A 243793-nucleotide genomic window follows, 5' to 3' on the forward strand; every position below is an offset into this window, starting at 1 on the left:
CCCATTAGCTAAAGTGGTGCTTCAGGTTAAGAACAGTTTCAGGTTAAGAACAGACCTCCGGAACAAATTAAGTACTTAACCTGAGGTACCACTGTACAAGGCAGGTGGGTGCATATATATCAATTCATACAAAACATCAAATAATTTTACAATAACTGGACATAATAACTATACCATAAAAACCCTACAAAAAAAGAGTTAACATCAGAAATCAGGCAACTATGGTAGAAAGATGGACTCTTCATTGTCTACATAAAACTGATGGTATATAAAACTTTTCAGCAGACATTTACAAGTTGAAGCAGAAGATACCTGCTAAGTCCCTGTTGACTTCTGTGGAGAATGTGGCAAAAATTTTGAGTGACGCCATGAAATTACGCCCCTATAGATCTTTAGAGCCATCTTTGTTTCTCACATTGTCTGGATGGTTTTATCCCAAAGTACCTCCTACTATGTTTTGTTACCTGTGTTGTGTTCGGATGCATATATACAATGCACTCTTTTTATGCCAATAAAGGAGATTGGGTTGAACTGCATTGAATCAATACTGTGCAAATCGCTAAAAGCTTGGTTTCTTGTGGTAGTCAAATGAGCCTTGTCAACTCATGGAATGACAAGAGATGCTCCTGCATATGATATTAGTGATTGAGCTGAGATATAAGGGTTCAGGCAGTCCTTGAGGTACCCTGGACATAAGCTTTGTAAATTTGGGTGATGTATATATGCAGTTGGGATGCCAGTAATAGAACAGTGAGTAGAACAAGAAAGCAAGTGTATGTTAGAAAGATATGGGAACAGGAGAGAGAGAGAGAGAGAGAGAGAGAGAGAGAGAGAGAGAGAGAGAGAGAGAGAGAGAACTAGGTGAAACAAATTGAAGGTCAACTAGTGTGCTGATTTAAAGGAAATTATGTCATACGGATTGGCCAGTAACGGTTGATTGTTTGAATACTGTGTTAAGGTGATAAAAACAGTGTTTTCCATTTCAAACAATGCAGATCATGGATTATGCTTCTAAAGCCTTAAGAAAGAAAGTCATTCCCTGTACAGGCAATGACTTTCTAATTGGCATTGGCAAATCTTTCTAATTGACATTTATGGATATTATGTTTAGAGAGGAAATGCTTATCTCTACTGTAGCACTCAGTTCTTCCCATACTAGTACTGATTGCTTTGTAACTTTATTCTACTGATTCAATTAACATTAGAAAATGTGATTTTTGTAAACCTTTGCATGAAATCAAAACACAAACCTCCCTCAGCAAACAGGGTAAGAATGTTTTGGACAAATCTCTCACCAGCAAATGTCTATACACCTAACTTACTTGTGGCATCTTGTACATAGACAGGACAGCTGACATGTAGAGACATAAGTCTGAGTTTGGTCCCCCAACGGCTGCTACTGGAGTGCTCTCACCATCACACTTGTAGTTGGGGGTGAGTCTGCCCCATCCAGAGAGGAGTTCCACTGAAGCATGATAAGTCCAGCCTGCGGTGAAATGGCTGTTATATATGTGGCAGCCCAGTGTGACATTGGGTAAGATATAGGGGTTTTCATTGATCTCCTCTACAGCAAATACAAAGGCCATAATGTGCTGGTAGAGTTGTGTCACTGACCTGGAAATGAGATTCATATATAAAAATGCACAGAACTAAATTAAACCAGAGGTGAATGGAATTGATGGCAGCTTTTGACAACAAAGAACTGGCAAGACTGAGAGATGAAACTATGGCAAAGCTACAAGGAGCAACTGATGAACTGGAAGAACTCACTTGATGAATTGGGAGAATACAGGCATATGGAGAAATGAAGCAACTCAGTGATAGAACTGGGATTCTGGGAAACATAAATGAGGTTATAAATAGAGACATGGAGAGATTTCTGGGCATCTGTGGAATGGAGAGAGAAAGAGCTCTCCGTACGACTCAGTGTGATCCCAGGTTACAAAACTATTAAATCCCTGGCACGCTTAGTGAAAAAAGAATGGAAGAAATGCAAATGGAAACGTAAATGGGATCAGGCTGGAAAAACATAGCAAATACTACAAGAAGTGGAAATTGAAGGTAAAGAACTGAGTGTGGACCAATGTATATTGAATATTGTCTCAATGTATGTTCACAGATGTGATACTCTTATACATACAGAGAGGGAAAGATTTATCGTTATTTAATATGGAGGTATGCTTGCTGAAATTGTTGGAGGCAAAGCTGGTATGTTTAGCTACTGAAAAACTATTGCTGACTTTTAACAATATTATAAATTGGGAACCGTTTCTGGACTTGTTTGAAATTGAAGGCGAACACACAATAACTGGATTTCAAGATTGGAAAAATACTGGTTTATGGGTACTGGAATACTTGGATGTTGTGGAGTGAATGTTCTGAATCATTCTTTTTATGTAACTGACAGACAGAATCTGAAGCCCTTTTGTTTTATTTTTTTCCTGTTTTTCTTTCTTTTCTTCTCTCCTTTCTTTTTCTATAAAGATATCTAGTTGTCTCAAAAAGACCAATGGCTTCAGGCTACAAGAAAGGAGATTCTGACTAAACATCAGGAAGAGATTCCTGATGGTAAAAACTCTTCAACAGGGTAACCGACTCCCTTGGAAGGTTGTGGACTCACCTACATTGGTAGTTTTTAAGCAGAATTTGGATGGCCATCTGTCATGGATGCTTTAGTAGAGATTCCTGCGTTGCGGGGAGTTGGACTAGATGACCCTCAGGGTCCCTTCCAACTCAACAATTTTATGATTCTATTAATATATGCACCCAGTGTAGGAGAATGTTTGGTAACATTGGCAGACAAATATGGATGTGTTGTTCCCATGAGCAGGAGTACATATGCATTCACATCACTCAACTACACATAGCAATACTTTAGTTACTACTGAATTCTGGAAAACTCAAAAAATAGAATGTGCTTTTCTTATATTAATTGCAATTTATTTTGCGTTAAATCCTGAGATATTTTGTAATTAAGGTTGTGCATTTGGAAATTTCACATATTCATCACACATTTACATGTGTCTCAGAGTCATGCTTCCCACAGCAATGTGCATGTATTTTTCTAGGGCAGAAACTTAATATACCATTGTTGTTGCTACTAATATTATTACTTTTGTTACTACAAGTCCTCATCCCATTACTGTTGCTGTTGCTGCTGCTTGTAGAAATGATAAGATCAGGGGGAAGATTTTTAAAATGAGTTGAGGACATCGTAGTTCTCATTATTCTAAGGATAACCTAAAACTCACTATTTGAAAGTGATGAACCATTCCTTTCACCATAGGTGACCGATAAACAATAAATGAATCCAAAACTGAAAATAATGTGGAAAGTACTAAAAGCTGTTGATTTTGAAACAGAAATAGTTTAAAAGAGCTACTCACAATTGTGTGTTTGCTCACTACGAACAGACACTGTTTATAGTTACCAATATTGATTGAGCAAATTTACCCTCAACCATAAACACTGGAACTGTTAAAAGGGGGAAAAAATGGTGCATAATGATGAAATAATATAGCTAAAGCTATGGTTTTCCCTGTAGTGATGTATGGAAGTGAGAGCTGGACCATAAAGAAGCCTGATCGCCGAAGAATGGGTGCTTTTGAATTCTGGTGCTGGAGGAGACTCTTGAGAGTCCCATGGACTGCAAGAAGATCAAACCTCTCCATTCTGAAGGAAACCATCCCTGAGTCCTCACTGGAAGGACAGATCCTGAAGCTGAGGCTCCAAGACTTTGGCCACCTTATGAGAAGAGAAGACTCCCTGGAAAAGACCCTGATGTTGGGAAAGATGGAGGGCACAAGGAGAAGGGGACCCCAGAGGACGAGATGGTTGGACAGTGTTCTTGATGCTACCAGCATGAGTTTGACTAAACTCTGGGAGGCAGTGGAGCACAGGAGTGCCTGGTGTGCTCTGGTCCAGGGGGTCACGAAGAGGTGGACACAACTAAATGACTAAACAACAATATCACAAATGTGGAATATTTTGATTACAGGTGTATAATATGGTTAGCAAAGTACATCTCCTTACACATTGTCATCAAAGAGTTCAGCAGATGGGGGCTCCTCGAAGGTTGTTATACTTGAAGCTATATAAAGCTGTGACATAATGCCAGCAATGGTGAGGTCTCCAGACTGATAATATTGGTGAAGAATAGGAAGAGGGTCCCAGAAGCAACATTGAGAAATAAGAACCTTGCATGCAACTGGTAGCAGCAGCAATAGTAACAAGTTTGCAAATAGTGCTATCTTGAAGGGGAAAATCTTAATTTCTTCCCATACTGTCATTTGACTGTCCCTGAATGACAACATCTGAGCAGAATAGCCACACATGTAGCTGACGCAAAGCCGGAATTACACGATGTAAAAAAACCAGTAATCAGACCGACAGAGCCTTGGCTCTCAGTAGCACAGATTGTGAATGGCATTGGGGATATTAATAACACCCAGCAGTCTTGGTTCATAATTCTGCATTTGTCCACTGGAATTCCCTAGCAGCAATGAGAAGAAGTAGACATAATTATGATTAATTTTGTAATTACAGGACAAACTATAATCTGCTCTGGCTTTTAGGTTTTTTGTCACATTGCAAGAAAAAAACATGTTTTTCATATCTCACCTACTGTGAGTCTTAACTGGCCCTCCTGAATGGGAGATGGAGAAAGTTATAATGAGAAACAGTGGAAACAACTGTGGAAATTGGGACCACACACAGACACACAAGTTCTACAAATGGATAACCATTTTCTAATAAACCTATTTATTGATGTTGTATATAACCTTGAATAAATTCTAACAGGGCCATCTTTTCAAAACTTGAATACATCCATAATCCAAATTAAATATCCAATGTATAAGAGTAATCATATGTATTTCCCAATATGTATTAAGAGCTTCAATCAATTAAAATACAGCTTAAAATCAGATTAAGATCAAAGTAAAATCAGATGGCAGCCCTCCGGCCCAACTATTTATGCTGGTCTTATATGGGCCAGTTGGAAGAGCTACGGAGGCCGCCTACATGCAGGGACTTATAGAAGGTTCTTATAAAGGAGGGGGAGTCAGACTGGGCCCCGACCAAAGGCATGGCGGAGTAGCTCCATCTTGCAGGCCCTGCGGAAAGATGTCAAATCCTGCAGGGCTCTGGTCTCTTGCGACAGAGCGTTCCACAAGGCTGGGGCCAGGTGAGAATAGTAATAAATGCCTTGGAATTTTATGAAAGAAATATCAATAAACCATTTGCAATGTTCTTTTGGGACCCAGGAAAGGCTTTTGATAATATATCTTGGGTCCTCTTAAGAAAAGTAATTGAAATCATGGAATTTGGAGAAAACCGGAAGAGCTATTACTGACATATGTTCAGAACAATATGCAAATTTAATAGTAAATGGGATACTTTCAGAGAAATGTAGTTATGAAAGGTGCAATAGAAGGTTGCCTACTTTCACCACTATTGCTTATTTTGGTTGTAGAGACCTTATGAAGTCAAACCTCGGTTGCCAAATGCCTCCATTTTGGAATGTTTTGGCTCCCGAACGCCGAAAACTCAGAATTAAGTCTTCTGGTTTTTTAACGTTTATCAGAAGCCAAACGTCTGGTGTGACTTCCGCTTGAGTGCAGGAAGCTCCTGCAGCCAATTAGAAGCCGCGCCTCAGTTGTCGAAGATTTCGGAAGCTGAATGGGCTCCTGGAATGGATTACATTCAGCAACCAATGTTTGACTGTAACGATAATAGTCTTTTAACCTTTCAATGATAATATATAATTATAAAATTGTTTATGTATACAGCTGCAGCAAGGAATGGAAAAATAAGTTTGGATTGGATTTGGATTTGATATCCCGCCTTTCACTCCCCTTCAGGAGTCTCAAAGCGGCTAACATTCTCCTTTCCCTTCCTCCCCCACAACAAACACTCTGTGAGGTGAGTGGGGCTGAGAGACTTCACAGAAGTGTGACTGGCCCAAGGTCACCCAGCAGCTGCATGTGGAGGAGCGGAGACACGAACCCGGTTTCCCAGATTACGTGACTACTGCTCTTAACCACTACACCACACTGGCTCTAATAAGTAGCATAACAGATCTGAAAGAAACATTTTGCTGGGTTTATGCTTTATGTAGAATGCTAAATGGGAGGAGTTCTGGAATCCCTGACGTCACAAGGGAGATGGTTCTTAGCCAGTGGGAGGATGTAGCACCCTTAAGAAGAAATTAGAGAAGAGATTGGTATATGACAGCACCAAGGTATCCAAACAGAAAAAGGTCTGGAGGGTGGAAAACATTCATTATGAGCTGTGATATTTGCAGGGTCTTATTCCAGGGCCAAAAGGTCATAAAGAAGGGAAATGGTCAGGAGGTTTATGAAACTACAGATCGTTTTTCTCTTTGAAATACTAAAACTCAGGTTCATCCAATGGAACTGAGTAGTGGTACATTCTAGGGCTGTCTGCAGGTGCTCTCTCGCCAGTGCCCCCAATGGCTATTTGGCCAATGGCAAGCACCAGACAAGCAAGCGGTTCTTTAGATTTCACTGGACAGACTCTTAGGTGGAGGCAAACGTTTATTAATTAGTAAACATTAGCAAAGAAATTGATCAGCAACATAGAATGGAGTCTAATATAAAGCCAAGAGCAACGGGAATAAACTACAAAATTGCAATATAACCAATAAGCCAAAAATCTAAGGCAACAATAATCGCAATACAGATAGAATAGGTACAGTTCTACATGTCTCCCCAGCTGATGGAGATTTGAAAGACTTATCTGGGACACTTCAGACTGGCTGATGGTTGTTCTCTTCACATTCTGGGCCTTGAAGATCCCGGGCTCCAGGGAGATCAGACTGGCCTCGACCAGAGCCAGGGCCTTTTTGGCTGTGGCCCCGGCCTGGTGGAATGTTCTCTCACAAGAGACCAGGGCCCTGCAAGATATGACATCCTTCCGCAGGGCTTGCAAGATGGAGCTGTACCACCAGGCCTTTGGTCAGGGTTTTGTCTGACTCATTTTCTCTTTTTATAAGAATAAGCACGAAGGAGGTTTCCCAGCCCACTCACAAGTCCTTATAATATCAGTGGAAACAGTTGGTCCTGGCGTGTATTAACCGCTTTCAATTTTAACTTGAGGATCAGCATTTGTCCAGTTTTAATTTTAATTGAATTAATTTTTGGATGCATTTTAATTGATTGCTTGTTTTATGCATATTGTATTGTTTATATGATGTTAGCCTCTCTGAGCCCAGCTCCAGTCGGGGAGGGTACAAATAAAAATTTATTATTTATTATTATTCTGAAATGGAACATAGAACAATGTATCAAGGTCTCCCCGTCTCCTTCAGTTGCTGGCCCTTATATAGTCCATAGCTTAGGTCTCATGCCACGATGGCAACAGATGTAATTCATGACGTAATTACATTCCCATCCTTTGATGTAATTATGTTCCCATCCTGTGTGCCCCTCATCCCACCCCCAAAGTCGTGGAAAAGGTCTGACCGCGGGAGGCCCAGCAGGCCTCAGGCCGCACCACCCGCGCGGCCCCAAACCAACCCTGGTGCCAGGAAGGAGGTGCCAGCCACGGTAAGGTCTTAAGCCAACCCCACCATGGCCCCAATCCCCTGCCTGGTCCCAGATCATGATCAGAAAATACAAGTCTTTGGCAATCCCATTTGCTATCTCAGATGGCTTCAAAACGGAATTAGACAGCAGCCCTCTTCGTTTCTTTTTTAAGCCACAGCATCAGCTGTCAGGCTGGGACTTCGCAAACAAAATGCCACACCTGGAGAGCCTGTCTAACAGCTTCCCCTCTGCTTCTTTTCCAGTTCCAACTCATGGTCTCCAAAATCTTGCTAGATTCAATTGGATTTATATGCATCTCACTGAGACTGGATCTTGTACTCCATCTTTTCTGATGATCAGGAGGTAGTTCTATAATTAAATGTATATACCTTCCATCAAGGGTGGGGAACTCTCCAGATGTTATTGGTCTACAATGCCCATCACCCTCAACTATTGACCATGATGCCTGTGCTGGAGGGCATTGGCACCCAGGAACATCTGAAGACCTCATAGATCCCACACAATCTGTCAAATGGTGAACATCTTACTGGAGTTCTGTAAACTAGATGTCCAGGAGTTTAGAGAGGGATAGGATGCAAAATATGAATGTGCTATATTACCTGAAACAATTTTCAAAAATGCCTTGGAATCCATATAGAACATCTCTTTTGGTTTAAAACTGGGACTGATACCTTGAATTGTTAGCCAGACAAAAAAGAATATTGGGAGATATTTAACAAATAGGAAAATTAGTCAAAGTCTTAGTAAGGAAATATGGCTATATGTGATCACATGATATTATGATGAGAGTTGATCTGAAGCGCCAAATGGTTTTGATTTGTTCAGGATGATGACATTGGGTTGCATCTATTAAGATTGCTGTGATCCTTCGATTAGTGAATAGCAATCATGTGTGTAATTTGAAAGTATATAAAAAACATTGCTTTGGATGTGGTTCTTTGCAGCCTCCTCCTTATTTTTGAGGCTGTCCCGCTCAATAAAGGCCTATATCTTCACTTGGTGTCTGCATCCTCTTCTGCTGGGTTTCTGTGACGGTAACCTCAGGCTAGGAACCCCCTTTGAAATTTCGCCAACATTACCCTGTCTCTCAGGGTCCTCCATCAACCATCTACCACCTCCATGAGCTTACAATCTCTGGACCTTAATAAAAGCACCAGACATAGGACTCCAATGAAAGAACAAAAGAAAAAGAAAGAGGCAATAAGAAGAGAGTGAAAAAATAAGTAAATAGGAGAGAGAGAGAGAGAATAATTATGAATTTGTGGGTGGCTGTGTATGTACAAAGTTGAGTTTGGGAGTAGGAAAGAGAATTCTCAGCATTGTGCCCTAATACAGTATTGTGCTCCCTAGCTGGGGCTGGCTCTCCTAGGTATTTGGGGGGGGGGGGAGAGAGAGAGAGAAGACCAAAAGAAATATTAGAGAAAGATACAAAAAGAAAACTTCATTTTTTTCATCTTCTGTCTATCTCCAGGTAGCCTGTTGTTGTTGTTGTTGTTTAGTCGTTTAGTCGTGTCCGATTCTTCGTGACCCCCTGGACCAGAGCACACCAGGCACTCCTGTCTTCCACTGCCTCCCACAGTTTGGTCAAACTAATGCTGGTAGCATCAAGAACACTGTCCCACCATCTCGTCCTCTGTCCTCCCCTTCTCCTTGTGCCCTCCATCTTCCCAACATCAGGGTCTTTTCCAGGGAGTTTTCTCTTCTCATGAGGTGGCCAAAGTCTTGGAGCCTCAGCTTCAGGATATGTCCTTCCAGTGAGCACTCAGGGCTGATTTCCTTCAGAATGGAGAGTGTCCTCCAGCACCATAATTCAAAAGCATAAATTCTCCGGCAATCAGCCTTCTTTATTGTCCAGCTTTCACTTCCATACATCACTACTGGGAAAACCATAGCTTTTACTATACGGACCTTTGTTGTAGCCTACCTGCTCCTAATTATGAATTGGTGGAGGGCTGTGTGTGTACAAAGTTGAGTTTGGGAGCAGGAAAGAGAATGCTCGGCATTGTGCCCTAAGATAGTAGTGTGCTAGGGCTGGCTGTCCTAGGTATTTGGGAGAGAGCTCTTACTCCCTTGCTATTCAAGACACTACTTTATCTGGACCTGACTGTCAGTTTGCATTTCTCGGTACAGAAAGTATTGATCTGATGTGTAGAGATCTTTCCTATTCTAATTAATTCAAGAGGTTTCTGGGAGCTTCTCCGTGTGAAAGAAAGAAGCAGAAGTTTCCTGATGTTTGGGTTATTCCTTCAGAGAAGCTGAGTGCAGCTGGCTTAGACTGGTTCTAGATTCAGGTAGGTAGCCGTGTTGGTCTGATGCAGTCGAAATATACAGATATATATATACATATATTCTAGTAGCACCTTAGAGACCAACTACGTTTGCTCTAGGTATAAGCTTTCGTGTGCATGCACACTTCTTCAGATACTGGTTCTGTAATCTCTTCTGTCAACGTAATGCTGACTATAATAAGAGACCAGAAGGAACCTGGGTTTCACTTTCTCTTTCTACCTCTTCAGGTGCAGTGTTCTGTATATAGGGTTGAGGTTTAGTCTTATTATAATTTATTGTAAATTTAAATTAAGTCTTCTGCAACTGGAATTCTTATGGACTGCCCCAATCCTGAATGTATTGGATCTGTGACCATTATGCTCATTTGCCTTCAGTAGCAGTAAAGCTCTGCTGGGTGAAATATTAATTGCCTCTGGTCTATTTTGGGGGAATCCTGCAATGTGTTTAAGTTTTTACTCTGCTAACTATACATTGGAGTTCTACTCTGGATCAATGTTGAGTAGAATTCCATGACATTCCCTTGCACATTGAAAACATTTTTCTGTACAGTGGATCACTTCTTCTTCTGGAACATCGTTGAACGTCAGTGCTTCCACTCTATGGGCCAGTTAACCCATTGCTATTTCTACACCCATCCAGACCTTCCTGAGCCCAAAGTTTTTGCCTGATCCACAATGGAACAGAGAAGGTTCTTGTCAAGAGGGAGAAAACATGTTTTGTTCACTGCAGGTGGTGTCACAAAGAGTGTAATGCTCCAGGGACAGTGAAACACATAATTATCTCAATTCACTGTGATTCATTCTTCCTTTGGCAATATCCACATGGCATTTTGAAGTCCATAGACCATAAAGAAAATTCAGAATCCTTATTAAATGCAACCCCAGTGCCAACGAGAACTGTTCTACCTAGAGACCAGAGCTGGGGCAGCTATGGGTGCTAAAATCATCTGACAGTGGATGATGGTAATGAGCCTAGATAGAACATGGTGATTTAGAGTTAAGAGAAGAAGGTTTTCATCACAAAATGTTAGTGTTGTTCTTGTTGCCGTTACTCATAGTGTTCCCTCTGTTTTTGGTACCTGCTGCCTTATGTTGTATGACTGACCCCATTCACATCCAACACCAGTATTATCAGCCAGGGCACTTCATCATCGGTTGTATCACTTCACAAATGCTAGCACCATCTTTCACTCCACTAAACTTCAAGGAGAACCCACGGGAAATGTTTGTCGAGGATTATGTGTAAGAACTTTATTTATATATATATCTCTGAAGTGAGGGGGGAGCCCTAAGTTATAATAATCATCACAACCAGGTAACAGGGGCAACAGGGATGTTCAGAAAGCTGTCTACACAGAGGTGGAGGGTGCCGAATAGGACTTGTGGGGCTGAAGGGAGTGGGGGGGTGGGAGTAGATAGAGTCAGAGTAAATGACAAGCAGAACCACTCCCTGGACTGGCTGTAAGAAAAAAGGGGGAGAAAATGGATTCAATCACCTTTTAAAGGCAACCCTATGTAATCCAAACCTTCTGAAACACGGGCATCCTTGAAATTCATATTATTATTTTTCTTGTGAGAATGGAAATGCCATTGTGCTTAGCATCCACTGACAACCTTCCCTGCCATAAATATCTCTAATCCACTTTTGAAGCCATCCAGGTCCATTACCATCACCACCTCCATAGTTTATGTATGTGCTGTGTGAAGAAACATCTTCTTTTGAATTTCCAACATCTTCAAAAATCCAGACTCATAAAATGTCCCCCAATTCTTGTCTGTTGAGATAGAGGATATTCCCCCACCTACTTTCTCCATGCCAGATTCAAGACCTTCCAAGATCTTCAGTGCTTTTTACCTTTCCATGATAATAATGTATTTGATTTATCCTGTGTTCTACTTTTGAATTCTTACCTGATGCTCATCACAGTTTCAAATAGAAGCATATTCTTAAAAGTGGCAATTGAAATGTTTAGGGGCATGGCTTCTTAGGAAAGTGTGTATGTGTGTTAGAAATATTATTGAGTTTAATAAAACTTGACCTCCTTCATTCTTAAATAACTTGTGGAATATATAAAGCTATGTCCTTAGGCATTTTTGCTTCCCATTCTGTTTTTGGTGGAACTTGTGATTTGTTTCCAATAGCAACCTTGACATACTTTTGCTGCAACAATTTCAGTTCTCTTTGCTTTCGACTACCTTTAGGGTACTTTTCTCCCCCTGGACTAAGTATACCTGTCTAGTGTGGATTATGCTGCACCAGATACTTCAGCAACAGCAGGTGAGTCCATCACATTCATCATCTTTCTCTTGTTTCAGCACAGTACCCAAAAACTACCAGCATGTCCTTTCCTTAGTCTTTGCTGTGAAGGAGGTCAATCAGAACCCCAAGATTTTACCCAATATCACTTTGGGGTTCCAGATCTATGACAGCTACCTCAATGCAAGGATGACTTATCAGAATACTTTGAATCTTCTGTTTCGCCAGAAGAGGACTGTCCCCAACTACAAGTGTGGTGTTGAGAAGAACCTGTTTGCTGTCATTGGGGGCCTTGACCCTAAGACTTCTTTCCACATGGCCTCCATCTTGGGCCTTTATAAGGTTTTCCAGGTAAGAAGAGTGTGGACGGAATTAAGATTACACAACTATGGCATGATTCAGACTTAATGTATAATCTCGGGGCATTAAGTAGGGGAAAAGGAAAGGGTGAGAAGGACCAGTAAGAGAAACAAGACAGATGGGTCTTCCTTGTTCTTAAAATATTTTTTAGTGAAAGGATTCAAGCTAATGTAGTACCCCCAACCTCTCTTTTACTCCTTACCCTCCTAGAATACCACAGAGACTTCATTTGAAAGGTAAGGATTTTAAAAATCCATTCCTTGTTCTCTAGGTCACTTATTCTTCATTTAATCCGGTGGTGAGTGACAAAGACCGCATTTATTCCTTATACCAAATGGCTCCCAGTGAACTACATCAATACACTGGGATTGTCCAGCTTCTTCTGTTTTTCCAGTGGAAGTGGGTTGGAATCCTGGCCACAGATGATGAGCTACGTGAAACATTTGTGAAAAAGTTGACCCACCTGCTGTCCCTGAGTGACGTGTGTATAGCTGTCACTGAAAGAATGCCAAACCCCAGTGGCTTTTTTGATCCTTCTCAGATGATTGACAACTTTCAAAATAAGGCCAAGTCCCTAAGCGAAACAAATGTAGTTGTATTTGTTGTAAGTGCAGATACTCACACCAGGACGTGTCTGCAATGGTTGCTAATGGTAACTGTGATGCTCAGTTTGAGGCCTTTAAACAAGGTGTGGGTTTTGACTGCTGACTGGGATATCTCTGCAGAAACATTCCACAGAGATCTGGATATTCAAAGCTTCCATGGTGCCTTATCCTTTGCCATTCATTCCAATGAGGCTGAGGGGTTCCACAATTTTCTCCTGAGCCTCAATCCTCACTCTGATGCTGATGACTTTCTCAGACTCTTCTGGGAACAAGCATTTGGTTGTGAGTTTCTAGATGTGGAATTGGACCAAAGCTGCACAGGTGAAGAGAAACTGGAGAGTCTTCCTGGGATTTTTTTTTAAATGCAAATGACCAGCCAAAGCTACAGCATCTACAATGCTGTCTATGCTGTGGCACATGCTTTGCATGCCATGTGTGTATCCAGAACCAAAGATGGAGAAATGGCGCTTTCAAAATATTGGGGACGTCATGAACCACAACATTTCCAGGTAAGGTCTCATTTGGAAAGGCAGATCTAACTGCCAGAAATCATTACAGAGAGAAGAGGCTAAACTTCAGCATCTTTAGGGAGGTTGCTCTTTGTCTGTGAAGAGCCTGACTACTGTTATGCATTTATTTTTATAGAGGCACAGGAGTCTCCTCTGGTTATTTAAGGTGCATATCAAGCACATGTTTCTTTTATCATACTATGTTCTATTGTTTATTTAAATGGCTTCTATGCAGGTAATAAAATGCATGTTAGGCTATGTGATCTAGGAGGTTAGGTCTATAAAGGGATCCACTGAAAAATGCCACAGGTATAGGTAAATAGTGCTTTAAATAAGATGTTTTGGCCATTTGTTCTATAGTTATATCCAGACATATCTGATTTCCATTGAAAATACTGGTGAATGTTATTCATGCCTGTTGAGGAACACAATTTCATTGCTTGCTAAGGTTCTGAGCAGCTGCTGCTAAGTTTTTTTGAAATGCTATTAAGGTTTTTCTGGCCAATTGGACTCTATTGGGAACCATTCCTGGCAGACAGTGAAGGCCACCAACAGGAACAGAAGACAAAGGAGGAAACTGCCTGGTGGATGCTGGTTGCAATATTTGTTCCTTTCTTGTTATTTAGTTGTTTAGTCATGTCCGACTCTTCGTGACCCCATGGACCAGAGCACGCCAGGCACTCCTGTCTTCCACTGCCTCCTGCAGCTTGGTCAAACTCATGCTGGTTTCTTTGAGAACACTGTCCCACCATCTCGTCCTCTGTCGTCCCCTTCTCCTTGTGCCCTCAGTCTTACCCAACATCAGGGTGTTTTCCAGGGAATCTTCTCTTCTCATGCGGTGGCCAAAGTCTTGGAGCCTCAGCTTCAGGATCTGTCCTTCCAGTGAGCACTCAGGGCTGATTTCCTTCAGAATGGATAGGTGTGATCTTCTTGCAGTCCATGGGACTCTCAAGAGTCTCCTCCAGCACCACAATTGTTCCTTTAGTCAGAAACCATTAAAATGGCACAGTGGTTAAATGAGTGCTTGTCAACCTTCTAGAGCCCTTGGACACATTTGGAAACTTGTCATGGGTGACCTTTCCACACACTTGGATGCACCTCAATTGCCCACAATAGGAATAACAGTGGGCACCAAATCCTCCATCAAAAGTGTTATTGAAATGCTTAGGAGAAGAAACATGTATTTGAATGTTCTGGGAAAGATGACCAATTCAGTTTTAGGCAAGCTTTCCTTGAAGAATATTCCTCAGTTGGAAGCTACAAAAGAACAGGCTGCAAGAGACTAATATTTCTCAGGGGAAGCACCCAGAGAAGCATTTCAAACACTGATATCAGCTTCTGGGTAGCTCTGTAAGAGCAAAGGTGGTTCATGAGCTCTTATGGTTGCTCCAAGCTTAGACCACATGGCTCTGACAAGCCTTTCTTTTATTCCAGTAGCAATAATGGAGGAACTTTCACCCTTAACTAAACTTTCACCCTAAAGTTTTACTGACGGTCTTTTCTGACTGAAAAGCACATGAAACTGACCTTTGAAGAGTTTTTAAGTAAACCATTTTTAATTTACAAACGTGGTCTTTTTTCATGCTGCAGAAAGAGGGAGACTTTGGAACTCACTCACAAAGGGCACATTTTAAAGGTCTAACAGCCTATATTTCCACACTTCACTTTGGTGGGTGTTTTGTGATTTTAAATCTATACCACAGAGCTTTACAAACTTTTCCTGTTGGTGACACACTTTTTAGACAAGCGTCATTTCATGACACAGTAATTCAGTTTTACTAGCAAACTAGAGGTTAAACCAACCTTTTTCCAGCCCTGGGAGGAGTGTGGGGAGCAGTCATGTGACACACCTACACGTTGCAGCCGGCACACTAATGTGTCACGACGCACAATTTGGAAAGCTCTGCTCTACTGGGTTTCTCTCAGCTAAGAGTCCCAAACCTGGATCTTGGCATTCAGGAAATCTCAGATAGATATTAGTGGCATACACACACACACACACACACACACACACACACACACACACACACCACCAACAGTTTTCTACATTTCTGTCAAATCTAAGTGTCAGGGGTTCAGGAGCAGAGACGCAGAGAAGGGAGGAGACAGAGAGCGAGGGGGAGGAATACGAAGGAAAGATGAGTGGGGATGACGAACCGAGATCGCCGAGCTTATCCAGTGAGTCCGAGGATTCCCAGAAGGGAGCGCCAGCGGTCAGAGCAAGGGGGGAAAACAGGGGGACACCCCAGGAAGAAGGGTCCAGAGAGGGATCAGAGAGCAGCAGTTGGAGATCGGGACCCACGTACCCAGCCGGGAGCAGCGGGGAGAAAGGGGACCAGATATCGGGTTCCGGAGGCTTTCAGAAGGAGGGAGGGCATGAGTCAGGAGTAGTCACGCCCACCTCGGGGAGCGACGAAACGATCAAGAGGAAGGTGGAGAGTTGGGCGCGCGCGCCAAGTTCAAATGTAGCGGAAGCTGGCGCAGTAAGCAGCCCAGAGAGTGAACCAGGTCCCAAAGCCCGCCGCAAGGAGGCGGAAGGGTCAGGGGGGTCCGCGTCAGAAGAGAGTAGGAAAGAAGAGACCCCGGGGGGCAGAAGGACCCAGAGACGGAAGGAAAGGCGCAGGAGGTGGAGCAAGGCTAGGATATTAAGCTGGTGTGCTAGAGGCGGAGACTCAGACGGGTCTTCGCCGGTCTGACCTAGAAGAAGTAGGGCTGCACATTGCAGTTTGGAAATGGAACCTGTAATCCAATAAAGACTCTTTTAACCTGAACGCTGGCTAGCGTGGTCCTATGTGAGCTGGGACTGAGTGGCAGCCCTGATACTAAGTTTCACTCTCTTCCTCTGCAGCTTCAACTTTTCCTAAGGAGTATCTCATTTAACAACGGTGCTGGGGACAATATGTTTTTTAATGAGAATGGTGAACTGGAAAGTATTTTTGATATTATCAACTGGGTGATGTTCCCAAATAAGTCCATCTTGAGAGTGAAAGTTGGGGAAATGGATCCCCAAGTTCCACTGGGCAGAGAGTTTTCCATTAATGAGAATATAATTACTTGGCACCAGAGTTTTAACCAGGTAGGACTCAATGGCTACTTTTAAGATCTGTAGTTACATATACATTTTTTTAATCATCCTTTAGACTCTGATCAGTGAAATATAGTCAACTGCATCGAGTCTTTTATTGGTTAGGTCTGGGTTGTGAACACGCCATTGCAGTGACCTGTGGTTCCTCGGTTTAAAACCCTGATGCTCTGCCTTTTTCACATCTGTTGTATCTGTAATTATAGCATTCCCTTCTTGTGATTTCAATATAACCTTCCTTTCTTTTTCTTTTCTCCATTTGTATGCTAACCATTTCCCAGGCTCGTTAGCAATGTGGTTTTTTTGATGTTATTTTTTAAAGCATATTACCATTTTATTTCTATCTCCTGTGTTTTTAACATAGATACTTATCTCTGCAGCATCTTAATTTGTCAGACAATGTTGATGGAGATTGTTCTAGGTCTTTTTTATTTTGTCACACAGTATTTTTCTCTCTTTTTAATGTCAAGAATTACTGTATGTTGTATAAAATGACCACTTATGAATGCTTTACTTGGCTCCTGTCTGGTTTGACAGTTTAGCACAACATTAAAAATGCCTATGTAATCTTGTTTTGCAAATATATTTACACAGTGGTGCCTCTTTGTGTAATACAATTACAAACTTCATGCTTTTGTGGGGCAAAGTCCCTAACCCACAATACTTAGCTCCCTAATCTGTCAAGTTTAACCTCTGCTAGAACAGTTCATTTTTTGGGGGTAATAATTTTTATTAGTTTTCAATTGCAATCCAATAATAGCCACATTATAACAATAAAAAACACAATTATTAATACTGCAAAACAGTCCTGTGGCATAGTACAGTGGACCCTTGGGTAACGTAACTTTCGGGTTGCGAACGCAGCAAACCCAGAAGTGTTTCACTGCACACGCATGCGCAGAAGTGCTCTATTGTGCCATGCATGTGTGCAGAAGCAGCGCCTCATGTTGCAGACTTTTCGGGGTATGTAAGTACCCCCGGAATGAATTAAGTTCATATCTGGAGGGTCCACTATAAAAGGAAAAGGCATCAAACTTTGATAATTACACTGTAAAAGCAGAAGATGAGGACAATATAGAATACCTGCAATGTGTTCTGTCTTATGGGTAGGTGGTTCCCTTGGCCTTGTGCAATGACCCCTGCCATCCAGGTTACAGCAGACAAAGGAAAGAAGGGGAACCATTTTGTTGCTATGATTGTGCTCCGTGTCCAGAAGGGAAGATTTCAAATCAGACAGGTAGGAACGACTGCATTTCCTTAAATAATTGTTATTAGTTTTCAACTGTGTATGAACAAATAAGAGGTGTCCTCTTTTCTTTAATGTGTCTCTGCTTAAATAATAAAAAACTAGGTCTCTTTTCCCTTCCATGGCAAATCTGCTGATTCTCTAGCTGCCTTCATAATTGCTTCTTTTTGTGAGGAATGTGCCACTTTTCCTACACTCTCACGAGGCCAGTGTCCTGGGGGTGGTGATGGTGGCAGGATCCTGGGCATTCCATTCTCTCTATGTCTATTGGACTCATGTTTATGATGGGGAATTGCTGATTTAACCAGTCCACAAAAAACACTTTCCTGTCACCTCCCTTAGTGCATTTGGGGCTCCTTTCACCCTCAGATGCTCTCATCTACTCCAATCCTCCCAGGCCTGGGGGGATGCAGGGGTACGCATACCCCTAAACATTTTGTGAATCTGGCCTCACTGAGGGGCAGTATTTCAATGAGTAGGAAAATGAGAGTATCCCTAAACATTTTTCTTTTTAGAAAAAAAACACTGTCTGCAATACTGAACTACTTTTATTAATCCCCACCCCTTTCAAGATGTGAATGATTGCTTCCACTGTCAGGAACATCTGTATCCTAACAAAGAGAAAACCCAATGCCTTCCCAAAAGAGAAAACTTCCTGTCTTATGGAGAAACTTTTGGCATCAGCTTGGCTCTTTTGGCTCTGGCTCTTTCTGCAACCACAGCCTTGGTGCTTGGAATCATCATTAAAAACCAGAACACTCCCATTGTCAAAGCCAACAATCGGAATCTCACCTACACGCTGCTCGTCTCTCTCCTGCTCTGCTTCCTCTGCTCTTTGCTTTTCATTGGCCAGCCTCAGACATGGACCTGCACTCTGAGACAAACTGCTTTCGGGATCATCTTCTCAGTAGCCATTTCTTCGGTCTTGGCCAAAACCCTCACTGTGGTTCTGGCTTTCGTGGCCACCAAGCCAGGATCCAAGATGAGGAAATGGGTGGGGAAAAGATTTTCCATCTCTATCGTTCTTGGCTGCTCCTTTATCCAAACAAGCATTTGTATAGTCTGGCTATGTAGCGACCCTCCTTTCCCAGATCTGGACATGCACTCTCTGCCGGACGAAATCATCGTGGAATGCAATGAAGGCTCGGCCAACATGTTCTACTATGTTCTTGGTTACATGGGGCTGCTGGCCATTGTCAGCTTCATTGTGGCTTTCTTTGCTCGGAAGCTGCCGGACGTTTTCAACGAAGCCAAATTCATCACCTTCAGCATGTTGGTGTTTTGCAGTGTTTGGGTGTCTTTTGTTCCAACCTATCTAAGCACCAAAGGGAAAAACATGGTGGCTGTGGAGATCTTCTCCATCTTGGCCTCCAGTGCTGGGATACTGAGCTGTATCTTTTCCCCTAAATGTTATATAATTATTTTTAGACCTGAGCTGAATAATAAGGAGCAGCTAAAAAGAAAGTAAAAATTTAACATTTGTTTATATTTCTCTAGCAAAATCTAAAATGGATTAGTAGGCTGGAATTTTCATCCCAAAATGTATACGCTTGTTTATTAAATGTTGACTAATGTTATAATTTTGATACCGACCTGCCTGCTGCCTACCAAGGAAAGAATTACACCCATCATGAGCTGTTCAGCACACACTTTTTCTTCAGGGCATACCAGCTCTTCCATCATAAACTGAGATCCAGTTATTCACCTTGCCTCAGATGCCATTGCTAGGTCCTCAACAAGGACACTAAACAAGGCCAGAGATGAGTGCATGAAAGGCCATCAAATTACAGCTGGTACCATCTGGATCTCTTGTTACTTGATTTCCTGATACCAGGCGTGATTGAGGTTCTTACTCTGAGAATCTTTGAAACCAGAACTAAACAATAAGGAGCAGCTAAAAAGGAAGTAAAAATTTAACATTTGAATGTATTTCCCTAGAAAAATCTAAAGTTGATTACTAGGCTGGATCACATTATGTTTTGGCATTATCAAACAGCTACTTTTTGTTTTGAATGCTTTTCTGCTGAGGCCTTGCTTTTCTATTAGGCAGGCTTAGGGAATTGCCTCGTGTAGAGGGGCAGCGTAGCTATCTCCTTCTGTACAAGCCCATTCTCCCTGTATCTGGACATAGTTTGGAATAGTCTCCCTGGTCCCAAAATCCACGAAGAAGTAGTGCATAGCACAGGTTGTCCATTCAATATTGCAGGGGGCAAAGTTTGTAGGGGATTGGATTAGCAGAAAGAGCATTAATTTTTGTAAGTAAGTGATTAAAAATTAATTCTTTCATGTCTTTTTTTTTAAAAGAGAAAGGCTTCTCACACAGGATATTCATCACTAAGAATTCTTATTTTTATATTGATGTTTAATGTTTTGTCCTAGAGTGTGGGGGGCAGATGAACTGTAGCACTGGCATTTTTATCCCAAGCATGCTCTGCTTCCTCATAGATTCGATATTGGGAGTCACTGTAGCTCAGCCTAAATCCCCCTTCTCTGTCATGCTGGTGTAGTAGAAGGGATCGGGGAGATCTGCTGAATTGAGACGTTCTGAGACCTTAGAGAGCAATTCTTTCTAATAGTGTGAGCTGTTTCATAAGCAGACAGGTGGTCTTGCATATTAGTAGAAGTTTTATTATATATATATATTAAAAGTTTCTATGCAGATGATGGACAGCCAGCTTTGGGGGGTGAAAACACCACAGTATCCACTGTCCCTCATTCCAAGGAAATCGAACACTGGGTAGGAAGCTGGAACCCCTGGAATCTCACACTGCTCAGAGTTTGGGGTGGAATGAAGCAGAGGAGAGGTGTGTGTGTCCTGATGCAATTTAATGGTTGTGTGGTAGTCACAGCCAACAGAGGTTCAGGTGCTCCACCAGGGTAAAAAATAAAGGTTAATCCATCTGTGACTTGTTTCAATAAGGGGAGATGCAAACTTGCATGCCTCAACAGAACTTCGACCAAGTGCATAAAGGGGCTGTTTGATTCATATCACATGATCAAATGGAAGAGTTTTTCTTTTCCCCCTAATTTTCTAATTCTCAACATTAAGATCTGCCTAGTGTACATATATATAAACTAAACTAATTGATGATTTGTATAGATTCAGAAAATGGTCTGTGTAACACTGAGAACGAAACTTAGTTTATGTACATAACACCTGAAAATAAAATGACATCAATATCACACGAAAAGGGAAATAAGTCTCTTAAGAGAGAGAAAAAACAGGGAAAGTAAAAAGCAGTTTAAAGTTCCTAAATTTACATAAAGCCTTCATAACTTGATATGTGGATGATATTGTATGGCAGCAAAACTAAATGAAATCCTCTGAAATGCGAAACTGGTGGTGCAAAATTAGTACATACCTTATATTTTGGTTATGTCCAAATATTAAGATATACAGGCATCTAAACTTGCTAGAATTAAATAATACAGCAGGCTACAATCTTTCTAGGAATTCATTGATACAATATTTCCCTACCCTAATCATAGCTGACTTAATGGAAACTTCACCCATTCACTAACAGCAGCTCAAATAGACTTTTCTGATCTGAAAATGATAATTATAAACATTGGAATGCAATGAGATTGAGTTGTGCTTGGTATGCTGATTATTTGTTTCTTCTAATCAGCTGCCCCCTGGTGTTCAGCTGAGGCCTCAGTAAAATAATATAGCATTTGGGGAAAAAGATGCACCCCAGTAATCCAAAGCTGGAGGCCAAGATGGAGAAGACCTCCACAACCACCATGAATTTTCCTTTTGTGCTCATGTATGTTGGTACAAAGGACAACCAAACACTACAAAAGACCAACATGCTAAAGGTGATAAACTTGGCTTCATTAAAGCTGTCGGGCAACCTCCTAGCTAGAAAAGCCACAACAAAGCTGACAACGGCCAGGAAGCCCATGTAGCCTAGGATACCATAAAACATGAGGTCTGACCCCTCATTGCAGAACAGTACAATTTCTTTGAGCATTGTGTGTGTGTCCAGATCTGGGAATGGGGGAGAGGTTGCCAGCCACACTGTGCATATTGTGGCTTGAATAAGAGCAGGAAAGAACAAGAGAATTGGACAACGGTTTCCCCACCCATCTTCTCATTTTGGAGCCTGGCTTGGTGGCCATGAAAGCCAGAACCACAATGGTGGTTTTGGCCAATATGCAAGAAACTGCCACTGAGAAGATCGTGCCAAAGGCAGTTTGCCGAAGGAGGCATGTGAGCTCTACAGGCTGGCCAATGAAGAGCAAAACACAAAGGAAGCAGAGCAGGAGGGAGATGAGGAGAGTGTAGGTGAGGTTCTGGTTGTTGGCTTTGACGATGGGAGTGTCGTTGTTCTTCACAAAGATTCCAAGCACCAAAGCAGTGAGGAAAGAAAAAGAGAGAGCCAAGGTAGCCAAACATATCCCCAAAGCTTCTCCATAAGACAAGAAGGTTTTTTGTTTTGGAAGGCATCCATCCTGGTCCTTGTTTGGATGCTGGTCTGCAGGGCATTCAAAACATTCATCCATGTCTGAAAAGGAAAAGACAGATATTTGTACATGGAAGCCCCATCTCTTGTGCTTGGCAGATATCATGCACTAGTATGGAAAGGCCTTGAATTATGACTCCTAGGTCAGTTGTATAGGACAAGTTCTTATGTTCAGAAGAAGTCATTTTCAGCTATGATCCCCAAGCAATGTGCATCTTAAGGTCAATGGGAAGAACTTTCCCTCAGGTACAGCACTGAAGATTGGTCTCCAGCGCCTACCACCTGGCTGTCTGATTTCCAGCTGTGGACAGTGGTACCCTAACAACTCTAGTCCTTGCCATTGTAACCTCAAAACTGGCTGATTGCAATTCTTTCTGTGGGGCTGGCCTGGTTTGGAAGCCCCAGCTGGTGTAAAATGTAGTGGTTAAATCTTTAATGGGACACCATTAAAATATTTGTACTGGTTGGCAATGTACTACCAAGCAAGGTTCAAGGACCTTTTAATATTTTACAAAGCCCTCAACCCCTCTGGTCTAGGCTTTATCCACTCATTTAGTAGCCAGTTGAAGAAGAAGAAGAAGAAGAAGAAGAAGAAGAAGAAGAAGAAGAAGAAGAAGAAGAAGAATAGTAGTAGTAGTAGTAGTAGTAGTAGTAGTAGTAGTAGTTTGGATTTGATATCCCGCTTTATCACTACCCCAAGGAGTCTCAAAGCGGCTCACATTCTCCTTTCCCTTCCTCCCCCACAACAAACACTCTGTGAGATGAGTGGGCCTGAGAGACTTCAGAGAAGTGTGACTGGCCCAAGGTCACCCAGCAGCTGCATGTGGAGGAGCGGAGACGCGAACCCGGTTCCCCAGATTACGAGACTACTGCTCTTAACCACTACACCACACTGGTTGGTCACAGTGGGTCTCCAAATCTTCCAGAGCTTCCCCCCCCATGGGAGTCAGTAACCTCCAAAGCCACAAAATAAGCATTTTTCACAGCCCACACAGTCTCATAGTAGGATGATTATGTTTGCTAATAAGCTTTTCATTGGCTTCGGAGCAAGACTTGCACTAAGTGTGTTCCAGTCTTCTTCCAGCTTGTTTCATAGTCTGCAGCTCCTCAGAATACCAAGGGGGTCCTCAGGCGCCACACTTTTAACCCAAGGACAGTTTTCCATGGTAATAAATCTGACCACATCTGATAGTACAGCATACACATCAGAGAAATTGAATTCTGATCATCCCTTGAATGGTTTGCAGTAAATTCCTTACCCTTTTGGTCTGAGATCTTCCCTTCTGGACACGGGAGGCAATCATAGCAGCAAGAAGCCTTCCCTTCTTTCTTGGTTCTCCAATAACCTAAATGGCATTTCTCATTACACAGGGAAACCGGTAGTGTCTGTGCATAAATAAAATGAGATAATAGTGTCAGAGATAGAATATGAAATCTATAGTTAAGCATTAGGACAGTGATAAAGAAAAATGCTATTATTCCTTTTCAGAGAGCACTTTCTAGGCATCTGCAGCCAGAGCTAGTTGTACTACCAGGAACTCAATTTATCCTGTAGAATAACTTTATCTTAATCCTCTTGTTAAATATGCCAATGCTCTCAAAGCTGAGTCTATGGCTTTAGAATGCATTCAAGAATTGTTTAATATAATTTCATTCATTTTTCCCCCAATGGTAAGGCAATTTAGAATACAGTCAGCTGTTGCTTGTCATGATTCCCAGCCTGATTCCCACAACAATCTTCTTCATTTTTACATGTTAACCATTTAACTTTGTTTTGAGTGATGTCTGCTGCAACTGGGGTTCTTGAATTATTTTCATAACATTGGAAGCCCTCGACATATAAGGTTTCTCAATAGTACTATTGTTTAGAATATTAGTAAAATAATACAGAGTCAATCATTATTTGGCTTCAGGGACTTTCATATACAATGGTACCTTGGGTTAAGATCTTAATTCGTTCCGGAGGTCCGTTCTTAACCTGAAACTGTTCTTAACCTGAAGCACCACTTTAGCTAATGGGGCTTCCTGCTGCCGCCGCACCGTGGCTGCACAATTTCTGTTCTCATCCTGAAGCAAAGTTCTTAACCCGAGGTAATATTTCTGGGTTAGGGGAGTCTGTAACCTGAAGAATCTGTAACCTGAAGCGTATGTAACCCGAAGTACCACTGTATACACTTCAACATATGACTTCATGCTCCCGGATGTTTTCAGCTCTATATTAATATCCGTGTGCTCCCCATCACAGTTGCAATCACTTCTTTGGTAGGTAATTTCGGTTTGTGAAATGACCTCTAATAAGTGTAATCACAATGGATCTCCCAGTCAAGTCTACATTGGCCCCATTAGGCAGGAGTTTTACCATTGAGAAAATGACTCATAGCCTTTGAAATTGGCCTTACCTGGTTGAACCTACTGGGCCACACAACAGCATCATCATGGATTGTAAGCCCCTCATCTTCTGGAGCCTGAGGGTCCATCATTCCAACTTTGACTCTAAGAAAGGACTCATTTGGAAATGTGACCCAGTTGAAAATATCAAATCCAGCTACTAATGCTCCATTTTGGTCAAAGGATATCTCTTCACCGGCACTATTGTTGAATGAGATACTTCTCAGAAAGTGGTGGAGCTAAATTGGGAATGAGGAGAAACCATGAAGGTAAACAAAAGGATTCCATCTTACATAAGTGTGATTATCTTCCACCTTTGAGAGCTTTGGTCCATTTTATGTTTGAAAGCTAATTCTCTCACTGAATCAGTTTTCTACTGACCAAGAGTACACAAGTCTCACCAGAGTGCTGCAAGGGGGGTTGGAATTGCATGTGGAAATGCAGGCAAACTGCACAATTCAAATCAATATAGAACTGAGCACAAGTGAGGCCACTTTAAACAAAGGCGTGGAATGCACAACTATTTTCCATACACTGTGTTTTTTCTAAATCTTACTGGATGGTAGTGTTTCCTCTCAATATAAGCCCTAAGGAAGAATATAACCCCTATACCTAAGTCCTAAACCTTTTTAAATAAAATAAAATAAAAATCTGCATTAGTTGGATCACATTACCTGCCATGGTTGTGGTTTCAGATGGTTCCATGCTATTCCATTTGTGATTGTTCTATGTTTGAATTTGAAGCATGGCATGGTATGCAAAGCATGCGCCACAGTATATAGAGCGTTGTGGACGCTGTAGCTTTGGGCAGTCATTCTCATTTCAAAAACAGACCCAGGAAGGCTCTCAATATTCTCCTCCCCAGTGCAGAATTTCTCATCTTTCTTCTCTGAAGCAGAATCATTAAAACCACAATTAAATGCCGCTTCCCAGAAAACCCTGAGAAAGCCATCTTCTTTTTCCAAGGTAGGCTTTCTCATCTCAATAAATTTCTGGAATCCTGGAAGATCCTTAGAGTGAACTGCAAAGGATAGAGCCCCATGGAAGAATGTGATGTCCCAACCTCTTTGAAAGGGAAATGATGTGAAATCCATCTGGGCTGTCATAATCCAGACCTTTTCCTTGCCTTGCATTGATATATCATCTGTTTCTGCGAGGTTGGGCATCATTCTCATTACCATAATGGTATCAATTTCACCATGAACAAGAACAACACTGGCAGTGCTTCTCATGACAATTCTGATTATGTTAGAACCACCATCTACCATTTTATGGAACTCATCAGAATAGGTTGCTTGGGGGAATCTTTCTACAAAATCAAAGCAGATACCCCTCTGGGAAAACATGGGAAGAACATTTTGTACAAATCTCTCTCCAGTGTCATCATGCCTTGAAAGCACCCCAATCCACATCCAGCTGAAATGTAATAGAAGACGGAGTATCCCATTGTACTGCTGAAGCCCATCTGGAAACACCCAGTGGAAGAAAAGTGTTTGCACATAGCTATTGATAATGGGAGAAGAGCCATACATGAGCTGAAAGTAAAGGAAGCAAAGGGTCAGCTGAAGGAAAGGGAAAGGAAAAGTGATAACCAATTGTCTTATCAAGCACCAGTTCAAGTGGAAACCAGTCAGATGGGTGGCAGATAAATAATAAATAGTTATGATAGAATAAGGTTACCAGACAGTCCCCGGATTTACAAATCAGTCCCCATACAAAATCAATTGAAGTTGAAAAATGTCCCTGGATTCATTGAAAAAAAATCTAGTAACCTTATATAGAATGTAGAGATGCAGTACAATTTTGTTTGATCTGCTTTCTGAAGTGCACTGACCTGAACCAATGATTGTGAACCTGTTTTTGGATTGAATTGAAGCTGCACTACTTAGGATTTGCTATGCACATGGAAATATTTCCCTTGTGCAAAAGATGCCGACAAAAATCACACTTTAAGAAGGAGTGCACTGGAAAGCATTGGAAAGTGTGCAATTTAGAATGAAATGTTTTTTTTCTTTTCAAGAAGTATACACAAAAGGCATAGATTCCAAATATAGGCATTATGTGTGGGGGCTTCTTTAAATGAGCACCAAATGAGATATAACGAACCAGAAACATTGAAAGGGGACAGATATTTTAAATGGATGGAATTAGGTTGCTCAGTTGATGCACCCTTTCAGAGATCTATTAAGGATGCTCAATTGGGACCAACCAAACTGAGACAAATGAAGGAGAAGGCATAGAGGCTGGGATATGGCTATTATATTTCAAATATTTTAGAAATCATGGTCAGATTGGATAGCAGGTTGTGGAATTTAGTGGAGGGACTGATTTTTACAAAATGATTTGGGAAAGATTTGGGAATTTGATTGCATGGTTTATATTAATTTTCAATATTCTGTCCAATTGGAAATTCTTCCTCCTATGTTGTCTACATAGGTGAGCATGAAGAATAAATTGTCATTTCAGGAATTATAGAACTAGGTTAAAAAATATCACCTACTGCAGATACACATGCACACAAACACACAAACTTATATATCCTCTATCGCCTACACACACACACATACACACACACACACACACACACACACACACACACACACACACAGGCTGAAATGCTTTGTCCAATACTAAAAAGATAATATTCTATTGTGGTTATGATTGTTTTGTTCTTACTTGGGCCATCTTGTACATGGACAGGATTGTGGCCATGTGAATATATAAATCAGAGTTTGGCCCACCAATGACTGCTATTGGAGTGCTTCCAGCATCACATTTATAGTTAGGGATGAGTGTTCCTTGTCCAGAGAGCAGTTCCATGGAGGCTTGGTAGGTCCACCTTGCACTGAAATGGCTGTTATAGATGTGGAAGCCAAGAGTGACATTGGGCAAGAGTTGGGGGTTTTCATTGATCTCCTTTACTGCAAGTGCCAAGGCCAGGATATGTTGGTAGAGTTGTGTCAATGGCCTGGAATGAGAGCTGTGTATGGCATAACAGTGCATCTTTGCAAAGAATATATTGTATCCCCCACAGCCCAGGGAACCGTCTGGCTATATTGACACACAAACCTGGACATTTGGCTTCCCTGAAAAGTACTTTTGGTGCTGCTAACTAATCCAATCTATGCATAGATGAATGCACAACACTCCCTCCTGCCCCAAACTGGTTTGGGTAAAACTCAGAAAGTGAAGTGTGCTTTAATTTTGTACATATAAAACAACAACAACACATGACTGAATTATCCAATGAATGACTCTGGATACAAATATATAGCATGCATGAGAGAGACTTCATAAAATCAAGTTATATCCTCCCCCACAATTTTATTGTTCTAATTGCAATCACCAATATGACAGCCATTTGAAACAGAGAAAGCAAATCTTCTACTGAGATGCTGCAATGATATTTGGAAGTTTTATAGCTATTTCACACAACAGAATACGACTTAGGATCCAATTTTAAGCAGGAATGTGTTTCTTTGTTCACAGAATGTAAGCAATTGTTTCTGGCAACTGTGCTACTATTATTATTAATTCCAAGTCTGAGCGATTAATGATTCCTCACATATTTGATAAAAACCAAAGCTGAAACCTAGAAACCCAGAGACTTCCATTTAAAATAACCAGAATGCCATAACAGAGTAAATGTGATAAAGTTGAAATGGCTAATTTCTATGTCTGGAACATATAGGCAAAAATTCCAAAGTGAACGTTGACACAGCTTGAAGAAGGTATTTTGAGATATCATATCTTCTCTACCCCTTACAAAGTACTAAAAAGGAGAAGATTAGTGGAAATCACCACCACAGTTCATTATCACCATGCAGTAAATGCATAAATATACTCATAACACATGGAATCTTAGACCTGGAAGGGACCCAAGAGTCATCTAGTCCACCCCCCCACAATGCAATTCCTTACAAAGTATGATCGAAAAGTTCAGGAGAGGGAGGGTTCTTGAAGGTCAATATACTCGAAGCTATATAGATTTGCGACATAATGCCAGCAATGATGACGTCTCCAGACTGATAATATTGGTGAAGAATTGGAAGTGGGTCCCTGATAGGACACTGAGGAATAGGAGGCTTGCACACATAGGAGGCAGCAACACTGATATTAATACTGGATATAGCACCATCTGGAATGTACGGTTTTACGAAACAATTAACCTCTTTGCACATTATCAACAGAGCATTCCTGATTAGGAAATTCTCACTGGAACATCCATGCAAATTTGGTCTGTTCAGTGCAAAGAAATCAGTGATCAGTCTGAGAGTGCCTTGAGTCTAGCAGCCTTGAATGGCACAGGGGCTATTCATTGCATCTTCTAGCCTTGGTTCCCAGTTTGTATGTGGCTGCTGTATGATTCCCCTGGGATGGAGAGAAGAAGCCAAAGTGACTATGATTAACTTGATAATCAGAGGAGAGATAATTACCAGTTTTGAGTTGTAGGTTTTCTATCAGATCGCATCAGAAAATCACATTTCCCTTATCGTAGTCAAAGCATCACCTAGAGGTGCAAAATTGCGAACAAGGCATATCTATCCCTGTGGAGGCAAAAAGGCATGGGCAATAACGCTAATGCAAAAGCATTCTAAAGACATGAAAGCTCTGATGGGTGAACAGGACACATTTGATGCTATGGATCTGTTGTAACTCTTCATGTCTCACTGGAACGGCAAGAAATGCCAGATCTTTGCAGTGTAAGGAGTAATTGATCAGACTGAGAGAACACCAAGGGTCAGCCCAAGCTTGAATATAACAGGAGATATTAACAGCTTCATTGAGTCTTTGTTCATCGTTGGCATGTGGCTACTTGAATTTTCCTGGGATTTGGAGAAGAATCAGTTATTTCTATGAACTGGCTGATAATAGTAGGAGAAATAATTTCCCTCAGTAACATTGCACACAAAAATATGTTTAGCACATCACTGACATTGCCCCCACACCCAAAATAAGACTTGGAGATATAAGTGGAGAAAAATGTTTATTTGTTAAAATATAAAAAGTCAGGGGAACGGTGAATAAAACTCAAAACAATTTGCTCATCAAAGTATGGGCGAAATCTTTACTAAATCTAATAGGGACACATCCCTCCATCCCTCTGGGCTTGTCACACAGCCTCAAGCTATGGCTCACCAACTAAGGATGGGGAGGAAATGATTCCCTCCTTGGGACGTGAGACTCAGTTATGAATTGGCACTATTAGGAGGCGCCATTGAGCAGTACACACGCAAGACCCCCATAGTTGATTTTGGGGGGAGCGATAACACAACTCCTTGCCAAAGGCGCTAGGGACCCCAGATACACACTATGACATGCACACATCTCAGCTAGGGGACCAAACTGATTCAGACAGGAATGACACAGGAGTCCAGCTTTGAACTTTTATCAAGCCTCCTGAGACTGTTTCCACTGAAATTGTTCTTCAAGGTTGCAGGGGTTTAGAGGATTGAGGTTGAATCCTGACAAGACAGAAGTACTGTTTTGCAGTGACAGGGGGTGGGCGGCTGTGGTTCCCTGGTCCTGAATGGGGTAACTGTGCCCCTGAAGGACCAGGTGCGCAGCCTGGGAGTCATTTTGGACTCACAACTGTCCATGGAGGCACAGGTCAATTCTGCATCCAGGGCAGTTGTCTACCAGCTCCATCTGGTACGCAGGGTGAGACCTTACTTGCCTGCCCGCAGACTGTTTCACCTGTGGTGAATGTTCTAGCTACCTCCTGCTTGGACAACTGCAATGCACTCTATGCTACCTTTGAAGGTGACCTGGAAACTGCAACTAATCCAGAATGTGGCAGCCAGACTGGGAGTGGCTGCCGAGACCACATAATACTGGTCCTGAAAGACCTACATTGGCTCCCAGTACGTTTCTGAGCACAATTCAAAGTGTTGGTGCTGACCTTCAGAGCCCTAAATGGCTTTGGCCCAGCAGACCTGAAGGGGCATCTCCACCCCCACCATTCAGCCCACATACAGCGAGAAGTGAGGTTGCAGGGAACCAGGCAGAGGGCCTTCTCGGTAGTAGGGCATGCCCTGTGGAAAGCCCTCCCATCAGATATCAAGGGAATAAACAACTATCTGAGTATCAAAAGACATCTGAAGGCAGCCCTGTTTAGGGTAGTTTTTAATGTTTGAAGTTTTATTCTGTTTTTAAGGTTCTGTTGAAAGCCACCCAGAGTAGCTGGGAAAACCCAGCCAGGTGGGCAGGGTATAAATAATAAACTGTTGTGTTGTTTTGTTGTTGTTGTTGTTGTTGTTGTTGTTATATTTAACTCAATCAGAGGTCAGAATTGAGGTTTCCTGTGATGCCCTTCATTCTTAACCCAAGTTTGGATGAACATCTGTCAGGGATCCTTTTGCTGTGATTACTACATTAGACCCTGTCCAACTCTTCAATTGTATGAGTCTATATTCATTAAAGTTCCCCAATGTTCAACATTATCCCCATTCCATGAATAGAAAGGATCCAGAAGGAAGTGTCTCAATCCTAATGTCACACTACTGAGTAACATGTGATTTAATCTCAAAGATTTATTTAAACGTGCCATATAGAATTGAACAGACAGACTTGTTAATTATTTTAATTCTTTCTTATGTTGAGCTGCTCTTTGCTATTCAGATCAGGTCTCATTAAAATGACATAGCATTTTGGGGAAAAGATGCAGCTCAGTAATCCAAAACTGGAGGACAAAATGGAGAAGATCTCCACGGCCACCATGTACTTCCCCTTGGTACTCAGATATGTGGGAACAAAGGACAGCCATACCGTGCAAAAGATCAACATGCTGAAGGTGATGAACTTGGCTTCATTGAAACTATCTGGCAGCTTTCTAGCTAAGAAGGCCAGCGTGAAGCTGACAATGGCCAGGAGACACAGGAAGCCCAACACACAGTAAAGCATGACAGTCGACCCTTCATTGCATTCAAGCACAATTTCTTTTGGCATTGAGTGTTTGTCAAAGTCTGGGAATGGGGGAGTGGTTGCCAGCCACACACTGCAGATTGTGGCTTGAATCAGGGAGCAGGACAGGACTATGGAGATGGCTAATTGTTTCCCCACCCATTTCCTTATCCTGGACCCTGGCTTCGTGGCCATGAAAGCTAGCACCACAATGGTGGTTTTGGCCAATATGCAAGAAACTGCCACAGAGAAGATTATGCTAAAAAGTATTTGTCGAAGGAGGCAGGTCACAACCTCCGGTTGTCCAATGAACAGCAAAGCAGAAAGGAAGCAGAGCAGGAGGGCGAGGAGGAGAGTGTAGGTGAGGCCCCTGTTGTTGGCTCTGACTATGGGTGTGTCCTTGTTCTTCATAAAGATTCCAAGCGCAAGAGCTGTGATGCAAGAAAAGGAGAGAGCAACAGCGTCCAAGCTGATCCCCAGAGGCTCTTTGTGAGAAAGGAAGCTGATGCTTTTTGGAAGGCATGTATCCTGACCAATGTTTGGATATTGATCTCCTGGACATTGAATACAGTCATCCATATCTGGAATCAGAATACAAAGAACATAGCATGCATAAATGAGAATCTCAGCCCATGCACCATGCATCAATTCATTTATTTCTTCCTTTGCAACAGTGTTGGTAGAAGAAAAATACCAAAGTTAATCTTGCAGTAGGAATGGTACAGTATTGTCAGGGAACTGACATCGGAGCTAGAGGTGGAGGGGAGGCTCCCAAATGATGCTGGAGAAGGGCCCAGCAGGGAGAGAGGCAGCTCAGCTGGGGAAGGAAATCAGCGCAACACCAGGGATAAAGGGGGGCAGATGGGGGAATCGGCGAGAGGGCTCCAGGACTCTTCGCCGGACACCAGCGGGGAGAGCACGGGTCCTCCGCTACCCACACCCGCCCTGCGCAGAAGACTTCCGCGCAGGGAGAGTAGGAGGAGACTTGGTGTCAAACAGCTTTTATGCTGGAAAAGGTTTAAGAAATGCCCACTGACGGATTCTGCTAGCAACTGAGGCAGTCACAAAGTGAAGGGCTGTCCAGACAGAAAGGTTTAACAAGGCAACATAGCCAGGAGTGGCGGCAACTTAAGCACGAGCAATCCCATACACATTACAAGTATATATCTCTGTTCCCAGATACAGGGGTATGTTCAGGCCATGTGTTTTAAAGGGATGATGAAATATTTTTAAAAATGCATTTTTATAAGCTTTGAAAGTGTTTTAGATATTCATACACCTCAGAATTCATACTTTCTATATCACATTTATGTGCATATGCAGTTTTAAAAATATTTATATGTTTATTAAAAGTTTTCAGAGGGAGAATACACTTGTACCTCAGAAGTCAAACAGAATCCATTCTAGAAGTCCGTTTGACTTCTGAAACGTTTGAAAACCAAAGTGTGGCTTCTGATTGGCTGCAGGAAGCCATTGAAACCCCATGGAACTACTGAGAGTTGCGATTGAAATTATCTGGAAGGCACCAGTTTAGTGACATCTGGCATTGTCATTAATAATAACAATAACAATAATAATAATAGTAATACAAACAAAAAATCCCCCCTCCCACAGATCATTTAAAAGGGCATTGATGTCATAGAATCATAGAATCATAGAGTTGGAAGAGACCACAAGGGCCATCGAGTCCAACCCCCTGCCAAGCAGGAAACACCATCAGAGCACTCCTGACATATGGTTGTCAAGCCTCTGCTTAAAGACCTCCAAAGAAGAAGACTCCACCACACTCCTTGGCAGCAAATTCCACTGTCAAACAGCTCTTACTGTCAGGAAGTTCTTCCTAATGTTTAGGTGGAATCTTCTTTCTTGTAGTTTGGATCCATTGCTCCGTGTCCGCTTCTCTGGAGCAGCAGAAAACAACCTTTCTCCCTCCTCTAAGTTGTTCCGCCTGGCCTTTGGCTTGGAATCAACTTGATCCCCTTCCGCTCTTTCCTTTTTCCTTTCTTTTTCTGTGATGGAACTCCTACTTGGGGACTTCCCCGGCTTTTTTCTGGCCCACGTAGGACCAGTCTGGATAGTTGGCCTTGGTGAAGACTTGACGTTTCCATCCCCAAAAAGTTTTTGATTGGAGTTTCTACTGAAATGAGGCTGCATTTTAATGTTGTATTTTAATCTTCTTTTTAAGTTGTAATTTAATCAATTGTTTTTATACCTGGTGTTAGCCGCCCTGAGCCCGGTCTTGGCTGGGGAGGGCGCGGTATAAATAATTTATTATTATTATTATTATTATTATTATTATATTTGTAGGGATGATCGCTGGGTCCAGAGCGCACTCCCCACCCGCAGGCAGCCTCAGCCTGCCTGCACGTGTGACCTTGGGGTGCAGGACACACTCCCCCTCACAGCTAAGGCCACAGCTGTCTGAAGATCATGCCCTCTGTCATGGTTGTCAGCCCAAAGCCTGATTGAAGAATAGAACAACCACCACAGTCAAAGCAGTGTGAATTCAATGTGTAAATTTAAAATTCCTGGAGTGAGTCGGTAGGTTGATGCAATGAAGAAGAGCTTCATGTTGGGGGCTGGCACAGGCTTGTTTAAATCCCCTGGGTGCAGACCTGGTTGTTCCCTCAAGCCCACCCCTGGAGACCCCAGCCCTCTGCACCAGCCAACCACTGGCCAATTTGGCAGGCTGATGTGGAGCAGGATTTCAAGGCAGGAGCGTGAGCCGAAGCTCACGCTCCGGCAAGGATCGGACCCCGACACATAGCACAGTATCATTGGTGAGGGGAGCTCTGGCTGTCCCGCAAATCCACCGCATCCCTAATAGGGGGTAAGCAGGCTTGTCCTCAAAGAAGTTACGCACTTCTTGAAGCAGAAACAAAATATGCTGATTTTGAAACCTGGAGTTGCAAATCTCCTTGAACCATCATCCAAGGGGGCGATGATGTGCTATGTTGTCTTGTACAGGGGAAAAGGTGGATGTTAAATAATGTTGACTTTTATAAACTGATAAACTGATGTGGATAAGCAAGGTCATAGCAGTTCAATCTGATGAGCTACTGATTAGATCAATTATATGAAATTTCTGACCTTTCTGGTTTGAGATCTTCCTTTCTGGACACGGAAAGCAATCATAGCAGCAAAATGGCTTTCCTTCTTTCTTGGTCCTACTATAACCTGGATGGCAGTGGTCATTACACATGGAAAGGGGCTGTGACTGTGCATAAAAGAAATAAAAATGTGCTTACTTGAGATCTTATATATTGGAAATTTTATCTCAGTCTTCTCTATCAATTTAAGAAATGGCTTCACAGTGGGGTTGTGTAATAACATCAGTTCCAGAGGGCATGCCTGGCCCATTGAGAGATGTGACAGAAAAGGTCAGGGAATGGATTTGAATTAAAAGCCACATTCACCCTCTGAAATGCCCTCATATTAGATTGAGATTTATACCAGCATAGGAACTCATCTAAATCTCTACTGTGAAAGAGGGGAACATTTAAAGGATAGAGGATTGCAAAAGTGCTCTTTGGCCACACCAGTGAGAGTCCAGGATGGCTTTAGATGGGTGGTTGAATCGTCATCAGATTTTCTCTACTACCAGCAACCTTTGACTAGAACAATGAAAAGGCCAAAGGACATTGCATAGCAATGAAGTTCCAGCATTATGCAAGGCGAATGTTTTGGTTCAAAAGCATGATTTCACTGGGACCTCAAAATTTCAGGAACATTGAACTACAACCATTTGAGTATCTAGATAACTCACTTCTTGACTATTGAGGAAATTAATCAATACAGCCTGAAATATGCAAGGACTGCACCTGGTTAAATTGTTTGGGCCAGATGATGAGATCCTCATGAATGGTGAAGACGTTGTCCAGGGAGGTCACAGCATCTTTCTTATCTTGGAGAGTCGCAGGGTCTATCTTTCCAACTTTAACCCTGAAGAAGGTCAGGTTTGGGAATGTGACCCAGTTTATAATGTCAAAGCCAGCAGCCAATTCCCCATTTTGATCAAAGGACACCATTTTCCCCACACTGTTGTTAAATGAAATACTCCTGAGAATACGGTGGAGCTAAATTATGAGGAACAGAAATTGTAAGTGTGTAAAGGTGCAAAACATGGAACTATGAAATATGGTGAGAAAATATTTTACTTGGAGTATTCAGATTGTATTCTCTTAAAAGTCTTTATACAGGCCAATGGCATCAACAGTAACAATAAATCAGCTAAAATTCTGGATGAGCTCCATTTTTACCCAACAATGCATCTGGGGTGATACTATATGAAAATAAATTATTCTTCTAAATAAGTTATTTCTGGGGAAATTGTCACTACCAGGCTGCTCATGGAAGTAGAGACAACTCTTGTAGAGATGGTCAAATTACATTTTAAAGCAAAGGGGTGGGAAACTGAAGGAACGCTCCTCTCTTGTTCTGGTAACTACTTCCTAAAAAATACACATAAATTCAATGTGTGTTTTAAAATAGTTCCATTACAAAGTTTTATCATCACTAGTTATAGTCAAACCACTGTTCAGCTTTTTATAACTTGCAATGGGCAGGGGTTGTTGTTGTTTTTTTAGAAGAAAGTCATTTCTTCAACCACCATTTAGATGCCAATATTCTATCCTTAATAAGGATGCAAGTTTCTGAGCCATCTAAGGGTTGCTGTTGCACGAAATATGTGGTGGTGTCTTCCATCTGATCAGGCCATTACCTGCCACTGTTGTGCCTTCAGAATCGTCCACCTTCCACAGCGTGATATTCCTGTGTATTTGATTTGTGATAAATAGCTGGCATGCAAACTATGTGCTATTGCATAGACTGCATTGTAGACGCTGTAACTATGAGCAGTCATGCCCATTTCAAACACAGAAACAGGAAGCATCTCCAGCCTTTCATTCCCAGAACACCTTTTCCTGTCCATCTTGTGTGCCACAGAACTGGGAAATGAACATTCAAATGATTCTTCCCAGAACTCCCTGATGAAGCCATCTTCTTCTACTGAAGCAGGGTTTCTGTTCTGAAGAAATGTGTGGAAAAGCAGCACCTCCTTTGAATGAACTGAAAGGGACAAAGCACCATGGAGAAAATGTATGTCCCAATCTCTTTGGAAGGGGAATGATGTGAAATCCATCTGGGCTGTCATAACCCAAATTTTAGTCATTGTCCTCCATGGCATATTCTCCATTTCTGCAACCTGAGGCATTGCTCTAAAAACCATCATGGTCTGAATTTCTCCATGCACAAGCACAACATGGGCAGTACTTGACATAGCAACACTGACTGTCTTAAAGCCTTCTCCTACCATGTCTCCAAAGCCACTGGAAGAAGTTAGTTTGGGGAATTTTTCTATGAAGTCGAAGCAGATGCCACCCTGGGAAAGCAGAGGAAGTATGTTCTCTATAAAGCTCTCTGTGTTGTCGTCATCCTGGGAAACAACTCCAATCCACGTCCACGAGAAATGCAGAAGTAAGTGGAGAATTCCCTTGTACTGAAAGGCACCATTTGGGAACATCCGGTGGAAGAAGACAGCCTGAGTTTCATTATTCATGACTGGAGAAGAGCCATATATGAGCTAGTTTTGAAAAGGTAAGAGAAGAGAAACATTTGCCACTTTGTGAGTATAGAGACATGACAAATTGTGCTTTCCTCCTCAAATTATTTTATCCTTGAATATCAAAACAAATCTAGTACTAAATGTCTATAAAGAAAGATTGATATGGATGTAATGAATCAGGTATATAATCTTAGAAAATATATTTGACCTGTGGTCCTGCTCACCCCATTCCTCACCTAACATCACTCTGCTAACTACAGGGCCATATAAGGTAGGAAAAACTTTCACATTCAAAATATCTAATGGGTAAAACATCTTTGGTACTGAAATCATGCTATATTTAAATAGCCTGGGAAAATTTAGCTAACGGTCCATCAAAGAAGAACAAGGAGTAGGAAACTACCTTAGGTCACTAAGCCATGAGGCCTTTTCCTTTTTCCCCCCTGTTGGTACAAAAATGAATAAGATGGTAGATGTTTAGATAGATAGATGATAGATAGATAGATAGATAGATAGATAGATAGATAGATAGATAGATGATCGATAGATAGACCACAAGGTGTTTTTTTATTTCAGTAATATTCTGTCTATTTCAGTCACAGCTTTTCCAGTCTGCAAGATGCATCAAGATGGAGGTGAATGAAGTTCAAATGACTTGTTCAACTTAGAGGTGCTTCACACACACGCCTTACTTGTGGCATCTTGTACATGCACAGGATAGTTGCCATATGAAGACAGACATTAGAGTTTGGTCCCCCGATGACTGCTACTGGAGTATTCTCAACATCACACTTGTAGTTAGGGATGAACTTGGCCCGTCTAGAGAGAAGTTCTATGGAGGCTTGATAGGTCCAGCTGGCACTGAAATGACTGTTATAGATGTGGAATCCAAGAGTGACATTGCGCAAGATTTGGGGGTTGGCATTGATCTCCTTCACAGCAAATGCCAAGGCCAGGATGTGCTGGTAGTTCTGAGTCAGGACCCTTTATCAAGTGTCATATGGTGAGAGTCATGTGTTACATTTTACACCATCGGCTTCAGTTCATCACATTCACAACATTTCAGTTCAGTGTATAATTTAGTTGCACATATATTGCACATAAATAGTTTTTAAGGCCAAGGTCAAAAGTAGTGTAAACAGGAGCTGGTTGTAAAACAAGGACCTTGAACTTCAAACATCATCTCATTTACAAACATACATTCATTGTGTTGCAAACAGAAGCAGCAGCAGCAATAGAAATTTGCAGCACAACTATACAGGCCAATGGGAATGAAGAAGACATTATCTGATACTCTGACCTGTCTTTCCATGGCTGCATTAGTGCCTACTCCTTAAGACATATCCAGGCATGCCACTTCATTCAACATGTGCAAGCTACACTCCCTAATGCTATTCCCTTGGCCTCCTGAAACTCAGCTTCAAGCCTCTGAAACAGTTAATCCTGGACAAATATTTTCATTGGAAAAGACGCCTCAAAGCACCACTCTTCCTAAACTCTTGGAAATCAACTATTCTCACATTAGATTTACTGCCTGTAATGTTGATGAACAAACCCTGAAAGTCATTTTGCCGTACCTCTCTCAGAAAGCAGGGAATAAAACACTAAACTAATGCAAAAATATATCATTGAAACTCAAGACATTACATATAGTATCCCTCTGTATATCAGTTCCAAGAAATGTTCCACATATTTAGCATCAAAATGGAGAGATAGTGATCATCTCTATGAAGCACAATTGAAAGCAGTATGCTGTCCAGACTACTATGTAACGAGAAAATGATTAATCTGTAGTTTTCTCATCCTCACATGACAAAGAGAGATTGAGATTTCAGATATCCACAAAAATAATCCCCCAAACTAACTGGCTGACCCTAAAGACAATCAATAAAGCAACAGTCTCCTCCCAAATCCCATACAAAAGGACAGCATGTCTGGGAAAAGTATCATTAAAACAATATGATATGGCTTTAAAGCAACATACATGTGGTCATCAGAAATTTCCAGAGCCGGATGTTGTCCAAAGGATATGGTGCTTGAAGATATGTAGATCTGGGAAATAATGCCAGCAATGATGAGGTCTCCCGACTGATAATATTTGTGAATTATAGGAACAGGTTCTTTGATAGAACATTGAGGAAGAGGAGCAAGCATGCATATCCCCTGGGACAGCAGTAGGAACACCACCACCCCAAATAATAACATCTTGCAGAGAGTTTAATGGTAGACATCAAGTCATCTGCTCTGTGATTCTTATTCAGCGGAATTTGAATGATCACTCACCCAGCTGATTCAAGGGCAAACAATACAGAATAAAGAATAGGTGGCCATTCAGAGCTATGTCTATAGGCCCAGCTCTGAGTGACTCTTAGATATTAATAATATCCCTTAGTCTTTGATTGTTATTTTGCATGGGACCAGTAGACCGCCCCAAGGATAGGGGGAAGAAGTACAAATAATGGTGATTAATTTGATAATTGCAGGCCTGTTAAGAACTTAATCTGATTCATTGTTTCTCTGCTATATTGCAAAAGAAAATATGTTTTTCACATCTCAGCTGAACTCTTCTCTGGACAATCCTCAGTGGAAGGAAGTTTTAACTTGTTATAGTTACAAATGTGTTCACAACTGAGGTCTTAAAATGAAAAACAGCACAGGCATATAACTGGTTTGAACTATATTTAATCACTGAGGTGGAATTAACTTTTGCAGAAGTTCCAAATGGACCCTTATTTTGAAAACTTGAATGTTTTAGAATCCAAATGAAAAACCACATTTGGTCCTTCTTTGTCACTGCACCTGGGGGAAAGCAGTCATGTGCTCCCATGCCCACTGATAAGATGTCTGGCGCATGGGCTCTGTCTGGATGAAGTGGGCAAGGCCTGGAAACAGACCAGAGGGGGGAATCTTCCTCTATGGCCCACCCTGCAGATGTATTTCACTTTTAAAATTAATTACCCGCCCTTCACCATGAGGTTACAGCAAGTTGCAACAAATAGAAAATAAAATTTTAAAATAGATACAAAAGAGTAGAATTTCAACATCTCCAGTTTGTCCTCCTGTCTCCAGCTCATCCAGCCTTTCACGGATAACACATGCTTTGAATATGAACACGGAAATGCTTCCCTTAAAAAAAACCTGGAGATGTCTGGACTGTGTTTCCTAGTAGTCATGTTTGGTGCTCCTTGTTGTGGTCTTCACCGCAAAAGAGAGAGAACGCTGAAGATACTGCGAGTCATCAGGAGAAATTGAGAAATCAAAGCTGATTTCATGGAAAGCTGTTGTGATCCAGACTTTTGCCCCTATTTCCTTCTCATACACACTGAGTATTGAGCAGGATACAATGATTTCCATTACATTGGTTGCATAGCAAAGAAACATCCTGACTTGTCTCCAGAGGAGGAAAGGTTCACTTGGGCTGATCGGGTTTTAAAAATGATTCAAATTACTTTCTTTCAATGCTTTGGATAAAGCAACGCAAATCCCTCTGCTGTGGGTCAGGCCTTAAGCAACTCAGGACTGTGACGCATGTCTCAAACTTCACTGTACACTGTGTCACTTGTACACTGACATCAGCAGAAGTCACGTAAATCTTTTTCCAAAGTACAAAACTTAAACAGACTGGCAAATACTCAGCAAATACTCACAAGCTATTATAGCAACAATTATGGATTATTTTTTCTGGAAGTGCAATAAGTATTCAGTTGCTTCTGTTGATTAAAAAAATAAGGTTTTGATCCAGACAGTTTTAGTGGTTTAGCCTATTTCACTCGAAGATAAGTACTATTATGAGTCTAAATCCAGCCTAGTATCTCACAAATATTTTCTTTTGTCTGGATATTGAGAAGTCAATTAAACATAAATATTGTACATCAGTGAGACTATTCTATGTTTCATTTCTTTCAAACAGTCTATTCTAAATATAACTAAGTCTAGATCCAAACCACAGTTCACATTGCATTTTATCTTAACTAAATAAATAATAAAGAATGCAACAGTAACATAGGTCTCAGTCCAATAAATTACAGCACAATTTAGCTCATGTGTATTATTTTTCTTTATTAGATTGCTAGACTACCCTTCATCCGAAGATCACAGGGCAGTTTACAGTATAAAAACATAAAAATACATACCATAATAACAAAACCAATACACTCCCCCACAGTACAAAAGGCCACAGGAATAATTAGTTATTTCTCTTTTTCCCTGGCTTAATTCCTGTCGCTTACACATTGCTAATTTAAAGTGGACCAGGGCCAAATAATTGAGAATATTTCATTGTTTTGTTCTTCTTAGCTGTTCCTTGTTGTTCAGCTCAGGTCTCAACAGAATGATATAGAGCTTTGGAGAAAAGATACAAACCAGTAACCCAGCACTGGAGGCCAAGATGGAGAAAATCTCCACGGCAACCATATATTTCCCCCTTGTGCTGAGATAGGTTGGGACAAAGGTCAACCAAACACTGCAAAAGACCAACATACTGAAGGTGATAAACTTGGCCTCATTAAAACTATCAGGCAACTTACGGGCTAGGAAAGCAACACAGAAGCTGACAGTGGCAAGCAAACCCATGAAGCCCAAGACGCAGTAAAACAAGGCGACTGAGCCCTCATTACATTCTAGTATAATTTCTTTAACAACGGAGTGCATGTTGAAATCTGGGAATGGGGTAGAGGTTGAGAGCCACACCGTACAAATAGTGGTTTGAATCAGAGAGGAGCCAAGAACAATGGAAACAGCCTGTCTCTTCCCCAACCATTTCCTCATTTGGGATCCAGGCATGGTGGCCATGAAAGCCAGAACTACAATGGTGGTTTTGGCCAGAACACAAGACACAGCTGCCGTGAAGATAACGCCAAAAGCAGTTTGTCGAAGAAGACATGTCAGCGTTTTTGGCTGGCCAATGAACAGCAAAGCACAAAGGAAGGAGAGCAGGAGGAACATGAGGAGAGTGTAGGTGAGATTCCGGTTGTTGGCTTTGACAATGGGAGTGCCCTGGTGCTTAACAAAGATGCCAAGCACTAAAGCTGTAATGAATGAAAAGGAAAGAGACAATATTGCCAGAGTCATCCCCAAAGCTTCTTCATAAGACAGGAAACTAATGACTTTTGGAATGCATGAATCCTGGGCATTATTTGGAAACTGATCCTCTGGACATTGCAAACAGTCATCCATGTCTGGAAAAGAAAACATAAGGTTTGAAATATGGAAGCCCTGTTACCAGCGGAATAATCAAGAATAAAGGAATAATAATAATCACTAGTTGGGGTAGCCAATATTAATTTTACAAAACCTAGAAAGATGTGTTCTTGGTAGATGTATGACAAACATATCTCTGTCTTTCTTATGCAATTATATATTCAGGATACTGTACTCAGAGATAGTAGGCGTGGAACCTAGTTGTGGATTCCACTCAGAAGTGGATACTATCCCTGGAAATTTCATCCAGTTCTGTAAAAAAAAGGGGGAGCATAGATGGGGAGCCACTACAGAGAAAACCTGTTCTCGTGTTACCACCCTCCAGACCTCTCGAGGAGGCGGCACACGAAGGAGGGCCTCGAAAAATGATCTCAGGGTCCAGGTAGGTTCATATGGGAAGAGGCGGTCCTTGAGGTATTGCGGTCCTGAGCCATTTAAAGCTTTGTAGGTCAAAACCAGCACTATGAATTGGGCCCGGAAACTAATTGGTAACCAGTGCAGTTGGACCAGGATTTGTGTAATATGCTCAAACTGTCTTGTTCCCTTGAGCAACCTGGCTGCTGAATTCTGCACTAGCTGAAGTTTCTGAACCATCTTCAGAGGCAGTCCTATGTATAACACATTGCAGTAATCTAACCTAGAGGTTACCAGAGCATAGACAACAGTAGTTAGGCTATTCAAAGTAAAATTAAATAACACAGCATGTGCAAAGAGATAGTTAAACATCTTGAGATTAAGTCATATGTGAAAGTTTTCCATTATACTACTTACCCTTCTGGTTTGAGATCTTCCCTTCTGGACAGGGAAGGCAATCATAGCAGCAGAATGGCTCCCCTTCCTTCTTGGTTCGACTATAACCCAAATGGCAATTGTCATTACAAAGAGAAAGGGGCAGTGCCTGGACATAAAATCATAGAAACATATATGCTATAAACATGGTGTCCCCAGACTGACTCCAACATCTGCATCCCTTAGGACAGGTGTGGGGGACCTTCAGGTCTTGGCAATGCTTGCTTGGAATATGGGTGTTGCAGTTCAGAAAAAGAGCTGGAGTGCTGAAGGTTCCTCACTCTTGACTTAGGGGAAGGGCCATAGCTCAACATATCTGCTTTGCGTGCAGAAGCTCCTGGGTTCAATCCGAGGCATCTCCAGTTAGGGTTCAGAAAGACCTTGGTCTTGAACCCCAGAGACCAGTTTCCAGTCAGTGTCAAATGTACTGAGCTAGATGGGTCAGTTGTCTGACTGGTTATAAAGCAGCTTCCTTTGTTGCTATGTATATTGAATGGAATGTAAGAAAAGCAGTGTCTAGAAACATCTCATCATACCATTAAACTTATTTATTTCATTTATCACTTTGATACAAAACAATCTAAAGGCATCTTACAATATACAGAATAAAGTAAAAATGCAAGAATAGTACAAGAGGGTAAAAACACAACGAACAATAAAGCACTAAATAGCATCATGCACTAGTTCTCATAGAGTTGTATGCCTTATGTGGTCCATGCAGTTAGGACAACTGTATGAGCAGGGTCTTCACTGCACCAAGTCCCTCTAAATAGATAGCCATGTGCATATGTAAACAAACATGTTCACATCTGCCACGCAACATGCAAACATGACGGACACGATTAGCAATGGCACAGTTTGTGGCATGCTCCAAAGGGTGTGAGCCTACCTGCCAGTGTGTAAATGAAGATGCAAAGGAAGATGACTACAGACAGATGTTTTGCCATGACACTTTTTAGATAGAGCCCACAAAAATGGGCCTGAACTGTACCTGGTTAAATCTGCTGGGCCACACAATTGCATCCTCATGAATGGTGAACTGTTTGCCCAAGGCGGGTTGTGGGTCTATCCCGCCAACTCTTACTTGAAGAATGGACTGGTTTGCGAATGTCACCCAGTTCATTATATCAAATGCAGACTCCAGTTCTCCATTTTGGTTGAAATAAACTTTTTCCCCAGCACTATTATTAAAGACGCTACTTCTCACCCAGTGGCTGAGCTAAATTCGGGAGGGGGAAAGAGGATGGGAATAGAAGGGGAATTAATAACTATATAGGTAAAGGTAAAGGACCCCTGGATGGTTAAGTGCAGCGACTATGGGGTGTAGCGCTCGTTTCACTTCAGGCCGAGTCAGCCGGCGTTTGTCCACAGATAGCTTTCCAGGTCATGTGGCCAGCATGACTAAACTGCTTTTGGCACAACAAAACACCTTTATGGAAGCAGGAGCGCATGCAAACGCTGTTTACCTTCCCACCACAGCAGTACCTATTTATTTACTTGCACTGGTATGCTTTTGAACTGCCAGGTTGGCAGAAACTGGGACAGAGCAACAGGAGCTCACCCTGTTGCACGGACTCGAACTGCCAACCTTTTGATCGGCAAGCCCAAGAGGCTCAGTGGTTTAGACCACAGCGCCACCTGCATCCCCAAATATAACAGGTTGATGATGAGCTTTCCCACTTGAGGGATATGAGGAATGGGTCCTTCAACAAAGGATTTATAAAGACTAGTAGTAGATGCAATTGTAGTTATCAAGCACTAAAAGCCCCACATCTCCACCATCTTCTTTGTCATTACCTTCATTCCATCAAGAAGAATGCGTAACAACCACACATCACAAGAAAAGGAAGAAGGAAGGGTTAAAGCCTTTCAAGCAGCCTTTACATCTTATGAACAAGTAAGGCTTCTTACTACATTTTTGTTTAGAATAAAGGAGGGTTAAGCTCCACCAACTGAAGGGATTTTTAAAGAGGTTTGAAGAATTCACAGGGGATGAGGCTGTCAATGGCTGCTGGCCACCACGTCCATGTTCTGCTTCCATGGCTGAAGGCAGGATGCCTCTTTTCTAGGAATCAAAATTGGTGTGAGCCCTGTTGCAATCAGGTCCTATGGGCATCTGGCTGGACATTGTGAGAAGAGGATGTTGGAGTAGATGGGTCATTGGCCTGATCCTGTAGGATCTTCTCATGTCCTCAGGTAAGTGAATGCAGACAACTGACCTTCTGTATAGGCTTTCTTAGTATATTATATTACTACTACTGCTTGGGGAGGGACGCGGGTGGCGCTGTGGGTAAAACCTCAGCGCCTAGGGCTTGCTGATTGCATGGTCGGCGGTTCGAATCCCCGCGGTGGGGAGAGCTCCCGTCTTTCGGTCCCAGCTCCTGCCCACCTAGCAGTTCAAAAGCACCCCTAAGTGCAAGTAGATAAATAGGTACCGCTTTATAGCGGGAAGGTAAATGGTGTTTCCGTGTGCTGCGCTGGTGCTGGCTCGCCAGAGCAGCTTCATCATGCTGGCCACGTGACCCGGAAATGTCTCCGGACAGCGCTGTCCCCTGGCCTCTTAAGTGAGATGGGCGCGCAACCGTAGAGTCGGACACGACTGGCCCATACGGGCAGGGGTACCTTTACCTTTACTGCTTGGGGAATTTGCTTAATTTCAGCAAGATTTTATATGATGCATCTTTTCATGAAAAACAATCATACAAAAGACATTCTGCAGCAGCTGCCATTTGGCATTGAATAAAACTCCTGTTCAGGATGAGTCCTCACTGAGCTCCCTGGCAGCTTCTACTGACAGATGCAAAACAGATTCATAAAACAGTGAATCATGTTTTCAACAATACATGTAATTTGGTCTTTAGATGCTAACCACTAATAATAATAAAAACAAAATTATTACCTATTCAGGTTGAGTAAGTTAAAAAGTTAGGGGAAGATATAACGCGATTAGGGAATAGAGGATATAGCAAAAAAACAAAATTTAAGGTGGTAGACCACTAGTCAAGAAGGAGGGAAGTCATAGGCTCATTGCAGCCAAAAAGTATGTTAATGAAAATATAATGTGATGTAATGATAACATATGTAAAAATTAATAAAAATTGTTATATAGAAAAAGAGATGCTAACCACTGTTGGTGAGAACAGAAGCTTTTCAAACCCTCTGGATTCTTCCCTTTTTATTATTTCCAAGGGTATGGGGAGCATTCCTGCAATATTGCGCTCCTGATCTTACCTTCCACACCTGTTGATTCCAAAACGTCAGCCATCCTCCACCCACGATTGCTCTGTGTTTGAATTGAGATGAATGTGCGGCATGCAAGGCATGTGCCACAGCATAGACTGCATTGTAGATGCTGTAGCTGTGGCCAGTCATACTCGCTTGAAAAATAGACCCCGGAAGAGTCTCCAGCTTCTCCTCCCCTGTGCAAATTTTGCCATCCTGCATATTTTCCCCAGAGTCAGGGAAATCACACGCAAATGCCTTTTCCCAGTATACCTTCATAAAGCCATCTTCTTTTTCCAAGATGGGATTTCTCGTCTGAAAAAATTCCTGGAATCCCAAGACCTCCTTTGAGTGAATTGTGAAGGATAGAGCACCATGGAGGAAGTCAATGTCCTTATCTCTTTGAAAAGGAAGTGATGTGAAATCCATCTGGACTGTCATGATCCAAACTTTCCCTTTAGCCTTCATTGGTATACCTTCATATTCTGACATTTCAGGAAATGCTCTCAAAACTGTCATGGAATCAATTTCACCATGAATGAGCAACACATTGACAGTACTTCTCATGGCAATATTAAATGTCTTGAGCGCATCTGTAACCACGTCTGTAACACTGCTAGAATATGTAATTGTGGGAAATCTTTCCATGAAATCAAAGCAGATTCCTCTCAGGATAAATTTTGGAACCACGCTCCGTATAAACCTGTCTCCATTCTCGTCATTCACAGTCAACAAACCAGTCCATGTCCACCTGAAATGTAGCAATAACTTGAGAATCCCTTCATATTGATGGTCTAGATTTGGGAACATTTGGTGGTAGAAAGCAGCTTCAGTTTTCATTTTCCCCACTGGAGCAGAGCCATAGATGAGCTAAATGAAAGGTAGGAAATGACGAGATGAGATACTTTTTAAAAAGGGTGAGGTGGTTTACTTTTTAACTTGTACTGGCAGCAGTTAAAATCCAACCTAGATTTCGGATTTGTTGCTGTTGTTGTTGAGTGCTGACGACCTGGGAGTTTTTCAGTTTTTCTCAAGCTTAAGAGAAAGTGGTGGGATTCAAAGGTACAAATATGCTGACCAATTCTCTAAACCAGAGCTTTCCAAACTTTTCATGTTGGTGACACACTTTTTAAGAGATGCATCGTTTCATGACCTAGTAATTCAATTTTACTAGCAAACCGGAGGTTAAACTAACCCTTTTCCATCCGTGGGAGGAGTATGGGGAGCATTCATGAGACACAGTGACACACTAACGTGTTGTGACACACAGTTTGGAAAGCTCTGCTCTAAACCAACTATCCTAGCAAAGGAATTCACTTTGTCCTCACTTGTGAAACTATAGTGGCAGAAAGTATAAACTGAAAAAAGAGGGTTGTGCCAGTCTACTCAAACAATTGCACACATTTGCCTTTCGTGGTTGTGCCATGTCTTACATTCACTGGCATAGCAGGGCTTCCACCATATTCTGTTGTTGGATTAGAACTCCCATAATCTATGAGCACTGACCACGCTGTCTGGGGCTAATGAAAGTTGAATTTCAATCACATCTGAAGGACACCACACTGGTATATTTACTGTAGTCCCTCAGCCAGTTTACTTCAAGCATAGATCAGCACAATTAGACACAAATATTTATTCACCATTTCTTTCCATGGCAGTTATTATATATTAAGCAATAAGGGGAAAGAGCAAAGGGAAAACAAATGAAAAAGGACAAACACAGTGACAGTTGTAAAGGTACAGCTGATCACCAGAACTTGCAAAGTGCAATGCCTTCGCCTCAAAAGAAGACCCAATGGTCTGGGTAGTTTGACATCATGAGAGGTGCTCTGGGAGAATTTTACCTGTGGAATCTTGTAGATGCTCAGTATAGTTGCCATGTGGAGACAGACTTCAGAGTTAGAGCCTCCAATGACTGCTACGGGGTTATTCTGGAGGTCACACTTGTAGTTGGGGATGTATCTTCCATATGTAGAGAGGAGTTCCAAGGAGACACGATAGGTCCAGCTTGGGCTGAACTGACTGTTATAGATGTGGAAGCCCAGGGTGAGGTTGGGTAAGATTTGGGGGTTTACATTGATCTCCTTTACAGCAAATACTAATGCCAGGATGTGCTGGTAGAGCTGTGTCATGATCCTGAAATGATAGTTATGTACATGCTGTGCCACAGTGCGTTTCCTTCTGGATGGGACATCTGCTACACTTCAGCTGAGCTAATAATATTTTACAGATCAATCTATCTCAGTCTAGGGAAATCTGGAGGAACATTAGCACACACAGATTCCAGCCCTAAACTGGGGGACTAAGCCCTTTTAAAAAAGAGAGTTTGACTTACACAATCCCTTTTGCTAAGGTTGCTTCCACTGGGATGCTAGGTCATTTGAAGGAAACCCAATGGAGTATGGAATAGATCTCCACCTGCACCAACACTGCCATGCACCTGGAACATCTCCCGTTTTGGCCTTGTATGAGCCAGGTGAGCTCCCAATCAGCTGGAATGGGAGACTTCCATCACTATATCTCTCTCTGATCTGGGATGAGGGGTTTCAGCCGGCTGAGCCCAGGCTGGTCCACCTTGCAGATCCTGGCTTTGAATTGCTGCTTAAGCTGCTGAGGGAAATAGGCTTGGGATGTTAGATTCATGGCTGCCACAACTAAAAAGACAAAAGGAAGGTGATGATTAATGTGGCTTGGCTACAGGTATGATGCAATTATTTGACAAAGGCCGGGAAAGTTGAGCTGCCATTCTTCTCCCATTCACTGGATCTAACACTGATCTATGGGCCTGGCTCTTCCAGGGAAAATATAATAAATATGAGGTGCCAGAGGATTTTAGAAAACAAATCTTACACAATGTCATCAAAGAGGTCACTAGAAGGACATTCTTTGAAGTCTATTGAGTTGAAGAATATGTAGATCTGAGACATAATACCAGCAATGATGAGGTCTCCTGGCTGGTGGTACTTGTGAAGAATAGGAAGGGGATTACTGATGCTGCATTCAATGTTAGGAATCTTGCATGTCACCTGAGGCAAAAGCACTGGTAGCCATAGTACAAATCCAACTATCTGGCATGAAATAATTCTTCTTGTACATAAATTCTCCCACCTCCACATTCTCCTTTGCTGAGTCCTGTACTGAAGCCTGCACAGCCTGACTTAAGGAGACACTAGGGGCTGATTTGTGGCTCAGATGGTGCAGGATAAAGTCTCTCTTATGAGACGGACCAAGCGCTGGCTATCTCATCATACCTTGGAAATGTACAAGGGATATTAGTAGGATCCTCCTATTTTCATTAATAATAATGCAGCCCATAGTCCCTTTATATGGGGAGAAGTGTCTTCTGTTCTTATGTTAATAATTACAAGGGCGATGATCACATTATTATGGTTTACAGGCACTTAGATGTGATGGCTGCAATCATCCAGTTTATGTCATCACCTAGTTGTGTTATGGGAATTAATGGGCCCAGATGATGCAATTTGTAGCAAGAAACTAGATGGATGTAACTATAGTAGTTAGGGGCAGATGATGTTTATATTCTCAGCTTTGCACAAACAGAGACCATTAAGCAAATAACATGCTAGGTGCATTATACTTGAAAGTGAAGTTTGGCTGCTTGCTCTGTGCAGGTCTCAGAGGTCTATATGAAAGGTGAGAATGAGAGTATTTTGTGGGTATTTTCCAGAGTTCAAAAGTAGCAGAAAAGTTTCAAAAGATTCCCTATTAATAATATGATGTTTGAAATCCCCTTGAAAAAATATTGTGTGTGGCGGGAGTTTAATATCCTTGAGAATCAGCCCTAAGTTTGTATCCTCTGCAGTCCTGACTTCTGTTCATTTGTAATGAGACGCCTAGAGAGCAAAGGATCAACTCAGCAACTCAGCAGACTCTCCACCTCTTCCCATGCCAGAGGTTGCCCACCTTGTAAGGTCTGCCGGAGACTATTCATTGCCTGCCCAGTGATGCACTGTAGAAACTTCCAAGCTTACTTAAGTAGAGTTTGACTTCTTCAACCCCAGCCTGGTGGAGTGCTCTGTCACAAGAGATAAGGGCCCTGTGGGATTTGACATCTTTCCTGTCAGGGAACTGCCATCGGAGGAACAGGTGGTGGAGGGGCTCAGGGAGGAAGAAAGAGACTCAACAGCTGAAGCAGGAACCAGCAGGGGGAGGAGTGGATCTCTGAGGGAATGCGAGCAGGAGGGAGGGCTCAGAGACGCTTCCAGCGAGAACAGTGGGGAGGTATCTGAAGCTCCCATAGGGAGACCCACGCCTCGCCGGAAACTGTCACGCCGTGAGTCCAGAAGGCGGGTTTCCGTTAAGGAGCTCTTATGTTGGAGACGATTCCGAAAACAACCACTGTCGGAATCTACGAGTGACTAGGGCAGACATGTTTGTGGAGCTCTGTCACACACAGAGGTTTGTGGAGTGGCACAAACTCTGAGGGAGCACGATTTTACGCACAAGCAGCTAATCATCCCATCACAGCATTCCGACAGTCTTTGTAAGCTGTTTGTGCAGGAGCAGGCATCATGAGCGACCCAGCCGGAACCGAAGGAGCAGGGGTTGGAGCTGGTCCAAGCTTGGAAGAAAGGTACCGAGCGTTGGAAATCCAACTTGCGCTGCAAACGGCGAGGCTTGAGGAGAGAAGGGCTCAGGATGCAGACAAGAAGGGGAGAGCCACCCAGTTCACCAGAAAGGTACCAGGATTGGTGCAGAAGTTTGGGGGGGACCCCAAGGACTACCATGCCTTTAGGACAGAGATGCAATATGCCCTTAATGTGCAGTTTGATGAATTCCCTGATGAGGAATCGCGAGTTGCTTTCGTGATTGGGCATCTTGAGCGGGGGGCGAGGGACTGGGTTAGACCCCTGATGGCAACGCACAATGACGTCCTAAAGGACACCATGAAGTTCTTTCGTGCAATGGATATCATGTTTTCCAGCGAGATTGAGGAGGGAGTGGTGCGCAGACAGCTAATGGCTTGCAAGCAGGGGAGCAGATCTGTCCGTGAGTACTGGACTGAGTTTACCATGCTGGTTCACAGATTGGGGTGGGATTTATCGGCGGCACCCATTCAGATGCTATTTGAAGAAGGTCTTTCTTCGGCTGTGAAAGACGAACTGTCCCGGAGCCCCAGGGCGGTGTCTATGGATCAGCTGACCAAATCTGCGCTGACCATAGGAGCGCGCCAGGAGGCAAGAGCCTTGGAGAGGCGGGAAGGTAAAGGGGAACGTTGGAAGGAGTTCCGCATTCCAGACATTCCTGAGCCAGCTTTCCCGCCGGCAGAGCCGATGGAAATCTGAACAGCGCACGTGCGCGCAGTTTCAAAGCCCAGCGAAGGGGGTAGGAAGGAGGGAAAAGGCGCCCGGAAATGCTATCTCTGCCAACAGCCAGGTCACTTTGCCAGAGTCTGCCCCCAGAGGAAGGAATGGCAAGGAATGGTGGGAGCTGTTGAGGGAGGAGTGGAAGAGATATCGGAGCAAGTAAAAGCCAACGCCTGGCTGCCACCGTCGGGGCACAGCAGCCAGGCCAAAGAGCAGTGAAAGTGCCCACGCCAGAACCCCCCAAACCTGCCCTAGGGATAGAGGTGTCACTAGAGTTGCAAAACGGATACCCTCTGAAGATTAAGGCGCTGTTGGACTCAGGCAGCTCCTGCAATTTCATGAGCAAGGAGTTTGCAGCTGAACACCAGATACAGACGATCCCTTTAAGCAACCCCCTACAGGTGACCACGATCGATGGCAGGGAGCTGTTGGGAGGGGAAGTCAGCTTGCAGACCGTCCCAATGACAATGAAGGTGGCAAGGCACACGGAACTGATAGCGTTTAATGTGGCTACCTTGGGAGGGGCTCCCATTATTTTGGGGATGAGCTGGCTGGCGTTACATGATCCACTGGTGGGCTGGCATCAGAGAGTGGTTTCCTTTGGTTCCGCACATTGTTTAGAACACTGCAGGGAGGGAAAGGGTTCAGCAGGAGCCCAAGCTACCCTAGCAGGGACGGAAGTAACGGAGAAAGTGAAGGTACCACAACAACACGCAGATCTCAGCGACGTGTTCAGCGAAAGGGAAGCTGACCAACTACCCCCGCATAGACCCTTTGATTGTCAAATCAATTTACTCCCTGGGGCACAGCTCCCTGTAGGCAAGTTGTATGCCATGTCAGACAGAGAAATGCAGGAGTTACGAGAATTCATTGACAAGAACCTGAAGCGGGGTTTCATCAGAGAGTCAAGGGCAGTGGGAGGGAGTCCAGTGTTTTTTGTGGATAAAAAAAACACGGACAAGCCGAGACTTGTGTGTGATTTTAGGGCCTTAAACGCAGTGTCAGAACCATTGGCCTTTCCCATGCCTAGAATAGATGACATTTTGAACAGGGTGCGGAAGGGAAAGATTTTTACCAAGCTGGACCTAAGGGGGGCGTACAATCTGATACGTATAAGGAAAGGGGATGAATGGAAAACCACCATGTTCACCCCTTTGGGGGCATTTGAATATCTCGTTATGCCATTTGGATTACAAGCAGGCTCAGCTTGCTTTCAATCGCTGATGAACCACGTACTAGGGCCTTTGCTTTACAAGAATTGTGTGGCCTTCCTGGATGACGTGTTGGTGTATTCTGAGAATGAGGAGCAGCATGTGAGAGACGTCAGAGAAGTGTTGCGCAGGCTGCTAGACAACCGGCTGTGGGTGAAACTGGAGAAGTGTCAGTTTCATACCAAGGAGGTGGAGTTCCTGGGGTACCGCCTGTCAGACAAGGGATTGGCTATGGATCCCGGCAAGGTCCAGGCAGTGCTGGAATGGAAAACTCCCAAAACAAAGAAGGATGTGCAGAGGTTCCTAGGGTTTGGGAACTTTTACCGTAAATTCATCCGAAACTTTGCCCACCTGACGGCGCCCATAACGGACTGTCTCAGCAGTAAGAAGAAATTTGTTTGGACTGAGGAGGCGGAGCGAGCTTTTGAGGAGCTAAAAAGGGCCTTCGCCTCTGAAGAACAACTTCTGCATGTGGATTTACAAAAAAAGATGAGAGTCGAAACAGACGCATCAGACAGAGCCATTGGGGCGGTGCTTCTCCTGCAGCCAGGGGGGGAGGAGTCAGAGTGGAGACCGTGTGCTTTTTTTTCGTGAAAACTGAACAAATCCGAGAGGAACTACACGGTGTACGATCGAGAACTTCTTGCTATCCATGAGGCTTTTCGGAGATGGAGGCACCTGCTAATTGGCGCACAACATAAGGTGCAAGTGTGCACTGACCACAAGAACCTAGAGTATTGGAGAACGGCACGAGTGCTCAACCAACGGCAGTTGAGATGGGCCCAGGAGTTCTCCAGATTTAACTTTGAGATTTGTTATGTGCCAGGCCCAGAGAACGTTAGGGCGGACGCTCTCTCACGTAAACCTGAATATTTGGAGGGGGAGGGAGCACCCGAAGAGAGACATGTCATTCCAGAGGACCGCTGGGTGTGTGGGGCGGCATTGGTGGGGCAAAGAGAACTGGTAGAGGGAACGGAGAACGATGAATACGCACAGGACAAACTCAGGGGACTCAGGAGGGAGGGAGATAAACCCGGAGGTTTTGAGGAGAGAAACGGGGCGTTGTACTACAAGGGAGCGTTATATATACCTGAAGGAGAGTTGAGGGGGAAGGTACTCAAGCAGCTGCACGATAGCCCCACAGCGGGGCATTTTGGGCAACACAGAACCATGTGGCTGGTGACCAGGGAATTTTGGTGGCCTAAGGTCAGGGAAGACGTGCGGGAGTATGTGAGGAGTTGTGACCAATGCCAGCGAGCCAAAGGGGAAAGGCGGGCGCCGGCAGGGTTATTAGAACCGCTACCCACACCAGAAAGACCATGGGAAGCAGTGGCTATAGATTTCATGACTGATCTGCCAAGGTCCAGAGGGAAAACAGCCATCATGGTTGTGGTAGACCTGTTAACCAAAATGGCACACTTTATAGCCTGCTCGCATGCGGTCACGGCAGAAGAAACCGCTAAATTGTTTGTAGAAAATGTGTTTAGGTTGCATGGCGCCCCCTTGAGGGTGGTTTCAGACCGGGGGAAACAATTTACTTCCAGGTTCTGGAGGAAGCTCATGAGCTTACTGCATGTAGAGGTAAATTTCTCGACTGCCCGGCATCCTGAAACCAATGGGCAGGCGGAAAGAGCCAATGGCATCCTCCAACAATATTTGAGGTGTTACGTCAATGACAGAGAGAATGATTGGGTGGAGAAGTTGGCATTGGCGGAATTTGCCTACAACAATGCGGAGAACGTGTCCACGGGGATGAGCCCCTTTTTGGCAAATTACGGGTGCCATCCCAGGGCTTTCCCAGGGGGGGAAGGGGAGAGATGGAGCGTTCCAGCTGCCGAACAGTTCGTAGAAGAAATGGAAGCTATCCATCGCCAGCTCCAACTTAACTTAGACAGGGCCAAGGAGGAATATAAGAGGCAGGCAGACAAACACAGGAGAGAAGGTGAAACCATTAGGGTGGGGGACCAAGTGTGGCTGTCAACCCAAGGGTTACCCTTCAAAGGGGGTTGTAAGAAGTTAAGACCCAAAAGACTGGGCCCATTTGAAATCACACAACAGGTCAATCCAGTGGCTTTCAGACTCCGGTTACCGAACCACATGAAGCTGCACCCAGTTTTCCACAGGTCATTGCTGTCACTGTATAAAGGGGACAGAGAAGGGAGGGTCACTCGGGGACCAGCAATGGAGGAAAGGGAACAAAGCTACAATGTAGCGGAGATCCTCGATTCCAGGTGGAAGGGAGATCAAGTAGAGTATTTGGTAAGGTGGGAAGGGGAACCGGAGTCGGAAAACACCTGGGTTAGGGCAGAGGATGTCAAGGACGAAGTTTTAATAGAAACGTTTCATCAGAGGTTCCCACATAAACCTCAGCCAGTGGCGAGGTTCCGGAGGGAATACTTTGCCACCACCGACGAAGAAGAGGAGTTGGAGGGGTTCACAGATTCCGAGGAGGAGGAGGATTCAGCGAGCCAGGACGGCGATCGATGGAGGGAATTGTTCGAGACGTCTGAAGATGAAGGAGATTCTTTTCGGGGTTTTACTTCTTCACCTCCCAGAGGAGAGGAAATGGGAGGGGTGAGGGGGGCCCTGGAGGGGAGGTGGATGTCAGGGAACTGCCATCGGAGGAACAGGTGGTGGAGGGGCTCAGGGAGGAAGAAAGAGACTCAACAGCTGAAGCAGGAACCAGCAGGGGGAGGAGTGGATCTCTGAGGGAATGCGAGCAGGAGGGAGGGCTCAGAGACGCTTCCAGCGAGAACAGTGGGGAGGTATCTGAAGCTCCCATAGGGAGACCCACGCCTCGCCGGAAACTGTCACGCCGTGAGTCCAGAAGGCGGGTTTCCGTTAAGGAGCTCTTATGTTGGAGACGATTCCGAAAACAACCACTGTCGGAATCTACGAGTGACTAGGGCAGACATGTTTGTGGAGCTCTGTCACACACAGAGGTTTGTGGAGTGGCACAAACTCTGAGGGAGCACGATTTTACGCACAAGCAGCTAATCATCCCATCACATTTCCGCAGGACCTGCAAGATGGAGTTGTTCTGCCAGGCCTTTGGTCAGGGCTCAGCCTGACTCCCCTTTTCTTTTTGTATAAGAACTAATATGAAAGAGGCCTCTCACCATTCTCACAGGTCCATATAAGAACAGCGTAAACAGTTGGGCCAGATGAACATTTACTGTTCCCAACCCTAACCTTGCGGAAAGCCATCTAATTAGACTTTAATGTGATTTTGACCTGTTTTTAGGAGGTAATTTAGTTATTGTTTGATTTTATACTAATGTTATATACCGTATTTTTCGCTCTATAACACGCACCCGACCATAACATGCACGTAGTTTTTAGAGGAGGAAAACAAGAAAAAAAATATTCTAAACGAAACAGTGGATGTATGATTTTTGTGGTTGATGCTGCGGCCACAGACGTGATCTGACAGTGAGTTTGGAGTAGCCCAATGCAAAAATCCTGAGGATCCATGTGGATCCATGCTTTGTAACCACGTTTTTGCACCACTGCGGCCCCAGGCAACAGTGGGTGCGTGATTTTTTTGGTGCAAGATGTAGCCATGGACATGCTATGTGATCTGATGGTGAATTTGGGGTGACCCAGTGCAAAAATCCTGAGGATCCATGTGGATCCGTGCTTTGTAACCACGTTTTAAGTGGGGAGGGAAGGAAAAGCACTCAAGGGACAAGAAGCATGTGTGGGGTGGGTGGAGAAGGATGCTGCTAATAATGAAGAAGAGGAGGGGTATAAGGGGAGAAGGCTCCTCTCCTCTCCCACTTCGCTCCTTTAAAGCAAGCAGGCTCTGCTTTTCTTCCTCCTCCCCGCTCATCCTCGGCTTAGCGAGCTGAAAAACTTTGCTGCTATGTAGCGAGCTGAGTGGGGAGGAGAGAGGGACAGAGAGCCTGCTTCCTTTAAAGGAACCAACCGGACAGGAGCCGCTTACGGCTCCTCTCCTCTCCCGCTTTGCTCCTTTAAAGAAGCAGGCTCTCTGTCCCTCTCTCCTCCCCACTCAGGGGCTCTTCTCCCACTTTGCTGTTTCAAAGCGAGCCACGGAGGAGGGAAGGAAGGGGAACCATGGATCCTCTGCTCATGACTGCAACAGATCCCCCCCGCCACCCGTAGGCATTCCCTCCATAACATGCACAGACATTTCCCCTTACTTTCTAGGAGGAAAAAAGTGAGTGTTATGGTGCAAAAAAATACGGTATCTGATGTCAGCCGCCCTGAGCCTGACTTTGGCTGGGGAGGGCGGGATATAAATAAAAGTTATTATTATTATTATTATTATTATTATTATTATTATTATTATTATTATTATTATTATTATTCAGGCCTTAAGGTCCTGAAAATTATAGACTGGTTACCATAACTTCTGTCCTGGGAAGACGTGTAGAAAGTATGATCATTCAGTCAGTCATAATTTTATTTGTACGCTGCTCTTCTACAAAAACAATCAGGCTCCAAGTGTCTTACAACAAAGAAAACAGGAAGACATCTCAAAATGAACCAAGTCCAAAAGTTTATTCATGGCTTTTCTAAAGTCATAGAATTTTAGTGGCTTCAGTGATTCCTTCTTCTTAACTGCTCCTTGTTATTCAACTCAGGCCTCAGTATAATAATATAACATTTTGGGGAAAATATGCAGCCAAGTATCCCAAAGCTGGAGGCCAAGATGGAGAAGATCTTGACAGCCACCACGTATTTTCCTTTGGTGCTCAAGTACGTTGGGACAAAGGAAAGCCAAACGCTACAAAAGACCAACATGCTGAAGGTGATGAACTTGGCTTCATTGAAACTGTCAGGCAACTTCCGGGCTAGGAATGCCATGATGAAGCTGAACATGGCCAGGAAGCCCATAAAGCCCAGAGCACAATAGAACATGAAGGACGATCCTTCATTACATTGCAATACAATCTCTTTGGTCACTGAATGCATGTCTAAATCTGGGAACGGAGGAGATATTGCCAGCCACACAATGCAAATGGCGACTTGTGTAAGGAAGCAGGAAAGAACAATGGAAATGGACAGTCTTCTTCCTGCCCACATCCTCATCCTGCTCCCTGGTTTGGTGGCCATGAAAGCCAGAACGACAATGATGGTTTTGGCCAACACACAAGAAATTGCCACTGAAAAGATTATGCCAAATGCAGTTTGTTGAAGAAGACAGGTGAGACTTTCAGGCTGGCCAATGAATAGCAAAACACAAAGAAAGGAGAGAAGGAGGGAGAGAAGGAGAAGGTAGGTGAGGCTCCGGTTGTTGGCTTTGACTATGGGAGTGTCCCTGTGCATAATGAAGATTCCCAGCACCAAAGCTGTGATGAAAGACAAGGAAAGAGCAGAATGAATGAATGAATGAATGAATGAATAGTTTATTACGGTCATAGACCAGAAGAAAAGAAAAACATAAAAGGCAGCGATAGTTTACAAGGGAGTGATGGTGTCAATTAAAAGTTGTAAAATTATACATAAAAACAATACACATATACACACACACACATATACATACTCATATATGCACTACAGTATATGTATGGGCTTAAAAAAAGGGGGGGCTTATCCAGGGGTCAGATCTTTTACTTTTTTACAGCTAATGCCCTCCGCTTGATCGCGGCCGCAGAAAACTTGGCCACTTTCAGTGTTACTTCTGGGTTTTTATCTCCTAGTAGGATTTTCAGCCGCTGAGATTCAGATCGACCTGGAAATTTCTGAACGATAGGGGAGATAAACAGTAACCTGATATCCCCGTAAAGGTCGCAGTGTAACAGCACATGTGAAGCCGTTTCCACCTCCTTCAGACCACATGGGCAAACTCGTTCAGCATAGGGTGTGCCCTCGTATCTGCCCTTTAGTAAGGCAGATGGCAATACATCAAATCTGGTAAGGGTAAACGCCCGCCTATATTTTGCGATTTGTAGGTCCAGCAAATATGGGGTTAGATTAAATCCTTTTCCATAATCTTGGATAGCTGGATATTTATCTATCTTGCTCATATGGTCCTGAAGCTCTACATCTCCTATTCGCTGGCTCACCATCATTTTAGCCTTTTCAAAGCCTGAGGCTATGAGTTCTTGTGAGGAAAGCCCCAGGCCCCTCAATTTTTCATAAAGCGACAATCTCCATTTAGACTGGAACGGGTCTAGTAGAGTCAATGGAGCCACTCCCACTGGGAAAAATATGAGTTTTAGCCAGAAGTGAATCTTCAAGATCCATATCCTGGCATTAATAGGGAGTTGGCCAACCTCCAGCCTAATGGCAGTGTTAGAGACACAGGTAGGTAACCCTAGTAGGGAACGATAAAATTTAGTTTGTACAGATTCCAGGGACTTGAGTTTTTGACAATTAAATATCTGGGTGCCATACATCAATTGTGGAAGTATTTTTGCAACAAAGACCTGGGAGGCAGCAGGGACATATTGACCTCCTTTTCTGTAAAAGAATCTTATAATAGCTCTGGAAGATCTTTGCGCATTTACAATGGAATTCTTAATCTGATGGCACCAGGATCCCTTCTCATCAAAAATTATTCCAAGATATCTAAAAGATGTTACTTGCTCAATAGGTTGGTTATTAATTTTCCATTTATGTCGGAGTTTTCTCTTGGAGAACACCATAATTTTTGATTTAGTGTAATTTACTATTAGGTGTTCAGCTTCGCAATACTCTGTAAGAGCTCGTAAAAGCTTTCTTAGACCCACACAAGAGAAGGAAATAAGTGCCACATCATCCGCGTACAAAAGGACCGGGATTGGTGTATTATTTAGATTTGGGGAATGAGTGCTTGCTTCCTCCATCTTTCCGACTAAGGAGTTTATATAGAAGTTAAAAAGAATAGGAGCAAGAACACAGCCTTGCTTGACACCATGGGAACTTTGGATTTCCTTTGATAGGTTCCCATAACGGTCGCATCTAACACGGATCCGAGTGTTTTCATGTAGTCTACGGATAAGAAGCAAAAGACGTCTATCAATGTTTGTGACATTTAGTTTTTCCCAAAGTCTGTGCCGGGGTATCGAGTCGAAGGCTGATTTAAAATCTATAAAGGCTACATAGAGAGAGCCTCCTTTCTTTGAGGTATATTTCTCCACTAGATGTTGCAATACCAATCCTTGGTCTAGAGTTGATCTATGTGCCCTGAAACCAGCCTGGGCTTCCTTTAGGATGTGCTCCTGTTCCAGCCAGTCCGCAAACTTTTCACGTAAGTGAGTTGCATAAAGTTTGCTGATGATGCTTAAGAGACTGATTGGTCTGTAATTGGCTGGATCAAGTTTGCAGCCTTTCTTGAATATGGGAACGATGATTGCCAATCCCCAGTCCTCTGGTATTATTGCTGTTTGATCTATGCTGGTGAAAAGGGTGGCAAGGACTGGGGCCCACCAGTCAATATTGGCTTTGAGAAGTTCAGGAGAGATGTTATCTGCTCCCGGGGCTTTTCTGTGTTTGAGTGCCTGAATAAGCCTCCTAATCTCCGCGACCGACACCGGAGGCCACTCATCACCTGCCGCACACTGTATTAGTGGCTGAGTCAAAGGCAGAGCTGAATATGAAGATTGGAAAAATGCCTCCCAAGTCCCTGCAGGTATAGTATACTCCACTTCTGAGGAAGTAGGTCGCACTCCATTTGCTACCAGTCTCCAGAAGGTGGCCGAATCTCTCTCTCTGGATGCATCTATTAGGCATTTCCATTCTCTTTTCTGTGCCAGGAGTTTTTTGTTTTTGATCAAAATTTTATAATTCCGTTTATCTTCAAACCAGCCCGTGGGGAGTTGGGGTAAATTGGCAGATCTATAATTCTTGTATTTTTTCAGTAAATTTAGCTTCATATCCTGACATTCTTGATCAAACCAGGGTTTGGAGTTTTTATATACTGAGGATTGCCTACTTGGCCTGTTCCTTTTTTCCTTCAGGGGATCTTGAAGGAGTAGAATTAACTCCTGAAATAAATTTATCTTTAATTCATGGCTTGAGGAAGTTATAAGGTTTTCTCTCTTAATGAGGAATTCCTTTGAGCATAGCCTACTTGAAATTTCCTTATGCAGTTCATCTGTCCATCTAATGCGCGAATATCTGAGCTCCAAAGCTGTAGGGCTCGAATGCTCGATTTTTTCAGCGCAGGATAAATCCTTTCCCGCATCTACGAGTGCACTTAATGGCAGATGATCACTGTCTAAGCGCTCCTCCACTTTACATTCCAGAACTTTGTTTTGAAGATCATACGACACGATTATATAATCAATTGTGGAGGCGCCATTGTTAGATATAAATGTGAATTCTCCGACCTTCTCCCCCTCTGTACGGCCATTTAATATAACCAGGTCCAACTTATTGACCAAGTGTAGTAGGCATAAGCCGGCATAATTGCAGCCTTTATCCTTTGATATTCTAGCTGGTATTGGATGGGTTTCCTCTATAATGGGGACTGTTTCGTGGAAATGGGCAAACAAAGCCTCATCAGATTGTCCAGTTCTGGCATTTAGGTCGCCTGCCATCACTACAGAGGCATCAGGAAATTGATTTAGTAGTTTGTCAAGATACTGTTCTAACTGAACCCAAGTATTTCTTATCAATCTTTTCTCTCTTTGTGGGGGTAGGTATACATTAATCAGCAGCCAGCTGTGGGTTCTCCACTGTACTTGCACAGCTGTGGCCAGATGGTCTAGTGGGTCTAGTTTTTTAAATGTGGCCCTTAGCCTTGTTGAGATTAAAGTAACTAACCCACCTTTAACTCGCCCCCCTCTAGTACTTAAAAGACCTGGGAGGGAGAACGCAGAAAAACCATTTAACTCCACTTCACTTGTGCTCCAAGTCTCCTGAAGAAACGCAATGTCATGTCTCTGGATATATTTAGCAAAAGATTGGTCAGAGACCCTCTTTTGCCAACCTGCAATATTCCAAGTTAGCAAGGCAAGGTTGCACGTTGTCTTGCCAAAAATTGATCTTAGTCAATTTGCCTTTGAAAGATTTTTTGGGCCTATCTTTTTATCTGTTGGTTGGATTTCATTCATTTTGGCAATGTCCATAGATGTATTATCGCCCAGGTACTCAATGGAATCAGTTGAAGGGTGCAGCGTGCTAACGTTAGTGATCAGTACTCCTTTTTTTGGCGAATCTACCTTGAGGTGTTCTATTTGACTGATACCAAGTTCATCCTCATCCAGGTATCTCATGCTGGTCCAAGAGCGCGTTGTGGTTGTCATAGGGATGGTTTCCTTCTTAGATGGTAGGTTGTTGCTATCCCTTACGCACTGTGTTAGATCTGTTGTTTTCAGGTTTATCTCTGCAACTGCAGAGGTAATATGAGGGTAGTCTTTCGTGGTTGCCATAGGGATGGTTTCCTTCTTAGATGGTAGATTGTTGCTATCCCTTACGCACTGTGTTAGATCTGTTGTTTTCAGGTTTATCTCTGCAACTGCAGAGGTAATATGAGGGTAGTCTTTCGTGGTTGCCATAGGGATGGTTTCCTTCTTAGATGGTAGATTGTTGCTGTCCCTTACGCACTGTGTTAGATCTGTTGTTAACAGGTTTATCTCCGCAGTTGTAGAGGTATTATAAAAGTAATCTTTCATGAGGTCTGTCTTGGCTTTTACAGAGAGGTTCTCTTTCTTCAATTGGTCCGTTGCCAGTTCTTTCTCTCTTACTTTTTCCTGAGCATTCATCTCTGTTAACTTATTTCTAAGGGTCTCCAATCTTCTCAAGATCTCAGATTGGGCAAAGAAAGGCAACAATCCAAACTGGTTTATTAATGCCTTTTCTTCTGGGTAGAAGTTATCCATCCCCTCATTAGGCAATCTCATCTCCTGTCTTGGTTTCAAGGGCCCTTGCTCAGTATGTTCCAGTTTGTCTTTTGAGTGTCCTCTCTCCTCCTTTGGTTTACAAGTAAATCTTATCTCAGCTGTCGTAAACTCATCAGGGAACAATTTCAAACATGTGCTGTTTTCGAAGAATCTTGTTACCGTTATCCTTTTCTTTGACAGCAGATGTCTTGATCTATATATATATTTAGCCAAGTTTTGATCTTTGAAGGAGGCAATCACTCGCAGAGAATATCCATTGTAGAATATGAAATCAACTGAGGTAATGTCATTTAATTTTATCTTCCCTGGTAGCATATCATCTAAAATATTCACAAAATGCACCGAGCGTTCTTCCTGTGTAAGGAAGCCCTTTGGCTTCGGGTAGTTAAGAAAAGCTAACTTCCTATCTGCCAACATCAGTTTCCATCCTTTATCCTGGGGCAAGTCTTGCCCTGCTACTGGCTCATCTTGAAATCTGCCATAATCAATAGTATGGGGTGAGTCTTCTTTAATATTTATGGATCCTTGGGGTTTCAGCATAGGGCACCCGGGTAGTGATTCCGTTTCCTCACTTGTTTTATTAGGCAGCAATGATGTTTCTTTCAAAGACTTCAGCTGGATCTTTTTTCCTGGATCCACACTGTTGTTCTCTCTGCTGCCATGTGTAGCAGGTTTATTGGAGTTTGTTTTTGATTTTGTTGGAATCAGCTTATATAGTCTTTTCCAGCATACTTTGCATGCACGTCGGTTTGTAACAGATTTCCTTGCAGTTTTTATGTTCTTACTTTTCTTTTTAGTTTCAGCTTTCTTCTTATGGGATCTCTTACTAATGCCTCGCTTCTTTTGATTTACTTCGATAGGAAATTCAGTTTTAGGGACAGATACATACAGCCCTATGTCCTTTCCTTGGTGTAAATGATTTTCCGCTGCTGATCCTTGTGTGCACTTGCTGGTTGCTGGTTGCTTTGTATATTCTGGCTCTTGAGGAGTGGTTTGTAGATCAACACCATGAGGTTCTGAGCCTTTAGTTTGGAGGGGATAATTTTCCACTAATGTCAGGAGCAGCCCATTTGTTATTGTTAAGTATTTTTTCATAGCTGCCAGATCCAGATTTATAGAGAGCAGCCAGTCTTGAGGATAGCAGTCATTATTTTCCGTCTGGGAGCCCATAGATGAAGTCTGGGGTTTCTGGGAGTTTCGGGTTTCTTCCTGTAACTCTGTAGATAATATCTCAGCCAAGACTATTTCATGGGCCAGGCTCATCGTATTTCTATTTTGGTTGTTATTCTCTGTGTCCTGTATTCCTCTAGAGAAGGTTGAGTGATCTTGAGCAGCAGAGGGAAAAAGAAGAGCCTCATCCTGCTTCAACTCAGCCATCTCAGCCATCTTTTGCTCATTTCCATTTCCATTTCCATTCTCGTTGTCCCTTGTGTGTAAAAAGTATTGCGTGATTTTACTCTGTTTCTCATAGCACTCCTGGAACAATGGACTTGTCACTATCCCCAGGTCCCTACGTTTCTTTCTAGTAAGTACCATTTGTAAATCTTTGTCCACCCAGCTATGGGCTAAAGTCCAAAATGAGGCAAGATTTGGGATAGCTGTTTATGATTTGTAATTTGATAGCTTATAGTTCAGAGCGTAGCACGGAGTTGGCAATAAATCAGCTGTCACCCGTTTTCCTTATTGTCGGCATCGCGGGGAGCAAACCCTCCGGACATCAAGATAACAAGGTAACAAGGTAGCAAAGGAGCTCTTTTTTAAAAAGCAACAGGCTAAAAAGACTATTAACCTACTTAAGAACTCTGGAGGAGTTAAAATATATTATAAAGGGAGTTTCAAAGGTTGGCTCAATGTCGAGCCTGTTTAAAAAGCAGATTTAGAACTTGCCTCAGATAACCTCCAGAACTCTGCAGCTAGTTCGGCGGCCATCTTCCATGACTCAAGAAGAAGACAGGTGAGACTTTCAGGCTGGCCAATGAATAGCAAAACACAAAGAAAGGAGAGAAGGAGGGAGAGAAGGAGAAGGTAGGTGAGGCTCCGGTTGTTGGCTTTGACTATGGGAGTGTCCCTGTGCATAATGAAGATTCCCAGCACCAAAGCTGTGATGAAAGACAAGGAAAGAGCAGAACCGGTCAAAGTGATTCCCAAAGGTTCTTCATACGTCAGGAAGGTTATATATTTTGGAATACATGAATCCTGGTCGTCATTTGGAAACTGATCTTCTGGACACTGGAAACAGTTCTCCATATCTAGAAAAGAAAACATCAGCTTTGAAATAATCAAATCTAAATATGAGAAAGACCTGGATGAATGTTGTCAGGTGAAAAATTGAAATATAAATATTTACAAGATGTTGTTCTCACAGATGAGCAACCCAGCAGCACTGGGTCCTCAGTTCTGTCAATGAATATCTCTTTCCCTACTACTTATTGTTGGGGTGGCGTGGAACAAACGGCTTCTCCTCTTGGTCTGGGGAAGGGCAGCCTTGCCGTCTCCACTGACTGCTGAAGGATCAGCTGCAGGGACCACTGTTAACCCTTTCCCTGTCAGCAAGAACATTCTGCACCAACTGTACAAAGGCAGTTGACAGCACCAATTGTCAATTTCTTTTGTACTGCATAGAGGCAAAAAAGCACACTTTGGCCCAATCAATCGCATAGATGATTTTGAGCTGCTGGGTCTGGGATGAGTACATGTTGCTTCCTGTTCTTTTGCATTTCACCTCAAGAGGCAAGAGACTGAAAGGTGGTGCATAAGTCTTTAAAATGAGTGAATGAGTTTGGTCTGTGTCACTTTGACATTACCTTTTGAAAATTGTGGCATTCCATTGTTGATATTTTATTGTTAGATTGCTTTAAGCTGTTTTACAGGAAGCAATTCATGAATGGAATTTATGTATCATGTGTGGTGTCTTCAAGGTACAAAGATTCAGGATGTGGCAGAGAAATTGCCAGGTCTTATAAAGCCCACTCACCACAACCCTTTCCTTCTGATCCATGTGGGTACTAACCATACTGCTGCAACAACCTTGTATAGCAAGGGGCTGTGTGACTTGGGGCAGGAAGCTGGAGGGCCTTGAGACACAGGTGGCCTTTTCATAACTCCTTCCTGTTGAAGGTCATGGCCCAGGAAGAGAGAGGGAAATACTGGAGGTAAACAACTGGCTGTGCAGGTGGCGTCATCAGGGAGGGTTTGGCTTCTTGGACTGGGCTATGTTGACTACATGTCAGTTTCTCAGACTGCATCTTCATTCATATCAGCAGCTACCACCACTGTAGAACTGTGAACCACTCTTTTGACACAAGGGAAATGACTCTCTCTATATCCTGATGTCAATATCCCTGATAAACTGTGTGCATGATATTTCTTACCCTTCTGTTTTGAGATCTTCCCTTCCGGACATGGAATGCAATCATAGCAGCAAAATGGCTTCCCTTCCTTCTTGGCCTTCTGATATCCCGGGTGACAATTGTCATTGCACACAGAAAGGGGCTGTGCCTGTCCATACATGAAAGAAAAGAATGTTTTAATTTTTGCAAGTTTGTACCTCAAGGGTTATTTTGAATCACGGAGGATTTTGTTTCATTTTGCAATCTGGAGCAAGCCTCCCTTTCCTGTACCTGCAGGATTATACCTGAATCAGATAATTTCTTGATCCTCCCCCCCTCCCCCCTCCCTCCCTCCCTCTCTTTCTTTCTTTCTTTCTTTCATCAATTTCTACCTGCTTGACATGCTTGCTTAAAACATTTGACCAAAACAATTCAATCCAAGGTTCCCAGAGTGACCTGTGAACCACAGAATGTTTGACTATAGCACCACCTGAATGGCCTTTACCTGATTAAAGCTCTTGGGCCACACAATAGCATTCTCAGAAATGGTGAACGTTTCTTCCCGTGGTGCCATGGGATCTATCTTTCCAACTCTGGCTCTCAGGAAGGACTGGTTTGGGAATGTCACCCAGTTGGTGATATCAAATCCTGTTTCTAACTCTCCATTTTTATTGAAGGAAATTGATTCACCAGAACTGCTATTATATGAGGTTCTTCTCAGAAAATGGTTGAGCTAAATTTTGGAAGGAAATATAAGAACAAGAAGATTGGGGTGTTAAAGGATATGGGTAATGAATCTGTATTTTGGTGGAATCTCAGATATACCAGAGGATGATCGGCAAAGCCTAGCATCATGCTCTCACACTGACCAACCATGGAAATCCTGGGAGGAAAAATATTGTCCTCAGTGTGGTTCTCAACAGTTAGTATTCAGAGGCATACGGACTCCAACTATGGTGGTAGAACATAGCCTTTATATCTAGCAGCATCTGGTAGCTCTTGAGTTCAACTTGCTCCTCAGGATTCAACTCATATGTACACATCCATCTCTAGGTCCTACTTAAAAGCATGGGTGCGCTATAAACAATCCCTACATAGGGAAAGACAAACTCGGTGATAGAGCGTGTGCTTTGCATGCAGCGCATCCCAGGTCCAGTCTCTGACATCTCCAGGTAGGTCTGGCAAAGTCCCAAGGAGCTGCCAGCCAGTGTAAATAAGATTGAGCTAGACAGACCGATGGTCTGATTCAATATAATTGGCCTTCCTCTGTTTATTCATGTTTCCTAGATAAACTTAACAAAATGGAATCTATGACAGGACTAAGAGCAAAACTGTGTGATGATACTTGGAGTTGACAGAAAAGTTGGAGGACAGGAAGCCAGGATTAGCCTAAATCCTTTCTTCCTGTGTGACACTTCTAATGAAAGTTATTACATAGACACACACCCATGCACACACACTGGCTTCCATCGATATGAAAAAATGATCAAATTCCCTCTGAACCACTGCTAAAATCCTAGCAACTATTATTTACAGTTTTTAAAAGGAACGCAATGCCAAGTCATGCATTCAATTTCTTAAGGGATTTGGCTTTTAGATGCAAAATAGCCTTGATAGACAGCTTTATACACTGTCTGGATTCCACTTTTTGTTCTCCCAGATATGGTGGTGTTTCCTGCATAAGTTTCCTCAAGACATTACCTTCCATAACTGTTGACTCAGAAGCTTCATTCTTCCCTCATCCATCAATGCTCTGTGCTTGAACCTCGATGAATGCATGGCATGCAATGCATGTGCCACAGCAAAGACAGCAGTGTAAACACTGTAGCTGTGGCCTGTCATGCTCATTTCAAAAACAGAGGCAGGCAGAGTCTCCAGCTTCTCCTTCCCACTGCAGATCTCACCATCCTGCCTGTTGTCCATAGGTCTCGGTAAAAAACATTCAAATGCTTCTTCCCAAAATACCTTGATAAAGTCATATTCTTTGTCTGAAGTAGGGTTTCTCATCTGGAGAAATTTCTGGAAAGCTGACACTTCCTTTGAGTGGACAGCAAAGACTATTGAACCATGGAATAAGTCTATGTCGCAAGTCCTTTGGAATGGAACTGATGTGAAATCCATCTGAGTTGTCATAATCCAGACTTTATCTTTTCCTTTTAGTGATGTGTCCTCAAGTTGTGAATACTCGTGAAACATTCTCAAAATTATAATGGTATCAATTTCCCCCTGGATGATCACCGCATCAGCAGTGCTTCTCTTGACAATATTGCTTGTTTCCATCCCTTCTGACACTATGACAGCAATGTCATTGGAGTTAGTCATTACTGGGAATCTTTCAATGAAATCAAAGCAAATCCCTCTCTTGACAAACTGGGGAAGTATGTTGCTTACAAATGTCTCTCCATTGGCATCGCTCACAGACAGCACCCCAACCCACGTCCACCTGAAATGCAGCAGTAATTGGAGAATCCCTTTATACTGATGAGCCACATCTGGGAACATCTGGTGGTGGAAAACGGTCTGGGTTGTCTGCTTGGTCACTGGAGCAGAACCATATATGAGCTGAAGAAATGAAAGGAGGACAAAAGAGCAGGAAATTTCCAAAATTAAAGGGGGAGGGATAATTCTGTGTCGTTTCATTCTGTTGAAGTTGTATGCCAAACATTAAAGAAGATTTAACCTTGATTAAGAAGTCTGCAGGGACGCGGGTGGCACTGTGGGTAAAACCTCAGCGCCTAGGGCTTGCCGATCGCATGGTCGGCGGTTCGAATCCCTGCGGCGGGGTGAGCTCCCGTCTTTCGGTCCCAGCTCCTGCCCACCTAGCAGTTCGAAAGCACCCTTAAGTGCAAGTAGATAAATAGGTACCGCTTTATAGCGGGAAGGTAAACGGCGTTTCCGTGTGCTGCGCTGGTGCTGGTTCGCCAGAGCAGCTTCGTCATGCTGGCCACGTGACCCGGAAGTGTCTCCGGACAGCGCTGGCTCCCGGCCTCTAGAGTGAGATGAGCGCACAACCCTAGAGTCGGACACGACTGGCCCGTACGGACAGGGGTACCTTTACCTTTACCTTTTTAAGAAGTCTGCATTTATTGAATGCTGCTGAGAATTTCATGTGTTTGTGAGGTACAAAGAGGCTGAGCATTCATATACACCAGGATTAGGACACCTCAGACCCTACTTTGGACAGTGTGACCTGCCAATGCTCTCAAGCTAGCCCTGGAACAACCACCCCACTAGCTCTGCTACACACCTTCAACAGAGGTCTGGAAGGAAGATTCAGAGGGGTGCCTGTAAAAAGACTTATCCTACTGTACAAAGGTAACATTTACATTCATTGCACTACCACTTTTGCCTCTCACCTCAACCATCAATTGCAGAGCTCTCAAAAGGTTGCTCAGGAGGGAATGTGGTCCTTGGGCTGGAAAATCTTCCCCATTTCTGCTATGCTTCCCCAGCTATGCTTAGAGAGAGTAGGGTCTGACTTGATTTCATTTCCAAGCAAGGAGGAACATGGCCAAGGACTCAGGATATTTGAATACTTTAATTGCTTCTACTTGGTAAAATGAGGGTCATTTTTTTTTTTTTTTGCAAGCTTGTCTTGTTTAACTATCATTTCTATGCTATAAATGGTTCTATTTGCTTCTTTTAAAGCCTTCACATACCTGTGGTTTATTTACTTTGGCTTTATTTTATGTCTGGATTTGTCTGACAATGATAAATAAGTGTATATATGTTATGTATAATATCATCAGATCTTGTGTGAAAACATTGCAGTTTGCAGAATCACTTAATTTTTTAAAAAAAAATTAATAAAACTATTCTTAAAAATTTGTTCTCTCATTCTTGCCTTTACTCTCCCATTCTGAAAAAGTGTTGAAGGATACCTTCCTCAAAAACATCAGACCTTCATTTCCCCTGTGAACTTCACCTTCATAATATGAAGGTGTACAAGATAAGCAAAGAGAACTTTGTACTTCTTTGTACATTAACAAACATTGCTGCTTATTGACTGTTTTTCCCTGGAGAAAACCTACAGTTCCTTCCATATCCCTCCTCTGAGTTTGAAATATACAAGGCAAAGAGGAAATGTAAGTCCTTAAGACAGGTTTCTTGGGACTGACATATATAGCTAACTTATAAGTTAAGTAGTGGAGCTTTCCCAGGAGGAGTGGACCTCTTCAGACTCAATGTCTGTGAGAACATCAGGCTGATCCTTTCCCCTTTTACACTGAAATATTTAACCCCAACCCCTACAGATGGCTCAACACATTAAAGCACTCTGTATTCTGAAGACAAGGATATATTCAGTACTTAACTTTTCTGAATGTACAAACTGACCTTGGAAACAGCCTAAAAATCTTCAAATCACCAAAACACAAGTGAAGTGAAAATTACTCCCATGCTCTGGTGTATGCCATACCTGTGGGATTTTGTAGATGCACAGGATGTCTGCTATGTGGAGACAAACTTCAGAGGTGGGCCCCCCAATGACAGCTACTGGATTGTTGACATTATCACATTTGTAGTTAGGGATGAATCTGCCCTGGGTGGAGAAGAGCTCCAGTGAGGCCTGATAGGTCCATCTTGGATTGAAATAACTATTGTAGATATGGAAGCCCAGGGTGATATTAGGCAAAATCTTGGGATTTTCATTGATCTCCTCTACAGCAAATATCAGTGCCAGGACATGCTGGTAGATCTGTAGCATGACCCTGAAATGAGAGGATTGGAGGATTCACAAATTGTTTCCATCCCAAGGATGAAGAAATGTTGTCATGCAGAGTTTGCCTTTTGTCATATGGGCTCAGTCACCCAATACTATTTTGAGAGAAGTTGGTAAGTACTAGGATGCAAATTTCTCATTGGAAGTTTTTTCGCATATTTGGGAGATTTGAATTTCTTAGTGTTGGTTTTCAGAATGGCATCCAGGATTTGACATTGTCTCATTTCTAAAAACATATACATGCCGACAAATTGCACCTTATAAAATGAGAGTGAACAAAATCCCTGAACAATCAAAAATAGTTAAAAACGGACCATTTTTATCCATAACTCACCTTCCTTTTAAGAACTGTGGTCTAGTTTTCATGGCTACAGTAATGAACTTTGCTCTATCTTATTTCTTTGTAAACCACTTAGAGGGTCTATTCTCTATATATAATTCTTCTGTGATGTTAGGATGGAGGGTGCCATTAAAATCAAAATACAAAAATTTTTTGAGCTTCCCAAGAATAGAGGAAGCTCTGAGGAGATTAATTGGGAATTCATGTCCTTATTTTTATTGGGAGAGGAGTTAAACATCATGAGAGAACATGGGCTAATGTTCTTAGAAAAGAAATTGAGTTTTATGACTCAAGAATTTAGCTAGTTTACTAGTAAGGGTAGCATCCACCCTTTTTAAATATTTGTGCTTCCAAATATCAATGATCATTTTGGAATGTGGCAATTTATAATCTGTAGAAGCTGGTTGTTGGATAGCAAACTATTTTTAAGGCAAATTTAGTGTGTTGAATGCAAATTATTTCAACATTTTGTGTCCAAGATAATCAGAGGCAAGTGGAAGTTAAGATCACCAGAGAAGGTCCCTGCAACACCATTAGTTGAATCACTCCTTTGATGGTAATCCCAGTTTGTAGGGGCTCTAACCTAAGATCCATCTTTTCCAGAGCTCAGTCACATAGTGACCAACCAGATACTCATGGAAGGCCCACAAAACTCCATGGGATTCATAGGACAGGCTATTTAATATATCAGGCAAACCAAGCTTTGGAGAGCCATAGTCCCATTTGCAAACTTGAAACACATACCAAACACATAGGGCAACCTTCTCTATCGGCTATAATACAAGACATCTTTCAAGATTAATTTCAGTGGATCAAGGGGGGGAACCCTGTGGGCACCAGGGAAGATCTCTGGGGGTGCATGCATACCCCACAGGTGCCACGTTGGTGATCCGTATAATGGAAAGTTTGAAAATCTTACAAAGTTCCATCAAAGAGGTCCATTGAGGGACATTCTATGAACGTTATTGGAGTGGAAAATATGTACATCATAGACACGATGCCAGCAATGGTGAGATCTCCTGGATGGTGGAACTTATGAAGAATAGGAAGAGGGTCACTGATGCCGCATTTGACATTTGGAATCTTGCACACTACCTGAGGCAAAAACACTAGTACTAATACTACAGATGCCACCAACTTGCAAGAAATAAATTCTTCTCCACACCCATTCATACTCATTATCTTCAAACATGGCTTGAATGGAGACACAGTAGGTCGATGCACAGCTCAAACTGCACAATATAAAGTATCAATGAGCAAACTGACAAGAGCCCTGACTGTCTCTAGCCCCAGCATGGAATGATACAAGGTTTATTAACAGCATACTTCCTTCTTCTGTGCATGGTTTTGCTGATGATTAGTACTGAAGCTCCTTTGGGACTTTGTGGAAAAGTAGGAGTCATCATGTTTAATTTGATAGTTAGGAAGCACAATAATTGCCTATTTAGAATCACAGATTCTGTGAGACAATGCGGACAACATGTTTATCTGATCTCGGCAGGTCTTCTGTGGTCTTCATCACGTGGACAGCAAGAGAGGCATCAGCTTGTAATAACCAAGAGCAACTGAAAAGCCCCCCAGAAAACAAGTGAGCCTGGAATAAGACTAATCAACCACAAATGACTTGTTTTCAAAGTCTACATAAAAGGTCTCATATTTAGAAGGTTTTAAAGAAAGAAATACTTTTGGAAATCCAGATGAAAACTTCAGTGGCCATTGAGTAAACAGTATGGTTAGATAAGAGTTGAACATATTAGGAAGAAACGCACAGAGTTGCATCCAAAGTTAGTAATGCTTAGAGCAGACCCATTTAAATTAATGGAATAACTAATTTAGGTCCATGAATTCAATGGGTCTACTCTGAGTATGACTAATGTTGGATACAACCCATAGTATCAGGCACCAGTAACATGTAGTCAATTCACTAGATTTGCAGTCTGGAGAATGATCAAGATGTGCATCTACTGAGCATACCGATAGATCCACCATCCTGCTGAATCACGCAACGAGAGCATTAATTGTTGGCTTTGACGATGGGAGTGTCCCGGTGCTTAATGAAGGTGCAAAGCACCAAAGCTGTGATGAAGGAAAACGAAAGAGCCAAAGTGGCCAGACTGATCCCCAAAGGCTCTGTATAAGACAAGAAACTGATGCATTTTGGAATGCACGAATCCTGTTCTAGGTTTGGATAATGATCTTGTGGACATGGAAAGCAGTCGTCCATATCTGAAAAAGAAACGTTTGGTTTCTGTACATGACAGCGTTATGTGCATTGCACTAAAATTATCAAGACCAGCATTACAACAATATGAATGAGACTTTACAGTATTAGTATTAGTATTAACCACAGGTGGTTAGACTGGATGGCTCTTGGGAGTTGAGTTTGGGAGCAGGAAAGAGGATTCTCAGCATTGTGCCCTAATACAGTATTGTGCTCCCTAACTGGGGCTGGCTGTCCTAGGTATTTGGGAAAGAGCTATTGCTATTCAAGACACTATTTTATCTGGACCTGACTGTCAGGGGCGAAAACCCAGAATTAAATATAAATTACTAACGGATTCCAAAGAAAGAGGGGGATTCTCTCTGCCAGATTTAAAAATTTATTTTGAAGCTGCTGCACTTTGTTGGATTAAAGACTGGATAAAATTAGACTTGGAGGGATTCGATAATGTGTTTGGTTGGCATGCATATTTGTGGTATGATAAGGTAAAAGCCTATAAAGCATTTAAAAAGCATATAATTAGGAAATTATTATATAATGTTTGGATAAAATACAAAGACCTTTTAGAAAGAAAGATGCCCGGATGGCTTTCACCAATGGAGGCAAAGGCCCAGAAAAAATTAAATATGGATACCAAATGGTTGAGATATTATGATTTATTAATAGTGGAGGAGGAAGGTTATAAATTAAAACCATTTGAGCAAATAAAAGATAAGCTAAATTGGCTACATTACCACCAGATTAATGAATTGTATAAACTGGATAAGAGAAATGGTTTTGCCTTGGAAAAATCCAAGTTGGAGGCGGAGTTGTGGGATACTAAAGGTAAAAAATTATCTAAAATGTACAAGCTTTTGCTGGAGTGGCATACGAAAGATGAACAAGTTAAATCTGTGATGATAGATTGGGCAAGAGATTTAGGACATAATACAATGTTTGAAGACTGGGAAAGATTGTAGAAGAAAGGGGTCAAGTTCACTGCATGTACTTTGTTAAAGGAAAATATTATGAAGATGATGTATAGATGGTATTTGACTCCTGTAAAATTAGCAAAGATGTATCACAATTGTGATAATATATGTTGGAAATGTAGAATCATAGAATCATAGAATCATAGAATCATAGAATCCTAGAGTTGGAAGAGCCCACAAGGGCCATCGAGTCCAACCCCCTGCCAAGCAGGAAACACCATCAGAGCACTCCTGACATATGGTTGTCAAGCCTCTGCTTAAAGACCTCCAAAGAAGGAGACTCCACCACACTCCTTGGCAGCAAATTCCACTGTCGAACAGCTCTTACTGTCAGGAAGTTCTTCCTAATGTTGAGGTGGAATCTTCTTTCTTGTAGTTTGGATCCATTGCTCCGTGTCCGCTTCTCTGGAGCAGCAGAAAACAACCTTTCTCCCTCCTCTATGTGACATCCTTTTATATATTTGAACATGGCTATCATATCACCCCTTAACCTCCTCTTCTCCAGGCTAAACATGCCCAGCTCCCTTAGCCGTTCCTCATAAGGCATCGTTTCCAGGCCTTTGACCATTTTGGTTGTAAAGAGAAGGAAGGAACATTCTTTCATATGTGGTGGACCTGTCCCAAGGTGAAAGACTTCTGGGAAAAGATTTATAATGAATTGAAAAAAATGTTGAAATATACATTTATAAAGAAACCAGAGGCCTTTCTTGTTGGAATAACAGGTTTGGAAATGCCCAAGAAAGATGTTAAACTATTTTTGTATGCCACAACTGTGGCTCGTATTTTGTTAGCTAAAAAGTGGAAAACCCAAGAAATACCAACAGTAGAAGAATGGCAGATGAAGATTATGGACTTTTTGGAGCTAGCCGACCTAACCGGAAGAGTCCGAGACCAGAAGGAGGAGGAATACCACGAGGAATGGAATAAATTTAATGATTATTTAGTTAAATGTGTTAAGCTAAACTAATCGGAAATAGCTTCCAGATATTTAATGGGCTTAGGATTGTATTTATGTTAACTGATAAAATAATGTGTTTAATACTATAAGGAGAAGATTTAAAGATGTTAATGTTCAATTTAAAGTGTATAAAAATTGGGTTTTGGAAAACCGTTATAAGGATTTGCAATGAAATTCAACTAAGGGGAAATGAGGAAGTCGCTTTACAAAGTTAATAACTGTTATTTTTAATAAGGTTATGATTTATGTTTGTTATTTTGTTGTTTTCTGTTTTTGTTTGTCGTTAATATTGTAAAAATCAATAAAATTTTTGAAAAATATATATATGGACCTGACTGTCAGATTGCATTTCTTGGTACGGAAAGTATTGATCTGATGTGTAGAGATATTTCCTATTCTAATTCATTCAAGAGGTTTCTGGGAGCTTCTCTGTGTGAAAGAAGCAAGCAGAAGATTTGTGATGTTTGGGTTATTCCTTCAGAGAAACTAAGTATAGCTGGCTTAGACTTGTTCTGTAATCTCTTCTGTCACCGTAATGCTGACTATAATAAGAGACCAGAAGGAGCCTGGGTTTCACTTTCTCTTTCTACCTTTTCAGGTGCAGTGTTCTGTATGTAGGGTTGAGGTTTAGTCTTATTATAATTTATTGTAAATTTAAATTAAGTCTGCTGCAACTGGAATTCTTATGGACTGCCCCAATCCTGAATGTATTGGATTTGTGACCATTATGCTCATTTGCCTTCAGTAGCAGTAAAGCTCTGCTGGATGGAATATTAATTGCCTCTGGTCTATTTTGGGGGAATCCTGCAATGTGTTTAAGTTTTTACTCTGCTAACTATACATTGAAGCTCTACTCTGGATCAATGTTGAGTAGAATTCCATGACATTCCCTTGCACATTGAAAACATTTTTCTGTACAGTGGATCACTTCTTCTTCTGGAACATCATTGAACGTCAGTGCTTCCACTCTATGGGCCAGTTAACCCATCGCTATTTCTACACCCATCCAGACCTTCCTGAGCCCAAAAGTTTTGCCTGATCCACAATGGAACAGAGAAGGTTCTTGTCAAGAGGGAGAAAACATGTTTTGTTCACTGCAGATGGTGTCACAAAGAGTGCAATGCTCCAGGGACTGTGAAACACACAATTATCTCAGTTCACTGTGATTCACTCTTCCTTTGGCAATATCCACATGGCATTTTGAAGTCCATAGACCATAAAGAAAATTCAGAATCCTTTTTAAAATGCAACCCCAGTGCCAACGAGAACTGTTCTACCTAGAGACCAGAGCTGGGGCAGCAATAGGTGCTAAAATCGTCTGACAGTGGATGGTGGTAATGAGCCTAGATAGAACATGGTGATTTAGAGTTAAGAGAAGAAGATTTTCATGACAAAATGTTAGTGTTGTTCTTGTTGCTGCTACTCATAGTGTTCCCTCTGTTTTTGGTACCTGCTGCCTTGTATTGTGTGACTGACCCCATTCACATCCAACACCAGTATTATCAGCCAGGGCACTTCATCATCGGTTGTATCACTTCACAGCTGCAAGCACCATCCTTCACTCCACTAAACTTCAAGGAGAACCCACGGGAAATGCTTGTTGAGGAATATGTGTAAGAACATGATTTTTTTATATATATATCTCTGAAGTGAGGGGGGAGCCCTAAGTTATAATAATCATCACAACCAGGTAACAAGGGCAACAGAAAGCCATCTGAACAGTGCTGGAAGGTTCCCAATGGGACTTGTGGGGCTGAAGGGAGTGGGGGGGGTGGGAGTGGATAGAGTCAGAGTAAATGACAAGCAGAACCACTCCCTGGACTGGCTGTAAGAAGAAAGGGGGGAGAAAATGGATTCAATTACCTTTTAAAGGCAACCCTATGTAATCCAAACCTTCTGAAACACAGGCATCCTTTTACAGATAGGTAGCCGTGTTGGTCTGCCATAGTCAAAATAAAAAAATTCCTTCCAGTAGCACCTTAAAGACCAACTAAGTTAGTTCTTGGTATGAGCTTTCGTGTGCATGCACACTTCTTCACTTGTATCTGAAGAAGTGTGCATGCACACGAAAGCTCATACCAAGAACTAACTTAGTTGGTCTTTAAGGTGCTACTGGAAGGAATTTTTTTATTTTGACAGGCATCCTTTGAAATTCATATTATTATTTTTCTTGTGAGAATGGAAATGCCATTGTACTTAGCATCCACTGACAACCTTCCCTGCCATAAATATCTCTAATCCACTCTTGAAACCATCCAGGTCCATTACCATCACTGCCTCCATAGTTTATGTATGTGCTGTGTGAAGAAACATCTTCTTTTGAATTTCCAACATCTTCAAAAATTCAGACTCATAAAGTGTCCCCAAATTCTTGTCTGTTGAGATAGAGGATATTCCCCCACCTACTTTCTCCACGCCAGATTCAAGACCTTCCAAGATCTTCAGTGCTTTTTACCTTTCCATGATAATAATGTATTTGATTTATCCTGTGTTCTACTTTTGAATTCTTACCTGATGCTCATCACAGTTTCAAATAGAAGCATATTCTTAAAAGTGGCAGTTGAAATGTTTAGGGGCATGGCTTCTTAGGAAAGTGTGTATGTGTGCTAGAAATATTATTGAGTTTAATAAAACTTGACCTCCTTCATTCTTAAATAACTTGTGGGATATATAAAGCTATGTCCTTATGCATTTTTGCTTCCCATTCTGTTTTTGGTGGAACTTGTGATTTGTTTCCTATAGCGACCTTGACATAGTCTTGCTGCAACAATTTCAGTTCTCTTTGCTTTCGACTACCTTTAGGGTACTTTTCTCCCCCTGGACTAAGTATACCTGTCTAGTGTGGATTATGCTGCACCAGATACTTCAGCAACAGCAGGTGAGTCCATCACATTCATCATCTTTCTCTTGTTTCAGCACAGTACCCAAAAACTACCAGCATGTCCTTTCCTTAGTCTTTGCTGTGAAGGAGGTCAATCAGAACCCCAAGATTTTACCCAATATCACTTTGGGGTTCCAGATCTATGACAGCTACCTCAATGCAAGGATGACTTATCAGAATACTTTGAATCTTCTGTTTCGCCAGAAGAGGACTGTCCCCAACTACAAGTGTGGTGTTGAGAAGAACCTGATTGCTGTCATTGGGGGCCTTGACCCTGAGACTTCTTTCCACATGGCCTCCATCTTGGGCCTTTATAAGATTCTCCAGGTAAGAAGAATGTGGATGGAATTAAGATTTCACAGCTATGGCATATGATTCAGACTTAATGTATAATCTCAGGGCAAAATCATTGCAGGAGATCTTGGAGTCCTTACCATACCCCAGTTGCAAAGGTGGTTCTGACCTGTCAAATGAACTACGGGAATAGCCCAGGTCTCTGTCTCTCCTGTTGCTGCAGCCTGATGTACTTAACAATATGTTTGATTATTCAAAGATACCTGGTGATTTAAAAGAACCCTCTTCTCTACTCTAGGTCACCTATTCTTCGTTTAATCCGGTGGTGAGTGACAAAGACCACATTTCTTCCTCATATCAAATGGCCCCCAGTGAAGCACATCAGTACACTGGGATTGTCCAGCTTCTTCTGTTTTTCCAGTGGAAGTGGGTTGGAATCCTTGTCACAGATGATGATCAAGGTGAAACATTTGTGAAAACGTTGACACACCAGCTGTCCCTAAATGACATGTGTATAGCTGTCGCTGAAAGAATGCCCAACCCCAATGACTTTCTTGATCCTTCTCAGATGTTTAATGACTTTCAGAATAAGGCCAGGTCCCTAAGCGAAACAAATGTAGTTGTATTTGTTGTAACTGCAGACACGAACACCAGGACATGTCTGCAGTGGTTGCTAATGGTAGGTGGGATGCTCAGTTTGAGGCCTATAAACAAGGTGTGGGTTTTCACCGCGGATTGGGATTTCTCTACAGAAACATTTCACAGAGATCTAGATATTCAAAACTTCCATGGTGCCTTATCCTTTGCCATTCATTCCAATGAGGCTGAGGGGTTCCACAATTTTCTCCTGAACCTCAATCCTCACTCTGATGCTGATGACTTTCTCAGGCTCTTCTGGGAACAAGCATTTGGCTGTAAGTTTCTAGATGTGGAATTGGACCAAAGCTGCACAGGTGAAGAGAAATTGGAGAGTCTTCCTGGGATTTTTTTTGAAATGCAAATGACTAGCCAAAGCTACAGCATCTACAATGCTGTCTATGCTGTGGCACATGCTTTGCATGCCATGTGTGTATCCAGAACAAAAAATGGACAGGGGATGCTTGGAAACTATGTGGGATCTCATGTACCACAGGTAAGGTCTAGCATGGAAAACAGATCAATTCTCAATTGAATAGGCTATCATTCCATGGCTGGAGAGTCCCCCCCCCCCATTATAGGCAGCAGCCAGGAAATGCCAGACTAATTCTCTATCTTCTGCTAGTGCTTTTAAATACTAAACTAGCATAAAGGTTCCTCTGGCAGTTGTTGAAATCCATCTGTGTCGAGAAACAATGGAGTGTGCCTCCAGGGTTATGTCAAACTGTGGCATTAGCAGCATTGCAGTCACCTCCACAGGGTGCAAGATTGGGCAGTGTGTCCGGAGGTCCTGGGCTGCTCCATCAACAAGACTCACCCTTGACCTCACTGATACTGATTTCCAGAGGAAAGCAGAGCAATATGGCACCAACTTGGCTGCACAAAATTCTGGAAGGAGACATTCAAGGTGCCACCCAACCATCTTATGGACTCTACCCTGGATTTTTGTAGGGTTTACTCCTTGGCCTTTTCTTCTCCCAAATATATGCATCCTGTTTACGGTCTTTTTGTGTTCTAGGATCTCCTTCAGCCTGTGGCAGCACTTTCTCAGTCTCTCATACATGAAGTTATGAGATAAATGGAAGTGTATGTCTGTCTGCGGGAATGTGAGAGTGTCAGTTTAAACTTCATAAACTTCTCTTTTATAGTAATTTGTGAAACCGGTGGTCATACTGTCTTCTTTGGTAGATTCATCAAGACAGTAGCTTTGTGAAGGTGTCTCTGCTGTTCCCTTTCCAAAGTCCCAGGAAGGAAAGAAAATGGGGTTATGGTGGCAACAACTTGCCATTGCTGGTGTTCTCCTTGAGAAACAAGTAAAAACCACATGGCTAATGAATTTCCCTTCACTAGCCAGAGAAGTTTCAAGAAATACTGTGAGTTTATCCCAGCATGAGAAAACAGAATCTTTGTTGTGTGTTCTCTGTTCCCACCTAATCTCCTGTTCCTCTGTAGCTTCAACCTTTCCTGAAGAATATCTTCTTTAACAACAGCGCTGGGGACTCTGTGTTTTTTAATGAGAACCATGAGCTAGAAGGTGGATTTGATATAATCAACTGGGTGACTTTCCCCAATAAGTCCTTCTTAAGAGTGAAAGTTGGGGAAATGGATCCCCAAGCTCCACTGGGCAAAGATTTCTGCATTAATGAGAAGATCATTACATGGCACCAAAGTTTTAACCAGGTAGCACCCAATTGCAACTTCTATTGTCCATTGGGAAATATTTGTCAGATTTGTTTTATAATCATTTACAACCTGTTAGATGAGTTTGTGAACGTGTCACTGTAGTGATTCTGGTTCCCAGGATTCAACACCCTGCAGTTTCACATCTTGACAAAAATATTCTAAAGGAAACATATATCAAGGGAAACATACATCAAGGGATCCATGGGCTTGCGCACCTTCTTTCATTTATCCACTCACTAGCAGAAGTTCAGGGACATGGGTGGCGCTGTGGGTTAAACCACAGAGCCTATGACTTGCCGATCAGAAGGTTGGCGGTTCGAATCCCCATGATGGGATAAGCTCCCATTGCTCGGTCCCTGCTCCTGCCAACCTAGCAGTTTGAAAGCACATCAAAGTGCAAGTAGATAAATAGGTACCACTCCGGCGGAAAGGTAAACGGCGTTTCCGTGTGCTGCTCTGGTTTGCCAGAAGCGGCTTAGTCATGCTGGCCACATGACCCGGAAGCTGTACGCAGGCTCCTTCAGCCAATAAAGTGAGATGAGTGCTGCAACCCCAGAGTCGTCTGCGACTGGACCTAATGGCCAGGGGTCCCTTTACCTTTACGTTTAGCAGAAGTTCAGGACATTTGTTTCTTGGCTTTAATATGCACAGATCTTGGTGATTGGCACCACTAACTTGCATCTGAAACAAACGCCTTGTGCCTTATTTCAGTAGAGCCCCCTGTTGATGAAAAGTGAAAGAACAACTGAGAGCAAAGCAGAATACATGCAATGCCTTCTTTTTCTTGGTTAGGTGGTTCCCTTGGCCTTGTGCAATGACCCCTGCCATCCAGGTTACAGCAGACAAAGGAAAGAAGGGGAACCATTTTGTTGCTATGATTGTGCTCCGTGTCCAGAAGGGAAGATTTCAAACCAGACAGGTAGGAAACAACATGCTCTGAATATCTGTGATGGAGTTGGCTATGTCAAAAGGGAGATATGTACATCTCAGAAAGCATAATGCTCTGTTGTGGTAGCTGTGCAAGAAGGAGCTGACAAACACCCTGATTTATGAACAGCTAATAAACATCTATTCTGCTTACCTCCGTGCCCATAAACTTCAGGGATTGCTACAACAGCTTACTTAATCACCAAAGTTTTAGCACTGTCAATTCAAGAGTACTGTGCTTTTTATAACCATACAGGTGTGTTGACTAGATTATATCAACAGTATAAGTCTTCTGTTGATGTTAAGCTGTCTTTCTGGGCAAACTTTTGCTTTGCTTTCTAGGAAATGCTTTCTATATTGTTCAAGGAAACTTCCTTTTTAAGGTCCCCTTCTACTGTGAAACATGGTTTTGGTAAATAATATTTCTCCATCCAGATTCCTTGAAAGGGTCTGAGCAGCCCAAGCTTGTGCCCAGAGTGGTCACTTGAGTGCTGCAAACACAGCAAAAAGAGTGCAAGAGACACACCAAAACTTTAACCATATGCATGAGTAAATACAGATAAACCCTTTGAAGGTTATGGAGCTTATGATTTAGACAGTGTGTATAGGACTTTAGCTTCTGGATGTTAAGTCTGATTTAATTAACCACTGGAAAGAAACCTAAGTACTCAAAAAATAACTTAGAGAGCCAGTGTGGTGTAGTGGTTAAGAGCGGTGGACTCGTAATCTGGTGAACCGGGTTTGCTTCCCCGCTCCTCCACATGCAGCTGCTGGGTGACCTTGGGCCAGTCACACTTCTCTGAAGTCTCTCAGTCTCACTCACCTCACAGAGTGCTTGTTGTGGGGGAGGAAGGGAAAGGAGGGAAAGAAGATTGTTAGCCGCTTTGAGACTCCTTAGGGTAGTGATAAAGTGGGATATCAAATCCAAACTCTTCTTCTTCTTACCTTACCCTAAAGACAAAGCAGGTAAATAGTCTAAAGGTTTCCTGGAAAATATAATGTTTCATATTTTGTATACTGTAAATTGCATTGAAACATAGGACAATAACATTCAAAGTTTCCTGATCCTTTACTATAAATAATTGTACCTCAGCAAGACCCAAAACTCTGTATCTGGAAGCCTGATTTATTTATTCCCCCTTCAAGATATCAGTGATTGCCTACTCTGCCGAGAAGATCAGTATCCTAACAAAGAGAAAACCCAATGCCTTCCCAAAAGAGAAAACTTCCTGTCTTTTGGAGAAACTTTTGGCATCAGCTTGGCTCTTTTGGCTCTGACTCTTTCTGCAACCACAGCCTTGGTTCTTGGAATCATCATCAAAAACCGGAACACTCCCATTGTCAAAGCCAACAATCGGAATCTCACCTACACGCTGCTCGTCTCTCTCCTGCTCTGCTTCCTCTGCTCTTTGCTTTTCATTGGCCAGCCTCAGACATGGACCTGCACGCTAAGACAAACTGCTTTCGGTATCATCTTCTCAGTAGCCGTTTCTTCGGTCTTGGCCAAAACCCTCACTGTGGTTCTGGCTTTCGTGGCCACCAAGCCAGGATCCAAGATGAGGAAATGGGTGGGGAAAAGATTTTCCATCTCTGTCGTTCTTGGCTGCTCCTTTATCCAAACAAGCATTTGTATAGTCTGGCTATGTAGCGACCCTCCTTTCCCAGATCTGGACATGCACTCTCTGCCGGACGAAATCATCCTGGAATGCAATGAAGGCTCGGCCAACATGTTCTACTATGTTCTTGGTTACATGGGGCTGCTGGCCATTGTCAGCTTCATTGTGGCTTTCTTTGCTCGGAAGCTGCCGGACGTTTTCAACGAAGCCAAATTCATCACTTTCAGCATGTTGGTGTTTTGCAGTGTTTGGGTGTCTTTTGTTCCAACCTATCTAAGCACCAAAGGGGAAAACCTGGTGGCTGTGGAGATCTTCTCCATCTTGGCCTCCAGTGCTGGGATACTGAGCTGTATCTTTTCCCCTAAATGTTATATAATTATTTTTAGACCTGAGCTGAATAATAAGGAGCAGCTAAAAAGAAAGTAAAAATTTAACATTTGCTTATATTTCTCTAGCAAAATCTAAAATGGATTAGTAGGCTGGAATTTTCATCCCAAAATGTATATGCTTGTTTATAAAATGTTGACTAATGTTATAGTTTCGATAATGACCTGCCTGCTGCCTACCAAGGAAAGAATTACACCCATCATGAGCTGTTCAGCACACACTTTTTCTTCAGGGCATACCAACTCTTCCATCATAAACTGAGATCCAGTTATTCAGCCCTAACGCCTTGCCTCAGATGCCATTGCTAGGTCCTCAACAAGGACACTAAACAAGGCCAGAGATGAGTGCATGAAAAGCCACCAAATCACTGCTGGTACCATCTGGGTCTCTCATTACTTGTTTTCCTGATACCAGGCATGATTGAGGTTCTTACTCTGAGAATCTTTGTAAGCTACTTTCAAAAAATAATGAATATGTAAATAAATATTTTATGGAATGTTCCTCTTCAGAACATATTAATGGAAATAGGTGCAGGAAGCTGCCGCTAAGATCCTGCTTTGAATGGAGCCAGGTCCATCAACTTGACCATGCTGGTCTTTTGTGGTTTTTGGCTAACCTCTGTTCCTACATACCTGAGCACATGATAAAATACATGGCAGCTGTCCATCTTGGCTTCCAGTGCTGGATTATTCTTTTCTGCAAAATGCTACATTTGGTGAGACCTGGGTTGAACAACATAGAGCAGCTAATACAAAGAAAACTATAAATAGCAGAAGAGATTCTGTTTTCATTTATTAAAGCTACTTAATTCCTGGAGAAGAGGAGGTTAAGGGGTGATATGATAGCCATGTTCAAATATATAAAAGGATGTCACATAGAGGAGGGAGAAAGGTTGTTTTCTGCTGCTCCAGAGAAGCGGACACGGAGCAATGGATCCAAACTGCAAGAAAGAAGATTCCACCTAAACATTAGGAAGAACTTCCTGACAGTAAGAGCTGTTTGACAGTGGAATTTGCTGCCAAGGAGTGTGGTGGAGTCTCCTTCTTTGGAGGTCTTTAAGCAGAGGCTTGACAACCATATGTCAGGAGTGCTCTGATGGTGTTTCCTGCTTGGCAGGGGGTGGGACTCAATGGCCCTTGTGGTCTCTTCCAACTCTAGGATTCTAATTCAATGATAGCAGAAAATAATGATTTTATGGCAAAAATGGTTCTTTGACCCCAAATCCCACCTGATTGTTGCAATACCTGAGTTGAACAGCAAAAAGTACTTAATAATATTGATATTTGTGGTTTCCTTTATGTTGTTGTTATTCTACCTAGGATTATGAAAGAAGCATAAATCAAGGTAGGAGCATGTGAAGGAATCAAATTATATTCAGGATTTTTGTGTTATGTTTTGGCCTTATGAAACAGCTACTTTTGGTTTTTGAAACTTTTCTGCTGAGGCCTGGCTCTTCCATTAGGCAGGCTTAGGGAATTGCCTCAGGTGGAGGGGCAGCCTAGCTGTCTCCTTCGGTTTCTGCCCCCCACCCAAATAACTCTCCCAGGGGTTCCCAGGTCACCCGCTCTATTCTCTTCTTTCTTTATTGACATTATAAACAATCCAAAAATGCAAAATTATATTGTACTGTACACAAAGCAAACAAGCAATAAATAACAGGAAAAAGAAATGGTGGCACAGCAATATAAACCACGGCATCCATATTCCCCAAGCTGACATGGATGGTGAACAATGATCAAATTCTGAAGCATAGGAAATAAAATCCCACCAGATGATATAGAAACATGGTGGGTCCTTCATCCCCCTAGAAACATGCTGTCAGGGGTTCAGGGACAGAGGCACAGCGGAGACAGGAGATGGAGAGCGAATGGGAAGGATCTGAGGACAGCGGGGAGGAGAATGACAGTGATCAGAGGGATTCCATGAGCCTCTCCAGTGAATCAGAGGATTCCCAGAAGGGGGCGCCGGTGGTCAGGAGTAGGGGGGTCCCAGGGGGGACGCACCAGGAACAAGGGGCCAGCGGGGATTCCCAGAGCGGCAGCTGGAGATCAGGACCAGCTTCCCCACCAGAGCATAGCAGGGGGGGGGGAGGTTCCTGTGTGTCAGGGGCAGCGTCTCCTCCAGCAGGGAGAGGAGATGAGTCAGGGCTGACCGCGCCTCCATCGGAGAAAGGGGGAATGGAGGGGAGGTCAGAACCAGCCATCCTCCCGGAAGAGGGGGAGAGCAGTGACAGGAGTAGTGAAATGATCAGAAGAAAGGTTGGGAGCTGGGCGCGCGCGCCAAGTTCAAATGTACAGGCGCTTGGGACAGCAGAGCCCCCGGATTGGGCGCCAGGTCCTAAAGCCCGCCGGAGGGAGGGGGAACAATCCGGGGAATCATCAGCGTCGGAAGAGTCCTGGAAGGGTGAAACCCCAGGGGGCAGGAGGACCCAGCGGAAGAGAGAACAAAGAAGGAGGTGGAGCAAGGCAAGGATCTTAAACTGGTGTTGGGGAGGGACCGACTCAGAGGGAGCTTCAACGGTCTAGGGATACAGACGTAGGGCTGCGCGCCATTACTGTCAAACCGCAAATGGACTTCAATAAAGACTTTTGTATATAAAGAGAAACTGGCGTTGGTCCTTTGTGAGCTGGGACCTGAGGCAGCTCTGACACATGCTATTTATGTCTGTGTGTGTCTGCTGATTTTTTTTCAGCAGAAGCTAAATTCCGTAAGTTATTACATCATGCAGCCCAATGCAGACTTGCCAAGACAAGATTGAATCACGTAGTAGAATAATAAGAAGAAGAGTTTGGATTTGATATCCTGCCTTTCACTCCCCTTCAGGAGTCTCAAAGCGGCTTACATTCTCCTTTCCCTTTCTCCCCCACAACAAACCCTCTGTGAGGTGAGAGGGGCTGAGAGACTTCAGAGAAGTGTGACTGGCCCAAGGTCACCCAGCAGCTGCATGTGGAGGAGCAGGGAAGCGAACCCGGTTCACCAGATTACGAGACTACCGCTCTTAACCACTACACCACACTGGCTCTGGAGTAGAAACCCAGCCCCTCAGAATGAGATCTCTTCCAGAACAGGCTGCCTATCTCATTTCTGGACATGTTGTTGTTGTTGTTGTTGTTGTTTAGTCGTTTAGTCGTGACCGACTCTTTGTGACCCCCTGGACCAGAGCACGCCAGGCACTCCTGTCTTCCACTGCCTCCTGCAGTTTGGTCAAACTCATGCTGGACATAGGAACAAGCAAACCACAGCACTTCTGTCTTGTCAGTTTTCAGCTTATTGGCTTTCATTGAGCCCATTATGACACTTGCAGACACTGAGGGATTTTTCTGTACGCAACACCCTTCCTAACCCTCATGAGACCTCCCTGTCCTTTTTTATTCATTTTCATTTGTGGCCCTAGTGAAACAGTGCTGATGGAGATTTTCCCATATACATCAAGAAGCCCAGAAAACCCTACAAATATGTGTGGCATCTAAAGGGCAGCTGCATTCCCTATGGGTTGTTCGATTCGGAGTGACTGTTAATGAACCTATGTTCGGAGTGAAGTTAATAAACCTATGTTCAGAGTGAAGTTAATGAACCTATCTTGATCAACCTATGTTGATCATATTCACCATCTAAAATAGGTCTAGTAGGGCTAGCATTGGGTCCAAGCCCATTCTCCCTACATCTGGACATAGGTTGGAATAGTCTCCCTGTTCCCAAAACCCACAAAGAAGTACTGCACAGCATCGGTTGTCCATTCAATATTGCAGGGGGCACAGAATGCAGGGGATTGAATTAGCAGAGAAAGCATTAATTTTTGCAAATAAGTGATTAAAAATAAATTATTTTATTATTATTTTTCTCACATAGGGTATTCATCACTAAGAATTATTATTTTTATATTGATGTTTAATGTTTTGTCCTAGAGTGGGGGGAGAGACGAATTGTAGCACTGACATATTGATCCCAAGCATGCTCTGCTTCCTCATAGATTCAATATTAGGAGTCACTGTAGCTCAGCCTAAATCCCCCTTCTCTGTCATGCTGGTGCAGCTAGAAGGGATCAGGCAGATCTGCTGAATTGTGAAGTTCTGAGACCTTAGAGAGTAATTCTTTCTAATAGTGTGAGCTGTTTCATAAGGGGACAGGTGGTCTTGCATGCTAGTAGAACCCCCTTCATTAAAAGTTTCTAAGTAGATGATGGATGGCCAGCTTTGCAGGACCGTGTAGCAGAGTTGGACTAGGTGATCATTTAGGTACCATTGCATGTTCTGAAAAACATTTTTCTGGCAGGAGTTTTCCTCCTGTTGATGCATAACAGTATCCAAAAACACTGCAGAAATCATTATCTACTCTGCAATTATCAAAATGTCTATAATCTGCCCAGAGTGCCAGTAGCCTTCTAGAAGTGAGTACGAAAAGGTATTGATAAAAAGACTGAAATGATGATAAGGAAACCCAATGTTCCACAGACAGCTAAGATTAGGGGGAAGAGAGAGGCAGGTCTCTATCATTTGGATAATTCCTCCACCCACCCCCATGTATAGGGCAAGTCTGAATATTGTGTTGTCAATTAGAATTCAAGACACACTTCTGAAAAACAGCTGAGCTTAATGGTTAGGCAAAGTCCATGTGAGAATTATATCCCCAGAGTCTTCAGAAATCTAAACCATCTGTCAATCAGGGCAGTGGCTTGTTTTATACATAGAGAGAGAGGAATTTGCACATGTATTGGGATGCTGCTGCTTCTGATTCTGCTGCTTCCGAACATGGTGTGCTATGTGCATGCTGTTAAGTGCGCCAGAAATAATCCCGAAGATGTTCCACATGAGTGGCACCAGTTGGGTGATTTCCTCATCGGTGGGATAGTGTCTCAGCTGTCGAATCCTGTGTTCTCCATAGTTTCCTTCAACCAATACCCTTCTCAACACTCCCTGATTAAGTCCCCAGTGTAAGCAAAAGTTTTCATTTTTAATTTAGAAGGTCTGTATATCTGCATGAATAATTGCTTTTTTAACTTGGTTTTTAAAAGAAATATTAAAGATTGAGACAAGGACATTCTCCAAAATATGTGTAATTAGGCTGTGCTTGTACTGGTAACTGGACATTTGGAAATATTAGCCTTATATTATCTATTTGCTCTCTGTTCTGGCTCTGGTACATAGGTGCTCAGTCTGCCCATTTTAGAAGGGGACTGTGAGGAAGCTTTCCATTGCACCGATATTTTCACCCATTGAAACATATTTGTCAACATAATTTTGGAGAGATGACAAATTGGAGTCTGAGGGACACATCTCATGTACATTTCAAGAAAGAGGATAATAGAAACCTGCCTTAAATTGAGTCAAACCAATGGTCCATCTATTAATTATTCTCTGCAGCAAAATGAAATTTGATAGAAGAAACATAGCAAGAGAATGACTCCCAGCCCTCAAGAGTACGGCTGCAATTCTATATACATTATCTGAGCATAAGCTTTGCTGTAAATGGTGGAACGTACGTATGAGTAAACATGCATAGGATTGGGCAGTGACTGGGAGGTTTCAGAATGAGTGACTGGTATGTGTGGAAGTGGGAGAGAAGGAAAGGAAAAGTCGATGGAGGGAGGGAGGGAGGAAGAAGGGGACTGTCCTTACCTGTCACAATCCCTTCTGTCTCCTTCACCCACTAAATACATCTCAGGACAGTCCATCCTACCCTGTTAAATGCTTTTCAGCCTTCTTATTCTTCTATACCTGCCCAAAGTACAGGAAGGGGAACAAAAATATCACATATCATGGAGAAGAAAGAAGACAGTCTCAGAAAGTCTCAGCCCCGCAGGAGAGAAGCTGCTGCAGGCTCCACAACCGGCTTTCCTGAATAGGGGAGATGTGATAGGAATGGGTGTGAGGCCCCCAGTTCATACTTCACTCATTGGCAAGGACTTAGTGCATCCAAGCTAGGCTAGTTCATTGCACAGAAATTGTGGTGGAATCACGTCTAAAGCAACCCAGAGCCAGTGTGGTCTAGTGGTGAGTGTCTGACTGGGACATGGGAGACCAAGGTTTGAATCTCCACTGGGTGACCTTGGGCCAGTGCCTGCCTCTCAGCCTAACCTACATCCCTGGGCTGTTGTAGGGATTAACTGGAGAAGGGATTTTGAGCTCCTTGGGGGGGGAGAGATTTAGGTTGTTGTGGCTATAAGACCATGAGATAATCTTTTGAAGCACAAGCCTTGATTCCATCATGAAACAGCAAGTCCCTTTATCTGCAGCATGGTGACCAAGTTCTACCAGCACATCCTTGCCCTGGTGTTTGCTGTTGATGAGATCAATGAGAATCCCAGGATCTTGCCCAATGTCACCCTCGGGTTCCACATCTACGACAGCTATACTGATTCAAGGAGGACTTACCGCACCACTTTGGACCTGCTCTTTAAATCACACTGGTTTGTCCCTAACTACAAATGTGGCACCCAGGAAAATGTAATAGGAGTAATTGGAGGACTTAGTTCTGATACCTCTTCCTGCATGGCAGATATCTTGGGTCTTTTCAAGATTCCACAGGTAGGATCTGAGTACTGGAGCTCAGAGGCTTTCCTCTCACCTCCCCCATAATTCACTTTTCTACTCTTTCCAACAGTAATTTGATGAAGTGTAAAGCTAGAACGGTGTGATGGGAAGAAGAATGAACTGAATTTGCATTACTATCCAATGATGTGCATGAGAGGTGTGTAGGTTTAAAATAATTTGTGTTTCGTTTGTAGAGAGGAGAATTGTTTGAGGTGTGATAGAAGGAGAGGGGCTGTTCACCTTGGGGAATTACAGCAGCACCATCTCAAGAACCCTAGAACCCCAAAGCCAGAAGAACCCTCCTTTTCTCTGCCTTTCCTCCGCATACACTCATTACTTTGAAGTCTACTGGAAAGCAGATTGTAGTCAAACCACTTGTAAATTACTTCAAAGAGGGTGGCTCGTAGTGTCTATAAGCTGATGCTCCCCCCAACCCCAACCCCCCAACAACAGGAATATTCTCCTTAAAAGAAGTTAGCTCAGAATGAAAAGAACGGGTTTCAATATACATCTCATTTAGAGTGTATATTAACCAAAACTGTCAGGAGTGTCTACATTAAGAGGGTTGTGTAGTTTTCTTAGTGTGAGTAAAAGGTGGAGGAACCTGTCCGAACAGAAGGAAATTGGGCATAGAATCATATAATATTTGAGTTGGAAGGGACCCCAAGGGTCATCCAGTCCCACCCCCTGCAATACAGGAATCTCAGCTGACGCATCCATGACAGATGGCCACCCAACCTCTGCTTAAAACCCTCCAAGGAAGGAGAGTCCACCACCTCTTCTGGAAGTCTGTTCCACTGCTGTATAGAATTCCACTGCCTGTATAGAATCCCACTAATTTGAAATCTGGGGAAATAATTAGCTCCTCTTCCAACTCTTATTTTTTAAGATTTCATATGGCTCATTTGAACCAGCAGTGAAGAATCAAGTCCAGTTCCCTTCCTTTTGCCGTATGGTACCCAGTGAAGCCCTGCAATACCGTGGAATTATTCAGTTACTTCTTCACTTCAAGTGGAAATGGGTTGGGCTCTATGCTATAGATAATGAAGGTGGAGACCGATTCCTACAGACCATGGAGGAAATGCTTTTGCAGAATGGAATGTGTTCAGCATTCACAGAAAGAGCTCAAACGCACCTGCTCTTCTCTGACAGCATACAGGAGATGCTCCACCACAAACAAAGTACTTTGCCAGTGTTCATGCAGAGCAACGCCAATGTAGTTGTTATATATGGAGAAAGTGGCTCTATTACATGGTTGGGAGCAGTTATAGGGGTAATCAAGATAAGTCAAATACTAATTCCGCGAAATAAGAGACTCTCTACAGCAAAAGTGTGGATTACAACAGCCCAAATAGATTTCACATTATACCCCATTCAGACAATTACTGATGTGGACAGGCACATGTTCCATGGTGCTATCTCCTTCACAATTCATTCAAAGGAAATAGAAGACTTCCAAAAGTTTCTTCAGCTTGTAAATCCTTCCTGGGCAAATGGAGATGGATTTATCAATGTTTTCTGGGAGCAAGCATTCAGTTGTTCATTATCCAACTCATCAGCTGTGTCTGCATTCATCTACGGCAGATGTACTGGAGAGGAGACGCTAGAGAGCCTTCCTGCCCCTTATTTTGAAATGAGCATGACTGGCCACAACTACAGCATTTATAACGCCGCCTATGCTTTGGCCCATGCCTTGCATATCTTGCAGTCAGCTGGGCTGAAACGCAGTGCAAGGGAGTCCAGCAACAGAATGGTTCCTCAGAATGTGGAGCCCTGGCAGGTAATGTTTCCTCATCTCCAATGTCATCTGTCCTTATATAGGTTCTGGACAATTTCCTGGACCCAATATCCATGGTGTGACCAACCAGTGATGTACAGAATATTTCTATCAAGCTTTTATTTTCTCAGTTTTCTTAAGTCTTCTTCCAAATACTGATCCCATATAACCATGATTTTCCAGACTTATTTCTCTGCCACAGTTGAATTTTATACCCTTTCATGATTTGTTACTGCCTTGCTGCTTCTGCAAGTAAATTATTATCCATGATGAATTGTAATGACTTGTAACCATATAGGAAAATGACCTTCAGGTCCTCGTTCTCTTTCCACCCAGCTCCACTCAATCCTTCACAAGATCTCATTCAACAACACTGCTGGAGATGCAATTGCACTGGATGAGCATGGAGAACTAGCAGCCGGATTTGACATTACAAACTTGGTCACGTTCCCAAATAAATCGTATGTCCGAGTCCAAGTAGGGAGGCTGGATCCTCCTGGCAAAGCGCTCACCATTTATGAGGACAGAATTGAATGGCACCGAGGCTTGACTCAGGTGAGGATAACAGGTGTGTGTCAACACTGGTGGTCATTCAGCAATATGTGAGGGGAATGGACATAACAAAAACACTAAATGCCTCTCTTAGCATAATAAATAGTCAAATGTGAAATTCATTGGGACCTCATGGTGAAAGGCAGGCAAATAATAACAATAACGATAATACAGTGGTACCTTGGTTTGCAACCGTTTTGGATTACAACCACGTCAAACCCTGAAGTGTGTGTCCCTTTTTCTGGATTGCAACCAATTTTTTTGGAGGCCCCATTGGTGAAAGTGTGCCTTGAGTTACAACCTGTTTTGGTTTACAACTGGACCTCCGCAATGGATTATGGTTGTAAACCAAGGTATCACTGTAATACAAACAGGATAAAATGTTTTATTAGAGGGTAAATTGATATATGGAGGTTGAGTATTTCATTGAAGGCAAGGCATCATTTTATGAACTACCTTTTCCTATACACACATATCTGATTCTTAAACAAACCATTATGGTGAAAAATGCCATATTTAGAAGCATTAAGTCAGCACATCTTTAACCAAAGAGAGTCCTTGGCTTTCAGATAATGCATAATACTGACTGTTTTGTGACTGTGTGAAATCCCTGAGGGAAATCTCTAGTTAGTGGTGCGAGATTAAACTATTTGATTCATTGATCAGGCTAAGTATGCAAATTGGAATCTGTCTTTGTATGATACTTAACAGAGCAGATATTCCTACTACTTATTGCATACTTGTGTAGTTACAGCTTTTGCATTCTGTATCAATTGCCCTCCTGATTGCTGGTAGAATATCTGATAGAATATGAAAAAAGATGAATTCAAGCTAAACCGTTCCTATATATTTGGGTAGGTGCCACCACTTTCAGTATGTAATGACATCTGCCGCCCTGGTTATGGGAAGAAAAAGAAGGAGGGGAAGAGCTTTTGCTGCTATGCTTGTGCTCCTTGTCCTGATGGGATGATCTCAAATGAGAAGGGTAGGATACGCTATGTTGTAAAAGATCAAGTGATCCATTTTATCGAAGTAAAATGTGGGCAACTCTTTTGCAAGTTCATTCTCATTAACATAGTGGCCATTTTTAAATTATGGCATTATACATGGATTCCCATTTTTACATAGACACAACAATCTAATTGATATTTTGTTTTAATCATACCAAGGAATATATCAACAGCTCAGTGAATGATACATTAAGTTCTCAGATACCTCTGATAGCGCAGGCATTGGACTCGTGATCTTGAATGCATGAATGGAACTTTGAGTAGCTGTAATTGTAGAACAAAGATTAAAGATGATGTTTGAAGTCATACGCGAAAATGAAGAGCTTGAGAGATTTCTGGGGTTTCCAATGAGCAGCTATTTTGTAAACATCTTTGGAGGCATCTACAATGGTTTAACCTGAACGTAAAAAGAAACTCCCACCTTCTAGTACCAGTCCCGGTCAGAACAATGAAGTGGAGGTTTGGTCTTCCTTCTCCGTCTTTTCCAGTCAACCATCCCTGCATCAGAGACCATGGCTAGTTTTACCCTTCATAGCCCTCACATTGATATGACAGGGAAGGCCTACCAATTTAATCACTCTCTAAGTCTCTTAGTTTTCTGTGGGTGAGTTAGGCATGCAACATCATGCATACACTGAGAGTTTTGGGGAAAGATTTTGAGCTCCACAATGTAGGTAGGAGTATATGAATATGAACTGATTGCCATACCCATCGGAGGAAAGATGGGAACTTGTTATGTGTACAAGAACAGGAAGGACACAATACATTGACAAGAAAAGGAAGTATAGGGATACTATGGGATGTAAGAGGAGAGTCATATTCAACTAAATCGTTGTGGTAGTGGAAGCAATGATTTCCACAAGTGCAAGGAAACTCCCCCCCCCCTTCTTTCCCCATTTGCCCCTGAACTCTCCCCAAAACTGATCTGGAGATCCAACTGATTCTGTTGGACAAGAAGTCATGCTTGCACTGATGGAATGATCTTCTTAGCACTACATTGAAAACAACCCATAATATTTAGTTCCTCCCCACCTCCCAAAATGAAACAACAAGAAGAACTACATTGCTTCTCAAAATCAAAATGTGGGCTTGTAATATTTTAAGGCTTGGGAGGAGAAACTTCTTCAGCCCAAATTCAACCTTCTAGGAAAACAGACTACTGTTGGGTAGGGGCAGAGAGAGTAGTCAAATGGTCATGATCTGCACCCTGTGGGTTAATTTCAGGACATATTAAATGCCTACATTTGCACACAAACTATGACCAGGCACCTGGCAATCGGCCAACTACACAAGAAAGAGGCAGCATCACAGTTCAACAACACATTCCATCCACACAAAAGGACTGGGGCAAGGAGCATGGCCTGGACAGAGTCCCAAGGTCAAAAGGGGATGGGGAATCACATTTCAACCCCAGGCATACTTATCCCAATGCTTGTCTTAAGCCTTACTATTTCAACATAATATTAACTCATTTTGAATTAAAATATTATTAGAAATTATATTCATTATCAACAAGTTTTTGATTTTTATCTCCAATTCATATTTAGTCTATGTTCTATGCATTTTGAATCTGGTGTTATTTCTATTTGCATCCTGTGATCTCCTTTTCTGTGCAGCAAAAAAGACCCTTAGTCAGACTTTCCTCTTGTCCCTAAATAAATGCTGGTTGCAAAATTACTTCCTTCCTGGCCATAATGTGAGACTGGGGCATACAGCACACACTTCAGTTATTTCCATATGTTTACTTAAATGTCTCTTTATTAAGGATAATAAAAAATAATTTTCAGATACTTTGAAAGCAAAGTGTGTTTTGTACGTCTTATTAGAATTATGAAAGTCAGACTAGATGCCCATGAAATAAAACATCAGGAGATGAATTGACTGTTGGTTTTTTTTAAAAAAATGAAAATGAGGCAGTTTGGAGAGAGATCAATGTGACAGTCCCAATACACCTTTCTTAGTTGACTCCTACAATTTTGAACTACTGCCAGAATGGTTGTCTCATTTCATTGAACAGTGCTTTTTATTTTAAGAATAACTTTGTTGAACACCACAAGGAGAAAACCATATTTCAATCAATTATGATCCATGACGTTTCTACTTGATGCAGTTTGGGCAGAAGAATTTGAAACACTCCATGAGTAAAAACACAAGGTAGGCATCTGTTCTTGAGCACGAACCATTCTGGTTCTTACATTATCATACATTCTTTTTCAGATGAAGAAACATGTGTCAGTTGTCCGGAAGACCAATATCCAAACAGAGGCCAGGATCAATGCATTCCTAAGATGCCAAACTTCCTGGCATTTGGTGACACTTTGGCCATTGTTTCAACTTCCTCTGCACTACTGTTGTCTCTGCTCACAGCTGCGGTGCTTGGCATCTTCATTAAGCACCGGGACACCGCCATAGTCAAAGCCAACAACAGAAGTCTCACCTACATTCTCCTCATCTCCCTCCTCTTCTGCTTCCTCTGCTCCTTGATGTTCATTGGGAAACCCAATGAGGTGACTTGTCTTCTCCGACAAACTGCTTTTGGTATCATCTTCTTTGTGTCTATCTCTAGTATCCTGGCCAAAACTGCATCTGTGCTTTTAGCCTTCATGGCCACCAAACCAGGATCTAGGATGAGGAAATGGGTGGGGAAACGATCAGCTTATTCCATCATTCTGTCCTGCTCCCACATCCAAGTGGGGATCTGCGCTCTCTGGCTGGCAATGTTTCCCCCCTTTCCAGATAGAGATACACATGCAATGATGGATCAAATTGTGCTCTTATGTAACGAAGGGTCAGTCACTATGTTCTACTGCGTCTTGGCGTTTATGGGCTTCCTGGCCATTGTTTGTTTCACTGTAGCTTTCGTAGCCAGGAAGTTACCTGACAGCTTTAATGAAGCCAAGTTCATCACCTTCAGCATGTTGGTCTTCTGCAGTGTTTGGCTGACCTTCATTCCAACTTACCTGAGCACAAGAGGAAAAGACATGGTGGCTGTGGAGATCTTCTCCATACTGGCTTCCAGTGCTGGGCTACTGGGCTGCATCTTTACCCCTAAATGCTACGTCATTGTGGTGAGACCTGAGCTGAACAAGAAAGAACATCTAATAGTTAAAAAGAAATAAATGAGATAAAGTACACATACATTTATCCCCTCCCACAACAGATATCCCTCTCCCCTCCCCATATATAATGGTTAAAATGGGAAACATTATTCCTGAGCTGTAAGTGTGAATTTGGTGGTTGCCACTGTTGAGTGATGTGCCCTTCAATATGCAATAAAAAGATACAATGCCTCTTTGAAATCATCCTCATCTCTCTTTCCAGCTAAAGCCTGAGCTTCCTTGGTCAATTTTTCTGAAAGTGCTATGATTCACACTTTCTGTTACCACATTGACATTTGCAAATGTTCACACATGTGCTTGCATGCACACACACATTGGAAAAAAATAATAATTGCCAAACCAAAGTATTCTCAAAACCCCTCTTTTAGAAATAGGATATATATTGGCCACTTTCCAGTCCTCAGGTGCTGAGGCTGATCTGAAAAGTTGTCCATGATTGCTCAGCTGGAAATATGCCAGTGCAAGTTCCTCACCCTGATTCATCCAGAGCTCATCCTGGTTAATTTAAAGTAGATTAATTTATGCTGGTGTAAATAAAATGAAATAAACAAATAAACCCCATTAGTGTTCTGGGGGTGAGGCGAACATGACAGGGCAAAGAGAGACTTACATCTGTTTCAAATCCCACTCAGTTGGGTCATAGTACCTAGGGCCTGATCATGAAAATTTAGGCTTACACTCATTTATCAGTTTAGTTGGCGGTCGCCCCTCCCAGAAGCTCCAGAATGGTTTGGAATAGGGATAGTTTATGTCGTCTTGAATTATGCTGGTTTCTATATTTAGGGTTGCTCTGTCCAAGGTGTATTGTGGCACTGACATTTCTAGGCCATTTCTAGGCCACCACGTCTTTGATGATTTGTAGAATCATATACTAATGGATTAACTGGGATTTCCCTGTAGCTTCATCATCTGACATTATGTAACACCAGAATCTACCAGATCCACCTGCTAAATGTGGCACATCAGGAAGAGATTTCTGATGGCAAAAACTACTGGGGCAATGGCCTTCCTCAGAGGGGGGTAGACGGAACGAAAGGGGAGATCCCGGGGCGTGCCTGGCCTTAAAATAGCCCAGGCCACGCCTCCCGGGTCCGCCGATTGGCGGACAGGGGAGGCCGGGGAGGCACGCCCCCGGGGATTCCCTGGCTCTCGCGGGGCTAACACCAGCCCCGCGCTTGTGGGAGGGGCCAGCCCGCAACACCCTCTCCTCCCGAGGCTCGGAAATGGCTTTCTGATGGCAAAAACTACTGGGGCAATGACCTTCCTCAGAGGGGGGTAGACTTTCCTTTCTTAGGTCATTGTAAGCAGAGGATGAATGCCCACCTAAGTATAAGGAATTGTATAGCAGTGGATTCCCTGCAGAGGCTGGGGTGAACTATATGGCCTTTGAGGTCCCTTCCAACTCTATGATTCTATTATTCAATGTAAAGAAGCAGACAAACTATTACGGGAAAAGGAAGATTGCTCTGGAAGTTCAACTACCATTGAGTCAACAAATTGGAGACGTAATTATCTCCCCTGTCATTATATGAATCACTGTAATTGACCCAAAGCTCCAGCAGCTTTCTTGGAAGCTACAGAGGGGAAAACATCAACAAGCGAGCCTGGAATGGTTATAAGTACTGTATTGCTTCTGATGCAGCCAAGATTAGGCTTAAGAGGGGGCTCTGTCAGTTTCCTTCTTTCATGGTATATAGTATATTCTTCAGATCTTGTCCCTTGACAATGTAGACGATGAAGTGCACTGGCAGAGTCTGTTTCCATCCAAGACGTGATACTGAAATCAGGCTGGTGGTCAGAATGATGTTTTGACCTGAGAAACACAGGAGCCTCGTTTGCAGAAGGAAGTTTTCCATCCAGATGTTGGTGCTGCTCCTGCTCCTGCTCCTGCTGCTCCCAAACATGGTGTTCAAAGTACATACCAGTAAGTGTGTCGGAAGCAATCCAGTACATGTTCCACATGACTGGTATGAGACAAGTGATCTCCTCATTGGTGGGATGGCATCTCTTATGCATTACTTTTCCCCTGAAATTGTATTCAACATGCACCCTTCTCGGGTCTCGATAGCCAGCACCCCAACGTAAGAAAACTGCCTGTCATTTTATTTTAGTGGTGTTTAGTCCTTATATATGCATGAACAACTGCAGCTCATACTGCTTTGAAAAGATATTAGAATTTTTCAAAAATGGTGGGTGGATAAGAACCAAATTTGGAAACATTGTCATTTGATGATCCAATTATTCTTATATCTTATATGTATGTATTTTTGTATCTATGCATTCTTATTTTATGAAAATTGTACACATTCAAGCACATTGAACTTATAAAGTTCTGTATTTCAGGAGTAGGCAATTTGCAACCTTTCAGCTAATTGTAGATGGGTGTCAAAGGGGAGGAAATTGAAAGAAAAGAGGGTGAGACAGAAATTTCTGTGAGAGAGAGACAGACAGAAAGACAGACAGAGAGAGAGAGGAGAGAGAGATGGCAGAAATTCGGCGGGGGGGGGTGAATTGAATGGCTGCACCTTGAATGGACAGGGCTGGAGTGAGACAGAGCTCTGGTAAGGACACAATTGTGGGAGAAAGAGTGTGTCCTGCTGGTGTGTCCATATAGCCCCAACCTCCCCACAGCCCTGTCCTTTCTCACTCCATTAAGGTAAACTTGAGCCACACTGGTGTGGGGAGAGAGGCTCTGCAGCACTTCTACTATTCTGTACTTGTTAGAAAGTGCAGGGAGAGAGAGAGAGAGAAATGAGCAGAGTGAAAAATGCCAGTCAATACTTTGTCCCCATTGACTACCTATTTCAAGAGAAAACTTGAACATAACAGAACAAACAGAAACTGCTGCCAAACACCAGCCTAGGATATCAAGTGGCTCCTCTGAACCAGTGGCGTAGCGTGGGGGGTGCAGGGGGGCCGGCTGCACCAGGCGCAAATCCACGGGTTAGGGGGCACAAATTACTTGCCTTGCCCCGGGTGCTGACAACCCACGCTATGCCACTGCTTTGAACGATCCATTTGTATCATGAAAACAGAAATGGCTAAAGAAAAGTCTGAATCATGGCAGCAAACAGTTCACTAGTAGAGCACCCCATGCCTTACATGCAGAAATTTCCTATTACAGGGCAAGGTGATGTCAGTAGAGTTGGGAAATCATCCTCTTTAAAACTTTTTGAGCACCTGATAGAACAGACCAGGGCTAGGGAGCCTGTAGTTTTTATTCTGCTGCTGGACTCCAGTCCCGTCCTCCCTGTTCATTAATCACGGTGGCTGTGGCTGACGAGAATTGGGAGCCCAGTGTCATCTCAATGGCCACAAGTTCCCCTTCCTCTTCTACAGACAATGGTGAAATAGAGGGACTCAGACGAAAGCAGCTTCCAAGAGTGCAGTGCAGCAAAAGTTAGCCCCAACACATTCTCCTTCTTCCCAACAGGACTTAACTGGTGAATAACTTTTCTGATTCTATCATCTTCTTATAGTCAGATAGCTGAATACTGAAGAAGAGTACTGTGAGGAGATGAATACTGTGATGCGATATTTTGTGCAATGCATCATTATCCTGTGAAAGTCACTTTATTTGCAGCCTGGTGACCAAGTTCTACCAGCACATCCTTGCCTTGGTGTTTGCTGTTGATGAGATCAATGACAATCCCAGGATCCTGCCCAATGCCACCCTCGGGTTCCACATCTACGACAGCTATACTGATTCAAGGAGGACCTACCGCACCACTTTGGACCTCCTCTTCAAATCACATCACTTCATCCCCAACTACAAATGTGGCACCCAGGAAAATGTAATAGGAGTCATAGGTGGATTCAGCTCTGATACATCTTCACGCATGGCAGACATCTTAGGTCTTTTCAAGATTCCGCAGGTAGGATCTGAGAAGCAGAGAAATGGGGACTTCCCTTGATACTCTCTTTCTAGTAGGATTCATAGTTATGGAAGTGGTGTAATGAGAAAGGAAATTAATATAGTCTGAATGACGTGGACTTGCATCATGGAATCTCTTGTTTTAGTTGACTGTATCTAAGCCCACTCTGGAAGCATTTTTTACTTAAAAGTGAGGTAGAAATGATCAAAATAAAATAATATGGGTATCCAACTATGAGAACAAGATGGAAGAAGTCCCAAAAATGTGCATTATACACATAGAAAAGTAATAGGACTGAATGGCTCAAGGAAAAGATACCATATGTTTATTTTGTGCAGGTTTGTAAAAGGAAACAGCAGCTTAAAAATAAGTAAATTGTGGGTATATAAAATTGCACTGTATGGAAATATTTAGATAAATGAAATCAGTATGAGCTCCTGTTTCCACTCTGTATGTTTTGCCTGGTTTTTGTTTTTCAGATTTCATATGGCTCTTTTCAACCAGCAGTCAATTACCAAACCAAGTCCTCTTCCTTTTATCGAATGGTTCCTAGTGAAGATTTTCAGTACAGAGGAATCGTCCAACTGCTTTTGCATTTTGGATGGAAATGGGTCGGTCTCATTGCCCAGGATGATGAAGGTGGAGAACATTTCTTGGAGGTCATCGAGTCAATGCTCTCCAAGAGTGGGATCTGTTCTGAATTCACAGACATAGTTCCAACAAATGCTCGCTACTCCAAAGGTCTGTATCAAATGTTCTTAAAGCGAGTCGGAAATCTCCCAGGTTTCCTGGCGAGCAAAGCCAATGCTGTTATTGTATCTGGAGAAAGTGCACCAGTTACATGGTTGGCAAATACTGTAGTAATGATCCATGCCTATCAACTAAAATATCCTTTGTATAAACTCTCTGCGGCAAAGGTGTGGATCACAACAGCCCAAATTGATTTCAAGTTCTTCAAAGTTCAAATGGTGACTGGCCTTTCGACCCGAATGTTCCATGGCACTCTCTCTTTCACAATTCACACAAAGGAGATTCAAGATTTCTATGACTTTCTTCAGAATGTAAACCCTTCCTGGGCACATGGAGATGGTTTCATCAGTGATTTCTGGGCAGAATCATTCCGTTGTTCTGCTTCAGACTCGGGAATTTCTAAATTCTTCAGAAGTGCATGCACAGAAGAGGAGATGCTGGAGAGCCTTGCTACACCGTTCTTTGAAATGCGCATGACTGGCCACAGCTACAGTATCTATAATGCTGTCCATGCTCTAGCACATGCCTTGCATGCCTGGTACTTAGTGAGAGCCAACAACAGAAGAATGGAGGCTTGGGACGGACTGTCTTCTTGGAACGTGGAGCCCTGGCAGGTAGTGCTTCCTTACAGACAAGTTGTTGTGCCCTGGGTTGTTCCCAGTGGTGTGGCATACAGAAGAGATATTTTTTGAAAATGCTACAGCACATGGGGGGATATTAAGGAATACTCCTCTACCCGTGGCAAATGGGAAAACTTGGAAAGAGGCATAAGCAGGCGCCTTCCATTGTGCAGGAGCTAAAGACCAGGTACCCATTTAGTTAACTTACAGTACAATGGTCTAGGTGAGTGCAGGATTTCAGCCTAGGCTTGAGACTTGCATAGAAGGGAGGAAGCGAGGTTATGGTGCATTCAACAGTTGTCTGTCAGGGCAGGAAATCAACATGTTGAGAGATTTCTTATATGGAAATATAATAAAGAGGAAAGCTTCACCTGTTTACATTCTGTCCATCAGATGTTTTATTGTATTTATTATATTTCATTATAAAACAGAAAGATTCATCACTGTTTTTATTTCTGGACATCCCATTCCATCTGGACATCCCATTCCCACTGTTTTTATTTCTAGACATCCCATTCCATCTGGAAGAGGACCAAAAAAATTGCATATGTCAAAAGGCATTAAAAAAATACACAGATTTTTAAAAAATCCCTTTCAAATATGGGCAGAAGTGGAACCAGATGGGCTGAGTTCTTTCCTCCTGTAGAACGAGAGATTCTAAAATTCATTTTTAACAGGAAGTAGTGTTACTTTGAGTAATATGTGTCCAAAAATAACAGATTCCACTTCACATTTGTCCCTTTACAAGATGAATTCGTTCGTGTTGAGTTCACAGTGGAATTCAAGTTCACTCAACATCTGGCCCTCCAGATATTGGTGAGCATCGATGGAAGTTGCAGTCTGAAAACATCTGGAGGACCACAGCTTCTCCAACCTCACATTAAGCCCCACTTTAATATTTCAACATTTTTTATCTTTCTCTTTTTTCCAAGCTCCACTCATTCCTTCACCAGATCTCCTTCAACAACAGCGCTGGAGATTTAATTGCACTCAATGAACATGGGGAATTAGCAGCTGGATTTGATGTTACAAACGTGATCACTTTCCCTAACAATTCCTACATCAGGATGAAAGTGGGGGTGCTGGACCCTCACAACCCTCCGGGCAAAGAACTGACCATTGATGAGGACAGTCCCTTGGAATGGCACAGAGGCTTGGCTCAGGTTCCAAGTATCAACATTCATTGCCATGCAGTGAAGTGGGAGGGTTAAGAGATGTTAAGGAGGGACGAAGAATTCATTCATGCAATGCACAGCTTTGAAATTCAGTGGAATACCACATTGTGTTGACAAATAAGAGTGTGCTGAAAATAATGAAATATGTGGAGGGTGGGCATTCCAGTGGAGACAAATTCCCATTATCTACTTCGTTAAGCTGCTGTATCTAAGCGATTTACAGTAAAAGAAGCACATAAGATGCACGAGTTAAAGCATAAATCACAAATCACGATTGTAGCAGAATATATTGATACATGACCAGTGGTGGGCCTAGGGGTCTCAAATTTCAGCAGCACCTGTGTGACACCAAAATTCAGTGCCCCCACCTATTGTCTTCCATTCTGCACCACAGTTTCAGCACCCCCTGCGGTGCCCCCCAGGAGCCTCACCCAGTGCAACCGATCCCCAATCGCATATCCCGAAATCCGCCTCTGGCATAGCAACAGGATCAAAGTGTGAAGGAGGAGCAAATACACAATTATGATTTAATCAGAAAATCCTCAGATAAAAAAGAAAGTTTCTAGCAGCCCTCAAAATGTAAACTCAGCCTGTTTCCCTCCTGGTAGACCTCATCCAAAGGGGCAACCAAGGCTCATTCATTAATGAGAGCAGGCCTGAACTGTTATGCACTGAAGTTCTCACCCTGGGCCAGCAGGGGGGTACTGTAGATAGTTTTCACTCAGGTCCACATATGCAAATAAGGGATTGAAAGTGAAGTTCAGTAATTGGATAGTTACAGAAAGTTGTTACTGTTGCGTTGTAGTGGAGCTAAGCAGGCTGCCTGAACCCTTCAGTTCAGTTCTGTTCTGGCCTGTGAATAAACAAGAGCTGTTTGAAGAATCGCTGTGTCGTCTGATATGTTCACCCACAACTTAACATGAACCTAGTGCACAGGGGGGCTATTCATCGGGAGGAATATATTACAATTGCCTCCAGTTACATCCAGCTGCATAACTCTCCAAAAGAATTGTAGTTTACTCCTCACAGAGCTACAATTCCCAGCACCTTTAAAAAACTACAGTTTTCAGGATTATTTGGGGTGGGTGAGTTTTATGTGTGCTTTAAATGTATGGTGAACACAGGCACAATGTCATTGGCAGATCTTTTTACTGAAGGATCATCTGATATAAGATGAATTCTCTGGATGTATTTTAAAGCTAAACTTTCCTATACTTTTTTTGGACAGATACCACCCCTTTCGGAATGTAATGATGAATGCCGCCCTGGCAATGGGAAGAAAAAGAAGGAGGGGAAGAAATTTTGCTGCTATGATTGTGCTCCATGTCCAGATGGGATGTTCTCAAACGAGAAGGGTAGGGCATGTCACGTTAAGATGAACCAAGCAATACAATTAACTGCAGTAAATTGTGACCAGTTCTTTTGCAAGCTTCTTTTAATTAGCTTTGTAAGTTTTATGAAATAATGGCATTTTATATTCGTTCTCACTGCTTAAATGTATACTGTACGTTTGCACTTCCTTTCTCTTAATCAAGTAAGGAAAGGATTGCTGGAATGACAAATGATTCATGTTAACATAAACAAGTTCCCAGATGACTCTGATGCCATAATTGCCAGATTTGTGATCTATAAGACATAGGATGACCTTCCATTACTAGTAATTGCACCTCAGTTAACTGAGAAAGGATGTTAAGGTCGGCATTTGTACACATTCCCCCAAATGATGAGGCAGCACTCAGGAATCTGTGTGATTTTGAATAAGCAACAACTCTGTAAACTTTTCTGGGAATATGCAATGGCTTAAAAATGAATGTAACAGGAATCTGTGTCTCCCCAGTGTAGGTACCCTGTCAAAATGAAGAAGAGTTTGTTATTCAGTCCTCTCTAGGAAACCTCAGGACTTTTAATGGTCCTGACACACGTATGTAATAAGAAACTCTCACACATTCATATGTCACAACACATTTGCTCTGCTCAGGGTAAAATCTTAATAAAACATTTGATGTACCAAACCTTTTTGCCCAAGAGAAATATATATATAAGGTTTAGTCAATGAGAGATAGACATATCATTAAAGAAGGCAATAATGCCATATGATCAAAACTGTTGAATTGCTGAGGCAAAATTCACAATTGACTGAGTATAAGCTCAAGTTCTCTCAATTAGAGAAGACTGAGCAGATTTCCAAAAAATTGCAGAGTCCCCCCCCCTCCATCTTTCTTTTGATTAGGAAATATTTTAGAAGATACCTATGATGAGTGGTGAAGGCTATTTTCTCTACTTCCCATAGAGAGTGGTTAGGTCTGGAGCTCTCCCACCTCCCCACCCTCTCCCTATCCTCCACTGCTCTGCCACATACTCCCATGTCCTCCACCAGCCACTCGCTCACCAATTTCTGCAGCTCAGTCACCTGATCTATCAGCAGCTTCAGTCCCACTCTCCCACTCATCAGCCTCCACCGCTCAAGTGGCCACTAAGACTGTTGCCACGTTATATTTCCCTGTGTCATCTATCAGTGGACGCATTAAAAATATCTGGATAGAACTTGGCTGGGGAAAGGTAGGTAATTTGCATATATGATGGGTGGAATTTGTTTTTGAAGCATCTTGGCCAGAAAAGGTTGGCCTTTTCCCTTGTGCAATATACTCAGGCAGACTCCTGGGAAGGCTGTGCTTAAGTCCTAGAACAGTGTTTTTCATTCACTTTTTTTTTTAGACAAAGAAACTTGTCGCAGATGTCCAGAAGATCAGTATCCAAACAAAGCCAAGGATCAATGCATCCCCAAAACGCCAAATTTCCTAGCATTTGATGACATTTTGACAATCGTTTCAACTGCCTTTGCACTTCTGTTCTCTCTGATCACAGCTTTGGTGCTTGGCATCTTCATTAAACACCAGGACACTGCCATAGTTAAAGCCAACAATAGGAGCCTCACCTACATTCTCCTTGTCTCTCTCCTCTTGTGCTTCCTCTGCTCCTTGCTGTTCATTGGGATGCCCAATGAGGCAACCTGCCTTCTCCGACAAACTGCTTTTGGCACCATCTTCTCAGTGGCCCTATCTAGCATCTTGGCCAAAACCATATCTGTGGTCTTGGCATTCATGGCCACCAAACCAGGATCCAGGATGAGGAAATGGTTGGGACAAAAGTTGGCTTATTCCATAGTCCTCTTCTCCTCCAGCATTCAAGTAGGCATCTGCGCTGTCTGGCTAGCAACCTCTCCACCAAAACCAGATGTGGACACGGACTCAATGGCAGAAGAAATTGTTCTGTTGTGTAACGAAGGGTCGGCCACAATGCTATATTGTGTCTTAGGCTATATGGGCTTCCTGGCCATTGTCAGCTTCACTGTGGCCTTCTTAGCCAGGAAGTTGCCAGACAGCTTTAATGAAGCAAAATTCATCACCTTCAGCATGTTGGTCTTCTGTAGCGTTTGGCTGTCCTTTGTTCCAACTTACCTGAGCACAAGAGGAAAACACATGGTGGCTGTGGAGATCTTCTCCATCTTGTCTTCCAGTGCTGGGTTACTGAGTTGCATCTTTTTCCCTAAATGCTACATCATTCTGCTGAGGCCTGAGCTGAACAACAAAGAACAACTGATACGAAGAAATACCTAAATGCTAGAAGAGCCCGCTTTTTTATTTATGTTTTTGGTTTTCATAGATATGCACATGAACTGGGTCCATGTGGATTTCACAATCTCGGCAGTTCTGTGTTTTATTTTTGGCAACTCTCCCTACATATGCTACATGATTGTGCCAATGCCTGAGCTGATTTTTTAAAAAGCATCTAATACAAAGAGAGAGATAGCAACAGCATAAAAATACTTCAGTTGTAAAATTAATACATTAAGTTCTATAAATAATAAATGAGGTTTTTTGTTCCATTTCTGTTATATTTATTCTATATGGTAATAAAAGGGGGTGTACGTCCAATGAGAAAGACTCAAACTACTTTTGTGCTTTATTCCTGGATTGTAGAACTGTTTTGTTTTTTTTAGATGCTGTTTTTGCGGGGGGGGGGTGAGTAAAGGGAGCTGTAAGGATGACCAACTCCTCATGCCTCTCTAGGCAGCCCACTCTGCTGCTTTCTTCTGGCTCCTGTCAGCCTCCTCCAGACCTCTCCCAATGATTTACTGGCCCCCTGCAAACACTCCTCTCCTTCTTGCAAAGCTGTTTATCCCCTCCGCTGCTGCAAGCACCCAGGTGGACAAATGGGGGAATCTCTCTTTCCCCCCTCTCCCCACTGCACTGTAATCTGGCTGAGATGTAAGTGTAAGTACAGGCCCCTGGTGGTGCTGCAAATGGAGAGGCTACAGAGAAGGCAGATTGTCCCTTAAATAGGGATCAAGCCCTCCCTCCCTCCCTCCCTCCTCAGAACACCTTAGGAATACACCAGTCGGAACCAATGATTTTCCCACTCTGCCCCCCCTCTCTCTGATAATAATATTTATTAGGTTTTCCATTTTAACAATCCAATAAAAACCACATTAAAAACATTCCAAATTATAAAATAATCAAACAATCCAAATTTTATGCCTAATTATAAATCTTTGGTTGACTTCCCATGCTCTGAGGCCGGGGCGGGGGTGATGATAATCTCACATTTGTGCTGCTTCTCTTAATTAGTCCAGGTAGTTCCAATAAGGTGCTACACTCAATATGCCAGCAAATTTGGGAAACTCAGCGGTGGCCAGAGGATTGGAGAAGATCAGTCTACATCCCAATCCCAAAGAAGGGCAGTGCCAAAGAATGCTCCAACTACCGCACAATTGCATTCATTTCACATGCTAGCAAGGTTATGCTTAAAATTCTACAAGGAAGGCTCAAGCAGTATGTGGACCGAGAACTCCCAGAAGTGCAAGCTGGATTTAGAAGGGGCAGAGGAACCAGAGACCAAGTTGCAAACATGCACTGGATTATAGAGAAATCTAGAGAGTTCCAGAAAGACATCTACTTCTGCTTCATTGACTATGCAAAAGCCTTTGACTGTGTCGACCACAGCAAACTATGGCAAGTTCTTAAAGAAATGGGAGTGCCTGATCACCTCAACTGTCTCCTGAGAAATCTGTATGTAGGACAAGAAGCTACAGTTAGAACTGGATATGGAACAACTGATTGGTTCAAAATTGGGAAAGGAGTACGGCAAGGCTGTATATTGTCTCCCTGCTTATTTAACTTATATGCAGAATTCATCATGTGAAAGGCTGGGCTGGATGAATCTGAAACCGGAATTAAGATTGCCGGAAGAAATATCAACAACCTCAAATATGCAGATGACACAACCTTGATGGCAGAAAGTGAGGAGGAATTAAAGAACCTTTTAATGAGGGTGAAAGAGGAGAGTGCAAAATATGGTCTGAAGCTCAACATCAAAAAACGAAGTTCATGGCCACTGGGCCCATCACCTCCTGGCAAATAGAAGGGGAAGAAATGGAGGCAGTGAGAGATTTTACTTTCTTGGGCTCCATGATCACTGCAGAGGGTGACAGCAGTCACGAAATTAAAAGACGCCTGCTCCTTGGGAGAAAGGCGATGGCAAACCTAGACAGCATCTTAAAAAGCAGAGACATCACCTTACCAACAAAGGTCCGTATAGCTAAAGCTATGGTTTTCCCAGTAGTGATGTATGGAAGTGAGAGCTGGACCATAAAGAAGGCTGGTCACCGAAGAATTGATGCTTTTGAATTCTGGTGCTGGAGGAGACTCTTGAGAGTCCCATGGACTGCAAGAAGATCCAACTCTCCATTCTGAAGGAAATCAGCCCTGAGTGCTCACTGGAAGGACAGATCGTGAAGCTGAGGCTCCAATACTTTGGCCACCTCTTGAGAAGAGAAGACTCCCTGGAAAAGACCCTGATGTTGGGAAAGATGGAGGGCACAAGGAGAAGGGGACGACAGAGGACAAGATGGTTGGATGGTGTTCTCGAAGCTACAAACATGAGCCTGACCAAACTGCGGGAGGCAGTGGAAGACAGGAGGGCCTGGCGTGCTCTGGTCCATGGGGTCACGAAGAGTCGGACACGACTAAACGACTAAACAACAAGAACAAGTTCCAATAAATCAATCTGATGTTAATCCTTTGTTTATTTTAACAGCCTCTGAGTTCATCTGGTTTAGACCAATATAGTATGTTTCTGTGTGGGTGTTTATTTTCTCCCACTCTGCCTCTCTCACTCCAACGGCCCTCAAATATGCCCAGCCATATCAGCACCATCAGGGCCATTTGGCTGAACATTCTCATTTCCAACAGTTATAAATAACCTTCATCAATTTATGAAGGAGTTTTGGTTTCAACCTAAATTTATGATTCGAGAACAGAAAAGCAGCAAATGGATCGCCATCAGTTCATTCTGGAATGTGGCTGCCCTTTCCTTTCCCATAGTTGACGCTGCACCCTAGCCTTGTAACTGTGAAGATGTGCTGGTCCCGGGTGGGGGTGGGGGTTACCATGCGGCGTGGTCTGAGTCCGGTCCTAGGTCGAGGGTATGGAGGCTGTCCGTCAAGGGCGAAGCGGGGTCCATGGCAGGGAGTCGGGCGTTCTCAGGAACTCTGGAAGAGCAGGACAGGGTGCTGGCAGGAACAGATTACCAACAATGTTGCTCCTGCAACCTGGGACTGGGCTGACTGGCCTTTATCTCCTCTGAGGCATAGGGCGGTCCCAGCCCACAGGTGACTCGCCTCTCCTGGCCTTAAGGCTAGCACTCCTCCTGTGATAACTTAGTTCCCTCCGCCTTTCTTCCCTGAGCCTCTGCAGCTCCGGAGAGGCTGGAGGGTTACTGGACCCAGAGGCAACCTCACCTTCCCCTGACAGGGCTGGGAGAGGAGCACCTGCAGGCAATGGGTCCTCGATCACCTCCAGAGCCAGAGTGGATTCATCTGGTGTCTGTTCCTGAGGATCCGGAACAGGTGAGGGCCCTTCAGGCTCAAGTCCCAGCCCCGGCTCAGCCTGCCCTGGAGGTGGGGACTCCTGTGCAGGCTGGGATTCCTCAGGTTCAGCCTCTGAGCTGGATTCCCAGGCCATCACAGAAGACCTGTTCTCCAAATAGAAATAAAACGTCCCAAAGGAAGCTTCTTCAACTGTTAGCAGGTGTCAGAGCTGCTTCAAGATCCTAGCTCACAGAGGATCACGCTAGCCAGCGGTCATTAAGTAAAAGTCTTTATTGAATTACAGTTTCCATTCTCAAGCTGCTGCGTGCAACTCTACGTCTAGTGGCTAGATCGGCGAAGCTCCGTCTGAGTCTCCGCCCCTTGTGCACCAACTTAATATCCTAGCCCTGCTCCACCTTTTCCGCCTGACTGTTCTCCTCTGGGTCCCTCTGCCCCCCGGGGTCTCTTCCTTCCGGGATTCTTCTGACGCCGACCCCCCGGAACTCCCTGTCTCCTTGCGCCGGGCTTTAGGACCTGGCTCCCTTTCCTGGCTGCCTACTGCGTCACTTTCCTGTGCATTTGAACTTGGCGCGCGCGCCCAACCTTCCACTTTCCGTCTGACCGTTTCTTCGCTCCCCGATGGAGGTGTGTCCACTCCTGACTCGTGCCCTCCCCCCTGTTGCGAGCTGCCAGCGCTTGATCTCTGGCGCTCTTCCTCTTCCCTGCTCTCTGGCTGTGACGCTGGTCCCGATTTCCAACTGCTCTCCTCGGAGTCCCCTCTGGCCCTATCTTCCTGGGGTGTCCCCCTAGGCTCCCCCCTTGCCCTGACCACTGGTGCTCCTTTCTGTGAATCTTCTGATTCACTGGAAAGACTCGGAGATCTCGGGTCGTCGTCATCACTCATCTTTTCTTCTGCCTCCTCCCCCTCGCTCTCTGTTTCCTCCCTTGCCCTTGCCTCTGCTCCTGAACCCCTGACATCCATCCCCCCCTCGAAGCCCCCCGTTCCCCCCTCCCCTCCTTCCGGTGCGGGAACTGGGTGCTGCTGTGTCAGAGGGACGAACGTCGGATACAGTTCGCTTCCCGTGGCGGGCCTCCATCTGAAGTCTCCCGGTTCTGCCTCCCTGCTCTCGTCGACGACGGTCACCTCGGCTTCCATCTCTGTGCCGCCGTGCTCGAAACCAGGGTCGTCCCCGAAAACGTCCATGTCCGTCTCTCCCTCACTTCCTCCTGGCGGCGTTGCTCGTCCTGGACCTTCCTGCCACTTCCTGCGCCACTGCTCCTCTGGTCTATCGTCCCACCAATACGAGGGTTCTGAGGCAGATCCCGAGGGTGACGCCTCCGGGGAACGGGCGTCTCGTATCGGGTCCTCGTCCGAGTCGAACCCCCGGAACGTGCTGGCAGAAAGCGTTGGCGTGAAAAGCCAGTCGTCGAAAAATTCTGCTGGCATTGGTCTATGTGGGAAGAGGGCATGAAACTCGTCTTTGAGCAGAGGTTCGCCCAAGGCATAGCCCGGCACCCAGCTGTTCGCACTGGCCGGGGTGCCCTCCTTGGCGAGAAGGTATTCTACCCCTTCTTCCCCCCATCTGGAGTCCAAAATCTCCGTGACTTCGTTGATGCGTTCCTCCAGTGCCACTCCCGCGTGCCCGGTTCCTTCTCTGAGCGGACTCGGTGCCGTTCCGGGTTCCTGAAACCTGTGCGGTGCCTTGTAGGGGGTGAGCACCGATCTGTGGAACACCGGATGCATTCTGGAACCCTCCGGAAGCGCCAGCCTGAAAGCCACCGGGTTGACCTGCTCTTCGACTTGGTAGGGCCCCAGTTGCTTGTGCCCCAGCTTCTTCTTGGCCAACGACCTGGCCGGCACTGCGTGGGCTGCTAACCAGACCCAGTCTCCCACATGGATCTCTTCGCCAACCCTTCTGTGTTTGTCCGCTTGCACCTTGTATGCATGTTTGGCCAGCTCCAGGTGTCGCCGCAGCTGATCGTGGACCTCCTGCAACTCCGACGCGAACGCATCTGCTGTCTGCGGCTCCCCCTCCCCCATCCTTTCCAGTCCCGGGAAGGTTCTGGGGTGCCTCCCGTTGTTAGCGAAGAACGGCGTGACCCCCGTGGACACGTGCTTCGTGTTGTTGTAGGCAAACTCGGCGAGCGGCAGGTAATCCACCCACGTCGCAGGCTGTTGATTCGCATAACATCTCAGGTACTGCTGCATGATGGCATTGACCCGCTCCGCCTGCACGTTGGTCTGCGGGTGTCTCGCCGACGCCAGGTTGATCTTGACGTTCAGGAAGCCCATCAGCTTCTGCCAGAAATTCGAGATGAACTGTCGCCCCCGGTCGGACAGAATAGACCGTGGCAGACCGTGAACCTTGAACACGTGGTCTATGAACAGTTTGGCGGTTTGCTCCGCCGTGGCCACCTTGGCACACGGAATGAAATGTGCCATCTTGGAGAACAAGTCCACCACCACCAGCACGGCCATCTTGCCCCTCGAGCTGGGCAGATCCGTGACAAAGTCCAGGGCCACCCTCTCCCATGGTTCGACCGGAGTTTGCAGCGGTTCCAACAGTCCGGCCGGCGGTTTGTGCACCGGTTTGGCCCTCTGGCAGGTGTCACACCTCGCCACGTAGTCCGCGACCTCCCCTCTCATTCCGGGCCACCAGAAGTCCCTGGCGACTAATTCCACCGTCTTCTCCTTGCCAAAGTGCCCGGCAGTGGGCGCGTCGTGCAGCTGCTGCAGTACCTTGGCGCGAAGTTCGTCTCCCGGCACGTAGATGGCTCCTTTACGGATGAGCAGTCCATCTCGCAGCTGGAACTCGTCGGTCGCTGCCGTGCCCCTGTGCACCTCTGCCATCTTCGCTTGCGCGAAGGAGTCATCCTGCAACGCTCGCCGCACCGCCTCCAGGTCCACTGTTGCCGCAGCGCACGCCCACACTGTTGGTGCGAAGATGTGCATGGCGGCCGCTGGCTTGGCGTCCTCCAGATATTGTGGCTTACGAGAGAGAGCGTCCGCCATGATGTTGGTGTCCCCCGGGACATACTCTATTCGGAAGTTAAAGTTCGCAAAGAACTCAGCCCAACGTATCTGCCTTTGGTTCAGGAACTGTGCCGTGCGCCAGTGCTCCAGATTCTTGTGGTCCGTGCAGACCTGCACCGTGTGCTTGGCGCCGATCAGGAAGTGCCTCCATGCTTTGAATGCTGCATGAATGGCCAGCAACTCCCTGTCCCAGATGGTGTAGTTCTGTTCGGACTTGCTGAGCTTCCTGGAGTAAAACGCTCCCGGCCGCCAAACCCCCTGCGGGTCTTTCTGCAGCAGGACTGCTCCCACGGCTCTGTCCGAGGCGTCTGTCTCCACCCTCATCGGCCTGCTGGGGTCGACATGCAGCAGCTGCTCTTCCGACGCGAAGAGACGCTTGAGTGCCTGAAAGGACTGCTCCGCCTGCTCTGTCCAGATGAACTTCTTTTTTTTGGAGCTAAGCGTGTCCGTGATGGCTGCTGTCTGCATAGCGAAGCCTTTGATAAACTTGCGATAGAAGTTCGCGAAGCCGACAAACCGTTGGACCTCCTTCCGGTTGCGTGGGCTCTTCCAGTCCAACACCGCTCGAACCTTGGCGCTGTCCATGGCGAGCCCCTTGTCAGACAACTTGTAGCCCAGAAAATCCACCTCCGTCACGTCGAATTGGCACTTCTCCAGCTTGGCGTAGAGCCTATGCTGCTGTAGCCTGCTTAGCACTTCTTTGACGTGTCTGTCATGCTCCTGCTGCGATTCCGAAAAGATCAGGATGTCATCTAAGAAACAGACGCACGTCTTGTAGAGGAGCCCCGCCAACACGTGATGCATGAACGCTTGAAAAACGTGGGAGCCATTTTGCAATCCAAAAGGCATAACTCTATATTCGTAGGTGCCCAGCGGCGTGAACATGGCTGTCTTCCACTCATCCCCTTCCCGCATGCGAATGAGGTTGTACGCCCCTCGCAGGTCAAACTTGGTGAACACGCTGCCCTTCCGTACCTTTGCGAGGAGGTCGTCGATTCGGGGCATGGGGAAGTCCGATGGCTTGGTCACACTGTTTAAGATGCGATAGTCCACCACAAGTCTTTTTTGGGGCGTGTCCCGCTTCTTAACGAAGAATACAGGACTGCCCCCCGCTGCCTTGGACTCCCGGATGAAACCGCGCTCCAAATTATGATCTATGAACTCTTTGAGTTCCTGCAGTTCGTCCTCAGACATGGAATACAGCCTCCCTTTAGGCAGCGCCGCCCCCGGCAGCAGGTCAATTTTGCAGTCATATGGTCTGTGGGGGGGTAGCCTGTCTGCCTCCTTCTCGCAGAAAACCTCCAAAAATTCTGCGTACTTGTGGGGAATCGCTTGCAGCGTGCCTAGCAGCAGCTGTGACTCCTCTTCCTCTCCTTCCTGCCGGGGGACGATGCAGTGTTCAGCACAAAAGGAAGAGCCGAAGGTCAGCTGCCTCTGGTACCAAGCCAGCGTTGGGCTGTGCTTGTCCAGCCAACTCATGCCCTATACAATGGGCGTGTCCGATAGTTGAGTGACGTTGAAGCTGATGATTTCCTTGTGATTCCCAAGGCGCATCACCATTGGTGGCGTCTGCTTCACCACTTGCCCCCCTAGCAGCTCCCTGCCATCCACCGTGACCACCTGCAGGGGCAGCGTGGCCGGCAGCAACTGTATAGCGTGCCGGTCTACAAAGTCTTGCCCTATAAAGTCCGCATTGCTTCCCGAGTCAATGGTGAGCGGCACGTCCATGGTGATTCCATTGGGCAGCTGGAGCGATGCGGTGAGCCTCACTACTGGTTTGGGCGGGAGGGGGTCCATGGGCTGTGAAATCTCCGGGGACTTCTTCACTGACACGTCTGGCTGGGCCCCATTGCCTCTTCCTCCAGCCAGACATCGTCGTTTCCCTGCTGTGGTCCTCCTTGTTGCGTTGCTGCAGTTACCATTGCTGAGGCTGCAGTGTGCTTGTGGAGCCTCCGGGGACACTCTTTCGCCATATGCCCTGGATCCTCGCAGATGTAACACTTCCTGTTCCCTCTAGGAGGCTTCGCTTTCACTGTTGTCGGTGCTAGGGCTCTGGCTGCTGATTGAGCCCTTGCACTTCCAACCTCCATAGGTTCCACTCCTCCTCCTGGCGGAGGCGTGGATTGCGCACGCGCTGCTTCTCTGGGAAGGAAGGAGGAGCCCCTGGCTGGTTCGCGCCCTCCACGCCCTTCGTCCCTGCTCCACGGACGTTCTTCCAGCCGCACCCCCACGGCTAGCGCCCTCTGAACGATCTCCTGCGTGGTCCGGGGTCTCTCCCCCCTCGCAATTTCATCTTTAACAGAGCCGTGCAATCCCTCCCAAAACAGGTCTCTTACAGGAGCCGAATCCCTGTCCCATTCCAGAGCACTGACCAAAGCGAAAAAGCGGGCATGATACTGCCTTACGCTGGCCCTCCCTTGCTTCAGTCCATGTATCTGCTGCCGAGCAAGATCCACGTCAATGCTTGATAAGAAACACCCATCCATCGCTTTAATAAAGGCATCCGCATTTTGGAGCGCCGGATCCTTATCCCTCCACAAATTGCGCAGCCATGCTTTAGCTTCCCCATGCAAATGGGACATGATGAACCCCACTTTCTCTTGCTCATCTCTAAAGTCTTTTTTCAGCAGTTCCAGTGCGCACATTACATCTGCTCTAAAGTTGGGGTACTGCTGCAGGTTCCCATCGAAGTGAGAGACCAGACCGCCTGTTCGTCTCGCCAACCCAATTCCCTCCTGTCTGGGTGTCAGTTGCCCGTGCTTCGTAAGCATGTCCAACCTGACCTGGAGATCCCTGCAGGCGGCAGCTGCCTCCTCCTCTCTCTTCCTGGATGCAAGAGCCTCGGCATTCAGTTGTGACACTGCTTTTCTGAGTTCCTCTATCTGCTGCTCAGCCGTCATGTTGTCTGCCGTTCGTGAGCTAGCTAGTAGGCACCTGCTTCTCTCCTCTCCTCGAGGCTGTAGATGCCCACAATTTGCGGACGGAGCTTACTGTCAGAGCTGCTTCAAGATCCTAGCTCACAGAGGATCACGCTAGCCAGCGGTCATTAAGTAAAAGTCTTTATTGAGTTACAGTTTCCATTCCCAAGCTGCTGCGTGCAACTCTACGTCTAATGGCTAGATCGGCGAAGCTCCGTCTGAGTCTCCGCCCCTTGTGCACCAACTTAATATCCTAGCCCTGCTCCACCTTTTCCGCCTGACTGTTCTCCTCTGGGTCCCTCTGCCCCCCGGGGTCTCTTCCTTCCGGGATTCTCCTGACTCGTGCCCTCCCCCCTGTTGCGAGCTGCCAGCGCTTGATCTCTGGCGCCCTTCCTCTTCCCTGCTCTCTGGCTGTGACGCTGGTCCCGATTTCCAACTGCTCTCCTCGGAGTCCCCTCTGGCTCTATCTTCCTGGGGTGTCCCCCTAGGCTCCCCCCTTGCCCTGACCACTGGTGCTCCTTTCTGTGAATCTTCTGATTCACTGGAAAGACTCGGAGATCTCGGGTCGTCGTCATCACTCATCTTTTCTTCTGCCTCCTCCCCCTCGCTCTCTGTTTCCTCCCTTGCCCTTGCCTCTGCTCCTGAACCCCTGACAGCAGGTGTCAGCTTTTATTCTCCATCCCCACCGCTAGTAGGACTTCCTACCACCAGCTACCCTTTGGGAATGATCCCAAGAGATGGAAATAGGTAGGTCAGGATGACACTAATCTTCCATCTGGACTATCTCCTCTTCTTGTCCTGTGAGAAATATCCCTGTGACTATATATATATATATATATATATATATATATATATATATATATATATATATATGCTTTCGTAGATTTTCACGGGTACAGGAATGCAGGTTTTGGTGTCTTCGGGTATCTTCCCGTGTAAGAGTTGGGGTGTCTAGGCGACGTTTCGACGAGGTCTCACTCGTCATCTTCAGGCTGGTGCTTTCGGCTTCTTGTTACTAGAACAGAGCAGGATCTCAGTGTTTGAGTTCCTATAAATACTGTTGAGGGGGTGTGGTGTATAGCCTCCAACGTTCTGGGCAGAGAGGAAGTTCCCAGGTTATTGTGCCTTTTCTTCTTTTGTTCATTAATTACTTGAGGGATATCTTGAGTGATTTCTTGAGTGATATTCTGAGTACCACTTAGGAGGGTCATTAGGTGTGGATTAGTTGCTAAAGCTTTCGTGTCTTGACCTCTTGAGCTTGTAAAGAGTTTTTCTGAGAAGATGGCTGTACTGCACTTAGTTGTGCTCTGGCTTGGCTTCGTGTATAGGGGCGAGCTGTGGTTTTGTGCCCTGTGCCAGCCAGATCTGTGTTGGGATTGCAGGGGGGTGCAGCATCCGGAGGTGCCACTATGGTTTGGCTACTGGATGGTGTCTGTAATTTATCTGTGGAGAGGGTCTGGGTTTGGGTCTGCCCTCTCCACAGATAAATTACAGACACCATCCAGTAGCCAAACCATAGTGGCACCTCCGGATGCTGCACCCCCCTGCAATCCCAACACAGATCTGGCTGGCACAGGGCACAAAACCACAGCTCGCCCCTATACACGAAGCCAAGCCAGAGCACAACTAAGTGCAGTACAGCCATCTTCTCAGAAAAAACTCTTTACAAGCTCAAGAGGTCAAGACACGAAAGCTTTAGCAACTAATCCACACCTAATGACCCTCCTAAGTGGTACTCAGAATATCACTCAAGAAATCACTCAAGATATCCCTCAAGTAATTAATGAACAAAAGAAGAAAAGGCACAATAACCTGGGAACTTCCTCTCTGCCCAGAACGTTGGAGGCTATACACCACACCCCCTCAACAGTATTTATAGGAACTCAAACACTGAGATCCTGCTCTGTTCTAGTAACAAGAAGCCGAAAGCACCAGCCTGAAGATGACGAGTGAGACCTCGTCGAAACGTCGCCTAGACACCCCAACTCTTACACGGGAAGATACCCGAAGACACCAAAACCTGCATATATATATATATATATATATATATATATATATATATATATATATATATATATATATATATTCCATCTTTATAATGGAATTAATTATGATGCTACTTGCAATCTGTACCAAAATGATTTGTATTCTAAGCTGAGGATAAAATTAAATGCATTTAACAAACAATGATCTAGTTCTAAGGCAAATTGCTGATTTTGGACTCTCGGAATGAGCCTAATGAGTTATAACTTCACCCTGAAATAGGAAATCTCATCTTGGAGGAGCCAATAGGGTAGCAAATAAAATTGATGTTTCATATTAAGATACAGTATGTTTGCTGGACCTCTGCTTCTCCTTCAGCAAATGATTGCAAAGAAAAGCACCTTCAAGGACCGTTAACTTTGCGGTTTCTTTTCAGTGAGGCTAAAATACATGTTCTATAACCTTTGGGGGAAATAGACACTTGTTTCACTATGAGAACAACATCTTACCTACCAGCAATTGTGGGCGAAGAAGGGGAGTTGCAGTGTTCTGCTCACATTTGGAAAAGATCTCCTACCAGGGCCAACCCACCCATGAAGTGGGATGAGGCAGCCAGCTTAGACAGCAGAAGACTTTGAGGCACTGCTCCTGTGGGCAACTGACCTCTCCCACCACCTCTGACACCAGCGTAGAGGCAGAGCCAGCATTGGCACCAATTTCTGGCAGGTTCACATGAGATCTCACCGAGAGCAAGAGGTCTTACAAGACTTCAGTGAGATCACGTGAGATCTCACTGGAAATTGTGATCAGTGCCAGCGGCAGAGATAGGAGGGTGGGCAGAACAACAGGGAACAGGAAGCATTGCCTGTGGTGCTTCCCCACCCTGGTCACCTATGTTAGATATAACATAGCAGTCACCTGGAGAGGAGGGGCCTGGGTTAGCAGAAGGAAGGTGAATACGTTGAGTGATATGTGTCTACAAGCATTTTCTGAGTGGTGTTTGCTTCAAAAAGCACCTATGCAATACCTGCACATTCCAATGAAGGAATAAATATATGTGTATGTGTGTGCAGGAAATTGTTTCTAGAAAAAAGGATGCTGGAACTTGTTGACTTTTTTTTTAGGGGAGCAACCAACCCAGGTTTTGGACTCTTTTTGAAGGAGAAAACATATCTTCTTCACCTGATTGCCTTCCACCTCCCCCTACCTCCCCAATTGCTGTGCTGCCCACTGACTCCGCCACACAGCCCTGACCGCCATGCTATCCTCCTCTTCCGTCCCACAGCCCTGAGCATCATGCTTGGGAATGGCACTGCAATGCTACAGAGGTGCCAGAACTCACCGAAGAGATGCCGGAACTCAGATCTGGCTGAATAAAAGCCCTATATGTATATATGCAGAATGAAGAAATGGGCACAATAAATTTCATGGCAATGTTTATTCATACAGTTTATTTTCTCTAGGATATATTATTTACTCTCAGTTATTCAACAACGATGTAGCATTTAGAGGGAAAAATGCAACCCAGCAGCCACAGTATAAGAATATGATAGACATGACATCTACAGAATGAAGAGGTGGACATATGCCTTCATTTTATTTTCCATACTAGTTGCTCCCTGTTGTTCAGCTCAGGTCTCAGAAGAATGATGTAGCACTTAGGGGGAAAAATGCAGGCCAGTAACCCAAAACTGGAGGACAAGATGGAGAAGATCTCCACAGCCACCATGTATTTTCCTTTGGTGCTCAGGTAGGTTGGAACAAAGGATAACCAAACACTACAAAACACCAACATGCTGAAAGTGATAAATTTGGCTTCATTGAAACTGTCAGGGAGTTTCCTGGCAAGGAAAGCCACCACGAGGCTGATAATGGCTAGGAAACCCATATAGCCCAAGAGCAAATAAAACATGGTAGTGGAACCTTCATTACATTCCAGTATAATCTCCTCATTCACTGAGCGCATGTCTGTGTCTGGGAATGGAGGGAAAGTACTTAGCCAAAGAGTACATATGTCAACTTGAAGAAAGGGACAAGAAAGGATGATGGAATTTGTCAATCTTCTCCCCACCCATTTTCTTATTGTAGAACCTGGCTTGGTTGCCATAAACGCCATCACCACCATGATGGTTTTTGCTAAAATGCTGGAAAGGGCCACAGAGAATATGGCACCAAACGCTGTTTGTCGGAGGAGGCAGATCGCTTTCCCAGGCTTTCCAATAAAGAGTAAGGAGCTGAGGAAGCAAAGGAGGAGGGAGATGAGGAGGGTGTAGGTGAGTGTCCGGTTGTTGGCTTTAACGATTGGAGTCTCCCTGTGCTTGATAAAAATCCCAAGAACTAAAACTGTGATCAATGAGAATGCAATAGTCAAGGTAGCTAAGATGAACCCTAAATCTTCCTTGTAAGAGAGGTAGCTTAGAACCTTAACAATGCATCTAGTTTGGTCCTTGTTTGGATATTGGTCTTCTGGACATTTGACACAGGCATCCATATCTGAAAACAAAGAGCTGTTCAAATATTTCTCTAGGTTGAGCAGCATAATTCTAATAATCTAGCTTAGTGCAAGAGTTTGCTGTTGATGATGGTTTTTGATATAAACCCTGATTGAAATCAATGTAGAAAATCAACTTGGATGGCTTTAAAAGAGGATTGGACAAATTAATACAGAATACGGGTGTCAACGAGGCAGTATGCATCTGAATACCAGCTCTTGGAAATAACACAAGGAAGAGTGTTTGGGTTGTCTGTTCAAGGGATGTGCATTCTCAAAGCAAATATGATATGTTACAGAAGATGAATGATATCACAATACACAATTGTCTCCTACCCTTCTGGCCAGATATCATTCCTTCTGGACATGGAGCACAGTCATAACAGCAAAATTTCTCTCCCTCCTTCTTTTTCCTGCTGTAGCCAGGATAGCAGTTGTCATTGCACACAGAAAGGGGCAGCACCTGCACAGAATAATATAAAGGGACTTGGATTAGTGCTCTTCATTCATTCAGCTCTACAAAGAGAATTATGTTGGGAAAATCAACCAGTTGGCCCAATTCCTAAAAGAACCATGTAAGGTGTATTGCAGATATTATATTGTGCAGCTTGAAACGACGGGGAATATACATTCAAATAATTCCATATCAGGTCCTTATTCCCACAGACTCAGAATCTTATAAGAAATAAATAATAATAATAATAATAATAATAATAATAATAATAATAATAATAATAATAATAATTTTTTTTTATATCCCGCCCTCCCCAGCCGAAGCCGGGCTCAGGGCGGCTAACAACAATAAAACAGTACAAAAGTACAGCACAAACAACACTCTAAAATTATTCATTATAAAATTAATTAATTGAAAAACAGATAATTGAAAAGAGACCTACACTAATACCTTGTGTTGCGTCCGCTTCATGTTTTGTCTTTTCAAGTTACGTCCCGCGACAACCCGGAAATACCAGAATGAGTTACTTCCGGGTTTCGCCACTTGCGCATGCGCAGAAGCACTAAATCGTGCCGCGCGCCTGTGCAGATGCAGCGCTTCAAGTTGTGGGCATTTCCCGTTACGGACAGGCCTCAGGAATGGATCCCGTCCATAAAACAAGGTACCACTGTATAAGCAAAGATCTCTCTCTCTTCTTACAGCCTCCATTTTGCCTGCAGCTGTTTGCTCTCCCTCCTGGAGACAGTTTTACACACCTTTACTCACACAGAGCCTGGGAACAAAGACTCAAGCCACCAGCCTTTCAAGATGGCAAATTTGCAATTCAATTCCCTCCCATGTGATCTAAAGTTAAATATCTCATCAGAGCTGCCAGAGAACAATCACATTTAATTATCAAGCCATCAAGGAGCTCAGAGAGCTCTTCTTGCTTTTCTTTAGCTTCAGTGCGATCTTCCAGATCTTTCTGCAATACACACAGGCATTCTCCATTTCAGTGTAAATTAAACAATTACACACACACACACACACACACACACACACACACACATATTGCTATCCTGAACAATCTAGCAGCTAAAAAGCAAACAGAAAGTTAAAGTGGCCAAAACTTTTCTTTCTGGCATGTCTCACCTGATTAAAATGCGGATGCCACACAATCTGGTCATCATGAATGGTTAACTCTTTGCCTGGAAGAGCCTGAGGTTCTAATCTTCCAATCTTTACTCTAACCACTGAACCATTGGGGAACATCAGCCAGTTTGTAATATCAAAATCTGCAACCAATTCTCCATTTTCATCAAAGTGCACATTCTCAGCAGCACTATTATTGAATCTGATGCTCCTCAGATAATGATGAACCTTGATTGAAAGAGAAATGAATAACGAGAAAACATAGTGCTAAGATTACTTTAGTGAACTTCCCAAAGTTGTCCTTATAGTTGACATCTGGTTTATGTAGGTCACCACTTGTGAATATCAATCAATCAATCAGTCAGTCAGTCAGTCAGTCAATCAATCAATCAATTATAGAATCATATGTTTGTAGCATTGGAAGGGACCCCGAGGGTTATCTAGTCCAGCACCCTGCAAGATGACCCTGGGGACCACTTCCAAATCTACAATTCTAGAACTCTATAATTTTAAAGTATTGCTTTCTAATTACCTGCCATGACTGCACACTGTGAAATGGTCTGACCCTTTCTTCCAATCCCCTATGTTTGGAGATGGATTTGTAGATGGCGTTCAAAGCATGCGCCACAGCATAGACAGCATTGTAGACATTGTAGCTGTGGCCAGTCATGTCCATTTCAAACAGAATTCCAGGAAGGCTCTCCAGCTTCTCCTCCCCAGTGCAGATGGTTTCATTTTCATTTCCCTCCTCTGACTCTTCAGACATTTTTAATAAACAGCCGAATGCCTGTTTCCAGAACTCCTGGATAAAGCCATCTCGTTCTGCCCAGAAAGGGCTCAGCTTCTGAATGAACCTTTGGAATCCTGATGGCTGATTTGAGTGGACTGTGATGGATATGGAACCGTGAAATGCTTGTACCTCCCAATTCTTCTCCATAGAGTGTGATGCAAAATCCCAGTGGGATGTAATAATCCACACTTTGCCCAAAGTTGAAAAAGAGAATAAGGGTGATACAAATATCAACATTCTCAGAACCTGGAAGGATGGAGGTTCTCCATAAACAATGAACACAGTTGGGTTTTCCTCAAAGACCATTGCATAGGTTCCTAAATGCTGTAAAGCAAAGTCTATCATCTCATCCACATAATTCAATTTTGGTATTCTTACTATGTAGGCATAACAGATGCCATTAGGGGAAAGGATTGGGACCATTATCTTCAAAAACCTGTCCCCTCTGGATGAAGTACAAGGACTTAATAGAAAGCAAGACCCCGAGGTGGTTATCACCAGTGGAAGCCAAGATCTCTAAAAAGAGGCCCAATATGGAGGCCTATTGGCCAAAATATTGGGAACTGATTGAAAGAGTTGGAGATAATTGGAAGCTCCAAAGCCAGGACAAACTAAAAAATAAGGTGCGAGACTGGTTACATTATGCTCAAATTCAAGAGGTATTTAAAATGGATAAAAAAGTGGGTTTCCAGTGGGAGAAATCGAAACTGGAGACGGAGTTACTAGAACCAAAGACTAAGGTACTTTCGAGGATGTATGACTTGCTGCTTAAATGGAACACACAGGATGAGACAGTTAAATCTGCTATGATAAAATGGGCACAGGATGTAGGACACAACATTATGTCTGAGGACTGGGAAAGGTTATGGAACACCGGTATGAAATTCACGGCATGTAGTGCCTTGAAAGAGAACATTATGAAAATGGTATACCGGTGGTACATGACCCCAGTCAAGTTGGCTAAAATATATCATCTTTCTGATAACAAGTGTTGGAAATGCAAGGAGGCAGAAGGGACATTCTTTCACCTCTGGTGGACCTGCCCGAAAGTAAAGGCCTTTTGGGAAATGATACATAATGAGCTGAAAAAGGTATTTAGATATACCTTTTCTAAGAAACCAGAGGCTTTTCTTCTGGGCATGGTGGACCGGAAGGTGCCAAAGAAGGATAGAACCTTGTTTATGTATGCAACCACAGCAGCTAGGATTCTTATCGCAAAGTTCTGGAAGACACCAGATTTACCCACACTGGAGGACTGGCAGACGCAGTTGATGGACTACATGGAGTTGGCAGAAATGACTGGCAGAATTCGAGATCTGAGCGAAGAAACAATGGAGGAGGACTGGAAAAAATTTAAGGACTATCTGCAAAAATATTATAAGTTGTTTGAATGCTAAGTTTGCGCACGATTAAGAAACGTTATGCTTCTGCAATTTACTTTAAGTAAATGATAAAGTAAGTATTGATGGAAAAAATGAGACAAATTAGAAACAAAATATTATGTTTATTAAGAGTGTTAAAAATAAATTACAAATTTTTGAAATTGGTAACATAATAAATTTAAAGGTATAATAAGATGGGAAACAAGATAACAAATTGCTGAACTGGCTAGAATAATGAATGCAATGCTGAGAGGATGTGAGGAGGTCCAAAAATGAGCTGTCGAAGGATGTTTTGAAAGCTTCTTAACTTTTTCTTCCTTTTTTTATTTTTCTTTATATATATATAAAAAAATGTCTCTTGCATGTTGCTGTATAAACAAATCTGTTAACCTATGGAAAGAAACGTAATAAAAATTTTTATAAAAAAAAAAACAAAAACCTGTCCCCTCTGTCATCTTCCACAGCCCAAAGCCCAATCCATGTCCACTTAAAATGCTGAAGTAATCGCACAACCCCTGTGTACTGGTGGGCTTCATTTGGGACCATCTGATACAAAAATGGGAAGGACTTTTTGACACCTTTTAGTGGCAGAAATGATCCATAAGTCAGCTGAAATAAAATTAATAAGCATTTTTCAGATGAGATATAAGCATTTACATCACAGATTTACTTATTAGAAAATAGTCCTGTAGGTCATCTCATTCAATGTCCTGTCAAAACTCAGATGGGGGGATCCTTCATGAGAACCTGACTATCTTTGGTCAGGAGCCACATTGAGCCACTTGTCTCAGGCAGCAGTTCAGGAAGGCTGCTGCCACAAAAATGCCCCACTGGGCTGTTTGTCTGAGCTCCCTACACTGTGCCATCAGAGCCCCAGCTACACTAGTCAATCACTTCCACTCCCTGTTTCCAGAACCTGTAGAAGTAATATCTGAGTTGTGCGTTTGGGGACATTGCAGACAGATGCAACTGGGAGATTCCTGTAGGGTTCCTGACGACCTTGAAGGCTTTGGGATTCAGTGAAGGTTTCCCTGGTGTGGCTTATCTCTTGCTGAGAGAATTGGAGTTACTTAAAATATGTTGTGAGAGTAAGTAGGTTCTGTTTGGCATCATGAGTTCTTTTCCTGTCTTCTGAAGTGCTATCTATCCCTCACAGGCTTTTGTCACCTCCAAACTGATAAGGATTCTCTCCACCCTTTTGTCTCAGTGATCAATAAATATTTTGAGAAATAACACCTTCAAAACAAAGTCCTGAAGTATCACACTTGAAATATCCCCAAACTCTGATGAGAAACTATCCATGTGTTCTGTTGTCCTACAAGTTCTCTAGCCATCAGATTGTATAATCATGTAGCCCATAATTCTCTCATTCAGTTACTAAAAATCATGGTGAACACTGTCAGAAAGTTTCCTGAAACCAAGATGGTGTGTCATACTTGTGAAACCTCCATGCCCTCAGGCACACGACTTACCTGTGGAGTCTTGTGGATTGCTGAAATGATGGCCATGTTGGCAGAGACTTCAGAGATACATCCCCCAATGAAAGCTATCAGATTGTTTTGGCTGTCACATTTGAAGTTGGTGACAAACCTATGTTCTGAGGAGAGCAGGCTGAGGGTGGCCTTGTAGGTCATCCTTGCAGTGTAGTAGCTATTAAGGATACGAAACCCCAGAGAGATATTGGATAAGATGTTGGGATTCTCGTTGATTTCTTTGACAGCAAATGCTAAGGCCAGAACGTGCTGGTAGTTCTTTGGCACTGATCTGCAAGAAAAGTAGCAGCTGTTTAATAAAACCACAGCCATAACAACAGCAACAACAACTTGTGCACTTCATCATCACATCTTTACAGGTTTCTAAGATTAAACTGTAGTTTATAACTGCACAGGATTATATACCAGAGTACAAAAATAAGACCTATGAAATAAATATTTCTCCAATCAATTAATGATCTAAATGCTCATACAGTTCTAGGACTTTTTAATGCTTAATAAAATATTACAGGTGGAAAGTACAATGAAATCCTTTTCCCAGATACTATTGTATTGTACTGGAGTCAATTCACAAATCACCTTTAAAAAGGGGCAGTACCATATTTAGTATGCACACTTTTAAACTGTAATTGTGAAGATCTGCTGGATAACTTAGTAGGTCAAGCATGGGACTCCTGCATGGCAGAGGTCTGGTCTAGATGACCCTCATGGTCCCCTCCAACTTTATAATTCTATGATTCTAAATAAAAAAGTATGAACAAGAAATAGGGACAAGTTTCTTTTGTAAATATTGGCCTATCTAATCATACTTCCATAAGAGGGTTAAGTTTGCTTTGTCCCTCTAAAGTCTGTTAAGTATTGCATCAATAGCCCTATGTTTCTCCCTGTATGATGTGAGAGAGTAAGCATTGCAAATTAGATGTGTTAAAACAGGAATAAGAAACATGTCCATTTCTCTAAAATATAACAATAAGAGAACAAGGGAGGCACTCATGATGAGTTCTGGCACCTCTTTTTCTAGAAAACTAGCACTGGTTTTAAGGTTTCCTCATTTTGCAACTCATTTAAAAAGGAATAGGACTTCTAGCAGTTTGGAAATAAATTTAAAATGTAGTATGAACAAATGACATACAGAAAGAAGATAAATGCTCCTTGCCAGATAACGACCTCAGAAGTAAATATGAGAGGTATGACAGGGTCTTGCTCCAGCTGCGATACAGAAATGCACACGATCCATTCATTTCTGTAAGATTTCTGGAGGAAACACACTAGCGGTTTATGCCAAACAAGATATTGTAGAAGGTATCACACACATATTAACAAACCAAGAATCACTTCATTTACATCAAAAGCTCAGTAAAACACATCATTCCTTAAGGATATGTTCTGAATAATTATAATTCATACATATTTCAAATTGTGTGAAAAATATTGATGCCTTACATAGGTTCGTCAATCGTGATCTGGGCAGGCTGTGCCACGAAAGAGAGCGTATTAGAGAGGAAAAAGACTTGAGAAACAATCTCACCAATGACAATGCCTCCTGGCTGGTAAAATTCATGAGGAATAGGGAGGGGATCGTCATATATGCTGCAATTAATAAAATGTGCATTGCATACCGTACGACACGGTAGAAAGAGCAGCAACATCACCACAAGCAAGATTCTGTTGATGAAACTCCCCTTCCAAAGCTGTATTCCCATGATTCCAGTTGCAGAATTCAATGTGGCTGTTTTTCAGCTTTTCTACAGCCTTCCTTGAATGGTAGATGGTGTTGCTGCTACACAGATTTACAGCATGGCTATTCAGGGAATCTGGGTACCAGTATCCTGCTACTTTATTTCATTTCGCCTCCTTGTCCATCGTTAATTTCCCTAAACAGCGTATTTTCTTTATCTCCCCCCTTTATCCTCTAAGGATGAGCGAATTTTTAAAATTTATTTCTGAACAACTTAATATGCTTGTCTACAGGTCAGGTGTCAGCAATTTTGCTGTGGTGAGCAAAGGAATCCAAATGCAAACTTGTGAATTATCAGCCTGTTTCCCAAAAAAGATGGGTATGCAAATTACAGGGCATGTGTGCTATTCTATACTGGTCAATGAGGTTCAGTTTTCCACAGTAAGAATCTGGGAAGCAGAAAATAAACAGGGCAAGCAGGAGAATATATGAGGAACCAGGACACTCACAGCATACTTTATTTTTTAAAAATCAATGGAAAAGTGGTTATGCAGAAGAATGAAAATACCTTACATATCCCTAGATCCAGTTCTGAATAACACAGGAATTATATAGGTTTTTCAATGTGCTTATTGTTGATTTTTCTTACAGGCTCTGGATGGCAATTGTGTCACAAGACAGAAAACAGTACTTTTGACAATGATAGGAATGATTTTAATTTCCCAAGTGTGTTTTTGGCCTCTGAAGTGCCATTATTCAATGCAAAGCTCCTAGGATATGTTTTCTGAATTTTGCAACTATTGTTTTATTGTGTTTATCCTCTTTTCCTTTTCCTTATTTGCTGCTCCCTGTTATATAGTCTCATGCCCAAGTAGAGAAGACAACTCAACATGGAGACCAAGATCCCAACAGCAGTTCTTGAATATGAACTACAAATCCCAGTTTCACTGGTCAAAATAGATACCAGCACTACTATGTTTTCATAATCCTCAATTTATTGATAGCCAAAGTCAAGTTTACATTTATTTATGTAAGCCAAATCAAAACAGGGCATTGACCTGTGATAATGTTTGTCCAGTAAAACTGTACTCACAAGAAGGCCACATTTGAGCAATGATCTCTCTCTATCAAAGCACTAATACTAAAAATCTCATGAGATGGAATTTCCAGTGAATTTTTAAGTGAGCTTAATAAATAGATGAACTTACATCCTCTCACTTTTTCTGGCCATTATTTGCTCTCTACTGTTCAGATCAGGCCTGAATAAAATTATGTAGCATTTAGGAGAAAAGATGCAACCCAGTAATCCAGCACTGGAGGCCAAGATGGAGAAGATCTCCACGGCCACCATGTATTTTCCTTTGGTGCTCAGGTAGGTTGGAACAAAGGACAACCAAACACTGCAAAACACCAACATGCTGAAAGTAATAAATTTGGCCTCATTGAAACTATCAGGTAATTTCCTGGCCGGAAAAGCCACAATGAAGCTGATTACGGCTAGGGAACCCATGTAGCCCAAGACACAGTAAAACATGGTCGCTGAACCCTCATTACATTCCAAGATGATTTCCCCATTCAATGAGTGCATGTCCGAATCTGGGAATGGAGGGGAAGTACTTAACCACAGGATACAAATGCCAGCTTGAATGAAGGTGCAGACGAGGACAATTGAATTTGCCAGTCTTTTCCCCACCCATTTCCTCATCCCAGATCCTGGTTTGGTGGCCATGAATGCCAGAACCACGGTTATGGTCTTTGCCAAGACACAAGAAAGAGCCACAGAGAAGACGATGCCAAAGACCATTTGGCGTAGAAGGCAGATCCCTTCTCCTGGCTGTCCAATGAAGAGCAAAGTGGAGAGGAAGCAAAGAAGAAGGGAAATGAGGAGGATGTAAGTCAGGGTCCGGTTATTGGCCTTGACTATGGGTGTGTCCCTGTGTTTCATAAAACCTCCCAGCACTAGAATTGTGATGAAAGAGAAAGAAATGGCCAAAATAGCCAGGATAATCCCTAAGTTTTCGGTGTAAGAGAGGAAGCTTAGAACTTTGGGAATGCATTGACTGTGGTCCTTGCTGGGATACTGGTCTTCGGGACATTTGATACAAGCATCCATATCTGAGGGGGGAAAGTAAAAGCTGGTTAAGATACACCCACCCAGTTAATGAGTACTTTCAATACTCCACCCCTTATTTCCCACCCAGATCCTTCACCAAAATAAAGGTCACTTCTGTTACCCCGTTAATATTTGCTTGCTTGCTTGTTTGTTTATTACCCTCCCCTCACTCCAAGGTCCCATCATCATCAGATCACTACCTTCCCCAAACTAAATTAAACTTTAATAAATGCAGTGGTGACAGTGGTCTACAAATCTCATTTGATATTGAATACAGTGGTACCTCGAGTTACAAACGCCTCAGGTTACAAACACTTCAGGTTACAAACTCCGCTAACCTGGAAGTTCTCGAGTTGAGAACTTTGCCCCAGGATGAGAATGGAAACCGTGCGCAGTGGTACCTTGGGTTAAGAACTTAATTAGTTTTGGAGGTCTATTCTTAACCTGAAACTGTTCTTAACCTGAAGCACCACTTTAGCTAATGGGGCCTCCCACTGCTGTCACGTCGCCGGAGCACGATTTCTGTTCTCATCCTGAAGCAAAGTTCTTAACCCGAGGTACTATTTCTGGGTTAGTGGAGTCTGTAACCTGAAGTGTCTGTAACCTGAAGAGTATGTAACCCGAGGTACCACTGTACTTAAAATGAGTTGGCCAACAAATGTTTTTCATTTATACTGTCTTCCTCTTAATTGTGTTTTCTCTTGTCTTCCTTTCCATGATCTTGCTGTAGCCTTTGATAGGATCTGCCATGGTTTCCTCCTGAACCCCCTCAGTGAATTGGGTGCTATGGGCACTGCGTTTTTTTGTGGTTCTTAACCGCAAGATTGGGGTTCCTGTTGTGGGCATTACTTTCCCCTCAAAGTTGTTTAACAGACAATGGAAAAGATCTTGCGGATAAGAAACAAAATGCCATCTGATGACACACAACTCTTCTTTCCTGTTAACACCTTAATCAGGAGTGGACATCCAGTCTCTGGGTCAATGTCTGTGTGCAATACTAGGTTGGTGGAGCTTGAATTGAGTTTAAACCCTCGCAAGCCTGAGGCCTTGTGAGTGAGTGGTTCCCATTTCTTGGAGATAGATCAGTTACCTGTTCTGGATGGGGTTGGGCTCCCTCTGAAGGGATCGTACATACCGTATTTTTCGCTCTATAACACGCACCAGACCATAACATGCACATAGTTTTTAGATGAGGAAAACAAGAAAAAAAATATTCTAAACGAAATAGTGGATATATGATTTTTGTGGTTCATGCTGTGGCCACAGACATGTGATCTGACAGTGAGTTTGGAGTAGCCCAATGCAAAAATCCTGAGGATCCATGTGGATCCATGCTTTGTAACCACAGAGGAGGAAAGGAAGGGGAACCATGGATCCTCTGCTCATGACTGCAGCAGATCCCCACCACCACCCGTAGGCATTCCCTCCATAACACGCACAGACATTTCCCCTTACTTTCTAGGAGGAAAAAAGTGAGTGTTATGGTGCAAAAAATACGGTAATCTGGGAGAGCTCCTTGATTCAGCTTTGTCACTAGAAGCACAGGTGGTCTTAATTGTCACATTTTTAAGAGAAAAAGGTTAAAGAATCATAGAATTATGGAATTGTAAGTTGGAAGGGACCCAAAGGGTCATCTCATTCAACCTCCTGCAATGCAAACATCTCAGCTGAATCACCCATCCAACCTCTGCTTAAAAACCTCCAAGGAAGAAGAGTCCACAACTTCCCAAGGGAAGCAATTCCACTGTTGAACAGCTCTTACTGTCAAAAAGTTCTTCCTAATGTTTAGTCAGAAATATATATTTTGTAACTTGAATCCATTAGTTTGAATCCTACCCTCCAGAACAGGAGAAAACAAGCTTGCTCCATCTTCCATGTGACGGCCCTTGAGATATTTGAAGATGGCTTTCATGTTTCCTCTTAGTCTCCCCTTTCCCAGGGTCCTTCAACCATTCCTCATAAGGCTTGGTTTCCAGACCCTTGATCATCTTGTTTGCCCTCCTCTGCACATGTTCTGTGTACAGTGCCCTACACTGTGAACTATATTCTTCAAATGAATAATTAATGTGCTACATTATCAAAATTTATTAATATCTCTGTACATTATGCCTCCTACCTTTCTTGAGAGATACTGTCCCTTCTGGACACAGAACACAATCATAGCAGCAAAACTTCTCTCCCTCCTTCTTTTTCTTGCTGTAGCCAGGATAGCAGTAGTCATTACACAAAGAAACAGGCAGCACCTGCACAGAAACAAAAAAAGTGAGACTGGGAATATGAACTATTCCTTCTTCAGTATCTTGTGAAAGGGAGGACAAAGAAGAATCGAATGACCCCCTTTCACATCACCTTCCACCTCTTCAGAGCTGAACGTTTAGTGTTGTTGTCAGCGTCAACTCCTGGAATGTGTTGCGTGGCAACTTCCCGCCACCCACCAGTAGGAATAAAGACACATGACACCGTTATTTTAGGTTAATGGGCTAAAATTGGCCACAACTTTATTGGTTACAGGTGAAGAGCAGTATTGGCTTAGGCATTAGTACTAATCAACTATCCGGCTTCAGCTGTCTGCCTGAAGGCTGGGAAGGGTTAACCACCAGCAGGGGGAGCCCTGCTGATGCACATCAACTAGGCACTCCCCCAGGGTCACTGCTCGGGAGTGTGCCTTGGGCCCTGGCTTCCATAGGCTTCGGACGGGGCCACGCCCCCCCCCCCGGAATCTGTTACTGGACGACCCTTCATATCCAGGGGAGGTGATGGCGCTTATCCTCCCCATTCTTCTACATAACAATACCCCTACCAATGCCAAACCGCCAAACCGAGGAAGTTGTGACGATTTGCTACGAGGTAGGCGGAAAAACCAAATGGCTGGTGCCAATTTGCCAAGTGGAAAAAATCCTACCAGGCCCCTTAACGGCGACCAACTAAAGTTCATAGCAAGGTCAAAGAAGAAACCTTGAAGGGCGGGTGGGTGGGAAATTAACCAGCTGAGCGGCGGCCAAAGAGGAAGATCCTCTGCCGCGCTTGCCTTAAATGCAGCAAACCACACCCCCAGAGACAGCCGATTGGCTGGCTAGGGGATGACAAGGCAGAGGATTTCCCTGATTGCGCGGGGCTGGGAACCAGCCTCCGCGTGAGTATTGGGGGCGAGAAGCCTGCAACACCACCTCCTCCCGAGGTGGGAAGTGGCTTTGCGGGTCCAGGCATCCCCCGACCCCGACCCCAGATAAATAAAAGACCACTAAGACTGGTTGGGATCCAAAGAAGCCACAACTTTATTGAATACACATGGAAGAGGTTTGGCTTGGGCATGGGGCAATCGAAATACCTCTGGTCCGTCCACCGGAAGTGATGTGTAGGTCAATCCAGACGTGTGGGCCTAAGACTTACCGTATTTTTCGCTCTATAGGATACACCCGACCATAAGACGCACCTAGTTTTAGAGGGGGAGAACGGGGGGGGGATTCTCTCCCTCTCTGCGCAGCGCCCTTCAGTGAAGCTGCAGGAGAAACGGAGCCCCTTCCATTTCTCCTCCCGCTTCACTGAAGGGGTGCTGCACAGCTTTCCTTCTCCAGCAAAGCGAAGCCAGGAGAGCAAGTGCACTCCAGAGGCTTTGCGTTGCTTTCGCTGAAGCCATGGAGCCTGCATTCACTCCATAAGATGCACACACAATTCCCCTTGCTTTTTAGGAGGGAGAAAGTGTGTCTTATAGAGCAAAAAATGTGGTACATCAAATAGGGTGATCCCCGAAGGCACTACTCTCTGGGGAAGTGTCTTCTGCCCTGGCCCCACCTGGGCACATGGACATGACCACTCTCCCCAGATCCCTTTAATGGGATACTCCAGCATTTGGAGGGGCAGGTGGAGATTACAACCTCCCCCCCATCCAAGACAAAGGGTTGGTCCAATGCCCAAGCCAGTTGTGACGACTGCTATGAGGTAGGCAAAGCCACCGGTTTGGAGCCATTCTGCCTGGTGGACAAATTCCTATACGGCCCCTTAAAACAGCAACCACTGTAGCCACAGCAAAGTCATTAACTATCAGCTTAAACCAAAGATGGGTGGGGAACCCGATTAGGGGGAAACAGGTAGCGCCCCAGGAGAGGGCTGTTTAAATGGCCAGGGAGCAGATCCGTGGGAAGCCTTCCTTCCCCCTGGCCCAGCCCATGTCCAAGCCTGCATCCCCATTCGCCAAACCAGGATGCAGGCCATGATCCAGTTCCTGATAGGTGACATGGGCTTACTCCCCCGCCACCTCTTAGGAAGGGGCACTGAAACCAGGATTCCCTCTTCGGGGCCCCCAGTGGAGCCTCTGCCATCCCACAAAGCCGCCGCACCAGAAGGGTGAGCAAACGTACCTGATTAAAGTTTGGATCCCAAACAATTTTTTTTACAGGGTAGGGAATGAGCTACAATTAAAACAACAACAAACTAATGCTAACCAGCATCATTCAGAAGCTGAGGAGCATGTCAAACAATAAACTGAACAAAACATGAGGCTTTCCCCCTGATATATACTCAAGTATTGATAGCTATGTCACACCTGATTAAAGCTTGGATGCCAAACAATTTGGTCATCATAAATGGTTAATTCTTTGCCCAGAGGAGCCTGTGGTTCCAGTCTTCCGACTTTGACTCGAACCAGTGATCCATTGGCGAACATCAACCAGTTTGTAACATCAAAGGCAGTAACTTGCTCACCATTTTCATCAAAGCGCACAGTGTCTCCAGCACTGTTATTGATTGCGATGTCCTTTAGAAATGGATGCAGCTATATTGGAAGAAAATATAGACAAATGGAACTAGGTATTGCAATTATTTAAGAGAGGGTCACAAATGCCTCTCATACTCTCTCTCTCTCTCTCTCTCTCTCTCTCTCTCTCTCTCTCTCTCTCTCTCTCTCTCATAAAAATCATGGTGACTTGATATGCCTTGATGTTGTTTTGGTTCCTTTGGCCCAAAACAGAACAGGAAAGAAACCCACACACATTTATTTATTTCTTATAGAATTGTATTCTGCAAAATGGGAGCGTATTGGGAACAAAACTTAACTTATAAAAGCTTTGAGCTGTAATTACCTGCCATGACTGTATATTCTGAAATGCCAGTCTCTTTTCTCCCTGCCTTCTGGGTTTAGAGTGGGATTTGTACATGGCATTCAAAGCATGTGCCACAGCATAGACTGCATTGCAGACACTGTAGCTGTGGCCTGTCATTTTCATTTCAAATAAAATTCCAGGAATGTTTTCCAATTTCTCCTCCCCAGTACAGCTTTCCTCCTTCTCTTCTTTCTGTCCTTTAGACATTTTTAATGAACAGCTGAAGGATTGTTCCCAGAAGTTCTGGATAAAACCATCTCTTTGGGCCCAGGAAGGTCTTATCGTCTGAAGAAACTCGTGAAATCCTACCAGCTGGTTTGAGTGAACAGTGAAAGTTATGGAGCCATGAAAGGTTTGTATATCGAACTGTTTGCGAAGAGATTGTGATGCAAAATCCCAGTGGGATGTAACAAGCCAGACTTTGCCTTGAATTGGCAATGAAAAGTATGGTGCTGTCACTAGCATAATTCTCAAAATCATAAAGGAAGGAGATTCTCCATAAATAAATACTACATTGGCTTTTCTCCCAAAGGCAATGCTAACGCTATTCAGACTTTTAAGCCCCAGATCTAGCAGTTCAGCCACAAAATCCCATTTTGGTATTCTTACTATGAAGTCATAACAAACGTAATTCTGGGAAAGCAATGGTACAATGGTCTGTAAAAACCTGTCCCCTTTGTCATCATCTACAGCCAAGAGCCCAATCCATGTCCATTTGAAATGCTGAAGTAACTGCACAACTCCTTTGTGCTGGTGGGATTCACTGGGGACCATCTGGTACAAAAATGGGAAGAGCCTTTTGGTGCCTTGGACTGGCAGAAATGATCCATAAGTGAGCTGAAATGAAATCAGTGAATAAGATGTTATACCTTTGAACCCCAGAGTTGCAGGGGAGCTGTGGGCCATCTTTCAGAAGCATTGCAAGATTATTTTTATTATAAGGTTGCAGAAAATCCAGTTGGCTGTTGTGTTCAACATCCTGCTTAGAATCATAGAATTATAGAGTGCAGATCCTACACTCTGGGGGAACAGAAAACAAGCTTGTTGAATCTTCCATGTGGCAGCTTTTGAATATATTTGAAGATATATTTATCAAGCCTAAGCATATCCAGTTCCTTCAGCCATTCCTCATAAGTTTGTTTTTTTGCTGCTGCATCACACTGTTGACTCATGTTAAGCTGGTGATCCACTAAGACCCCTACATCCTTCTCACATGTGCTACTAGTAAGCCAGGTGTCTCCCGTCTTATATTAATGCACTTCGTTCTTCCTGCCTATATTGCAGGACCTTACATTTAACCCTATTGAAATTCATTTTCTTAGCTTGAGCCCAGTTCTCCAATCTATTGAGGTCATTTTGAAATCTGATTCTGTCTTCTGCGGCATTAGCTACCCCTCCCAGCTTGGTGTCATCTGCCTATTTCATGAGCTTCCCCTCAATTCTTTCCTCCAAGTCATTTACAAAGATGTTGGACAACAACAGGCCCAGGACAGAACCTTGCAGTGCCCCACTTGTCCCTCTTCCAGGATGACAAGGAACCATTAATGGGTTTGCCAGCTACAAATCCACCTAACAGTTACCTCTTCCAGCCCACATTTTACCAACTTCCTCACAGGACTACTGTGGGGTACTTTGTCCAAAGCCTTACCGAAATCAAGATATATTACATCCACAGCATTCCCCTGATCCAACAAGCTTGTGACTGTATAAGATTCGTCTGGCAAGACTTGTTTTTAAGAAACTCATGCTGGGCCTTAGTAATCAAAGGATCCATTCTAAGTGCTCACAGATCAACTTCTTAATAATCTGTTCTAGAACCTTTCCTGGTATCGACATCAAGCTGACTGCTTGGTACTTACCAGTGTGCCCCCCCCCCGCCCGCCCGCCTAATATAGGAACTCCAGAAAGAAGTGACCATCTAGTCTTCCTTGAAGACTTCTACTGCAGGGGAATATTTGGGTAATCAGTTTCATTTATGCACTGCTATTATTTGTAAGACGCTTCTTCTGAACATTGCACAAAAATCTGTTGTTGCCTTCTGGGGCATCACAGAAGAAGCCTTCTCCCCCTTCTATGAGACTGTCATTGAGGTATATGAAGAGAACTAAAAATTTCCTCCTTAGTACCCACTTTTTCAAGCTAAAGACTTTGTTTTGCTTTGTCTAGGCCATCTGAAAACTTGCTCTTTTTCCTTTGCTACTGTTTTTATATTTTGTAATATTATTTTTCATGATTGTTATTAGACTTTAATATTGTTAGCTGCACTACTAGACTTCCAGCGGGATGATTAAAAAGGTAAAGGTACCCCTGACCATCAGGTCCAGTCGTGACCGACTCTGGGGTTGTGTGCTCATCTCGCTCAAGAGGCCGAGAGCCGGTGCTTGTCCGCAGACAGCTTCCGGGTCACGTGGCCAGCGTGACTAAGCCGCTTCTGGCGGACCAGAGCAGCACACGGAAACGCCGTTTACCTTCCCACTGGAGAGCGATCCCTATTTATCTACTCGCACTCGAGGTGCTTTCAAACTGCTAGGTTGACAGGAGCTGGGAACAACAATGGGAGCTCACCCCATCGCAGGGATTCGAACCGCTGACCTTCCGACCAGCAAGTCCTAGGCACCGTGGTTTAACCCACAGTGCCACCCGCGGTCCCCCTAGTGGGAGGATTAACTGACTATAAAAAACATGAACTAAAGAAATAAAAAATAGATCAATCATTCTGAGACCTCTTTTGCAAGTACGACTACTATCCTGTACACTGCTTCCTATAGATATTTGTGTGCATGTGTTTAATCTAATTCAGTACTTTGCCTTTTTCTGTGTTCAACCTCATGTTAGTGGTTAGAGCCCAACTTACCATTTCATGAACATTGTTTTGAATTTCATTCCTATCTTTTGAAATGCTAACAACCCTTTCGCTTTTTTATTAGCTGCAGATGAATATGAATTGCTTCCAACCTTACATCTGAGTCATTCATAACAGGATTCAAAATTTCAATTCCGATCCAGAATACAGCTTTGGGTGGGGAGAGGGGGCTGCAGTTTAAACCTCCTTCCACTTTGATGTTAAGCCATGAGTACTGTTTTCTAAAGAGGTGTGTATCCACTAGATAGTCTATCACTTAGTCTACATTTAAACTATCGGCTGATGAAATAGATCAGGAGAAATTTTCAAAGCTTCGTTGAAATCTAGACTGTGTGTCACAGCTGTGAAACCTCCATGCCTTCATGCAGACAGCTTACCTGTGGAGTCTTGTGAATTGCTGAAATGATGGCCGCATTGGCAGAGACTTCAGAGGTACATCCCCCAATGAAAGCTATCAGATTGTTCTGGGTGTGACACATAAAGTTGGGGACAAAGGTCTGTTGCACAGAAAGCAGGCTCAGGGTGGCCTTGTAGGTCATCCTTGCAGTGTAGTAGCTGTTGAGGATACGAAACCCCAGAGAGATATTGGATAAGATGTTGGGATTCTCGTTGACTTCTTTGACAGCAAATGCTAAGGCCAGAACGTGCTGGTAGTTCTTTGGAATTGAGCTGGAAAAAGGTACAGCCTGTTTTACTGAAACAACATAAACAGCAGCAATAAATATATATCTATTTGTATATTTCATCCTTAGTTACCTGGAAGCTTCCCAGCTGAAGGTGTTGCTTAAAACTATATAAGACCAAAAAAATGAACTACAATAAATGTGATACATGAAAGGAACGTTTTTGGATCATTCTGGTTGCTGAATAAACTGTTGCCTGCAGTTAATGGAATTGCTGCTTTTGGTTTCAAGAACAAAATGAAATTAAATGAGGGCAAGTAGAAAACTATGCATAAGAGATGGGGCTGGCCCACCCATGCGGTGTGATGAGGCAGTCACACCAGGCAACACAGCCAGCCTCATCCAGGCCCACCTTTATTGTTATTCTACTCAGTAAGGTAAAGGTAAAGGTACCCCTGACCATTAGGTCCAGTTGTGGCCGACTCTGGGGTTGCGGCGTTCATCTCGCTTTACTGACCAAGGGAACCGGCATACAGTTTCTGGGTCATGTGGCCAGCATGACTGAGCCGCTTCTGGCAAACCAGAGCAGCACATGGAAACGCCGTTTACCTTCCTGCCGGAGCGGTACCTATTTATCTACTTGCACTTTGACATGCTTTTGAACTGCTAGGTTGGCAGGAGCAGAGATCGAGCAACGGGAGCTCACCCTGTTGCGGGGATTCAAACCACCGACCTTCTGATCGGCGAGTCCTAGGCTCTGTGGTTTAACCCAAAGCGCCACCCGCGTCCCTTACTCAGTACATTCCTATTAAAAATATTTTACGGGTAAGAAGTCATTCTGCAGAAGTCCTAAATTGCACAGGATTCATGGATTTTAATGGGCTCTGGTGAAGGAAAAGTTAGTTGTCGTTCATGCCCACATTGTAATGGAGAAGGCAATATGAGTATTATGAATCCGAAACACTTGTTTACTCACTCCAAAAAAGGAAGTAAAGAATCGCATTTCTTAGTGATGTGTCCTTACTAATTATGGTCTGTACTTATTTTAGAATGACAGAGGGAGATAGAATACGGACTTACACAGGTTCATCAATCAAAGTCTCTGTAGGTGGTTTTGTGAAACCGAGTTCATCAGACAGGAAGACAACTTGAGAAACAATCTCACCGATGACAAAGTCTCCTGGCTGGTAATATTCATGAGAAACCGGGAGGGGATCATATATGATGCAATTAATGGAATGTGTCTTGCATACAGAATGACACAGCAGTATGAGAAGCAACACCAGCAGAAGTATGATCCCGTTGACAAAACTTCCTTTTCCCACGCAGATTTCCATGTTTCAAAGTACAGCACTATTTCTGGCTATCAGTTTTTCTATTGCCTTTATTGATTGGAGACACTACACTGATTTACATGTTAACTGTAAGCGTCTCTGACCAGCACAATTTCTTGTTCACCTCAATTTATCACAAAGGGTGAAGGAGAACTATATATTTTTATTCTTAACAACTTCACTCAAAGCTGTTCAGTCGCAGGTATTAATTTTGACTTTGTCCGCAAAGGATCAAAAAAGGTATAACCTTGGGAAATTGCTAAGAATTCATCCAAAAGCACATAAGACTCATAAGGGCACAGGAGAGTCCTTGTGTGTGTTTAGAGTTTTCAAAATAAAAATCATTGGCATAAAATATTAAACGGGCAAGTAGAAAAATTGGAATGAGAGATACTCATTACCGAGATAAAAATGGTGGCAGAATCAATTCTATGAAGGAGAAAAATTCACACAAAAGAATACCTGTGATGTCTGTGCCTAAACAGTGTTCTCAACATCCTGAAGATTTTATATATTTTATCATTTGCTGATAATTCATGGCATTAACAGGCTCTAGGTATCCGTTGTATAAGAGAATGAAAACCAGTAATTTAAATAATGATAGGGGTTGTAATTTTTTCTAGTGTGTTTTTTGGCTTTTGAAGTTGCATCACACAGGAGTCACACACACACATAATGCCTACAATTGTGAGGGATAATAAAATAGCTAGTGGCATATATCCCAGTCCTGGTTACTTCTGCCAAGTCCTGGTTACCTCTGCCAAGAAGCAAAATTATGTTCACCCACAAATCATAACAGAATTGTTAGGAGATCCCTATTCTCATGCCAGAGCTATGATTCCCAAACTGGTTTAGCAATCCATCTCTCCTTATGGGTAACTCTGGGAATTGTGGGTCTCAAGTGACAGGCAAGTGGAGTGTAGATTTATCCTCTATGTTTTACAAAGAGCAACTTTATCCTATGGTGCTCAAGAAGGTTGGAGCAAAGGATAGCCATTTCCAAAAGCAAAAACCTGTGTTGTCATTCCCACCCTGTGGAACGCCCTCCCATCAGATGTCAAGGAAATAAACTACTATCTGACCTTGAGAAGACATCTGAAGGCAGCCCCGTTTAGAGAAGTTTTTAACGTCTGATGTATTATTGTATTTTTAATATTTTGTTGGAAACCTTCCAGAGTGGGTGGGAGAACCCAGCCAGATGGGCGGGGTATAAATTCTTCTTCTTCTTCTTCTTCTTCTTCTTCTTCTTCTTCTTCTTCTTCTTCTTCTTCTTCTTCTTCTTCCTTTGACTTCATTGAAACTGCAGGATAACTTCCAGGCTAGGAAAGCCACACTGAAGATGATAAAAACACTAAGCCCTTGTTGCCCAAGAGTTCTGAACTTCAGAGTGATTTTTGAACTTAGTAGCAGATACAATTACCACAACCATGTTAAACAAAAGGAAAGAGTCAAATAAATGACCAGTTAATTCAAAGGGGACTTTTGGTTTACTTTTTCAAGACACAACACTTTCTTAGATACTTCCAACAAAGATGCTTAGTGCATGCATACATTCTTTGTTATGGTCCAAAGACCTGCAAAAACAGTTTCTAAAGTGGGCGGCTTTCAACAAATTAAAACACAATATGACATCAAACCTTAAAAACTTCCCCTGAGCAGGGCTTCCCTTAACAAACTTTATTGGGGCAATTTGATTCCATTCATATGTTGTCACTGATGTTTTCGAGAAATCATACTCTGTTTCTTACCAACATTAAACATCTAGATGAATGACAGAATATAAAACCTCTTATACTACTCAACTCATTTGTGAGGAAGACACAAAAACTACTACTTCACCATACAGCAAGAGTGAAACTGGTCTATCCCTCAGATATACTGGTCTACAAATGTACAGTATGAGGTGATACTAATATTGTTTCATTCACATTAAACAATAGAGCCTGAAAACATTTTTGTCACCCACACCCCAAGGCTGGAGTACTACTTGACCATTCCAAAGACTGTGCTACATGAACTTTTACTGAAGTCTTGTTGCACCTTTATAATTAAGTACAGCCATCCACCTTTTACACCTGTTTGCTATAATTTCTTCCATATGCATTCTCCACTAACCAGATCAGTGGAAAATGCAAGATACACGGAACATTTCTTTACATATATTGGATGAATCAGTGGATAAATTCATGCCCTTTGATTTCAAGATCTATTTACTGTAGGCAGAAATTTGGCATGCATTCTATGATGTAAAAGTTAGAGAGACAAAATGAGCCTCTAAGTGTGGTCCAGCCCTGGAGCTGAGTGATATTTCATTTTAGTGGGCAGACATGTCGCCTCAGCTTTGTCAGTCAAAAACAAATCCCTGGAAAGAGGTTGGTTTATTCAGTTGATAATAATCTGGATCTTCTTACATCTCTGTCAACTTGCATTCATCTTAGTGAACAAGAAGAGGGCCTAATTTCCCAGTATAAGAAGATAAATACATTTACCTACAGTAACTCAAGATGGGGGGAGGGCATTTAAAATGGACAGAATCCATACCCTAATTTTAAATAAAAACCCCAGAACTGACATCGGAGGGAGAGGCGAAGGGGAGGCTCCCAGATGATGCTGGCGAAGGACCCAGAAGCAGGGGGAGAAACAGCTCAGTAGAGGGGGAAGCCAATCAGCGCAACACCAGGGATAAAGGGGGGCAGACGGGGGAATTGGAGAGAGGGCTCCAGGACTCTTCACTGGACATCAGTGAGGAGAGCACAGGTCCTCCGCTACCCACTCCCGCGCAGTGAGAGGAGGAGGAGACTGGGCGTCAAACAACTTTTATGCTGGAAGAGGTTCAAGAAACGCCCACTGACGGATTCTGCCAGTGACTGAGGCAGCCACCATGAGAAGGGGCTGTGCAGTCAGAAAGGTTTAACAAGGCAAAATTAACCGAGAAAGGCACCAGCTTACGCACGAGTAACTCATACCTATTACACACCTCTTTGAATATTTCCCATAATCTGACTCATTCAACCACTCAGTGTCTCAAAACCTCTCTGCTGAGAAGAGATGATCATAATTTGTGTGGCACAGTCAATCTAGTTAATTTTGTTTTTGCCCCTCAGCTTGCTCAAAATTTGAGGCATAGGTTTTATGCTCATATAGGATCAGGAATGATTAGGAATTTGTTAACATAAAAGATGCTTTAGTTTCATACAATAAAATTGGCTGTTGAAATAAATCGTCAAAAGCAAAGTCATGCCTCATTCTTTATGTGAGTAGAAGGCCAACATGAAATGGGGTCAACTGAATTTGGGGAGGGAATGCATCAAACACTCATACCACAATTCCAATGACATTTCTATTGTCGTCATATCTGATGAAATATGTGTAAGAGTTAAAGAAAGAGATTAATCTGTATTTTAATTTAGTTTTTCTTCCTTATCATTTGTTCCCTGCTGTTCAGCTCAGGCCTTAGCACAATGATATAGCATTTGGGGGGAAAGATGCAACCCAGTAATCCAGCACTGGAGGCCAAGATGGAGAAGATCTCCACAGCCACCATGTATTTCCCTTTGGTGCTCAAGTAGGTTGGCACAAAGGACAACCAAACACTGCAAAACACCAACATGCTGAAAGTGATAAATTTGGCTTCATTGAAACTGTCAGGGAGTTTCCTGGAAAAGAAAGCTACTATGAAGCTGGCAGTGGCCAGGGAGCCCATGTAGCCCAAGACAGAGTAAAACATGGAAGCTGAACCCTCGTTACATTCAAGTATGATTTCCCCAATCACTGAATGCGTGTCCTTATCTGGAAACGGTGGAGAAGTACTTAACCAAAGAGCACAAATGGCAGCTTGGATGAAGCAGCAGAAGAAGACAATCGAATTGGTCAGGCGTTTCCCCACCCATTTCCTTATGCTGGATCCTGGTTTGGTGGCCATAAATGCCACAACCACAGTGACCGTCTTTGCCAACACAGTGGAAATGGCCAAAGAGAAGACCAGGCCAAAAGCCATTTGTCGGAGAAGACAGATCACCCTTCCAGGCTGTCCAATGAAAAGCAAGGAGCACAGGAAGCAAAGGAGGAGGGAGATGAGAAGGATGTAGGTGAGGGTCCGGTTGTTGGCTTTGACTATGGGAGTATCCTTGTGCTTCAGGAAAATGCCAAGTACTAAAGTGGTGATGACAGAGAGAGAAATAGCCAACACCACTAAGATGATCCCCAGATTTTCTTTGTAGGAGAGGAAGCTCACAATCCTGGGAACACATTGAGTTTGATCCATGTTGGGATATTGGTCCTCTGGACAATTGATGCAAGCGTCTATGTCTGAAAAAGGGAAGAGGTGTTTCAAAAGGTTGACCAACATCTATCTAAACACAAACAGCTATTTAAGCACACCTTTACACTAGGTAACACCATTCAAAAGCAATCAGCCACAAGAAGATTTGGGGATGTCTATTTTTGTGTTCTTTCACAAAATCCAGGAGAAATGAATCTTATAATTTGAAAGAGAGATTGATTTTGGATGGTCTTTTATGTTCTGTGAGAATTGGTGGCATGTGTTGAACTCGTGGACATAGTAGCTGAATGCTTCCCTGATTCGGAAAGTGGATAGATAAGAATGAATTAAATGTCAATTGGGTTGGTCCAGTTGCAGAGCAGAAACCTAGCCCTAATGTTTGCATTAATCTGTAAGTCTGGTGAAAGGGTGAAATTAGAGTTCTGCTTGCATAACAGGTATGGGGACCTCTGTTCTGTGGGTTGAAAGTGACTGTCCAGACCTCCCTATCTGACCATCAGGAGAGTCCTGAGGCCACAAGCCCTCACCAGGTTACAACCCTAACCACATGGGCTTTACAGCCTCTGTGAGAGTATTTGTCTGGCTGATTAGACCTCTTGGTGTCTAGTTGAAGGATTGAGAGACAGGTGTATAGAAAGTAGCCCACAGTATAAGTTCAAACTCACCTTAGTTGCTCCCTCCACTTCTGCCTCAGGACCCACCAACTACTCCTAGAAGGTTACACAGAACAGGATGAGGCCCTGATGATGCACAAGGTTTCTCACCTTGGCTTGAGAGTCAGCTGGAACCAAGAGAGGACCTCCTCATTGCTTGGGAAATTGCTGGCAACCGAGGGGCACTTTGCTCATTTTTCCATCTCAGATAGGCGTCTAATCATCCATCCATCCATCCATCCATCCATCCATCCATCTACATTTAGCTATTACATTTACAACATTTATATTCAAGGAACTGCTAGTGGCATACTTCGTTCCCTTCACTTTATCTTCACAATGTCCCATGAGTTGTGTAGGCTGCAAAATTGTGATCGGTCTAATGTAGGGATGCCATATGTCCAGGTTTTCCTTGACAGATCTGGGAATCGGACTGCCAAATGGTGTCCAGATTTTTGAAGAATAGGCAAAATGTCTGGAAAAACCTGAACATATGGCAAGTGGGGGGGTTGTTGTTGCGTTGTTGTTTTTTTAACCCTTTAAAAATCCTAAAAAGCCCAATAACAACTCAACAACAACATAATTGTTCCTGAAAATCCCTTTAGTATTAGACTGCTCTGCATTCACCAGCATTCTCCAAACAAAGGTAATAAATAGCCTATTTATATGTATATTAAATCCCATAAATTAGGTCATGGGAATTCCTGCCTCCCACCTTTCTGACTAGAGATCATTCCTTCAGGACACGGAGCACAATCATAGCAGCAAAACTTCTCTCCTTCCTTCTTCTTTCTACTGAAGCCAGGGTTGCAGTTGTCATTGCACACAGAAAGGGGCAGCGCCTGTGCAAAATCATATAGATGAGGAACAACAGATCAGCCCTTTTCAGTCCTTCACCTCCATGTGATTAGACTCATGTGAGGGACAGAGAGACTGAGGATGAACCAGTTGGCTCAGCTCCTCTGTCGCCCATTTGTTAGCAATTCCCAACTTCATCTCTTGGTTTGATCAGTCTAAGACTCAGCCTGAAAGCGGATCATCAAAAAGACAATGCCATCTCCGGACCCCCCAAAATATGAAGTTGTAGAAATAAGATAAAGATACCTTGAAGATAAAAGCAAGGTCCATCTTTTTTCCTTCCAGAAATTACTACATGATATTCTGTGACACTTTACAAAATCAAATATGTTACTTTCCAATGCTTTGTAACTAGCTTATGTGACTACACATTTTCACAAATCAATTAAATGGCACAGATGGACAAAAGGACTCCTTGCTTTAATTGAAGGTTTGAGATCTATTTATGAGGACAAGGGTCATAAAGCATAAGATCTGCAATAGGGCACCTCTGAGCTGCCCAGAAGGGAACATTCCCCTTTTATAAAGTCAAGAGTTTGCAGTGATAATTTACCTGATTAAAACTTGGATGCCACACAATTTGTTCATCATTGATGCTTAACTCTTTGCCTGCTGGAGCCTGAGGCTCCAGTCTTCCAACTTTCAATCTAGTCAGTGAGCCATTGGGGAAAGTGATCCAACTGGTAACATCAAAACCTTCAACCAGTTCTCCATGTTCATCAAAGTGCACCAGATCTCCAGTGCTGCTGTTGAATACAAGGCTCTTCAGAAAGCGATGGACCTGGAATATTGAAATATTTACATGGAATTAATGATATGAATAACTGTGCTTAAAGCAGTAAATATGGCAACAAAGTATTTCAACTTGTCTATCATCTTCATCATCATTATTAACATGAAATGAATTACATAAAGAATGGTTGTTGGAGGGGATACATTGTTTGAAAATGTATAACAAACCAGATCAGTAGTTGGGTTTCTATCTGGCAAGCTAGCATGACAGTGATTTTGAGTAAATGTGCACGAGGTCAGGCACATGGAGCTCATTGGGACTGGTGAGGAGAAAAGCCAGGAGATCAGTGGTGGATGGAGGCAAAGCAAAGAAGTTCTGAGTTGTGATTACCTGCCATGGTTGCACATTCAGAAAGGCAAATCTCTCTCCTCTTGCCAGTCTGCTATGTTTGGAGCTGGATTTGTATATGGAGTTCAAAGCATGTGCCACAGCATAGACAGCTTTGTAGACATTGTAGCTGTGACCAGTCATGTGTTTTTCATACAGAATCCCAGGGAGGTTCTCCAGTTTCTCCTCCAAAGTGCAGGGTTCTTTCTGCGTAGCCTCCACCTCCTGTCCATTAGATCCTTTCAGGGAGCAGGTGAAAGTCTGTTCCCAGACGTCCTGGATGAAAACATCCTCTTTGTTCCAGAAGGGTCTTATCGTCTGAATGAACTTCTGGAACCCTAATGGCTGACTTGAGTGGACTGTGAATGATAGAGTACCATGGAACATCTGTATTTCCCAGTCTTTCTGAATAGACACTGAATCAAAATCCCAGTGAGATGTAGCAACCCACACTTTATGTATAGGTGGCCATCCCATTATTGGTCCTATAAATAACAAGACTCTCAAAACCTGGAAGGATGGAGGCTCCCCATAAACTACAAATACATTAGCTTTTGTCTCAAATGCAGTTGCATAATTTTCCTGATTCTGTAAAGCCAAGCGTATCATCTCATCTAGATAATTCCATTTTTCCAACCTTAGTATGAAGTCATAGCAGATACCATGTTCAAAGAGTAGTGGTAAAATTGTCTGTAGAAACTGGTCCCCTTTGTCATCATCCACAACACAAAGTACAATCCATGCCCATTTGAAATGCTGAAGTAATCGCACTATTCCTATGTGCTGTTTGGCTTCATTTGGGACCATCTGGTATAAAAATGGGAATAGCATGTTTGCATCCTGTATCGCCAGAAAGGATCCATATGTGAGCTAAAATAGAATGAATGAGGTGTTTTGTTTCTGGTGGATTATGAGAGAATGTAAAGCTACAGGTTTCACAGGTACTTCAGAGGCATAGTTTTCTCAATAAATGTCTGCATAGGTTCTTAAAGAAGAAAACTTCAAGTAAAGGGAAACAGTGTGGAAGAATACCCAGTAATCTGCTTCATTATTGATAATTTCTGAGTGTTTCTCCTATTGTTTTAAGAATATCTAGTCCAGCCCTATGGAGCAGCAGAGAACAAGTATTTCCTCTCTTCTATAACAGCCATTAAGGTATTTTAGAGAACTATATTAACCTCCTTAGTCTCTTCCTCTCTGGACTAAAGTTATACAGTTATGTCAGCCATTGCTTACATTACGTGTTTTCAGTTGTGTATTAGGTCTAGTACAAAAGAAAAAGAAAAAACCATAAAAACTCAAATCCTTTACATCCTAGACACATTCATACCTGTCCACTTCAATTTACAGATACTCAAGTTTTCTGTACAATTGGCTCTCAGCACTACTTGGTAAATCCTAATCCAAACTGCCCTCTTCAATAAAACTTTGCAGGAACCTTGTCAGAACGTTATCAAAATCAAGATAGTATTTCCCATGAACCCATGCTCCCGATTTACCTGTGGAATCTTGTGGGTTCCTGAAATGGTGGCCATGTTGGCAGAGATTTCAGAGATGCATCCTCCAATGACAGCTATCAGATTGTTCCACTTGTGACACTTGAAGTTGGGGACAAATCTATGCTGTGTGGAAAGCAGGTTGAGCGTGGCCTTGTAGGTCATCCTTGCAGTGTAGTAGCTGTTGAGGACGCGGAACCCTAGAGAGATGTTGGACAAGACTTTGGGATTCTCATTGATTTCTTTGACAGCAAATGCCAAGGCCAGGATGTGCTGGTAGTTCTTTGGCACGGAGCTGTAATAAAATTACAACACAATGGACTGAAATGAAGAAGGGGAAGAAGAGGAAGAAGAAGAGGAAGAAGAGGAAGAAATGGTCCCTGCAATTAAGGGAGTAACTCTTTGTACCAATAAAAACTAGTAGTTGAAAGTCCATAGGTGTGGCCTTGCCAACAGAGTGCCCATAGGTGCAAGGAAGGCATAGAGAACATCACCTGAGGCCACAGAGCCTCTGATCCCTTTCTTTGCTGACTGCTTACTTCACCATGAAATGTTGTAGGTGGTTATGCCTCCCAGAAGTACATATATATGAATAATGAAATTTCACCTCTGAATACTTTTCTAGGCTCTGAAATTCACCTGAGCAGTGGAACAGAAAATGGAGCACTCAGAGAGCAGAAGTGGAGCAATCTGAGGGGAAAGCAAGAAGAGAAAGTAATGCGCTGCAAGAGTGAGGAGAGACAGAAAAGAGTAGGAATTTTATTTCATAGAGAGGAATCAGAAGGTGGACATGGACATAAAGTCACATCCCTCAAGGTTGAGAAGGAACAAAGTGTGTGCAGAACAGAAATAGGGAGGCAGTGACAAGGCATGATCCACCATGCGAAAATGCTATAGAAGGCTTACTAAATCATGAAAAGGAGCACAGAACTGTTTATTTCAGTGGGGCTTGCAAAGAAATACTTAGTAGCAGTACAAACAATTAATAAGACAAACGAATACAGTAAACCCACAATCTGTACTCAGTTTTACATGCCTGGCAAAACAATAAAAATTGATTCCAAAGGGGGTGGGTGTCTGGGAAAAAAAGACTTTGGGAATCCCATCTGCCATTGAACCCGATTGATTTTGACTATACACAAAGCTGGCTTTTGGCATGATTCCTGGAACGTGACCCTCGTGTAAATTGGGGGCTTCCTGTCTCTGTCTCTCTGTCTACCCATATCCACCCTTGCCACTCATCTTGTCATGCTGACGTTGAGTACCTCATACCTCTTCTTATGGAACTGAAGAATGCTTCACCCCACCCTTACAATTTCTTTGGGTTTCCATGAAGAAGAACATCAAAATATGAATCACAGTACTGCTCAATGATGCGTTTTCAATCATATCAGTCTGATTACCGTATTTGTCGCTCTATAACACGCACCCGACCATAACACGCACGTGGTTTTTATAGGAGGAAAATCCGTAGGCATGCCACCCGTAGGCATTTCCTCCATAACACGCACAGACATTTCCCCTTACTTTCTAGGAGGAAAAAAGTGAGTGTTACGGTGCAAAAAATATAGTATATTATACACGGATAGAAGGGGAATAAACAATGCCTTACATAGGTTCATCAATCAGTATCTGTGAAGGCTGTTCCCTGAAAGACTGGATATTAGAGAAGTATATGACTTGGGAAACCATCTCTCCAATTACAAGGTCTCCTGGCTGGTAAAATTCGTGAGCAATAGGAAGAGGGTCATCATAAATGCTGCAGTTAATAGAATGTGCCTTACATATAGTGTGAAGCAGAAGTAACAGCAGAAACAGCACCAGCAGGATCCTGCTCAGAAATCTTCCCCTCCCAATGTAGATTCCCATGTTTCCACTACAGCCTTATAGGCGGGTGTTATCAGTTTGGCTAAAGTACCCTTTGAATAGGAGGCTGTTCGGTAGTCTATGCACTAGCACTTTGGTCTTTTAGTTAAAAATGGTTCTTCAACTGTCAGTAGCCCCAACCAGCAAATTTTCTTTTTCTTCACACATTATTCGCAGGGATGACCGCAGGTTGCGGGGATACAAATAATAAGGTTATTATTACTTCTTTTTAAAAATCACCATCTGTAGCAGTTTAGTTATAGAATTTCACTGGTCCTTGGTTTGCAAAGAAAATAACTATACCCACGACAGTTACTCCAAAGAACAGAAAGTACATTATGGTGAAGCAGTATTTCAGTTATACAATGTGCTAAGCCATGTGCTAAACCATGCCTAGTCAAGGAAGTTCACATTTCACAAAAAGAATGTTCCTTGAAATTGATGACTGGATGGAATCATATCCAAACATGTAAAAGAAGAATGATGACACAAAAGACTGGCAGAACCCTGGCTGTGCCTAGATATAGCTCTGAACAATAGGAAGCTGTTATGCCTTTTTAAAGATGCTGTTGTTTTTTAATCCAAACAGAATGTGTATATCTACTATGTAAGAGGATGGAAGCCAGCAATTTTGACAATGATGGAGATGATTCCTCAGTGTGTTCTTCGTATTTGCAGTTGCATCATGCCTGACCAAATGGCTAAAGCCTTTCCCCGCTGAATTGTACAATTATGATTGTCTTCCTTGAGAGATAATAAGCAGGCAGCACTGCTTAGTCCTGAGCAAGAGTTGAGTTTTCCCAGAGATCATTCTTAGTTGGCAGAAAATGAAGGCCTGGGTTTAAACGTAGAGTCAGTTCCGAGAGTCCGTGAGATTCAGTCCCGTCCCATCTTGTCCCCCACCTTGAAGATGGGTTCATCTCCTTCATCACTTGACTTCCCAGTATTATTTTTCCCCCCTATTGCTACCAACAACAAATTGATATTAGGGGTGCCATATTTCAAAATATATGTGAAGAGACTTGACAGGAAGTCATAATTGAAGAAAAGATTTTGTAAGTTAAAAGGGGAAAAATATTTACTTTATCATTATCATTATTATCGTTTATTTTCCCTGTGGGTGTACATATGTGTCTTTTGTATGGAATGTTTGGGAGGAAATAAGACGGAAAATAACAAACTAAATATTGATGTATGTAATTTTTATTTCTCAATTATATTTTGTGGTAGTATGGTTTTAATGTGTTTTCTTTTGTAACATAAAATCATTCAATAATTTTTTTTTTAAAAAAACCATTATTTAGCCCACATATCACAGCTGGTCCATGATTGTGGGGGGGAGATACTGCCAAAGCAGGGTTAAGGAACAGGTACGTAACTTAGGGGTACTCCCAGATCCATTACTGTCCATTACCTGAGGCCCAGGTGTCCTTGATAGTGGAGAATGCACTCTGTCATCTTGTGCTGGCAGCTCAGCTATGCCCCTCTCTGACTTCTGTCACCTGCACTCTCGTAACCTCCAAGTTGGATAACTGCAATGTGTTATACATGGGGCTGCCTCTAAAAGCAGTTCAGAAACTTCAGCTGATACAAAATTCAATGACCAGGTTGCTCACCATAACAAGACGCTTTGAGCATATTACACCAATCGTGGCCTGACTGCGCTGTCTGCCAATTAGTTTCCACGCCCAATTCAATGTGCAGGATTTTACCTACAGAGCCTTAAATGCATTAGGAGCCCAATATCTCAAGGTGGTGGTTGTGATCTGAGGCCCTTCTCTACATCTCCTGTCCCTAAGAGGTTCAGAGGATAAAAAGACAAGGATGGGTCTTTGCTGTGGTGGCTCCCCTTCTGTGAAATACTCTTCCCAGAGAGGCTCTTCTGGCACCATCATTACATGTCTTTATTTTGTTTAACATTTGTTTACTGAAGGCAGAAATTTTGCATGCATTCTATGATGTAAGAGTTGGAGAGACAAATTCAGCCTCTAAGTGTGATCCAGCCCTGGAGCTGAGTGATATTTCATTTTAGTGGGCAGACATGTCTGCTCAGCTTTGTCAGTCAAAAACAAATCCCTAGAAAGAGGTTACGGTAGTTTATTCAGATGAAACCTTGTGATAATCGGGATCATCTTACATCTCCGTCAATTTGCATTCAGCTTAGTGAAAAAGAAGAGGATCTAATTTTCAAGTATGAGGACATAAATACATTTACCTACAGAAACTCAAGATGGGAGAAAGGCGTTTAAGAAGGAGAGAATCCATACCCTCATTTTTTAAAAAAGCAAAAGAACCTCTTTGAATATTTCCCATAATCTGACCCATTCAACCACTCAGTGTCTCAAAACCTCTGAGCTGGGAAGAGATGATCATAATTCGAATGGCACAGTCAATCTAGTTAATTTTGTTTTCGCCCCTCAGCTTGCTCAAAATTTGAGGCATAGGTTGGCACTGTGGTCCAAACCAGAGAGCCTACATCTTGCTGATCAGAAGCTCGGTGGTTCGAATTTCCGCGATGGGATGAGCTCCCATTGTTCAGTCCCAGCTCCTGCCAACGTAGCAGTTCAAAAGTACATCAAAGTGCAAGTAGACAAAAAGGTACCACTCCGGCAGGAAGGTAAACAGCGTTTCCGTGCGCTGCTCTTGTTTTCCAAGAGCGGCTTAGTCATGCTGGTCACATGACCCAGAAGCTGTATGCCAGTAAAGCGAGATGAGCTCTGCAACCCCAAAGTCGTCCACTACTGGACCTAATCGTCAGGGGTCCCTTTACATTTACCTATGATGCTCCAATAGGATCAGGCACTTTTGGGAATTAGTTCACATAACAAATGTTTTAGTTTTATACAATAAAATGGTTTGTTGAAATAAATCCTCAAAAACGAAGTCATTTCTCATTCTTTATGTGAGTACAAGGCCAACATGAAATGGGGTCAACTGAATTTGGGGAGGGAATGCATCAAACACTCATATGGCAATTCCAATGACATTTCTATTGTCGTCATATCTGATGAAATATGTGTAAGAGTTAAAGAAAGAGATTAATCTGTATTTTAATTTAGTTTTTCTTCCTTATCATTTGTTCCCTGCTGTTCAGCTCAGGCCTTAGCACAATAATGTAGCATTTGGGGGAAAAGATGCAACCCAGTAATCCAGCACTGGAGGCCAAGATGGAGAAGATCTCCACAGCCACCATGTATTTCCCTTTGGTGCTCAAGTAGGTTGGCACAAAGGACAACCAAACACTGCAAAACACCAACATGCTGAAAGTGATAAATTTGGCTTCATTGAAACTGTCAGGGAGTTTCCTGGAAAAGAAAGCTACTATGAAGCTGGCAGTGGCCAGGGAGCCCATGTAGCCCAAGACAGAGTAAAACATGGAAGCTGAACCCTCATTACATTCAAGTATGATTTCCCCAATCACTGAATGCGTGTCCTTATCTGGAAATGGTGGAGAAGTACTTAACCAAAGAGCACAAATGGCAGCTTGGATGAAGCAGCAGAAGAAGACAATCGAATTGGTCAGGCCTTTCCCCACCCATTTCCTTATGCTGGATCCTGGTTTGGTGGCCATAAATGCCACAACCACAGTGACCGTCTTTGCCAACACAGTGGAAATGGCCAAAGAGAAGACCAGGCCAAAAGCCATTTGTCGGAGAAGACAGATCACCCTTCCAGGCTGTCCAATGAAAAGCAAGGAGCACAGGAAGCAAAGGAGGAGGGAGACGAGAAGGATGTAGGTGAGGGTCCGGTTGTTGGCTTTGACTATGGGAGTATCCTTGTGCTTCAGGAAAATGCCAAGTACTAAAGTTGTGATGAGAGAGAGAAAAATAGCAAACACCACTAAGATGATCCCCAGATTTTCTTTGTAGGAGAGGAAGCTCACAATCCTGGGAACACAATGAGTTTGGTCCTTGTTGGGATATTGGTCCTCTGGACAATTGATGCAAGCGTCTATGTCTGAAAATGGAAGAGGTGATTAAGTATTTCAAAAGGTTGACCAACATCTATCTAAACACAAACAGCTATTTAAGCACACCTTTACACTGGGTAATGCCATTCAAAAGCAATCAGCCACAAGAAGATTTGAGGTTTCTATTTTTTTGTTCTTGCAGTTCTTTGACAAAATCCAGGAGAAGTGAATCTCATAGAAAGATTGTATAGAAAGTAGCCCACGGTACAAGTTAAAACTCACCTTAGTCGCTCCCTCTACTTTTGCCTCATGACCCACCAACTACTCCTAGAAGGTTGCACAGAACCAGATGAGGCCCTGAGGATGCGAAAGGTTTCTCACCCTGGCTTTAGAGTTGGCTGGAACCAGGCGATGACCTTCTCATTGCTTTGGATTTTGCTGGCATCCAAGGAGCACTTTGCTCATTTTTCCATCTCAGATAGGTGTCTAATCATCCAGCCATTCATTCATCTATATTTAGTGATTACATTTACTACATTTATGTCCAAGGAACTACAAGTGGCATACTTGGTTCCCTCCACGTTATCCTCATAATGTCCCATGAGTTGTGTAGACGGCAAAATTGTGATCCGCCTAATGTAGGGCTGCCTTACTTCCGGGTTGTCCCTGACAGATCTGGGAATTGGGCTGCCAAATGGCGCCCAGGAAGATTTTTGCTGAATAGGCAAAATGTCTGGGATAACCTGAACATATGGCAAGTAGGGGGTTGTTGTTGTTGTTGTTGTTGTTTTAAGATCCTTTAAAAATCCTATAAAAGCCTAATATCTTTGACCATTTTTTTAAAAAAAATGACAACTCAACAAGAAGATAATTGTTCCTGAAAATCCTTTCAGTTTTAGACTCCTCTGCATTCACCAGCATTCTCCAAAGGTAATAAATAGTACGCACACGCACACACACACACATATATATATCCCATAAATTAGGTCATGGGCATTCCTGCCTCCCACCTTTCTGACTAGAGATCATTCCTTCTGGACACGGAGCACAATCATAGCAGCAAAACTTCTCTCCTTCCTTCTTTTTCCTACTGAAGCCAGGGTTGCAGTTGTCATTGCACACAGAAAGGGGCAGCACCTGTGCAAAATCATATAGATGAGCAACAATAGATTAGCCCTTTTCTAGCAACTTCTAAATATTCCTTTCCGACCTCTGTCATTTTAATCTTTTCTATGCTTTGATCTTATATCACTGTATCCCTTTTTTCCTGAGAACCTTAACATTCTAGCATTCATCAAGTTTATAATAGTCCTTAAGGTATCTTTTAAATTTTCTCCATTCTTCTTCCGCCGTCTCTTTTCCCTGGTCACAAAAAATTATGGACATTGGGATGCAGAAAGGGGGGGTATGGGGGAGTCCCGGAAAAGAGGTTCATGAAGAAATATTATGAAACTATACGTGTTTGTATGTCTTTTTAGGTGTTTGTTTGTCTTTAAAAAACTTTGTAAAACCAATAAAAATTTTATAAAAAAACAACAACAATAGATTAGCCCTTTTCAGTCCTTCACCTCCATGTGATTAGACTCCTGCGAGGGACAGAGAGACTGAGGATGAACCAGTTGGCTCAGCTCCTCTGTCACCCATTTGTTAGCAATTCCCAACTTCATCTCTTGGTTTGATCAGTCTAAGACTCAGCCTGAAAGCGGATCATCAAAAAGACAATGCCGTCTCCAGACCCCCCCCCCCAAATTTGAAGTTGTAGAAATAAGATAAAGATATCTTGAAGATAAGAGCAATGTCCATCTTTTTCCCTTCCAGAAATCATTACATGAAGTGATGATATTCTGTGACATTTTAGCAAAATAAAATATTTTATTTTCCAATGCTTTGTAACTGGCTTACGTGACAACACATTTTCACAAATCAATTAAATGGCACAGATGGCCAAAAGGACTCCTTGCTTTAATTGAAGGTTTGAGATCAATTTATGAGGTCAAGGATCATAAAGCATTAAATTTACAATAAGGCACCTGACGGAACGGTGAGCTGCCCAGAAGAGAACATTCCCCTTTTATAAAGTCAAGAGTTTGAAGTTATAATTTACCTGATTAAAACTTGGATGCCACACAATTTGTTCATCATTAATGTTTAACTCTTTGCCTGCTGGAGCCTGAGGCTCCAGTCTTCCAACTTTCAATCTAGTCAGTGAGCCATTGGGGAAAGTGATCCAATTGGTAACATCAAAACCTTCAACCAGTTCTCCATGTTCATCAAAGTGCACCATATCTCCAGTGCTGCTGTTGAATACAAGGCTCTTCAGAAAGCGATGGGCCTGGAATATTGAAATATTTACATGTAATTAATGACATGAATAACTGGGCTTAAAGCAGTACATACGGTGATGCAATATTTACACTTATCTATTATTATTATTAACATGAAATGGGTTACATAAAGAACAGTCTTTTGTGGGTATTTGGCAAGCTAGCATGACAGTGATGTTGACTCTGAGTAAATGTGCACCAGGTCAGGCAGGCTAATACCTGTGGCTCTTGCCACCAGACACGGCTGGAGCTCATTGGTACTGGTGAGGTGAAAAGCCAGGAGATCAGTGGCAGCTGAAGGCAAAGCAAAGAAGTTCTGAGTTGTCTTTACCTGCCATGGTTGCACATTCAGAAAGGCAAATCTCTCTCCTCTTGCCAATCTTCTATGTTTGGAGCTGGATTTGTATATGGAGTTCAAAGCATGTGCCACAGCATAGACAGCTTTGTAGACATTGTAACTGTGACCAGTCATGTGTTTTTCATACAGAATCCCAGGAAGGTTCTCCAGTTTCTCCTCCAAAGTGCAGGGTTCTTTCTCCTCAGCCTCCACCTCCTGTCCCTTAGATCCTTTCAGGGAGCAGGTGAAAGTCTGTTCCCAGACGTCCTGGATGAAAACATCCTCTTTGTGCCAGAAGGGTCTTATCGTCTGAATGAACTTCTGGAACCCTAATGGCTGACTTGAGTGGACAGTGAAGGATAGAGTACCGTGGAACATCTGTATTTCCCAGTTCTTCTGAATAGAAACTGATGCAAAATCCCAGTGAGATGTAGCAACCCACACTTTACCCAGTGGTGGCAATCCAAATAATGGTACTACAAATGACATTACTCTCAAAAACAGAAAGGATGGAGGCTCTCCATAAACCACAAATACATTAGCTTTTGTCTCAAAAACAATTGCATAACTTTCCTGGCGCATCATAAACAAGCGTATCATTTCATCTAGATAATTCCATTTTTCCAACTTTAGTATGAAGTCATAGCAGATACCATGCTCAAAGAGTAGTGGTAAAATTGTCTGTAGAAACTGGTCCCCTTTGTCATCATCCACAGCACAAAGTACAATCCATGTCCATTTGAAATGCTGAAGTAATTGCACAATTCCTATGTGCTGTTTGGCTTCATTTGGGACCATCTGGTATAAAAATGGGAATAGCATGTTTGCATCCTGTATTGCTAAAAAAGATCCATATGTGAGCTAAAATAAAATGTATGAGGTGTTTAGTTTTTATTTTTGATGGATTATGAGAGAATGCAAAACTATAGATTTCACAGGTACTTCAGAGGCATAGCTTTCCCAATAAATGTCTGCTTAGGTTTTAAAGAAGAACACTTCAAGTAAGGGAAGACAATGTGGAAGAATAGCCAGTAATCTGCTTCATTATTGATAATTTCTTAGTGTTTCTCCTAATGTTTTAAAAATATGTAGTCCAGCCTTATAGAGCAGCAGAGAACAAGTTTTTCCTCTCTTCTATAACATCCATTAATGTATTTTAGAGTACTATATTAAACTCCTTAGTCTCTTCCTCTCTGAACTAAAGTTACACATTTCTGTCAGTCATTGCTTACATTATGTGTTTTCAGTTGCGTATTAGGTCTAGTAAAAAATGGGAAAGAAGAAACCATATAAACTCAAATCCTTTACATCCTAGACACAATCATTCCATTCCACTTCAGTTTACACATACTTGACAATTGGCTCTCAGCACTGCTTGGTTAATTCCTATCCAAACTGCCCTCTTCAATAAAACTGTGCAGGAACCTTGTCACAATGTTATCAAAATCAAGATAGTATTTCCCATGAACCCATGCTCCCGATTTACCTGTGGAATCTTGTGGGTTCCTGAAATGGTGGCCATGTTGGCAGAGATTTCAGAGATGCATCCTCCAATTAGAGCTATCAGATTGTTCCACTTGTGACACTTGAAGTTGGGGACAAATCTATGCTGTGTGGAAAGCAGGTTGAGCGTGGCCTTGTAGGTCATCCTTGCAGTGTAGTAGCTGTTGAGGACGCGGAACCCTAGAGAGATGTTGGACAAGACTTTGGGATTCTCATTGATTTCTTTGACAGCAAATGCCAAGGCCAGGATGTGCTGGTAGTTCTTTGGCACGGAGCTGTAATAAAATTACAACACAATGGACTGAAATGAAGAAGGGGAAGAAGAGGAAGAAGAAGAGGAAGAAGAGGAGGAAGAAGAAGAAGAAGAAGAAGAAGAAGAAGAAGAAGAAGAAGAAGAAGAAGAAGAAATGCTCCCTGCATTTAAGGGAATTACTCTTTGTCCCAATAAAAACAAGTAGTTGAAAGTCAATAGGTGTGGCCTTGCCAACACAGTGTCCATAGGTGCAAGGAAGCCATAGATAACATCACCTGAGGCCACAGAGCCTCTGATCCCTTCCCTTGCTCACTGCTTACTTCACCATGAGATGTTGTGAGTGGTTATGCCTCCCAGAAGTACATATAACTAAATAATGACATGGGAAGAGCAAAGCTCTTTGCTCTGAACATTTTTCCAGGCTTTGATCTTCACCTGAGCAGTGGATCAGAAAATGGAGCACTAGGAGGGCAGAAGTGGAGCAATCTGAGGGGAAAGCGTGGGGAGGAAGTGATGCACTCCAAAAGTGAGGAGAGACAGAAATGAGTAGCAGTTGTTTTCCACAGAGAAAGAGTCAGAAGATCCACATGTAAATGCATTCACATTCCTCAAGGTTGAGAAGTAATGAGGTGTGGACAGAACAGAAATAGTATGGCAGTGACAAGGCATGATCCACCATGTGAAAATGCTGTAACAGGCTTACTAAATAATAAAAAGAAGCACAGAACTGTTTATTTTAGTGGGCCTTGCAAAGGAAAACTTAATAGTATTACAAACAGTTAATAAGCAAAATGAATACAGTAAACCCACAATCCGTATTCAGCTTTACATGCCTGGCAAAAAAAGAAAAAAATAATTGAATCCAAAGGGGATGAGCGTCTGGGAGAAAAGACTTTGGGAATCCCATCTGCCATTGAACCCGATTTGTTTTGGCCAAATACAACGTTGGCTTTCAGCGTGAAACCCGGAACGTGACCCTCTTGTAAATTGGGGGTTTACGGTCTCTGTCTCTCTGTCTACCCATATCCACCCTTGCCCCTCATCTTGTCATGCTGAGGTTGAGTACCTCATACCTCTTCTTATGGAACTGAAGAATGCTTCACCCCACCCTTACAATTTCTTTGGGTTTCCATGAAGAAGAACATCAGAATATGAATCACAGTACTGCTCAATGATGCATTTTCAATCATTTCAGTCTGATTATATTATACACGGATAGAAGGGGAATAAATAATGCCTTACACAGGTTCATCAATCAGTATCTGTGAAGGCTGTTCCCTGAAAGACTGGATATTAGAGAAGTATATGACTTGGGAAACCATCTCTCCAATTACAAGGTCTCCTGGCTGGTAAAATTCGTGAGCAATAGGAAGAGGGTCATCATAAATGCTGCAGTTAATAGAATGTGCCTTACATATAGTGTGAAGCAGAAGTAACAGCAGAAACAGCACCAGCAGGATCCTGCTGAGAAATCGTCCCCTCCCAGTGTAGATTCCCATGTTTCCACTACAGCCTTATAGGCGGATGTTATCAGTTTGGCTAAAGTACCCTTTGAATAGGAGGCTGTTAGGTAGTCTATGCACTAGCACTTTGGTCTTTTAGTTAAAAATGGTTCTTCAACTGTCAGTAGCCCCAGCCAGCAAATTTCCTTTTTCTTCACACATTATTCACAGGGATGACTGCACATTGCGGGGATACAAATAATAAGGTTATTATTACTTCTTTTTAAAAATCACCATCTGTAGCAGTTTAGTTATAGAATTTCACTGGTTCTTGGTTTGCAAAGAAAATAACTATACCCACAACAGTTACTCCAAAGAACAGAAAGTACATTATGGTGAAGCAGCATTATGGTGAAAATATCTTTTTTATAAAAAAAAATGAAATCGATAACTGCATGGAATCATATCCAAACATGTAAAAGAAGAATGATGATACAAAAGACTGGCAGAACCCTGGCTATGCCTAGATATAGCTCTGAACAATAGGAAGCTGTTATGCCTTTTTAAAGATGCTGTTTTTGTTTTAATCCAAACAGAATGTGTATATCTACTATGTAAGAGGATGGAAGCCAGCAATTTTGACAATGATGGAAATAATTCCTCAGTGTGTTCTTCGTATTTGCAGTTGCATCATGCCTGACCAAATTGCTAAAGCCTCTCCCCCCTGAATTGTACAATTATGATTGTCTTCCTTGAGAGATAATAAGTAGGCAGCACTGCTTAGTCCTGAGCAAGAGTTAAGTTTTCCCAGAGATCATTCTTAGTTGGCAGAAATTGAAGTCCTATGTTTAAAAGTAGAGTCAAGTCTGAGTGCACAGTACATGATTTTCAGTCCCATCCCATCCTGTCCCCCACCCTGAAGATGGGTTCATCTCCTTCATCACTTGACCTCCCAGTATTGTTTGCCCCCATATTAATTTCAAAAACAAATTCATATTAGGATTGCCATATTTCTAAATTCAGTTGATGCTGTTTTTATTATTTTTATCAGTTGTTATTAGCTTTTTTATCAGTTTTTATCAGCTTTTATCAGCCTCAGTACTTTATCTTTGTTAGTTGGCAGCTATTAATTTACAAAGCTTAGGTCAAGGGCCTGAGTTACAGAAAGTCTGGAAAGCTCCGGAAAAGGCCCTAATTAGCTCCGGCTCAGCAGGAGTGGAGATTAGACGCCCTATCGTGGGTAGACGCGAGCTTCCTGATTTACAGCAGTAGCTGCTCTGATTTACAGCGGCTCTATTCCTGGAAAATGCCTAGGAAAAAGAAACGACCGGCCTCATCTCCAGAAGGGAGCCCATAGAAGAGCAAGCAGAGCAAAACGGACGATTTTGTAAAAGCACAGAACTCAGAACCTACCACACCAAATAGAATTCATTCCCAGGTAGGTGGGGATGCTTTAATGGGTGGAGATCACCCAGGGGAGAATGGTGAGATGAGCGCTCATGAATTATCCCATGAACTACCATCTGAGGGGGCACCGTTCTATGCAGAAATACTCGTGGACCACTGTCTGCTGACTGCAAGAACAGTGGAGGAAATTAACATCAAATTAGAAAAGGTAACGTCTCTCCTGACGGAGTTGGTGCTCCTGGCAGCCAAAAATAGCCCACTCAGTACTAAAGAGACCGACCATAGCGTTGCCCTCCCTCTAGACCATCATGTACAGGGATGCAACCAGTCTGGACTTGATAACCGAGAGACTACAAATACTAAAACCAACAAAAGCGAAAGTAGGGACCTGTCAGGGAACTGACATCGGAGCTAGAGGCGGAGGGAAAGCTCTCAAATGATGCTGGAGAAGGGCCCAGCAGGGAGAGAGGCAGCTCCCCAGATGGGGAAGCAAATCAGCGCAACACCAGGGATATAGAGGGGCTGATGGGGGAATCGGCGAGAGCGCTCCAGGACTCTTCATCGGACCAACGGGGAGAGCACGGGTCCTCCGCTACCCACGCCCACCCTGCGCAGAAGACTTCCACGCAGAGAGAGTAGGAGGAGACTGGGTGTCAAACAACTTTTATGTTGGAAAAGATTAAAGAAACGCCCACTGACGGATTCTGCTAGCAACTGAGGCAGTCACGAAGTGAAGGGCTGTCCAGACAGAAAGGTTTAACAAGGCAACATAACCAGGAGAGGCGGCAGCTTACGCACGAGCAACCCATACACATTACAGGACCTGATCCTACAAAGTACTCAAGTAGCTCTGGATATATATCCTTTTAATGGTATGCTGCCTTACTGGAAATCAATCGACAGTGTGAAGAAAAACTTTAAGCTTTTACTAAATATCCATTGCAACACTCTGATCGCGATAAACTTGCTGTGCACGGACCCCCAGCACACTAGACTCAAGCTGACATTTTCTGACTCAGCTACCCCTAAAATGCTACTGAAATATAGGGCCATTTTACAGGACTATAATGTTGCTTTGAGGCGTGTTTTTAAAGACACAGAATGAAAACAACTACTGCCAAACTTGTCGTATAGCCGGACCGACCCCAAGCAATCAGCACCCTCTCTGCCGAAGGGCTTTCGCCATAGGGCCATGATTCATTCGGAAGGGCCATCAAAGATGAATATGTGTGGTGAACCCAGCTGCAACACTCACTTGGAGAGGAAAACATCAGACCAAAAAGGTCAAACACACAAAGAACGCCAGCCCAATCTAGATAATTCAAAGATAGGACACTCTATTACGCCTTTGGCAGATCCAGAATTTCACCACCCTCTATCCCAACTGGAATCTGATCAGCCAATGCCAAGTCACGACCCTCCCAAGGGAAATGGGACACATAGAAAGCCAGAGACAGATTTAATTATCTTTGATGAAGACTCCCCGATGGTACCAGCAATTCAGATAACACCATCGATGCTGGGAAATTGGGAAAATGCTGCAAATCAACCGCGAGAACAACAACACCGTGCATATCCTAAGAACGGTTGCATCATTACCGAACCAGTGGAAGAGCTGATAACAATTTCCCCACCACAAAAAAGCCACCTCTATTGGTCTGTCTCCCCCCCCCAACTGTATTACCTGGGCTATGAAGGCGCCCAAGAGGCTTTAAAGCAAAGATTATGGGACAATGCACACAATGACTTGCGATCTCAGTCACACGCAGTCTGTAGTCCGCTGGCAGTAGGAGTACAATATGGGCATGTCTTTAAGTTAACATCTTACATCAAAAACCTAACAGTACCTAACTATCGAAGGCTTTTCACCAAAGCCAGACTGAATGTCTTCCCCTCTGCAGTGCTGGATGGTAGGTTGAGAGGAGTTCCCTACCAGGACAGACTTTGCTCGTGTGCTCAAGACATCGATTCCATAGATCATATTTTGTTGCATTGTGCGAAGTATGAGCAGGCCAGGGCTGAACTGATACTACCCTTGCTGGTGCCTTTCCCGGGAAAGTCAGAGGCTCACTATGTCAGGTTCCTACTGGAAGACCGGACAAAAGCTAGAACGTTGGCAGTGGCAAAGTTTTTATCGGTGGTTGCAAGAACAAACGAGCCCTATATTCCAAACAAAGTGCTTGATTAACCTGGAGGTAGACTGTATGAACTCTGCATTAATTTGTAATGTTTTGTTGGGTCTCTGGACAGTAATAAAGATTGATGATGATATTTCTAAAAGTAAAAACCAGGACACCCCAAAAGTTTTTGAGCTTTTTAAATTTATTTTTACAGTACTATCATTCTGCAGCATGCATCACTAGCCCATGTAGATAACAGTCAGAATTTGAGTTCTGTGTACATGTCTGGGGAAAGGAAGACCCAGGACACCCCAAGCATTGTTATTTTTTTTAACTTATAGAGTACAGTCATACCTTGGATCTCAAACGCCTTGGTACTTGTACGTTTTGACTCCCAAATGCTGAAAACAGAGAAGTAAGTTCTTATGTATTCAGTGGTCTGTGTTTGTCTGAGCTTCAGTCTGGACTAAGGATTCTGAGCTCCTGCGTTCTGATTCCTAACATTTTGTCCAATCACAGAACATTTCAGGATTTGGGCCTCTGCCATTGGCCCTTGAACTTGAGTTGTGATTCACAGCTTGGAAGTTAAGACAGTCAATCATGTTGGAGGTGGGAGCGGCCCAGGCTTTCAGAAATATATATAAGGAGTTGCTTTGCCCCTGTTTCCCAGTTATGTAGTTCAATAAAGGTTTTTGCTCTTATCACTGTATGTTGACTTGTGGGAACCCACCAACACTTCATAAATGTTTGTCGAACGTTCTTTATTTACCCCCCGTATTAAACTGGTCCATGATTGCGGGGGAGAGATTCTGACAAAGCAGGGTTAAGGAAGAGGTACGTAAATTAGGGGTGCTCCCGGATCCATTACTGTCCATTACCTGGGGCCCAGGGGTCCTTGGTGGTGCAGAATGCACTCTGTCATCTTGTACTGGTAGCTCAGCTATGCCCCTCTCTGACTTCTGTCACCTGCACTCTCGTTACCTCCAAGTTGGATAACTGCAATGTGTTATACATGGGGCTGCCTCTAAAAGCGGTTCAGAAACGTCAGCTGCTGCAAAATTCAATGACCAGGTTGCTCACCAGAACAAGACGGTTTGAGCCTATTACACCAATCGTGGCCTGACTGCGCTGTCTGCCAATTAGTTTCCACGCCCAATTCAATGTGCAGGATTTTACCTACAGAGCCTTAAATGCATTAGGAGCCCAATATCTCAAGGTGGTGGTTGTGATCTGAGGCCCTTCTCTACATCTCCTGTCCCTAAGAGGTTCAGAGGATAAAAAGACAAGGATGGGTCTTTGCTGTGGTGGCTCCCCTTCTGTGAAATACTCTTCCCAGAGAGGCTCTTCTGGCACCATCATTACATGTCCTTATTTTGTTTAACATCTGTTTACCGAAGGCAGAAATTCAGCATGCATTTTATGATGTAAGAGTTGGAGAGACAAATTCAGCCTCTAAGTGTGATCCAGCCCTGGAGTTGAGTGATATTTCATTATAGTTGGCAGACATGTCGCCTCAGCTTTGTCAGTCAAAAACAAATCCCTATAAAAAAGGTTCGTTTATTCAGTTGAAACCTTGTAATAATCTGGATTGCCTTACATCTCCGTCAACTCGCATTCATTTTAGTGAACAAGAAGAGGGCCTAATTTCCCAGTATGAGAACATAAATACATTTAACTACAGTAACTGAAGATGGGGAGAGGGCAGTTAAAACAGACAGAATCCATACCCTATTTTTTTAAATAAAAAAGCAAAAAGCAAAAGCACCTCTTTGAATATTTTTCATAATCTGTCCCAAAGCCTCTAGCTGGGAAGAGATGATCATAATTTGTGTGGCACAGTCAATCTAGTTAATTTTGTTTTTGCCCCTCAACTTGCTCAAAATTTGATGCATAGGGTGGCGCTGTGGTCCAAACCACAGAGCCTAGGTCTTGCTGATCAGAAGCTTGGTGGTTCAAATCTCCGCGATGGAGTGAGGTCCCATTGCTCGGTCCCTGCTCCTGCCAACCTAGCAGTTTGAAAGTACATCAAAGTGCAAGTAGATAAATAGGTACCACTCTGGCGGGAGGGTAAACGGCGTTTCCGTGCGCTGCTCTGGTTCGCCAAGGGTGGCTTAGTCATGCTGGCCACATGACCCGGAAGCTGTACGCCAGCTCCCTTGGCCAGTAAAGCGAGATGAGCTCTGCAACCCCAAAGTCGTCCACTACTGGACCTAATCGTCAGGGGTCCCTTTACATTTACCTATGATGCTCCTATAGGATCAGGAACTGTTGAGAATTAGTTCACATAACAAATGTTTTAGTTTTATACAATAAAATGGTTTGTTGAAATAAATCTTCAAAAAGAAGTCGTGCCTCATTCTTTATGTGAGTTCGAGGCCAACATGAGATGGGGTCAACTGAATTTGGGGAGGGAATGCATCAAACACTCATATGGCAATTCCAATGACATTTCTATTACCGTCATATCTGATGAAATATGTGTAAGAGTTAAATAAAAAGATTAATCTGTATTTTAAATTTATTTTATCTTCCTTATCATTTGTTCCCTGCTGTTCAGCTTAGGCCTTAGCACAATAATGTAGCATTTGGGAGAAAAGATGCAACCCAGTAATCCAGCACTGGAGGCCAAGATGGAGAAGATCTCCACAGCCACCATGTATTTCCCTTTGGTGCTCAAGTAGGTTGGCACAAAGGAGAGCCACACACTGCAAAACACCAACATGCTGAAAGTGATAAATTTGGCCTCATTGAAACTGTCAGGGAGTTTCCTGGAAAAGAAAGCTACTATGAAGCTGGCGGTGGCCAGGGAGCCCATGTAGCCCAAGACAGAGTAAAACATGGAAGCTGAACCCTCGTTACATTCAAGTATGATTTCCCCAATCACTGAATGCGTGTCCTTATCTGGAAACGGTGGAGAAGTACTTAACCAAAGAGCACAAATGGCAGCTTGGATGAAGCAGCAGAAGAAGACAATCGAATTGGTCAGGCCTTTCCCCACCCATTTCCTTATGCTGGATCCTGGTTTGGTGGCCATAAATGCCACAACCACAGTGACCGTCTTTGCCAACACAGTGGAAATGGCCAAAGAGAAGACCAGGCCAAAAGCCATTTGTCGGAGAAGACAGATCACCCTTCCAGGCTGTCCAATGAAAAGCAAGGAGCACAGGAAGCAAAGGAGGAGGGAGATGAGAAGGATGTAGGTGAGGGTCCGGTTGTTGGCTTTGACTATGGGAGTATCCTTGTGCTTCAGGAAAATGCCAAGTACTAAAGTGGTGATGAGAGAGAGAGAAAGAGCCAACACCACTAAGATGATCCCCAGACTTTCTTTGTAGGAGAGGAAGCTCACAATCCTGGGAACACATTGAGTTTGGTCCTTGTTGGGATATTGGTCCTCTGGACAATTGACGCAAGCATCTATGTCTGAAAAAGGAAAGTGCTTAAGTATTTCAGAATGCTGACCAGCATCTATCTAAACACAAACAGCTATTTAAGCATTCCTTTACGCTGGGTAACACCATTCAAAAGCAATCAGCCACAAGAAGGTTTGAGGATATCTATTTTTGTGTTCTTGCAGTTCATTGATAAAATCCAGGAGAAGTGAATCTCATAGAAAGATTGTATAGAAAGTAGCCCACGGTACAAGTTAAAATTCGCCTTAGTTGCTCCCTCCACTTTTGCCTCAGGGCCCACCAACTATTCCTAGAAGGTTGCACAGAACAGGATGAGGCCCTGAGGATGCAAAAGGTTTCTCACCCTGGCTTTAGAGTTGGCTGGAACCAGGAGAGGACCTCCTCATTGCTTGGGAAATTGTTGGCAACCGAGGGGCACTTTGCTCATTTTTCCATCTCAAACAGGTGTCTCATCATTCATTCATCCATCCATCCATCCATCCATCTACATTGAGTTATTACATTTATATCCAAGGAACTACAAATGGCATACTTCGTTCCCTCCACTTTATCCTCATAATATCCCATGAGTTATGTAGGCGGCAAAATTGTGTTCGGTCTGATATAGGGCTGCCATACGTCTGGGTTTTCCCTGACACATCTGGGAATTGGGCTGCCAAATGGCGTCCAGGCAGATTGTTGCTGAATAGGCAAAATGCCTGGAGAAACCTGAATGTATGGCAAGTAGGGGGCTTGTTGTTGTTGTTTTAAAAATCCTATAAAATCCCAATAACTTTGACCCAAGAATATTTTTTTTTAATAATGAGAACTCAACAACAAGAAAATTGTTTCTTAAAATCCCTTCAGTTTTCGAATCCTCTGCATTCACCAGCATTCTCAAAACAAAGGTAATAAATAGCATATATATATATATATATATATATATATATATATATAGTCATGGGAATTCCTGCCTCCCACCTTTCTGACTAGAGATCATTCCTTCTGGACAAGGAGCACAATCATAGCAGCAAAACTTCTCTCCTTCCTTCTTTTTTCTACTGAAGCCAGGGTTGCAGTTGTCATTGCACACAGAAAGGGGCAGCGCCTGGGCAAAATCATATAGATGAGGAACAATAGATTAGCCCTTTAAAAATAATCATGATTATTTTAAAATACAGAAGGGCACCAGACAAGGGTGCCCACTTTCACCATTATTATTCATTTTGGTTTTGGAAATACTAAATCAAGAAATCAGATTGGATCAAGAAATAAATGGAATATCCCTAGGGGAGAAAATATACAAAATAAGGGCATTTGCAGATGATTTAGTCTTAATGGTGGAAAATCCGAAGGAAAGCATAGCAAAGGCTCTAGGAAAAAATGGAAAACTTTAGAAGGGTTTCAGGTTTCGCTTTGAATAAAGAAAGAATGAAACTAATGGTAAAAAACATGGGAGATCAAGAGAAAAAGGAACTGGTAGAAAAATTTGGATTACAAATTGTAAAAAAAAGTGTAATATTTAGGAATCCAAATAACAATGAAAAATATAAATTTGTTTGAAGATAATTATAAAAAAAAAATTGGGAAGAAACAAAAAGAGAAATGGAAATTTGGACAAGATTGAATTTAACACTCTGGTGTAGAATTTTGGCTATTAAAATGAATATCTTACCAAAACCCCTGTTCCTTTTTCAAATGATTCCCATAATAGGTAAAGATGATTGTTTTAAAAAATGGAAAATGGACCTAACAAAGTTTATATGGCAAGGCAAAAAGCCATGGATCAAACACAAATTATTAACCGACATAAAAGAGCGGGGAGGCTTCGGACTCGCAGACCTGAGACTATATTACGATGGGGCATGCTTTACTTGGATCAGAGATTGGATTAAGTTAGATAATAGTGACATTTTAGACTTGGGGGGATGGAACAACAGATACGGCTGGCATGCCTATCTCATTTACAACAAAGTGGCCGTACATAAAGAATTTTTATGTCATGTTATTAGCATTATACAAGGTCTGGGTGAGACATAGAAGGTTGTTAGAACCAGAAACCCCATGGTGGGTCTCACCGTTAGAAGTAATATCGGTTAAAAAGAAAAATATTATAGGAAGAATGGCAACATACCAGCAGCTCCTAAAGGAGGAACAGGGCCAATTAAAACTAAGACCATATGAAGAGGTGACCCAATACTGTACCACATGGTTACAATATCACCAAATTGCCCAAATATTTAATCAGGATAAAGTAATAGAATTTGAAAAGGAAGAATCAAAATTACAAAGGTAAGATCCTCCCTCTATTGTGTGGGCAGGTAATCCCTCCCCTACCTGGCCTGGTCTCCTTGGCAACGCTTCCCCCAGGTGGGATTGGACAACTGACTGAGGTAGGCGGAGACCTCCAGGTATCCCACCTGAGGGAAGGCAAAGCCAAGCCTATGCTGTTGGGGCCGCTCCAGATCTAGGGGCTGCACGCGTCCACGCAAAGGGCGCCCCCCATTTTAAGCGGGGACCGGTCATTACAAAACTCAAAAAAGAATATATCCAAAATGTATAATTTATTATTAGAATGGGAATTAAAGGATGAAGTAAAAGAAGTAAAAGAAGTTATGACTAAATGGGCATGTGATATAGGATATGTAATTCGGCTGGACCAATGGGAGAAATTATGGAAATATGATATAAAATTCACGGCATGTTACACAATCAGAGAAAATTTCATGAAAATGGTGTATCAATGGTACCTAACTCCGCTAAAATTGGCTAAAATTTACAAATTGAAATCAAACACCTGCTGGAGATGCAAAAAAGAAATAGGAACAATGTTTCACATATGGTGGGAATGCCGACCTATTAAACAATTCTGGAATGAAATTTATGAAGAACTCAAAAAGATGTTTAAAATATCTTTCAGTAAAAAACCGGAGGCATTCCTTCTAGGTTTAATTACAAACGATATTCCCGACAATCAAAGGAAAGTATTCCTTTATGCAACAACAGCTGCCAGGATGCTTATAGCAAAAAACTGGAAAGGGAGAAAAATTCCATCAATGAAAGAATGGCAAATTAAATTTTGTGAATATATAAATCTGGCAAAACTCACAGCATTCATAAGGGGACAATAGGACCAGAAATTATTAAAAGAATGGGGATGTGCTAAAGAGTATATGAAAAAACATTGCTCTGGAGTAAGCATATCGGTATGTAATGAATGATGCTTTACAGGGTTAAAGAAAAAGAAAAATGGTGTAAAAAAAAAGTACAAAGATGGAAGTAGTCTACATTAGACACAACAATACAGTTAGAGTAAATTTTTTGAGGTCTTAGAACAAAGGAAGGAAGTCAATATGTGTATATCTATGTAATGAGATATGGGTTTTTTTCTGTAGATGTATGCTTTTTCGTTTTTGTTTTGTTTTATTTTGTTTCTTTTGCTTTTTTCTTTCTCTTTTTTGTATGCTTTGTCCTTTTTTATTTGTATAGTATTATTTTGGACTCAATGTCTGTAATTTTTGTTATGGTTTTGCATTGAAAATAAAAGACAACAACAGATTAGCCCTTTTAGGTCCTTCACCTCCATGTGATTAGACTCATGTGGGGGACAGAGAGACTGAGGAGGAACCAGTTGGCTCAGCTCCACAGTGACCCGTTTGTTACCAATTCCCAACTTCATCTCTCGGTTTGATCAGTCTAAGACTCAGCCTGAAAGTGCATCATGAAAAAGACAATGCCATCTCCGGACCCCCCAAAATATGAAGTTGTAGAAATAAGATAATGATATCTTGAAGATAAGAGCAAGATCCATTCTTTTCCCTTCCAGGAATCACTACATGATATTCTGTGACATTTCAGCAAAATAAAATATTTTATTTTCCAACGCTTTGTAAGTGCCTTATGTGACATTTTTCCACAAAGAAATTAAATGGCACAGATGGCTAAAAGGACTCCTTCCTTTAATTTAAGGTTTGAGATTGATTTATGAGGACAAGGATAATAAAGCATAAGATCGACAATAGGGCACCTTAAGAACTGACGGAATGGTGAACTCTTCAGAAGGGAACATTCCCCTTTTATAAAGTCGAGTGTGAAGTTATAATTTACCTGATTAAAACTTGGATGCCATACAATTTGTTCATCATTGATGCTTAACTCTTTGCCTGGAGGAGCCTGAGGCTCCAGTTGTCCAACTTTCAATCTAGTGAGTGAGCCATTGGGGAAAGTGATCCAATTGGTAACATCAAAACCTTCAACCAGTTCTCCATGTTCATCAAAGTGCACCATATCTCCAGTGCTGCTGTTGAATACAAGGCTCTTCAGAAAGCGATGGACCTGGAATATTGAAATATTTACATGGAATTAATGATATGAATAACTGTTCTTAACGCAGTATATATGGTGATGAAGTATTTCCACTTGTCTATTATTATCATTAATATGAAATTAATTACATAAACAACGGTCTATAGAGGGGATACATTGATTGAAAATGTCTAGCAAACCAGATCAGTAGTTGGGATCCTATTGCAGATATTTGGCAAGCTAGCATGACAGTGATGTTGACTCTGAGTAAATGTGCACCAGGTCACGCAGGCTGAGTTCTGTGGCTCTTGCCACCAGACACGGCTGGAGCTCATTGGGACTGGTGAGGTGAAAAGCCAGGAGATCAGTGGTAGATGGAGGCAAAGCAAAGAAGTTCAGAGTTGTCTTTACCTGCCATGGTTGCACATTCAGAAAGGCAAATCTCTCTCCTCTTGCCAATCTTCTATGTTTGGAGCTGGATTTGTATATGGAGTTCAAAGCATGTGCCACAGCATAGACAGCTTTGTAGACATTGTAGCTGTGACCAGTCATGTGTTTTTCATACAAAATCCCAGGAAGGTTCTCCAGTTTCTCCTCCAAAGTGCAGGGTTCTTTCTGCTCAGCATCCACCTCCTGTCCATTAGATGCTTTCAGAGAGCAGGTGAAAGTCTGTTCCCAGACGTCCTGGATGAAAACATCCTCTTTGTTCCAGAAGGGTCTTATTGTCTGAATGAACTTCTGGAACCCTAATGGCTGACTTGAGTGGACTGTGAAGGATAGAGTACCATGGAACATCTGTATTTCCCAGTCTTTCTGAATAGACAGTGATGCAAAATCCCAGTGAGATGTAGCAACCCACACTTTACCCAGAGGTGGCCATCCCATTACAGGTGCTATAAATGACAAGACTCTCAAAAACAGAAAGGATGGAGGTTCCCCATAAACCACAAATACATTAGCTTTTGTCTCAAATGCAATTGCATAACTTTCCCAGTGCTGGTAAGCCAAGCGTATCATCTCATCCAGATAGTTCCATTTTTCCAATCTTACTATGAAATCATAGCAGATGCCATGCTCAAAGAATAGCGGTAAAATTGTCTGTAGAAACTGGTCCCCTTTGTCATTATCCACAGTACAAACTACAATCCATGACCATTTGAAATGCTGAAGTAATCGCACTATTCCTATGTGCTGTTTGGCTTCATTTGGGACCATCTGGTATAAAAATGGGAATAGCATGTTTGCATCCTGTATCGCCAGAAAGGATCCATATGTGAGCTAAAATAGAGTGTACGAGATGTTTTGTTTTGTTTCTGATGGATTATGAGAGAATGCAAAACTATAGATTTCACAGGTACTTCAGAGGCATAGCTTTCCCAATAAATGTCTGCATAGGTTTTAAAGAAGAAAACTTTAAGTAAGGGGAAACAGTGTGGAAGAATACCCAGTAATCTGCTTCATTATTGATAATTTCTTAATGTTTCTCCTAATGTTTTAAAAATATCTAGTCCAGCCCTATAGAGCAGCAGAGAACAAGTATTTCCCTTCTTCTGTGTAACAGCCATTAAGGTATTTTAGAGTACTATATTAACCTCCTTAGTCTCTTCCTCTCTGGACTAAAGTTACACATTTCTGTCAGCCATTGATTGCATTATATGTTTTCAGTTGTGTATTAGGTCTAGTAAAAAAGAAAAAGAAAGAAACCATAGAAACTCAAATCCTTTACGTCCTTGACACAATCATTCCATTCCACTTCAATTTACAGATACTTTAGTTTTCTGGACAATTGGTTCTCAGCACTGCTTGGTTAATCCTAATCCAAACTGCTCTCTTCAATAAAACTTTGCAGGAACCTTGTCACAACGTTATCAAAATCAAGATAGTACGACCCATAAACTCATGCTCCCGATTTACCTGTGGAATCTTGTGGGTTGCTGAAATGGTGGCCATGTTGGCAGAGATTTCAGAGATGCATCCTCCAATGAGAGCTATCAGATTGTTCCACTTGTGACACTTGAAGTTGGGGACAAATCTATGCTGTGTGGAAAGCAGGTTGAGCGTGGCCTTGTAGGTCATCCTTGCAGTGTAGTAGCTGTTGAGGACGCGGAACCCTAGAGAGATGTTGGATAAGACTTTGGGATTCTCATTGATTTCTTTGACAGCAAATGCTAAGGCCAGGATGTGCTGGTAGTTCTTTGGCACGGAGCTGTAATAAGATTACAACACAATGGACTGAAATGAAGAAGAGGAAGAAGAAGAGGAAGAAGAAGAAGAAGAAGACGAAGGAGAAGAAGAAGAAGAAATGCTCCCTGCAATTCACAGAGTTACTCTTTGTACCAATAAAAACTAGTAGTTGAAAGTCAATAGGTGTGGCCTTGCCAACACAGTGTCCATAGGTGCAAGGAAGCCATAGAGTACATCACCTGAGGCCACAGAACCTCCGATCGCTTCCCTTGCTGGCTGCTTACTTCACTATGAGATGTTGTAAGTGGTTATAGAATCATAGAATCATAGAATCCTAGAGTTGGAAGAGACCACAAGGGCCATCGAGTCCAACCCCCTGCCAAGCAGGAAACACCATCAGAGCACTCCTGACATATGGTTGTCAAGCCTCTGCTTATGCCTCCCAGAAGTACATATAACTAAATAATGGAATGGGAAGAGATACTTTTCCAGCCGCTTATCTTCAACCTAGCAACTGAACAGAAAATGGAGCACTCAGAGGGCAGAAGTGGAGCAATCCGAGGGAAAAGCAAGGGGAGAAAGTGATGCACTGCAAGAGTGAGGAGAGACAGAAATGAGCAGGAATTGTTTTCCACAGAGAAAGAGTTGGAAGGTTCACATGTAAATGCATTCACATCCCTCAAGGTTGAGAAGTAATGAGGTGTGGACAGAACAGAAATAGCGGGGCAGTGACAATGCATGATGCACCATGTGAAATTCTGTAGAAGGCTTACTAAATAACAAAAAGAAGCACAGAACTATTTATTTCAGTGGGCCTTGCAAAGGAAAACTTAGTAGCAGTACAAACAGTTACAGTAATAAAACAAACAGATACAGTAAGCCCAAAATCTGTATTCAGCTTTACATGCCTGACAAAAGAAAAAGAATTGAAACCAAAGGGGTTGGGTGTCTGGGGGAAAAGACTTTGGGAATCCCATCTGCCATTGAACCCAATTTGTTTTGGCCATACACAACGTTGGCTTTCAGCGTGATTCCCGGAACGTGACCCTCGTGTAAATTGTGGGTTTATTGTCTCTGCGTCTCTGTCTACCCATAGCCACCCTTGCCCCTCATCTTGTCATGCTGAGCTTAAGTACCTCATACCTCTTCCATGAAACTAAAGAATGCTTCACCCCACCATTACAATGTTACTGGGTTTCCATAAAGAATCACATCAAAATATAAATCACGGTACTGCTTAATGATGCATTTTCAATCATTGCGGTCTGACTATTTTAGACTCAGTAAGAAGGGGAATAAACAATGCCTTACACAGGTTCATCAATCAGTATCTGTGAAGGCTGTTCCCCGAAGGACTGGATATTAGACAAGTATATGACTTGGGAAACCATCTCTCCAATTACAAGGTCTCCTGGCTGGTAAAATTCGTGAGCAATAGGAAGAGGATCATCATAAATGCTGCAGTTAATAGAATGTGCCTTACATATAGTGTGAAGCAGAAGTAACAGCAGAAACAGCACCAGCAGGATCCTGCTGAGAAATCTTCCCCTCCCAATGTAGATTCCCATGTTTCCACTACAGCCTTATAGGCAGATGTTATCAGTTTGGCTAAAGTATCCTTTGAATAGGAGGCTGTTAGGTAGTCTATGCATAGCGCTTATTTTCTTTTTCTTCACACATTATTCCCAGGAATGACTGGAGGTTGTGGGGATACAAATAATAACATTGTAGCTATTATTACTTCTTTTTAAAACAACCAACTGCAGCTGTTTAGTTATAGAATTTCACTGGTCCTTGGTTTGCAAAGAAAATAATTATACCCACGACAGTAACCCAAGAGAACATAAGGTACATTGTGGTGAGGCAGCGTTTCAGTTAAACAATATGCTAAACTATGTGCTAAGCCATGTGCTAAACCATGCCTAGTCAAGGAAGTTCACATTTCACAAAAAGAATGTTCCTTGAAATTGATGACTGGATGGAATCATATCCAAACATGTAAAAGAAGAATGATGACACAAAAGACTGGCAGAACCCTGGCTGTGCCTAGACATCGCTTTGAAAATTAGCAAGTTGTTATGCCTTTTTAAAGATGCTATTGTTGCTTTTTAATCCAGACAGAATGTGTATATCTACTATGTAAGAGGATGGAAGCCAGCAATTTTGACAATGATGGAAATAATTCCTCAGTGTGTTCTTCGTATTCGCAGATGCATCATGCCTGACCAAATTGCTAAAGCCTCTCCCCCCTGAATTGTATGACTATTATTGTCTTTCTTGAGAGATAATAAGTAGGCAGCATTGCTTAGTCCTGAGCAAGAGTTGAGTTTTCCCAGAGATCATTCTTAGCTGTCAGAAAATGAAGGTCTGGGTTTAAACGTAGAGTCAAATCTGAGTGTATGTGAGATTCAGTCCCGTCCCATCCTGTCCCCCACCTTGAAGATGGGTTCATCTCCTTCATCACTTGACTTCCCAGTATTGTTTGCCCCCATATTGCTACCAACAACAAATTGATATTAGGGGTGCCATATTTCTCAAAGTAAAGACCAGGACATCCCGAAAGTTGTCGCACTTTTTTTTTTTTTTTTTTTTTTACTTATGCAGTACAGTGGTACCTTGGTTTACAAACTTAATCCATTATGGAAGTCCATTCTTGAACCAAAGCATTCTTAAATCAAGGTTTGCTTTCCCATACAGCGGGAGACTCAATTTACAAATGGAACACACAACAGGAAGCAGAACATGTTCTGCTTCCAAGGCAAAGTGAACAAACCAAAACACCTACTTTGGGGTTTGCAGCGTTCTTAATACAAGTTGTTCATAAACTAAGCTGTTCTTAAACCAAAGTACCACTGTACTATCATTCTGCAGCGTCCAAACCTAGCAATTAGGAACAGAGCCTAGCCCAAGTAGCTCACAGTCAGAATTGGACTTCTCTGTACATGTCTGGGAAAAGTAAAAACCAGGATTATTTTCTGGAGCTCCTCAGTAAACCAAGTGGCCCGGTTTCGACGGGGTCGCAGAGGGCGCTTAAGCACGATCTCATCAATGGCTGCCAAGAGCCGGTTATTCCAGTCCTCAACAAGGTCATCTAATGAGTTGCCAGGAGGAGCAGGGTCCCGCAAGGCTTGTCGGAATCTATCAGGATCCATCTGTTTTCGCGGACGAGCCTAAATAGGTTCGCCACCCGAGCCGGGGAGGAGCGGGAAGTCAATCTTGGCTTTCAGAGTGTAGTGATCAGACCATGGCACTTCCACAGGGGGGACATGATCACATCTATGCCAGCCCCAAAGATCAGATCCAGCGTGTGGCCGTCTTGATGAGTGGGGCCCAAAACAATTAGTGGGCAGACATGTCTGCTCAGCTTTGTCAGTCAAAAACAAACCCTTGGAAAGAGGCTGGTTTATTCAGTTGATAATTTGTGATAGTGGATCATCTTACATCTCCGTCAACTTGCATTCAGCTTAGTGAACAAGAAGAGGACCTGATTTTCCAGGATGAGAACATAAATACATTTACCTACAGAAACTCAAGATGGTGGGGGGGGGGCATTTAAGATGGACAGAATCCATACCCTCATTTTAAAAATAAAAATAAAACAAAAGCACCTCTGAATAGTTCCCATAATCTGACCCATTCAACCACTCAGTGTCTCAAAACCTCTGTGCTGGGAAGAGATCATCATACTTCTCTTGGCAAAGTCAATCTAGTTAATTTTGCTTTTGCCCCTCAGCTTGCTCAAAATTTGAGGCATAGGTATGATGCTCCTATAGGATCAGGCACTGTTGGGAATCAGTTCACATAACAGATGTTTTAATTTTATACAATAAAATGGTTTGTTCAATTAAATCCTCCAAAATTAAGCCATGCCTCATTTTTCATGTGAATACAAGGCCAACATGAAATGGGGTCAACTTAATTTGGCACCATCATTGCATGTCTTTAGGCACCTGGCAAAAATATTCCTCTTTGTCCAGGTCTTTGCCCATTAAATGATCTATTTCTTGTTAAAGCTGTGCAGAGGGGGGCTGTTATTATTGTATTATTACACTGTCCGTTGTTACTCTTTTTATTATGTGTAGTGGTTCTAGGGGTTGCTCATGTGTAAGCCGGTGTAAACACCTGGCTGGGTTGCCTGAGTGAACCTTTTCTGTCCGGACAGCCACTCACCTGTGGCTGTCTCAATTACTGGCAGTATCCGTCAGTGGGCGTTTCTTAAACTTCTTCCAGCAAAGAAGCTCTTTGACGCCTAGTCTCCTCCTACTCTCTCTGCGCGAAAGCCTTCTGCACAAGGAGGGCGTTGGCAGCGGAGGACCCCTACTCTCCCCGCTGGTCCCCGGCAAGGAGTCATGGGACCGCCTCGCCGCTTCCCCCATCTGCCCCCCTTCTCCACTGGTGCTACGCTGATTCTCTTCCCCAAAAGATGGGCTGCCTCTCCCAATCCCGGGACGCTCTCTGGAATCCCTCTGGATCTTGCTCTCCCCCTCCGGCACTGATGGCAGTTCCCTGACATTATGTTTTTATTACTGATGCAACATAAAATGTGTTCTTAATGTTGTACACTGCCGTGGGATATTTAGATAAAAGTCAGTATGTAAATCAAATAACAAACAAACAAACAAATAAACAAAAACACTCTCCCACCATCCGCTGGTGTGCCCTTCATTCCTCTTTTCTGTAGGGTTCGGGTGCATCACCTCATTCTCCCTGGGAACTCACTGGCACATCTGAACCAAACAGATTGAATGCCTTGCACATCAGCTGGTACAGTGTTTGTGTGTGTGTGATGCTTTCTGCAGCCAGTTGCATGCTGAGGTCCACCAAAACACCCTGACCCTAATAACTCACACATCACACGGAATTTTTGTTTGAGGTTTTTGGCATAATTTTGGCCACAACTTTATTAACATACATAGATGTGAGTAGTTGCTTAGGCATTGGTTATGACTATCTGTCCCCCCACCTTGGGGACAGAACTGACTCCTGGATTCCAGTGAAAGTCAGTGAGGGGAAACAATATTGGGGAGAACTGGAGCTGCTACACAGGCCCTCAGCTTCTCCCCACATGCTCCCAGGGGCTTACATGACCCAAACCCGACAAAGGGTTTGGACAAAGGGATGGTAAGCCCCTGAATTCCTTTAACGGAATTCCCTTGCAACAGCAGCATTGGAGGGGCAGGCCCAGCCGACCCTTACCCCTCCACCAACCAATTTAAACAATGCCTAACCGCCAACCTTACAAGTTGTGACAATTTGCTATGCAGTAGGCAAAAACCAAATGGCATCAGCCAATCAGCCAGATGGACAAAATTCCTACCAGGCCCCTGCCCCAATGGCAGACGACCCCATGACAGGCATAAGCCCAAACAAGGGAGGCTGGGCGGGTGATCCGGTGCCCACAGCGAAAGAGAAAGCAGATCGCTGTGTGCACAGCTTAAATAATCTCAGTTCCCACCCCCAAACTGGCAACATCAATTTTACCCCAGCAACTCGGGCAACCAGTCCTTGCCAGGCCCATTTAAACAAACTGCCTGGCAACAGCGGGGTGTCTTGCCTGGCCCCAACCACAACACGTGCTCTCTATTAATGAGAACACGCTTTCCCAGGAGGGACTCACTGGCACCCCAAAGCCAAGCAGGGTTGCAACCTCCCCCATCAGGTAATGCATGCAGAGCTTAATCTTATTTTCTGCAGTGTTTGGGCATGGCAGCCAGTTCTCAGAAGAAACAGGGGGCATGACGTAACCAAGTACAATGAAACTCCCTGCAAGAAGGCTGATGTTGGGGTGGGAAGGAGAGCTCCCCCACCACCTCCAACCTAACTTCCTACAGTTCTCTCCTCCTGTTCCAACTAAGCCTGCCCATCCAAGCTGAATCCTGTCACACACACCAATTGTCCTGATTTGAACAGGACATCACTGATTGACAGAAACCGCCCTGGCTTCTTATGCCAGGAGGAGTATTCCAGGAGGAGGTGGGAAGAAAGCCCAGAAAGCAAAGTTGAATGAATGAATCAGTCAATCAATCAATCTTTATTTGCATCAGCCATCGGCCATAGCAGTAAAACAACAATATGGTGTGCAAAGAATAGAAATAAAAAGTCAATTATGTAAAATACAGTTTAGGGTTTTGAATCAATAGTCAAATAGTGGATATTATTCTGATTGCTCCAGCTAAAAACCTTGCAGCCTTTGCTGTCACCTGCTCATCTTGATCTGCCAAGAGAAAGGACACTGTGGTAATGGCTGGGCGACCCAGAATGGGCAATAAAAGAGGGGGGATAACCTCATTCCTCAAGTCTTTATACAGAGTGCAAGCCAGAAGGACATGCGCCACCGATTTGGTACTGCCATCTCCACAGGGACATAAGCGTTTTTCATGTGGAATCTGTTGGAATTGTCCCTCAAGTCCAGCTGAGGGCATGACATTCAAACTTGCGAGAGTAAAAGCGTGTCTATATTTTAGAATTGCTAGATAATGCCAGAAAGTTGAAATGGGAAGGTGGAAAATTGTCATGCCATGGGCAAAAGTAAAGACAGTGGAGGGGTGATGGTGGTTCGGAGTGGGGGGGTCAGTGGCGTGGTGGTGGTTCAGAGTGTCCCAGAGTGTCTGTTCTGCGGGGCTCATCACAGAACCCTCCAATGGTAGACAAGCCAGAGGGATAAGTGAGTGGAACAGTGGATGTGACTTTTACCTTTGTGAAGTAGGCCAGTTCCTACAAGCACCCCTCTCTATTGTCCATCCAGACAAGGAAGAGGCATGATCAGAACTCAGGTGTATTATTCCAGCCAGGTATCTAATGCTAGTAGGTCTGCTTAGCCCCACTGAAATTAATGCACTCAACATAATCATGCTCATTTATTTGACTGGGTTTACTCTGAGTGCAACTAGCAACGGATACAGCCTGTGAATCAGGGCCCATGGGGTCTGTGGCCTGGGACCAGAGAGAGTCCTGTTCGGACCCTGGGGCTGTGTTCACCCTTGACCTGATGCATTAAAGGGACAGAATTAAACATTTCATGGCACGTGACTTTGGACTTGGGCACATAAATAGGAGTGGCCTAGCTGGATTGCAAGAGACATTGAACTACGTTGGCAATCTTTCCTAAAACTTTCTGATCTGTGTTAAATCAGCCCTCTAAAGTTCAGACCTGCCAGCAACTTAGCTGAAAGACATATGAGACTAAGTGATGTTTAAGAAAAAGACGAAATCTGAAGTAATATTATGTTTGAATTAAGCTGATAAGTATTGGATAAAAATTATTTGAAGTCTGAGACATAATATTTGAGAAGTACAAATTAAGAACTGAAACAAGGTAATAAATTGCTGTTTATAACTTTATTATTGAGAACGCAGGGAAGGGAGATGTGAGGAAGTCCAGTTAGGTATGAAAAAATGTGTTATGAACAGTCATGATTTCTTTTCTTTTTTTAGGTTTGTGTTTTTTGTTCACGTATGTTTTTCTTTGTTTGTTATTTCTTGGTGAAGGGATTGTATATGTTTGGTGATTTTTTTCTGTTTGAAATTTGCAATAAAAATATTTTTTTTAAAAAAAATAAAGTTCAGTTCTGCCTTGGTATGTGATCTAGTGTAAACCTGTATAACTGAATGCTGTTCTTGTCATTTGGCGCAAACTCTCCAGGGGCTTCTCCCAACGGCAAACGCTGTGTCAAGACCCTGCAATTAGAGATAATTGATGGAGAGCCCTTACAGCCATCACATATGCTACATACGGGTGCAATTTTCACAGATCATCATTATTCCTGATTGTTCAGTATTACAACTAACCTTAAAATAGCATTTGCTATACAGTTTTCTGTGCTGCATTGTAAACAGCGCTTTGACTTTTACGTGGTATTAACTGTGACCTGTGTTTACCTGGACGCTGTGCTTTCCACCTTGTGCCAAGTCCCAAAAGGGCAGCAAACCAAGACAAGGCTCTGCAATTAGCTGTAATTTTCACAGCAGAAAGCCCAATTAAACTTGTCAGCCAGGATTCTAATTATGAAGCAAACTTCAGCAAGCAGCTGACAATCAGGAGGAAAGAGAGAAACCTGCTTTTTTCTCTCATCTGCTGTCTGCCACACTTTAGTTTAATCATATCAACAAGCAAATATCTAACTGGGACCCGAAACACTCAGGCAGAGCTGATCAACACACACAAACTGTCTCTCACTCAGCAAGGCAAATATCCTATGTGAATCCCATCACAATGAAATGCTTATAATTTGAACACTAGGTTTGGACTCATCCATGAACGTGGGTCTGTCTCTGAAAAGTATTGGGAAACTTCTTCTAGGCTGGGATGCTGCGGCCAGGCTGTTGCCCAGTGCCAGTGATCTGAAGAATGTGGCTCTGCCATTCAAACTATTTTACTGGCTGCCAGGACATTTGCACACACAATTCAAAGTATCCATAAGCCCTGCTCCGTGCCCAGCAGCTCTGTGGCCCATAGAATGCAGCAAAATACTGGGCAATGTTTTCCCCAGTATCTTCTCTGTGTGGTGGGCTAATGGGGGAAAAGTTGTCCCATAAGCCCTTGCTGCAGAGGGGAGGGCAGGCCTATATAAGGCTGTTTCCCCTGGAGCTTTCAGTGCTTCCCTCCTACCCACCCTCAGGTTAGAGCCTTTACTGGGCAATTTTGGGTTGTTGGTTGACAGGGACAGAAAGATAACAACAACAACAACAACAACAACAACAACAACAACAACAACAACAACAATTTATTATTTATACCCTGCCCATCTGGCTGGGTTTCCCAGCCACTCTGGGCGGCTTCCAACAAAATACTAAAATACAATAACATATAAAACATTAAAAGCTTCCCTAAACAGGGCTGCCCTCAGATATCTTCTAAAAGTTTGGTAGTTATTTTTCTTTTTGACATCTGGTGGGAGGGCATTCCACAGAGCGGGTGCCACTACCAAGAAGGCCCTCTGCCTGGTTCCCTGTAATCTCACTTCTCGCACTGAGGGAACCGCCAGAAGGCCCTCGGAGCTGGACCTCAGTGTCCAGGCAGAATGATGGGGGTGGAGACGCTCCTTCAGGTATACTGGACCAAGGCCATTTAGGGCTTTAAAGGTCAGCACCAACACTTTGAATTGTGCTCGGAAATGTACTGGGGATTTTCTTTTCTCCAAATGTGATTGGCTCCCCCCCCCCTTTTTACTTTCCCTCAGTAAAATTATGCCTTTCATAGAATCATAGAATCATAGAATCATAGAATCATAGAATCATAGAATCATAGAATCATAGAATCATAGAATCATAGAGTTGGAAGAGACCACAAGGGCCATCGAGTCCAACCCCCTGCCAAGCAGGAAACACCATCAGAGCACTCCTGACATATGGTTGTCAAGCCTCTGCTTAAAGACCTCCAAAGAAGGAGACTCCACCACACTCCTTGGCAGCAAATTCCACTGTCAAACAGCTCTTACTGTCAGGAAGTTCTTCCTCATGTTTAGGTGGAATCTTCTTTCTTGTAGTTTGGATCCATTGCTCCGTGTCCGCTTCTCTGGAGCAGCAGCAAACAACCTTTCTTTGATAGGCGGAAGAACATTGTTTGCATGAGGGTGGAAATGGCATTGGTCAGCATCAACCTAGTATAGAGGGTCCCCCATTAGGGTCCTGAGGGGCAGATTGACCATGGCAAACCCAAGCGTGGTTTCGGTATCTGCCTGGCTGGAACCTGCACCCTGGTCCCCAAGGGAGACCTTGCTTGCTTGGCCTGCACCACGGCAAGGTTCAACACTGGCCGACTCCCGTTTGGAGTGATCCAAACCTAGCAGATCCATTCCATCAACACGGGGCTTGTGGAATGATGAACTGATCCTGGGACCCAGTGCCATGCCGACCCTTGCCCTGCCTGCTGCTGCCAACAAAGATTTGTCCTGATTTTATCCCATCACTATTGTACAGTCTGGTTATTTTGCTGCTTTCACAAGCAACATAATGGGCCTGCCTGGGCAATGATATTTAATGTACTAAGCAGCATAGGACAGGGATGTTTGAAGGACTACCTCCTTCTAGATCAACCTAGTTGCACAGTCACACCCTTTTGACACCAAGACTGCAAGGTGGCTTTAAGAAGTTAACACTCTGTACTATGTGGTCTTGAGTACACAACTGCAATTTATCTAGGTCATCATCGCTGAACATCTGTGTTCCTTGCAAGAAAGCTCTTTGGGATGAGGCACAGATTTACACACCATCACCTAGTAGGATTACCATCTTTTTTTTCTTCTGTGCCCCATGTTCTCTTCTTTTAGCTGTATCTTGACCTTCAAGTATTGCAGGTGACAATGTTCATGAAAAATTTCACCTGCTGATTTATATATAGCACACACAACCCTTGATATCACAGAAGCATAGGGGCCAACTCTACGAGTTTGAGGACACCTCAGCCCCTACCCCAAATATATTGGGATGGGGCTGAGCCCCCCACCATCTTGAGGGGCCGGGCCTTGGCAGGACTACCAGTGACAGGCCCCATTAGATCTTTCTGCGGCAGCAACAGGTCCTGTTGGGTCTCACTGGGCCTACTCACAGTCTTGTACTCGGTCCTCGATGTCTTCTAAGTTTAAAACCAGCACCAGCAAAAGTCAATATATCTCTATAGGTGCCCCATTTTCTTTCCATATTAATTTTCTTTAGGGCATTTGCTTTGGTGGGGGGTAGTCATAACAGTGTTTTTCTTTCCAACAAATTATTACATCTCACCCAAACACCATACAGACTCTTTCTTATTCTCTTGACCAGTGGTGCAGTGGTGAATTCTGAAGTTCAGGAGTTCATTGTGACAGCCCCCAAAGACACACCCCAAAGGGGCAGCCCCTTCCCAGGGAGACCATTCTCCCGCTGAGGGGTAACAGTGAAAACTCAAGAAGGATCTTATATATTATCTTTTTTTATATATAAAATATTTATTAAAGGTTTTAGACAATAAATCACCAAACACATAAAACACCATCACCAACATAGAACAAACAAAAGGGAAAAAAGCAAAGAATTAACACAGAATAGATAAAATACAGCATAATTAAGTTTCAAAAAACCATATTTCCATAGCCTTCCTTTCAGACTTCCTCACATCTCCCTTTCCTGCGTTCCCAGTTATAACGTTATAATCAGCAGTGCTTCACCTTCTTTCAACTCTTATTTTGTAGTTTTCAAATATTATGTCTCTAATTTAAAATTTTATTATCGAATACTTAAGTATTTAGGTTTGACATAATATTAATCAAAATTTCATCCTTGTTCTTATGGATCGCTTATTTTCATATTTCTTTCAACTAAGTTACTGATGCCAAGTTATTTTCTATCCTGCATCATCTTAACATTCGTACAGTTTACAATGCTTTTGCAAATAGTCCTTGAACTTTTTTCAATCCTCTTCCACTGTCTCTTCTCCCAGGTCCCGAATTCTGCCATTCATTTCTGCCAGGATCTTATATATTATCTACCCCACCCTATAAAAAGGTAAATATTGGAACTTAACCTTCAGCTTGTCTCTGTCAGTCACTCTGTCAGTTTCATGATCTTACTGCCCTTTCCCTTCCCACATGCCACAACCACATGTATGTTTCAAGTTGTACCACTGCATTTAAGCCTCCATTGTCACCTTCATGAGTCCCTCACATTGCTCTCCAACTCTAAGATAACAAAAGGAAATTCTCCACTTCCATATGCATTGATCTATATTTTTTTATATACAGTAGCAAGTCAGTTTCTGCTGTTAGCCCATGTAATATAGGATTTCTGAATTCTTCCCTCCCTCCCTTTAACTGGTGTACAGGAAACATCCCTGAAAATCCTGAAAATTATGTCTTCATTGGTGACACATGTACACTTGGGGAAAATGGAGCAGGTGTGATTGAGGAAGAGTGTTGGGAAATCCAGGAAGCTCCCTTTAGGGCATCATTTTGCAGCTGGACTGCTTGCTTGCCTGGGGCATTCGAAATTATAAGAGCACTACTCAATAATAAATATGCATTATTATTTTGATCTTACTGTAAGTCACAGTGCTCATTCCTCTAAAGAGATAACTTTGGAACCAGTAATTATCTCAAACTGCTGGGTTTTATCATCAGTCTTGCGAAATCCCATGTACACTTTATCAGGCCACGAACACAATCAATGTCAGAGTGTGGAAGTGTATATAAAATAAATCCTCTGTCATTCAGATCCCTGATGAGAAATTCTGCACATGCAGATTTTCATAGATCAGATCTTTGGCTTTTCCCTTTATCAAAACAATCTAGAGTCATTAAATGAATGTTCTTGTAATGCAGTTTATGGTAGATGAGATAGAAATCTGACTTTCGGCATCCCTGTTGGCCCCAAGATGGTAGGAACATTTCTGCTGCAGATTCTTTTCTTCCTGTGGCTGCAGTTGCCTCCAGCTGAGAGCAAGGAACACTCTGCTAGATGCACCATGATGGAGCCTTTCCAGCTTCCATACCAGAATTACCAGAGAGGGGACCTAGTCATTGGAGGAATTGTTTCTTATTTCGGCTTTGTATTTGAAGAAATTGATTTCCATGAGCACCCAAACACAAAGCTTATAGATGAACTCTTGTAAGTAAAAATCTCTATCCTTCATTGTGGTGAGCTCATGTATGCTACAATTACACCAAACATGTGATGGCCTCCTCAGAAGAGATTTCCATGTGACTTTTGTCAAGTAGGAATGTTAAATATCTATTTTCTTCTCTTTACATTGTCATCTGGTCTTCTTCTTCTTTGTTGCTTTATTCTGCTTCTTGGGGTTTCTATCTTCTGCCTGTTCTGCTTTCTCATCACCTGATCCCATGGCTCTCACCACTTTCTCCCAACTTCATCCGTATCCTCCCTCTTTGTTTCCTTTCACACCATTAACATTTGGTTTTCCTTTGCAGTAAAGCTTGATCCTCACACTCACAATCTGAATCACTTAATCTGACAGTCACATATGCTGTGAAACGTGAATATCATAGATTTTAGATTATATTCTCTGCTTTGCAATGTAAACCATATTTGATAATAAAAAGAGAACTTGAAAACTTGTTTTTGCAAAACAAAGTAGTATCTATCTGGCTTATTTGCAGAGTAGACCCACTGAGATTAATACAACTAACTTAGTCTGTTCTATTAATCATAATAGGCCTTCTCAGAGTATGACTTACATTGGCTACAGTATTTTTGGTACAGCCATAATTTTATTTAAAGGAGGGAGAGATAGAAACTCCATTACCATGAACTAATAGGTTCTGTTCCATCTGATGTGCTCTGATTTCTACTCCCCACCTACACTAAACACTTACTATCTGAGAGGCACCAGTCAGAATTTTTGACTTGGCAACGTCTCATCCAATGGGTGTCCGTTGGTTGCTGAAAGGAAATAAGGAGTTAATGGAAGGATGTGGCAACTTATATACGTGCATGTGAGCCAGGAAGTTACCTATGTGCTTAAGAGGGAAAGGAGGAAAATACCTCTGACATATAGTATAACTCTTTTATTAGTCAAAATAAAAAAAATTCCTTCCAGTAGCACCTTAAAGACCAACTAAGTTAGTTCTTGGTATGAGCTTTCGTGTGCATGCACACTTCTTCAGATACATGCACACGAAAGCTCATACCAAGAACTAACTTAGTTGGTCTTTAAGGTGCTACTGGAAGGAATTTTTTTTATTTTGACTATGGCAGACCAACACGGCTACCTATCTACTCTTTTATTAGTGACACACCAAAGTACTACCAGAATACCCTCTCCCTGGTGTTTGCTGTGAAAGAAATAAACAAGAACCCTAATATTGAACCGAATATGACCTTTGGGTTCCACGTCTACGATAGCTACTTAAATGCAAGGATGACTTATCAGAACACCCTGAAACTTTTGTCCATCAGAGAAAGGATTGTCCCCAACTTCAAATGTGAGAAGAAAAATAAGATAGCTGTTATTGGGGGACTTGACTCTGACATTTCTCTCCACATGGCTACTGTCTTAAGCATCTACAAGATTCCACAGGTATGGTAAGACTGGGGACTGTCAAGCTCTTCTGCCTCTGGTACAATAATTATCTCCCTGGTTTTTAATACTTCCTTTTGCTTTGGTTCATCTTTCTGGAAAAGGAAATGAGAAAGAAAAAATATATAAATGATACAAAAGTCTGTGACTTTCCTTTTTTTAAAAGTAATATTTCAGTGTCCATGTTTGACAGGGAGCTATGTCGTAGTGGTTGGAGGAGAGGGGCTTTGGTACTTGCCTGACTTTGTCTCCCATGTGTCACTGGGAAGCAGCAGGGAGGTTGGAACTGGACAAATGCAGCAGCAGGAGTCTGCCTCCTGCTCCCAGGAAGCTGCACAAGGCCAGTTGCAAGAGGTCAGAGAAACCTGCTCCTCCTCCAAACCAACAACTGCTGGAGATATGCGTAATGTTCTTGTGAAATCAACATGCATCCATAAATGGAGTCGAGAAATTCTCATGGGTTTGTTCCTCAAGCAGATACTTGGGATGAACCATAACCGTTTGTTCTAACTCTCCAATTCTTGTGGGGTTGATTTCTTCCTCCAGATTTCTTACTGTGTATTAGCTCCAGGGAGAAGCCCGGAGTTGCAGCCCCAGACATTCTACCGAACGGTGCCCAATGAGAAATATCAATATGCAGGGATTGTCATGCTACTTCTACATTTCCAGTGGACATGGGTAGGAATTGTGGCATCCGATGATGAAAATGGAGAGACCTTTATGCAAAGCTTAGTGCCAATGCTTTCCCAGCATGGAGTCTGTACAGCTTTCAGCGAAAAACTACCAGCCATTTCTCAGGGTCTAGATAATTTCAGTTCCTTGGAAGTCATTCGGGCCAAGTCCTCATTCCTGATGGCCTCAGAAGTTAACATATTAGTTCTGTGTGCAGAACCTGAGACCATTACAGTTGTGAAATGGATGCAATATTTCTTTTCATTAGCTGAAGATGTTGCAGAGAATTCTACAGGCACTGTGTGGATTTTGACAGCCCAGTGGGCTTTCTCTTCAGAAACAATGCAAAGGTATTACGATATACAAGTCTTTGATGGTGCCTTGTCTTTTGCAATTCACACAGAGAAAGTCCAGGGATTTAAAGAATTCCTTCAGACCCTGAACCCCAACTCTCCAAATGGAGATGGGTTCCTCCAGACTTTTTGGCAACGGGCATTCAACTGTTTATTTTCTGCTTCTAATGGGCACAAGGAAAACACAAAGACCTGCACTGGCCATGAGAGTCTGGAGAGCCTTCCTGGGCATATCTTTGAAATGACCATGACTGGCCAAAGTTACAGTATCTATAATGCCGTTTATGCCATTGCACATACTTTACATCAGATGCACTCATCCAGGTCAAAACGCAGAATGATGCCAGGCAGAGGTGGGCTCGATCCTCCAAAACTGCAACCTTGGCAGGTAAGATTTCCTATTCAGAGTAAACCTTTGCTGGGGGCTAATCTAATGGGGGATGTCACACAGTCCATAGAATGAATACACACAAACACAGAGACATAAATGTAAACACACAACCTCTTACAGCTTTTACCTTTCCTCTACAACAATCCCCACATTCTTTTCAATCCTTAACTGTTTTCATTTTCCTTCAAGCTGAAGGAGCCACAGTCAAGATAGGACCTGTACTTCCCTTCCATTTGCAGGAGTAGTTGAAGGAGTTATGGCACTCTGTACCCTTTCCCTGCCTCTCTAGGAACATGGGCTGTCAAGACATGTGGAAGCATCTCTTGGATGGGGAAAAGTAAATAAACAAGCAAGCAAACAAAAAAAGGAGAGCAGGGAAAACCCACCAGGAGCTTCTCTCCATTTCTTTGCCCCCTTCTCCCTGCACGCCCACCTTGCAGGAGGGGCAGTTCCAGGGCTTCCTGACATGGCACCATTTTGCCTTTGCACACGGACCCCAGAGCTGAACCCTCACGCAAGTGGCAGGCCAGCTGTACTTGCTAGAAATACTTCAAATGTTGTAAGCTGCATGGTTTTTACTACTTTCCAATGTGTGAAATATATTGATAGATATTTCTCCTTTGTAAAATCAATAAAACTCTCCTTTTTTAAACTTTGCCTTTGTTTTCTTCTGTCTAGCTGCACTCGTTCTTGAGGAGTATCTCCTTCAACAACAGTGCTGGTGACTTAGTGTCCTTTGATGAGAATGGGGAGTTAGCAGGTGGATTTGATATTATTAACTGGGTTACTTTTCCAAACCAAACCTTCTCCCGAGTAAAAGTAGGAAAGATAGTTCCACAAGATTCACAAAATGTAGACTTCAGCATGGATGAGGAAGCCATCACATGGCACAGATCCTTTAATCAGGTGGGACCACTGGATTTTTAAAAATGTGATATTGCGTGGCGAGTTCCCGCCTCCCCGCAAAGAAATAAAGACACAGGACACAAGAATTCAGGTTAATGGGTCAAATTAGGCCACAACTTTATTAATTACAGGAATTGAGTGGTATTGGCCTTAGGCATTGGTCCTAACTACTAACCGGCTAAAGCCGGAAGGGTTAATCACCAGTGGGAGGAGTCCTGCTGAGGCACATCAACTAGGACCTCTCCCAGGTGTAACCGCATGGGGTCGTGCCGTGGGCCCACGCCTCCTTAGGCTTAGGATAAGGCCACGCCCCCCGAATACTTTACCAGACTACCCTTGTTTGGGGGAAGGTGATGGCACTCCTTCCCCCTTCATTTGCATAACAATAGGACTGTAACACCCACCAATGCCTAACCTCCAATACCGAAGAGTTGTGACAGTTTGCTACGAGGTAGGTGAAAACCTAATGACTGGTGCCAATCTGCCATTTGTGAAAATTCCTACCAGGCCCCTTGACAGCCACCAACCGTAGTTCATAGCAACATCAGTGAACCTAGCCTAAAGGGTGGGATGGGTGGGAAAAAACCGTGTCAGCTGTAAGGAAGGAAAGAGGAGGGGCCTCGGTTGCAGCCGGGTTAAATAGCGGGGGGCGGGGCCTGGTATGAGGTGGACGGGGATTCCCTTGTTATCGTGGGGGCTGGAGCCAGCCCCCGCGCGTGGGGGGGGAGGAGCGTGAAGCCCACAACCCCACCTCCTTGCCAGCACGGAAGTGGCTTTGTAGGAGTAAATTATACTGACCCAAGTGAGATTTACAGCTCAGAAGACAAGCGGAGGCTAAGTTACCCATTAGTTTTGAAAGAAGATTTATTCTCTTGTGGTGCTTCTCTGAGCCTAATGTATGTGCTTCCTATTTTACCTTCCTTGTCAACTCCCTGTATTTCAAAGGCTGTTGCTTCCCCTGTTCTCTCTCCATTCAGTTCAATATCCCTTCTCATTCACTCCCAATATTTACATTGCAGTTTATTTACACATACAACACACCTTTCTGGAATAATGTCAACCAGTCAACTGATCTCTTCTCTTTGGTTAAAGCTATGTTGTTCACAAGGCACAAGACAGCTACATTTCCTCCTCTTTTTATGGCTAGGTGCTGCCCCTTGCCTTGTGTAATGATCGCTGCCAGCCAGGCGACAGCAGGAAAAAGAAGGAGGGGCTGCCATTTTGTTGCTATGATTGTGCTTTGTGTCCACATGGGATGATTTCAAATCAAACGGGTAGGAGACATCATCTGCTATTTTGTATAATGCTTCCTAATATCTAACTCTTTCCCTATATTAGCAGTTCAGTACTCCTAAAGAGAAGAGCAGCTGCACTGATATCTGGAAGAAAAAAGAGATAGTTGGGGAAACTAGATCCAGAACTTTTACAAGTGAGATCTGAGGAAATAGTTGTGGAATATGTCTGCTGTTATCTGCCTCTTCCCACATGCTACATTGATAGGAATGGATAGTTTTACGTGTGTGAGCCAGAAAAAAGCATGAAATGATCTCCTTACCCAGAACTGTCCTTAGCCCAGTGGCATAGCGTGGGTTGTCAGCACCCGGGGCAAGGCAAGTAATTTGCGCCCCCTAACCCGATAGTCCCTCACTCTCTCTCCGCACCACACCACACGCCTGGCACCCCCCCCCCTCCACAGTGGGCAGCGACCCGGCAGCTAGGATCGGATTCACACAGCCAGCACTGCAGTGAGAGAGAGTGAGTGAGCCAGGTAGGGGCAGAGAGTTGTGAGTCCGAGCGCCCCCCCCAGATGTTGCGGCCGGTGCGGCCGGCCCCCCCTGCACCCCCCACGCTACGCCACTGCCTCAGCCCAGCCTCTGAGTCCAAAGTGGCTGTTCTCAAGAAGCCTCCATCACCATGAAGATCTCTCTGGGTGTGACCAACTCAACTAAGGGCACAACCAAAGGCCATGTTTCTGATCATTAACTGCAGATGAAGGACAGAGTAGATGAAAAACCCTTAGCCCCATCAAAACGTAGAGCCTATTGCGGATTATGCATAATGACAGGAGATTGTACAAACAGTTTTCAATATTCACTTATCTCTGATAATTAATCCAACTAATTAATGTCTTATTTGTTGGAACTCATATATCACTCATTTCATTTTCATTTTTTTCAGATATGGATTATTGTTTCCAATGCCAAGATGACCAATTTCCAAACAAGGACAGAGATAAATGCCTCCCCAAACACCAACATTTTCTTTCCTACGCAGAACCTTTAGGGCTCGTTTTAGCTTCCTTAGCTCTGGGCTTTTCTCTGGTCACAGCTTGGATACTTGGCGTCTTCTCTAGGAATGGGGACACTCCCATTGTCAAAGCCAACAACCGGGACCTCACCTACACTCTGCTCCTTGCCCTCTTGCTCTGCTTCCTCTGCTCCTTGCTCTTCATTGGCCAGCCTCACCCAGTGAGCTGCTCTTTACGACAAGCTGCTTTTGGCATCATCTTCTCCATTGCTGTGTCTTGTGTCTTGGCCAAAACCATCACGGTGGTTCTGGCTTTCATGGCCACCAAACCAGGATCCAGGATGAGGAAATGGGTGGGGAAATCTCTCACAAACTCTGTGCTTCTTGGTTGCTGTTCCGTTCAAACCAGCATTTGTGCTGCTTGGCTCTGTACGGCTCCTCCATTCCCAGATGTGGACATGAGGTCTCTGATGGAGGAAATCATTGTGGAATGCAACGAAGGTTCTGTCGCGATGTTTTATTCTGTCCTGGGTTATCTGGGACTCCTGGTCATGGTCAGCTTCACTATGGCTTTCCTGGCCAAGAGGTTGCCGGACAGTTTCAACAAAGCCAAGTTCATCACCTTCAGCATGTTGGTGTTCTGCAGCGTTTGGCTGTCCTTTGTTCCCTCTTATCTGAGCACCAAAGGAAAGCAGATGGTGGCTGTGGAGGTCTTCTGCATCTTGGCCTCCAGCGCAGGTTTGCTGGGTTGTATTTTTTCCCCCAAATTGTACATAATTCTTATCAGGCCTGACTTGAACAGCAAAGACCACTTAATTCTGAGGAGCAAATAGGAATCATCTTGTGTTGATGGTTTTAATTCTGCATTAATGCTTTTAATTTATGCACTGTTTGCTGGCATTTATTGGAAGAACACCAGACAAAGGAATTCCTTGGATTTTTCAACACTCATCCTTTTCATCTTTTTCCTTCCCAGAAATAGCCTCCAACCTACATCTGTAATCAATAAAGCTGAGACCAATTTCTAACCCCATAAAGTTGTTCTGTCACTTTGTTATCCTGTCATTACACTGATCTTCCATTCATAGGGTGCTAAAGGTATATCCCTTCATGGGGAGAGATCATCGGTGTGAAACACGTAACTTCTGCCAAGGCTATACTTTATATATTTAGGTAAAAGCTATATTGTATTTATTTATATGTAATCAGGAAAGGCTGCTGATCTCACGGTGTATTGTAGCTGTAAAAGCCTGTATAACATGGCAGAACATCATGGACAATTAAGATGCTGAATGACATTTGTTACCCACTGGTTCTCCTCTGCCTACAAATGAGACCCAGATTCTCTGAATTTATCTTCTCCACATAGAACATATACAGAGTGGCTGGACTGAAGAGCATTTCAGCTGTCAGGAGCACCTACAAAACCCCGTGCAAAGGGTTTTACAAGTGCTGATGATGTTCTGATAGTTCAGGCTTGCAAAGCTGTGTTCATGAAGCCATGGAAACCCCAACAACCAGCTCTTGGGGGCCTTGCATAGCTCCATATGCAGCACTGTGAGGCCCCAAAGATCAGCTGATTGCAGGGGCTTGCAGAACACCATGTTTGCTGAGTTTCAGGCCCAAGGACCAGCTGATCATTCATGTGGGGAAAATGGGTTCTCTGATGTCTCTGTGATATCGGATGATGGAGAGGTTTGCTGCCCCATCCCCATGTCACCTATGGCCCACGGGGGATGTGGGAGATGAGGATCCAGGTCACCTCTCAGATCAAGTGCCCCATAAGATCACAAGATCAACCATGTTGTTTACAATAAAGCTTGAGCCTCAAAAATTGATGGAGGTCAGTTTAGCTAAAAAAAACCACAGCCTGCAATTTTTAGCACAAGAAAGTAGAATTAAAAGTATTCATGATATGAAGAATACTATAGCATACTATAGCATTTCCCCTTTGGACATAACTTGGTCAGAATTGATTGCTATAGTAGTGCTTTAAGCATTTTAAAACTCATAGAGAAAGATTCTAATATACCATGGTTCTTCTCCCATTTTATCCTCACAACAACGCTCTGAGGGAGGTTAGGCTAAGAGGCTGTGATCTTCCCAAGGTCACCCAGTGAGCTTCTTGCCTGAGTGGGGATTCAAACCCAGATCTCCCATGTCCAACACTCTAACCATGACATCAGACTGGCTCTCAACTGAAAATTGTGGTCTGTCCATACGGTGTTTGTTAAACAGACTTGATTTAAAGGTTGTGCAAAGGTTCTTTTACCTCTTTGAACATTTTGCTGCAAAACAGTTATTCTTCTATAATATATTTTCTTCTTATGTAGATTTCTGGGTAACCTTTTTTCTCTCTTTGTGCTGAGTCTCCTTAAACTCTAATTGCTCTCCCTACTAAGGAGGACCAGCTGAGACTTTGGCTGTGATGTGATAAACATGCTTCCCACCCCTTAATCACTGAGAAGCTGATTAAGTCTCCTGTAATTATCAAAGTAATCATGATCATTTCTTTGACTCTTTGGGGAGTTCCAGTAGCTGCATGAAAACTACGAATCAAGAGTTGCAGATACTATTAATATCTCCTGTGATGTTCAGACTTTGGCCTTACACCAAGGCTCTGTCAGACTGATCACTGATTCATTTCCCTGCAAAAACCTGGCTTTCATAACCATCCCAGTGAGATGAGACTTTGCTCCTCTATATGACTCAGATGACAATGTGCAAAGAGATGAATTGTCGCCTACAAAATTCCCTGCAACATGGTAATATTTGCAGTCTTGGTATTTGTGCTGCTGCCTCAGACTGTATGCAAGTTTCCTCTTGCTCCTACAATAGGATAGTACTTTCTATGATGTTAACGTCAGTGCTGCTTCCTCCAGATGAGTGCAAGGCTGCTGTTGCTCCGTGTTCCATCTGTGACCCTCTTCCTATTCTTCACAAATATTTCCAGTCTGGAGATGTTGTTATTGCCGGCATTATGTCTCAAATCTATATAACTTCAAGCATAGCCTTCAATGAACGTCCTACACCTGAACTCTTTGAGGACATTCTGTAAGGAAGTGTGTGTGTGTGTGTGTGTGTACTTAAAAACTGTATCATATATCTGTAATGAATATATTTCTGCATTTGACACATGATGAAGGTGATTGTCATAACACTAGTGGTCAAAATTGTGGAAAACTTCAGAAAAAGCTGTATTTCTAAGGTTTGATAGCTCATAAGAGCAGTATACCATTAGACTGAACATCTACAATATATCATTAGAAAGATAAGAGTATTTGCTCTGGAAGACAACATGATCTGTCCAATGAAGTTGATGATGAAGAATCATTGCTTCAACACTGGTGATCTTTGCTTCTTCCTGTACACTGGCATTAGTTTGTGTGTCTTCCCAAGTGCTGTGTAAAATTTTTCAGAGACACCCTTGCGAGAATATTTCAAGGAGTTGGAGATGGTGTTTATCAGTGGTCCATGTTTCAGAAGCATACAGTAAGGTTGGTAGTATGATAGCTTTGTAAACAAGCCTTTTGGTTTCCCTGCAAATGTCCCAGTCCTCAGACAGCCTGCACTTCAACCAAGAGAAAGCTGCACTCGCAGAGCTCAAGCGATGCTGGATTTCGGTATCAGATGTTGGCCCTTCTGGAAAGGTAGGAGAAGTTATCAACACTTTCCAGCCTTACACCACTGAGCTGGATTTGTGGCACAGCAGACGGGTTGTTTTGTGCTTGTTGGTGCAGCACTTTGGTTTTTTGGATCTTGAGCGATAGGCCAAGCTTTTCATAATCTTCTACAGAGATATTTAGCATGGTTTTGAGGTCATACAGACATACTTTCCAAAATGTTTTCACAATATTGGCCACTAGTGTATGATGATTACTGCCGCTCTTTTCCTACCACGTATTTCGGGTGTTTATGAGACATGGGGGCAGATCTGATATGTCAAACCCACTTCTGCAGTGTGTGAGAACATATTTCCTTTTATATGGTAGAGTTATACCAGTGTTCAGTTTTTTAAAAAAATGTTTGCAAGGCAGCATAAAAAGTAACATCCCCATTCACTTTGTTAAGGCTTTCTGCTCATTTACCATGCTGAGCTAAGGATTTCTTCTTTAATATTTGATTTTAACCAAAGCCAAGTGGTAATTCATTCAGAGTTAGAGGTGTTTTTATTATAAGCTTTTGGTAGCCAGACTTTTCTCCTCCTCCTCCTCCTCCATAGAACAGAACTAGTAGCAAAGGGGCCAGCCCAGCTGTGAGGCAAATTGAAGCAGCTGCCTTGGGCCAGGGAATTCCTGCAGCTGCCATTGTACAGCTGCCACAGTGGTGTTTAGTGAGAACTCCTAAGATCAGAGTTTATCACCAGAAGACACCACCACTGTGCAGCCCCAGGAGGCCAGGCATTGGTAGGGGTGGGGGTGGGGTAGGGGGTCAAGTGGGGCAGAGGCACCTCCCTGTGAGATGTGGCCTCATGTGCATGTATCTTGTTGACAATTGTATTTAGCAGGACTGAAAGCCATGCTAGGAGTTAGATGTTCAAGGAAGCAAAAAATCCAGGTTTGTGTTTCAATATATCCACACATTTTGGTGAAGGTGAACTGTTACGCACTATGTCACTCTCCATACAGGCCAGTGACACAACTCTACCAGCATATCCTGGCTTTGGCATTTGCTGTAAAAGAGATAAATGAAAATCGCCAAATCTTGCCCAATATCTCTCTGGGTTTCCACATCTATAACAGCCATTTCAGTGCAAGCTGGACCTACCAAGCCTCCATGGAACTTCTCTCTAGCCAAGAAAGACTCCTCCCCAACTACAAGTGTGATGTTCAGGAGACTCCAAAGGTGGCCATTGGGGGACCAAACTCCGATTTATGTCTCTACATGTCAACCATCCTGTCTACGTACAAGATGCCCAGAGTAAGAGATCTGCATGGAACATGGGTCATCATGAAAGCCATTTACAGTTGCCCTTCACTAAGTCTCATTGGGTTGTATGCTGCTAACTGAAGAACAAAATATCAAGGGAATGGCAAATAGTGGGTATAGGTTGGTATTTTCAATCAAAAATTTAGGTTGTGGAAAATGTGTCTGCTTCAGTTCTACACCTCCTTAAAAACTCAGGTGAAAGAATTCTTCACTGAATTCCTCACTTTACTCCTGTGCAGGACTGTAACGAAATATCTGCTGCTTGTGGTAGCACAACTGTATGTTTGCTGTGCTGGCTAAAAAATTACTTATATATTTCCCAATATAACTTTAACATTCCAAATCAACAGAAATAAGTGATATTTGAATCCTGCTGAAGTAGATCCCCCTCTGCAAAACCATGGGTTATCTAGCGTGTGTGAGGTAAAGGTCAACTTCAGGCAGAAGCTGAACGAATAAGAAAGATTTATTTTGCAGAATAAAGTTACTAAAAACAAAAGACATATCAGGAGATAAAATTATTTCAAGAAACTGTTAACTTATTAATTATTACATTAAATTTAGTTGATGTTGCAGGCTTCAGAACAAGGTGGTAAACATATATCTTCTTTTTAATGTCATTTGCTTCTTTTCACCTTGATGTTACAATTGGTAAACAATCAGCTCATTTCCATTTTTCATTACTTCAGTTTCTTAAACCTCATTGCATAGGTGTTACAGTTTCAGACTTTGGTTCTTATACAAGATAGTATTTCTGTCAGTTTCCCCACCTTCTATCCCTCCCACTCCTGAGCTTCTCCAAATAGCACAGCAGCTTCAGGGGATCACTCCAGCCCTCTCAATGGGTTTGGGTGTCTTCTCTTTCTAGGAGATCTCTCCCCTCCTGACTGGAAGGAGACCCAAGCAGACGGGATCCTGCAGAGGATTGAGGGGATCCATGTGCAGTGCAGCATGACATCATGACATCATGCACATGATGTCACACGGCACCCTGACGTCATGCGTGTGATGCCCCGAGGAGCTGGATGCCCCTTGAATATTGAGGGGGCTCAGCCCCCCCCCCCAAAGTACATTGGTGGGGAGGAAACTTCCTCGGTCCCTAGGAGTTGGTGCGCCTGGTATCCTCACAACTCTACTTCTCCTTCCTCAAACTTAGCCCTCCAGTTAACTCTTGACTGAAAACTCTTACAGTCCTCTACACAATGCCATGCTATCTAAGCTCAGGGGCTCCTTTCTCTAACTATAGACATTTTCCTCAGGGTGGATTTTTCACCCCACTCCCAAACTACTGGATCCACTCCCATGCTTACTGGCTGTCTTGGTAGCCATTTACCTGTTATTTCCTTTATCCTCCTTTAGATATGAAAGACACCAAATTCTACCATCAACATAACTGCATAGTTGTTCTATTTGATGAAAATACATTAATCTCCAAGTATTTCCTGAAAGAGCAGATTCTAAATTAAGAGAAATTCATTGGTACCTGGGGTTACGAACTTAATTCTTTCTGGAGTTCCATTCTTAACCCAAAACTGTTCTTAACCTGAGGGGCGCTTTCGCTAATGGGGCCTTCTACTGCGCACGAGCCTCTGGCTCGCAACTTCCGCTTGCATCCGGGGGGGGGGGAGTTCATTACCCAAGGTACTATTTCCGGGTTAGCCAAGTTTGTAACCCAAAGCATTTGAAACCCGAGGTACCACTGTAAACAAAAAGTTGAATCCCCCTTGTTAATATATTGAAATCTGGTTTTGGTGGTTTGAGATCATCATTTGTTATCACCTTTCCTCCCTTGATTTTAACAATGACCCTCTTCAGCTCATCTATGGATCTCCTCCTGTGATGAATGATGACATGCAAGCCCTGTTCACCCACTGGATATTCCCAGATGGGACTCAGCAATACGAGGGGATCCTCCAGTTACTGCTGCATTTCTGTTGGGTGTGGATCGGTGTGCTTTTTGTCCATGGTGACCCTGGAGAGAGATTTGTACAAAATGTTCTCCCCATGTTTGCCCAGAAGGGTATCTGCTTTGATTTTATAGAAAGTTTCCCTAGGTTTACCTCTTCTGGAGAGTTTGATGAAATGGTGGAAGAAGGTTCGAAAACAATCAGCATTATTGTGGGAAGCACTGCCAATGTTGTAGTTGTGCATGGTGAAATTGAAACAATTATGGTAATGAGAACGATACCCAAACTTGCAGAAACAAATGATGTGCCAATACAAGGAAATAGAAAAATATGGATTATGACAGCCCAGATGGATTTCACATCATTACCCATTCAAAGAGGTTGGGACATCACATTCTTCCATGGGGCTCTATCCTTTGCAGTTCACTCTAAGGATCTTTCAGGGTTCCAGAAATTTATTCAGATGAGAAACCCTACCTTGGAAAAAGAAGATGGCTTTCTCAGGGTTTTCTGGGAAGAGGCATTTAATTGTGGTTTCCCTGACCCTGCTTCAGAGAAGAAAGATGGCAAATTCTGCACTGGGGAGGAGGATATTGAGAGCCTTCCTGGGTCTGTTTTTGAAACGAGCATGATAGCCCACAGCTACAGCATCTACAATGCAATCTATATTTTGGCACATGCTTTGCACACCATGCAGTCCACCAAATTAAATTGTAGAGCAATGGCAGGTGGAGCAAGGTGGGAATTTACAGATCAACAGCCATGGCAGGTAATGTTGTCTTCCAGTTAATACAGATATCTGTAATCAACTCTGGAGCTCAGCCAAAGGGGGGACATTTCTTGAATACCTCTGTCAGTAGGGGAAACTCATTGCGTGTCAAGGCCCTGAGCCCTCGCCCAGTTGTTGAATAATAAAACACATGGACACCAGTGTTTTAGATTAATTGGTGAATTAAGGCCACAAGTGCCTGAAAAGAGGGAGATCCGAGGAAACAGGAAACCAAGAAGGTGATCCCCAGCCACACAGCCACTTAAATGCAGCAAGTCATGCCCCACGGCTGACTGGATTGGTCGCCAGATGTGACGCGGCCGGGATTCCGCTATGACGTGGGGGTAGTGGCTTTCCCCTTTCCTCTCAGGGAGGAAATGACTATCCATTAATGGTTAGGATAACATAACAGATGAAGTTACAGGTAGGTAGCCGTGTTGGTCTGCCATAGTCAAAATAAAAAAATTCCTTCCAGTAGCACCTTAAAGACCAACTAAGTTAGTTCTTGGTATGAGCTTTCGTGTGCATGCACACTTCTTCAGATACACTGAAACAGCTCATACCAAGAACTAACTTAGTTGGTCTTTAAGGTGCTACTGGAAGGAATTTTTTTTATAATAGATGAAATTCTGCCATCACTTTAAAGTGGATTCAGTTGTCCTTGGAATAGCAAAATATGGCAATAGATGGCTAGGTACAGGACATCATGCTATCGCTATTGGTACAAAGGCAGTGCTGACTTCCGGGTTAGCGCGATCGGCAAATGGCAGATTCCCTCCGAGCTCTGGAGGGAATCGGCTTGACAGGGGCCGGGTCTTGCCGTGCCGGCGACACGGGGGCCCTTAAAAACCACGGGCGCAGAGCCCCGTGGACATGGTGACTCGGCGGGCACCGTTAGCGCCCTCCCGACCCATGAAGGAGCCTTTTTAAAGGCTACGGAACGGGTGCCGGGGAGCGGCGTGCTGCTGTGAGTCTTCTGCTTCCCCTGCCGAGCGAAGCCGCATGCCATTTGTCGGAGAGCGCTGACTTCTTCCTTCTAAAATTTGGATTTAAAATCAAGAACAACAACCCGTGAGTAATTTGGAAATTGGATTAAGAATATTTCGTTTGCGGATTTGGTACTAGCGGGGGAGGTGGGGAAAAAAAGGAAGTCTGTCTCCCCCCCCCATTGTAAACAGTTTAAAGCAAGGATCTGTCAACTAAGGTTGCGAGAAGAGCTGTTTTTTTCTTTTCTTTGTGATTGGCAAAAGATATAAATTCCGCGGATTTAAAAGTTTAAATTAATGTGCTGGAGGACAAGACTTTATTTGTTTGGATTAAGTACCACTTTTCTCAAGCCCGGGAGTAACCCGTGAAAAGAGCCTGCTGAGGATTTACAGAAAACTTTTGACAGCTGTCAAATTAGCTGTCAAAGTCGGGAAAAACTGAAAGCCTAAATTTTAACCGGCTATATTGCTACAAAATATTGAAAGTAAAGAAAGATTGATACAAATAAATCTGACTTTTGGATCGGAAGTGAAAGGAATACTAAGTAACCAGAATCCCTCTAGAGGGGATTCTCGGACATTACAAGAATGGAACTAGGTCGGGAAATACGAGCTGACTTGCAAGAGCTTATCTTTCTCATGGGAAAGCTGCGAGAGATGTTTGAGCAAGGCCATGTTTTGTCTACAAGTCCTATAAAACCGAAGCTAACAGAAAATATATCTACTGAGTTGGAAAGGGACTTGATGTTCAAAACACAGGCAGCTGGACAAGAAAAGAAACCAAAGATTGAAGAGGAGGAAAAGACACTTGCTGAACAGGAGGAGCAGAAAGAAGGGGTGGCCGAAATGTTACAGAAGACAAATGAGAGCCGGAGACCTGTCAAGATGAATTCTAGTTCAACCAAGGTGAAAGCTGGACTATTTGGGACATATAGACTTAAGAAACAGAGCTGGAGCTCCACCTTTAAACAAGTAGGCCTGGCTGGAAGAAACATGGTCAGTATTGAGAAGGTACCTCTTCGAGTTTGGGTGTTAAGCATAAGAGACTTCCAAAGAACCCGGCTGAAAGGGACTGAGAGAGATTTGAGAGCCTCGGACGTAAGGTCACCAGGCTAAAAAGATGGACTGATTGGACTTTGGTTTGGGGTTTAAACCGGGGAAAGAAGGGTGGGGTTTAGAAGTCCAAAAGGGGCCTGATTTTTATTTTGTAGTGTAAAAATTTTATGTTCTTTATTATTACAAGAATAGGGAATCCGTGGATGGGAGCTAGAGACAACCTTAGGAAAGGTATCTTTTCTCTTGTTTCTTTATCTCTTTTTTCTTTTATATATGATTAAACCTATTACAAAGAAGTATATTAACAAATTATGGCTAAGTAAATTAACAAATTACGGTTAAGACACTAAGGATAAAAACTTGTTTGAACAAATAATTGGAGCTGGAATACAAGAAGGGGAGGCGCGGGGAAGTCATGAAAAGAAGTTATTGAAAATGAGACTTAAAAGGTAGAACCTTTTTTGTTGTTTTGTGTGTGTGTTTTTTTGTTTTTCTGTTTTGTTTTTTGTACCTTTTGAAACTTTAATAAAGATTATTTTAAAAAAAAAGGCAGTGCTGTTTTCCTGGAAACATTCCAGGAAAGTGATGAACAGCTTATCTACACAGCTTATCCTCCTATCTCGGGGATTGGCAAGGTTTATCGGCCATGGGACTGGCACAGCGCGATGCCGGAAATCTCGTCTGCGCATGTCCATGGTGCCAGAAACTGCTTCTGCACATGCCCAGATGCCAAAAATTATGCCTGCGCAGAAGCAATTTTCAGAGTCTGCACATGCGCAGACGCAATTTCCGGTATCTGCGTGTGCGCAGACACGATTTCCGGCACCGCTCAGTGAGTCCCCACACCTCGCTGTCCTGTTTTAGCGAAGCGCACAGGGGACTCACCGAGTGGGCGGCTTGGTTCGGGGGCAGTTCGTGGGCTGGTAAAACAGTCTTCATGGGCCGCACATGGCCAACCCCTGACCTATCTAAAGGAACGTCCTGTCTAATATTTGTGGTCTAAGTTCTATGAAATTTAGGTCAAGACTTACTGTAATTCTTAAAAGAACCACATCTTACCTCCACAATAAACATTAATGCAATTGAAATTATCCTTCCCAAACATTTAAATGAATATTGTGTTCCACAATGTTGCTCTTTTGTATCTGCTCATGAGCAGGACTTTTTTCAGCCAGACCTCGCTGGAACTCAGTTCTCTCCCCTCTCAGGGGGGCGCCATTGCCATTCCAAGGGAACGAGGGAGGTGTTTGTGGTGAGTTCCAGCACCTCTTTTTCTAGAGAGCAGCACTGCTCATTAATTCCTTTTTCCTTTTTAGCTCCATCCATTTTTGAAGAAGAACCTCATTAAAAACAGAGAAATAAAGACACTAGCATACATCTTTTAAAGAGACCATGAACTATACCTCTTAAATGCTGAAGATAAGCACTCTGTTCGTACCAATATTACTAATATTTAATCATTTTTTACATCTTCATTTATTGCTTTTTTCCCTCTTCAAACTTAGCTTCACCACTTTCTGGGAAGAGTTTCATTTAATAATAGTGTTGGGGAAGAAGTTTCCTTTGACCAAAATGCGAAATTAATAGCTGGATTGGATGTAATAAATTGGGTCACATTCCCAAATCAGTCATTTCTGAGAGTCAAAGTTGGAACAATGGACCCACAAGCTCTCCCAGAAAAGAGGTTAACCATTCATGATGATGGTATCATGTGGCCCAGCTGGTTCAACCAGGTAAGAATTTATTAGAGGTTTCCAGTAGTTTTTTGCTCAGTGTCCCAAAACTGTCTCATTGCAACACATTGAATCATCAATTATCAGAATCAGACTTAATCTGTGAAGGAAATATCAGGCTGTAGTACTGATAAAAGGAAAGCTATCTTATTTCTAGATTTATTATCTATTCAATATGGCCAAAAGTAGAAAAACTTAATCTGGCTTGGAACCCACTGGTGAAGAAGACCCCTGCAGCCAGCAGGATTGGACCCTCTACTCAGGAGCTGGTGAATGGAGAGCTCAATCCTGTTCAATTTGACTGCACTCATGTGTCCCCCTGCTTGGAACAGGCACACATATCCAAAGTGCAGTGTAGGGCTATTTGAAAGCTCTGCTGCAAAGAGCTCTGTGCTGCTCTTTGCAGATACTGCCTGCCTTTCCTTCAGAATCAGCCCGATTCAGTTTTGGATTTAACCGAATCTGTTCCACAGCCCTAATTTGTACCCCACAATTACTGCAGGCAGAGTCAAATCATTATTTAAACATTATCATTGGTTTGCAGCATTATGGTAAGCATACAAAACACTTTCCCTTACATTGGCTGCTGAGCTAAATGATTAACAGTGAAAGTTAAAAGGGGTTTCTTGAGTGTCACGTTGCTGTATGTTAGCCATATTTCTAAGTCAGGAGAATGGTCTAAGAAGATAAGACAAGAGATCAACGCCCTTCACAAAAAAGATACAAGTATACAAAACAAAAGCAAAGGTACTGAATGTTGCCAGAGAAACCATTGGAAGCAGAGTTTGAAAGTTCCAAGTTAAAGAAACAGTGGTTAGACTACCTGGACAGGGCAGAATTGCAATAATTTCTATTGCAACTGTGAGTCAAAAACACTTGAGCAATTTCTATATTCATGAGATATAATAAGCTTTCACCTGAACATTTTCTAATTTGAGAAGATATTGCCATGTTAATCTCTGAAGACGTTTGAAAACATACCAATATGGTTTTCATAAAGGCAAAGGTACTGGAGTAATGGTAGAAGTTCCAATGCTACAATTAGAGCAAGATTTAAAATCTATTGCTTAACTCTCATGTTTACTATTAGAAGATATGTCAGTGAGATGCAAACACCCAAACGATTTCCTTCTTTCATTTATGAACAGGCACAACCCACTTCTCTGTGTAATGAGAATTGTCATGTAGGTTATAGAAAGAACAAGAAGGAAGGAAAGCCATTCTGCTGCTACGATTGCCTTCCGTGTCCAGAAGGGAAGATCTCAAACAAGGAGGGTAAGGAATACATCACACGCTTTAATTTTACCTGTGCACCAGAAGCTCCTTTCTCTAGTGGGAAAACAGTATGGAAGTAGCAAATATATATTCTGGCATCCCTTAGATGCACTGTGCCAATTTGGGGAAAGAAGACCTTTTTAAAAAATAAGATTTGTTTCTTCCTTTTTCATTTTCAGACATGAATGACTGTTTTGAATGCCCTGGAGATCAATATGCAAACAATGAACAGGATGGCTGCCTCCCCAAAGACAAAACATTCTTGTCTTATGGTGAACCGTTGGGGATCAGTTTGGCCACGTTGGCCCTCTTCTTTTCCTTCATCACAGCTTTGGTGCTTCAAATATTCACAAAGCACAGCGATACTCCCATAGTTAAAGCCAACAACCGCAACCTCACTTATATTCTCCTCCTTTTCCTCCTGCTCTCCTTCCTTTGTGCTCTGCTCTTCATTGGCCAGCCTGAGGAAGTCACCTGCCTCCTTCGACAAACTGCTTTTGGCATGATCTTCTCAGTGGCAATTTCGTGCATATTGGCCAAAACCGCCATTGTGCTTCTGGCTTTCATGGCCACCAAGCCAGGGTCCAGCATGAGGAAGTGGCTGGGGAAACCATTGGCCAGCTCCATTGTTCTTTCCTGCTCCCTTATTCAAGCCACAATCTGTAGCATATGGCTGGCATCTTCTCCTCCTTTCCCAGACGTTGACATGCACTCAATGACTGAAGAAATAATACTAGAATGTAATGAAGGCTCCACTGTCATGTTTTATTGTGTCCTGGGATTCATGGGTTGGCTGGCCATAGTCAGCTTCACGGTGGCTTTCCTAGCTAGAAAGTTGCCTGACAGTTTCAATGAAGCCAAATTCATCACCTTCAGCATGCTGGTCTTTTGCAGTGTGTGGTTGTCCTTTGTTCCAACCTACTTGAGCACCAAGGGCAAATACATGGTGGCTGTGGAGATCTTCTCCATGTTGGCCTCCAGTTGTGGGTTACTGGGCTGCATCTTTACCCCCAAATGCTATGTTATTTTACTGAGGCCTGAGCTGAACAGCAGGGAGCAGCTAATAAGAAGACAGTTTTAAATAATCCAGAAGTCTGAATCATGTTTGTAATTCTAGGTGTCTGTTATTGCTATTTTAATTATATGTATGTAATTAGAAATCTGGGATACTCATGTCCCTAGAAATTAAAGAATCAACAAGTAAATAAATAATTAAAGAATTAAAAAGTAAACAATAAAAAGATCCAGAGCAACTCCAAGGAGCTCCTTTGGGAGAAACTGAGAGGATACAATCAGGACAGTAGTGAATTGCTTAATTATTTCCATCACTGCCACTGATGTGGATCTTTACTGATTCTGTGGCAATGCCTTTGAGCACAACTGGTTTGACACATTACCCGGATTGCAACAAAAAAATGGGATGAATCTGTCAATCATCTACAAATCCACCTAACAGTGCCCTCATTCCACTCAGAAGATGGGGGGGAGGGGAGAGACTTTGTCCAAAGCCTTACTAAAATCAAGATACAATACACAGCACTACACTAACCTTTTCCGTAAGGAAATGTAACACTCTTTATTGCACCTGCAACTGGATCCTGCATTATTTTAAATGTATTTCCTCTCTCTCCTTAACTGGTATACAAGGAATCACCCCTGTGGTACAAAATCCTGAAAATCATGTCTTCATTGGTGACACATCTACACTTGGGGGAAATGGTGCAGGTGTGATTGAGGAAGAGTGTTGGGGGAAATAGGAAGCTCCCTTCAGATCAAGAGTTTGCAGCTGGACTGCTTGCTTCCCTGTGGCACTCGCAATTACAAGAGAACTACTCAATAACAAATATGCTTCATTATTTTGATCTTACTAGAAGTCACAGAGCTCAAAGCTCTAAGGAGATAACTTTGGAACTGGTAATTATCTCAAATTGCTGGGATTTATCATTCATCTTCCCAAATCCCCTGTACACTTTTTCAGGCCACGAACACAATCAATGTCAGAATGTGAAAGTGTATATAAAATAAATTCTGTGTCATTCAGAGCCCATGAGACATTCTGAACATGCAGGTTTTCAGATCTTTGGCTTTTTCCCTTTATCAAAATAATCCAAAAGTCATTCAATGAGATTTCTTGTAATGCAGTTTATGGTAGATGAGATAGAAACCTGATTTTTGGCATCCCCGTTGGCCCCAAGATGGTCAGAACATTTCTGCTGCTGATCCTTCTCTTCCTGTGGCTGCAGTTGCCTCCAACTGAGAGCAAGGACCACTCTGCTAGATGCACCATGATGGAGCCTTTCCAGCTTCCATACCAGAATTATCAGAGAGGGGACCTAGTCATTGGAGGAATTGTTACCTATTTCGCCTTTTTATCTGAAGAAATGGATTTCCATGAGCACCCAAACACAAAGCTTACAGATGAACTCTTGTAAGTAAAAAAAACCTATCCTTCATAGTGTACTCTTGGTGAGCTCATGTATGCTACAATTACACCAAACATACAATGGCATCCCCAGAACACGTTTCCACGTGATTCCCCCCCCCCCCCGGTAGGAATGTTAAATATATATTTTCTTCTCTTTACATTGTGATCTTGGCTTCTTCATTGCTTGATTCCACTTCTTGAGGTTTCTATCTTCTGCCTGTTCTGCTTCCTCATCGCCTGATCCCATGGCTCTCACCCCTTTCTCCCAACTTCATCCTCAACCTCCCTTTCACACCCTTAACATCTGTTTTCCTTTGCAGCAAAGCTTGATCCTCATATTCACAATCAGAATCATTTAATCTGACAGTCACAGATGCTGTGAAACGTGAATATCATAGATTTTGGATTATATTCTCTGCTATACAATGTAAACCATATTGGAAAATAAAAAGAGCAGTTGCAAACTTGTTTTTGCAAAACAAAGTAGTATCTATCTGGCTTATTTGCAGAGTAGACCCACTGAAATTAATACACCTAAGTTCGTCTGATCTATTAATCATAATAGGCCTTCTCAGAGTATGAATAACATTGACTACAGTATTTTTGGTGCAGCCCAAATCTTATCTGAAGGAGGGAAAGATGAAAACTCAGTTACTAAGAAAGAATATATCCTGTTCCACCTGATGTGGAATTTACACCACCTACACCAAACTCTAACTATCTGAGAGGCTCCAGTCAAAATGTCTGACTTGGCAACTTCTCATACAGTGAGTGTCCATTGGTTGCTCAAAGAAAATATGGAGTTAAGAGAAGGATATGGCAACCAAGTCCCCCTTTGCAACATTAGCACAGGAGGGATGGCTGTTCAGTTAGCCGCCTGTGAGGACCCATAAATTTAGGCACCAGTGGTACACCTGCAGATAAGAGATTAATTTACATACAGTATGTGTCTTTCAGGATATGAATGTTCTGCACAAAATTAAACACTTTTAAGATGCAATGTTATTAAAGGTGACTTAATACTGTTCCTGGGTATCAACTATGAGCTGTCAAGAGACACAATGCATATATGGTTTGCTTGTCTGTTTTTTGTTTATTTGTATAATTTAATCTTTTGGGATTTGCCAGAGAAAGCCAGAAAGTTACCAATGTGCTTAAGAGGGAGAGGGGGAGAATACCTCTGACACAAAGTATAACTCTTTTATTAGAAAAATACTGAAGAACTACCAGAATACTCTCTCCCTGGTGTTTGCTGTCAAAGAAATAAACAAGAACCCAAATATCCTACCAAATATGAGCTTTGGGTTTCACGTCTATGATAGCTATGTAAATGCAAGGATGACTTATCAGAACATCTTGAAACTTCTATCCATCACAGAAAGGATTGTCCCCAACTTCAAATGTCACAAGAAAGAACAAAAGATAGCTGTTATTGGGGGACTTGACTTTGACATCTCTCTCCACATGGCTACTGTCTTAGGCATCTACAAGATTCCACAGGTATAGTAAGTGTGGGGGCTGTGAAGCTCTTCTGCCTCTGGTACAATAGTTATCTTCTGGGTTCTCAACACTTTCTTTTGCTTTGGTTCATTCTTATGATAAACTGAAATTAAAAAAACTGATAAAAAACATCTGGGGGAGTTTTGCAGTGGTGGTTGGAGGAGAGGGGCTTTGGTACTTGCCTGACTTTGTCTCCCATGTGTCACTGGGAAGCAGCAGGGAGCTTGGAACTGGGCAAATGCAGCAGCAGGAGTCTTCCTCCTGCTCCCAGAAAACTGCACAAGGCCAGCTGCAAGAGGGCAGAGAAACCTGCTCCTCCTCCCCACCAACAACTGCTGGAGATATGCATAATGTTCTTGTGAAATCAACATGCATCCATAAATGGAGTCGACTAATTCTCATGAGTTTTTCTCTTTAAGCAGATACTTGGGATGAACCATAACCGTTTGCTCTAACTCTCCAATTCTTGTGGGGTTGATTTCTTCCTCCAGATTGCTTACTGTGTATTAGCTCCAGGGAGAAGCCCAGAGTTGCAGCCCCAGACATTCTACAGAACGGTGCCCAATGAGAAATATCAATATGCAGGGATTGTCATGCTACTTCTACATTTCCAGTGGACATGGGTAGGAATTGTGGCATCCGATGATGAAAATGGAGAGACCTTTATGCAAAGCTTAGTGCCAATGCTTTCCCGGCATGGAGTCTGTACAGCTGTCAGTGAAAAACTACCAGCCGTATCTCAGGGCATAGTTGATATCAGTTTCTTGGAACTCATTCAGGCCAAGTCCTCATTCCTGATGGCCTCAGACGTTAACATATTGGTTCTGTGTGCAGAACCTCAGACCATTGCAGTTGTGAAATGGATGCAATATTTCTATTCATTAGCTGAAGATGTTGCAGAGAATTCTACAGGCACCGTGTGGATTTTGACAGCCCAGTGGGCTTTCTCTTCAGAAACAATGCAAAGGTATTACGATATACAAGTCTTTGATGGTGCCTTGTCTTTTGCAATTCACACAGAGGAAGTCCAGGGATTTAAAGAATTCCTCCAGACCCTGAACCCCAACTCTCCAAATGGAGATGGGTTCCTCCAGGCTTTTTGGCAACAGGCATTCAACTGTTTATTTTCTGCTTCCAATGAGAGCAATGAAAACACAAACACCTGCAATGGCCATGAGAGTCTGGAGAGCCTTCCTGGGCATATTTTTGAAATGACCATGACTGGCCAAAGTTACAGTATCTATAATGCGGTTTATGCCATTGCACATACTTTACATCAGATGCACTCATCCAGGCCGAAAAGTGGAATGATGGCAGGCAGAGGTGGGCTTGATCCTCCAAAACTGCAACCCTGGCAGATAAGATTTCCTGTTCAGAACAAAGATTGCTTGGGGCTAATCTAATGGGGGATGTCACACAGTCCATAGGATGAATACACACAAACACAGAGACATAATTTACACACACAACCTCTTACAGCTTTTACCTTTCCTCTACAACAATCCCCACATTCTTTTCAATCCTTAACTGTTTTCCTTTTCCTTCAAGCTGAAGGAGCCACAATCAAGAGAGGACCTGTACTTCCCTTCCATTTGCAGGAGTAGTTGAAGGAGTTATGACACTCTGTGCCCTTTCCCTGCCTCTCTAGGAACATGGGCTGTCAAGACATGTGGAAGCATCTCTTGGGTGGGGAAAAGTAAATAAACAAGCAAACAAAAAAAGGAGAGCAGGGAAAACCCACCAGGAGCTTCTCTCCATTTCTTTGCCCCCTTCTCCCTGCACACCCACCTTGCAGGAGGGGCAGTTCCAGGGCTTCCTGACATGGCACCATTTTGCCTTTGCACACGGACCCCAGAGCTGAACCCTCAGGCAAGGGGCAGGCCAGCTGTACTTGCTAGAAATACTTAGGTGCTCCAAATGTTGTAGATTGCACAGTTTTGGACTACTTTCCATTGTGTGAAATGTATGGATTGATACTTTCTCCTTTCTATAATCCATAAAAGCTCTCCTTTTTAAAACTTTGCCTTTGTTTTCTTCTGTCTAGCTGCACTCGTTCTTGAGGAGTATCTACTTCAACAACAGTGCTGGTGACTTAGTGTCCTTTGATGAGAATGGGGAATTAGCAGGTGGATTTGATATTATTAACTGGGTTACTTTTCCAAACCAAACCTTCTCCCAAGTAAAAGTAGGAAAGATAGTTCCACAAGATTCACAAAATGTAGACTTCAGCATGGATGAGGAAGCCATCACATGGCCCAGCTTTTTTAATCAGGTGGGACCAATGGTTTTTTAAAAAATTAGATATTGTTATTAAAAATACAAATTATGTTCATATGGGACAATGCAATAAGTATGGGACAATAGACAATAAACTTTATCGTATAAAGTTAATGTAGACATTCTTTATCATTAATAAGCAATTGTTTAAGTATAATCCATTTCCAACAAGTTATTTTACCATCAAATATGAGATCAGAAGTAAATATTTTCTTCTTTAAGGTTCTCTTTTAAAAGTATGTAATGGTGATATATTCCACTATATTGCATATGGAATATTGTTGGCTTCCAACTCTCCTCCTCCCTGATCACTGGCCAGGCTGGTTTTCAGACTGAGGAGAGTTGCAGTCCAATACCATCTGGTGGACCAAAGGTTCCACATCCCTGATATATAGGATTTCAGTCTAACATTTTAATGCTTTGCACATGAATGTAGGAGTAAATCATGCTGAACCAAGTGAGATTTACAGCTCAGAAGACAAGGACGGGATAAGTTACCCATTTGTTTTGAAAGAAGATTTATTTTTTGTGATGCTTCTCTGAGCCTAATATATGTGCTTCCTATTTTACCTTCTCTGTTGACTCCCTGTAATTCAAAGTCCCCTGTCCTTTCTCCATCCTCCATCTTTATGAAGATGAAAAATTCAATATCCCTTCTCATTCACTCCCAATATTTACATTACAATATATTTACGCATAAAGGTAAAGGGACCCCTAACTGTTAGGTCGAGTCGTGGCCGACTCTGGGGTTGTGGCACTCATCTCATTTTACTGGCCGAGGGAGCCGGCGTACAGCTTCCGGGTCATGTGGCCAGCAGGACTAAGCTGCTTCTGGCGAACCAGAGCAGCGCACGGAAACACCGTTTACCTTCCCACTGGAGCGGTACCTATTTATCTACTTGCACTTTTGACGTGTTTCGAACTTCTAGGTTGGCAGGAGCAGGGACCCAGCAACGGGAGCTCAACCCATCACGGGGATTCGAACCACCGACCTTCTGATTGGCAAGGCCTAGGCTCTGTGGTTTAACCCACAGCGCCACCCGTGTCCCTATATTTACGCATACAACACACCTTTCTGGAATAATGTCAACCAGTCAACTGATCTCTTCTCTTTGGTTAAAGCTATGTTGTTTACAAGGCACAAGACAGCTACATTTCCTCCTCTTTTTAAGAATAGGTGCTGCCCCTTGCCTTGTGTAATGATCACTGCCAGCCAGGCGACAGCAGGAAAAAGAAGGAGGGGTTGCCATTTTGTTGCTATGATTGTGCTTTGTGTCCACATGGGATGATTTCAAATCAGACGGGTAGGAGACATCATCTGCTATTTTCTATAATGCTTCCTAATATCTATTTCAACTCTTTTCCTCTATTAGCAGTTCAGTACTCTTAAAGAGAAGAGCAGCTGAACTGATACCTGGAAGAAAAAAGAGGCAGTTGGGGAAACTAGATCCAGAACTTTTACAAGTGAGATCTGAGGAAATAGGTGTGGAATATGTCTTGTGGTACCTGCCTGCTTCTCATATGCTACATTGTTAGGAATGGATAGTTTTAGGTGTGTGAGCCAGAAAAAAGCATGAAATGATCTCTGAAGTGATGGACCTGAGACAGGTGTTGGTAATGCAGGTGAGCTGTGCAGCAGCAAGCTAGCAAGCATGCTCCAAGCAAGCTGCCGGCTAGCTCTGCAGAGGCTCCTTTTATTAGCAGAAGTCAACAACTGGACACAGTAGTGAAACCACCCTGAACATAACATATTTCCATCTACGCACATTTCCAGTGTTAGCAAATACAAGTGTCAGCAGGAGTTTCCCTCAAATGTTCCCCCCGATACTTGATTATGTCTGCGTCCCCCATCATGCTCCAGCCAAGTGATACGTCTAGCAAACAAATTGTGAAAGGACAAAAGGTCAGCAGGGAACCCTGTTTTCTAGCCATGAAGGCAAAAGGTCAGGGAAAGCAGGCATAACGCTCCTTGACATACTGTTGCACATCTGGTGCGAGGTTTGCCTTCGCAAAGCGGAGCGTTACCTCTACATCTCCCTTTCCTTAATATTTTGATAGCTCTCTCCTTCTTTATGTTTTGATAATTAGGGTGATAAGTCAGGAGATAAGCACGAAGACGGGTGTATTCTGAGTCTGAATCGGTAAGGGCTAAAATGTGAGGCCAAGAACGTGTTTTGCAAAGCTGGAGCAGAGAGGGAATACATTGTATTAAACAGCACCCAGAGATCAGGCAAATCGTGATCAAAATGTTGTAAACAAAAACTTGTTTAGGCCATGGAAACTCAGGAAGCCAGCTAGTGAGCCACAGTCCGTCAAAGCCTTCATTGGCAAAAGCAGGCATAGCATGAAAAGAAACAGCATGGAGTTGGCAGTAAGTTGGGCAAATATATGGCCGCAAATAGTGAGTCTGATGTCTCTGGTTGTTCAGGCTTGAGAGAGCTGATGTTGTCCGGTGGCAACCAGAGCTTTCATGTCACCCCAAGTGACTAGACATGGTTCTTTCCTGGTCTGCACTCAGCAGCGCTTCGTCTCCCTCGGGTGGTGCTTTATTGACATCTCCTGTAGGCAGCTGCAAGTTTGGAGTCGGATTAATAGGGCCCTGATGCCGGACCATGCTGGACGGCTGATTGGACTGCTGACCAAACACACCGAACTGGAACTCACAACAGACCGGTAGGGGTAGAAATAACAGCATAGCCCCGCGCCCAGGCGATCAGGGGCCACAGGGCCATGCCACTGCAGATCCGGGAGCTGTTGACAAAACAGGTTCTTAAGCGTGAGGTCCTTGGATTTGCAGAAATGCCTGTCTGCTGGTGCAAGCTGATCTGAATTAAAAGCAAGATGGTTAATTGAAAGCAACAAAATGTTTAATTTACACTGAAATTTGCCTAGGGTCCTGCACCTCTCCCCATTTCCTAATTGTTTTTCCAAAAGCGCCATCAGGGAGCGATTGGCACGTTCCACAATCACTTGACCTTTAGAGCTCACCTTTGCTGTGGTTTCAGATCTCTGGTGGTAGCCCAGATAAAACGATATCATTTTTTTATTATTTTCTTCAGATATGGATTATTGTTTCCAATGCCAAGATGACCAATTTCCAAACAAGGACAGAGATCAATGCATCCCCAAACGCCAACATTTTCTTTCCTACACAGAACCTTTAGGGCTCGTTTTAGCTTCCTTAGCTCTGGTCTTTTCTCTGGTCACAGCTTGGATACTTGGCGTCTTCTCTAGGAATGGGGACACTCCCATTGTCAAAGCCAACAACCGGGACCTCACCTACACTCTGCTTCTTTCCCTCTTGCTCTGCTTCCTCTGCTCCTTGCTCTTCATTGGCCAGCCTCACCCAGTCAGCTGCTCTTTACGACAAGCTGCTTTTGGCATCATCTTCTCCATTGCTGTGTCTTGTGTCTTGGCCAAAACCATCACGGTGGTTCTGGCTTTCATGGCCACCAAACCAGGATCCAGGATGAGGAAATGGGTGGGGAAATCTCTCACAAACTCAGTTCTTCTTGGTTGCTGCTCCGTTCAAACCAGCATTTGTGCTGCTTGGCTCTGTACGGCTCCTCCATTCCCAGATGTGGACATGAACTCTCTGGTGGAGGAAATCATTGTGGAATGCAACGAAGGTTCTGTCGCGATGTTTTATTCTGTCCTGGGTTATCTGGGACTCCTGGCCATGGTCAGCTTCACTATGGCTTTCCTGGCCAAGAGGTTGCCGGACAGTTTCAACGAAGCCAAGTTCATCACCTTCAGCATGTTGGTGTTCTGCAGCGTTTGGCTGTCCTTTGTTCCCTCTTATCTGAGCACCAAAGGAAAGCAGATGGTGGCTGTGGAGGTCTTTTGCATCTTGGCCTCCAGCGCAGGTTTGCTGGGTTGTATCTTTGCCCCCAAATTGTACATCCTTCTTCTGAGGCCTGACTTGAACAGCAAAGACCACTTAATTCTGAGGAGCAAATAGGAATGAACTTGTGTTGATGGATTTAATTAGTGTATTGTTTGCTGGCATTTATTAAATGAAAACCAGGGAAAGTAATTCCTTGTATTTTTCAACTCTTATTCTTTTAACCTTTTTCCTTCCCAACCTACATCTGTAATCAATAAAGCTGAGACCAATTTTTAACCCCATAAAGCTGTTCTGTCACTTTGTTATCCTGTCATTACACTGATCTTCCATTCATAGGGTGCTAAAGGTATATCCCTTCATGGGGAGAGATCATCGGTGTGAAACACGTAACTTCTGCCAAGGCTATACTTTATATATTTAGGTAAAAGCTATATTGTATTTATTTATATGTAATCAGGAAAGGCTGCTGATCTCAGAATGTAGCTGCAAAAGCCTGTATAACATGGCAGAACATTATGGACAATTAAGAGGTGGCATTTTTAATCCTTTCCGTCATCATCCACCTGTAGATACACGTTCACCTGGCTTCACAAGTTGTCACATTTCCAAGTGGGGCTTCAAAACAATTGAATGACATTTGTTACCCACTGGTCCTCCTCTGCCTACAAATGAGACCAAGATTCTCTGAGTTTATCTTCTCCATGTAGGGCAGATACAGAGTGTCTGGACTGAAGAACATTTCAACTGTCAGGAGCACCTACAAAACCCCGTGCAAAGGGCTTTACAAGTGCTGATGATGTTCTGATAGTTCAGGCTTGCAAAGCTGTGTTCATGAAGCCATGGAAACCCCAACAACCAGCTCTTGGGGGCCTTGCATAGCTCCATATGTAGCACTGTGAGGCCCCAAAGATCAGCTGATAGCAGGAGCTTGCAGAACACCATGTTTGCTGAGTTTCAGCCCCAATGACCAGCTGATCATTCATGTGGGGAATATAGGTTCTCTGATGTCTCTGTGATATCGGATGGTGGAGAGGTTTGCTGCCCCATCCCCAGGTCACCTGTGGCCCACATATGTCATAACCTACAATTTTTAGCCCAAGAAAGTAGAATTAAGAATATTCATGATATGAAGAATACTATAGCACTCCCCCTTTGGACATACAGTGGCACCTCCAGTTACGAACTTATTTCATTCCAGAGGTCCGTTCTTGTCCTGAAACCATTCTTAAAATGAGGCACACTTTTGCTAATGGGGCCTCCTGCTGCACATGCACTGCCAGCACGCGACTTCTTTTCACATCCTGGGGAAAATTCACTACCAGGGGCACCTACTTCCGGGATAGCGGAGCTTGTAACACAAGGAGGATGTTATGTAACTTGGTCAGAATTGATTGTTATAGGAGTGTTTTAAGCATTTTAAAGCTCATAGAGAAAGATTCTAAAACACTGAATTCACAGATTTCTAAATCAAAACTTGATTCCTGTATATTTGTCTATTTATTGCATTTATATACCATGGCTCTCCTCCTCCCATGTCATCCTCACAACAACGCTCTGAGGGAGGTTAGGCTAAGAGGCTGTGATCTTCCCAAGGTCACCCAGTGAGCTTCATGGCTAAGTGAGCATTCGAACCCAGATCTCCCATGTCCTAGTCCAACACTCTAACCATTATATCACACTGGCTCTCCACTGAAATTTATGGTCTGTCCATATGGTGTTAATTAATGTAATGGAAAGCTGAAAAGCAGTTTTCTTTTACTTTATATTTTCTTATTATGTAGTTTTTTATTCCGACTCTCCATTAACTCTAATTGCTCTCCCTACTAAGGGGACCAGCTGATACTTTGGCTGTGATGTGATAAACATGCTTCCCACCCCTTAATCACTGAGAAGCTGAGAAGTCTCCTGTAATTATCAAAGAAATCACGATTATTCCATTGACTCTCTGGGGAGTTCCAGTAGCTGCATGAAAACTATGGATCAAGACTTGCAGATACTATTAATATCTCCTGTGATGTTCAGACTTTGGCCTTACACAAAGGGCTCTGTCAGACTGATCACTCATTCTTTTCCCTGCAAAAATCTGGCTTTCGTAACCATCCCAGTGAGACTTTGCTCCTCAGCATCACTCAGATGACAATGTGCAAAGAGATGAATTGTTGCCTAAAAAATTCCTCTTGCTCCTACCATGCTCTGTGCAGGATGGTACTTTCCATGATGTTGGCGTCAGTGCTGCTTCCTCCAGATGAGTGCAAGGCTGCTGTTGCTCCATGTTCCATCAGTGACCCTCTTCCTATTCTTCACAAATATTTCCAGTCTGGAGATCTTGTTATTGGTGGCATTATGTGTCAAATTTATATAACTTCAAGCATAGCCTTCAATGAACCTCCTACAACTGAACTCTTCGATGACATTATGTAAGGAAGTGTGTGTGTCTGCTTTAAAACCGTATTGTATATCTGTAATGAATATATTTCTGCATTTGACATATGATGATGAAGAAGAAGAAGAGTTTGGATTTGATATCCCGCCTTTCACTCCCTTTAAGGAGTCTCAAAGCGGCTCACATTCTCCTTTCCCTTCCTCCCCCACAACAAACACTCTGTGAGGTGAGTGAGGCTGAGAGACTTCAGAGAAGTGTGACTGGCCCAAGGTCACCCAGCAGCTGCTTGTGGAGGAGCGGAGACGTGAACCCGGTTCCCCAGATTACGAGTCCACCACTCTTAACCACTACACCACACTGGCTCTCAGTGATGGTGATGAAGGTGATGCTCATTACACTAGTGGTCAAAATTGTGGAAAACCTTAGGAAAAGCTGTATTTCTAAGGGCTGGTGGTTCATAAGAACAGTATACCATTAGAATGAACCTCTGCAGTATATCATTAGAAAGATAATCTAATGCAGAATATAATGCCACAAACTCTGCTGAATAGCCCTGACCTGAATCCAACATAATATCTGTGGAGCTGATTAAATAAACTTTTAGTCAGAAGCAACAAAAGAATAAAGCACAATTTTTAGAAACAATCTTCTTTTCACGTTAAAACACCTAGTGAATTAAAATATTTGGTTCACTCCATGGGATGCCACTGTAGAGCTGCAATTGCAGCAAAAAGTTTCTACGCTAACATAAATGGTGAAAAGTTATGAAATACCCTTATCATGGTTTTCTGTGCATGACTTTTTGTTTGGCTATTTGCTTCCTTTGGTGATCACTCGTAGCTGAGTAAAATTTGTCTTCCATGAAGATGGTTTTAACAGTGAGTCCGTATGTGACTGTGGAGACCAATTCTGGATCCACATGTCCTTCCACAGTGAGGACCTAGATTTCCAGGCAAGAGTTGGTCAGGGTGAGGGTTTGCCAAATGTGCCTTCCTATTAGCATGTTTCTCACTTCCATCCTGAGTTCAAGTGCCTTCAATCTCCTTTACACCTTTGGTAAAAACTGTTCTCCCAGCCAGTATTTCCCAATTGTCTGTGTTTAGAGAGCCAGTGTGGTGTAGTGGTTAAGAGCGGTAGTCACGTAATCTGGGAAACCGGGTTCGTGTCTCCGCTCCTCCACATGCAGCTGCTGGGTGACCTTGGGCTAGTCACACTTCTCTGAAGTCTCTCAGCCCCACTCACCTCACAGAGTGTTTGTTGTGGGGGAGGAAGGGAAAGGAGAATGTTAGCCACTTTGAGACTCCTGAAGGGGAGTGAAAGGCGGGATATCAAATCCAAACTCTTCTTCTTCTTATACTACATTTTTTTTTAGATTGGCCTTGAGGGAGTTTTTAAACCTCTTTTGTTGACCACCAGCATGGTGCTTTCCATATTAAAGTTTGGAATAGAGTAGTTGCTTTGGAAGACGATAATCAGGCAAAATGACCTGTCCAACAAAGCTGATTTTGAAGAATCATTTCTTCGATACTGGTGATCTTGGCTTCACCCAGTACACTGACATTAGTTTGCCTGTCTTCCCAAGCGATGTATAGAAAATTTCAGAGACACCGTTGATGGAATCTTTCGAGGAATTGGAGATGGGCAATTATAAGTGGTCCCTGTTTCACAAGAATAAAGTGAGGTTGGTAGTATAATTGCTTTGTAAACAAGCATTTTGTTCTCTGTGCGAATGTCCCAGTCCTCAAACATCCTGCAGGAGAAAGCGCGCTTGCAGACCTCAGACGGTGCAGGATTTTGGCATCAATTTCAGCCCTTGTGGAAAGATAACTGCCCAGGTAGGAGAAGTGATCAACACTTTCCAACGTTACACCACTGAGTTGGATTTGTGACACTACATAGAGGTTGTTTTGTTCTTGTCGGTGAAGCACTTTGGTTTTTTGGATATTGTACATGTAGGATCAAGGTAATGGAAATAATAAATAGAGTTGGGGCAATAACACAACCCTGTTTAACACCTGATCCCACTGTGAATTGTTCACTTTGAGAGCCATGGTTATCTGCAATTGTTGCGGTCAAATAATCATGGAGGAGATGAATGATGTTCACAAATTCATCTCGGCAGCCAGTTTTCAGAAGGACAGTCCATAGGGCATTACGATTCACAGCCTTAGTCAGGTCTATAAATGCCATATACAGGGGTTGGTTTTGCTCTCTGCATTTTTCTTGTAGCTGTCAAGTGGTGAAAATCATGTCCACTGTCCCCCTAGAAGGTCGAAAATCATTTTGGGATTCAGGAAGGGTCACCTTGGATATTGTTAGGAGACGATTTCCTAAGATCCTTCCAAGAATTTTGCCGGCCGCAGCTAATAAAGAGATGCCTCAATAGCAATTCCGCTTAATAGGATCTTGAAGGGCTTGATTATTATGGTATTAATCTAAATAATACTGATGTTATGAGCCAGAGATACATACATACTTTCCAAAATGTTTTCACAATATTGGCCACAGGTGTATGATGATTCCTACCAACTTTTTCCTTCCAGGAAGTTCTGAGAGATTAGGGCAGACCTGAAAACACAAACCCACTTCTGCAGTGTGTGATAACCTTTTTCTTCTTATACGGTAGGCTTATACCAGTGTTCAGTTTTTATTAAAAAAAAAGTTTGCAAGGCAGCAAAAAAGGTAACATCCCCATTCACTTTGTTAAGGCTTTCTGCTCATTTACCATGGTGAGCTAAGGATTTCTTATTTAATATTTGACTTTAATCAAAGCTAAGTGGTAACTCATTCAGACTTAGCGGTGATTTTATTACAAGATTTTGGTAACCAGACTTTCTCTTCCTTCTCTGTAGAACAGAAATAGTAGCAATCAGGGCCAGGAGTTAGATGTTCAGGGTAGCAAAACATCCAGGTTTGTGATTCAATATATCCATACACTTTCTATGTTTGTGAATGTGAATTGTTATGCACTATGTCGCTCTCCATACAGACCAATGACACAACTCTACCAGCATATCCTGGCTTTGGCATTTGCTGTGAAAGAGATAAATGAAAATCCCCAAATCTTGCCCAATATCTCTCTGGGTTTCCACATCTATAACAACTATTTCAGTCCATGGTTTACCTACCTAGCCTCCATGGAACTTCTCTCTAGCCAAGAAAGACTCCTCCCCAACTACAAATGTGATGTTCAGGAGACTCCAAAGGCTGTGATTGGGGGACCAAAACCTGATTTATGTCTCCACATGTCAACCATCCTGTCCATGTACAAGATGCCAAGAGTAAGAGGTCTGCATAGAACATGGGTCATCAATGAAAGCCATTTATAGTTGTTTCTGACTAGTCTCATTGGGTTGCACTCTGCTAACTGAAGAACAAAATATCAAGGGAATGGCAAATAGTGGGCATAGGTTGGTATTTTTCAACCAAAAATGCAGGTTGTGGAAAATATGTCTGCTTCAGGTCCACACCTCCTGAAAAACCCAAGTGGAAGAATTCCTCATTGGACACTTTACTCCTGCGTAGGACTGTAACAAAACGTCTGCTGCCTGTGGTAGCACAACTGTATGTTTGCTATGCCTGCTGAAAGATCACTTATATATTTCCCAAGATAACTCTAACATTCCAAATCAACAGAAATAGTGATATTTGAATGTTACTGAAGCAGACCCACCTCTGTAAAACTCTGTAACCACCATGGGTTATCTAGCGTGTGTGAGGTAACGGTCAACTTCAGGCAGAAGTTGAACAAATAAGGAAGATTTATTTCGCAGAATAAAGTTAGTAAGACAAAGGATGTATCAGGAGAGAAAGTATCCTCACAACTCTACTTCTCCTTCATCAAACTTAGCCCTCCAGTTAACTCTTGACTGAAAACTCTTACAGTCCTCTACACAATGCCATGCTATCTAAGCTCAGGGGCTCCTTTCTCTAGCTAGAAACATTTTCCTCAGGGTGCTCCACCGCCTTGCTGACTGGCTGCCTTGGTAGCCATTTACCTGTTATTTCCTTTATCCTCCTTTACATATGAAAGACACCAAATTCTGCCGTAAACATAACTGCATAATACTTCTATTTGATGAAAATACGTTAATACCTTAGTATTTCCCAAAATTGCAGATTATAAATTAAGAGATATACAGTGGTACCTCGGGTTACGAACTTAAATCGTTCCGGAGGTCCATTCTTAACCCAAAACTGTTCTTAACCTGAAGGGCGCTTTAGCTAATGGGGCCTCCCGCTGCAGGCGCACTGCTGGCGCATGATTGCCATTCTCATCCCGGGGCAAATCTTGCAACCCGAAGTACTACTTCCAGGTTAGCAGAGTTTGTGACTGGAAGCGTTTGTAGGCCGAGGTACCACTGTAAACAAAAAGCTGAATCCCCCTGGCTAATATGTTGAAATCTGCTTTTGAGTTTAACTGGTGTTTTGATATCACCATTTGTTATCACCTTTCCTCCCTTAAGTTTAACAATGACCCTCTTTAGCTCATCTATGGCTCTTCTGCTGTGATGAATGATGACATGCAAGCCCTTTTCACCCACTGGATATTCCCAGATGGGGCTCAGCAATACAAGGGGATCCTCCAGTTACTGCTGCATTTCCGTTGGGTGTGGATCGGTGTGCTTTTTCTCCTTGGTGACACTGGAGAGAGATTTGTACAAAATGTTCTCCCCATGTTTGCCCAGAACGGTATCTGCTTTGATTTTATAGAAAGTTTCCCTAGGCTTACCTCTTCTGGTGAGTTTGATGAAATGGTGGAAGAAGGTTCGAAAACAATCAGCATTATTGTGGGAAGCACTGCCAATGTTGTACTTGTGCATGGTGAAATTCATACAATTATGGTAATGAGAATGATACCCAAACTTGCAGAAACGAATGATGTGCTTATGCAAGGAAATACAAAAGTCTGGATTATGACAGCCCAGATGGATTTCACCTCATTTCCCTTTCAAAGAGGTTGGGACATCACATTCCTCCATGGGGCTCTATCCTTTGCAGTTCACTCTAAGGATCTTCCAGGATTCCAGAAATTTATTCAGATGAGAAACCCTACCTTGGAAAAAGAAGATGGCTTTCTCAGGGTTTTCTGGGAAGAGGCATTTAATTGTGGTTTTCCCGACCCTGCTTCAGAGAAGAAAGATGGCGAATTCTGCACTGGGGAGGAGAATATTGAGAGCCTTCCTGGGTCTGTTTTTGAAACGAGCATGACAGCCCACAGCTACAGCATCTACAATGCAATCTATATTTTGGCACATGCTTTGCACACCATGCAGTCCACCAGAGCAATGGCAGGTGGAGCAAGGTGGGAATTTACAGATCAACAGCCGTGGCAGGTAATGTTGTCTTCCAGTTAATACAGATGTCTGTAATCAACTCTGGAGCTGAGCTAAAAGGGGGACTTTTCTTGAATACCTCTGTCAGTAGGGGAAACTCGTTCCTCTTTCCTATCAGGGAGGAAGTGGCTATCCACTTAATGGTTAGGATAACATAATGGATGAAATTCTGCCATCACTTTAAAGTGGGTTCAGTTGTCCTTGGAATAGCAAAACATGGCTATAGATGGCTAGGTACACAATATCATGCTATCACAATTTGTACAAAGGCAGCCTAGTATCCCTGGAAAGTGATGAGCAGCTTATCTACACAGCTTATCCACCTGTTTGAAAGAACGTCCTGTCTAATATTTTTTGTGAAGTTCCATGAAATTTAGGCTAAGACTAACTGTAATTCTCAGAAGAACTACATCTTACCTTCACAATGAACATTACTACAGGGCTTTTTTCAGCCGGAACTCACTGGAACTAAGTTCTCTCCCCTCTCAGGGGGACTCCATTGCCATTCCAAGGGAACGAGGGAGGTGTTTGTGGTGAGTTCCAGCACCTTTTTCTAGAAAATAGCACACCTCATTAATTCCTTTTTCCTTTTTAGCTCCATCCATTTTTGAAGAAGAGATTCATTAAAAAGAGAGGAAGAAAAACACTAACATACAACTTTTAATTGGACCACAAACTATAGGTCTTAAATGTTAAAGATAAGCACTCTATTTGTACGAATATTACTAATATTTAATTAGATTTGGCATCTTCATCATTTGCTTTTTTCCTCTTCAAACTTAGCTCCACCACTTTCTGGGAAGTATTTCATTTAATAATAGTGTTGGGGAAGAAGTTTCCTTTGACCAAAATGGGGAATTAGTAGCTGGAATTGATATAATAAATTGGGTCACATTCCCAAATCAGTCCTTTCTGAGAGTCAAAGTTGGAACAATGGGCCCACAAGCTCCCCCAGAGAAGAGGTTAACCATTCATGATGATGGTATCATGTGGCCCAACTGGTTCAACCAGGTAAGAATTCTCTAGTTTTTTGCTCAGTGTCCCAAAACTGCCTCATTGCAACACATTGACTCATCAATTATCAGAATCAGACTAAATCAGTGAAGGAAATATCAGGCTGTAGCACTGATAAAAGATTTAGATTTAGATTTAGATAAATTTATTGTCATTGTCCGTATATACACAGTATACACAACAACGAAAATCAAACACCCACCCAAAGACCGGGTTCACATATACATTTGCACGTATCTCCGAACTCTCATCTATTTAGACATAATCTATAAAACATAACATAATCCAGAATATAGCATGACCTATTAAAAACATAACATAACCTAAAACCTATCTCATTCCTTCCACTCCCTACTTACTAAACCTTGCAACTGGCCCTGAGGAAAGCTATCTTGTTTCTAGCTCTATCTAATACATGAAATACCTGAACTCGCAAGGGATTTGTTGAATGTCAAATGTTGCTGTATGTTAGCCATATTTCTAAGTCAGTAGAATGGTCCAAGAAGGTAAGGCAAGATATAATCGCCCTTCACAAAAAAGGTACAAGTATACAAAAAGAAAGGAAACGCACTGAATGTTGCCAGAGAAACCATGGGAAGCATAGTTCGCAAGTTCAAAGTTAAAGGAACAGTGGTTAGACTACCTGGACGGGGCAGAATTTCAATAATTTCTATTGCAACTGTAAGTCAAAAGCACTTGAGCAATTTCTATATTCATGAGATTGTGACCCAATAAGCTTTCAACTGAACATTTTCTAATTTGATAAGAGATTCGCATGCTAATCTCTGAAGAAGTTCAAATACTTACCAATATGGTTATCATAAAGGCAAATGTACTGGAGTAATGATAGAAAATCCAATGCTACAATTAGAGCAAGATTTAAGATCATCTTCAGATAAAACAAAAAACCTATAGGAAGCTATTGCTTAACAGTCATTTTTACTATTTGACGATAAGTCCCAAACAATTTCCTTCTTTCATTTATGAACAGGCACAACCCACTTCTCTGTGTAATGAGAATTGTCATGCAGGTTATAGAAAGAACAAGAAGGAAGGAAAGCCATTCTGCTGCTACGATTGCCTTCCGTGTCCAGAAGGGAAGATCTCAAACAAGGAGGGTAAGGAATACATCACACGCTTTAATTTTCCCAGTGAAGCTCCTTTCTTTAGTGGGAAAACAGTATGGAAGTAGCAAATATACATTTTGGTATCTCTTTTTTGTTTTAATAAGATTTGGTTTTTTCCATTTTCTTTTTCAGACATGGACGACTGTTTAGAATGCCCTGGAGATCAATATGCAAACAATGAACAGGATGGCTGCCTCCCCAAAGACAAAACATTCTTGTCTTATGGAGAACCATTGGGGATCAGTTTGGCCACGTTGGCCCTCTTCTTTTCCTGCATCACAGCTTTGGTGCTTCAAATATTCACAAAGCACAGAGATACTCCCATAGTTAAAGCCAACAACCGCAACCTCACTTATATTCTCCTCCTTTTCCTCCTGCTCTCCTTCCTTTGTGCTCTGCTCTTCATTGGCCAGCCTGAGGAAGTCACCTGCCTCCTTCGACAAACTGCTTTTGGCTTGATCTTCTCAGTGGCAATTTCTTGCATATTGTCCAAAACTGCCATTGTGGTTCTGGCTTTCATGGCCACCAAGCCTGGCTCCAGCATGAGGAAGTGGCTGGGGAAACCATTGGCCAGCTCCATTGTTCTTTCCTGCTCCCTTATTCAAGCCACAATCTGTAGCATATGGCTGGCAACTTCTCCTCCTTTCCCAGACGTTGACATGCACTCAATGACTGAAGAAATAATACTAGAATGTAATGAAGGCTCCACTGTCATGTTTTATTGTGTCCTGGGATTCATGGGTTGGCTGGCCATAGTCAGCTTCACGGTGGCTTTCCTAGCTAGAAAGTTGCCTGACAGTTTCAATGAAGCCAAATTCATCACCTTCAGCATGCTGGTCTTTTGCAGTGTGTGGTTGTCCTTTGTTCCAACCTACTTGAGCACCAAGGGCAAATACATGGTGGCTGTGGAGATCTTCTCCATCTTGGCCTCCAGTTGTGGGTTACTGGGCTGCATCTTTACCCCCAAATGCTATGTTATTTTACTGAGGCCTGAGCTGAACAGCAGGGAGCAGCTAATAAGAAGACAGTTTTAAATAATCCAGAAGTCTGAATCATGCTTATAATTCTAGGTGTCTTTTGTTGCTTTTTTATTTGCATGTATGTAATTAGAAATCTGGGATACTCGTTGTAGTAAAGTTAGTACTTCCCTAGTAGCTGTTGCTTTAATCTGTGGGCCCGTTGGCTCCAAGGGCATGAGAGGACTACCATCGAAAAGGAATTCTCGGGGTAAATTGAAGGTTTAACACCTGTGTTCAAAGCTATGAGACCATACGCTCTGTAATGTTATCTATCCTTGATTGCTTGAGAATGTGCATCTGCCTATGCTCCACTAGTCTCTGTGATGGCCTGGGATTCCGATTCGGAGGATGAAACAGAGGAATCCCAGCCTGCACAGGAGTCCCCGCCTCCAGGGCTGGCTGAACTGGGGCAAGGCCTAGATGCTGAAGAGCCTGCACCTGTGGCAGTGCATCAGGAGCTGGCCCCAGGTGAAGTCCTTCTGGCCCCAGAGGGGCTTGATGACTCAGTGGCCACAGGTGAGCCTCCTCCAGGGCCCAGTAACCCTTCGGCTTCTCCTGATCTGCAGAGGCTTAGGGCAGAGAGGCGAAGGGAACTGGTTGCCCCCAGGAGGAGTGCTCGCCTTAAGGCCAGAGGAGGCGGGGCTCCTGGGGGCCGGGACCGCCCCTGGCCTTAGAAGAAGATAAAGCCCGATCAACCCGGCCCCAGGTTGCGGGAGCAACGTCGTTGTTGGCTTCGGACCTTCCTGTGTTCCTGATCCCTGCTCGGCCTCCTGTTCCTGACTATCCGGTACTCCTGTTCCCTGCTCGGCTTCCTGTTCCTGACTATCCGGTACTCCTGTTCCCTGCTCGGCTTCCTGTTCCTGACTATCCAGTACTCCTGTTCCCTGCTCGGCCTCCTGTTCCCGACCATCCGGTGTTCCTGTTACCTGCTCAGCCTCCTGTTCCAGTGTTCCTGTTCCCCGCCCGGCTCTCTGCATCGGACCTCGCTCCTCTTCGTGTGGACTCTGCTACACTCACGGTACCTTACCCCCGGGACCAGCACAGTTTGCTCCCGCCACACCCGCACTCCCCCTTCGTAGGGGTGCGTTTCGGGAAGAGCCAGAGGCCATGGCTGACCAGGCGGCTACACTGGTGGCTTTGGCCCAGGAGAACCAGGCCTTGACTCACACCGTGCAGCAGCTCAGTGACGTGGTTGTGGCACTTCAGCAACGCTTGGAAGCCCTACCGGCTCCTGGGGCCGACGCCCCGGCTCCTGGCAAGTATCCAGTGGCTTTGCCGGAGAAATTTGATGGAGCCCCGGCCAGCTTTCCCATGTTCCTGGCCCAGGCCAAGCTGTATATTCAGGGGCGAGCCCGGAACTTTCCTGACGACCGCACCAAGGTGCACTTTTTGATTAGTTTGTTAAAGGACCAGGCGGCCAAGTGGGCGTTGCCGCTACTCAGGCAAGACTCCCCCTTGCTGGCAGACTATACGGGGTTTTGCAATCGTTTGGAGGCCGCGTTCGGCAACCCCCAGAAAGGGAGTCAAGCCAACCGGGCGATTCGGCGTTTGAAACAGGGCAAGTCCACGGTGGCCGCATATACCACGGAGTTTCGGCTGTTGGCACAGGACTTGACCCGGAATGATTCGGCACTGTGGGACCAGTATCTCGAAGGACTTTCGGACGAGGTACTGGACCAGTTGGCCACAATGGATCGCCCCACCACGCTAGACACTCTCATTCAACGGAGTCTACAAATAGACGACCGGTTGGAGGATCGTCGCCAGGCCCGGGGTCGCCGACACTTCCAGTTCACGGCACCAGCTTTTTCCGGCAGCCCCACAGTCGCAACTGATTTAACGGAGGAGCCTATGCAGCTCGGGGCAGTGCGGCCATGCCTTTCCCCCGCAGAGAAGGCGCGGCGTTGGGAGGGAAATCTCTGTCTTTACTGTGGCGGAAGTGGACACTTCGCTCGGTCTTGCCCTGAGAAACGCCAGCCGCAGGGAAACCGCCAACCCCAGTAGCTGATGGCCCTAGCTACCGGGGGTCCCAAACCGCGCAGAATGGGCCTGCACCAATGGACTTGCAACATCTTATGGTTTCGGTACGTTTATACCCTCCAGGTGGGCCCTGGATCCTCACCCATGCTTTGGTAGATTCAGGGGCAACCCGCTCCTATATGGACGCTGCTTTTGCCGCCCATCATCAGGTGCCACTTCGGAACAAGCCAGTACCGGTCCAGGTGGAAGCGATTGACGGATGACTTCTGTGTTCAGGTGCCGTTACTCAGGAGACCCAGCCCCTGGTCCTGTGTTTCCAGCAGCACCGGGAGTTGCGAACTTTGGACATTGCCTCTATGCCCCGCTTCCCCCTGGTGCTCGGGATGGACTGGCTGGTAGCCCACAGCGTTCAGATTGACTGGGTCAAACGGACCGTGCACTTCCCAGACCCATGTTCCCATGCTCAATCCGGGACACTGGCGGCCGCGCCCTCAGAGGAGGCAGCACCCACGCTCCCAGCCGTGTATCAGGACTACCAGGACGTGTTCGAGGAACGGGGGGCAGACCAGCTGCCGCCGCATCGGCCTTTTGACTGCGGCATAGACCTCCAACCCGGAGCGCCTTTACCGGTGAGTCGCTTATATTCTCTAACAGAGCCAGAGCGCGAGGCTTTGCAGGACTTCTTGCGCAAGAACCTGGAGCGTGGGTTCATTAGGCCTTCCACCTCGCCTACCGCGGCACCAGTGCTTTTCGTTAAGAAGAAATGTGGGGAACTCCGCCCTTGCCATGATTACCGAGCCCTGAACAAAATTACCGTCCCAGACCGGTACCCCTTGCCCCTTATCTCGGAGCTGCTGGAGCGGGTGCAAGGGGCACAGGTGTTCACCAAGCTGGACCTCCGGGGGGCCTACAACTTGATTCGGATCCGAGCCGGGGATGAGTGGAAGACAGCGTTTGGGACCCGGTACGGGCAGTTCGAATATTTGGTTATGCCTTTCGGGTTGTGCAACGCGCCTGCTGTGTTCCAACGTTACATCAACCACGTGTTTCAGGACTTGTTAGACAAGTACGTGGTGGTGTATTTGGATGACATACTGATTTACTCCCGTGACCCGGCTCGCCATGAGGGACATGTCCGGACCGTGCTGCAGCGCTTGCGTGAGCACCGTTTGTACGCAAAGCTCAGCAAGTGCGAGTTCCATCAGCGGACTGTGGACTTCCTTGGTCACCGGCTCTCTCCGGATGGGGTGCAAATGGACCCGGGGAAGGTGACAGCGGTTCAAGAATGGGTGGCACCCCGGAACCGCAAGGACCTACAACGTTTCCTGGGGTTCGCCAATTACTACTGGACCTTCATCACTGATTATGCTCATCGCACCAACCCGTTGACCCGGCTACTGCGCCCAAAGACGCCGTTTTCCTGGGACAAGGAGGCAGAGGAGGCGTTTCAGGGGTTGAAGGCCTGTTTCCAGAGGGCACCAATCTTACAACATCCTGACCCCTCTCGACCCTTTGTGGTGGAGACCGACGCCTCCAGTACGGCTCTCGGTGCCGTCTTGTCTCAACAGATTGGTCCTGAAGCGCCACTCTTACCCTGTGCCTTCTATTCACGCCAGCTCCTACCAGCGGAGCGTAACTATACTGTGTGGGAGCGGGAACTACTGGCCATCAAGGTAGCCTTCGAGGTCTGGCGCCACCATCTTGAGGGGGCACGACATCCGGTGGAGGTGAGAACCGACCACCGGAACCTGGAGTACCTCCAGACCACCCGCAAGCTGAACCAAAGACAGATCCGGTGGGCATTGTTCTTTTCCCGGTTCCAGTTTCGGATCCGCTACATCCCTAGCTCTCAGAATCAGAAGGCGGATGCCCTGTCCCGGAAACCTGAAGACAACGCAGACACGGTACAGCAAGCAGAACCCACCACGATCCTACCTCTGGCTGCATTCCTGGCCACCCAGGAGGCGCAGCCACTGCAGGTTCGGGTGCGGGAACAGCAGCGGGTCGATGCTTGGGCCCAGGAACGACTCCGGGAGCTGGCTGAAGGGCCCAGCCCACAGTATCCGGGGCTGGTCCTGCATCAGGGCCTCCTGCTGCACCATGGTCGTCTGTACATCCCACCAGGGCCACTGCGGCTGGAGGTTCTCCGGATGGCCCATGATGCCCCAGCAGCGGGGCACTTTGGACGGTATCGGACCACCCATCTGGTCAGTCGTGAGTTTTGGTGGCCCCGCCTGAAGGCCGACGTGGCTCGCTACGTTGCTGGTTGTGATGTCTGCCGGCGCGCCAAGGGACCTACCGGGCGACCCCCCGGCCTACTTCAGCCATTGCCAGTTCCACTGCACCCTTGGCACACGGTTTCATTGGACTTTGAAGTGGACTTACCCTCGTCTCGTGGCTGTACCTGCCTTCTGGTTTTCTCCGACCATTTCACCAAGATGGTGCACTGCGCTCCCTGTCCATCTGTACCCACAGCCAAGGAAACTGCTCAGCTGTACCTTCAGCATGTCTTCCGCCTGCATGGACTACCTGAGCGCGTGGTGTCCGACCGGGGCATTCAGTTCACATCCCGGTTCTGGCGAGCATTACACCAGACCCTCGGGACAGAGGTCTGCCTCTCGTCAGCCTACCACCCACAGACCGATGGCCAGACGGAACGGGCGAACGCGGTGCTGGAGCAGTACCTCCGGTGTTACTGCAGCTACCAGCAGGATGACTGGGTCGACCACCTGGCATTGGCGGAGTTCGCCTATAACAACGCGGTGAATGCGTCCACCCAGCAGACCCCGTTCCAGGCCAGTTATGGTTATCATCCACGGCTGTTTCCAGAGGTGCTGCAGGCATCCGCGGTCCCGGCGGTGACAGAGTGGCTTCAAGAGCTCCAGTCCCAGCAACAGCTTTTGGTGGAGCAACTGCACCAGGCCAAGGAAGCATACAAAGCCCAGGCCGACCGCCACCGCCAGGCGGGGCCGGAACTTCGCATCGGTGACCTGGTTTGGCTCTCCACTCGCCACCTCCACCCCTCTCGACCTTCGCGGAAGTTGGACGCCCGCTTCACCGGCCCGTTCCCTATCGTAGACCAAGTCTCTCCTGTGGCATTCCGTCTCCGGTTACCCGCAACCCTGAAGATTCACCCGGTCTTCCACAGGTCCCTTTTGAGTCCGGTGGCCCCACCCGACGAGTTCCACCCGAACCGTCCCCGACCGCAGCCAGTGTTGGTTCGGGGAGAGCCTGAGTATGAGGTGGAACGCATCCTGGACTCCCGATACCGCAGGGGAAAGCTGCAGTATCTCATTGACTGGAAGGGGTACGGACCGGAGGACCGTTCCTGGGAACCAGCGGCCAACGTCCACGCACCTGCCTGCCTCCGAGAGTTCCATGCGACGTACCCCGGCAAGCCGGGTCCGGACCCTCGGTTGAGGGGGGGCCTGGGAGGGGGGATGGTGTGATGGCCTGGGATTCCGATTCGGAGGATGAAACAGAGGAATCCCAGCCTGCACAGGAGTCCCCGCCTCCAGGGCCGGCTGAACTGGGGCAAGGCCTAGATGCTGAAGAGCCTGCACCTGTGGCAGTGCATCAGGAGCTGGCCCCAGGTGAAGCCCTTCTGGCCCCAGAGGGGCTTGATGACTCAGTGGCCACAGGTGAGCCTCCTCCAGGGCCCAGTAACCCTTCGGCTTCTCCTGATCTGCAGAGGCTTAGGGCAGAGAGGCGAAGGGAACTGGTTGCCCCCAGGAGGAGTGCTCGCCTTAAGGCCAGAGGAGGCGGGGCTCCTAGGGGCCGGGACCGCCCCTGGCCTTAGAAGAAGATAAAGCCCGATCAACCCGGCCCCAGGTTGCGGGAGCAACGTCGTTGTTGGCTTCGGACCTTCCTGTGTTCCTGATCCCTGCTCGGCCTCCTGTTCCTGACTATCCGGTACTCCTGTTCCCTGCTCGGCTTCCTGTTCCTGACTATCCGGTACTCCTGTTCCCTGCTCGGCTTCCTGTTCCTGACTATCCAGTACTCCTGTTCCCTGCTCGGCCTCCTGTTCCCGACCATCCGGTGTTCCTGTTACCTGCTCAGCCTTCTGTTCCAGCGTTCCTGCTCCCCGCCCGGCTCTCTGCATCGGACCTCGCTCCTCTTCGTGTGGACTCTGCTACACTCACGGTACCTTACCCCCGGGACCAGCACAGTCTCCATGGGAAGGGAGGAAACACCTTGATCTAGGTTCTGAAGGCTTAATTGGTTCAGCTGCCACAAATTAGAATTATTAGCCCACTAGCTGGTCATTGGAGAATTCAAATGTAATCAAGGGTTCTGATTGGGCTTGGGGGTTTCAGATTCCATGTGCAAATTATGGATAAAAGATCTAGAGAGTGTTTTGAAAGCGCGCACTCTGCTTTTCGCAAAGAATCGCCCGGCTGCTGATGTCCACCAAAGCAGCCATCTTTTCGTCCTTTTGTGCTTTTGCATTGAAGATTTTCTGAGACCTTTGGATGCGGATTTCTGAAAGACTTTAACTATCCTAGCTTTGCCTTAGAGTATAGAAGTGAGTATATAGTCAGCTATAATTTACAGCGTTCTTATTTTTCTGTAGTTGTAATTTACCAAGAGATGTGCCTGCTTATTAGCATGTTCTTTATGTTTTTAAAATAAATTTTAAGAAAGAAATTTTCTTGTGCATTGTGTGTGCCTATCCGGGGGAATGGCTAATTCCAACACCTAGACTTCTTGGTTGCGCTATATCAAAGGATTTCTTCCTGCAAATTTGTGGAAGCAACTTGTAGTTTTGGGGTTAGCCGGTAACAAAGGAGCACAGCTGACTCCCTTGAGCTGTGGCTTCTGGCAACCCTGGGTTGAGGGAGTGGTGGCAGCCTTACCAGTTCTATTTTCGCCCCTTTCTGGAAAAGTATATGGGCTTGTCAGCCTTTCTCCAGACGCCTGCTCTGGATGGAGAAGCAAAGACGGGTGAGGGAGGGACAAGTAGCTGGGCGCCCGATTACTACACTCATGTCCCTAGAAATTAAACAATCAACAAGTAAACAAATAATTGAAGAATTTACAAGTAAAGGATAAAAACGGTCTGGAGCAGCTCCAAGAATTCCTTTGGGAGAAACTGTGAAGACACAATCAGACAGTGGTGAATTGCTTAATTATTTCCATCACTGCCACTGATGAGGATCAGTACTTATTCTGTGGCAATGCTTTTGAGCAGAAGTGGCCTGGGACATTATCCTGTCTGCAACAAAATGATATCAGTCAGTTAACCAGCTATCTAACAGTTCCCTTATTTAACCCACATTTTGCCAGCTTCCTCACATGAATATCAGGGAGGGGAGGAGACTTTGTCCAAAGCCTTACTGAAATCAAGATACACTATGTCAACAGCATTCCCTTGATCCACCAAGCATGTAACTCCATCAAAAAAGGAAATGTGATTCATCTGACATATTTTTGAGAAATCCATGCTGGTTCTTAGAAGACTTTGGATCTGATATCCCACTTTATCACTACCCAAAGGAGTCTCAAAGCAGCTAACATTCTCCTTTCTCTTCCTCCCCCACAACAAACACTCTGTGAGGTCTTAGTAATCATAGCATCCTTTTGTAAGTGCTCACAGACTGTCTGTTGAATTATCTGTTCTAGGATCTTTCCTGGTATCGATGTCAAGCTCACGAGCCAGTAGTTTTAAGAAAAACACTGGGGCCTAATTTAAATAGTGGAGTGTTTGGTATCAGGTGGGAGGGGCTTGTGTGTTCTGCTCCAGAATCAGCCCCTCCCTTCAGGGCTTTCCATTGAGTTTCAGATAAGAGGGACCAACTTCTTCTTTGTCGTCGTCTTCTTCTTCTTCTTCTTCTTTCTCCTCCTCCTCCTCCTCCTCCTCCTCCTCCTCAGAGTTGCCTTATGTTGTTGTATTTAGTTTCCCTCATTATGTCATTTTGTGACAGTTTTCTTTATTATGATGAAAGCTTAGTTTACATTTATGGGAGCGACTTACTTTTTCTCAAAGAGAAATAAACTCTGCTGAGGATATTGAATATTTACAGATAAATTGTAAAACATTAGCAGGATTATTTTTATAGCCTGCAGTTTTATAAGACTATATATTTACAGTAGATAATTAAAGGAACAAGTTAAGTGAATTTGGATATGCAGAAGATATTAAAAAAAATGAAGGAACTGCAGAGAGAGAGGGAAGTCCGATTTTGAAATGTTAAATTGATTGTAAAACTAATGAAATGTATAAATTTGAAAAATATAAATAAAAAGCCAAAAAAGGGGGGGGGGACTCTGCTGTGGAAAGATGTGGAATGTCCAAAACTTGGGTGAGTGAGGGGATATTCCCATTTTTCCAGGACTATTGATTTTGTTAATCACCGCCCACCTCCACAACAGTAGTTATGAGATGGGGGGGCTCACTAGGGGCAAAATGGCTGCAAGCCAATGATCTCATCCCCTTCCTCCCTCTTGCAACATCCTGTTGGATGACATTCCCCCGTGAGATCTCACAAGGAGACAGGGAGGTCCAAGTGCATCTTCCCAGAGAAGATCTTTCCAGAGAAGCGGACACGGAGCAATGGATCCAAACTACAAGAAAGAAGATTCCACCTAAACATTAGGAAGAACTTCCTGACAGTAAGAGCTGTTCGACAGTGGAATTTGCTGCCAAGGAGTGTGGTGGAGTCTCCTACTTTGGAGGTCTTTAAGCAGAGGCTTGACAACCATATGTCAGGAGTGCTCTGATGGTGTTTCCTGCTTGGCAGGGGGTTGGACTCGATGGCCCTTGTGGTCTCTTCCAACTCTAGGATTCTATGATTCTATGATTCTATGATTCCCCATGGCTCTCTTGCCCTACTTTGCCAAGTAAAGATGCCCCATGTGTGATGGGGCCCAGAGTGAGGTTTATGCCAAATGTGAATTACCTTTATGTGAACTTAACTCGTTCTTGGCAGAGGCAAGACACATTGAGCAAAATTCCACTGGCAACTAAGAGATAATAATAGCTGCAAAATCCAAGAAAATCACTTTCAGCAATCTTGTCATGCTAGTGGCAACTTCAAAGGCATAAACACATGATAATAATCACTATCATTGTCAAAATTGCTGCTTTCCCTTCTCTGATGCAACGGCACCCAGAGCCAGTGAGCAAGGGCAAGAATAAACATTTGAAAAGAGGTATAAAACTCTTGTGTTTGTTAGAATTCGATCTAGGAACAGGTAGGGCTCAGACATCTTTTGTTATTACCATAACTTTTTATATATTAGGTTTGGCTTCTACCAAGTTATTCCACCACGATTTCTAACCAGAAATCGTGATACCATGATCATATTTGTGCCTCGTACTTTCTCTTCCTTGCTGACTTCCACACCACATATTTTTCCTGTGGAAAACTTAACCTCATTCAGCAATATGAAATAATAGAGATGCCCTGAAATGTATTGGGCAAACAGATTGAGAATTCACATGGTTATAATTTTGGCATCTTTGCACACCAACAGAATGTTTTATCATTTAGTTTAATTTTGAAAGGAAGAAAGCAACAACAGCATTGCAATTCATACTCTCTATCAAAGGATAAAAGCAGACTATTTGGAAACACTGATGAACAAGGAGCTATTATTAGGGTACCAGTGCATAGCTTCCCTAACCAGCTGTACTGTATATTCATGTAGCAACAATATCACCCACCGTTCAATTGGGACTGGAGCAAAACTGATAGCAGTTGTATTGATTGTTACACTCAGAAACATGGCACTGCATCTTTGGAGGGGCAGTTTTATGAACAGGATCATGCTGGTGGTAGCCTTCCTTCTTGTACTGCTGTGTCATACTGCATGCAACACACATTTTATTAATTTCAGCATGTTTGAGGATCCCCTCCCTATTCCTCATGGTTTTTATCAGCCCGGAGACCTTCTCATTGGTGAGATTGTTTCTCAAGTCTTATTCCACTCTAATACCCCATCATTCATGGAGCAGCCTTCACAAACGATGATTGACGATCCTTTGTAAGACACTCGTATTCTTCTTCGTATTCCTCTTCTTCTTTTCTCCTCTCTCTCTCTCTCTCTCTCTATCTCCCTCCCTCTCTCTCTCTCTCTCTCTCTCACACACACACACACACACATGGTGCAGGTCATTAAGGAATGCTGTGCTTAATTTGAAGTGTAAGAAATGTGGGACTGCAATTGTTATACATCATTTTTGATACAACTTGTAAGATTCCTTCAGAAGCCAAATGAAAATGAATGGTCCCTCTGTTTTGTTTTTCTCCTCTAGGAAAAAACACTTGGTGGTTTATACCCCTGCTCACTTTTACCACAGAACTCCTGGTGTTTTTAAGTTTCAATTTCTTAGTTCCATAGTAAAAAGATAACACAATGTTTCTTTCCCCTCTTGTTTTTTGACATCTAACTTACATATCTTTATCTCCCAACCTGCAAAGAAACAAAGTTGGGTTTATTGCTTTAACTAGAGGCACACTGGAAAATGCACTAGAGAAGGACCCTTAATAAACCTGACTCTCTGAAAGAGTATGTGTGAGATACATATTTACCTCTAAAGAAAATATTGTCCCTAACTTTCAAATGTTCATGTCTTCTTCCTACTTTCAAATGTTTAAGCACACTGGAAAAGTATTAGAAAAGCTTATACTTGTATAAAATGGATTGATAGTACCGTCTATAATCCTGTGCAATTAAAAACTACACATCAATCTTGGAAGATGCAGCTGAGTGATGAGGAAGAGTGAAAATGTGCTTTTAGTGTGATTGTTACTTTATTAAACAGCTTTAACTCTCCTTACAGTTCAGTCCCAAAGAATTATCAGCACATCCTGGCCTTAGCATTTGCTGTCAAGGAGATAAACGAGAATCCCAACATCTTATCCAATATTTCTCTAGGGTTCCACATCCTCAATAGCTATTATGCTGCCAGGATGACCTATAAGGCGACAATGAACCTGCTTTCCACACAACATAGGTTTGTCCCCAACTTCAAGTGTGACAACCAGAACAATCTGATAGCACTCATTGGAGGGTGTATCTCTGAAATCTCGGCCAACATGGCCATCTTTTCAGCAATCCACAAGACTCCACAGGTAAGCTGGGTGAATGAGATTTCACAACTGTGGCACACTATCTGGATTTCAGAAAACTCTTTGATTGAAGTGTCCATGGCATTTTGGTTTATCCAATGGGTAACATGCAATTTAACCATATAGGCAGATGGATTCTGACCACATCAAAAAACTGTACTCAAAGAATGCTCATTGATGGTTCCCCATTAAAGTTGGAAGGGATTCAAACTGGGATGCTTCGGGGCTCTGTCTTGGGACTCTATGATTTGAAATAATTGTTAAACCCTTCCAATATGTATAGGTTTTATTTCAGCTCACCTATGGATCATTTTGGCCAGTGCAAGATGTCAAACTGCTCTTACCATTGTTGTACCAGATGGTCCCAAATGAAGCCCACCAGCAAATGGGAGCTGTGTGGTTGCTTCAGCATTTTGGATGGACATGGGTTGGACTTGCTGCTGTGGATGATGACAAAGCAGACAGGTTTCTGCAGGCAATGGTGCCAATCCTCTCCCAAAATGGCATCTGTCATGCCCTCATAGTAAGAATACCAAAATGGAATTATGTGGACGAGATGATAGACTATGCTTTCCAACACTTGGAAAGTTATATTACTTTGTTTGAGAGAAAACCCAGTGTATTTTTTATTTATGGAGAACACCCGTGCTTTCAGGTATTGGTAACGATGCTGTTTGTAGCACCCTTAATTGGCATTTCACCTGTGGGTAAAGTGTGGATTGCTACATCCCACTGGGATTTTGCAGCACACTCCATACAGAAGAACTGGGATATGCAAACCTTCCATGGTTCCATATCCTTCACCGTTCACTCAAATCAGCCATTAGGATTCCAAAGATTCATTCAAATGTTAAGACCTTCCTGGGCCAAAGGAGATGGCTTTATCCAAGACTTCTGGGAACAGGCATTCGACTGTTCATTAACTGTTTCTGAAGTGAGGGAGAAGGAGGAGGATAAAAAGAAAACCTGCACTGGGGAGGAGAAGCTGGAGAGCCTTCCTGGAATTCTGTTTGAAATGCACATGACTGGCCACAGCTACAGTGTTTACAATGCTGTCTATGCTGTGGCGCATGCTTTGAATGCCTTATACGAATCTAGCTCCAGGTGGAGAAGAACGGCAGGAGGAGAGAAATTGGTATTTCAAAATGTGCAACCATGGCAGGTAACTACAGCCCAACACTTTTCCTTTTTAAAGCCAGCTAGCTGTAAATCATCAGTGAAAGGAACTGTCTGCTTGAATAATTCATTTAATCCAAAAATGTTTGCGGCTGTATTTCTATTTCATTTTGGATCACGGTCATTCATATTATAAAATAGTGGCTGTTTAAAATTGAGACAAACATAAGGATTAGAATGTCAGGTAGATAAAGTCACCAAAAATGAAGTTTGTTTTTTTTTTTTACAAAAAAGTATGATATAAAAGCCTTTGTGACACTCAATGAAATCATTTCAAGACTTCATATGCTTTTTCAATCTAGGTCCATCACTTTCTGAGTAACATCTTCTTCAATAACACTGCAGAAGATACTGTGCATTTTGATGACAATGGAGAATTAGTGGCTGGTTTTGACATCACAAACTGGGTGATATTCCCCAATGGCTCAGTGGTTAGAGTCAAAGTTGGGAGACTAGAACCGCAGGCTCCTCCAGGCAAAGAGTTAACCATACATGAAGACCAAATTATATGGCATCCAGTTTTTAATCAGGTGAGTTACAGCTGGAAATACCTGATTATATTAAAAGAGAGTCAACAATTCTTTTCAGTCTCCCATTTCAGCCTGAGCTGGAAAAGAATATTATGGTTTGTAAAGCTTGACTTCTCTTCAAAGGAGGCTGTGTCAAGCCCTTCAAGTTCCTTTCCAAACTCATCTTGCCTCCTTTTTCAAAATCACGGCTAGACTCTCCAATGCCATCAGTCAATTTCAACAGCCCACTATTTTCAGAAAAGTTATTTCCAAGACACTCAGATGCCTTCCGTTGTTTAACCCTCACATGGCTGGAAAACTTTTATTGTTATAGTGAAGATGAGCCTATTTGGCACCAGTCCTCCCTTGGCTTTCTGTGGCATCCTTCATATTTGGGTGGCTCGGTGCCTGCAGCAGGGGCCCTTCTCTATTCCTGCAGCCTTCCAAATCTATTGACATGGCCAACACAAGCAGAAATTCAGCAGAGAAGACCCCTAGCTGCATACACTAAGCGCCCAACAAGTGGGAGGTTGCAGAAAGGGCTTGCAAGGGTACGGCTGGGGGAGCAGAGCCAGCTAGTCTCCCCTCACATATATGAAGGAGGAGGGAAGCGAAAAGATCTCAATCTCTTATTGCTTACACAATTAAGGTGCTGCCTGTTTCTGTGTGCAATGACCACTGCTATCCTGGCTACAGCAGGAAAAAGAGGGAAGGAGAGAAATTTTGCTGCTATGATTGTGCTCCATGTGCAGAAGGGATGATATCTAGCCAGAAGGGTAAGGGACATGACGCCAAGAAATTTCCATAGCATGCATATTTATTAGATTTGTTTGGAGAACGTCTATCCCACAAATGTTTATTAGGACAGTTTGCAAAACAGAATTCTTTAGATCTCTGGGTGAAAGGGAGCCCATCAATGTAATATTAAATTAAAGTAAATACATAAAAGATGGAGGGATAATAAAATCTAGAATTTAATAGCCAAAATGCCTGTCTGAATAAAAAAGAGGAAAGTGGCCTCCTGGGCCAGGGAGTAACATAAACACTGCAAAGGCCCTTTCTGAAGCCATAGGACCTATTCAATATATATTCTACATGGATAGATTGGGGGCTGCTTTTCCTCTTCGCAATCAGACCAACCTGTATTTCAGGTGCTGTCCAAACAAATTCCTCTTTCCATATACAGTGGTACCTCTGATTACGTACTTAATTCGTTCTGGAGGTCCGTTCTTAACCTGAAACTGTTCTTAACCTGAAGCACCACTTTAGCTAATGGGGCCTCCCGCTGCTGCCGCGCCACCGCCATGTGATTTCTGTTCTCATCCTGAAGCAAAGTTCTTAACTCGAGGTAATATTTCTGGGTTAGCGGAGTCTGTAACCTGAAACATATGTAACCTGAAGCGTCTGTAACCCAAGGTACCACTATATCTGGTACCTGGTATATAAGATACAATGTAAGACAACCATGACTGTTTGGGATACATATCAGTTGACTTCCTGCCATTTTAAATGCTGATTCATTCATTTTTTCCAGATATGGATGCTTGTATCAAATGCCCAGAAGATGAATATCCCAACAAATACCAAACTCAATGCATTCTCAAGGTTTTAAATTACCTCTCTTACAAAGAAAATTTAGGGATCGTCCTAACTGTCTTGGCCATGTTTTTCTCTTTGGTCACAGTTCTGGTACTTGGAACCTTTGTGAAGCACAACAATACTCCCATCGTCAAAGCCAACAACCGGACCCTCACCTACATCCTCCTCCTCTCCCTCCTCCTTTGTTTCCTCTGCTCTTTTCTCTTCATTGGACAGCCTGAAAAGATTCTTTGCCTTCTGCGACAGATGACTTTCGGCATTGTCTTTGCTGTCGCCCTGTCCTCTGTCTTGGCAAAGACCATCACTGTGGTACTGGCATTCGTGGCCACCAAACCAGGATCCAGCATGAGAAAATGGGTGGGGAAAGGGCTGGCAAACGCTATTGTCTTTTCCTGCTCCTTTATCCAAGCGGCAATTTGCATTTTTTGGTTAACTACTTCCCCACCATTCCCAGACAGGAACATGTCCTCGCTGAATGGTGAAATCATACTGGAATGTAATGAGGGATCAGCTGTCATGTTTTATTGTGTCTTAGCCTATATGGGCTTCCTGGCCATTGTCAGTTTTTTTGTGGCTTTTCTAGCCAGAAAATTACCTGACAGTTTCAACGAAGCCAAATTTATCACTTTCAGCATGCTAGTGTTTTGCAGTGTGTGGTTGTCCTTTGTTCCAACCTACCTGAGCACCAAAGGAAAATATATGGTGGCCGTGGAGATCTTCTCCATCTTGGCCTCCAGTGCTGGATTACTGGGTTGCATCTTTTCTCCCAAATGTTATATTATTGTTTGGAGGCCTGAGCTGAACCACAGGGAGCAACTAATGAGTAGAAATAGAGAAAGGAAGGAAGGAAGATCATCTTCTTAAGTAAATTGCCTCGTAAATGTTGATGTATGAGATATGATGAGAATTAGAGCAGGGGCACTTCTTTAAGCATAGAACAATCCTGATTTTTTGTGTGACGAGTTGAACTGGATTAATTTCTTTTTATATATAAATTTTATTTTCTATTTTACTTTAACAAATTAATTAAATACGTAAACATATAATCCCTTTTGACTTCCCTTCCCCCCACTGTGGATCTTAATGTAATGATTCCCCCTTCTACATCTCTTTCATAACTCTATTTTTATAAATCCTTTTTCAATCCATAGTTGGATTGAACAGTATCCATTCCTTTAACCAGCAAAGACAAGACGCCTCAAAATATAATTTCAAATCTGATAAGGAGAATCCACCTCTCTCTTCGGCATCAGTCAATAATTTATACTTTGTTCTTGGTTTCTTCCCCTGCCATATAAACCTAGTGATATCTTTTTGCCATTCTTTAAAGCATCTTGTATTGCTGATTGACAGAGCAATTTTATGGGGTTAAAAACTGGTGTCAGCTTTATTGATTACATAGGCAGGTTGGCCTGTGTGCACCTCTCACAATTTTTGAGGTCAGAAACCTCTGCCAGGATAAAGTCAATGCTTTTTCTGTTGACCAAGTCATTCTCTTCATCTCTCGCTCAACTTATGGGATAAAGGCATTCCAGCGCATGTCCCACTGGCCCATCCAGGTGATGCAGGCTCTGACTTCCAGACCTAGCTGCAGACCCAACGTCATAGATGCAGCATGAGGATGGGCACAGGGCAAAATCCTGCGTCCAAATCGCCAGATGTGTCTGCGATTGATAGATGAAATGAAAACCATTACACAGAGAAGATAAAGTCAGAGATTCTGGGTCTTAGGTGGCATTTCTAGGTGCATGAGCACCAGTGGGAAATAAATATTGAACACTTGTTTTGAAGTCCCACTTGGAAATGTGACAAATTCATTTTCTGAAGCAAGCTGGATGTGGCTATATATCTTCACGTGAATGATGATTGAAAGGATTAAAAATGTTCATACTGTTCTGCCATGTTATACAGGATTTTTCAGCAACATTCTGTGATCAGCAGCCTTCCTTGATTACATATAAATAGATATATGTATAATATAGTTTTCAAATAAATATATAAAGTATAGACTCGGCAGAAGTTACATGTTTCACACTGACCATCTCTCTCCATGAAGGGATACACCTTTAGCACCCTACTATATTAAACTGATTTCCTCACTAAAATTTAAACCACGTGCACCACAGTTATCTTTAGGACTGCTTCATAAAATAACGCTATCTTACGTTATATTGCTGTTATTCATAAGTATAGCGACTGACAGATCAGATGATTTCTGGATTATTCTACAACCATTCATTACACTGAACCATGGTGCCATAGATCCATGACAGCAGCCATCGCTTTCTCGATGCAATGCAAGGCAGGCCAGCCTCTTCAGACCATTACAGGATATCTCTGGGCTATTCACAGATCCAGTTTACAAAGTGTGCACTTATAGTCACAGGTACAAGGTGCAGTGGAGAGTAGTAGGGTAATTGGGGCACTACTCTGAAAATCTCCATATTTCCGCCCCCAATCTACCTGCAGGACCTCAGCAAATCATGTGGTGGTTCTGTCTATTTACTGACTCTGGCTCCACCTCCTGTTGGTCTCCTTGCCTTCCCCTTCCCTAATAGTCCCCATGAGCAGTAGCTGCCACTAACTTGCTGTTTCAAAGGCTACAAGACAAAAAGTTTCAAAACATGCCAAGAGAAAAGGAATTCAGACTCAACATATTCCTCCAAAATCCCTCCATGAGAACATTGCTCTATATTCAAAGCACAAATACACAAGATATTTTGGAAAAAACCTGATAAATGATCTGTGCATCGTTGATGATTACTGTTTTAATCATCTATTCATTTAATGTTTTAACCACTGTTACATTCCGGTGGTTCCATGTTTTATTTTGCATGGTTGTTGTATATAAAGTGCATTGTTAAACTATGGAAGTCACTCCCACAGGGGGCAGGGATGGCCACCAGAAGAGATGGCTTTAAAAGAGCCCTAGATGGATTCACAGAGGAGAGGACTATTGTTGTCTCCTAGCCAGGATGGCTCAGCTCTGTTGCCACAGTTGGAGGCAGCCATGTTCCTGAATACGAGTTGGTGGAAACCGAAGGAGGGGGAAGTGTTCTTGTGATTGAATCCTGCTTGCAGCTTTCCCTTTGAGGCATCTAGTTGGCCCCTGTGAGAACAGGAGGCTGGATGAGATGGGCTATGGGCCTGATCCACTAGGCTCTTCCTGTGTTCCTATGTATTACAGTGTTTAGATTTGGATTATTCTGCAGACCACTTTCAGCACAGATTCACTTGTGAAAAATGCTGTATAGAAATAGCCAATGATAAGCGAGGGATGAAAAAGATGAAAAGGATATGAATTGAGAAATACAAGGAATTACTTTGTCTGGTTTCTTCCAATAAATGCCAGCAAACAATAAGCATCAACGCAAGCTGATTCCTATTTGCTCCTCAGAATTAAGTGGTCTTTGCTGTTCAAGTCAGGCCTGAGAAGAATGATGTACAATTTGGGGGTAAAGATACAACCCAGCAAACCTGTGCTGGAGGCCAAGATGCAAAAGACCTCCACAGCCACCATCTGCTTTCCTTTGGTGCTCAGATAAGAGGGAACAAAGGACAGCCAAACGCTGCAGAACACCAACATGCTGAAGGTGATGAACTTGGCTTCGTTGAAACTGTCCGGCAACCTCTTGGCCAGGAAAGCCATAGTGAAGCTGACCATGGCCAGGAATCCCAGATAACCCAGGACAGAATAAAACATCGCGACAGAACCTTCGTTGCATTCCACAATGATTTCCTCCATCAGAGACCTCATGTCCACATCTGGGAATGGAGGAGCCGTACAGAGCCAAGCAGCACAAATGCTGGTTTGAACGGAGCAGCAAGCAAGAAGAACCGAGTTTGTGAGAGATTTCCCCACCCATTTCCTCACCCTGGATCCTGGTTTGGTGGCCATGAAGGCCAGAACCCATGTGATGGTTTTGGCCAAGACACAAGACACCACAATAGAGAAGATGATGTCAAAGGCCGGTTGTCGTAAAGAGCAGCTCACTGGGTGAGGCTGGCCAATGAAGAGCAAGGAGCAGAGGAAGCAGAGCAAGAGGGCAAGGAGCAGAGTGTAGGTGAGGTCCCGGTTGTTGGCTTTGACAATGGGAGTGTCCCCATTCCTAGAGAAGACGCCAAGTATCCAAGCTGTGACCAGAGAAAAGACCAGAGCTAAGGAAGCTAAAACGACCCCTAAAGGTTCTGCGTAGGAAAGAAAATGTTGGCATTTGGGGATGCATTGATCTCTGTCCTTGTTTGGAAATTGGTCATCTTGGCATTGGAAACAATCATCCATATCTGAAACAATGAGTGATATATGAGATCCAACAAATAAGGCATTAAATAGTTGGTGAAAGTATCAGAGGTAAGTGGATATTAACAATAGTTTGTACAATTTTCAGCCACTATGCATAACCCACAATAGATTCTACATTTTGATGGGCCCAAGGTGCATGGATTG

The 243793-nt window shown here is 43.4% G+C and overlaps 6 protein-coding genes across 6 annotated transcripts; 3 read left to right on the forward strand and 3 right to left on the reverse strand.

The window, feature by feature from the left end:
* Positions 1–31351: 31351 nt before the first annotated feature.
* LOC308575591 (vomeronasal type-2 receptor 26-like) lies at positions 31352–39389 on the reverse strand (the record flags this gene model as incomplete). The annotated part of the gene is made up of 5 exons (XM_081174342.1): positions 31352–32253; positions 35469–35748; positions 36984–37253; positions 37928–38219; positions 39220–39389. 5 exons carry the CDS (start codon positions 39387–39389, stop codon positions 31352–31354), a joined length of 1914 nt encoding a protein of 637 aa, XP_081030468.1.
* A 2121-nt stretch (positions 39390–41510) lies between these two features.
* Positions 41511–61117, reverse strand: LOC308575592 (vomeronasal type-2 receptor 26-like; the record flags this gene model as incomplete). Its single annotated transcript, XM_081174343.1, has 7 exons — positions 41511–42412; positions 43206–43332; positions 44215–44442; positions 46719–47315; positions 48290–48581; positions 49296–49408; positions 61004–61117. 7 exons carry the CDS (start codon positions 61115–61117, stop codon positions 41511–41513), a joined length of 2373 nt encoding a protein of 790 aa, XP_081030469.1.
* An 11518-nt stretch (positions 61118–72635) lies between these two features.
* LOC308575594 (vomeronasal type-2 receptor 26-like) lies at positions 72636–240210 on the forward strand (the record flags this gene model as incomplete). The annotated part of the gene is made up of 9 exons (XM_081174345.1): positions 72636–72754; positions 78233–78524; positions 78790–79170; positions 80580–80807; positions 81643–81729; positions 236358–237224; positions 237541–237768; positions 238397–238523; positions 239282–240210. 9 exons carry the CDS (start codon positions 72636–72638, stop codon positions 240208–240210), a joined length of 3258 nt encoding a protein of 1085 aa, XP_081030471.1.
* LOC308575563 (vomeronasal type-2 receptor 26-like) lies at positions 95689–96728 on the forward strand (the record flags this gene model as incomplete). Its single annotated transcript, XM_081174317.1, has 1 exon — positions 95689–96728. Exon 1 carries the CDS (start codon positions 95898–95900, stop codon positions 96726–96728), a length of 831 nt encoding a protein of 276 aa, XP_081030443.1. The 5' UTR covers positions 95689–95897.
* On the reverse strand, positions 152733–159503 carry LOC308575564 (vomeronasal type-2 receptor 26-like; the record flags this gene model as incomplete). The annotated part of the gene is made up of 6 exons (XM_081174318.1): positions 152733–153634; positions 154598–154724; positions 155692–155919; positions 156243–157109; positions 157735–158026; positions 159247–159503. 6 exons carry the CDS (start codon positions 159501–159503, stop codon positions 152733–152735), a joined length of 2673 nt encoding a protein of 890 aa, XP_081030444.1.
* On the forward strand, positions 216332–225023 carry LOC308575565 (vomeronasal type-2 receptor 26-like; the record flags this gene model as incomplete). Its single annotated transcript, XM_081174319.1, has 6 exons — positions 216332–216546; positions 219502–219793; positions 221000–221848; positions 222755–222859; positions 223854–223980; positions 224122–225023. The coding sequence occupies 6 exons, from the start codon at positions 216332–216334 to the stop codon at positions 225021–225023; spliced, it is 2490 nt and encodes an 829-aa protein (XP_081030445.1).
* Positions 240211–243793: the final 3583 nt, after the last annotated feature.

This window comes from Podarcis bocagei (assembly GCF_964188305.1).
Source record: "Podarcis bocagei genome assembly, chromosome: 16".
In the NCBI taxonomy this organism is placed as follows: Eukaryota; Metazoa; Chordata; class Lepidosauria; order Squamata; family Lacertidae; genus Podarcis; species Podarcis bocagei.